Genomic DNA, 284176 nt, shown 5'->3' with positions numbered 1-284176 from the left:
ACTAGAAGGTAGGTTATATCCATCTATAATCCAAAGGATTCCCAAAGAAATAATAAATATGATATGTAGTTATCTGCCCTTAGCTTGAAGATCTCCAACAAGGAAGATCTCATTACTTTTCAAAGCAGGCTATTTGGTTCTTGTACAACTCTAATTCTTAGGGCTTTTTTTTTTTAATTTTTTTTTAAATTTTATTTAATAATTACTTTATATTGACAGAATCCATGCCAGGGTAATTTTTTTACAACATTATCCCTTGCACTCATTTCTGTTCCGATTTTTCCCCTCCCTCCCTCCACCCTCTCCCCTAGATGGCAAGCAGTTTTATATATGTTAGATATGTTGCAATATATCCTAGATACAATATATGTTTGCAGAACCGAACAGTTCTCTTGTTGCACAGGCAGAATTGGATTCAGAAGGTAAAAATAACCCTGGAAGAAAAACAAAAAATTCAGATAGTTCACATTCGTTTCCCAGTGTTCTTTCTTTGGGTGTAGCTGCTTCTGTCCATCATTTATCAATTGAAACTCAGGTCTCTTTGTCAAAGAAATCCCCTTCCATCAGAATACATCCTCATACAATATTGTTGTCGAAGTGTATAATGATCTCCTGGTTCTGCTCATTTCACTTAGCATCAGTTCATGTAAGTCTCTCCAAGCCTCTCTGTATTCATCCTGCTGGTCATTTCTTACAGAACAATAATATTCCATAACGTTCATATACCACAATTTACCCAGCCATTCTCCAATTGATGGGCATCCATTCAATTTCCAGTTTCTAGCCACTACAAACAGGGCTGCCACAAACATTTTGGCACATACAGATCCCTTTCCCTTCTTTAGTATTTCTTTGGGATATAAGCCCAATAGAAACACTGCTGGATCAAAGGGTATGCACAATTTGATAACTTTTTGGGCATAATTCCAGATTGCTCTCCAGAATGGTTGGATTCGTTCACAACTCCACCAACAATGCATTAGTGTCCCAGTTTTCCCGCATCCCTTCCAACATTCATCATTATTTTTTCCTGTAATCTTAGCCAATCTGACAGGTGTGTAGTGGTATCTCAGAGTTGTCTTAATTTGCATTTCTCTGATCAATAATGATTTGGAACACTCTTTCATATGAGTGGTAATAGTTTCAATTTCATCATCTGAAAATTGTCTGTTCATATCCTTTGACCATTTATCAATTGGAGAATGACTTGATTTCTTATAAATTTGAGTCAGTTCTCTATATATTTTGGAAATGAGGCCTTTATCAGAACCTTTAACTGTGAAGATGTTTTCCCAGTTTGTTGCTTCCCTTCTAATCTTGTTTGCATTTGTTTTATTTGTACAAAGGCTTTTTAATTTGATGTAATCAAAATTTTCTATTTTGTGATCAGTAATGGTCTCTAGTTCATCTTTGGTCACAAATTTCTTTCTCCTCCACAAGTCTGAGAGATAAACTATCCTATGTTCCTCTAATTTATTTATAATCTCGTTCTTTATGCCTTGGTCATGGACCCATTTTGATCTTATCTTGGTATATGGTGTTAAGTGTGGGTCCATGCCTAATTTCTGCCATACTAATTTCCAATTATCCCAGCAGTTTTTATCAAATAATGAATTCTTATCCCAGAAGTTAGGGTCTTTGGGTTTGTCAAACACTAGATTGCTATAGTTGACTATTCTGTCTTGTGAACCTAACCTTTTCCACTGATCCACTAATCTATTTCTTAGCCAATACCAAATGGTTTTGGGGACTGCTGCTTTATAATATAATTTTAGATCAGGTACAGCTAGGCCACCTTCATTTGATTTTTTTTTCATTAATTCCCTTGAGATTCTTGACTTTTTATTGTTCCATATGAATTTTGTTGTTATTTTTTCTAGATCATTAAAATATTTTCTTGGAAGTCTGATTGGTATAGCACTAAATAGATAGATTAGTTTAGGGAGTATTGTCATCTTTATTATATTCGCTCGCCGATCCAAGAGCACTTAATATTTTTCCAATTATTTAAGTCTGACTTTATTTGTGTGGAGACTTTTTGATAATTTTGCTCATATAATTCCTAACTTTCCTTTGGTAGATAGATTCCCAAATATTTTATGGTATCAACAGTTATTCTGTTTATCTTTTTTTTTCATATTTGAAATTTAATCAAATTAAACATAGAAATTTTTGCCAATAATTCCCCTCATAACCTGCCCCTTTCTCTCTGATTTTCTTTTACTTTACCTTACATTCACAAAATCTATAAAGGAGCAACACTGGTTTGACTGCAGTTCTTTGAACATAATATTAAAACTCCCTTCTTGATGAATTCTGTGTACTCCTTTTTCAATTTTCATTACACATGGTTGGAACATTCTCATGTCCACTTCTTAGTTTCCCTGGCTTCCTTCTAGAAAATTCAAATTGCAACTTCTACAGGAAGAAGCCCTTTCCAAACCAAACAAATGCTAATACCTTTCCCTATCTTCCAACTATTGTTCTATTGCGCATCTGTCTATGTTGTCTCCCATATTAGAATGTAAGCTCCTTGAGGGCAGAGACTATTTTTACTTTATATCCCTAGAATAGGACATATATAACACATATATAGTAAACACAACAAATTCTTATTGAATGACTTAATTCTTGGCAGCATATATGTGTACATATACATACACATAGTAATAGATCTACTTTTTTACTATAAGAGCTACACAATTATACAGTGCATTAATTAAAAGAGACCCCTTATATTAACCATTAGCCATAAAGTAAACATAGATGAAAAGAATCAAAAATATTCCAAAATATCTCCTATGTTATACTTCTATAAAAACCTTTTTTTTTTTTTTCATGAATCTACAAGGATTAAAAATTGAGCCTGGAGTTATTGGCAATTTATTTTTATTTTTATTTTTTTAAATAACTTTTTATTGATAGAACGCATGCCAGGGTAATTTTTTACAGCATTATCCTTTGCATTCACTTCTCAACAGTTATTCTGAATGGAATTTCTCTTTGTATCTCTTGCTGTTGGGTTTTGTTGGTGATGTATAAAAATACTGAGGATTTATGGGGATTTATTTTGTAGCCAGCTACTTTGCTAAAATTATGAATTATTTCTAATAGCTTTTTAGTAGAATCTCTGGGGTTCTCTAGGTATACCATCATATCATCTGCAAAGAGTGATAGTTTGGTTTCCTCATTGCCTACTCTAATTCCTTTAATATCTTTCTCGACTCATTGCCGAGGCTAGTGTTTTTAATACGATATTAAATTATAATGGTGATAATGGGCAACCTTGCTTCACTCCAGATCTTACTGGGAAAGGTTCCAGTTTTTCCCCATTGCATATGATGCTTACTGATGGTTTTAAATATATGCTCCTGACTATTTTAAGGAAAAGTCCATTTATTCCTATGCTCGCAAGTGTTTTTATTAAGAATGGATGTTGGATTTTATCAAATGCTTTTTCTGCATCTATTGAGATGATCATATGGTTTTTGTTTGTTTGGTTATTGATATAGTCAATTATGCTAATAGTTTTCCTAATATTGAACCAGCCCTGCATTCCTGGTATAAATCCTACTTGGTCATAGTGTATTATCCTGGGGATGATTTTCTGTAATCTTTTTGCTAATATTTTATTTAAGATTTTAGCATCAATATTCATTAGGGAGATTGGTCTATAATTTTCTTTCTCTGTTTTCAGCCTACCTGGTTTAGGTATCAGTACCATGTCTGTGTCATAAAAGAAGTTTGGTAGGACTCCTTCAATCCCTATTTTTTCAAATAGTTTATTTAGCATTGGAGTTAATTGTTCTTTAAATGTTTGATAGAATTCAAATATAAATCCATCTGGTCCTGGGGATTTTTTCTTAGGAAGTTGATTGATAGTTTGTTCTATTTCTTTTTCTGAGATGGGACTGTTTAGGATATTTACTTCTTCCTCTGTTAGTTTGGGCAAGCTATATTTTTGGAAGTATTCTATTTCATTTAAGTTGTCGAATTTATTGGCATAAAGTTGGGCAAAGTAACTCCTAATTATTGCTCTAATTTCCTCTTTGTTAGTAGCAAGTTCTCATTTTCATTTTTAAGACTAACAATTTGAATTTCCTCTTTCCTTTTTTTAATCAGATTTACTAAGGGTTTGTCTTGTTGTTGGTTTTTTCATAGAACCAACTCTTAGTTTTATTAATTAATTCAATAGTTTTTTTACTTTCAATTTTATTGATCTCTCCTTTTATTTTTAGAATTTCAAGTTTAGTGTTTGACTGGGGGGTTTTAATTTGTTCCTTTTCTAGCATTTTTAGTTGTAAGCCCAATTCATTGACCTTCTCTTTCTCTATTTTATACAAATAGGCCTCTAGAGATATGAAATTTCCCCTTATTACCGCTTTGGCTGCATCCCATACATTTTGATATGATGTCCCATTATTATCGTTTTCTTGGGTGAAGCTATTAATTATGTCTATGATTTGCTGTTTTACCCAATCATTCTTTAGTATGAGATTATTTAGTTTCCAATTATTTTTTGGTCTGCTTCCCCCTGGCTTTTTGTTGAATGTAATTTTCATTGCATCGTGGTCTGAAAAGGATGCATTTACTATTTCTGCCTTACTGCATTTGAGTTTGAGGTTTTTATGTCCTAATATATGGTCAATTTTTGTATAGGTTCCATGAACTGTTGAAAAGAAAGTGTATTCCTTTCTGTCTCCATTACATTTTCTCCAGAGATCTATCATATCTAACTTTTCTAGTATTTTATTTACCTCTTTGACTTCTTTCTTATTTATTTTGTGGTTTGATTTATCTAATTCTGAGAGTACAAGGTTAAGATCTCCCACTATTATAGTTTTACTGTCTATTTCTTCTTGCAGCTCTCTTAATTTCTCTTTTAAGAATTTAGATGCTACACCACTTTGGTGCATATATGTTTAATATAGATAGTGCTTCATTATCCATGCTACCCTTTAGCAAGATATAGTGCCCTTCCTTATCTCTTTTAATTAAATCAATTTTTGCTTTAGCTTGATCTGAGATCAGGATGGCTACCCCTGCTTTTTTGACTTCACCTGAAGCATAGTAGATTTTGCTCCAACCTTTTACCTTTAACCTGCATGTATCTCCCCGCTTCAGGTGTGTTTCCTGTAAACAACATATTGTAGGATTCTGGCTTTTAATCCATTCTGCTAACCGCTTCCTCTTTATGGGGGAGTTTACCCCGTTCACATTTATGGTTAGAATGACCAATTTTGTATTACTTGCCATCTTGTTAACCCCGGTTTATGCTTTTCTCCCTTCTTTCCCCCTTTCCCCCCTTCCCAGTATTAAGCTTGTGAGCACCACTTGCTTCTCACAGCCCTCCCTTTTTAGCATCCCTTCCCCCCCCCCGCCTTAGAGTTCCTCCCCCTATCTTACCCCTTTCCCTCCCAGTTTCCCTATTCCCTTCCACTTAGCTTATTCCTTCCCTTTTCACTTTTCCCTTCTCACTTTTCAATGAGATGGGAGAAGTTTCACCATAGATTGAATATGTCTAAAATTTTTCTCTTAAAGCCAATTCTGAAGGCAGTAAGATACCCACTAAATTCATCACCCTCCATTACTTCTCTCAGATATAATAGGTTTCCTTTGCCTCTTCTTGAGATGTAGTACCCCCACTTTCCCCTTTTTCTGGTACAATGTCCTTTCCACATCAGTTTCTAGAACAAGGTATACATGTATTCTTTATACATCTTTATAGCCGAAATATAGTTCCCAAGATTAATCTTTACCTTTTTAGATTTTCTTGAGTTCTATATTTGTAGATCAAACTTTTTGTTAAGTTCTGGCTTTTTCATCAAAAATAGGTGAAATTCGCTTACTTCGTTGAATGTCCATCTTCTTCCCTGGAAAAAGATGCTCTTTCTAGCTGGGTAAGTTATTTTTGGTTGCATACCAAGTTCCTTAGCCTTTCAGAATATCATATTCCAGGCCCTTCGATCCTTTAATGTGGATGCTGCCAGATCCTGGGTGATCCTTATTGTGGCTCCTCGATACTTGAATTGGGTTTTTCTAGCTGCTTGCAATATTTTTTCCTTCGTCTGAGGGTTCTGGCATTTGGCCACTATATTCCTTGGTGTTTTGATTTTAGGATCCCTTTCAGTGGGTGATCGATGAATTCTTTCAATGTCTATTTTATCCTCTGTTCCTATGACTTCTGGGCAGTTCTCTTTGATAATTTCCTGGAAAATAGTGTCCAGGCTCTTTTTGTCATCATGCTTTTCTGGGAGTCCAATGATTCTCAGATTGTCTCTCCTGGATCTGTTTTCCAGATCTGTTGTCTTCCCCAGAAGGTATTTCACATTCTTTTCCATTGTTTGATTTTTTTGGATTTGCTTGATTGATTCTTCTTGTCTCCTTGAGTCATTCAATTCCAATTGTTCAATTCTGATTTTCAATGAAGTGTTTTCTTCACTCACTCTTTTAAAATCTTTTTCTAATTGTCCCATTGAGTTCTTTTGTTCTATGGAATTTTTTTCCATTTCGCCAATTTTGTTTTTTAGAGAGCTATTTTCTGTTTCCAGTTCACCAATCCTATTTTTCAAGGATTTTATTTCTTTATCCAGTCTCTCTTTAACTGAGTGGGATGACTTCTCCAGACTCTCTTGCCAAGCCTCCCTCTCCTTTTCCCATTTTTCTTCTAGCTCTCTTGTGAGAGCCTTTTTAATTTCCTCCATGAGATTCATCTGTGCTGAGGAACAGATGATCTCCTCCTTTGGGGATTCACCTGGAGACTGTCTGTTTTTAGTCTCCTCAGGATTTAGAGTCTGCTCTCTATCTGTATAGAAGCTGTCAAGGGTTAAAGTCCTCTTCAATTTTTTGCTCATTATGTCAAAGAATCAAAGACAAATTAGCAAAGAAAAAAAGAAAAAACTGGAGTCTTTCTTTGGGGGAGGGGCTGGGTGGTGTTACCAAGCTTCCTCTACAGACTGTGGGGGCAGCAGTGAGGCACTAGCCCAACTGTGTGCGCCTGCGCTCTGAGATTCGAGAGCGTGCTGAGTCACTGTGGGGGAAGGGTGGCCAGGTCCCAAGAGACTCCAGCTGTTTAGGGTTGTATTCTTCACCCCCAGTGTTTTTAGCTTCTCTGCTGGGCTGCTGACTTGCTACCAGGGCAAAGTATCCAGTCCTGTAGCGAAGCTCTCCCCGCAGAGATGGCTGCGATCACTCCCCACCCCCTCTCCAGTCTGCTCCTGTGCTCTCACTGCCACTGCCCACAGCCTGCGCCCGATCTAAAACCGTCCCAGCCCTCCAGTAAAAACAGACCTTTCTTGGCAAATCTCAAGGATGGCTTCTCTTGGTAACTATTTGTGGGTTTTTTTTCAGTCAAGCATCAATTCAGAGGCTTGTAATGAAATGGATAGTGAGAGAAAACACGGAGCTACATAGCTATGTGCCTCCTCTCCGCCATCTTCAATTCTTAGGGCTTTTCCTGATACCAGTATTAAATTTGTTTCTAATAGTTGACACCATTTATTCTGCACTAGGGCCACACAAAAAACAGTCCAATTCTATGATAGTCCTTCAGATATTTAAAGATGGCTCTCATGCTTCCCTTGCATCTTCTCTTCTCCAAAATAAACATTCTTGCTTCCTCCCAGAAAACCTCATGTGAAATGAACTCAAGTCCCCTTCCTATCCTGGTTGTCCCTCTATATAATCTCCAGTTTATCAATTTCCTCTTGAAATCTATGGCTCCAGAAGGAATTTTTGACCAAAGAAGAACTAGAGATCATTATTGATCATAAAATAGATAATTTTGACTATATTAAGTTAAAAAGTTTTTGTACAAACAAAACTAATGCAGAAAAGATTAGAAGGGAAGCAATATACCGGGAAAACATTTTTTACATCCAAAGGACCTGATAAAGGCCTCATTTTTTAAAATAGCTTTTTATATACAAAACATATACATAGGTAATTTTTCAACACTGACCCTTGAAAAAACTTCTGTTCCAACTTTTTCCCTCCTTCTTTCCCTCCCCTCCCCTAGATGGCAGGTAGTCCCATACATGTTAAATATGTTAAAGTATATGTTAAATTCAATATATGTATATATATTTATACAGGTATCTGTATATAGCAAGGACATGCTTGCACAAGAAAGATTGGATTTAGAAAGAAGGTGAAAATAACCTGAGAAGAAAAAACAAAGATGCAGAAAGAGTAGAAATGTTATGTTGTGGTTCATACTCATTTCCCAGTGTTCTTTCTCTGGATGTAGCTGGTTCTGTTCATTACAGATTAATTGGAACTGATTTGGATCCTCTCATTGTTGAAGAGAGCCTCGTCCATCAGAATTGATCATCATATCGTATTGTTGAATATAAAGAGCTGAAACTATAAAAACTTGAATCAGACAATAGAGCATTTAAGGTTAATTACTTGTTCCACAATGACTCTTTTAGGATATATTTGGAAAAATGGCCCTTCTTACCATTGGTGCTGGCTCAGTGTTTGGGGTTAAGATAATCACAGGCAAGGATTAGAGGGTGGGGTGACAGAGGCTAGAGACTCACTTGGCATCAGGACAAGGAGGAGAAAGGTGGAGATTCTGGACTCCAGAATCGAGCTAGCCCGGACTTAACAGTTGAAGTTTACAGTGATCTTCTGGTTCTGCTCATTTCACTTAGCATCAGTTCATGTAAGTCTCTCCAGGTCTCTCTGAGATCATCCTGCTGGTCATTTCTTACAGGACAATAATATTCCATCATATTCATATACCACAATTTACCCAACCATTCTCCAATTGATGGGCATCCACTCAGTTTCCAGTTTCTGGCCACTACAAACAGGGTTGCCACAAACATTTTGGCACATACAGGTCCCTTTCCCTTCTTTAGTATCTCTTTGGGATATAAGCCCAGTAGTAACAATGCTGGATTAAAGGGTATGCACAGTTTGATAACTTTTTGAGCATAGATCCAAATTGCTCTCCAGAATGGTTGGATCCATTCACAATTCCACCAACAATGTATCAGTGTCCCTGTTTTCCTGCATCCCCTCCAACATTCGTCACTATCTTTTCCTGTCATCTTAGTCAATCTGACAGGTGTGTAGTGGTATCTCTGAGTTGTCTTAATTTGCATTTCTCTGATCAATAATGATTTGGAACACTTTCATATGAGTGGAAACAGTTTCAATTTCATCATCTGAAAATTGTTTGTTCATATCCTTTCATCATTTATCAATTGGAGAATGGCTTGATTTCTTATAAATTAAATTCTCTATATATTTTGGAGATGAGGAAAGGCCTCAATTGAGAATTGACTCAAATTTATAATAGTTAATAATGACAAAAGATAATGATGAATATTGGAGGGGATGTGAAAAACCTGGGATACTGATACATTGTTGGTGGAACTGTAAACGGATCCAACTCTTCTGGAGAGCAATTTGGAACTACGCTCAAAAAGTTATCAAACTGTGTATACCCTTTGACTCAGCAGTGTTTCTACTGGGCTTATATCCCAAAGAGATCCTAAAAGAGGGAAAGGGACCTGTATGTGCAACAATGTGGCAGCCCTTTTTGTAGTGGCAAGAAACTAGAAACTGAATGGATGCCCATCAATTGGAGAATGGCTGAATAAATTATGGTATATGAATGTTATGGAATATTATTTTTCTGTAAGAAATGATCATCAAGATGATTTCAGAGAGACTTATATGAACTGATGGTAAGTGAAATGAGCAGAACCAGGAGATCATTATACACAGCAACAACAAGATTATATGATAATCAATTCTGTTGGACATGGCTCTCTTCAACAATGAGATGACTCAAACCAATTTCAATTGTTCAGTAATGAAGAAAGCCATATACATCCAGAGAGAGGCCTGTGGGAACTGAGTGTGGACCACAATATAGCATTTCATATTTTCTGTGGATGTTTGCTTGCATTTTGTTTTCCTTCTCAGTTTTTTTTTTTTAATTTCTAGAACTGATTTTTTTTGTGCAGCAAGAGAACTGTATAAATATGTATACATATATTGGATTTAACATATATTTAACATATTTAACATGTTAAACTACCTGCTGTGTAGAGAAGGGGGTTGGGGGGAAAGGAGGGGATAATTTGGACAGAAAGCTTTGAAAGGGTCAATGTTGGAAAATTACCTATGCATATGTTTTGTAAGTAAAAAGCTTTAATTAAAAAAAAAAAAAAAAAAAAAAAAAGACTGAGAAGCCCAGATTCCATTGACTGAGACTTTTTATGCCCTTAGATGATCAGATGTCACCTAAAGTGCATAGTATATAGAGAACTGGATCTGGAGAATCAAATGAAAAAATATCTGTAAATTGTTTATCATAGCATCTTTTATACATGGGAGGTGCTTAATGAATGCTTGTTCTCTTTCCCTTTTCCTGGAAAGAGAACTTCTAGGTAGATAGTGGAGAGAGAGAGAGACTTTAGAATGGCAAACATTGATAAGAAGCCATGTCTTAGGATTTGCTTGAAATCTTATGTCTGGGAATGGACTTTTTTTGGATAAGATCTTTCCCTTTCTCCCAGGTTAAGCTGACATCTTATTTCATTCCTACCTGAAGAGCTCAATCACCATTCACTCATATGTAACCTTTGTCATTTTCTAATTTGTAAAATTTTCTGATTTATGTTTGTTATCTTACTCAAACAAATGGGTTTATTTGCTATTCAGTATCTGTGATGATCTTTTGCAATGAAGGTTTAGTGGGAAGAAGCTGTTGTGACACAGTTCTCTTTAACTGTCCTGACTCAGTTTCCCTGTACTAGTTTCCCTGCACTAGTCCTGACTGAGTTTCCCTAAATTGTTCTATCTCAGTTTCCTTAACTGTTCTGCCTCATCCCCTTAGTTGTAAAACTCCTCTCTGGTCCATTAAGACTGAGGACCATTTGCTCTAAGGTTATAAATTGCTAATGTAAGATTCAAGATAAGAGGGGGAGATCAGACTTCCTGACTGACTCTTTCTGTCCTCAAGAATTTACACTATCCCTCTAAAATATTCCAAAAGATAAGACTATCCCAGATACCTCATTGACATCTTTACTTCTGTTTATTCAGACATCCTGACTCTGGCTTTTAGTAAGAATTTATGGCCTCCCCCCATCCTGACAGAGCCAAATGGGTCTGTGAAGAAGTTTCCCACTTCTGTGCCCTTCTTTGTCTGTAACTTCCCACTCTCAGTGTTCTGACTCCACCCCTGCATTGGTCTACCCCTGTAGCTAAGCCATGTGGCTATATATGTCAGTAAGAACTCACATTCATCACTGGACACTTTGAGACGAGAGTCCTGTCCAGTCAATTATGCTCTCCAATTAATAAAATATTAGGGTCTCTCTAATCTCTCTCCTGCCTCAGTTTCCCCAGCATTACAAAGCCAAGCCCAGAGATATAAGTTTGGAGCTACCAATTGTCCAAACTTAATTGTCCTATTTAAGAAAAATCAGGAGCAATCTTATCCTATCTTAACTTACCCTTAGATCCAGAGATTTGGAACACAGAAGACAAATATAATTATCACTGATGAGAGAAGATTATCCTGTCTCAGCTTTATGAGAACTTTTCTGCTCCTTCTCCCAGCTAAAAAGGGCTATACAGGCAAAGTCCTTTGCCTTCTCCTCAGAGACAGCCCAGACCTGAGATACTATCTATGTAGCTTCACATGGGCTACATCTTTAGATAGTTGGATAGATAGACCTAAGAGATGTAAGACATATGTAGGTATGCGTGTGTGAATAATCATACATGTGAGCAAACAATCTTTCATTAAGTGTTCCTCAGCTTAAAGTAACAGACTCCTGAGGTACTGAGAAGTCTAATAGATCTGTCCAAGGGCATAGAACCTGTGACTCTGAAACCTGCTCTTGCCCACTGCCCCATTCTGCTTATTAAGGAGGCAGAAATATTTCTCTTATATGAAAAATAACAAATAAATTAGCCACAGTAGTGATGTAGAGGAGGAAGTTTCATAAGTCACTGTCACAATGAAACAGCTTCTGAGTCAGGACTAGAACAAAGGTTCTTGCTTCTAGTCCCAGGACTCTTACTACTCAACTACATAACTGCCTGATGGGAGGAAGGGATGAGAAGGAGCCTCATTTCCTTATCTGACTTTCTGAAAACTTACCCTGACTTGGTTCAAAGGTAGTATGTTATCATGGTAGGATCACTGGATTTGGTGCAAATCCTCAATGACTTAGAGTAGTTATTTCACAGTGAACTCATTTGTAAAATGGGCACGATATTTCTTTTACAATCTACTTTACAAGGCTGCAAAAATGCTTCAGAAACTTTAAATTGCTCCATTTTTATTATTGCAGATTAATTGATCTTATTGTCCACTGTCTCTCAATGCCCCAATCCTTTTGAATTATCAGTTCAATCTTAAAATACTGCTTTCATTTATCCTTGATTAACCAATCCATATGTGCAATTGCAGGAATACTAAGGGTTTTCACAAAAGAATCAATCAAGCCTGTAATGGGTAGGCTTTTATTGTTCATTTAAATTCACATGAAGAAAGGTCCAAGGCGTGTAATGAAATATCTAAAGAGAAAGGTCATCAAAGAAATGACAGGAAAGTTGATGGGACCTTTCCATGCAATGATCTTCAGGCTCACCAAAGAAGTCTTAGGTAACCCAGCTGGAGAGAAATCTGTCACTACCTACTTGATATAAAGGGAAGGAAGATAGAGTAATTACCACGATAAGATTTGATAAAGCAAACCAGATCAGGAATTTTGTGGGAGAAGAATGTAATAGAATTCTGGTAAGATTTGGTTTTTACATCTGATACAACAGTTAGGGAAGCAGTAAATAAAAATTGGAAAGCAAGAAAAGCATAACATTTACATAGGGCTACTTTACACTCATTTACACTCATATATTGGGTTAGCATCCCAGAAGGTGCCTACTACTCTGATTCTAGTAGGAATCTTGTGGGAATTCCATTCCTTACACAATAGTTCAGGAATGCCCCACCCCCACTAATGTACTTTCCATTAACAATCATCCAGTAGACTGTAATTAGCTCATGGCAAATTTATTTACTAAGATGGCATAGAAGAAAGAGCAACTACAAAACATTTTCCCCATCAATCTGCAATAAACAGAATACATAGAAAGAATCAACTCAAGCTTATAGTACACTAATAATGAGGTAAATGTGTGTGCAGAATGCAGGTGTGACAAAGGTAAGTCAGAGCTGCTGGTATTACAGGGATTATAAGACTTTTATTTCTTTGTTGAGGCCTCTTGCAGCTGCCCTTGGGCATGTAATCTCTGGTTGATAGTTGCTAAACTAAACTCTTAAGATCTACTTCTCTCCCTTAATTGATCAAAGATGGACAGAAGCAGCTACACCCAGAGAAAGAACACTGGGACATGAATATAAACTGCTTGCATTTTTGTTTTTCTTCCCGGGTTATTTATACCTTCTGAATCCAATTCTCCCTATGCAACAAGAGAACTGTTCGGTTCTGCACACATATATTGTATCTAGGATATACTGCAAGATATACTGCAACCTATTCAACATGTAAAGGACTGCTTGCCATCTGGGGGAAGGGGTGGAGGGAGGGAGGGGAAAAATCGGAACAGAAGTGAATGCAAGGGATAATGCTGTAAAAAATTACCCTGGCATGCGTTCTATTAATAAAAAGTTATTAAAAAAAAAAAAGATCTACTTCTCTCTATACTGGTTCTTTTCTCCACTGCCAGGATCTGAGTTCTTAAATAACTTCCTCTCCTTTGAGTGACTGTCTGAGTGTCTAGATAGAATGTGTGTCTCTGCTACCTCAACCTTCAACTCCAAATGATGAATTCTCAAACCAATAGATAGGATTTTTTCCATTCTCCTCCTTCCCCTCTAGACTACAAAGACATCTGGAGACAGGAGAAGAGAGAAATCCCCTTCTAGAAGTTTTCCCCACAAACACATTCCAAAACTATACTCCCCCCAAATTGAATTACTATCTCTATGGCTTATTAGATATTTTTACTACCCAATGAGGTGATTCCCTTTAATTCTGCAAGAGAAAGTTCAGCACAAATCATAATATCAGAGTATAAGTGCATCTTTATAGTTAAACATCTGATTAACATCTTATAATTTACATTTTGAATTGTGCCATTGGTAAAAGAGCAATTTCTCTATAATAGGCTAAAAATGTACAGAAAAATATAAGAATAGGGGTGATATCCAGAATGGAAAAAATTTGCTGCAAATATGAGTCTCACAGTGCCACTATGGACTATCATACTTTGTTGTTGTTCAGTCATGTCTGACTCTTTGTGATCCCATTTGAGGTTTTCTTGGCAAAGGTACTAAAGTGGTTTGCCATTTCTTTCTCCAGCTCTCATTTCATAGATGAGGAATTGAGACAAAAAGGGTTAAGTGACTTGCCCAGAATCACACACTTAGTTAAGTGTAAAATCCAATTTGAAATTATGAAGATAAATCTTCCTCATTCCAAGCCCAGTGCTCTATCCACTGCACTATACACTATCTATAATAAGATGTTTAATTGTTTCTTTTGGCTTACAGGAAAAGGTTCAAATTTTTTAACCACATATTCAAAGTCCTCTAAAACATGATTTAATTAATGTCTAACTTTCTGGCTTTATGTCCTCCTCCTCTTTTGATTAATCAGATTAATCTACTCATTTCCCTACACAGCACAAACCTCCAACATGCCTCATATATTCATATACATTAATAGATTTGTTTATACTAACATCTAGCTCAGTATGTCCCACTCCCTCTGAACTAGGTTGAAGACTGAATTAGGTTGAAAACTCAACCTAAAAGCCAACATTTTCATCAATCTCTCACTGACCACCCCAGCCTACAGTGGTCTCCAGACCTCTTCTATTTTTCCATGGAACTTGTTGTTTAAATCACTCATTTATTGCTATGTTATTTCCTTTTTGGGGCATATAAGTCTTGTGTCCTCAACCAGTCTGTAAGTTGGGAACAAGAATCATAGGATCATAAGGTCCTAGAGCTAAAAATGGAAGTAATCTTGGAAGCTATCTCATTTTACAAAGGAGGTTCATTTCTTTTGCTTGTTTTTTTTTTTTTTTTGTTGTTGTTCATTTATTCAAAAACATTTTCAAGTGTTTATTAAGTAGTGTGGGGATAATATATAAAGCAGTTCTGAAATCACAAAAACTAAGATTCATGTTCTGTCCCTCACATATAATACAATATTGTAATACAATACAATAGTACTGTCCCTAAACTTCTATCTGCCCTAGGCAACTTTCTAAGACTAAATATGAAGAGTTGCTGTTATCTGTGGAGGGAGTTTCCAAATGAGGTATTCCCCATCAAGATGATATCACAATTTTGGACAGTTTAAATTTCTGTTGACTACATCTATATTAAGAGATAAAGGCAGAGATTTTTTTAATTCCAAACTCTTCTCCCAAAAACCTAATCTTTCTAATATCATTGTTCTCTAGAAATGATGTTACCAATGATCTCTTAATTGATAAGTCTAATTACCTTTTCTCAATTCTTTTTTCTTGATCTCTCTATCACTGGACACTACTGATCATCTTTAGAATATTCTCTCCTCGTTAGGTTTTTGTAACACTACTCTCTCCTAGTTTTACTTCTATCTTCTGCCTCTTCTCAAGCTCCTCTGCTGATTCTTCATCCATGTTGCACCTACCAGCCATAGATACCCTCTCAAGATCATATGGAACCTCTTTTCTTCTCCCTCTGTACTATATTAGTTGGTGATCTCATCAACTCCCATCCATTCAAATATTATCCATATACAGAAGATTCCTAAATCCATATACCCATCTCTGATATCTCTTCTGAGCTCCAGGCTTGTATTATTATATACAACTGCACTTTTAAATTGGAAGTCTCATCTCAAAGACATCATGTCCAAAATAAAATTATTTTCATTCCTCCAAAATCCTTTCCTCTTGCAAACTTCCCTATTACTATTCAAGGGCAGGACCATCCTTCCAGTTACCTAGACTTACTACCTTAGTGTCATCACTTTTATTACATATATTCATATAGTTTCTACCTTCAAAATATCTCACATAGCCATAATAATAATAATTGTTGTAATAATAATAGCTAACATGTCTAAAACTTACTGTGCCAGGTACTATACTAAGTGCTTTAAAAATTATCTCATTTGATCCTCTCGACAACTATGAGGGTGTATGCTATTATTATCCCCACTTTACAGAGGAAACTGAGACAAACAGAAAGTAAGGTTCACACAACTATTAAGTATATGAGGCTGATCTGAACTTAGGTTTTCCTGACTCCATGCCCTACACTCTATCCATTGTGCCGCCCTATACTCTATCCATTGTGCCACCCTGCATATGATAGGATCAGTGTTTTCCTTCCTCTGATAACTTTTAGAGCCAAGCCTATATGACTCAAGTTTCTCCCCACTCCAATTCATCCTTGACAATGCTGCCAAAGTGATTTTTGTTGTTTTTTTAAATAATAATAGTTTTTTATTTTGCAAAATGCATGTAAAGATAGTTTCCAACATTCGGCCCTGCAAAACCCTATGTTCCACATTTTTCTCCCTACCCCCCTACCTCCCCTAGACAGAAAGCATTCCAGCATAGGCTAAACGTACAATTCTTCTAAATTTATTTCCACATTTGTCATGTTATGTGAGAAAAATCAAATCAAAAGGGGGGGGGGGGAGATACATAAACAATAACAATAACAATAACAAAAAATATGAAAACACCATACTTTTATGTATATTTAATTTTCATAGTTCTCTCTCTGGATGTGGATGGCTATTAGAATTGCCTTGAATAACTGAATCAAGACAATAAAAAGGGAAGTGTGAAACAACATACCCCCCAACATACATCATAATTCCTTCCTGTCATCCCAGCCAATCCCTGAGATAACCCCAGAGTTGTCTCAATGTGGATTTCTCTAATCAATAGTGATCCAAAGCATTCCCTCATATGACTAGAAATGGTTTCAATTTCTTCACCTGAAAATTGTCGTTTGTGTCCTCTGATCATTCATCAACTGGGGAAGGGCTTGTATTCTTGTAAATTTGAGTCAATTCTCTATTTTAGAAACACCGAATGCAAATCCCTCCTCCTCCCCGCCCAGTTTTTTTCCTTCTCCAATCCTGGATACACTGGTCTTGCTTGTACAAAACCTTTTCAATTTAATATAATCAGAATTATTTTTGCATTTCATAATGCCCTCTGGTTCTCTTTTGGTCATAAATTCCTCCCTTCTCCACAGATCTGAGAGGTAGACCCTTGTTCTCCTAATTTGTTTATAATATCATCATTTATGAGTAAGTCATAAATCCATTTCGATCTTACCTTGGTATAGGGTGTTAGATGTTCATCAATGCCTAGCCCCTGGCATACTATTTTCCAGTTTTCCCAACAATTTTTGTCAAATAATGAGTTCCTATCCCAGAAGGTAGAGTGTAGAGAAATCCCAGGAAGCTAGAGACTTCAGTAACTGGGATGATGCCCTCCACCAAAGATAAATCATGAGAAAACATAAGGTCCTGGCACATTTATTGGGACATTATGAACTTTACATAAGATTGAGTCTCTAGAAAATAACAACGTGCTTCAAAGAATTAAATCATAGAAAATAGGAATCAGGGTTGGTCACAGAACAATGCTTTTCATGATAACCTATGGTTTTAGGGTATATAAGTAGCATGAATTCTCTCAATAAATGGCTCTAGTAAACTATCAGCACCTCCATCTCCTTTTTTTCGACCACCATTAGCCCATTTGTGTTGTACTGATCACAACAGTGGAGTCCTTGGGTTTACCAAACACTAGATTATTATAGTCACTAATTATTGTGTCTTGTGAACCTAACTATTCCACTGATCCACTACTCTATTTCTTAGCCAATACCAAATGGTTTTAATGATCACTGTTCTATAATAGTTTTAGGTCTAGTACAGTTAGGCCATCTTCCCTCACATTTTTTTTCATTAATTCACTTGAAATTCTTGACCCTTTGTTCTTCTAGATGAATTTTGTTATTTTTTCTAGCTCTATAACAAATTAATTTTTCTAACACATAGATTTATTAGACACAAAACTTCAGATCCCTATTACCTCCAGGACTTGAGATAAAACACTTCATGACAGGCCCCAGTTTTACTTTTTTAGTCTTCATACACATTAAGACCCTCCATTCTATTTGCTGCTTCTCAGGTAGAAGACTCAATTTTCTGTCTTCTTGTCCTCATACTGGCTGTCCTTCCAGCCCTCCCACCTCTCCCCCTCTCTGACTTTCTTTGGCGTCCTTCAAGACTTAGCTTGGTCAAATTTGATCTTCTATAGGAAAGCTTTACTGGTCCTTCTCCCTGCAAGTGCTTTCCCCTCCAAGATTAATTTTCTATCTTGTAGGTACCTTGTTATTTATATGATATCTCTTCTATTAGATTGTGAGCCCATTAAGGACAGGAAATGGTTTTTGTCATTCCGTGTACCTAGAATGCTTAGTATAGTGTCTCTTATATAGTGAGTGCTTAATACATGTTTGCTGATTGATTCAAAACAAAAAACAAAACTATCACAGAGTATTAAATTGTAAATGATCCAAAGGGCAAAAGATGGAAAAATGATGGATCAGTGGACTATAGAATATTTCCAACAATGATCTAAGTGTAAAAAATAATATGGAAATGTCTAATGGCAAAAGAAAGCTGGGCTGCCCTTGTAGGGAAAACAAGAAATAACAGCCCAGTGTTACATTTAGAAATAAACTTGGTAAAGATAGCAGAAGTAAGAAAAACTGTAAAAATAGTCTTTTTTTTTCTTTTGCTGCCCCCTCATAAAATGTTAGAGAAATGCCTCCAACAACTTGAGTAAGTCAGTTTTAAAGAACTGAACTACAATGTTCAATTCCAGTAATGAAAGAATGTGAACAATAATCAGACCAGATGAGAAGCTATGTATTCATGCATTCATTCACGTATTAAGTAATCTGCTTCACTGCAAAGACTATACATAGGAATGAAGTCAGGGATTCATTGAAATATATTAAGTGTACATGTAGTACACTGTATTAAGAAGGAGAAATATACAGAAAATGGTCCCCAGTGCCATGAAAGACCTTATTTACACATCCTGTTTTTTCAGTTCTAGCCTTGCACTCAGATATTTGCGGAATAAATTACTCCCTTTCTGTTATCCTCTGGAAATAATTCTAAGTCAACTTTATGAAATTTTTTTTTCTGTTTCCTCTTTTGACATATTGAAAGCCCTACTTGGAAATGTCAATCAAATCAGTCAACAAAGATTGATTAAGCTATTGCTTAATATGCTAGGCTATGGGAGTAGAAAGACAAAAATGAATTAATTCTGCCCTCATTCTGTAGGGGAACACATGTGCATATAAGTACATAAATATATACAAATAACCTTCTGAATCCAATTCTCCCTGTGCAACAAGAAAACTGTTCAGTTCTGCACACATATATTGTATCCAGGATATACTGTAACCTATTCAACATGTAAAGGACTGCTTGCCATCTGGGGGAGGGGGTGGAGGGAGGGAGGGGAAAAATCGGAACAGAAGTGAATGCAAGGGATAATGCTGTAAAAAATTACCCTGGCATGAGTTCTATCAATAATATACAAATATATATACATATTATGAATAATAAAAAAAGAATACAAAGTAAGTTCAGAGAAGCAAGGTACTAGTAGCTGAGGGAACTAGGAAAAAACCTCATGTAAAAAGTAACATTTGAAGGAAGCTAGGGGTTCTAAAAGGTGGAGATGAGGAGGGGAAGGGAGCAAATTCCAGGCATGGGGAACGAAGAATGCAACGATCAGGCTTTAAATATGAAATGTTATATTTCTATGTACCTACAAGCCTGGAGACAACTTAATATGAGAAGATTTGTCTTGGTCACTTAATAAGCATTAGAAATAGACATACATCATCAATCAATCTGTAAAAACATTTAGTCCTTTTATATTTTTCTCCATCCACATTTCTAATTCATCAGAATCAGGGGTTCTGCCCCATCTACCATAGTTATCACTTTTGACTAAAATAAAATCTGTCTTTCCTAGAGAAGAATGTCTTGAATTCCTGAAGTCCTAGGTAAAGTGGCATTATTGGTCCTGATTCTTTAGAGGAAGTCCTAAAGGTATCTTAGCAATCTAATTTAGCTCCCCATCCCACTTGAATGGGACTGATTGGATGACGTATTTCTCAGTACATGACTGTGGGAGGCAGCCAGCATTGGTTACGTCCTTTTAGTCTATCCAATGAGAAGGGCTCATGTCTTTTGTTTTTAAACCCTGGACAAGCTGGAAGCTGGTCAAGTTCCAGATGCACATGGTAGAGTTGGGATGGCTCCCAGGTGTGTCTGGGCCCCTCCTTGCAGGGATTAAATAGATACTTTCTCTTTGTACCTAATGATATCTCTGATTAATTAATTGGGAAGGGGGTCTTGCACCCAACCTATCCCACACACACTGCTTCTACAACATAAGAACCCCAAAAGAATTATGACATTATTACTCACATATCCAAGCTACTAAATGTTTTAATTAAACCAGGCTTCTGGCCTAGAGTAATTTCTTTTATTTAAGCACTTCCAACAATGACATCTAAAAACCTAAGTACTGTACGCTGAAATGCATGGGGAGGGTAGGAAGGACTAATGGTCATATTTACAGCCAAATTGGAGCCTCTCATTTGAGCAATGAACAGCTTCCAAACTGGAAAAATGATGACACCTCTCCCTTGGAGAGAAGAAGGGGTCACAATTGCATGCCAAAATTCCAGCAACTGCTGACGTCCTAAGGCCTCAGGGGGCCTATGATTCTACAAAGAAAAACAATTAGAAAGGAGGACTCAGGCCTGTCTTTCTCTGGCCAGACACAGCTTCCTGTTTTATGAGCTCATGGCCCAAAAGCAAGCAGGGCAGAAAGGGAGAAAATGAGCTTGATTTTTTTCCTAACTTGGCTCTGAGTCACCACTTTTTCCCTTCCCAAAAAACCGCCCATACAGCCCTTGCCTCCCTCCCTTTCACACTCCTAGCCTCAACTTCAGACACGCTATCTCCATACCACATTCTCCTACAACTAAACTGGTAGTAGGGGAGGGCAGGCCAAGCCTCTGGATCCTGCTCTTAACCACTTAGAATTAAATGTGAATGTGATAGCTTCTGTCATAACAATCTACCAGTGATTCTAAAATCTTCTGGCTTTGGAATCTGTGATCCCAAGATCCCTTCCCCCTTCCTCCCCCCCCCCCCCCCCCCCAGTCTTGGAGTATTATTGTTCTGGCAACCTGTCAATGATTGTAAAAATCTCCTGACTTAGGAATATAATAATATTTCATCAGTTAGATTTTAGGGAAAATATATTAGTGATCCTGAGGCTCTCTAATCTTAGAATATTATTGTTCTGATAATTTTGTCTGTCAATGAGTCTAAAGTCTCCTGGTCTTAGGACAGACCTAGATCTGCTGATCAGTGATAATCAAATTCCTGAGATCACTCCTCAATTCTACCTCTAGGCTATAAAATTAGCATATCAATGACATGAAGAACTAGATAAATGTGTCCTTACTTCTGATTCTTTGCTAAATTCTTTTCAAATTTAGCTCACTTCAATTGGCATTACAATTACAATAAACTTTGCCCCTTGACTTGGATATGGGTTCAAGCCTGCAAATTCTTTTGAGACACCTTGCAACACCAATCTATGACCCCCAATCTTTTGGGGTCCCTTCCCAACCTCAATATTTGGTGGTACAGTATGGGAAAAGTCCGGTCTCCTCTGGATTGATTCCCTTCTACTCAAGATAAGCCCCCCATTTTTTCTCTGTGAATCCTATAGCTGGGCCACCCCAAGCCACTGGAGAAGGCTTGTCTGGGTCATCTTGATGTAAATTGTGTGAGGGGGGAAGGCCCCGAAACTATTCCCTTTAATCTGTAAAGGAAGGGTGATTTGGGGTCTCAAGCATACCTTTCCTAGACAACACCCAGTTAATTGGTTTTATTCAATTGGACATCTTGATCAATTACCCTCCACTGACATATGCTGAGATCTTTTGGGGGGGGCCAGAAATTGTACCCCCTTTGGGGAGTTCTCAGACCCTGGGAAAAGCCTTCAAACTCCCAGGCAAGTGATTGGAGATCTCTGTCTGATGGTCTTCTGTTGATTAGCCCAGACAGCTCCCTACCCCAGGCCAAGACAAATATATCCCATATAATCAAATTTTGTCAATCCATCTCTGCCAAATTCCCTAATCAGCTTCCTTTTTAATGAACAACAAGATTTCCCTTTTTGCCACACAGATTTTGGCATACAATCTGTGTCTCTGTACTGAGAGGATCTCTCCCCCTATTCCTATACCTCATCGGTCTTGAGTTGCATGCTCAGCAAGTTTTCCTTGAGGGGGGACACTTAGACTTGGAAATACTTGGAATTTTCAGCAAAATTCCTAAGGAACCTTTGCCACCTTTTTTACCTTCTCTAGGACACCAGAGAAGACAAAGTGCTATAGGATGGCTTTTGGCAAAATTTTATGGCTTCTGGCAAAAATGAGACAATCTCCTTTCATGTCATTTTTGTCTATCTCTGTGTCTCTGTGCAGAATGTCTGTGTTAAAATTGTTCTGTGACCTAGATTTTGTTACCTGGAAAGATTTAAAATACAACCAGCAAGAAAAAACTTCTATGCTATAGTTAGAATGCTGGGGGAAAAAAAATTTTAAAGCCTAACTTTTTCCTGTGGAATCAGCTCTGGTCAAACTGGAGGGTACACAAAAAAAAGTTAGCTAATTAAAATTAAAATAACATCTTAGCAGATTCTCAAAGTTTTGAGAGGAATAATTAAGAAATTTGGCAGTCATTTTAAGATGGCAAGAAAAATTCCTGAAATACTGGGGATAATTCCAGGAATTTACCCCATTCTGAAAGAAAAGAAAAAGAAAAAAACAAACTAGGTAAATAGTAACTTTTTGCTAACCCTTCCTTGACTCCTATTTTGTTTTTTTTGTTTGTTTTGTTTTTTCTTTAGTTGTTGATATAATGTGTGTGCTTACAATTTACATTCAATAAATAATAAAAATATGACCAGGTGGTTAATAAAATTTGATATTTACATCATAAGTAATCATTTGGATAAGTGTTCCAGCTTTTTTTTTTTTTAATTTTAAAATAACTTTTTATTGACAGAACTCATGCCAGGGTAATTTTTTACAATATTATCCCTTGTACTCACTTCTGTTACGATTTTCCCCCTCCCTCCCTCCACCCCCTTCCCGAGATGGCAAGCAGTCATATATATGTTAAATAGGTTACAGTATATCCTAGATACAATATATGTGTGCAGAACCGAACAGTTCTCTTGTTGCACAGGGAGAATTGGTTTCAGAAGGTATAAATAACCTGGGAAGAAAAACAAAAACGCAAGCAGTTTATATTCATTTCCCAGTGTTCTTTCTTTGGGTGTAGCTGCTTCTATCCATTCTTGATCAATTGAAACTGAATTAGATCTCTTTATTGAAGAGATCCACTTCCATCAGAATACATCCTCATACACCTTGACTCCTATTTTGTCCAGAGTTCCCTTCTGCTCTTTTGGTAAAGCACCCGAGAAGTTACTAAGGGATCCTTTCCACTCCACTCCCTGGAACAGTCCTAAGTATATCTCAGTTGTGGGGATTTTTAGCAAGATCAATATAGCCCAAGTCTCCCTGTTTTCTAACTCCTCTCAGATCAGATTAAGAAAAGAGAATGCTAAAGTACTGTAGGGAAACTCAAATTCTGCCTCATCTGTATAAATAGGGGAAGCAACAGTGAGGATTCCATAGAACCTTGCCCAAATACCTCCCCAATCCAGTTTAGGGGAATAGGGATGGAGTGGGGTGTAGGCTCCATAGTTAGCAGTCCCTGAGCCCAGGTATCTGAAACTACCATCAAAGAGAGATCCTGACACCAATTATTCCATCCTTCAGCAGGTTCTGTCCAGAAACTGCCTGGGAAGAATCTGGGTACCCCTGGCAGTACCCAGCATAGCAGTGTCAGGTGAAAAAGCCAGACAACCTCTGCATTTGGCAAGCCCACCAATCTCTGTTTCAATTGTGGAAATGTATTAGCTATGTAATTTATGGCAAACTATTTTATCTCTGCCCAGTTTTCTGACTTGTAAAGAGAAATAATGGTTTTTGTTGTGAAAATCACATTGCAAATGTGCTTCGCACAAAATATGCTATATGAATGTTAGTTGCTTTATTGGGTATAATTGCTTCATATTTTGAGAATTTTATGGGTTTTTAGATGTGATCAACATACAGTGTCACTGGTGAGATAAATGATTTCTATGTGTGTATAACGTAATTTGGAAATTTGTTATTTGAGATTTGAGTATATTGAGATATGAGTAAAGTAATTTTGAAAGAGCTCTAATTAAAGCCCACTAAAGGGATATGTAAATTGTAATCTATTTGCACTGATAGTGTTAACAGAAGATGTAAAGCAGTTTGCTACTGCTTTAAAAACTCTGGCTACAAACAGCCTGCTTTTAAGTTATCTAGAGTCAGACTTCTGAGAACCTGTCAGGAAAAACTGGCACTTTAATATTTTCCTGGATCACAAAAGAGAAATTATTTGCGTGAATTGGAAAATAACCAAATGGCAATTCAGTTTGTCTAGAACATTTAATCAGAATTTAGGAAATCTCATTAATTAAAGTTAATTTTAAAATCTATTCTATCTCAATTTTAAGAATTGTCTTGTTTTCTTCCTAAAACAAAAGGGAAACTTATTTAAGGGAATAGAAATTACAGCTAAGACTATTTGAATATTACTTAGGAAAATTCTAAAATTCCTAAGTAAGTTATTTGGAGCTATTGTCATCATGTTAAACTTAAAATTGTTAACTGCTGTGTGTGGAACAAGAAGGATAAGGTGAAAGCCTTATCAATTCACTTCCAAGTATGAGATGTGCAACACCTTTTATCCCTTCACAGAGTCCAGGGAGATATCAAACAGCACAGCCCATGAAAGCATTAAGAATAGTTGGGATGGGCAACAGCAAGCTCAGTCCCTTCTCTGGGGTCTCTGTCAACCCTCCCTTAATTTTTAAACTTGCCAGTTTTCTTGAAACCATCAAGGTAAGCAAGGTCATCAGCTCTGAAAAATTAACCTGTTTAGGATTTGTAGTTTAAACATATCAAACATGTTAAACAAAATTCCCTGTGTTAGTCCTTGTAAACTTTTTTTAAATGTTATCTAAACCTAAGCAGTAATTAGTAGAATTTGTTATTAGAGATAAAATCTCTTGGGACTATAACTGATATTCTTTTGAATTTTGAATTTGATTGCCTGATCATTAAATAAATTACTCAGAAGGATGTCTTCCTGAACTGTTTCAGGTGGATATCTTATCTGGGAAAGAGTTGGGAGAATAATCTTAGCCTCTCCTTAAGGTGGGATCCTTTGAACTCAGTTTCCCAATTCTGTTTCTTTGTTTCCCACCTGATTTTTCCTGAATCTGGTTATGAGGTGGACTTATTACTGCATGATTGGTTGTCAAACAGATCTAGGATGCTTTACCTTGTCATGTATGTACTTGTCAGGCTGAAGCTTGAAGGACCTGTTTTGAAGCTATTATAATCATGTCCTTGCTTTTTCCTTTTATAGCAAATTTCTATAATCAGAGCAAATGGTCAGTAGAAGTCATGAGCCCAATACAAGTATCCCAGGGAACACAATGGTTTTCTATCTTAGATCTTAAAAATGCTTTCTTTTGCATACCATTATATAAAGATTCACAATTTCTTTTTGCCCTTGAAGGAGCAAATCCAGGGGAACATAACCCCTCACCAATTAACATGAACAATCATATCCATAACATGGAGGTGTCTCAGGGCTTTCATGAGAGCCTCCACATATTTGGACAGGCACTGGCTATCCAGTATAAAAATGTTATCTTGATCTGCAGTTCCCCCTGAGAGGTTTCTCAGGCTATAGCTATAAAAAGCCCCTAACTTCCAGACCTCCTTCCCCCAACCCAGGGCTATGAAGTTTCTTTGTGTAAAGATCCACATTGCTTTTTATCAGTTTGTTAATCACTCCCTGAATCATTGTGTACTTTCCTGGGTATTGCTTGGATTTAATACCTAATTTTAGTTATTGCCAACTCCCTCTGTGATTCTATTCAAGGCCCTGACATAATTCCCTTGAGTGGGGGACTTATTTGATCAGGCCAAAGTTTTAAGACCCTGAGAGCTAAACTAATCTCTTGCCCCAACCTCAGCTTTACCTAAAGCCTTTTACACTGTACATTGATGGAAGGCAGGGCCAGGTCCTAAGGGGCTTGATTCAGTCTCTGGAACCCTATCCCAGACTCCTTGCTTCTCAAAGAAATTTAGTGTCTTAAAGCTGCCTTAAAGCTGCCATAGCCCTTCCAATTGAGGAAGCTTCTAAACTCACCCTAAGCCAACCATTGGAGGTTCTAAGCCCCCACCAGGTTCAGAGCATTTTTGTTCTTACAGAGTTGTAGAATTGGGAAAAGAACACCAGAAGGGGGATTCATTTCAGGCAAGGAAAACAGGCTTGCAGATTCAATTGCCCTTGCTGCTGCCTGCTTGCCTCTGACCACCTTTAATTCCCCAATTCCCCAAATCCTATACTCTTATATAGTTCCCAGGAACAAGCCCTTGCTAAAGAAAAGGGGTACATTCTTTTCCCCTTTAGGTAGTTTCAAAAACCCTCAGGTCAGTTTCTAATCCCAGAGGCAAACCAGTGGGAACTTTTTGGCTTGCCCAGCTCTTTGCAGAGCAAAATGATCCAACCTTCACTTCTCAAATAACTGAAAAGGTGACTGAGGCCTTACTTAAGATTACTTACCACCTCTATATGAATGTTATAGAATATGTTCCGTAAGAAATGACCAGCAGGATGATTTCAGAGAGGCCTGAAGAGACTTACATGAACTGATGCTAAGTGAAATGAGCAGAACCAGGAGATAATTCTACACGGCAAAAATAAAATTATATGATGATCAACTCTGATGGACGTGGCTCTCTTCAACAATGAAATGATCCAAACCAGTTCCAATTGTTCAATAATGAAGAGAATCAGCTACATTCAGAGAGAGAATTGTGGGAAATGAGTGTGGACCTCTCCTCTGTTATTGTTGGCTTGCATTTTTGTTTTCCTTCTCAGGTTTTTTACCTTCTTTTTAGAGCTGATCTTTCTTGAGCAGCAAGATAACTGTATAAATATGTATACATATATTGTATTTAACATATACTTTAACATTTAACATGTATTGGACTACCTGCCATCTAGGGGAAGGGGTGAGGGGAAGGAGGGGAAAAGTTGGAACAGAAGGTTTTGCAAGGGTCAATGCTGAAAAACTACCCATGCATATGTTTTGTAAATAAAAAGCTATAATAATTTTTAAAAAAAGATTACTTAACACCTCTACCTACCTGGCATCCTCAGTCTTCTGGGAAGGTGGAGAAAATGAATCACTCTCAAGCGAGTCCTTACGAAACTATGTCTGGAGACTCAGAGATTTGAATGAAGAATCTCCCATTAGGAAGGACCATATAAGGTCATTTTGACTATTCCAACTTCAGTCAAACTCAAAGGTTTCCCCAGTTGGATTCATGTTTCTAGAATTAAAAGTGCTACTCCTCTTACTTCTTTTCCCTCAGACATTCCTGAATATTCCTGTCAACTCATAGAGGACCTAAAATTACTCCTCCACAAGACTCCTGGAAACACGGAAAACATATTAGATAGAGAAGGGTGAAATTGTCTGTGTTCTCTCCTTCATTCGAGCTTTCTTTCTTGTTATTTTCTACTTTTTCCAGGTGTACCTTTAACAACACTGAGGATGACAGCTTTGCTCTTAGTATTTTTCTTCCAGCTCTCTTGGTGTCACTCTGTGGGCTCCTGCCAGTGGAAAGATAACTCCTTAGTCTTTAGTCAGGCTAAGGAACTTTGTGGGCAGAGGGGAGCATTCAAGATTGTTGGTTGTGCCATCAGCATTCTTAAGGCAGCCCACATATGGACATGATGCATTATTTGCAAAGGCTCTATTCCCAAATGTCACTATCTCAACCCTGGATGCCACCCCATTTGTACTAGCTATCCCCCCCAGGGGAATAATTTTAACCTATCCCCTGTTTTTTTGCCAGAAAATATTTCTTACCCACATATATAAGCACCTATATCACAGGTACAGTAACTGTCACTGTGACCCATAATGGCCACACCTCATCAATCTGTACTAATTGTGCAGGTGGGTCAAGGGCTCACTATACCTATGATTATGGGCCCTCCCTAGAAAGAATTATAGGATATCCATTCCAAAATGATTCTGGCAAACTCACTCATAATGCTTCTATACCACCTTCCTTTGAAACTTCTTCATAACATCCTGGGAGTTAACATCCCTATTGGTAGATTTGTTCCTCTCCAGATTAAGCTGCATCCTGACAAAGTCTCTTATATAAGGAAATGAATGACCATAGATTGACTTTTATCAAAAACAAAAACAAAAACAAAAAAAACCCTGCCATTAAGACCACTCATTAACTTCATGACCCCAGAAGTCAATCTTCTTTCTTTGCCACATATTCTCTAGGAGGTGTACCTGGGAAAGGAAAAGAAAATTGGGGCAAAGAGGAAAATCCTTCTCTTTTTGCTTAAATAGGAACTAAGAATACATTGACTTTAAATAAGAATCTTAGAAGTAGAAAAAATCATGAAGACCAATGTGGAATTTGTTTTCCGGAACTATATTTATCATGGGAGTTTTACATTTCAAGAATTTTTTGTTTAGGTTCAGTGGTGGTGGGGAGGGATGATGGGAGGGACAAATATAAATACAAGTGAAAGTAAATATATTTTTTAAAACAAAAAACCTGATACCTGATAGAGGGAGACCAAACCACCCAGTATACGCACACATATACACATCCCTTGTTAACCATAAGCAAAAGATGTTAATTGCTCTTCAATTTTTTGTCTTCCCACCCTCCTCACATCCACCACCATCTTTTTAAACTTCTATCTGGTCTTTCAATCTTTGTCCCAAAATTTCCTCCCTTTTTATTGCTGTCTTCTATTCCCCCATACTTCCTACAACATAGTCATCCATTTCCCAAGTAATTGGTTTCTCTTATCTTAGATTCCCTTATTCCTAACTACTCCTTTCCAAATTCCTTCTAAACATTAGTCCTCTATTCTAGTCCTGTATCAATGTTATATAAATGAGCTTAGTAGGAAATGGATTTCCTTAACTCACCACTCTCTAATTCAACATTCAACAACTGATTCTAGACTTGCCAGTGCTATTGAGAAAAAGTATGGGAACTTGATGGATAGAATCTTAAGATTATACTGAAGTTCTAGAGTGGCCATAAAGCTATAGGAAAGGGCAAAGGAACATAGAGATGATAATGGGAGAATAGGACACAAAGACTTTTTGGAGGTGGGAATATAAGGATGTCTGGAGAGAGGAGGGGTACAAAGACCCAGTAGAGAAAAGGCAAAATATAGAAGAAAGTGGGCATGCAATGGGATTCGTGAAAATGAAGAAGAAACATGGGAACTGGGAGCCATGACAGAATATGGAAAGCTATGGGCCTGTATTTCTAGTATCATAGCAAAGGGAATCAGTCCAGTCTTAATCTTAGGCCTCCCCATGCTTTCTGATGAAAATAGTAGCTCATCCCTACCTACCCACACCCTTACATGTATACTTAATGATTCACTTTCAACCTTTCCTTTCCTTTTCTTCCTGTATGGGAAAGTGGTACTAAGACTTTGGGTGGGGGCAAGAAGTAGGTGGGAGAAAGGGGGAATTGGATATGAGGGAAACAGGAAATGGGGGTGGAGAGGAGCTGAAACCTTAAGGTTTAGATTCCTGAGTGGTTCAGTTCCAGCTAAAGGTACTCTTTAGGTTAAGAAGATGATAAGGAGAATTAACAAGGCTTGTCTAGCTTGGAAAGTGAACTGAGCTAAGACAGTCAGATGCAGATGCAGGGAATGGGGAGAGAGGCTGGAAGTAGTATTAGGAAATTCCTCTTTAATTTTCTCTCCCCCTCTTAATGCCTTGGAGAAATTTTCCATTATAAAAAAAGAGTCAATGTATTCTTGTCTCTGCCTGTTCCTACCAAGATACAAACTGGTTTACAGAATGTGGGATTTTAGAGCTGGAAGGGATCTTAGAGGTCATCTAGTTTACCCTGCTTCCTCCTCAGTTTATAGAAGAAGAAACTAAACCACAGAAATAGAAAATGACTTGCTTATGGTAACAATGAGAGAGGTGGCATTCAAAACTATGACTTCCAAGTACTAATTCAGTGTCCAATACAACATACTATAAACTTCTATTATCAGTCCTCCCAGACCTATTTGTCTGTGTCATATTGATATACTTTTAGCCCAGCCCAAAGTCATTCAAAAATACATATTCATACCCACATAGATACCCAGGCGCACACACACATGATGTAAACTGTGTCTCCTTTGATCTTTGGGGGAAGGGTGGTCCTGAGTTAGAGAAACCCTAAAATCTCAAACCACTCTGGGAGGGGCCCTACCCTCCAGTTCATAGGGAAAACTCCCATAGCCATCTCCATCTACAATTCAATTGTAGATTGGTCTGGAGCATAATCATCACCCTCTATTGGATCGAAAATTAGTCCCTCAAATTGCTCCCTAGCTAGGACCATAAAAATCAAAAGCCTGTAAACCCATCTCTGCTAAAAATCCTAACAGGATTTTGCCCGAAGAGTTATTTTTCTCAATGTAATAAACCCATTTTTGCCACAAATCTTACCATTCAAGATTGTAAATTCTTTCACAAAAAACCTGCAGCACCAATGCATTGCTGTCAGGGCTCTCAATCCTGAACGAGATGAGGTGAGATCTTTCCAGACAGTTGTGAAAATTGAGTAAAGCTTCATCTACTTCAGAGTTGGAGTAGGCCTGAAGGTCTTTGAGCACTGATTCAAGGGCATACTTAAGTCCCCTTCCTGCTATCCTCCCATGACATCATTTTCTCCCTGTTTCAATCAAATATGGGCAACAAGGTACTTATTGGTCAAGTTCAATTTCTTGGGTAGTTCCCCAGTTTAGAATGTGAGACCCTCAGCCAATGAGGATGAGGGTCAGTGGTGGGAGGGGTATTTGCGTTTGGGATTAAAGTGTTAACCCTCCTCCCCTCCCCCCATCTCAAGAGAATGTACAATAAAATTTTGCTTTGGTCCTAGAAACTCTCCAGCCTTTTTTTTTTTTTTTTTAATGGTGATCCCTCACCATTTCTGAGCCACACAACCCTCATTTCTCACACCTCAACACACACACACACACACACACACGCATACACACAGTGGCTTTGAAACAATGTATATATGTATAAGAGCTCTATATATCAGGTTTTTATGTGTGCTTGTGAAGCTATGTCTTGTTTATGTATAGTAACTGTGTTTTTGTACATGACTGTATAAGGAACAGAAATGTATGAGAAAGGAAGAGGCATGTGTAAGCTGAAAAAGTGTGTGTGTGTGTGTGTGTGTGTGTGTGTGTGTGTGTCTGCATATGGAAGAAATGTATTATGTGTATGAAAAAGGTATTTTTGCAGAAGAAATATAGAAAGACTAGATTAGGGAAGAAGATGAAAGGAATGTGTATAAACAAAAGATAAATGAATCTGTGGTGTGGTGGAAAGATTCCTGGCCTGGAAGTCAGTTCTAGTGCTATTCTTTGCCACTAATAAACTATGTAAGTTTAGGGAAGTCTAGTAAACTCTTTAGCTTTCAAGTTTCCTCATAAATAAAATGAGGGGTTGAACCAGATGATTTCTAAGGATCTTTCCAACTTCTGGAATTCATGCATTTATATGTGCATGAAGGGAGAAATAGTATCTGCTTGAATTTGGAACGATTGTGAAGTTGTCCCTGGAGTGTATCATGTGCATGGCAGAGGGTTGTAAAAATATGTATGTGTACCCCTTTGTAATACAATGTGTATCTTTTTGCAATTATATATTTTCTCTACATTTGAGAGAGGTAGGTCACATTAGAGAATCAGAGAATCTTAAAGCCAAAAAAGAAGTCATTTGTTCTAATTCCCTGTTTAATATATAAATTGATCTATGACATCCATAGTAGTGATCACCTGACCTCAATAAGAGCTCCTCCAATCAGATTTAAGGTAAGAACTAGGGGTAAGGCAAAGTAGGCAGAACCACCCAGGGTACAATATTCAGGAAAGGTCCTTTTTAATATCATTTAAAAATATATATATACATGCTAATACCAAAAAAACAAACAAACAAACAAAAAATCCTCTGTATGATACTTGAGGGTGTAGATTCTTAGAATAAATCTATTTTCAGATGTTTTAATAAAGACTGAAAGCTTCCTGTGATAGTACAATTTTCATGAGTGCAGTTTTCAAATGTAGGGAGAAACTGGTATTTTCAAATATTGACCACATGCCTTGTTCCAGAAATGCTTCTAATTAAGGAAAAGCTTAATAAAACTTCCTAAGACTTCATTATTGTACAGATAATAATTGATAAAATTATCTTCAGCCTCCTGTAATTTATAGAAGAATCACAGGATTCTAGAACAGGAAGAAACCTCCTACGTCATCTAGTCTAACCCCTTTATTTCACAGATAGGAAAGTTCAAATCCAGAGAAGTAGTGACTTTAAAAGTTATAGCAGGCAATGCAATGTTCTCTTTTGTGTTTTCTTGGGGTCTCTGGGAGCAGGCTTTGTTTCAGTTCAGTAATCACCACACAAGTAGCCAGGGGTTAAAGTCCAAATCCTTTATTATCTCTTTCAAAGTCTTGTCTCCTTTCCTGGAGCCCAGTTAGCTTTCTTAGAGGCCTATCTCTCTCTTTGGTTCCGAGAACTTGAGCTCCTGCCTGTCTTCTCTGCCCTCTGAATCTCTTTGAATCAATCTAGCTGAGGGTCCTAGCTTATATGCTCTACACTGAATATATACATATACATATACATATATGTGTGTGTGTGTGTGTGTGTGTGTGTATGTATATGGAAGAAATGTCTTATGTGTGTGAAAAAGGTATAAGTCTGCAGAAGAGATAGAGAGAATAGATTAGGGAAGATGATAAAAGTAATATGTATAAACAAAAGATAAATGAATCTGTGATGAGGTGGAAAGATTCCTGACCTGGAAGGCAGAAGATTTAGCTCTAGTGCTATTCTTTGCCACTAATAAACTGTGTAGGTTTCTCTAGGCCTCAGTTTCCACATAAATATAAAATGAGAGGATTGAACCAGATTTTCTCTAAGGATGTTTCAAGTTCCTGATATTTTATGCCTTTATATGTACATGTACATAATAAATCTAATCCTTCTTCCAGATGACATCCCCCACTGAAGACAGAAGTTATGTCCCCTCTAAGCCAATTCTCTTCTATAGGATAGACTTCCCCAATTCTTTCAACCATGTCTCATAGGACATGGTTTTGATATTACACCTTTTTTGTCATCATCCTCTACACTGAAGTTTGTTAATATAACTCCTAAAATATGATGCCCATCTCTGAATGCTCCAAGTATGGTCTAACTGTTTACTACTAATGTTAATTGTTTGTTTATAGAACCATAAATTAGTTTGAAGAGACTTCATCTGCCATTTAGCTTAATATATACCTGAAAAATAATCCCCTATTAAAATACACACCAAGAAAGGTCACACCCTTTGCATGAAAATTCTTCAAAGAGGGGGAACCTATCACTTTTATATTCAATTCATTGAACTTTTTAGACAGCTCTAACTATTAGAAAGTTTTTCCTGACATCAAGCCTAAATTTGCCTCTCTACCTTACAGTTCCTAGTCCTGCCCTCTCTAGTCAATCAGAACAAATCCAATCCCTTCTCCACATGACAGCCCTTTAAATACTTGAAGATATCTAGCTATCATGTTCCATTGTATATTTTCTTCTCCAGGCTAAACATTCTCATTTACTTCAACTAATGCTCATATGACACGGACTCAAGTCCCTTCATTATCTTAGTTGTTTTCCTCTGAATACTCTCCCAATTTTTCAATATTCTTCTTAAACTGTGACATGAGAACTTAACACAATATTTCAGATATAGTCTAACAGGGACAGAACAGAATGAATATTATATCTACCAACATTCACATAAACAGAGCCAATAAGATGTACAGGTACTGGCAGAATTGTAAACCAGGATAAGTACTGGGAAAAAAATACAGGTATATTATTTGTATGAAATCCAGAAAACCAACAACAATATAACAGGCACCCTGAGAAATACAAAGAAATATAGACCACACTCCCAAATATTCAGGGAAATTCAGAGACAAAGTGCAGAGACGAAAATGGAGAAACATCCGAGGAAAAAATATGTATGGAGACACAATCAGCCATACAATAACTTTAAAGCAACAAGGCTGTTTGCACACGATTGTGCTCATTACATATCAGACAACTTTATACCCTTTACTCTGATCTTCAATAAAGTTCATGAAGAGACAAAGAACAGAATTTTCCAGATTCAGAGTCTGACTCCATCAGTGAGAAATAAATACTTGCTTACACTGACAGAGACCAAACATGTATACATATTATAAACTCAGATATATTATATATACCTATTTTATATTGTTTTGTTTTTATAGCTACACATGTAGCTATAAATAGCTATATATCTTATCTCCCTCAATAGGATATGATATGTATCCTATGTATTATATAGGGTCATAGAATTTAGATTTGTGTTGTATCATTGATATAGAGCAAGAAGAAACTTTACAAATCATCGAATTAAACTATCTCATTTTAAAGATGAGAAAATTGAGGCCCAGAAAGGTAGGAGTATCAGGCACTTGTCCAGTGTCAGCCAGGAGAAAAGATATAGCAGTCAGGATTCAAATTTTAATCTTCAGATTCCAAATCTTTTCAAAAAGTCATGCTCCCTCTCCTCACTTTAGCAGTCTTTTAGTCCAGCTCCTTCATTTTTCAAAGGCCCAGAGAGAAATGATTTACTCGGGGTCATATGGAAAAATAAATAGAAAAAGGATTAAAGTCTAGATCTTCTGACTTCAAATATGGTAAATACTCTCTATTACATTGTATCATATTGTTTGTCCATATCAAACATAATACTCAATAAGTTCATTTAATGAAGAATGTAAACACAATCATAAAGGGGGGGGAAAAATTATAACTGGAGACCCCATACCCTTTCCTTTGACATTACAATGCATTCACAGAAGTGTAGGCTAAGGAAGCAATAAATAGTCCTACTATTCTCCAGGATACAGAGTTTTAAAATGATATTGATAAGCTAGAAAGTATGCAATGGAAGACAACCAGGATAGAGAAGAAGCTGGAATCCAAGTGGTAAGAGGAGTGGTGGAAAAAACGGGCAATATTTAGCCTAAAGAAAATAAGTTTCAGGGGGAATATGATAAGGTCTTCAAGTAATCAAAAGATTTTCACTTAGAAGAAAAGATTAGATTTATTCTGTTGGATTCCAGTGGGTAGAACCAGAAGTACTGGGTGAAAATTGTAAAGGCAACTTTAAGCTCTGTCACTGAAAAGAAAAAAAAAACAACTTCCTAATAATTAGAGCTGTCGTCAATTTGTGAGTGGTCAGGTACATGATAGTGAAAATTCTTTTGATTGTGTTGGATTAGATGGCCTTTAAAGTTCTTTCCAACTTGAAAATTCCCTGATTTTGTAATTCTCCGCAGTGACTGAGCTGACTATCTGTGTATAAATAACAATGTATTTTTGTCTTTAAATTCTTGTGGAAGCCACAAGTCGGGACATGTGCCCATACCCACCTTCGGTGCAGCTAAATCCTCAGCTTCCCCCACATCACCCTCCCACCGAGGGAACACGCAATACAGGCGCCGTCTCACTCCTCTATCTCCACCTCCCACCGCTCCGCCTTGCCTAACATGCAGGAATTTCCCTTTCTCCTCCTGCTTTTTGCCCTGTCACCCAATAGCGCTAAGACATGGCGGGGGCGGTCCTGCCCAGCTTACTCCATATTAGCTCTACTTAAGGAACAAGTTGCATTCCTCGCTTCTCCTCAAAAGCACTATGTGTCGTAATCGAGGTTCCCTCCCTGCTGCGCCGGTCACCGTGGCCCCAACCCCAGGTCCTATCCCCAGTCCTAGACCCCGGAGAAGGTCTGGGCCGGAGATCTTTACTTTCGACCCCCTCCCGGAGCCTGCCACTTACCGACCCGCCCGCTCCAGAATCGGAGTAATTCGCAAGCGCAGCCGCAGAGTCCTCTACCCTCGAATGGTGAGTGTTCCATCTCTTAAGACCCAGAAAGTAGGAAAAACTGGAAGGACAGAGTAGGGCCACAGGACCTGGCTCTTTGGTCCCAGAAACTGGCTGGGAGAGCTGGATGCCTGAGTTTTTCTTTTCTTACTACTTTAAAACATTCTTTCTCAGGTTCGACGTCAGTTACCTGCAGAAGACCCCAATCCAGCCAGACGACTCCTTTTCCTCCTCCTCACTGTTGTCTTTTGTCAGATTTTAATGGCGGAAGAGGAAGGTCCAGCGCCTCCAGTGCTGGAAGAACCTGCCTACGACCCCATTCCAGCGTCTCCACTTGTGGAGTCCCAGAACTTGACTTTTGAGCCTCCGGACTACACCATGGACATCAGCGCCTTTTTCCAACAGCATCCGGCAGCCTTCTAAACCATTACACTACCCTCACACAAAAAAGTAAACAAAAACACAGAATCGAGGGGTACGAAAGGGCAAAGCTGAGTCTGGATCAGAGACACTCTCGTACTTTGAACACTAAAATCAAGGAATGACATAAATGCCACAGAGCCTATATCCCAGAGCTGTAGTAAAAGGAGGGGAGAGAGAGACTTGTTCTGCATTTTTGGTGCAGGGGAGAAAAGACATTAATTTATTGCTGGTCATTCCTAGATAATATTTATATAAAGTTTTTATTTATGTACCATCCCAGGGGGTGGGGAGTGGTGGTGGGAGAAAAGTATATATAATATTTATTTTAATTTACATGTTGGATAGGAGATTTGCCTCCAACTTTCTGCAATGAAGTTTTTTGTTTTATTTATTGAGATATTTCTAGTGAGTTGCTGAAGTGAGGACTCTAGACCAAACTAAACCTGAATGTGGGGAGAAGGCCTGGAAAATAAATTAACTGGAATTGGGAACTGATAGGCCACTGGAACTTGGGAACTGAATCAAGGGAAGATTTGGAAAAGAAACCTAGTGATAGTGATAGGAATAGTATCTTTAGAGATGACAATATTTGCCTTCCCCTCTCTTCCCCCCCATATCTCAATTCAGTGGGACCTACGAAGAGGCTCTATAAGGGCTAAAGGAATCATTGACTACTATTACTCAGAAACTGCTCCTGAGGGGCTGGGGTTGGGGGGTGGTGGGATATGTTGCCTTGTATGTTCTATGAACAGCAAATAAAATTGTTCTTACTGCTGGAAACCAATCTTGTGGCTGTTTCTTGAGAATGGTTCTTCTTTCCTCTTGAGAATAGCATCTTGATATAATGCAAAGAGGACTAGAGTAGGAAAAGTCAGTTCAATTTCTCAAAGCCTTATCTTCCTAAAAATGAGGATCACATATAGTTTGGGGAAATGGATTAAGGAAAAATCTTGGTATCAAGAAGATCTAGGTTTGTGAAAATCCTGCATTTGACATATCAGCTGTTTGACTTCAAAAGTCATTTAAGTTCTTACTTAAAGTTTTTACCCCAGAAACTCCTAAGACTGCAAGTTACAGTTGTCAACTCTTGTTAGTGAAAGGAATTCCCTATTCTGATGTAATTAATGCTACTTTCATTACTTAGCTCACAGAATTGTGAAGATCAAGTGTATTTCAGTGTGATTAAAAAAGATTATTCATTGGACTTGTCCAATAGTGTCACTTAACCTTTGGTCAGCTTAAACAAGAATTTATAAATCACCTAATAGTCAGACAATGGGAATACAAAGAAAGGCCAAAACAAAACCCCACCAATCCCTGCTCTCATGGAGTTTATAATGTAATGGGGGAGACAACATGCAAATAAGTATATACCAACAAGATAAATTAGTGAACTATATACCAAGAGGATAAATTAGAGATGACCCTTGGCCGTCATTTCTTAATCTATAAAACGAAAGAGTTAGATTCAATATCCTCTAAAATCCCTTTCAGTTCTAAATCTATGATTTGGTAATTCCTTTAGTTCCTGAATATCCTAAGGTCCCCACTGACCAACTAATTTCTTCTCATGGACTCAAGCTATTTACAATATCTAGATCAATACATCCCAACTTCTGAGTCATTAAATCAGAAAACAGACTTAAGAAAGGGATAACTTGCATTAAAATCAATGGGGAAAATTTATTAAATAAGGCTAGCCTTGGGAATTAAAAGATTCCAGAAAACAAGAGTACTTATTTGGCAATGCAAGGAAGTTTTAATGGGAGAGGGAGGCCTCCAAAAAGCAGCACAGCACAAGGTAGAGTATTTGATTCCTCTTCTACCCTCATTGCCTTCTCTCTGAGAGTGCCTTTCATTTAGAAGGATCTTGTTTATACAATTTTTGTTCACTTTTTTTTTTTCCTGAGGCAATTGGGGTTAAGTGACTTGCCCAGGGTCACACAGCTAGGAAGTGTTAGGTGTCTGAGATCACATTTGAATTCAGGTCCTCCTGACTTCAAGTCTGGTGTTCTATCCACTGCGCCACCTAGCTGCCCCCCCACAATTTTTATTCTTTGAGGGCTTTTCTTTGTATCTAACAGCAGTTGGCAAAGTGCCTGGCACCTATTAAATACATCTTGACTAAGTGATCTAAGAACTCAAGAAGGTGCTGGAAAATCTGAGGTTGAGGTTTATCACTTGTTCTACAGACTGAGCTCGGATTCTCTCCCCTTCCGAGAAAGAAAAAAAAAATCTGCCAAATCCCAGCGTTCAGTGCCCCATTTCGGACAACCGGATATGATGGCACATGGTTACTGACAATGGGAAAGCCCAGGATGGAGCAACATCCCCAGAGCAGCGCGCGGCAGGCTTGGGTGCACAGGGGTGAAAGAGACCAGAAGGCAAGGGTGCAAGAAGAGCCGGGGAAAAAGAAGACAGATACGTTAGCTAGATCAGCCGGCTCAGCGGCCCTAACTTTTTGGAGGAAATCCCTCCATAGGTCGCGGCAGACGCCGCAGCTGAGAAGGAGCGCGGGAGCTGCCGGGAAGGGGGTGGAACCTCACGGTAGGGTGGGGACGAAGAGAAGGTTGGTCAAATCCTGGGGGCGGGGTCCGGGCTCTGCGGCAGTAGCAGGGTGCGGTTGGCCTTGGGGAAACAGCGGGGGAGGGAGCACTGGTACGGAGGGAGCCACAGCTTGCTTAGTTGCCCGTGTGCGAGAGCAGACCTGAAGTTCTGTCCTTTGAGCCGCCTCCTCTTCGCCCCCGGGGCCGCGAACCCCACACCCCTTAAAGGAAGTGAGGGCCGGGAAACAGGTGACCCAGGCGACGCCTAGCGCCCATCCGCGTGTGTGTTTGTGTGCGCGTATTTGTTTTTACGTGTGTGCATCCGTGTATACTCGTGTTGGGGGAAGAGGGGCTGTTAAATAATGGGGTTGGGGTCAAAATGTTGGAGGGAAGGGAGTCTGGTTAAAAGCTAGGCATCCATATACTGCAATATATCTAACATATATAGGACTGCTTGCCATCTAGGGGAGGGGGTGGAGGAAGGGAGGGGAAAAATCAGAACAGAAGCGAGTGCAAGGGATAATGTTGTAAAAAAATTACCTTGGCATGGGTTCTGCCAATATAAAGTTATTATAAAATAAAATAAAAAATATTTTAAAATTTTAAAAATGTATTTGGGGGAAAAAAAAGCTAGGCATCCAGAAAGGTGCTACATCAGTGAAGTGAGCTGTGTAGACTGGGAATAAGGTGACAATGAAGAAGGATTGGAGATGGAGTGGACAGCGCTGGGATATGTAAACTCCTTCGTTTCCCTTGCTGACCTCTAAAAATCATGTCTTCCCTCCCATTCTAGCTCCTTTTTGAAGCATGTTTTTCACTTGTGGCCCAAACGAGGCTATGGTGGTCTCAGGTAAGTGTTAATATTTTCCTTTTCTTCTGGAAACTTCAAAGCAATCATAAATTCGATCACACTCTCCCCAGTTTACCACCACCCCACTTCCATACATACACAAATATAATGTCTAGATTAATTCACTCTGCTAATAATAATTTTTATAGCTCTTTAAGTTTCATAAATATCTGTGATTCCTTGTCTCTTTTTCTACCTTTGCAAATTTTTTTTCCCCAACTAGCCCCCTTCCCATGACTTGACTGCCCCACCCTTCCCACAGGTCTGTTTTTCCTTTAGTACATCATCCCTTCTTTCCACCTGCTACTCAATATATAATAATATATTAACTTTGTTTTTCACCTGTAGCTTTTTTTTCCCTCTAATTCCCTTTGTTCTTCTGAATCCTGAAAATGCTATACTCCCTTTCCAGCCAGATTCATTGTATTCAACACTTGCAGGTTTCTGCAGAAGCCCGCCTGTCATGGTGGCAGGAGGCCGGGTCTTTGTTGTGCCCTGTATCCAGCAGATTAGGAGGTAGGTGAGAAAGGGATTCCAGAAAGATGGGCATTAAATGCTTTCTTTTCTTCAATTGCTCTCAGTCCTACTTTCTTTCTCCAGAATATCCCTCAACACGCTGACTCTTAATGTCAAGAGTGAGAAAGTCTATACTCGTCATGGTGTTCCCATATCAGTTACTGGCATTGCCCAGGTGAGGGTATAAGCCTATTTCTTTGAAGCTCATTATCCTATGCATCTCTGTCTGTCTCCCTCTTCTTCCCCTCCCAAACTGGGTATTGTTATATTCCCCACCCTTCTTCCTGCTCCTTCTTAGAAAATAATATTTTTATTCCAATAGCAACTGTTCCTTCACCCTATTTTTTTTACTAGGATATTATAGAACTCCTTTCTCCCTGGATATAAAAGACTTATAAGGAATTGTGCCTTCCTTTTCTTAATATCTCTTCCTGGAAAGGAAAATTCTACTTCCTGCAAACTCCCCAACAAACCCTTTTTTCCCCAGGTAAAGATCCAAGGCCAGAACAAGGAGATGTTGGCTGCTGCCTGTCAGATGTTCCTAGGGAAGACTGAGGGTGAAATTGCCCACATTGCATTGGAGACATTGGAGGGCCACCAGAGGGCAATCATGGCCCACATGACAGTAGAGGTGGATTAGAAAGAAGGGATTTAAAAATTGAAGAGATGGGTCTAGGAAAGCTACATGGGTGGATTCTGAAGAAATGAGGTGGGACCTGTTAAAAAAGAAATAGGGCCTGGGGACAAAAGGGTAGTGGGACAGAGATTTTAAATCACCTTCTTTATTCTGTCTAGGAGATCTATAAGGATCGACAGAAATTTTCAGAGCAAGTGTTCAAAGTAGCTTCATCTGATCTTGTCAACATGGGCATCAGTGTTGTTAGCTATACTCTCAAGGATATTCATGATGACCAGGTGAACCAAAAGTCCATCACCTCCTTTCCTCTTTCCTAGGTCATATTTCTCCCCTTCTCTCCAAGCAGATTTAAACATCCAGAATCTATAACCCCATATTTCTTTCCCCCAGGATTATCTTCATTCCCTAGGGAAGGCTCGAACAGCTCAGGTCCAGAAAGATGCACGTATTGGGGAAGCTGAGGCCAAAAGAGATGCTGGCATCCAGGTGAGAGGAGCAGGGAAGGACATTGGGTTCAATCAGTTAGCAAATATTTGCCATATGTGAACCAGCAAATGTCATAGAAAAGGAACTGGGCTTGAAATCAGAAAATATAAATTAATTCCTAGCTATGACATTTACTAGTGTTCCCATCTGTAAAGTGGGAGAAAGAAGGTTTATGCTACTTGAGTTCTAATGTACTTACCAGTTCTAAGTTACTATGGCATATTTTGTGGCTCAGTTCAGGGGAATGGAGATAAGTCATTAGAATATGTGAAGGGGAAGAGGCTGGTAGAAAGCCAGAGCTATTTAGCACTTGGGGGAGGTGGGATGATATGAATATGTTTCTGGGGTCTCATTTTTCAGTCAAAGGATCTAGAGCTGAAAATGACCTTAGACATAGTCTAGGTAATTGAGTTTCAATAATTTTAAAACTTGTAACTTACTCTAGACCACACAGGAAATTAATTCCACTACCACCCTTATCTTCTGTCCCAACAGGAGGCAAAAGCAAAACAACAGAAGGTATCAGCTCAGTATGTGAGCGAGATAGAGATGGCCAAGGCACAAAGGGACTATGAGCTGAAGAAAGCTGTTTATGACATTGAGGTCAACACTCGACGTGCACAGGCTGACCTAGCCTATCAGCTGCAGGTCAGAGACACCCATGCCATACTGTCTTGCCTCTACTCCTTGATTCTCTAGTTCTGACTCTTACTCTTCGATTTTCTTTTACTAGCCTTCCTCGTTTGGACATCTTTATTTTTAACAGTCTCTGATCTGCTTTCCCTGTCTTTTCCATAATACTAAAAGTATCAGAAAGACAAAGATTAAAGGCAGGGGAAACATAAACAAAGGCCAGTTAAGGCAGCTAAATGGCATAGTGGATAGAGCATCAGTCCTGGAGTCAGTAGGACCCCAATTCAAATGCATCCTCAGACACTTAACACTTTTTAGCTTGGGCTAAAGTCTGGGCAAGTCACTTAATCCTAATTGCCTTGCAAAGGAACAATCACAACAACTATACATATATATAAACAAAGGCCATAATCTTGTATGGTAGAACAGAAAAGAGACAGGTATTTGATTTTTAGTTCTGTTGGATTTTTTTTTTAATTGCTACTTTGGCTATAATAGATCCAATCCCTTCCCCTTCAAAAAGTCCATTTTCCCCAAACATTATAGTGACTATGGCTGAGATTACAAGATTTCAATGTATACCTAATTTTAGCATTCTCTTGAAGCTCAAAAAGGTAAGAACTTGACTAGTGGGTAGTGAGTAGTAACTTTATGGATGGAATGCTCTAAGCCAACAGTATAGGCTGAAAACAAACCATTCCTAAAAAATGTAGGTATGTTCTTTCATTTAATAATCCACATGTATTAAGTGTTTCTTGCAAAGAAACTGTTACGAGGGAAGTGTTACAAAGTTTAGAAAGATACAGTTCCTGGCTTAGTGAAACTTATTTGCAAATTACAAAAGAGATATCTTTTATGTATATTATTTTAATGTATATCATTAGAGAGTTGCAGACCAAAAGACTTTATGAGGTATGATGTCATCAATGTAAGTTATCAGGGAAGACTTTGGAGGAAAAAGCATTCATTTGATTTTGAAGAGGGGTTAAGCAAAAATTGTGAAAGAAGGTATTCCAGCTATATGGGTAGCAAAATACGTTTATCAAAATGATGGGGGGAGAAGTGTGCAAAAAGCAGTCAACATTAGATGAAGCATGTGTAAAATTAGGTCGGCACTAGATGTAGGGAGGCTTGAATACCAGAAAAAGAAGTTTCAACTTTATTAGAGAGCTACTTAAGATCTTTGAGTTTACTATCTATAAAAGAAAAATGAATTTGAATGATAGTGTAGAGTGTAGATAATGAAAGCAGAAAGACCTATTAGAAAAGTGCTATACTGCAGCAATGGTATAGTCCAAATTGGAGTATTAAGGAAGTTGGGAATATTTTTAGGAAAAGTCCTAAAGATATGAGATTGGTCTAGGGTATATTAAGTTGACTTTCCCTATACACCAAGATTTTAATATCCTTATTAAAAGCCAAAGATTATGCAGTTTCAGGTGGGATTAAATCTAAGCCTATGTTACATTTAACTCTCACCATCACATCCTTATTCTTAGTATCTGAACACTAACTTTCTGGTTCACTATATCTGATTTCTGGTCCCTAATTCATCCAGGTGGCAAAGACAAAGCAGCATATAGAGGAGCAGCGAGTGCAGGTACAAGTAGTGGAGCGGGCCCAGCAGGTGGCATTGCAAGAACAGGAGATAACTCGTCGAGAGAAGGAGCTAGAAGCTCGGGTGAAGAAGCCCTCAGAGGCTGACCGATACCGCTTAGAAAGACTAGCTGAGGCGGAGAGGTAAGGGACACCCATCCTATTCTCACTTTGAGATGGACAAATTAGATTTAGCAATTAGTGGTCTTGTCTCCCTCCATGAAAAACTTCTGTTATTTTATTCTCTAGCTTGCCTTATTAAGAATCTGCTCATTTACATCTCTATCCCATTACATCCATTTACATCTTCCTCCCTTCCTAGGGTAGAAGCAAATATTCCCCCCCTCTACACCTTTTTCCCCTTTTCTTTCTCAGGTCCCAGCTGATTATGCAAGCAGAAGCTGAAGCTGAGTCAATCCGGGTCAGTCAAGGGATAGGGCTAGAGAAAGAATGGATCAACAACTGGGAATCTTGTCCCTAGCTGTAGTCTTCCCTCTTTCCCCCAACAAAATCTTATCTCATAGATACGTGGGGAAGCAGAAGCATATGCTATAGGGGTCCGGGCCCGGGCAGAGGCTCAACAGATGGCCAAGAAGGCAGAGGCCTTTCAATTATACCAGGAAGCTGCCCAACTGGATATGTTGCTGGAGAAACTACCCCAGGTTTGAGTTTGGGCGAGGTTATATTCCTAAGGGAAGTTTAATGGAAAATAGAAAAGATAGTAAATTAGATTTTGGAAGCTCAAAGCAATGAATTGGGATAGTTGAAATGGGAAAAATTGGCTAAAACTAGATTTTAAACCAGAAAATGGAGAAATTGGATCAATAAACAGGTCAACAGAACCACCATTTATTAAGTGTTTATTGTGTACAGAAGAATTTAAGAGCCTGGTGAGATGTAGCAAGAGCCTGGTGAGATGTAGCAAGAATAATTTGGGGTGGGGAAGTGCCTGGATTATAGCCTGAATTAGGGACAGAGGATTGAGAACTCAGGTTAGAGAATGAATTCTTTAGACAGTAAAGGCAACCAGGGACAAGGACTACTTAACAGGTCTTTCTTCTTTCATTTAGGTGGCAGAGGAAATCAGTGGTCCTCTAAGTTCTGCCAAAAAAATCACACTGGTATCTAGTGGGGGAGGTACATTGGGGGCTGCCAAGGTGACTGGAGAAGTATTGGACATTCTAAGCCACTTGCCAAATTGTGTGGAGAAGCTCACAGGTGTTAGCATTTCCCAGGTGAGAAGCCTATAAATGGGGCCATATTGGTTGCTTTAATCTGGTTGTCAGATCTTAATTGTTAAATTGTGATATTGCTTCTTACCACAAAATGGGGCTGTCTCTAGGGTATATTTAAGCAATGACATGAATATTTGGGTTTCTTACCTAGCAAGCCTGCTATGGTAAGAAAGTATGCCAATACTTCCTTTTTCTCTTCCTTCAGGCAAATTAGAACAAGCCAATTTTTGAAGCAGCAACAAAAGGATCAAATTTCTATTCCTTCATGCACCAGTCAAATTTCCTGAACCCAAGGTCTTTGTTCTACTGCAGTTGAGGTAGCCCCACTTCCTTCCATATTTGGATTCTTCAGAACTTCCTGCTCATTTGCCTGTGTCTTGTGGGGGGCTGCTCCTCATCCTATCAGTAGCTATCCTATTCTAAAAAGGTGACCGCTTACCCCCAATATACTTATTTAGTCATCTAATTAAATGATTGTCTGCCTGAATTCTGGCTTTTTCCCTCTACTTTTTCTTCAATGAAAATAAGTTATCCCAGGCTGCTAGTTCTCTTAAGAGTTTTAGAATGAATAAGAAATTCTATTCCAGAACCACAAATGGAAATATAGAAAGCACTCTTAAAGAGAAGGACTAGTTGGACCTTTTAAATGGCATAATGGAGAAAACTATATTATAGTCAAGAAACAAACCTTTGGGAGAGGGAGGAGTATGGCATTTTTAACTTCCTCTAAGTAACCACCATCCTAAGTTCCTACCATTATCAAACTTTCTCAATGTTCCATCAAATTTATCCTATTCCTATTTCAATTTTAAGTGCAAAAAACACCCACCACCAAAAATAGTACAACTACTGAGCTGAAGGGCATTGAAGAGAAGACAGAATTCCAAGTCCCACCCCAACCCTAATATTGCAACTTCCCATTCCCTTTCCAAGAATCAATCAGACACTTATATTTGTAGGGTTTTTTCCCCTCATTTCCTGTTTATTGGGGGGGGGGGGGGGAAGGAAGAGGAGGCATCTTTTCAATATGAAAAAAAGCAAGTTCAACACAAAACAGAAACCTAGAACTGGGGGGATGAACCCAGTGTAGAAAATGCTAAATGGAAAGGATGACAGAAAATGAAAGAGATAGTGATGGGAAGTGTTTCTTGTCCCAGCTTCTCTTCTTTTGGAGGGAATCAATTTGGGGAAGGGAGGAGAAACTGAAAGAAAACTGAAATCTTCCTCAAATGAGGGACTTCTCTGGAATTTTGGAAGTTGAAGCAAATCTCACTGATGGGTCCCAAAATGAGAGAAGGAAAAAGAGCTTGAGGGGGAAAGCCCACTTGGCTGAGTGAGGCACAGACCCCTCCAAAGAAACATGAACACAAGTAGAAAACCAAAACTTGGAGGGGAGGAGGGAGATAATACTGTCAACACTTCCCCCAGAGCTAGGGAGAAAAGGAAGGGGCATTTAGAGACAGGAATGACAGTTTGGGGAATGAGAGCCTGCCCCTCCCCCCCAAGACTTTTATGGAATGGAATACTATTTCCTCTTCCCCCCCCCAAACACCCACCAAGAGAACGCTTTTCACTAGGAATATTACATCTTGGTCCCCGCATCTTCAAGGGAAGTCAAAGGACCTTTTCTCATGGTTACCATTTTAGTCCAGGGCACTTACTGGGCACCAAAACCCCTAAATTGAGGCTCTGGGTTGGAGACATTCTACTTCTTGAAGAGAAATCTGGTAGTGAGGAAGAAGAGAGTATATTACTGAGATGACAGGTCATAAAGGAAGAACAGAGGGCAAAAAGCTCAGCACCCACAAAAGAGAGAAAGATGAAGACAGAAAATGCAAACTTTAGAGGAAAAGGGTGATGGGGAAAGAATGTTATGAGAGTTGAGAAGACTGAGATGGTGGCAGGGGTATCTTCCTTACGCCTCCTCCTCTGCCTCCTCACCAAAATCCTCCTCCTCTTCAGCAGTGGCATCCTGGTATTGTTGGTATTCAGACACGAGATCATTCATGTTGCTTTCAGCCTCTGTGAATTCCATCTCGTCCATCCCCTCCCCCGTATACCAGTGAAGAAAGGCCTTCCGGCGGAACATAGCAGTAAACTGCTCTGAGATGCGCTTGAAAAGCTCTTGGATGGCAGTGCTGTTGCCAATGAAGGTGACAGCCATCTTGAGCCCACGAGGTGGGATGTCACAGACAGCGGTCTTGACATTGTTGGGGATCCACTCAACAAAGTAGCTACTATTTTTGTTTTGCACGTTGAGCATTTGTTCATCCACCTCCTTCATGGACATCCGACCACGGAAAACAGCAGCCACGGTGAGATAGCGCCCATGGCGAGGGTCACAGGCTGCCATCATGTTCTTGGCATCAAAGACTTGCTGAGTGAGCTCAGGGACAGTTAGGGCACGATATTGCTGGCTCCCACGACTGGTGAGGGGGGCAAAGCCAGGCATGAAGAAATGGAGTCGAGGGAAAGGGACCATATTTACGGCCAATTTGCGGAGATCAGCATTAAGCTGTCCAGGAAAGCGAAGGCAGGTGGTGACACCACTCATGGTAGCAGAGACTAGATGGTTGAGGTCACCATATGTTGGTGTAGTAAGCTTGAGGGTTCGGAAGCAGATATCATAGAGTGCTTCATTATCAATGCAGTAGGTTTCATCTGTATTTTCTACTAACTGATGGACAGAGAGAGTGGCATTGTAGGGCTCAACTACGGTGTCTGAGACCTTGGGTGATGGAACCACACTAAAGGTATTCATGATTCGGTCAGGGTACTCTTCTCGAATCTTGCTAATGAGCAGGGTGCCCATCCCTGATCCTGTGCCTCCACCAAGTGAGTGAGTCAGCTGGAAGCCTTGCAGGCAATCACAACTCTCTGCCTCTTTGCGTACCACATCCAAGACTGAATCCACCAGCTCTGCCCCCTCGGTATAGTGGCCTTTGGCCCAGTTGTTGCCTGCCCCAGACTGGCCTGGAATTGGGGATGGGAGGCAAAGCAGATCAAGATGTTTGCTATGACCCCACTACCACCAACCTGTACCCCAATCACATAAAAACCTTTTATCTATCTTTATCTAAGAACAGAGGTGCCAAACATGCCCAGATTAGAATCTGAGAAATATTTTAAATAAGATTTACTATAACACAAATAACATTAATGTGTTTTTCTAAGTTAACATGCAGCCAATAAGGATTTTTAGTTTAATGTTTTCTCTTTCTGAATTTAACACTACTGCTTTAGATTCTCTTCTTTACTGTTCAATCCCTTAAGTCCCCTTATTCTACCTCCCATCGAGGTTACTCCCCTGCTTTTCTAGAACTCTTCAAGCTACAACCTAAATTGAGTCCATTTCCCAATTTTGAATCCCTAATTCCCTTGCCCCATTAATTACATTGATAATAAGTGCTCCTTAAACTTTCCTGAATTATTTGAAAATACCTATATAATTTAGTTCGATTTCAAATTTACTTCAACAAGACTCTGACCTATCCAAGGGATTCAATTCACACCCAATGTTAATGAATCTTCAAATCCAAGAGTGATGACTATTTGGAAATTTTTCTGGATTATTAAGAACCAATGAAAGTGTCTTCCCCACCCACTCTCCCAGTGGTAAGCCTACCTTCTCTCTATGTTTTTAAATTTACTTCAACTTTTTATTACCTTAAAAAAAAAATTCACTTCAACTTACCAAAGACAAAGTTGTCTGGCCTGAATATCTGGCCAAAAGGTCCAGAACGAACAGAGTCCATGGTTCCAGGCTCAAGATCGACCAAGATGGCCCGAGGAACATATTTGCCACCTGTAGGACAAAGTGCAATATAGGTATCGGCTTTCTTCCTTCAGAAACTGAAGAAAGAAAAGCGGGGTCGCGGAGGTCTTTAAATACATGGCCTTCCCACCGCCATTCTAGTTTTTACCACCAGGTGGCAGCAGAGAACCAGTCTTGGATTACCCAGTGGAGGAAAGGGGCGTGGGAGTGGGAGCTGGCGTCTAAAGACATGGGGAAGATGGGCATAGTCTCTGGGAAGTGAAGGAAAAAAGATCTCCCATGGATAAATTGTTTCCCTCTTTATCAGAACGTACAACAGAGATGAAGGTTCCCTTCCCTGCCCCTCACCAGTGGCCTCATTGTAGTAGACAGAGATCCGGTCCAACTGCAGGTCGCTGTCCCCATGGTAGGTGCCAGTAGGGTCGATGCCATGTTCATCACTGATCACCTCCCAGAACTAGGAAGATAGATGAGTAAAGAGTTGAGAAGTGAAAGGATTAAAAATTCTCCCCCATTCTCATGATGAGTTATCAATCCCAAATTCCCCTCTCAATCCAGGAGTCACTTTTTTTCCGATAAAAAACCAAGTGGATATCCCCCACCCCTTCTTATCCTGGAACAGATGGGACAGCAGAAGCAGCTTGTTACAGGATTATCTACCCTATAGCTGCTTGAGATAATAGGACTGAAGGGGACCAACTCACTCCAAGTAATCCTAGGGGAGGGTAGAGGCCAGATGCCTGGCTAGGAAAGATAAATGTCACGGTTGCCCTTCCTTTCCCTATCAGGCAACGCCCTCCGCAGCGCACAAAGAAAAAGACAGCAGCTGCTACCCACCCATTCCAAAAAATTCACTATAAAGCTAGCCGATGGGAGGTGCGAGAAGGCAAGTCGGGAAATAATAGACAATGGAAGCCAAGGGTGGGGCTCCTTCCCCCATCCAGTACAGCCCTAGAGCACAAGGGAGTTCTTGCCCCGCCCCAATGGGTCTCCGCCTTTTTGCCACAACGTAGCAAAGTCGCCTTCCCACTTCCTTTCCACCCCCATCCGTTACATTATCTCGCGCTGGGGGTAGGGAGAAACAACTCTTTTGCACATACATATTTCTTTGCCAATAATTCCCATTTTTCTTCTTCAATACTGGAATCCTTCCCATACTTTCCCATTTTTAAAAATTCTGTCCTCGTGGGACTATCCATTCCGAACACCAGGTAACGCGCGGGAATTCGCACCCCACCCCCGCTCCCGCTCTTAAAGGGAAGGCTTTCATAGAAGATGGAGGAAGGGGAACCGTTTCCCCACTATCCAACCTTCCTCCATACAAAAGAGAACGGGCGAATATTCCTAAAGAAATATTTAACATTTCAGATTTTCTTTTGGGGGGGAAAGAGAATTTTTTTGGGAAACTACGAGTTTCCCATCCCCGCCCGCCTATTTCATTCCCTTTTTCAAGAGCTTAGGGCACAATGCGGCTTCTTACATCCCCATCAGGATTCTAGCAAAAGAATCAGTTTTGAGTGGGGAGGAGGCGGAGAGAAGCAGAGATGCACATGGGATGATACTGGCTTCGCTTTGTCTCACGCGTTTCCGTCCCTCCATTTCTGACACAAAGTAGCTTACGAGATTCCTTTTATACATTTCCTCAACCTCCACTCCAAAACCCCAAGGGGAAAGAAACACATCTTTCAGTTCATACATTTAAATCACTTTATTGGTCCCTTCCTCTTAAAACCGATAGAAGGGCCCAGGTTGAAAGACGCCAATTAAAATAGCCCAGGTAACAGAGTAAGGGGGAAAAAAAGACCCTCCAGGTTTCTCTACAGAAAATTCCCGCCGCAAAGAAAGTTTAGATTTCCTTTTTGATTCGTGCTGTTTTGAGCAAGGAAAGGAAACTAGTAATAGTTCCACCATTACTTTTTTTTTCAAGAAATCTTTTAAATTTTCTTTCCTTTAAAAAAAACCAATGGAGGTAAGTAAAATACGTAAAATCAAACTCCTTACCTTTGCACCGATCTGATTGCCACACTGGCCAGCTTGGATATGTACGATTTCCCTCATGGTTAGAAATTACTTTTGCTTGTCTCGTTACGTGCAGGGAGAATTTTTATATAATTTCCCCCCCTCCTTTCCGCTGAACTGAGCTTTTTATTAATAGAAGGTTCCCCAGAAGGTTAGAGCTGCCAGTTCAGAACACAGCTGCACAAACGTTCTGTGAAGGAGAAAGAAGGAAGGGGGGAAGGGAGAAGCCTGGGAGGAGAAGCAGGGCGGGGCGCGTTGCGCTGCGTGGCCTGAGAGGAGGGAAGGTTTCTCTTGTTAGGCGCCAGCTATATAGTAGACAAAGCCTGTCTATAGAAGCACTGATTGGTCCATACCAGGCAAGTGTCTGGTACCCATTGGCCTTTCCTCCCGGTACCAAGCGCTATATTTATTGGGAAATGTAGTTCTCTATTGTTGTCCATGCAGCGAGATGAAAAAGGGAGTGGTAGGATGGTTGGGAGATTATTTTTTATAACGAATAAAAAAATTAGACACTTTCTAGAGCATTTTTTTTTTAAATTGAACATTAAAAGAGTGTAGGATTCAGATCTGTGGTAAATGGAAAGTCCAGGGATGCAAGGTGGTGATACTGGTTTCAGAGTTGGTACTTTGTGGGCCTTCCTGCTTCAGTATTCCTAGGACTGCCCTGCTAAACTCAAAAGAAATGTAGGGAAAGCATAATGTAAGTTTGGGATAAATAGTTACAGGATCCATTCCTCTTCCCAAGATTTAGGTGTCTAGCTTCCCCTATCCCAAAGTTGTTTTTTTTTTTTTTAACCTATAATATTATTTTATTAGCCCTTCGAACCTTGTTTTATAATGTTGGGAAAAGTGGGTGTTCCCAAATTTGTAATTTAGAGGAAATTACATCTAAGTCAATTTGATTGTCATTTATAATGAAAACTGTAAGATTATTGAGTTATTTGAAGCTATCATAACGTTAAAATCTAAAATTGGTGATTGGAAAGGAGATAAGGTGAAAATCTTATCTGGATTGGTTTTGTTTATTCATAGCAGTCCAAACAGGATAAAAAGTAAAAAAGCAGAATTAGTTTATTCCTCCCACCCCTTTATAGGGTAAAAGAGATATCAAAGAACACAGCCCACAGCACCCTAAGGATAGATGGAATGGGCAGGCAGGAACAGCAAAACTCAGCCCTTTTGGACCTGTATGTGCCAAAATGTTTGTGGCAGCCCTCTTTGTAGTGGTTAGAAACTGGAAATTGAATGGATGTCCATCAATTGGAGAATGGCTGGGTAAATTGTAGTATATGAATGCTATGGAATATTATTGTTCTGTAAGAAAGGACCAGCAGGATAAATACAGAGAGGTTTGGAGAGACTTACATGAACTGATGCTAAGTGAAATGAGCAGAACCAGGAGATCATTATATACTTCAACAATGATACTGAATGAGGATGTATTTTGATGGAAGTGGATTTCTTTGACAAAGAGACCTAACTTCATTTCAGTTGATAAATGATGGACAGAAGCAGCTACACCCAAAGAAAGAACACTGGAAAATGAATGTAAACTGTTTGCATTTTTGTTTTTCTTCCTGGGTTATTTTTACCTTTTGAATCCAACTCTCCCTGTGCAACAGGAGAACTGTTTTTGGTTCTGCAAACATATATTGTATCTAGGATATACTGCAACATATTTAACATATATAGGACTACTTGCCATCTAGGGGAGGGGGTGGAGGGAGGGAGGGGAAAAATCTGAACAGAAGCGAATGCAAGGGATAATGTTGTAAAAAAAATTACCCTGGCATGGGTTCTGTCAATAAAAAGTTATTATATGTTGGAATCCTTACAAACTGCTAACTAATTAGAGTTGATCTAATCTTACAAGAAGATTTTGGCCAGAACCTGAAACAAGGTACTAAGTAGAACTAATTAGTACAGTGCTTGTGTTTACACCTTTGTGTTCACACCTCCCTTAAAGCTCTTTGGGCCAGAGAGCACTATGGGAGAAAACCCATAATCCCATTCTCTCAGAAGATTCACATATAAGGCCAATGAGGAGAGAGAGCAATTCCAGAATACATTTTCCACTTGGCTGGCTGGTCGCAGAGGAGAGTTCGGCTGGACTGGAGAGGAGCGACTCTGGTGCAGACAGAGAGCACTTTGACAGATTTCAGTGGAATTACACCAGAAGCCCTCTCTCCGAGGCAAGGCAGAATATATTCCACTTGGCTGGCTGGTGGCAGACGAAGAGTTTTCAGAGGATAAAGCTACGAGTGGAGAGTTCAGTGGACAACCAGATTCATCTTCATCTCACACCACTGTAGTTGGTGGCTAGGCTCCTGCACTTCCCCCACTGAGACCAAGCTGGTCTGAAAGACTCACCAGAAAGCTAGCCGAGCCCCAAGTGAAGAAGACAAGAGATTCATTCCATCTCTGTGCTGATTGGAGGCTAAAGGGCAAAACCCTTGGATTTGGAGACATTCGGAGGGCTCTAAGCTAAACCGGCTGTGTATTGAGAAAAACAAGAACTCCAACATTTGAACTCCCAACAATTATAAAATAAAATAAAATAAAAACTCAGCCCTTTTTCTGGGGTCTCTGTCAATTCTCTTTAATTTATGAATTTGCCAGGTTTCTTATAATAGTCTTGTGGCAAGATCATCAGTTCTAGAAAAATAAAAATTGGTGGTGAAATTCCCAAACAAGAAATAGATTTAATAAAAAATCTATAATTCTATTATATAGAAAGGATTTCTAACAAGAATTAATTTAAATTTGAAAAGAAGAAAAGCAAAGCAAATGAAAGATTTTAAATAAAATCATGTGTGACTCCTGGTAAACTTTATACTGGTTGTATGTACTGAGTTATCTAAAAGATGTTCCCATTGTTTAAAGAGATTCTGTGAATAGCAGTCTATTTTTAGCAGAATCATTTGTATAATGTTGAACTTAAAATCATCTATTTAGACATCAAGATAAATTATGAATTTTCTTACTGTGATGAATAGAGATCTCTTAATGTTACCAGATTATAGTCAATACCTATTACTTAGGATATGTGATCCTTGAGAACTGAAATCACCTGAAGCTCTCCACTTATTGAAACTTGCTAAATGAGATAAAATTCCTTGGGATTATTAATGATATTGTTTTAAGTTTTTTTAGTTCAGGTATGTCTGACAGATCATTAAATCAGTAATCCATCATTCTAGAAAAATGCCACCAGCCACTCAAAGGGATGCGATCAATAACAATTGATAGATTTGACTTAGAGATAAACAGAGACAGACAGACAGAGATAGATAGGTAATATTTATGTATATATAGATATATAGATAGATGATGGATGAATAGATGAATAGATGGATAGAAAGCCATCTCTATCTATCTAGAAATAGGTATGAAATAAGGTTCTTAAATGTTTCAAAATGATGCAAGTATAACTGACTTCTTGTACAACATGAAAAATAGGGAAATATATTTTAAAGTATTGTAAATGTACAACCTACTTCAGATTGTTTGCTGTCTTGGAGAAAGGAGAGGTAAGTGACAGAGGGAGAAAAAGTTTGGAACATAAAATCTTATAAAAATGAATGTTGAAAAATAAAATAATATTGCCAAAAAAAAGAATAATTGAGTATTGATATAACTTATTCTTCTGATCATTCAAACTAAATAAAAAAAAATGTGGTTTGGAGAAAAGACATAAGTACTTTTAATATAATTGAAGTAATGTAATGGGCTGAGGCTTGAGTTGATGCACTGAGGTCCCAAGCACATGAGGCTAAATAGTAATTGGACCATACTCTATTAATATATAAGCTTGGAGAAAGAATGGCCCCCACCCACTCTTTGTGCAAGTCCTGATGTGTTGTATAGGAAATGACGATTTTGGTGGGTGGAGGCAGGGGAGTGGAAAAGGAAGGGGAAGGAGAGACTTTTGGGATTGCCATTGTCATGACCTTTCTGTTTGTTTTCTCTTCTTCTTTTTGCTGAGGCAATTGGGGTTAAGTGACTTGCCCATGGTCACACAACCAGGAATTGTTAAGTGTCTGAGGCTAGATTTGAACTCAGGTCCTCCTGACTTCAGGGCTGGTGCTCTAGCCACTGAGCCATCTCCTTCCCCTTCCTTTTCCACTCCCCTGCCTCCACCCACCAAAATCGTCATTTCCTATACAACACATCAGGACTTGCACAAAGAGTGGGTGGGGGCCATTCTTTCTCCAAGCTTATATATTAATAGAGTATGGTCCAATTACTATTTAGCCTCATGTGCTTGGGACCTCAGTGCATCAACTCAAGCCTCAGCCCATTACAAAGTAAAGTCAGCTTTTTATAAGTAAATTCATCTGTGCAATGATTGAATCTAGGGGTAGAAAGCCTCTTCCTGCAAGAGTATTGTTACACGTGTTTCGATGACAACTGAAAATCCCCTCAGCCTGTCATCCTCTTCACTCAATGTGCCTCTTTAAACACTTTCTTTGGCAGATGTATGCTTAGACATCAGAGCACTCTATTGTTTACAAAACTAACATTCCTAACCCTTTCTGGATAACTTGTTTGATTTATGTTCAAATGATGCATGACACTGGATTACCAGTCCAATTTCTGATCCTGAGACTCAGGATTCACTGGATGCTGCTTCAACCAACTTCTGGACCCTTGAGTTCATCACTCCTTCTATTGGGATCCAAAAGATAGCTCTAAACCCACTCCCAGCAGGAAGCAACTTCAGAAAACAGGACCATCACTCCAAAACCGAAAAGATTATGGGGTCCCATTTTGGGGGGAATGAATAAATAAATAATCCTAGCAAAAAGTCGTGTCCCTAGTAGCAAACCAGTTTATAGGAGGGCCCCAGGGAGAGATACTGACAGGATTATCTTGTCCTTAAGTGGGCCTTTGTTGAATTTCTTGTTTTGATAGAATTATCTTGTACAAATAAACTATCTTGAATTGATATCCACAAGTAACTATATACTATCAGGAAGCCAAGCTACAGATATAAACCCCCAAGATTATTTTGTATAAAGATTCCTTAATCTTCAGTTGACTTTCTAAACCAAGCAACTAACATAGTTAGCATCCCTTGCTTTTCTTTATAGGAAAGAGTCCTTTCCTATAAAAGGTGCCATATTTCCCCTTGTAAATTGCAAGTTCTGCTAGCGAACTTAGCCTGCCTTATGGCATCATAATAAAGCTTTTGCCCCTTTATTCAAAAATGAACCAAGTTTTTGAATTCTTTCTAAATAACTCCCCACCTTCATGACTTCTTGTACTCCATCAGTATCAACAGATTATGGGAGGTAGTTGGTTTCCACACTCCATTCAAATTAATGTTTCTCAGGCATGGTCCAGGATATCATAGTAACTTGGTCAAGCAGATCACCATGGTAACCCCTCCTAGGCAGCTGAACCAGAGATGAGAACCATTAAAAGAAAGGAAAGTTGGATTTGGGGTTGCAGAGAGAGAAGAAATGATATTACCTCAAATTGGTATATTTTCCTTAGGGACTATAAAGTCATTATCATTTTTATGTGGAGCATAGAAATATGGAGAGGTATTATTCTATTTTAGAGTAATGTCATAAAAAATTATTATTTATACAACGCTTTTAAGTTTTTATAGCAATAAAGTATATGTGTATAATACATACACATATATGTCAACTCATTTAATTCTTACAGCAACCTTGTGTGGTAGATACTATATTTATCCTCATTTTACAGATGATAGAAATTAAAAGGACTTAGGGTTCTGAGATCTTCTTGTCTCTGAGTCCAGCATTCTATACATTATCCTACTGTCCAAATAGAAGAAAGTTATATCATGTTATCTATGGTAAAATTTGTCATTTCCTTATTGAAAATTTGTGAACTGGGACTACCAGTTACATATGCCACTGCTATATTTAACAAAATGATACTTTGAATAATAATAATACAAAGAATAGCAAGTCATATATACATACATATGTATGTACTTATATATTTATATATTAGTTTGAAACTAGATAATTCAATTTTTAAAAATTTTAATAGTATTTTATTTTTTCCAAATACATGCAAAGATAGTTTTCAACATTCACCTTTGCAAAATCTTCTTTTCCAAATTTTTCTCCTTCCCACTTCCCCTTCCTCAAGACAACAAGCAATCGAATATAGATTTAAAATGTGCAGCTTTTCTAAACATATTTCAATATTTGTCATGCTGCACAAATAAAAGCCGATCATAAGGGAAAAAACATGAGAGAAAAAAAACAAGCAAACAAATGAAAACAAGGTGAAAATACTATGCTTTGATCCACATTCATTTCATAGTTATTTCTCTGGCTGGGGATGACACTTTCCATCACAAGTCTATTGGAATTGCCTTAAATCATCTCATTGTTGAAATGAGCCAAGTCCATCACAGTTGATCATTACATAATCTTGTTATTACTGTGTACAATATTCTATTGGTTCTACTCACTTTACTCAGCATCTGTTCATGTAAGCCTTTTCAGGCTTTTCTGAAATCACCCAGCTCATCATTTCTTATAGAACAATGATAATCCATTAAATGCATATACCATAACTTATTCAACCATTCCCCAACCAATAGGCATCCATTCAATTTCCACTTCAAAAAGGGCTGCTACAAACATTTTTGAACATGTGGGTGCTTTTCCCTTTCTTACAATCTCTTTGGGATACAGACTCAATAGAGACACTGCTGGATCCAAGAGTAACTTGGTGTAGAAAGTGTTTTGTAATTATGTTCATATAGTTCTTGGCAGGTAGATGCTTGCTGCTGGACTTGGTTGGTAACATAGAAATGCTGATGATATATGTGGGTTTATTTTATATTCAGCAACTTTGCTAAAGTTGTTAATTGTTTTTAGTAGTTTTTTAGCTGATTCTCTAAGTATACCATCATATTATCTGCAGAGTGATAGTTTTGTTTCTGTTGGAATACACGGGAGAGCTGTTGGAATACACAAGAGCCACCAGACAGTGGCTGCTGGAGATCCAACCCAGAATGGATCTCCTCTTGTGAGAGGATGATACAAGGAGACTGAGAAGCAGTTGTTGTTCTCTGACCTGTCTGACTGAGAGGCCATTGCATTGTCTGACCTGTGTCAGCAAAGGCTGCCCTGCAACTCCTTCAGATGTTATGATCCACAGCTGTGGAGGCTCCTACAGACTTGACTATCCCTTAACATGTTTCCTCATTACCTACTTTAATACCTTCATTTTTTTTTTTCTTCCCTTATTGCTTAAGTTAACATTTCTAGTATTATATTGAATAATAGTGGTAATAATGAGCAACTTTGTTTTATTCCTGATCTTTATGGGTAGGTTTCTAGCTTATTCCTATTACATATAATGCTTACTCATGGTATTAGATAGATGCTACTTATCATTTTAAGAAAAATTCAATTTATTCCTATATATGCTCTCTAGTGTTTTTGTTTTTTGGTTTTTTTTTTTTTTCCTGAGGCAATTGGAGTTAAGTGACTTGCCCAGGGTCATATAAGTAGAAAGTGTTATGTGTCTGAGGTCAGATATGAACTCAGGTCCTCTGACTTCTGGGTTGATGCTCTATCCACTGTGCTCCCTAGCTGCTTTTCTCCAGTGTTTTTAAGGGTGTTGTATTTTGTCAAATGCTTTTTTGAGATACTCATATTATTTCTGTTAGTTTGGTTATTGATATAGTCAATTATGCTAATAGTTTTCCTGATATTATGTTCCTGGTATAAATCCCACTTGGTCATAGTGTATTATCCTGGTGATAAAGTTGCTATAATCTCTTTGCTAATATTTTATTTAAGATTTTTGCATCTTTTTTTTTCTTTCTCTTTTTTTTCTCCTTTTGATCTGATTTTTCTTATATAGCATGATAAATGTGGAAATATGTTTAGATGGATTGCTTATGTTTAACCTACATTGGATTACTTGCTGTCTAGGAGAAGAACGGTAAAAAATTTGGAACACAACGTTTTGCAAAGATGAATGTTGACAAGTATCTTTGCATGTATTTTGAAAAATAAAAAGTTATTTTAAAATGATTTTTGCATCAATATTCATTAGGGAAATTGGTCTATAATTTTCTTTCTCTGTTTTGGCCCTTCCTGGTTTAGATATCAATGCCATATTTGTGTCTTAAAAGGAAATTGGTAGGACTTTTCCTCTTATTTTTCTGAGTAGTTTATATTGTATTGAAATTAATTTTTCTTTAAACATTTGGTAGAGTTCACTTGTAAATTCATCTGGCTCTGGAGAGTTTTTCTTAAGGAGTTCATTAATGGCTTGTTCAATTTCTTTCTCTAAAATGGGACTATTTAAGTAATTTGTTTCCTCTGTTAATCTGGCAACCTATATTTTTTAAAAGTATTCATCCATTTCATTTAGATTACCAGATTTATTGGCATACAGTTGGACAAAATAGCTTCTAATTATTACTTTAATTTCCTCTTCATTGATGGCAAAATCACCCTTTTCATTTTTGATATTGGTAATTTGGTTTTCTTTTCTTTTTCTCGTCAAATTAACCAGATTCATCTATTTTGTTGGTTTTTTCATAAAACTAACTCTTAGTTTTATTAGTTCAACGGTTTTCTTTCAATTTTACTAATCTCCTCTTTTATTTTTAGAATTTCTAATTTGGTATGTACTTGGAGGTTTTTAATTTGTTCTTTTTTCTAGAGTTTTTAGTTGTATGCCCAGTTAGTTCATTGATCTTTTTTCCCTATTTTATTCTTGTAAACATCTAATGATATAAAACTCCTTATAAGAACTGCTTTGACTGCATCCCATAAGTTTTAGTATGTTGTCTCATTCTTTTGGATGAAGTGATCAATTTGTTTCTATGATTTGTTGTTTGATCCACTTCTCCTTTAGGATTAGATTATTTCATTTCCAATTAATTTTTTGTTTATTTTCCATGGCCCATGTAATTTTTATTGCATCTGAAAAGGATGCATTTATTATTTCTACCTTTTTGCATTTCATAGTGAGATTTTTATGCCTCAATAACATGATCAATTTTTTGTATGTGCTATGTACTTTTGAGGAAAAGGTATATTTTTTCTATTCCTATTAAAATTTCTCCAAAGATCTATCATACTTAAGTTTTAAAAAATTCTATTCACTTCATTAACTTCTTTCTTGTTTATTTTGTGGTTAGATTTATCAAGTTCTGAAAAAGGGAGGTTGAGATCCCCTACTAGTGTGGATTGGACTTGATTTCATTTGTGTAATGAACTTCCCCCAACAATAAAGATCTGTAATTTCTCTGCAACTTACAGTTTTAAGACAGTTTCCTGGAACACTAAGAAGTTAAGTGACTTCATAATAGTCTATAAAATCTATCCTATTTTAAAATATGTTTTATTATATTTGCTTTTTACACTTTATCACTTCTCAATAATCCTCCTTAATGTAATATTATTCCATTACATTTTTAAACCATAGTTTGTTCAGCAGTTCCTCAATTAATTGGGCATTCAATTTTAAATACTTTAAAAATTGCAAGCATTTATTTTCTATCAATCCCTTTCTCTATTACTATAACTGAAAAACAAGAAAGATAAGTGCCTGGCATATAGTAGACACATTTAATAATTAATATTTCACAATAAATATATGATGGGAAAAAATTTACAGCAAGTTTCTCTGATAAAGAACTCTTTTCTCAAATATGTAAAGAACTGAACCAAATTTACAAAAAGAGTCATTCCCTAGTTGAAAAATAATCAAAGAATATGAAGAACCAGTTTTCAGAAGAGATCAAAGCTATCACTAGTCACATAAAAAGTGTTCTCAATTTGGAACTACACCCAAAGAGCTATCAAGTTGTGCATACCCTTTGATCCATCAGTATTTCTACTGGGTCTGTATACCAGAGATCACAAAAAAGGGAAAAGGATACACCTGTTCAAAAATGTTTGTAACAGCTCTTTTTGTGGTGACAAGAAACTGGAAACTGATTAGGTGACCATCAGTTGAGGAATGACTGAATAAGTTATAGGATATGTATGTTATGGAATAGTATTATTCTATAAGAAATGATCAGAAGGATGATTTCAGAAAGGCCTGGAAAGACTTACATGAACTGATGCTAAATAAAGCCAGTAGAACCAAAAGAACATTATACACAGTGGCAACAAAATTATGTGATGATCAACGCTGATGGACTTGCTCTTTTCAACAATTAGGTGATTCAGGCCAATTCCAATGTATTTGTGATGGAGAGAGCCATCTCCATCCAGAAAGAACACTGTGGGAACTGAATGTGGATCATAACATAACCATCTTTTTTGTTGTTGTTTGCTTTTTTTTTCTTTCTTATTTTTTTTTCCTTTTTTGATCTGATTTTTCTTGTGAAGCATGATAAATGTGGAAATATGTAAAGAAGAATTGCACATATAAAAATATACTGCAGTCTGGAGGCGGGGGATGGGTGGGAAGAAGGGATGGAGAAAAACTTGGAATATAGTTTTGCAATGGTGAATGTTGAAAACTATGCACGTATTTTGAAAATTGAACGTTATTATTAAAATATATTTCTTAAAAATGCATAGAATAAAATATATTGATTAACAAAGGAAACTAATATATAATTTCAATATATGAAATAAAAAGTAACTTTGAAAAAAGAATTCACACAACATGAATGTGATGATTTTATTTTCAAACTGCCCTCCTTTCTACAGATTTTACACACTGCATTCTAGTATAAAATATTGTTTTAAAATATATTTTTGTTATCATTCCTTATAACATCACTAATATTTCCCAATGTGTACGTTCCTCCTGCTTCCAAGGAATCTTGAAAACAAGAATGAGAAAATTTTTTTAAAAAGATAAAAAGTGTTCTAAAGTATTATTGATTAGATACTTATCTTATCAATAATTCTTTAGAACACTTTTTATCTTTTTAAAACAACTCGAAGATAGCCTCATCATACCTATCAGATTGGCTAACATGACAAAAATTGAAAATGACAAGTGCTGGAGGGAATATAGAAAAATTGGGATACTAATGCAATGTTGGTGGCATTGTGAACTAGTCTAACTCTTCTGGAGAACAATTTGGAACTATACCTAAAGTTCTATAAAATAAGATTCTTTGACCCAGCAATATCATTACTAGATCTTCATCCCAAAGAGTTGAATGGAAAGGGAAAAGGATCCATTTATACACAAATATTTATAGCGGCTCTTCTTATGGTGGCAAAGTATTCACAGTCAAGGGGATACCCATAAAGTGAGTAACAACTGAACAAGTTGTGGTGTACGTTAGACAGTAATGAAATACTATTGTGTTGTAAGAAATGATGAAGGGGATGGTTTCACAAAAACCTGGAAGACTCATATGAATTGATATAAAATTAAGTGAGCAGAACCAGGAGAATATTGTACACAGTAACAATATTTCAAGGATGATCAACTGTGAAAAATGGCTATTCTGACAAGACCCAGATTAAAAATGCTATATATCTCCAGAGAAAGAACTAATCAATTCAAATGAAGCATACTTTTTTAAAGCTTTCTTTTTCTTTTCTTTTAAGCTTTATTAATATTGTTATCTTTATTCTTTTTATTTTTTCTTTATTATTCTTTTATTTATTTCTGTTTCTTTTGTACTACAGATGTTATGGAAATGTTTTGCATGATTTCATATGTATAGTTGATATCAAATTGCTTGACTTCTTGAAGATGGGGAAGAGGTGAGAGAGAGGGAGGAAAATTGGAACCCAAAATTTTAAAAAATGTTAAAACTTTTACATGTAATTGGGAAATATTTAACAAAATATAAATAATTTTAAATAAATAAATGTTAGTTGAGTGACTTTGGGTTTATGAGATACTAAAGCTACTGTATTGTTTGCTTTTATATGTTGTGTACCTAATCTGTTCTATTTTTTAAACAGTATTAAGTCAACTTGATTGAGATAAGTAGAAGTTTTCCGCTGGCAGCAATATACATACAGTGCCAGAATCTTTGGGCCCCAGTGAGCCAAGCATTCACAAATTCACAAATAGATACCTACCTATAGCAAGATGTCTGGCAATAGATATCCAATCACAGACGCAAAGTCCCATACAGCACCTACATGTATAAAATTTTATCTGAGATTGCCCACTTTTCCTGATTTACTCTCAATCTCCTTTCTCTATATAAACTCTAGCCTCATTCTGTTAATGGTGCTTCTCTACTTATGGAGCATTAACCTCATTAAATGCCTTTACTATCTGAACTTGAATTCTTTCTGAGAAAAAACTGTGACACTTCTGAACCCCAAAATTGATGATTATTATTTTGTAGTATAGTTTGAGATTTGGCACCACTAAGATCCTTTCCTTTCTACTTTTTTATTATTTTCCTCAAGATTCTGGAAACTTTCTCATTCTTTTTTTCATTTTTTTTCTATCTCTAATTATTTGACAGTTTAACATAGCATTGAATAAATAAATGTAGATCATTTTGTCATTTTTATTATATTGGCTTTGCCTATCCATAAATAATGCTTTCCAATTATTTAGATGTCTTTATTGTTTAGAGTTTTGTATTCATTTGGTACTTGTAATTTGTATTTCATGTCCTGCAACTTTACTCGTTATATTGTTAGTATCCATTTTGCTTTTGAGTTTTTACTTCCTTCCCCAAAAGTGTTCAGAATATTTTGATAAATACAAGTCCTTTCTGCCTCTAACATCCTTGGAATATTTTCCTGTGCCTAACAGCTCACTGTCCTTGTAGTATTTATCCCATTTTTTGGGTCTGACACTGAAACCTTTTTTTAAAATTTAATTATTATTAATGACAATATTGTTTTACGTATTTGTGATAATTCCCCACTGCTGCTATGTACGTAAAACTTATCGATTGTTGTAAAGATTTCTCCTCCCCCCAAAAAAACCGTATAGTTTCTCACTTCAGCTGTATTCATTTTGTTCCTACAAAAATGGGTATTGTGTCAAAATTATTTATTTTACCTTTCGTAAGTTCATTCTCTAATCCATATCTGGTTTTGCATTCTCCGCCTAACAATAATCGTCTCATCTATTCTATTTCTCATGAGTCAGCAGGGGCCAAGTCTGGGAAGACCAAGAATGGGTATTCTGGTCCCTTCTGACGTGGTGATTGGGCGTTTTCCATCTAGACTGTCGCAGTCAGTCCGCGCCACACGACGTAGTTACAGTTTAGATACTGCGCGAGAGCAGCAGGCCGGATCGGAGGTTAACCTTCGAATTTTAAGAGTTTATGGCCAATCTCGGAGTGCCGTTGGAGGCGCGCGAGGCGGCCCCACCTCTACGGTCATCCGGAGCCAATGTAAAAGCGAGACACCGTAGCGGCCTCTTCCAGAAGTGAAGACTAGAGCGCTTTTCCTGGACTTGTTTCAGATCCACGCGGGAGCTTCGGCCAATCCTTGAGCGAATCACCCTTGAGAGATGGCAGAAGGAGCCAATCAGAGCGTCAGAGCTCGTGGTAGAGGAACAAATTGATTGCTTGTTAGTGTGGCGCGCGCGCGGACCCGAATCCTGTGAGTTCGGAGGCTCTCCAACTACCCTTTTGACTGGACGCCATCTTGAACCCCTTCTCTTGAGGGAGGCAAAGAGGCCTTTCGGGTGGGAAAGTCTGGGCGGGAGCTATTTGGAGGTTTGCTTCCTGCGATTCCTGCCGCCCTAATCTAACGGGCTAACAGGTTCGAGGGCCCTGAGTCTCGTAAGATCTCCGGGAATCTTGATGGTTTGGGACATTCACTGGTCACCCAGTGGATTGTGGGGTCTGGGTGATAGGCAGCCCGCTCAAATTGAGGAGGGGAGACCTTAATTTTACTTTGATTTGCTCAGAAAGTGGGTGTGGCCCGGGTGGATGGGTGATACGGTCCTAGGTTCCTCCCCTTCTCATTCTTTCACCCTTGTTCCCCCTGAGGGTAGGGGTCAACTCCAGCATCTTAAGAGTTTGGGTTGCTGGCTTGTTTTTTTCATTTTAAAGAGGCGGACGTGATGTTATATACTGGTCTTAGCTCAAGCCCCTTGTTTTTTGCAGATGAGGAAATTTAAGACCCAGAGAACTTTAGTGACTTGATCAAGGTCACACAGGTTGTAAGTAGCAGAGCCAGAATTGGATTTCTTCATCCCGCCCCCCCATACACACACGCACACACCTCTTCTGTTATCTTGGCCTAGATCTCCGAATGAGGGAATCCTTGGTCCATACTCTTCCTATGTCTCAAATATATTTTCCCAAATGCTTTATTATCCCTCTGCACTCCTCCTCCTTGTTCTCTTGTCGGATGCTTGTTCGATGTCTAAGGTAGTAGTATGTTTTTCCCTTTCATTTCTCCATAACAGATAATGGAGGACACTCAATTGGTGGACTGGGAGGCTCAGGAGGAGGAGACTGAGGATTCTAATGGCTCTCCGCCACATTTAGGTTTGGAGCCTGTAGGGCGGCTGCACCTATTCAGCAGTGTTCGAGGACCTGAGAAAGGTCAGAGGATGTTGGGTTTTAAAGGAAAAGGGGAGAGGTGGGCAATGACACAGATGGGGATGACAGTGGATCTCTTTAAATGAAAAGCCAAATTCCAGCTAAAGAGAACAGTGGAGTAGAGGGTATTCCAGTAATTGATTTGTTCATGTGGCAGGAGAGACAGTAAGAAAATACTTACTGGTTTGATCTGATAACTCAAGATAATTCATAGCTAACTAACCCAGATAGATTTGGGAAATATTCTTTTTGTGATGACTTAGGAAAATCATACTAAAACCAATAGGAAGAAAGTAAATCAGAGTAATGGCTCTGCAATGGCCTGTGCTTTCCTAATGCTTCTGTCCCAATTACAACTTCCCATATACTAGGAATCCTGTGTTTTTTAAAATATACTTTTATAGCTTTTTATTATAAGATAATATGCATGGGTAATTTTTCAGCATTGACAACTGCAAAATATTTTGTTCCAATTTTTCCCCTCCTTTCCCCTCCCCCTTCCCCAGATGGCAGGTAGACCAATACATGTTAAATATGTTAAAATACATGTTAAATACAATATATGTATACATGTCCATTCCTGTATTTTTCCTAAAGAAAATGCTATAGCTTTTCACCTCCCCTTTTTTTTTTCCTAGAGAAAATATAAATTCAATGATGAGGGAAACCAAAAAAGAAAATTCATTGAAAACTAGGAGTGGGGAAGATTGCTGGCTTTTGAATTAATACTTCATTGAATTTTCACTCCCAGATTTCCTGCTGTACCCTGGGGAGAATGTGGTTGGCCGAATACCAGGATGTGCTGTGGCTCTGCCTTTTCCATCTATCTCCAAACATCATGCAATAATTGAAATTCCAGCTCAAGGCAGGGCACCTATCCTTCGAGATTGTGGGAGCCTTAATCATACACGCCTTCTGAGACCTCCCAAGCTCCTAAGCCCTGGAGTGGGCCATCAATTGAGGGACCAAGACTTGGTACTCTTTGCTGACTTGCCATGCCAATATCATCGTTTGGGTGTCCCCCTACTTCCTGGCCCCCGAGGGGCTCTAAATGTGGAGGAGACACCCAGGGTTCCAGGGACAGGGGGACCTCAGTTCCAGGGGACCTTATTGGCTGAAGACTCAGAGGAGGAAGGAGGTAAATTTGAGGTATCAGGAAAGTGAAAGGTAGGGAGAAGAGCCTGGAGAATATAAAATTACAAAGTTTATTCTTCTTCCTAGATTCTCCTTTGGATAGGAGTATAGGGGTACCGGTCACATATTCCCCTTCTGAAACTGTAGTACCAGAGAGGTGAGTATTGAGGAGCCAGATTGCCAAGTCTACCTGGGGAAGCTTAATGGGAAGAAAACCAAGGGTATAATAGCTAGGCCCTTGATAGTTATTAGAGTGGAAGGAGAAGAGAACTGGGAACTAGAGTTCTGTTTACCTAAGTCCTTTCTTGGGATCTGAATTCCAAGTTCTCCTTTTTCACTCTTTCCCTATCAGTGATGTGGAAGGAGCTTCACCAGGCTGCAAGGGCCCTGCACTGCCTCTTACTTTCATTCTGGATAGTGACACAGATGAAGAGGAAGATCCTCTCCCAATGGAGCCTTCTTCAGCTACCAGGATAGCTTCTGTTGTAGATAAGGAGTGGAATAGGACTGGTGGAGAGAACCATCTCTCAGCTGTGGGGAGGGACAGTGATACAGATGTGGAAAGAGATGAGAGCATCATGGCAATTCCATCTGGGGCACATGTGAAGGAAAGTTTGCCTCCTGACAGGGACAGTGATACGGATATTGATGATGAGGGCAGTCTGCAAAGGATCTCAATTGTGACACCTTTAATTGGGACTCAACCTTCTTCCTTGGAAGAAAGTGGTACAGATTTGGAAGAGGAGGGTCTTTTAGTGAGACCAGCTAAAGCACACTTGGAAATGGACCAACATGATAAGGGAGACAGTGATACAGATGTAGAAGAGGACTTGATCTCAGCAGCGAAACTTGCAATCCATCAGGGCAAAGATCAGTTACTCAAAGGTGGAACAAACAATACAGATGCAAACGAGGAGGGGTCCCCAACAGAACTCTCTACCATACATCTTAACAAGGACCAACATTCCATTGGTAGGACTGGGGGCAATGACACAGATGGGGATGACAATGGATCTCTTCATATGAATAGCCAACTTCCAGATGAAGAGAACAGTAGAGTTGAAGGGGCCCCAGTGATTGATCAACTGAAAAGGACCACTAAAAAAGTTGGGACCCAGGGGAGGATATCTATAACAAAAGTGGAGCATGGTCTGTCTCCCTTCCCAAGGGATAGCTCAGTAGGCATAGTAGTGGAACCAAGCACTCAAGAGAAGTCAGCCCAGGTACTTTTGGAAGGAACCCAGAATAACATAGAACGGGAGACTGATCCAGATGTGGATGATATTGAAGATTTCCAGAGCAAGAGTGATGGTGAGTTTAAGTGTCACCTTCCATGCCCAACCTTCTATAGTAAACTTCAAGGATGAGTTGAGTGACCAGTTCTGAGGCTAGTATCTTTTTTTTTTAACTCCTCAGATAATTCAGACCTGGATTTACAAGATACTCAGTGCTTTGTAGAAGGAGGGAATCAGAACTGTGGAGGTGAGACCCACCCTGGAATCAGATACCTAGGTCCTTAATGGGAATAAAACCTCTGTTACTATGTCCCTCAGTGGGAATAGGGATGAAAAGTGTCCCAGGATTAGAATTGGGGCTGTAAGGCAGAAACTTATATCCTGGGTGGATGTTATTTATTACTCTTTCCTTGTGTTAGGAATAGTAAGCATTTGAAAGTGAAGACCATGCAAACAGACTGCTGTTCAACCTAGGGTTTAGTCTACACTCAAAACTTCCATCTTCATGTATCTGGGTCTCCCCAGATCTGCAAACATTTCCCTACCCTAATTTATCTCTGTTTTACTCAACAATCTACAAAACTTGTCTACATTGTAATTTTATGATACCTCTCAATCTGTTTCTTTCCCTTGATTTCTCCTAGATGGTCCAGATGAGCCATGGGAAGTCTTGGCTACACAGCCATTCTGCTCAGAGCAGTCAGAGGCATCAGGAACTCTACCTACCAACTCTTATATTGTAGACCATAGAACTTGTCCCACACCATCTAAGACAGCCTCAAATCTACAGCCAGACAGTCCAGAAAAAACAGAGCTCTCAATAAGTCAAGACACAAATTTAAACACAGAAATCCCAGGACAAACTATGGAGGGTGACATGGAGAACCAGGTAATAGAAATAGAGACACCTAGAATAACACCAGAGAGAAAAGTGGAAAAGGAGACCTTTAAGAGAAAGACATTGGCAAATAAGGCAAAGAGATCGAAGAGAAAGAAAGTGAGTCCAGTTGTACAAACAGAGATATCAGAAAGAGGACAGAGATGTAAAGCAGGTAGAGGAATGCAAAATGTTGTGACAGAGAAAGGCATCAAAAGCTGTGGAGAAATAAAAGTACTAGATAAGGAAATGGAGAGGCAAACCCCTGAGAAAGACATATCTGAGAAACAAACACCAGAAAGAAGAACCAAGAGTCCAGTGGTAGAAGTGAAAGTACCCAAAGAAATGCTGGAAAGAGAAGTAGAGGGACAGATGTCAGAAGATTATGACCAGGAGGTCCAGAATGCAACTCCAGTAATGAAATCTAAAGTTGGGGAAGGGAACCTGCAGAAATTATCCTTAAACCCCCAAATCTCCAATGATAGCAGACATCACAGAGGTGAGTGACAGAGGACATCTTTATTTCAATCCCTAGAAAGATTCCCAAATACCCAGCCAAACTTATTTTCTCCTCTTCTCCAGGTCTCAATGATGATAAAATTTTGCCTCTTGAGGAAGTGCCAGTGGTAAGAGCTATTCCTCTTTTCTCCCACCTCTCTTAATTGCTACTCAGTTCTATAAAATCCTTTATTCTGCCTTACTCTTGAGTTCTTGATGTTGATGCTCTGCATAATCTTTTTCCCTGCTCCAAACTACTTGTCATTTTTTTCACATTGTTCTGTCCTCTTTTGTTCTACTCCATCTAATTTCAGTTAGCTATCTAATTTTCACAGTGTCATTATTTACACTGTTTCTAAATTTGCCTCAGTAAATCAGGATCTGTCTTCCTTTTGTTTCTCTCTTTGCCTCATAACTAGTACTGTTGTTTTTTGTAGAGCCTTTTGATAGATGTAGTGGAAGTGGAACACAGAAAGGTCCAGAAAAAGAAATGAATGAATAAAGTATGTGTTTACTACATGCAAAGAGCTATGCTAAGCTAGGACTACAAATAAAAAAGTAAAACAGGTCCTGCTCTCAAGGAACTCCCATTCTGATGAGGAATATAGCATATATGGAAGGTTTTAGCTATAACTGAGATGGAAAGGTCTCATCAATAACAGGATGTTGAGGCAAAAAAGGCAGATAGTAATGCCTTGTTTCTAGTTTCATTTTTATTGATAGAATGTTCTGATTGATGTTAAATCATTCGATACCAGATGAAGCATTGCTATTCCTAAGGCTTTGGGTTCAAGGATTCTATGGCTATCTCCATAAGCATTGAGGAGAGATGACAAAGTAGTGGTAGTTTGATTTATCTGGCATATATTGCCTTCTAACTCGTCCCCAATGAGTGCCTTGTTGCTTTACCTAGGCTGGCTTGTCTTTCCTGTGGATAATGGTACTTTGTAATTGGTGAGGATGTCTAGCTCTATCCATTGAAGTTGACTTCCCCATCTGGCTTATGAGGACTAGACTTAGAAGCTGGACCAATGATATGGGGGTGCTGCTACACAAATGGTCAGTGTTTTTGCTGGTGGTAAGAAGGAAGATGGGACCTTCTGTATAATAATTTTTGGTAGTTGGTTCTTTTGAAGAATTGACAGTTTGATGGGGAAAAGCATACAAAGGAACAAATGCAAATTAACGTAATGTAAACTTGAATATATTAATCCTGTCTTTCCTTTGATCACTATCCAATTTATCTGCAGGATAAACAGGATTTCTCAAATGTACCTCTTGTAGCACCTAAAGTTGCAGTCCCTGAAGTCTCAGCCCCTTCTTCAACTCCCAGAATCACCAGGAGCCAGAATAGAAGAACATTCAAACCACCCCATTCTTCGTCTCCAGCTTCCCAGGAATCGCCTATTTTAGCAACACCACGAAGCAGGAGGCAGGGGATTCTCTTGGCCTCAAATATTGAACCTCCTCTTCTTGAAGATTCTAGAGACAAATCAGAATCTTCTGTCCAGAGTCAGACACAGAAGCCTTTTAGTACCTCCTCTGCACTCTTGACCCCTGAACTCCACCCTCCCATCCCTGAAGAATTGCCTATAATCCCTGATTCCCACCTTCAGACTCGTCAAAACAGGAAACGGGGGGCTACTGGAACTTGTAGTTCTACTTCAGTCACATCCTTCCCCGAGCACTCCCCTTCCGTTCCAACAGAGAGATCTGAAACCCTTGTGCCTCCACCCAGGGCTCTCCGAAGTCAGAGAGCAGGGGCGGGAGAAAGTTCTGAATCCCTCACAGCCACCCCAGAGTCGTCCTATTCTCTGACACCTGAGGCATCTGTCCCTCGAGCTACCAGGAGCCGGAGGGTAGGAGCGCGAGATACGCTTGGCTCTACTCCAGAGGCCCAGCCTAAGCTCTCAGGCCGAAAGCGGCCTCCAACTACCAAGGAAGCATCACCATTTTCCAAGCAACCTCGGAGAGGTCGGTCCCAGAGACAAGAATCTATCAAGGAAGAGGAAGATGATAAGCCAGTGGAAGTTGAGGTAAGGAAAAGGGATGAGGATTAACTCAGGTGAGGCCATACTAAGAACTCATTGGGATCTATCTAAACCTCAGACTGCAGTGAAGACTCCTGTGAAGGTTGCAGAACTAGCAGTTCACACAAAGGAAATCATCAAGGGAATACCTGGACGGAGTTTGCGGCGAGCTAGACTTAATCGAGAACTAAGAGCTCCTAAGGTATGTATGGAGAGGAATTGAGAGAAAAGACATAGGGTTTTGGAAGTGGTAATAAAAAATTTTCATTAGGTAAGTGGAAGATAGAAGATGTTAAAAGGAATCAGTGGGGAGGCATAGGTTTTCTGGGGTTCAGTGAATGATGACTTTTTTTCCTGCAGGTGTTATTTACGGGTGTGGTGGATGCACGAGGAGAACAAGCTGTGCTGGCACTGGGTGGAACTCTGGCCAGTTCAGTGGCAGAAGCTTCACATTTGGTAACAGATCGAGTTAGACGTACAGTCAAATTCCTATGTGCCCTGGGCCGGGGAATACCTATTCTGTCTCTGGAATGGTTGCATCAGGTGAGACAGTATTATAAGGCATTTAGAAACAAAAACAAATACATATGGCCAAAGATTAAAATACCGAATGAAATTTATGTACACAGAGATATAAATTGAAAAAATGGGGAAAACTGTTTCTAGAGAAGGATTTGGGGCAAGGGTTAATGAATAGAGGGGTAGAAAAATCCTAGAGAGGATTGGAGCTGATTCTCCCTAACCTCTAGTCCCGAAAGGCTGGTCGATTCCTGGCACCTGATGAATTTGTGGTGAATGATCCTGAGCAGGAGAACAGCTTTGGTTTCAGCCTTCGAGAGGCACTGAGTCGTGCTCAGGAGAGGGGCCTCCTGGAGGTGAGTGGGGCTCTGGTCTTAAATTTTCCCCCTAAGTGGGTTAAGGGTGGGTTGGGCGACATACCTTAACCCACTATCTTGTCTTAAAGGTCTTTCCTTAGTCTCTGTAGAAGTCTTGTTTTCCTGTCCAAACCTCAGTTGGCCTTTTTTCTCCTCAGGGCTATGAGTTCTATGTGACCCCCGGAGTGCAACCCCCACCCCCTCAAATGGGAGAGATAATCACATGCTGTGGGGGTACTGTGCTTTCTAGCATGCCTCGGGTCTATAAGGTATGATTTGAAACTAGGAATGTAGTGACTTGAAAATAGAGCTAGAGGGTGGAAGAATTGGGGAAGGGAAGATGTGATGGGAGCATGTAGGGAGAAGTTTTTATGCTGGTCATACCATATGCTTCTATTCTGAATCCATCTCTTTCCATCTTTGTTCTTTTCTCTTTGTGTCTCTGTCCTTAGCCCCAGAGAGTAGTGATTTCATGTCCCCAGGATCTCTCCAGATGCTCTGCTGCTGTTCGGGCTAAGCTGCCCCTACTTTCGCCAGAGTTCCTGCTCACTGGGGTGCTGAGGCAGGAAGCCCAGCTAGAAGCATTCCTCCTCTCCACCTCAGACCCTTTACCTTCTTAATGTCCTTAAGAATCCTATCCACAATGTCCTGCTCACATTGTTTAAATGCACAGACGGTAAAATAAACTATTTAGAAGAAAAATGTGTTTCATAAAAGATTGGCATAATGTAAAGAACTTTCAAGGTTGGGGAGGTGACATTAAGATTTTTGAGGGATCATGTGGGATGTGGAAGGAACTAGAGAACCTTAATAGAATTCCTGGAGATTTTTGGAGAAGCAAGCAATATGTGAGGGAATATAGGTACAACTGGTACCTAACTAAAGAACTAAAGAATTATGTTTTTAGTTAAAAATGCTTAAGTCTTCTAACCCTTATTAAATTTCTTACCTAATTACTTTAGCTGACTGTGTTTATTCAGAGCACGTAAAAACTCGAATTAAAATCTTTGTCATTGGTCTGGAGGCGTAGCCAGGGGCGGGGCTAATGAAGCGGGAATAAACGGGCTCCTCCCCTTTCCCCAGTCCCACTCCCCACACCCCCGCCATGGCTCCTGCTCTGGTCTTGGTCCCTGCCGCTTTTGCGTCTTTCATTCTGGCCTTTGGCACTGGAGTGGAATTTGTTTGCTTCACATCTTTGCAACCACTGCTCGGGGGCAGTCAGAAGTTGGATAGAGGTAAGCGGTTGTGGAGCAGGAGCCTTGCCTGAGGGTTCGGCGGATAGAGAAGGGGGTGGAGCTTGACAGGACGTATAAGGGGGAAAAGGAAGTATAAGGGGAAGCGAGGGAGTCAGACTTAAAAAAAATAGCAGAAGGATCTGAGTTTAATTCTGGGGAGAAAAACAATGGGTGGAAATATGGGGAAGAATGGAGATATGGGGAAGAATGGAGTGAAGTATTAAAAGACTTCATTATAGGTGAATACAGAAGAGGTGTAATAGATGTTTTTACCTTGAAATTAGAAACTTAAGGATCTTGAGACAGAAGGCTCATTCTTGTTGCCCCTGCTTGGACACAAAACTTAAGTAGCACCAGAGATAGGATTTGAACTACTTCTACGTAACTTTTTTTCCCCTAAGGTGGAGCAAAATAGATTTGGGTGGGAATTTTCAAGCTTCTGGGCACTAACTTTTTAATTTAAAAGACTAATCAGAACCCCCTTCCTCTTCCCTCAAAGTTTCTTTGAAAGGATCAGCCAGCATTGCTTAGTTTCTTTTCTATGATCCTAAGGGGATTGTTGAAGATAAGTAAAATTCATGGAGAACAGGGAGAGGGGCATGGCTTAGGCAGAATTTAGAATCAGGAATTATGGGTACCTGGTCGGCCTCCAGAGGAACATGGCCTGAGATTCACAGGAGATACTTAGGATAAAAGTGAACTTTCCCTGTTCTTTTTGACATCCTGTTTTCCCCCATTCTAAGATACTCGACAGGAATGGCTGATTGCCCTGCAGGATCCTCGCATCCTGGCAGCTCTAGCTTGGGACCTGGGGCTGGTGCTGCTATTCGTGGGGCAGCATAGTCTTATGGCAGCAGACCCTGTGAAGACATGGATGGCCCAGCACTTCGGGGTCCTGCAGAGGTCACTCTATGTGGCCTGCACTGCCCTGGCTCTGCAGGTATGGGGGCTAGACAGCTAGGTCCCCAAGAAAAGTAGGAATTGGGGAAAGGGCCTGGGGTTGAGGGTGCCAAATGTCTGGGTTGCTGTGTAAACAGCATTAGTAGAGAATAAGCTGGAGCATTCAAAATCCTGAAAATTCTAACTCAAATCTTATCTCCTACTACTTCCCTACTGTGGACAGACTATAGACTGTGTTTCCCAAACTACTTCCTCCTTTTTTCCCTCAGTTCCCCCTGATTGGAATGCTTATCACCACCTCTCTTCAACACCTATGTATAGGTCTGATCTTCATCCCTCTTCCTCCAAGAAGTCCTTACCAATGACCATGATCCACTCTTCTCTATTGAACTCCTGTTATATTTTTTGTTTGACAATTATAAGTTGCTTTATTATTTATCTCTCTAGATATTTGTTCAGCTAACTTGATTGTAAACTCATCTAGGACAGTGACCACACATCTCATAAATTAATCAAACATCTCCTGTGTGCTTTCACATTGTGCCAGTGATATTCCTAGATTGGCCTGTTCCATAAATTTCAGTGGTTTCCTATTATCTCTAGGATCAAATATAAATTTCCCCATTTGGCATTTAGAGCTCCTCTCAATATGATTCTTAGTTATTTTACATTACTATCCTTTACACACTATCCAGCTTGTCTGTCTCTTTTCCCGCTCTCTGCCTCTTTCCTTCTCACACACACAAATCTACCTCTCATCTCTGACCTTTGGCAAACATCTCTCCTCTCTCTACTTACCCCCTTGCTATTCATGCTTTTTCCTGTGTCTCCTAGAATCTTTTGTTTCCTTCAAAGCTCAACTCATACACTCACTCCTAAATGAGAGCTTTCCTGATCCCCTGTATCTATATGTATTTGTCATCTCTATAGAATAAAGGTCTCATGAGGGCAGGAACTTGTATTTTTGCTTGTATCTAGCATAGTGCTTGGCACATAGTAGGAATAAATTCTGTTGACTGCAAGGTCTGGGATCCAGAGAGAATTTTAGAATAGTAGTGATATCTCTCTATTCTCTGTCCCCTACTATTTTTTTTATAATAGCTTTTTATTTTTCAAAATATATGCAAAGATAGTTTTCAACATTCATCCTTGCAAAACTTTGTGTTCCATATTTTTCTCCCACCCCCCAGCAAGTAATCCAATATAGGTTAAAATGTGTACAATTCTTCTAAACATATTTCTACATTTATCATGTCACATAGAAAAAATTGGATCAAAAAGAAAGAGAAAAATCTGCCCCTCTACTCCTGATGCTTAAGAAAAATATAACTTATTATCTAGCATAGTATCCTACATATAGTGGACATTTGTGTTAATAATGGGTTTGGAAACCAGAATCTTGGAGCTCCTTACATGAATTATGAGTAAAAGTCATCATGGGGTAGAGGGTAGGAGTGTGTGTGTGTGTGTGTGTGTGTGTGTCTATGTCTATGTGTGTATGTTGTGGCATTGTCAGGGAATGCCTCCCCTCAGCATATTGGATGATTAGGTCTCTAAGGGGTATTAAGCCTAGCCTTCTCCCCCATCTGTTCCTTCCAGGTGGTGATGCGTTATTGGGAGCCAGTGCCAGAGGGTCCAGTCCTCTGGGAAGCACAATCAGAGCCCTGGGTGACCTGGGTACCTCTTCTCTGTTTCGTGCTGCACATCATAGCTTGGCTCCTTATTTTTAGTATCCTCTTGGTTTTTGACTATCCTGAGCTCATGGGCCTCAAACAGGTAATATTTTCATTTCCTGAGCCTCCATCCTTTGAATTTCATTTCTTTTTCCAAGACATGATCCACCTTCAGTCTCCCCATGCCCTAATCAATCTCCATGGGACTTTTGCTCCATCCTAACCTCAATCTACCTGTTATCTTTTCCCTCCCCTAATGGGTCCAATATCCCTCCCCCAAAGTCCAGAAATGTTAGTGTTCCCATGGATTTGTAGGAAAGTCGAGGCAAGAGTTAGGCTCAGAGGGGAGATCTCAGTCCCCAAGGGTTGGGGGGAAATTAGACATCTTTGGAGATGTGGAAAAACTAATTCTGGAACACAAGCAGAGCCAGGGTTTTAGGAGGAATCAAGGGGCCAGGGTGGAATTAGAAACAAAGGGATATGACTATTCAATTTCTGATCTAATATCCTTCCATCCCTCTCCAATAGGTATATTATCATGTGCTGGGGTTGGGGGAGCCATTGGCACTGAAATCCCCTCGGGCACTGAGACTCTTTGAACACTTGAGACATCCTGTGTGTGTGGAGCTCCTGACAGTGCTCTGGGCTGTGCCACGACTAGGCCTTGACAGGATTCTCTTGGCTGCACTGTTCACCCTCTATCTAGGCCTGGCACATGGGCTAGATCAGCAAGACTTGCACTACCTCCGGGCCCAGCTTCAAAGAAAGCTTCAGTTACTTGCTGGGCCCAATATTGGAGATGCTGAGTAAAACCTAACTCCTACGGTGAAACTATTGTCCCTAGGCTCTAAGGCCCTGACTATTCCTCCACCACTCCTCAAACTTGTGTTCCCTGAAATCCAAGAGCTATTCTAGAGAATGTTTTCTGGATTCCAAGTTCCATTCCTGAACTTGAGGCTCCTATACCTCTCTTAACTTGAAAGTCGTTTGAAGCCCTTTGAAGCTTGAGACTGCATGTTTCAGGGCCCCAGAGGCTTTCCCTGTTCCTCAACCTCTATTTCCCGAATTCTAAGCTCTACCTCCTAGATTCCAAGTTTCCCTCTTTGTAGACTTTAGGCATGTTTTTAGGATATGGCATGCAGCTTGGGGCCCACATTCAATTCCAGATTTACTATCTCTTAATCCAGGATCCCACTCTTTACCTCATGATCCCTCAATTCAATCTAGAAAGAGGGATGAGATCCTGGGGAGAGAAATGAGTACTTTGAGCCTATCCCCAACAATAGGCCTCTTGTTGGGTATTTTCTGCTTCAGGTCCTAAAGGAAGATATTGGCTCTGATCAAACTACTACTACCAGTGATCCCCAATCATGTATTTGGGGACCCCTCCTTTTCTTTTTTATCTTTATCCACCTCAAGAGTTAGATTGGAACTAAATTGTTTTCTAGCCTCCAGATTGAAGTACCTTTACTATTATCCCTGTCCTATTCTATTCCAGCCAGGTTTTTTGTAAAATTTCCTCCTCACCATTAGGCTCTGTCCTCAGAGCAGATGGAGCAGAGTCCCTTTCGACTCCCTATTTTAGATTTCTTGTTTCCCAGAGAAATTATAAATGGCAAATAAATCCAAGCACCATGGTTTTTCTTCCTATGCTCCTTATGGCCACAAGTGTTTTATCTCTGGTTTATTTAGCTGGATGTCTTGTCTCGATTCTAAGAAAATAGAACTGAAATTTGGAAGAGCGCAGTGGTAGGTGGAAGGCCAACTGTCTCAGTAGCTACAAAATGGTGGTGGGGAAAGAGTGCAAAGAAAGCAAATGCATTCACTTCCCTCCTGTGGCCACTGTGCTTCGACCATCTGACAAGGTCCTGCCCTCTTACTTTTTTGAGGATGTCCTAGACTCGCCTTTAGGATAAAGGGATGTTAAGTTACTTCCTTCACTAGCATACTGGCCGCCAACACCTGATTGACTTCTGGGTCGGGTGGGCTGTTGAAAGGTGGAACCTGATACCCTTAAAGCCAAGCACTCGTTCACCAGTCTCCACCTCCACCGTCTGACCCGGATCCCCCGTTGCCCCCACCCCCATTTCTTTCAAGCGACACCCTTCCTGCCCGGCAGTAATGACCAGGCGATCCTATCTATAATAAAAGCTCTGGGAGCTGTGAAGGGGGGATGGGATTGGGCAGGACAACTCCCAGCTGCTGCGGCTTCCTCCCTGGGTCCCCAGAGGGGCCTGAGTCACGGGCCACCGCCCAGGACCGGGGAAGAGGAGGGCGGAAAGATTGGGGGGTGGAGAATCATGAAGTTGGGTAGAAAGAACACCTGGGTCCGAAGAACGGAACAGCCGAAGGAGAGGAAAGCTGTGTGAGGCTGAGGACTAGAATCTTAGGTCCCATTGAAGAATTAAGTGGCGAGCTAGGGGGCTGCGTATTAGAAAGTCCTTTCCAGGAAAAAAACGGATAGGGGTCCTGGAGGTGGAAGGCCCCGCCCCTTGCTACGGGTTCCGCCTCTTGCCCCCTTCTTTCTCCCCATTGTTCTCAAAGCGGTTGCCGCCCCCATCCCGCCTCTCTCCCTCCCCCCCCCCCCCCGTTTGGGTCTGTCTCTCCTTCTCCCTCCCATCTCCAACTCTTCCCTCGCTCGCTCTTTTCCTTTTCCTTTCTCTCTCCAGACGCCTTCTTGATCACCTACCCCCTCCCTCCTGCGAGGGATCCTACTGGACGTGAGTTGGGGGTGGGGGCAATTCATACTTAGGGGAAAGGTGGTCCCCCTCCATCACCTTCGACCGCTACCCTTTTTCCTTCCACTCCTTCTTCGGACTGGAAGATGTTCTTTGTCTAGGGAGTGACTGTGGGAATAGAGTGCGAGAGTGGTCAGGGACCACATCTCGATACTCGAGTTAGAATGATGAGGGAGTCTGGGGATGAGGGGTGGGGAGGACGCCCAGATTCCTAACTGATGAGGGCTGGTACCGGCGCTGGACATTGGAGATGAGGGTTATAGGCGAAGGAGAGAAGTGAACTTCTGGGTTCTGAGAAGGGATTGGGTGTCTGGACTTCGGGTTTCCTTAAGTCCCCGGGTATCGTCTTTTCCCAGACCCGCCCCGAGAGGCGGGGCACATGGGCCGAGTGGAGGGGGTGGCCCGGGATAGGAGGGGCATGGCTGGTTGAGGTTGGAGGGGAAGCTAGAGTCTGCTAGGGGCCAGGCTGACTGGCAGTTCTGCTGCACAGTTCTTTCCTCCCTTATCCTCGTACCCTTTCCCCCATACCTTTATATACCTTTACCGCTCTTTTTCCGTGTCCACTCCTTCACCCTTTTTACCCCCAACACCATGGCTTTGCTTTTTCATCCCACACGCTAGGAATTACCCTAACCTCCATATTTCCCCTCCATATTTCTCCCTCTAGCCACTCCACTTGGTTCCTTCCTCTGGTTCTCCAAATTGCCTTTTTTCCTCTTCTCTCTAACCTTCTGTCATCCTAACCCATACCCCAATATTCTATCTTGACTTTTTTCCTCCTTTTCTCCAAGCATTCTTCCCTTCCGTTATATCTTTCAGTTTTTTCTCTCCCCTGCATTTATGTTCAGTTCCTTGGTATTTCCTCTAATTTCTCCATTTTCATTTTTTTCTAGCAGTTCTCTTCCCTTAGCCTCTCCATCTTACCCTCTTCGCAGAGGATTATTTCTTCCTTTATTCCTCCTTGTATTCCCAGGCAAATTCTGTACCACTTTTCCCCTCTCCATTTCTGCCCCACTGGTACTCCTTATAACTCTAAACCACTTCTTTCTTCTTGACACTCTCTCACTGCTCCATCTCCTACCCTCCAGTTTTCTTGTCCCACTGGGACCATGGCTACTGTCCCAGATTGGAAGCAACAACTACTAGCCAAGCGAAGACAAGAGGAGGCTGCTGTTCGAGGCCGGGAGCAAGCTGAGAAGGATCGACTGTTGCAGATGCCAGCCTGGAAACGAGGGCTGTTGGAGAGACGCCGTGCCAAGCTAGGAATGCCAGTTGGGGAACCAGGTCCTGGGAATGAGGCTATAGAGACAGTACTTTCTGAACCTGATGAACCTGTTGTCCTTCTGGAGGCCATTGGACCTGTCCACCAGAATCGCTTTATCCGACAAGAGCGCCAAGAGCGGAAGCAACAGCAACAGCAGCAGCATCAGAGTGCCGAAGAGCAGCTCACTGATCGGAGGCCACCTGAGTGTCGAGGACATATATCAGGGGGAGTGGAAGTCCGAGAACAGAGACTCAGCACAGCAGAGGCTCAGGAACAGAGTCTGGTAGGAAGACAGTCTCAAGAGCAGAGGCTGAACCTGAGGAAGCCTGTAGATAGGAGGCTGGGGGTAGCAGAAGTTCAAGAGCAGAGTTTTAGGCCTGCAGAGGCTTTGGAATGGAGTTTAAGTCCTAGGGAAAGTGAGGAGAGGAGCTCGGTACTATCTGAATCACAAAAATGGAAGAAGAGCCCTGGGGAGGGTCGAGAACGAAATGTGAATCCAGTAGAACCTCAAGAACAGACTTCTGGGGGGTCTGAAGTGGGAGAATGTAGGTTAAGCTATGGAGACCATGGAGAACAGAGGCTGGGGATGACAGAGATACATAAATGGAGGTTGAATTGCGAAGAAGTTCATGGACAGAGTCTAGAGCTATTGGAGACTCGAGAATGGAGGTTAAACTCCAGAGAAGAAAGCAAAGGGAGATTGGGGGAATCCAGGACAGAACAGAGACTAATGCAGAAGAAATCCAAGGAAAATTCAGGACTTTTAGAGACACAAAGGTGTAGGTTAAGTCCTGGTGAGTTTCAGGATCGAACCCCAGGAATGATGGAGGCAGCAGAAATGAGGTTGAATCCAATAGAGAATGTAGAGAAGAGCTCTCAACAGATGGAAATACGGAAATGGAGACTGAATTCTGGGAAGACTCGAGAGTGGAGCCTTGAGAGATCAGAAGCTCCAGGGCAGAAGATGGTGCATTCAGACTCTGGAGATCAGAAGTTGCCCTTGCCTGGGAGAGAAGCTAAAGAAGGGAGGATAGGGGCTGCTGTGGAGGAAGCTGGGGTTGGAAACAGGATGGTGAGCTCCCATAGAAGTCACTATTCTGTAACCTCTCCCCTCCCACCCAAGGAAGTTGGGACCAAAGGTTTAGGGCCTCAGGAAGAGGAAGCAGCAGAACCTCAGCCCCCACCGGCAGTATCTCCCCAACCTTCTACCCCACCAACTCCTCAGCCCCCAGGGGATCTGCTCATGAGTCGCCTGTTCTATGGGGTGAAACCTGGGCCTGGGGTAGGGACTCCCCGCCGCAGTGGACACACCTTCACAGTTAACCCACGAAGGTCTGGGCCCTCTGGAGCCCCTGCCCCACCTGAACCCCAGATCTCTGGCCCTGGGAAGAAGCGGTACCCCACTGCTGAGGAAATACTGGTGCTTGGGGGCTACCTCCGACTCAGCCGAAGCTGCCTTGCCAAGGGGTCCCCTGAGAGACACCACAAACAGGTAGGAAAGTCTAGCCTGGCCCCTTTGAACTCCCATTCCCCAACTCTCTCTGGGCTTCTGGCTTTGTCTCTCTTCCTCTAATGTCCTTTCTCTTTACATTTATTTCACTGTGTCTTCCCATTTCCTCCTTTATCCCCCTTTCCAGTCATCTTTTCCTAAGAAAACAGCTCATCTCTCATGGTCTCTATATTAGTCCGTCTCTGTCTCTGGATGTGGGTCTTTTTTCTCTCTCTCCTCTTAGGCAGTGAATTCTTCCTGGCCAAAATGAATTCTTTGGTAGGGTATGTATGGGCATCTGCTCATTTCTCCCCACTCTAGGGGAAGAGAGGATCTGTTGACTCCACCAGACAGAAAAAGGTGGGTTGAATTCAACCTTTAATCCAGATGTGAAACAGTAAAAGAAAATTGCATTTTAATTTTAGGGAAAGAATAAAAAAGTTTTTTGGGAGGTAGTTTCCCCAGGAATCGGAAATCAATACCCTAAAAAGAGATGGGAATTTTGATTGAGGTTTTCTTAATCCTGGAGGTAAGAGTAAAAGAAATGATTTGGGTTGAGGATATAGGCTAGTGTTATAGAGCAGAGCATAAAGAGTACAGTGAAAGCAGAGAAAATAGAATGTTTCAGAGAAGGCCCTTGAACCCTAAATCTGCCCCTGGGGTGAGTCAGAGACACAGTGACTGCTTGTAGCTGATGACCCTGGGGTTGGACATGCCAGCTGTGCCCCAGCCATGGACAGTAATTCCTTTTTTCTCTTGAAGACAAGAGCTTCTCCAAAATACTCCCCATACTCACCCTTCCCTCCTTCTCTGGGATTTCCCTTTCTCCCCAGATCTGGCTCTGTAGCTGGTTTTCCTCTCTGTGGCTTTCCACTCTGGCCTCGCCCTCCCTTTAGGGTGGAAAATAACTGAAGTAAGTCAAAGAGTGAAGTTGAGAAGGCAGGGGTTGAGGAGTGGAGTCTAGTTGGAGGATATCACTAGCGAGTTTTGGGAGCCCTACCCTTTCCCACCCTATTTCACTGACAAGCATTTCCTGGGGTGAAGGGTAAAAATAGTTTACTTCCAACAGAAGAGACTTCTGGAAGAACTTTCAGATAGTGGGAAAAAACTAGGTCAGGATTGGGGGTGGGGTGGGGTTAGCTAAGGCATCTCTCCTTTTTCCTAAGGGTTATCCATCCATTCTATCCCTTTTCTTCCTCTTCCCCATCCCTAACATGGAAAGTCATTTCCTTAATCCAGACCAACTAATTTCTGTCCTAAGAGATAGTCACAGAATCATAGAATATGAAAGCTGACAGGCAATTGGATATCTCAAGGATAAGAACTTTCCACCAGTTTTTTCTTTTTTTTGTCAGTGTTTTGGAAGTCCTTTTCAGTAAGTATCATGATTTCTCCTGCTATAACTTTTATTTTTTCTTGTTATAATAATCTCGCATTTATATATTGCTTTTAGATTCATGAACTTCTTTCTCTACATTATTGTTGTGAGGTAGTAAACATTATTCCCACTTAACAGATTTAAAGTTTTATGTTTGTAATTTTAAAAGGTTAAGTGACTTGCCCAAGGTTACATAGTTACTAAGTAAGAAAACAATCTTTCATGGGTAATGGGAAATATCCTTTTAGAAATAGGATTGGTTTCAATCTAAGGACTACTTCACCCCACAGATCATCTTTCTGTATTGCTGGACCCATTTCCAACACCACTGCCTCCTTAGGAAGTCCAATCTCAGCTCCTCTGACTATGAAGGTCTTATTGTTGGATGCTGATAGTTTGGGAGATGAGCTCTTTGGGGGTCCTGGAAGTGGAGAAAATGTTCTGCTAAATGGAAGAAATAACTTCACATAGAGTTTTCAGGAAGAAGTTGTAAAGAAATCTAACCTGCCAAGATTTTGACAGTGGGAACAGGAGTAGGAAATTGGAGTCTAGGCAAGGAATGGTAACAGGAGTGAAGAAAAAGGGTCTGCTACCCTCACAGTTCTGGGAATATTAGGGACTAAGGAAAACCTCAGGAAGAATGATTTGAGGCTCAAATATAAGAGGTGCCTCTTCTGATTGGGATGTCTTTACCAAAACATCCTATTGCAATTAACATTGTATCAGCTTAGAGGTAGGGAAAGCTAACATTTTATACAAAGGTTTACAAAATCTGTTAGAGCTTTTCCCCCATAGCAATCACAGAAGTTGGATGGCCCCAGTATAAGTTTAAAGATAAGTAAACTGAAGTTCAGAGAGCTTCTGCCATTAAGTGATTTGCTTAAGGTTAGAGAGTAAATGGCAGACTCACGACTACAATCCAGATTTTATGAATCCAAAATGTAGTACTGTTTCTACTAGGTTTTTGCAGCTGGTTAGAAGTCTAATTTCTGGAAGGGAACTAGTAAGTAGATGGCAGGGGCAAAAAAGCTGAAGGAGACAGTAAATGGGACATATGCCTAGGTCCTGGTATAGGGGAGCAATGAACATCCAAACAGGAAGGCTAGGGTGGAACCGGAAGTCTAATGGGGCCAAGTGTGGTGGGGGTGTATATGGGGGTAGGGGGCTGGGCTGCATGCCTAGGCCCTGCTCTGTGCTACTCAGGATGTGGTGTGAGAAGAAGGAAGCCTGGTCTAGTAGAAAGGGGGGGAAGGGAGAAAAAAGTTTTCTTTAAAAGGGTGGGACTCAGACATCTGGCTGCTTAACCTTCTCTAGATCCCTTTTTCTTCACTGCCTCCTCCCAATGAAGATTTTGCTTTCTTCAGGGACTGAACAATCCAGTTTCCATTTCTCATCCTAGTAGTGACTAAAGGATTGGCCCCAAATTCCAAATCTTCCCTATCCCATTGCTTTCTCTAAACAATACCCATTGATTTCAGTTAATTCCAACAAATTCATCTTCCCCATTATCCAGTTATAAATCCTATCCTCATATAATACAGTCCACTCCTGGGGATTGGATACCCTATCTCCTCTTCCCAGAGGTTCAAAGAGAAGGTCCTGCCTATACTCTCACCAGGCCCCCTTGTGACCTTAAATAGCTGGTGGGAGAAGAATGAATCACCCCCAGAGCCATGTGCATTCCTGAGCCACCCAGTCAGAGAGGGTGGGGGCTGGAAGACAACCAAAGAAAGGAAAGGACGAATTTTGGATAAATAAAAGGATGTTTTATCTCCCAAAGAGGATAACAGATTAAATATAAAATACCTAAGCCTGCAGATGATATAGGCAGAAAATAAAAATGGATTTAAATAGAGTTTGGACAACCTTTTGACAGATCCATATTTGTCTATCAAAAAAAAAGTGGAATATACTTAATTTGCCCTGGGAGCTAGGGGTGGGGGGATGATTGCATCCCACAGCATGGCCCTCAAGGCCTCTATTGACAACCACTTGGCCATTAGACTGTGGGCTTGATCTGATCCCCTTATTTACCTCTATCTAAGACGATGTTCATAGAATTGTAGTTGAAAGAGAACTTAGCAATCATCTATTCTGATTCCCCTCTTTTTCATACATAGAGACTTGTCCAAGGTTACAAAAGCAGCTAGCATTTGAACCCAGGTCTCCTGACCCCAAATCTAGTGTTCTAAATTCTTATCCTCACCCCCAAATATATAGTTCTCAACCATATTCCTCGATGTGTTCCACTCTTCTCAAGAGCACCTAAGTATCTAAGTTGCCAGACCTTATAGTTTTCTGAATTCATTCCTTGAAGAGCCTAGAAATGGTTCTTAGAGTTTCCCTAGTTTTGCCCCTTAATCTCTGTGAGCTTCAGCATTAATCCCTCCCTCTCCCTTGCTCTGAGCTTCTTATGGGGGAAGGAGGAGTGAAGAGCTCAGCTTTTAATAACTAAGATTTAGTCTGCACATGTGCTGGTTTAATGAGGTTTTCTATCTTTGGGGTCTGCTCTTGTGCTCACTCTGCTTGTCCAAACCTCTTCCACCATTATGTTGTGTCATAGGTTCTCTGACCTATCAGTCAAGGATCCTCTTGAAAGTGATCTAAGGTTACTGATGTGTTCTTTGCTCTTTGCCTCATACTTAGGGAAGGTCTTTTTCTCTTACTTCTTCTTACCCTATTTTTGATCCTGCCCTCATCACCTAGGAAAATAGAGACAAATATAATTCCCATAGGTCCTTTAGTTTGTAGGGAGAAGTTACAAATTGGTAGAACAAGTGACTTTGGTCATGGGTTCTTTATAGTAGTGGAAGGGACTTCAAGAATCATCTAGTCCAATTCCTTCAGAGATCTAGAGCAACTTGCCCAAGCTGACAGAGATATTGTAGATGGAAGAACCAGGATTCCCAGATTCCAAATTCAAAATTTGTAACACAGTTAACCACAGTGGCTCCCAGAATGTCTGAAAGAGCCTGTGTCCCGAAAGGGAAAAATATGGGATTGGAAGGCCAAAGACTAAGGTTCCTCTGGGAAGAGGAAAGAAACATATTGTGTAAGGGAGTAAAAGTGGAGAGAAATTATGCTTTTGGGGAGGAAATATGTGGAGGTCCAAGCCCAGCCCATCAAATCAGTAGTAGATATCACCTGTCCAATGCCCTCCTCTCCCATTTCCCCCTTATTTATGTTGGGTTTCCTGGCTTTACTTTCTTTTCTTCCTTTCCTTCTGTCTTAGCTCAAAATTTCTTTTAATGAGTCAGCCCTGGAAACCACTTATCAGTACCCTTCTGAGAGTTCTGTGCTGGAAGAGTTGGGCCCTGAGCCTGAGGCCCCCAGTACTCCTGATCCCTCCCCATCCCTGCCAGATGAAGAGGATGATGAAGAGGAATTGCTGCTACTGCAAAGGGAATTACAGGGAGGACTGCAGACCAAGGCTTTGCTAGTAGGTAAGTTCCCCCCACCTGGTGATGACTATCAAGCTTGCCTAGGTTGCCATCTGGTGTCTGTTATGAGAAAGGCTGCTCAGGGATCTAAGGGGATATTAGGTGGGGGAAGTTGAGAGGACTGTGATCTTTGGAGCCCTGGGGCATTTTTAGAGCTGGGCTGGGACCTAGAAGTAGAAAGTAATCTAGTGATGAGAGTTCCCTGAAGGCAATAACTGTTTTAGCAACTGTCAAAGAGCTCTTAACCCTGGGATCTATAAACAGATTTCAGTTCTTGAATCTGAATGGGAAAAAAATTTGCATTTTTTCTAACCTCTTTAGTATTTTTTCAGTTATAAATGTTATGTTGAGAAAGGATCCTATTGGCAAAAAGGTTTATCAGTCTATAATAAATTAAGAAACATTAAGCGCCTACTATGATGGTTCAAAAATGTTAAAAACTTTTGTCTAGTGTAACGTTTGGTACATAATAAGTACTTTGATAAATGCTTGATTGATAGATATATAGAATGTCAAAGCTGAAAGAGAATTCAGGGGTCATTTAATGCAAATTTGTTTTTGTGGCTTATCCATACTCACACATCTAGTTAATGGCAAAGCCAAGATTAGAACTTTTGGCTCTATTGTTCAATGTCCTTTCCCCTGAGAAAGTGGCTAAGAAGCTGGTGGGAGAGGGGATGGGGTAGGACACAAAAATCATTGTGTTACTTATTCTTGTACCACACAGATGAGTCCTGCCGCCGGTGACCTTTCCAACAGGGAGGGCAGAGCTTCTCACTCCTGAGCGTTGAAGATCAATCTTTCATCCTTCTTTGAAGTTGCTGTGCTGACAAATGCCATAAAATGAACTGTCAGGAAGGAGAAATCCCACGCACTTCCTTCTCTACTTCACTTTCCTGATGCTGTGTCAGGGGACGAGCCCACCTCTGCCCTCCCACTCATTATCACAGATTCAGACATTTGTTCAATGTGTCCTAGACATTTTCAGTGAAAGGAGAGGGCCTTGGCTTAGTGTCTCCTGTGAACCAAAGAACCCAAACTCCCTATAGAAGGGGGCAAAGCCTACTAAGTAATGAATGGTAGAACTTTCTATCACTGTCCCTTGCTAATAACTCTACCCTGCCAACAAGCCAACCCACCCCCAGGTTAGTTAAGTGCAGGCTACCCTGCCTTGTGAAGTCTGGTCCTCAATTCCCTCTTTTTGTTTACAGGTGCATCTATCTCCTCTATAGATGTACTACTTTTCTCTTTTGGGTTTCCACCCACTTATGTTTACAGATTCCATTTTCCCAAGCTCACTCAGCCAAAGTACCAGGTTTGCAAACCATGCCTATCTATATATGCCAACCTAACTATAACCATAGTTCAGCCAGTGAGCAGTCCTCTCATTTGCCTTGTACTGTTTGGAGCTTGGCTTTCTTCTTGAATGTCTAGCCTCCCTATCCTTGCCTTGTTCAGTATTATTTTGATCAGGGTGACCTCAATCCTTTCCTCCTTTGTAGTTAATTTTTGTATTTCTTCCAGTGACTCAGAATTAAATTGAAGACACAGGAGGGTCCTAATGAGGTCCTACTTCAAATTTCTTTGTTGTCTTTTTTTTTATTTTTCCATAATAAAAAGGAAGCCTCTTTGGCTACCTTTCATTCTTCTGATGAGTAATTTATAGGGTGGGCAGCCATTTTTTCATATTCAGGGGGAAGGGAAAGGCATTTCATTTTCTAGGGAACAAATTAAACTTTCTTTTTCAGCTTTATTGATTGTAAGCAGAGCAAGAGACTTCTGTGCAGGGGAAATAGCTTTGGGGAAAAAAAAGATCAAGAAAGAGGAACTGAAAAGAAGGAAAAGTGTTCCTGATCCCCTCCACTAATAGCTATTAAAAAAACCCCAAACTTTCCTCTTCAGAATAGCCCAAAGAAGAGTGGCGGAGAGTTTTGTTGTAGTTGTCTCCAAAAGGAATAGACTATAAACTTGGAAGGGCCCTCATTAGTTCATCTTATTCAATCTTCCTCGTTTTATGAACAAAAAAACCAACATTTATTAAGCACCTACACATTCTGTGCCAGGTACTGTGCTAAGCAATGGAGATTCAAAAGAAGTTTAAAAAATATAGTTCCTACTCTCAAGGAGCTCAACTGTGTACAAATGAGACAGAAGATAAATTGGAGATAAGGAAAGGCACTAGCATTGAGGACTGGGAAAGGCTTCTCATAAAAGGTGGAATTTTTATCTGGAGTTTGAAGGAAGCCAGGGTGACCTGGAGGCAGAGATAAGGGAAGAGAATTCCAGGACTGGGGCAGCTCTTGAAAATGCCCAGAATCTGGTGATGAAGTGCCTTTTTGAGGAATAGCAGGGTGGTCAACTATTGTTGGATTTTAACATAAGATGACCAAAAAGGGTAGGAGAAGATATTAAGGGCTTTGCAGTCCAAGGAATTTTATATTTGACATGAAAAGTAGGGAGCCAAAGCAGATTATAATGTCATATCACTGGTAAAATCATAGTTTAACGATTTTGAACCATTTTGAACCATCCAGGATTTTGGAGACAAGAATCCTGAGTCTTCCAGCACTGGAGAGGGTCCAGTAGCCTACAGGAGTAGTGGTCAGGCTGCATCTATGCAGGGTTGTTTCCCAAGATGATGACGATACTAGGTTAAAAACATTGATATTACCAAGACTCTCGGGTCCAGGATCTTGGACTGTGCCCATCAGGTTCTGAAAGAAGTTGGTCAAGGTTGTGATGATAGTCTGATTTGCCAGATACATACCGCTTCCTAGTTTTCTCTCAAGGTGCCCTGCTGTTTTACCTGGATTACCAGCTGCCCTGTGTGGCAGTTGGTTGGTAGTTTATGAGGATGGTTAACTTTTATCATAGAAATTGCTTCCCAAGATGATAGTTGTAAAGACCAGGCTTGAAACAGGACCTGTGATTTAAAAGATGTTGCCATTCCTAAGACCCATCTGACTCTTGGTGGTGGTTGGTCAAACAATTAGTATTGAGGAATGTGGACCTCTTCTTCACAATGATTACTCCCCTCAATGGATTCAGAAAAGGAGACTGAGAAGGAGCAGTCATACTGGTAGAAGAATCAGGAAAAAATAGTCACAAAAACTTGAGAGATTAACAGTGTCAAAAGCTCCAGAGATGTCAAGAAATATGACTGAGAAAAGACCACTATATATGGCCACTAGATCACTGGTAATTTTGGAGAGAATAGTTTTGGTTGAATGATGAAGATGGTAGTTAGGCTGTAAATAGTTAAGAATGAGAGGAAAGGAGGTGAAAGCACCCATTGTAGACAAGTTTCTGAAGGAGTATAGCCTCAAAAAAGGAGAATTGATGGATCAAAGGAGGACAGAGCCAACATGGGTATGAGTATAGGAAGTAGGGAAGCAGCTAGTAGAGTGGTTTAAGAATTAAGAGTACAGCTATCTATGTAAGAAAGAAGTGAAGGAGATAGTGACAGCAGGTCACGCTCTATGAACAGCCTTTTCTCTCCTCCCCCTCCCCCTCCAATGAAATATAAATCAAGAGAGTGGATGAGAGAAAGAGGGAGTCTTGGAGTTTTTAGCAAGAATAAAAAGATTTGGAATTTTTTTTGTTGAAATTAAGGTCTAGAGAGCTTGTGACTTCTCCAAGATTATGTTCAGATAACAACAAGTCCTAGCTTCTTGATCTAGAATACATGCAACTACTGATTCAATTATACAAAATTCAGTATACCCAAGCCCTCGATCTTGCAAGATGTTTATAACTCTAATCTCTTAAAACTTTATAGTCTGGTCTCTAATTGAGATTTCCTTTCTGTCAGTGGGGCAGTGTGAGATTTAGGGATTTTTCTCTTGGGCATCACTAAATTTCAAAGTTATGTTTTGAGAAAATCCCATCCTTCCTTCAAATTCCATCCAGGAGGCACTTCTCCCAGCACGGACCAAAGAGGCAGTCGCTTAATACTTCCAGCTCTTCTCAGATTCTGGTTCTCAACTGTCTCTTCTTGTTGGGAAGTCCTAGACATCTATCCTTCCTGCTCTTCCTCTCAGTAGATGATTCCCAGCCTAGTCTGTAACTCCTCTACGTCTGCTATAGCACCTCCAAGCCCGTAGGGAGCAGCCAGAAAGGAAGCAGAGCGGGACTTAAAAACCGGAAGTTTTGCTTGTTCTTAGCCCTACGAAAGTTCCCTTTTCGTTAACTGCCGTTTCCTGCTCGTTTCCGTAGGTTCGGCAGGGAAATGTTGGGTTCCAGGGGCTACCGGCTTTGTGCTTTGGGGCCTTAAGGAGCCCCTCCCCCTCCTTGCTCGATTTTTTTTTCCGGAGAGAGGAGGAACCTCCCTCCCGAGCGCACGCGCCTACGCCGTGGATTTTGCAATCGCTGCGGAGACCACTCGTGTCCGAGCTCTGGAAGGCGGAGCGGGTTGACGTTCCGGAGTCACCATGGCGACCTCGGCCGGATTGGAGCGCTGGGTGCAGGACGAGCTGCACACACTGCTGGGCTTGAGCGAGCGGCATGTCGCGCAGTTCCTCATCGGCACCGCGAAGCGCTGTGTTACGGCCGATGAATTCGTGGAGCGATTGCGAGACACAGGGACCTTGGACTTCAGCGGGCCGGCTCGAGACTTTGCTCTGAGGCTCTGGGCCAAGGTGCTTCTAGGAACCCGCAGGGAGAACCAAGGGCCAGGGACCGGGGAGAGAAGCCCGAGGAGGTGGGGGGATGAGGGTGGGGGTGGAGAAACTCTGGTCCTTGTTTGTGAAACGACAGAAGTAAATGGTACTTACATCTCTCGATTGTGGTGAGGTTGAGGAGTTAAAAGTAGTCGTGAACCGTTCCATAAATGCTGGTGAGGCTGCATCCACGGGAACGGCCGTGTCGGGGTTTACATGAGAAGATGAAACAGGTTAAAAGTCTACTAACATGAAGGGAAAGCTTGAGGTCACAAAAAATACAGTAAATGTTTCGGTTTAGCATCACTGGGATTAATTTCAGAAATATTGTCTCTCTACAGTGGTAGAGGAAATTGCAAAGTTTATGTGAGTTCCTGTTCTCTAGACTTAGTTGGTTTAGTTGTGAGATAGAACACCAGTAATTTGCATATAGTAAGTGATATTAAGTTATAAAAGAGGAACAAAACAAAATGTCATGTGAAATTTAAAGGGAAGGACCATTAAGGATCCAGGGATCAAGAAAAAGAGCCCCAACAGCTCATTCTCATTCCTCCCCACACTGCACTCTCACCCTATCACCCCAACACACAACTGGGGAAGTTGTGGCCATAGGCTAGTGATAGCCCCTAAGAGTAGGGGATTCAGAAAGGCAAAAGACAACCCCTCCTATTAGGGGAGCTCACAGTTTAATGGGAGAGATATCTGGCTTATGAAGATTAGAAAAGGAAATAAAATGCTTTTGTGAAAACTGAGGAATTATAGGGGAAGGGTATATAAAGAATAATGTGAGTTAAGTGCTTTAAGTAAGGTACTGAGATAGGCACTCTTTCTGTTGTTTGCTTGAATTATGTTTTCTTTCCTAGCTTTTTTTTCTTCCTTCTTAATCAGATTTTTCTTGTGCAGCAAGATAACTGTATATGTGTATGTATATGTATATACACATACATACATATATTGGATTTAACATATATTTTAGCATATTTACATTTAACATGTATTGGATTACCTGCCATCTAGGGGAGGAGGTGGGGGGAAGGAGGGGATAATGTGAAACAGAAGGCTTTGCAAGGGTCAGTGTTGAAAAATTACCGATGCATATATTTTGTCAATAAAAAGCTTTAATTAAAAAAAAAAAAAAGGTATTGAGATAGGCAAATGGAGCTAGCAGCTGATAGCCCTTTGTTATCCCTTCCTTTCCTAGGTTCCACGGAAAGCAGTTGTAGAAAGACCAGCCCGAGTAGCAGAGCGTGAGGCTTTGGCTTTGCTAGAGAAGAACCGTTCATACCAGCTTCTGCAGGAAAGTGAAGAGAGTGATGAGGAGATCCAGGGTCCAGTGAGAAGTGCATCCTTAAAAAAGAACAAGAAACGGAAACATCTTAGAAAGAAAACTCAGGAAGAGGAGGAGGAAGAGCAAGACTCTGAGGAGGACAAGAAAAAGACAAGGTGAGGAGAGTGGAGTTTGGGTAAGAAAACTAAGAGTTGTGATTCAGAATATGGTCAAGATTCTTTCTCTCTCTTGTTTCACCTACCATCTGCTGGTCTACAGAGTAAATGAGACCAACAAGAAGCAGAAGCCGGAGTCAGAAGATGAGTGGGAACGAACTGAGAGAGAACGACTTCAGGATCTGGAGGAACGTGATGCTTTTGCTGAACGTGTACGAAAGAGGGACAAGGAGCGAACACGAAATATTTTGGAACGGTCAGACAAGAAGGTGCATAGTTGTTGCTATATCTTAAAACAGTTTAAAAAGAGAAGTGGTAGCCAAAGAGAGCTTCTCTGTAGTTTCATATTATTGATGCTCTTGTCAGATTTATGATCCCATAGATGGGAGTCCTCAGGAAGATAACTGGTTCTTTATAGCTCTGGGTTTGTTGTTATTCTGGCAAGTACAGGATTTCTTAAGCGTCATTTTAGACATCTGTATTCAGACAGTTTTCCCCATAAGATACTATGACCCCCTAATCTCTCTCCATGATCCATATATAGATGATCACCTATAAAGGTGAGGGTGGGAGCTTGTTGCCTTACCTGCCTCCTTATTTCTCCTTCTAGGCATATGAGGAGGCTCAAAAGCGCCTTAAGATGGCTGAAGAAGACCAGAAAGCAATGGTGAGTCACATCCCCAAGGTATGTTGGGTCAAGATTAGACACCAAAAAAGATCTCCTGTGTGATAGATGGAAAGAAGACTGAACTTGGGAGTCAGAGGACCTAACAAACTCGTTTCTATTTGACCTTGGCAAGTCACTTAGCCATTTTGAGCCTTGTGTAATTCATTTGTAAAATGAGTTGAACTAGGTGATTTATTATAGATTCTCTTACCTTTGCATGTCATATTCTAGCAGCTTTCAAATCTTGAGATAGTTGTAGCTGGGAGTTAGGATTACATGTAGTCACTGTAGCAAGAGTTACAAAGGATAATCATGGAAAAGACTTTCTACAGAGAAGGAGATAAACTTCTCTTGGAGATTGTTATGTCATTGATGAATCTGCTATTGAACGTTAGCTCAACATTCAAAAAAGGAGTAGTTGGATAGATGTCAAGGTATACTGGCTGTGGAGTCCTCGGCCTAGTCATTCAGCCTGGGCAAGCTGATCTGTAATTCTTATGAGATACAGTATAAAAAGTACTAGATTCTGAAGATCTGGATTGGAATCATGGCTTCAATAAATACATATAAAAGTCTTATTCTTTCTAACTTTATATTCTTTATCTCTGAAATGAGGATGACACTATTGTGTAACTCATATCATGGACTTTTTTCTAGGTTAAAATAAAATAATTGAGGAAAAGGGATTTATAACTATAAGGTACCATTAAAATGTTTTCTTCTAAAATGGTTGCTACTTCTGTTTTCATTAAGTACTATTCTGATCTGGTTTCCATCCTAAATAAGTCCTTCTGTTCTGTTAAGTGTTGTTATATGAATTTGTATAGTAAAATAAGCTTTTCCAAGCCTTGCTCACCCCTCAACAAATAAACTCCAGCAAAAATAGGAAACCAGTCTTCTTTTTTCTTGAAAAAAAGACTTTCTCCCATCTTTGATACAAAAATTTAAGTGCCTTAAGCAGTGATTTATGTAGATTAGGCCTTTGAAACATGTCTTATTGAATTTAATTGAACTTGGAATTTTGACATTTTTTGAGGAAAAGAGCAAGAGAATGAGCAAGAGACAAAAGGACAGAAACATCTTATTGGTCTTGAGGTTTTTATCAATCTGATACCACCATCTATACAAAAAAGGAATTCCATGAACTTTTATCATCCCTGTGTGAAATAAAAAAAGGATTAATCAATTTAAACATTTTTATTTTCCTCCATTTTTAAAAAAAGCTAGCTAATAAACTCATAGGCTTATGCATTTGTGTCACTAGTGTAGTTCCCTTTTTCAATCCCAGTTGGCAACTCTTCTGTAATTTATGATCTTAAAGAATTGCCTGGGGCTCCAAGAATTAAGTAACTTGCCCAGGGTTATACAACCAATATATGTCTGAGTCTTGGTTGAACAACCTGTGATATGAGAGTATGAAACTAAGAGAAACTAACACTACTCGGTCACATTTCATTACAGTCACTCTAAAATTTAGACTTTATTCTGTTCCCACCTGTTTTTGTAGTTTGGGAAAAGGGAAATCCCATCTGATATCCAGCAATAAAAAAGTATAGCTTGAAAGTAGTATTGAAAATGTGATCATCTGATTTTTCTTGTGCAGCATGATAAATGTGGAGATATGTGTAGAAGAATTACACATATTTAACCTATATTGGATTACTTGCTGTCTAGAATAGGGGGAAAGGAGGGAGAAAAATTTGGAACACAAGATTTTTCAAGGGTGAATGTTAAACTATCTTTGCATGTATTTTGAAAATTAAAAAGATTCTTTTAAAAAAAAATATGATCATTTGCCATCTGGGGGAGGGGGATAGAGGGAGGGAGGGATTAAGTTGGAACAGAAGTAAGTACAAGGGATAATCTTGTAAAGAAATTTTTTTCAAAATAAAAAAAAATGATCATTCAGCAGCTTGAGAGTGATTGTAGGACAAAAACAAGCACTGACTGAAATACTGACCATTTGAATAATTAGTTATAGGAAGAATATACTTTATCACAGAAGGAAGTATAGAACTGTATAGAACAACTGTAGTATAGAAGAATTTCTTACAGTGCAGAGTGAAAGAATTTTATATATGTATTATAATGGAAGGGATTATGGTCAAATTGCAAGACAGACTTTTTTTCTTTTTCCCAGGAAACCCCAATTAGACCTATAAAGGCTATAGATAATAGGAGACATTAAGCTCCCTTTCAAATTTTATACTTACCTATTTCATGTTTGAAATCAGGAAAAGTTAAGTATTTGTGTATATGGTGAGATCAGCCCCTGAACAGGTAACTTTCTTCCTAATACAGATACCTGAACTCCGAAAGAAATCTAGGAGAGAGTATCTTGCAAAGCGGGAACGTGAGAAACTGGAGGATCTGGAGGCAGAACTGGCAGATGAGGAATTTCTTTTTGGAGATGTGGAGCTGAGCCATACTGAAAGACAGGAACTCAAATATAAGAAGAAAGTACGGGATCTGGCCCGAGAGTACAGGGCAGCTGGAGAACAAGAGAAGCTAGAGGCAACAACTCGATACCACATGCCAGAAGAGACTCGTGGACAGGTAAGGAAAAAGGAAAGGGGATTGATAGCTCTGGATCTCAGGAAAAGAAAAGCTTACACAGGATTATTTAAGGGTGGAGATTGTGATCAGGGACCAAATATCTGTATCACTTGTCTTCTCTTTCATGCTGATCTTGTTGAAGTTTAGGTTTTTTATAGACACCTTTATTTTATTTTTTTCGTCTCTTTCAGCCCATAGAAACCTCTGTGTAACTAAAGAAATGAGTAAACCAAACTGATACAATGATTAGTCTAATTGTTCCGTCTGCAATTATCTGCTTGTACTATGTCATCCCATCCTGATTTGCCCTCAAAACCTCCAAAAGTAGTTTCCTCGTTTGCTCCCTGGGATTGTAGTTATATTGAATCTGAATCCAGGTGCCTTTTAATGTTATTGCATTTGGTTTTGATGGATTTTTAAAAATTACGCCTAGATTTTGACATGTAAGGATGCTTTCCACCTCAGTCTCTGTTTTTTTTTCTTAATATTTTTCCCAGTTATATTTAAAACAATTTTTTTTACATTTAAAAAAAACATTTTAAGTTCTAGATTCTGTCCCTTATCCTGACTCCAAATTTCCATTAAGAAAAGATATGTGATATCTAACATATATAGGACTGCTTGCCATCTAGGGGAGGGAGTGGAGGGAGGGAGGGAGGGGAAAAATCGGAACAGAAACGAGTGCAAGGGATAATTTTGTAAAAAAAATTACCCTGGCATGGATTCTGTCAATATAAAGTTATTATAAAATAAAATAAAATTTTTAAAAAACAAAAGAAAAGATATGTGAAATGATTTAAAAACATTTCTATAGAAGTCATAGTGTGAAAGAAAACAGTTTTCCCACCCTAATTTAAAAAAACTCTCAAGAAAAATAAAGTTAAAAAAAAAAGTATGATTCATTCTGTATTCAGACACAATCAGTTTTCTCTGAGTATGGATAGGATTTTTCATCATTTAGTTGTGGATCATTTTATTCTGAGAATAGCAAAGTCATTTATCAAAATAGCAAAGGTCATCTCAGAACATTGCTATTACTTTGTATACAGTATATTTCACTTTGCTTGAGTTCATGAGATCTTTCCAGGTTTTTCCTTTTTTCTGAGAACATCCGGCTCAACATTTCTTATAGAATAATATTCCATGACAATCATGTTTCAGTTGATTCAGCTATTCCCCAATTGATGGGCATTTTCCTTTTTTTTTTTTTTTTTTTTTGCCTTTAGAGCTGCTACAAATATTTTTGTACATATAGAATCCTTTTTTTTTTTTTTTAATCTCTTTGTATTCACACCTAATAGTGGTATTGTTGGATCAAAAAATATGCATGAATTTGTAGTCCTTTGGGTACATATAATTCATCTTTTGATCATTTATCATTTGGGGCATAGCTGTTTTTTAAAAATTTAATTCAGTTCCCTCTGTTTGCATCTTGGTCTCTCTCATCCCTTAGCCAACTCGTAGAGCAGAACTGGTGGAAGAAGAGTCGGGAGCTCCAGGCGAGGAGCAGAGGCGTTGGGAGGAGGCTCGTTTAGGGGCAGCTTCTCTCCGATTTGGAGCAAAAGATGCTGCCCCCTCTGAGTCCAAGTATCAGCTGGTGCTAGAAGAGGAGGAGACCATTGAATTTGTCAGAGCCACTCGGCTTCAGGGTGATGAGGTCAGAAGAGGTTATGAGGGTGCAATCTGGAAGGAAAGGTGAATTGGAGTCTAGAGCTCTCATCTTCCACTCTCCTTAGGAACCATCAGCTCCACCTTCTTCTGGGGACCAACAAAAGGAATCAATCCAAGCTGTTCGACGTAGTCTTCCTGTTTTCCCATTCCGAAATGACCTTCTTATTGCCATTGCCAACCATCAGGTCCTTATCATTGAGGGTGAAACAGGGTCAGGGAAGACGACACAGATTCCCCAATACCTCTTTGAGGAGGTAGGACATTACCTGCTCCCACCACTTGCTTATTAATCTGAGCCTTCTATGGAAGAAACTTCCCTGATGTCCCTCCCCAGGTAGTCTCTTGCCTTCCTAAATGTTGAAGAACTAGGGGTCCATGTTTTAATTCCTGCTTTTTTTCTTCCTCTTCTTTTTTTATTATCCTTTGTCCACTTTTTCTTTCTCCTTTTTTTTTTTTTTCCCTCTCCTCTCTGCTTCTTGCTCTTTCAATCCTTAGAACCATTTGAATGTTAGGGACTAGGGCTGCCCATAGTCAAGTAAGGATTTCTTCAGAGGATCCTAGGCCCAACTTGCCTATGTTATCTATATCTTGAATCTTGCAAAGCCTTCTTTAATTCTTTGGGGGGAATACAGCAATGGGAAGAAGCCTGGACATTTTCCACTTCCTCAAACTCTTATTCCTCCCAACATTTATCCCAGGGTTACACACAAAAAGGAATGAAGATTGCCTGCACCCAGCCTAGGAGAGTGGCAGCCATGAGTGTGGCAGCTAGAGTGGCCCGGGAGATGGGGGTGAAGCTGGGAAATGAGGTGAGCTCCATTGTGACAGAAATTGTATGAAGAGTGTGTTTCTCTGGCCTCCTCTTCCCTCAGGAACTCATGTATCATAGCTTCTCTTTCTTCAGCTTCCTGTTCTTAATTATCCAAAAGTTTTTTCAATTTTACATTCTCACCTGTCCCTAGGTTGGCTATAGTATTCGTTTTGAGGACTGCACCTCAGAACGGACTGTTCTTAGATACATGACAGATGGGATGCTTCTGCGAGAGTTCCTTTCTGAGCCTGACCTTGGAAGTTACAGGTAGTGAATTTCTGTCTCTTGCTTAACAAAAGCTCTCTTTTTAGAGCTACTCCCAGTGTTTTTTCCTTTTTGTCTTTGGTGCTTTAATATCTTCTCAATCTGTTTCACATTGTCTTAGAACTAGCTTCCTCATGTCTAAAGATATGTAGATAAGACTTGGAGGATGTAAGTGATATTACTAAAGGCCTCTCCCTCCCTTCACCAAAATCTCATCCTTTGTATAAATTGGAGGATTATAGAGTTAAACATTTTGAAAATGTCCCATATCTTTAGGAGATTTTCTGAGAAATTTACACAGAATCAACAAGACTAGAAAGGACCCTTGGGCTCCTGCTAGTTGCTTTTAGAAGTGCCAGTTCATTTCCATGAAGAATTACAAATGAAGAGATGAAGCTGGGATGAGTTGAGAGGTTTAACCAGGAAAATAGAATTGTAAGCAAAGAGACAATCTGTGTCAGTGATTGAGAGTAGATAAACTGTCTTAAAATTTAGTATCAAAGCCTTCTCATTGCAGAATGCTCTTGGATTTCTGAAGTGAAGGCAGGAAGATGTTAGCCATTGTTAATTTACCGATAGCCTTTATTGTCATTTAACCTAGGATACTTCCATTAGAACATTTAAAAATGTTTTCTTGGTGCTATTTTAAAAAACATTTGTCACTTGCCAGTAGTAATTTGCTACTCTATCTTGTAACATCCTTTGTAAGCAAAGCAACATAACTAAATACAAACCAAAACATGGATTGTATCAACATATAGCAACATTCTTTATTCATCCCATCACTTTCTACTAAGAAGTATGAGGAATATGTTCCATCATTGATCTCTTAGAATCATGATTGGTTCTTATATTAATCTGAGTTTTTGTGTATTTTAGTATTATTTTTCTTTATATTATTGGAGTCACTATATATTTTTTGGGTTCTGCTTTCTCTATTTTATCATTCATACAAATCTCAAATTTCCCTGTGTTCCTATGACTCTTCTATAAAATATTATGCCATTACATTAATATGTCATGGTTTGTGGAGTAATTCCCCCAAAAGTGGGCAAACCGTTTGTGTTTTTGATATTTCATAAAGTATGATGTATAAATAATGGGATTTCTAACTTCACTTTTTACTTTCTTGGGATACCATACCCCAGCCTCATTGTCCTTACCTTTTGCCATTATTTCCCGAGTTCTTTCTGAAAACAGCCGTGGACTTAAATAAGGTCTCCACAGACATTCCATCTTTAGGCAGGGAGACGGATTCATCCAGTTTTCTGGATGTTGGTAAATGTTGCTACTATGAATCCACCTGCCTTCCAGCCAGTGTGGTCCTTTATTCTTACATATAGTTTTTAGCTATAGAATGAGCTGCTCTGCACAGCTCTTGCTTCTAAAAACCCTCTGCAACATTTAAGCTTGTTCAGCCCTGCTCTTTAACCAACCATAAAAAACTGGGAAAATTAGAATGTAGTAGAAAGCATTCAGCATTTAGAAATCAGAAAGCCAAATCTAGCTTTGCTATTTTCAGCTTTGGGTCCTTGGCCAACTTCTTTGCACTTTAGTGTAGTCATATATAAAATGATGAATTGTACTAATGATGAATTGTACTAGGTGACCTTTGAGGTCCCTTCTAGCTCTCAATGCTAAATAGGTTTTTTTATTACATTTTTAAAAATAGCTTTTTATTGACAAAACATATGCATGAGTAATTTTTCAACATTGACCCTTGCAAAGACTTTAAAAAAAATTTTTTTTATTATACCTTTTTATTTACAAGTTATATGCAAGAGTAATTTTACAGCATTGACAACTGCCAGACCTTTTGTTCCAATTTTTCCTCTCCTTCCCCCCATCTCCTATCCCAGATGGCAGGTTGACCAATACATGTTAAAGTACAAATTAAATACAATATAAGTATACATGTCCAAACAGTTATTTTGCTGTACAAAAAGAATCAGACTCTGAAATAATGTACACTTAGCCTGTGAAGGAAATAAAAAATGCAGGTAGGCAAAAATATAGGGATTAGGGAATTCTCTGTAATGGTTCTTAGTCATCTCCCAGAGTTCTTTCGCTGGGTGTAGCTGATTCAATTCATTACTCCTCTATTGGAACTGATTTGGTTCATCTCATTGCTGGAGATGGCCAGGTCCATCAAAATTGATCATCAGATAGTATTGTTGTTGAAGTATATAATGATCTCCTGATCCTGCTCATTTCACTCAGCATCAGTTCATGTAAGTCTCTCCAGGCCTTTTTGAAATCATCCTGCTGGTCATTTCTTACTGAACAATAATATTCCATAATATTCATATACCACAATTTATTCAGCTATTCTCCAATTGATGGGTGTCCACTCAGTTTCCAGTTTCTGGCCACTACAAAGAGAGCTGCCACAAACATTTTGGCACACACAGGTCCCTTTCCCTTCTTTAATACCTCTTTGGAATATGATCCCAGTAGAAACATTGCTGGATCTAAGGGTTTGCACAGTTTGACAGCTTTTTGAGTATAGTTCCAAACTGCTCTCGAGAATGGTTGGATCCATTCACAATTCCCATCCCAGTTTTCCACATCCCCTCCAACATTGTCATTATCTTTTCCTGTCATCTTAGCCAATCTGATAGGTGTGTGGTGGTATCTCAGAATTCTCTTAATTTGCATTTTTCTGATCAATAATGACTTGGAACATCTTTTTATAGGATTAGAAATAGTTTCAATTTCTTTGAAAATTGTCTGTTCATATCCTTTGACCATTTATCAATTGGAGAATGGCTTGATTTCTTAAAAATTAGAGTCAATTATATATTTTGGAAATGAGGCCTTTATTAGAACCTTTAACTGTAAAAATGTTTTCCCAATTTATTGCTTTCCTTCTAATCTTGTCTGCATTAGTTTTGTTTGTATAAACGCTTTTTAACTTGATGTAATCAAAATTTTCTATTTTGTGATCAATAACGATCTCTAGTTCTTCTTTGGTTATAGATTCCTTCCTTCTCCACATGTTCTTCTAATTTATTTATATCTCATTCTTTATGCCTAAATCATGAACCCATTTTTAAAAAATTATAACTTTTTATTGACAGAATGCATATTGACATATGCATAGATAATTTTTTACATTATCCCTTGCACTTACTTCTGTTGCAACTTTTCCCTTGCCTCTTTCCACCCCTTCTCTTAGATAACAGGCAGTCTTATATATGTTAAATATGTTATAGTATATCTTAGATAGATGTGTGCAGAACTGTACAGTTCTCTTGTTGCACAAGAAGAATTGGATTCAGAAGGTAAAAATAACCTGAGAAGAAAAATAAAAATGCAAGTAGTCCACATTCATTTCCCAGTTTCCTTCTCTGGATGTATCTGACTCTGTCCATCATTGCTCAATTAGAACTGAATTAGATCTTTTCTTTGTCGAAGATATCCACTTCCATCATCCTCATACAGTATTGTTGTTGAAGTGTATAATGATCTCCTGGTTCTGCTCATTTCATTCAGCATCAGTTCATGTAAGTCTCTCCAAACCTGATGATGGTCATTTCTTTTCTTTTTTTTTTTTTTTTTATTTTGAAAAAAATTTCTTTACATTATCCCTTGCACTCACTTCTGTTCCGACTTTTTCCCTCCCTCCCTCCACCTCCTCCCCCAGATGGCAAGCAGTCCTATACATGTTAAATATGTCACAATATATCCTAGATACAATATATGTGTGCAGAAACGAACAGTTCTCTTGCTGCACAGGAAGAATTGGATTCAGAAGGTAAAAACGCGGGAAGAAAAACAAAAATGTAAATAGTTTACTTTCATTTCCCAGTGTGTTCTTTCTTTGGGTGTAGCTGCTGCTGTCTGATGGTCATTTCTTACAGAACAATAATATTCTATAATATTTATGTACTACAGTTTATCCAACCATTCTCCAATTGATGGGCATCCATTCATTTTCCAGTTTTTACCCACTACAAAAAGGGCTGCCACCAACATTTTGGCACATACAGGTCCCTTTCCCTTCTTTAGTATTTCTTTGGGATAAAAGCCCAGTAGTAACACTGCCGGATCAAAGGATATACACCGTTTGATAACTTTTTGAGTATAGTTCAAATTGCTCTCCGGAATGGTTGGATTTGTTCACAATTCCACCAACAATGCATCAGTGTCCCAGTTTTCCTGCATCCCCTCCAGTATTCATCATTTTTTTCTATCATCTTAGCCAATCTGACAGGTGTGTAGTGGTATCTCAGAGTTGTCTTAATTTGCATTTCTCTGATCAATAGTGATTTGGAACACTCTTTCATATGAGTGGAAATAGTTTCAATTCCGTCATCTGAAAATTGTCCGTTCATATCCTTTGACCATTAATCAATTAGAGAATGGCTTGATTTCTTTCTTTTTTAATTTTAATAGTTTTTTATTTACAAGTTATATGCATGGGTAATTTTACAGCATTGACAGTTGCCAAACCTTTTGTTCCAATTTTTCCCCTCCTTCCCCCAACCTCCCCTCCCCTAGATGGCAGGATGACCAATACATGTTAAATATGTTAAAGTATACATTAAATACAAAATAAGTATACATGTCCAAACCGTTATTTTGCTATACAAAAAGAATCGGACTCTGAAATATTGTACAATTAGCCTGTGAAGGAAATCAAAAATGCAAGTGGGCAAAAATACAGGGATTGAGAATTCTATGTAATGGTTCTTAATCATCTCCCATAGTTCTTTCGCTGGGTGTAGCTAGTTCAGTTCATTACTGCTCCATTGGAACTGATTTGGTTCATCTCATTGCTGAAGATGGCCAGATCCATCATAATTGATCATCCTATAGTATTATTGTTGAAGTACATAATGATCTCCTAGTCCTGCTCATTTCACGCAGCATCAGTTCATGCCTTTCTGAAATCATCCTGTTGGTCATTTCTTACCGAACAATAATATTCCATAATATTCATATACCATAATATATTCAGCCATTCTCTAATTGATGGGCATCTAGTTCCAGTTTTTGGCCACTACAAACAGGGCTGCCACAAACATTTTGGCACATACAGTCATCTTTCCCTTCTTTAAGGTCTCTTTGGGATATGATCTCAGTAACACTGCTGAATCAAAGGGTATGCACAGTTTGATAACTTTTTGAGCATAGTTCAAATAGTTGGCTGTATTCACAATTCCACCAACAATGTGTTAGTGTCCCTGTTTTCCCACATCCCCTCCAACATTCCTCATTATCTTTCCCTGTCATTTTAGCCAGTCTGACAGGTGTTGTAGTGGTATCTCAGAGTTGTTTTAATTTGCATTTCTCTGATAATAATGACTTGGAGCATCTTTTCACATGGCTAGAAATAGTTTCATTTTCTTCGTCTGAGAATTGTCTGTTCATATCCTTTGACCATTAATCAATTGGAGAATGGCTTGATTTCTTAATTCTCTATATATTTTGGAAATGAGGCCTTTATCAGAATCTTCAACTGTAAAAATGTTTTCCCAGTTTATTGCTCCCCTTCTAATCTTGTTTGCATTAGTTTTGTTTGTACAAAGGCTTTTTAATTTAATGTAATCAAAATTTTCTATTTTGTGATCAGTAATCATCTCTAGTTCTTTGGTCACAAATTCCTTCCTCTTCCACAAGTCTAAGAGGTAAACTATCATATGTTCCTCTAATTTATTTATAATCTCATTCTTTATGCCTATCATGGACCCATTTTGATTTTATCTTGGTGTACGATGTTAAGTGTGGGTCCATGCCTAGTTTCTGCCATACTAATGTCCAGTTTTCCCAGTAGTTTTTGTCAAATAGTGAATTTTTATCCCCAAAGTTGGAGTCTTTGGGTTTGTCAAACTCTACTAGATTGCTATAGTCATTGACTATTTTGTGCTGTGAACTTAACCTATTCCACTAATCAACTAGTCTGTTTCTTAGCCAATACCAAATAGTTTTGGTGATTGCTGCTTTATAATACAGTTTTGGATCAGGGATAGTTAGGCCACCTTCATTTGATTTTTTTTCATTTTAGTTCCCTTGAAATTCTTGACCTTTTGTTTTTCCATATGAATTTTGTTATTTTTTCTAAGTCATTAAAATAGTTTCTTGAGAGTCTGCTTGTTTTAGCACTAAATATTTGCTTGACCTATCCAAGAGCAGTTAATATTTTTCCAGTTGTTTAGATCTGACTTTGTGTGGAAAGTATTTTGTAGTTTTGCTCATATTGTTCCTGACTTTCCCTTGGCAGATAGATTCCAAATATTTTATACTATCAACAGTTATTTTAAATGGAATTTCTCTTTGTATCTCTTGCTGTTGGATTTTGTTGGCGATGTATAAAAATGCTGAGGATTCATATGGATTTATTTTGTATCCTGCAACTTTGCTAAAATTGTGGATTATTTCTAATAGCTTTTTAGTAGAATCTCTGGGGTTCTCTAAGTATACCATCATTATCATCTGCAAAAAGTGATAATTTGGTTTTCTCATTACCTACTCTAATTCCTTTAATTTCTTTCTCAATTCTTACTGCTGAAGCTAGCATTTCTAATACAAAATTGAATAGTATTGGTGATAGTGGGCAACCTTGTTCCACTCTGATTTTATTGGGAATGGTTCCAGTTTATCACCATCACATATGATGTTTATTGATGGTTTTAAATAGATAATGCTAAATAGTTTTTGACTAGTGTCCCATCATTATCAATTACATAATGTTTGGAGATTTATAGAGCACTTTCTAAGGATGTATTTCCAAGGGCCTTCTGCTTCCACTGCTTTGGTCTTTCCCAAATTTTATTTTATTTTATTTATTTATTTATTTTTAAATTTTTATTTAATAATTACTTTATATTGACAGAATCCATGCCAGGGTGATTCCCAAATTTTATTAAAAAATTTTTTTTGACTAGGTGAAAGGATATTCTTTGCTTCAATTGCTACCTAGTCTTAAGACTGAATAGGTGTGGCATCAGTCAAACTGAGATCTGTTGAAGACTTTACTTTAAAAAGCTAAAGCCATCTCTAGTCCTTATCAATATCTGTCCCCTGGACCCAAATGACTCTGGAAAGAAAAGTGAGGCAGGTGACCTTCCATAGCCCTCCATCACTTAAATCCTGCTCACTTGCATGTCATGGCATCATCTCCCTGATGTCATGGTCTTCTTTAAGAACTAAAGACAAACATTTCCTTGCCAAGACCTGGCTTCAGATCTTCCTGATACTTCCTAACCTCATGAGAGTTAGCTTAATTTTTTGATAGTTCCCTTCAGCAAACATTTGTCAAGCAGGTAAGTTTTTCCCCTGGTTCCAACCATTTTCCCAACAGATTTTCTTAGGGACTCAGACTCCCAATCCTTGGCTCTTTGTTTCAGGCTTTTCGCTCCCTTATGTGTCCCTACTGCTCGATCTCTAGCTTTTTATCCTTTCTCTTTACTGCAGTGTGGTAATGGTGGATGAAGCTCATGAACGGACTCTGCATACAGACATACTGTTTGGGTTGATCAAGGATGTTGCTCGATTCCGCCCCGAACTCAAGGTTCTGGTGGCTTCTGCCACACTGGATACTGCTCGATTCTCAGCTTTCTTCGATGATGCTCCTGTTTTCCGGATCCCTGGCCGCAGATTTCCTGTTGATATCTTCTATACCAAGGTACCTCCTAGGGAAGGGAAATCTGGAGAGGCGGGTAGAAAGGTTGAAGGGGCAAGATTGGGGGACAGAATCTGTAAAGACTCTGATTTTTAATTTTTATCCCTTGACTTTGTGATCCACAGGCTCCAGAGGCAGATTACTTAGAAGCCTGTGTAGTATCTGTGCTGCAGATCCATGTCACTCAGCCCCCTGGGGACATTCTGGTATTTCTGACTGGACAGGTGAGTCATGGCAAAAGAGGGGATAAGGCCCTTGTGCCCTGGGGAAAAGAAGGGCACAAGGATGAGGTAGCTCCTGTGACACTACTCTTCCTTTCACATATTCCTTCCCCCTTCCCACATTCCTCTTACCCTGCTTTACCCTCATCCTTACTATAGGAAGAGATTGAAGCAGCTTGTGAGATGCTACAGGATCGCTGCCGGCGCTTAGGCTCCAAGATCCGGGAGCTGTTGGTGCTGCCCATTTATGCAAACCTGCCTTCTGACATGCAAGCTCGAATCTTCCAGCCAACACCCCCTGGGGCACGAAAGGTTAGCCTAGTAGATTTCTTTCTTTCCTCCCTTTCTCTTTCCTTGGAAATGTCCAAATTATAAGTCATAGGAATCAGGATTTAAAACTGGAAGGTTCCTCTCATGTTACTGTAGATGAGACCTAGAACTGTGATATGAACCCAAAGTCTTTAGTTGGAAATTCAGTGTTGTTTTCAGATATTATCACACTATTTTTCACTCAGCAATCTTAGGTACTGCCTTCCTTGGGATTTTGTCCTGAAAGTGGGTCAAATTAATTTTCTCAAAACTCATGCTATAAATCTCTGGTGTCAAATTCAAATAGAAATGGGAACTGGCTGGCTCTCTGTGGGCTCCCCATTGACTTTTAATATTTAATGCTATGTTTTATTATATTTTTATTTTGTTAAACATTTCCTTTTTATGTTTTAATCTGGTGGCCATGTAGACACCTTTGCTGTAAATCACTGTGAAATTGCCCATAACCACTGTGTTATACTCATCATATAGCTGGAGAATAGTCCTACAAGCTAACAGAATTTAACTTTCTATTGGAGGATAACACTGCATTTCAACTTGTAAATTCTGAAAGACATCTCTTCCTGTTGAAGTGGAATGAAGATCATTTCTTCCCCCAATCCCCATTCTCCAACTCTCCAACCCCAATTAGTGAGTGAGCACAGAGACCTGCAGTTTCAAAGTCACTGGTAGTGGCCTAGGGAAGAGACAAAATGAATTATGAAAAGAACAAGAATGGAAAGAAGCTAAGCAGTAAGCAACCGAATGAGGAAAATTTCTATTTCAAAAGGAAAGCAGACCAGCAGTCATGGTTACCTCATCATTGAAGGAAGGGAGGGCCTTTAAGGTGAAGATGACTTGGTGTCTGGAAAGCGTAGTGTTGGTTGGGGACCAAGATAGGGGAACAAAGGAGAGACAGATCTTTCTCTGTGGTTTGGTACACAGATTAGGTCTCAGAACTCAGTGAAGGAGTAATTTGTATATAAATGGTCTACTTAATCTTCGAGTGTGTATGTATATACAAACTAGACATTGAGGGATCTGAGGAAATAAATGACACAGCAACTGCCTCCAAAAAGATAAATGCCCAGAGACAGCACACACACACGGAAAGATTATCAACAGAATATCAGAGAATATAGATCACTGGGCTGAGTGTATAAGAAGTAGGGTTGGAAGTAGTAGAATTTGGATAGGGAAGGTGTTCCAGATAGGATGCAAAAGCTCTTGAGGAAAGCCAAAGTGAACAACAGAATATTCTAGTTTGTTTAGAATGTGAACAGTATTAGAGAAGTGAGAAATAAGATTGAAAAATTAAGATTGGGGTCAGATTGTACAAAGCATTGATCTAGGCTCTTTAGATTTTATTGTCCTGGACAATGAAGAATTATGAAAATTTTTGACCAGAGAAACTTAATGAAAATGGTGTTTTACAAAGATTAATCTGCTAGTAATACAGAGTAGATTGGAATGGGTAATGTCTATGAATTCCCCTTTTCTTCCCAAGTCAAAATGTCCCTCCTCTATGTCCTCAAGTCAAATTCACCCTTCTTCCCACATCTGATCTTGCACTATTCTAACATTTAAGTGTGACCCCCAACCTGATATACTACACTAATATCTACCTCTCTTCTGTCTCTTCTCTCCCCTCAAACCCAAACATAGCTTTCAGGGTCTGCCTGAACATTCCTTAAACCATCAGTACTTTGCAGCTCATTTCCCTAAATACCATGGACTACCTTTTATCCCATATTTATCCTTCCAACCTATTTTGCTCTGGATATTTAGGTAGGAAACTAAGAATTAAAATTTCACAAAACTTTATTTAAAGGTGAACAGCATATTGGTCAGTGGAAAAAAATACAATGGTAGCTTAAACAATCACTGCCCCTAAGGAGCTTACAATCTAAGTAGAATGAATAAAGTGGCTGAGATAGTGTCTCTTTGGGTGGGGTGTAGTTAATTGAGTGAATATCAGGTGACTCTTGTCTTTTTTCACAGGTGGTGGTGGCAACAAACATAGCTGAGACATCTCTGACCATTGAGGGAATTATTTATGTCCTGGACCCTGGTTTTTGCAAACAGAAGAGCTACAACCCCAGAACTGGCATGGAATCCCTCACTGTCACACCCTGTAGCAAGGTCAGGACCTTGAGGCAAGAGCACATGAGGAAAGGGACACTTGGCCCCAGGAAAATTCAAGGGAGAGGGACCTCTGGAAGAAAAGAGTAGCAAATCACTTCCACCTCTTAAAATTCTTTAAATTATCCTTTCTTTAGGCCTCCGCTAATCAGCGAGCTGGACGTGCAGGTCGAGTGGCTGCAGGGAAGTGCTTCCGCCTCTACACAGCCTGGGCCTATCAGCATGAGCTAGAGGAGTCCACAGTGCCAGAGATCCAGAGGACCAGTTTAGGCAATGTTGTCCTATTGCTTAAGAGTCTGGGTGAGCCAGATGGTGGAGTCTCCGAAAGGGTGGGTGAAAAGGGGAGAGCTGAAGTTAAGGCCAGAATTCTGGGATACAATCTTAATTCTCCCCTTTGCTCTTCAGGAATCCATGATTTAATGCACTTTGACTTTCTGGATCCCCCACCCTATGAAACCCTACTGCTGGCTCTCGAACAGTTGTATGCTCTTGGAGCGCTCAACCACCTAGGAGAGCTCACCACGGTCAGCAAGCATGGGAATGGAAATGGGGAAGAGCTCAGAGGAGGGATGGGAAGAGTATAGGATCAGAATAGAAAGATGGAAGCTGTGGATCAATCTGAGGATTGTGAAAGATGGACCTAAATTAGGTATTTCTTCTTTTCTCTTAGCCTGGCCGAAAGATGGCAGAACTGCCTGTGGACCCTATGTTATCTAAGATGATTCTGGCATCTGAGAAGTGAGTGACCCCAATCTCCTCTGAAGCATGTTTATATCTACTTCCCTCTGTGTATTTATTCTCATTAAAACTGAGGGGTATACTTTTCCCAGTACTATGTATTACACACCCTAAATAGGAACACACTTTTCAAGTTTCACATCTAGTTGGAATTTTTATTCTTTATTTGTCCTCTACATTTGGGTTTACTAGCATTATCCTATTCTGGAGGCAGAGGCCTTGAAGTAGAGTTCCCAACACATAATCATCTTTTTGAGGGATTGGAAAAGGGATCTCAACTCTTTCTTTATTCACCTCAGGTATGGCTGTTCAGAGGAGATTCTGACAGTGGCTGCCATGCTATCTGTCAATAATTCCATCTTTTACCGTCCCAAGGACAAAGTTGTTCATGCTGATAATGCCCGTGTTAACTTTTTCCTGCCTGGTGGGGACCACTTGGTGCTACTAAATGTTTATACACAGGTTGGTAGAATTGGGGATAAAGAAGGAAAATGACAGCTATGAAGACATCTGGTCTCAGTATGTTCCCAAACTCTCCCTACTTTTGTCTCCTGTAGTGGGTTGAGAGTGGTTATTCTTCTCAGTGGTGCTACGAGAACTTTGTACAGTTGCGTTCATTGCGTCGAGCCCGAGATGTACGAGAGCAGCTAGAGGGGCTTCTGGAACGTGTAGAAGTTGGGCTCACCTCCTGCCAGGGGGACTATATTCGTGTCCGTAAGGTCAACTTTCCATTGATCACTAATTATGCTGTCTTCCATATTTATCTTCCAGTAGTCTTAAGCAGAGTAATTCTAAGAGGCTGTTGCGTATAGGATTTCCTCTACCCTATAAAGCTTTTATGACCAAGCTTTGTATTTTTTGACTTATTTTCCTCTTTATTGGGGTGGCTGGGAGCGATGAAGGAACCAAATGGTTAGGTTTCTCTTGTGCCTCCTCTTTCAGGCCATCACTGCTGGCTACTTCTACCACACAGCACGCCTGACTCGAAGTGGATATCGCACAGTGAAGCAGCAACAAACTGTCTTCATTCACCCCAACTCCTCTCTTTTTGAGGAGCAGCCACGTTGGCTACTCTACCATGAACTTGTTTTGACAACCAAGGAATTTATGAGACAGGTAAAACCATCAGATCCCTTTCCCATTGATTGGTGTCCCTCAAGTAGGCATATGGGAGGAGCCCATCATCCCAGTTGGTTTTCTTGTATTTTAAGAAAAGGCAAATACCTATGGGACCTGTTCAGAAATTTAGAAAGGAGACCCTTCTGGGTTAACTCCCATCTATTGCCTTCTCAAGAGTAATTCCCTTAAGATATTGAATCACAAGAAAAACTAGATTCTCTAGGCTCTGGCTCTTGAGGACTAACAGCAATGGCCCCATCTTTCTAAAAATGTTTCTAGAATGTTTTAAGTTTCCTTGATAGACACAGTAAGGAAATTAGAAACTAGTGTTGTGGGGTTTCATATTCATCTTTCTTCTCTTTCCAGGTTTTAGAAATTGAGAGTGGTTGGCTCCTAGAGGTGGCTCCCCACTACTACAAGGCTCGGGAGCTAGAAGATCCTAATGCCAAAAAAATGCCCAAGAAAGTTGGCAAGACCCGGGAAGAATTGGGTTAAGGGAACTATCTTTCCTTTAGCCCTCTAATTTCCTTTGTACAGATTTTTCTTGCTTTTGTTTTTTAATGTTTCCTGTTTATTAAAGATATTGAGAATTTTTATATTGGGACTACTAGATAACATGGTTCACACATGCAGAGGAGTTACATTAAAGGTTTTTACATCCTCATTTAGTTTTAATATGTACAAGTTAAACTACACAGCATGAGATGGAAAATGGGTAAGAAAGAAAAGATGGGGAGTTACGGATGAGGAGATTAGGCCTGCTGTAGCCTCCCTACAATCCCATCCCCCTGTGCATAATAATGTGCTCAGTGTAGCCTCTAGCTCCCCCAGAGCAAACACAGACCTATGCCCAAGCCCCCCTCATCCTTATTCAGGGCTTAGGACACAGATGTAAGCTAGCTTCCGCCTCTGGCTCTACCAAGCCCAGGGCTCCCAGGGCTCCCACCAGCAGCTTCTTGACGGGCATTGGAGGTGAATGTGAGGGCATCAGCTGGAAAGAGGGGAAGAGGAGGAAAGATTAATGTTGTGGGGGGTAGATGATGTTAAGAGTGTGTGTAAGATACCCCACCATGAGTTCAAACTTACTTTATCCAGGCGATGACGATAAATGAGGCCTTCGGAATTAAGGTAGAAAGTAGAATAGGCATCGTATGTCCTATAGATAAGAAGAAGATCAATGAAGGTTGGGATGGAAAGATAAATTTATAGGTTTCTGAAGGAATAAGAATCTGGGAGAAGTGAGATAATTAGAACTAGAAGCTTAGCTATTTAGGTTTTCCATTTCCCTTACCGGTAAAGCTCATCCTTATCCCGGCGGTAGAAACGCAGGAAGAGGAGATGGGTAGGCAAACCCACAAGGCGCCAACGGGCCTGTAGTGTCCAGTCTTCAGGGTGTTGGCTCAACCTAAGAACCTCCAGTTGTAGCTGAGCAAAATAATTCCAGGCCAGGAATCGGCAGAGGGTCAGTGATAGAATGTACCACGTGCGGCCTCTAGACAAAGGTAGAAGTTAGGGACTGAGCCAATCACTGAGAAAGTATAAATGACAGTATCTCCCCTAGAAATGAGTTAGGATAAAAAGTATGTGGATTAGCTTTTAGAAGAGAATGGGTAAGTTAATACATACTTTGGGGTGAAGGAGGAGGCACAAGGGAAAGAATCAAAGATGAACAACATCTTGCAGAGACAGGATGAAACTCTCCCTTTGCATGTGTTACCAATTACAAAGTACATTGATTTTCAGTACAAAAACCAGAAGTAGATAGGCTAGAAATCAACATATTACACATGAGGAAATGGGATTGGAGAAATTAAGGGATTTGCCCCAAAGTTACCACACTACTTAGGAAATAAGCAGAATCTAGGTCTTTTGACATTTGTGCATTCTACTATATTTGGTTAAATTCTGTAGGACATTTGATATTTTGAAGAGAACAAAAAAAGAGGCAAGACCTGGTACCATCAATCACAGCCTGGAGTTAAGAAGGAAATAACTTCCTTGGGGGAAAATGCCAGAAAAAGGAGAAACAACTGAGTCCAAAGACTGGAAGAAACAAAGGATTAGATAGTAAAGGACATTCTTGAGGGACTCCATATACAAGGACCCTCCATCCCTCCCCACCAGCATCCAGGTCTCACTTGGTTCGAATGTTCAGGATCTCATTGATGAATTCCACATCAGATGAGTAGAGGTTGTAATCATGGGAGCGAAGAAACAGGTTGGGGAGCTACAAGAAGGAACCAGGTCAATTTAGTTCTGAAGGTCAGGTTTCCTGTCCTAGCCACCCAATAGCTCTCCCAAAACCTACTGGTTTTTCTATTTATTCACCTTCCTGAATGCTTTCTGAGATCATCCTTTCTACCATTCAACCTCCTACTTCCCCAATGTGATCTAGTAAGAGTTTATCTATTTGAAAATGTACATTATTAGAGAAATAAGACTCCCTTGCTTCATGACTCAAAAAAGACCTGGACATCTTAAGGTTTGCCTAAACCTCACCACCCCCTATACATATAGTAACCCCTTTCCCCTGACTCACCTCCTGCCTCAGTTTTTCATGCATGACAGCTAGGTGTTCCTCCATGCTGGGATTACCTGATGAAGTGGCAGGAGCAGGATGAGGACTTCCAGGGGCCCGGAACGGGATCAGAGCCCCTGGGTGGGGGCAAGGCAATTCCTCAAAAAGGCTTCTAAGCCCATCTAGGCAACCTCCATGCAATCCTGGCCCTGGCCCATCCTCTCCCTTCCCAGAGGGAAGACCCATCCAGGGTGATATAAAAGCTTGGGCCTGGGGAAGGGGCTGTTGGGGAACTTGGGGGAAGAGTTGGCTGGGAGGGAATGAGAGAAGAGGGAGCCGGAGATGTGGAGACGCTGAGGGAGGAGTGATTGCTGGTGAAGTAAGCCACAAGGGTAGGAATGGTGGGGCCTGAGGGTATTGGTCCTATGAGGAAAAGAAAAGAAAAACGAGTTAGAAACAGAAGAAGTTAATTGGAAGGACAAATAAACTTGTTTTTTTCATGTTTACCCATTATATGAGACTACTCAGCTTCCTCAACTAAAGTGGGCCCAAAGGCCAGCTATATTTGGGAGAGAATTATTGAGAACGAGATGGAAGTCATTACAGACTAAAATCAATAGAGTCTACCTCATCCCTCTTTATGAGAGATCCCTCTTTAATTCTCACTGCTACTCTAGTAGATATTTTTACTCCCTTGTTCAGTCTATTCTAATAGCCTCTTTGAGCTGTATTCCTTCCCACTTTCTCCCCTCCAAACTGTCACACTATTTGTCAAATTATTTTCCTTATGTACAAGTTTGGTCAAGTTAATCCTCTGTTTGAAAACCTTCAGTGCCTCTCAGTTTCCTGAATGAAGTTCAAACTCTGCTCTTAACTCCACTGCTATGACTTAGCTTTCTGACTTCCTTCCACATAAAGCCTATCAATTCTTAACATTAAGCTTTGTGTGGTAGGAGGTAGGGAGATAGAACATTTTAAAAAGACCAAAGTCTCAACCCTTATAGACTGTATAAGATACAAACATAACTTTAATACAAATTACACATTTACTGCATCAGATGAAGCACAATCTGAACTGTGAGGTTCAGGATGGGGGTGGGGTGGCTGGTCATCAGGGAAAATTTTCATGAAAGTGGCATTTAAAGGACAATATGATTTCAAGATGTAATGATGGGAAGGGAGGGTAGCATAAGGAAAAGTGTAACTAAAGCAGAGGCATCAAACTATTCATGCAGTATCAGATTAAAATGTAACAAATAAAAACATAATACATGATGTTAATTTGTGGTTTTGTAAAATCAATATGCAGCTCTCTAGCCAAAGGGATCCCTTTCTATTTGATTTGAACTCTTGGTTTAAACCAAAGGACCTTGGCTTAAACAATGTAGTATTGTGAAAAGAATGCTAAATCCACAAAGAACCTGGGTTTGAATCTGGACTCTGCCACGTCTGAAACATTAGGAAGTTATATAACTTCTCTGGGCCCTAGGTTCCTCACCTCAAAATGATGGGATCAAATTAGATGACACTAAGTTGAGTTTTCTTCCAGCTAAAACTTTACGATCTTATGAGCATACAATGATATGAGACAGCTGGAAAGGATGGTGCCAGATTATGGACATTATTAAAAGTTTAACTTTTCTAACTTTAGTCAGGAGCAAAGGAGAATGGCTAAAGATTTCTGAACCAAATTAAAGTCCTAAGAAAGAATATTCTGATAGCAATATGACCACAACAGGAGAAAAAAGTTAATAGATAAAGTTCAGATGGGTGGATGGTAATGAAGACCTTATACAAGAAAGTGTAGAAGAAAGACAAAAGAGGGTATATAAAGATGAAGTAGTCTACAGGATTTGATAAGTAAGAGAGTATGGGATGTGAGAGTGTCAGACGATAATTCCAAAGTTACAAACATGAGAAACTGTGTAAATTAGTCATGCTTCTAACAGATTCCATAAATCATATAGGAAGAGCAGATTTAAGGAGAAAAATGTTTAGCTTGATTTTGAATTTGAAGTCCAATGGAACATTCCACTGAAAAGGTCTTAACGCTGGAGATGCAGGTTTAGCACTCAGAAGAAAGATATTGGGGAAGAGGGGTGGATAGAGAACAATAGCAGGGAAAGGGATAGGATGATATTGCAAAATACTTATGTAATGCTTTCTTTAAGACTTGAAAATTGTTTTACATATATTATTTCATTTGACCATGTTATCTGCATAGAGAGGATTAAAAAGAAGCTGTGGGAATAACAGCGCTACATAAGAAAAAGCATGTATGGAGAAAAGCAAAGAACCCAAAGAAAGGCGCAGGAAAAACAGTGACATTAAGCAGGAAGAAAGGACAAAAAATCAGGAAGGAAATAGATAAGAGGAGAAAGAATAGATTGTAAAGTCTTTGAAGTCAAAGTCAGAAGACTAGGCAGTAGTCAACTGTCTCTAGAGAAAGATGAGTGAATTTTTTTTTAAAAGGTGAAGGGGCTGAGGGGAATGAATTTGATGATTAGACCCTGGAGAGAATAGTTCAAAAAGACAGACATAGTGTCATATTTCTGTAAATTGTTTCTATCATTTTATAAAATAATTTGGAATTGGGCTTTTTAAAAAAAAGTTTTGGAAAAATGTCTTCCTCCCATTGGTAGGTTATATCTCAAGGAAATAAAAGACAGAAATAAAAATTCCAAATATGCTAAAATAATCACAGAAACTTTTTTTGGTATCAAAGAACTGGAAATATTATAGATATACATTGGCTGGGAGAGTAGCTAAATAAATTTTATGAACTTTTCTGTGAAGTAGGTTATTACCTACAATATCATAAAAAAAATTTAGAATTCACAGAAACATGAGAAACCATATGAATTTTTATGGAATGAAATATCAAGAAAACAATATACATGGAAAGAACTAAAAAAGTAACCGAATGCTGTGAAATTATAATAGCAAAATGACCTAAAGAAAAGATAAACAAATGAACCTTTTTTACACTTCTTTGCAAAGATCAAAAATGGCATGGCTATGGAATAATACAGATATCAGACTTGGGTGTATGTTAGTTTTGTTGAACAGATTTTTTTTCCTTTTTCTTTTTTATTCTTTGTTGCTGTGGATAGTTTGATGGATAGGGTTTTAGGGAGCCATATATTTGGAAATGAAGGTGTGATATCTAAACAAAAAATTAACAATTTATTTTAAAAAATAAAAAGTTCCTTGTTAGAGAACAAACAAAGCTTTACTTTCAGTAAAGTGATTGGGGTTGAAACCAGAGTATAAAGAACAATGAGCAAAGTCCTGGAAATAAGTATAATTTAGAGATTTCTTAATGAACATTTATTAAAGTGTCTACCTGCCACAATTATTACATGTTAGGCACTGGGTAAAGAGACAAAATGAAACAATCCTTACTTTCAAGGGCTTTATATTCTATTGGTGAGAATCAACATTTACACATAGAAGTATATACAAAATAAAAATACAAAGTAATTTTTTGGGGAAAGACATGAGCCGTCAGGAGAGGGAATGAGAAAAGGTTTCATGTACAAACTAGCTATTGAGCTGAACTTTGAAGAAAATTAGGAATTTAAGAGGAAGGGATGAAGTGTTGGTATATTCCATACTTGGGAGATACTCTATGTAAAGGCAGAGAGAAAAGAGACAGTATTGTATGTGAGGAATAATGCTGGACCAAAGGGGATTAATGTATAACAAGATGAGAAAGGTAGGATGGGGCCAGGTTATGATGGAAATTAATTGCCAAATGGAAATGTATTTTATCCTAAAGGCAATAGAAAACCATTAAAGTTTACTGAAATGGTCAAGCTTATGCTTTAGGAAAATCATTGGTAAGTTCCTTTTAAGAGAAGATACTTGAAGAAGAAAGAATTAGAAATTTAACAGTAATTGTCCACTGTATGTACAAGAATGTTTGTGGAAGCCCTCTTTGTAGTAGCCAGAAACTAGAAACTAGGTGGATGCCCATCAATTGGAGAATGGCTGAATAAATTGTGGTATATGAATATTATGGAATATTATTGTTCTACAAGAAATGACCAGCAGGATGATTTCAGAAAGGCCTGGAAAGACTTACATGAACTGATGATGAGTAAGTATAATTTAGTAGGACCAGGAGATCATTACATACTTCAACAACAATACTATATGATGATCAATTCTGATGGACGTGGCCCTCTTCAACAATGAGATGAACCAAAGCAGTAGAGCAGTAATGAATTGAACCAGCTACACCCAGCAAAAGAACTCTGGATGATGACTATGAACCACTACATAGAATTCCCAATCCCTCTAGTTTTGTCTGCCTGCATTTTTGATTTCTTTTACGGGTTAATTGTATACTATTTCAAAGTCCGATTCTTTTTGTACAGCAAATAATTGTATGAACATATATACATATATTGTATTTAACTTATTATACTTTAACATCTTTAACATGTATTGGTCAACCTGCCATCTAGGGGAGGGAGTGGGGGGGAAGGAGGGGAAAAATTGGAACAAAAGGTTTTGCAATTGTCAATGCTGGAAAAATTACTCATGCATATATCTTGTAAACAAAAAGCTATAATAATAATAATAAAAAATATTCATTAAGGAAAAAAAAATTAGTAATTGTCCAGATGAGAGATGATGAAGTCCTGAACACATAGAGAGAAAGGGAAGGATATAAGAAAAGTTCTGAAAGTAGACTCAAAAAGACTTAGCAACTGATTAGACATAAGGATGATAGGAATCAAGGAAGAGAGTGAGGCTGCAAATTTGAATGACTGGAAGTCTGGTACCATTGACAGATACAGGAAAGATCAAAGGATGGATAGTTGGGGGGGAAGAAGCAGAGGGAAGAGAGAAGTTCAATAGTCCTGTTTTGGCCATGTTTGAAAGTTAGAGTTTGAAATACATTCCATATATCTAGCTGGAAATGCCCATAAGGCAAATGAAGCTAAAAAAGAGAGAAAAAGGTTGGATATACAGCTATAAATATAATTAGAGACATGAAAATTGATGAAATCACCATGGGAGAGAGAATGTAGAAAGATGAAAGTGGATATAGCTATGGAATACACCAATAGTTAAAGAATGTGATAAGGATGATGATCAAGCAAAGAAAACTGAGATGGAAACAGAGAGACGGGAAGTAGGCATGCCAAGTAAACTCAAGAGATAAAGAGGACCCAGGATGAAAGTAATCAACAGTGTCAAATGTTGCAGAGAAGTTGAAAAGGATGAAGAGTGAATAAAGGTCACCAGATTTGACAATTAAGAAATCACTGGTAATTCTGGGAGTAGTTTGAAAGGAGTGATGAGGTAGGAAGTCAGAATGCAAAGAGCTGAGAGGTAAGTGACGGAAATGGAGGTAATGAAAGCAGAAATAGTATTTTTCCTAGAAGATGTGAAAGGGAGGAGAGATTGGGTGGATAAGGTCCAGAACAGAAACCTTTTTTTAAGATTCAGTAAAAAAAACAGATGAGACCAGCCAAGAGCTATTTTAGTCAAGTAGTCAAGACACAATCTAAAAAAGAGAATCATTCCCCAAACACCTACCAGCAAAGCCTCAAAGAAAAACACAATTTGGACACAAGTTCAACTAGAATTTTAAATAAAGGAAGAGTTTCAAAAATATATATTTTATAAATAAGAGCACTAAACAAAACAATTTAAAAAATTGAGAATGTTAAGACAAAAAATTAAGAGACCTGAGAACTATGAAAGATAAGAATAGGGAAGAGAATAGAGAAGAAATATAAACCTTAACCAAATAAAGGAGTCTTTGAAAATTAGAATGCCTCAATTAGAAGTTAATGAATCTATGAGTCAAAAAGAAGTTCCGAACAAAGTCTTTAAAAATGGGCAAAAAAAGAAGAAACATGAAAGGTATTACATAAAAAACAATCTAGAAAAAATGTTAAATCAATTAATTACTAAAAGTCACAACCAATAAAAAAAACCTAACTAGTCTATTTTAAGAAATCACACAAGAAAACTGACCAGAGGGGCAGTTAGTTGATACAGTGGATTGAGCCTTGAAATTAGGAGGACCTGAATTCAAATCTGGTCTCAGACATTTAACATTTCCTAGCTGTATGACCCTAGGCAAGTCACTTGCGGTTAAGTGGTTAACCGCAATTGCCTCAGCAAAAAAAAAAAAAAAAAAAAAAAAAAAGAAAGAAAGAAAGAAAAAAGAAAATTGACTAGATCTCTTGGAACCAGAGGACAACATAAAAACAGAAGGAATCTACCTTTTCTGAAAGAAACCTCCAAATAAAAATTCTCAGGAACATGATAGCCAAATGCAGATTTTCCAAATCACAGGAAAAATATGCAAGCAACCAGAAAGAAAGAATTCAAGTACCAAAGGAGCCACAGTTAGGATCATACATTAACATAATGAAGAAGAGACCTAGGTATGTAATATGCCAGAAAAATATAGGCTTACAACCAAGATTAACTTACCTAGCAAAGCCAAGTATAATCCTACAGGGGAAAAATGGATCTTTAATGAAATAGAGGACCTTCCAACCATTCCTGATGAAAAGACCAGAACTGCGCAGATACTCTGAAGTGCAAAACATAGGAGTCAAGAGAAAAATAAAAAGGTAAACATGAGCAAACAATTATAAAGGATTAAACAAGATAAATGGTTTCTGTTTTATTATAGATCATGGTATGTATCCTCTCAGAACCCTGTTATCATCAAGGGTCATAGAGGGTGTCTATTTAGACAGAGGGCCTGGAAATGATTTCATTATGTATTGATGGTCTTATAATAAGAATGGGAAGGGAAGGAACAGTGGGAGAGAAATGAGAGGAAAACTATCTTACAAAATTGGGGTGTGTAAGTAAAAGTCTATACAAAGGAGGAGGAAGTTGTTGGGGTAGTGGGAAGATGGGTGACATTTAAACCTTCCACTCTCACAAAACAGCCAATAACTTTAATAATAAAGTGTTTGACAAACCCAAAGACACCAGTTTCTGGGATAAGAATGCATTATTTGACAAAAATTGCTGGGAAAATTGGAAATCAGTATGGCAGAAACTAGGCATTGACCCACACTTAACACCGTACACCAAGATAAGGTCAAAATGGGTTCATGACCTAGGCATAAAGAATGAGATTATAAATAAATTGGAAGAGCATAGGATAGTTTACCTGTCAGACCTGTGGAAGAGGGAGGAATTTATGACCAAAGAAGAACTAGAGATCACTATTGACCACAACATAGAAAATTTTGATTATATCAAATTGAAAAGTTTTTGTACAAACAAAACAAATGCAAACAAGATTAGAAGGGAAACAATAAACTGGGAAAACATTTTTACAATCAAAGGATCTGATAAAGGCCTCATTTCCAAAATATATAGAGAACTGACCCTAATCTATAAGAAATCAAACCATTCTCCAATTGATAAATGGTCAAAGGATATGAACAGACAATTCTCAGACGAAGAAATTGAAACTATTTATAGACATATGAAAATATGCTCCAAATCATTATTAATCAGAGAAATGCAAATTAAGACAACTCTGAGATACCACTACACACCTGTCAGATTGGCTAGAATGACAGGGAAAGATAATGGGGAATGTTGGAGGGGATGTGGGAAAACAGGGACACTGATGCATTGTTGGTGGAATTGTGAATGCATCCAACCATTCTGGAGAGCAATCTGGAATTATGCCCAAAAAGTTATCAAACTGTGCATACCCTTTGATCCAGCAGTGTTTCTACTGGGCTTATACCCCAAAGAGATAAAGAAAGGAAAGGGACCTGTATGTGCCAAAATGTTTGTGGCAGCCCTGTTTGTAGTGGCTAGAAGCTGGAAAATGAAAGGATGTCCATCAATTGGAGAATGGTTGAGTAAATTGTGGTATATGAACGTTATGGAATATTATTGTTCTGTAAGGAACGACCAGCAGGATGAATACAGAGAGGACTGGCGAGACTTACATGAACTGATGCTAAGTGAAATGAGCAGAACCAGGAGATCATTATATACCTCAACAACGATACTGTTTGAGGATGTATTCTGATGGAAGTGGACCTCTTTGATAAAGAGAGCCTTAATTGAGCAAAGATGGACAGAAGCAGCTACACCCAGAGAAAGAACACTGGAAATGAATATAAACTGCTTGCATTTATGTTTTTCCTCCCGGGTTATTTATACCTTCTGAATTCAATTCTCCCTGTGCAACAAGAAAACTGTTTGGTTCTGCACACATATATTGTATCTAGGATATACTGCAACCCATTCAACATGTAAAGGACTCTTGCCATCTGGGGGAAGGGGTGGAGGGAGGGAGGGGAAAAATCGGAACAGAAATGAATGCAAGGGATAATGCTGTAAAAAATTACCCTGGCATGAAATTAGGCAAGGACCCACACTTAACACCACATACCAAGATAAGATCAAAATGGGTCCATGACCTAGGCATAAAGAACGAGATTATAAATAAATTAGAGGAACATAGGATAGTTTATCTCTCAGACTTGTGGAAGAGAAAGAAATTTGTGACCAAAGATGAACTAGAGACCATTACCAATCACAAAATAGAAAATTTTGATTATATCAAATTAAAAAGCCTTTGTACAAACAGAACGAATGCAAACAAGATTAGTAGGGAAGTAACAAACTGGGAAAACATCTTTACAATTAAAGGTTCTGATAAAGGCCTCATTTCCAAAATATATAGAGAACTGACTCAAATTTATAAAAAATCAAGCCATTCTCCAATTGATAAATGGTCAAAGGATATGAACAGACAATTTTCAGATGAAGAAATTGAAACTATTACCACTCACATGAAAGAGTGTTCCAAATCACTATTGATCAGAGAAATGCAAATTAAGACAACTCTGAGATATCACTACACACCTGTCAGATTGGCTAAGATGACAGGAAAAAATAATGATGAATGTTGGAGGGGATGCGGGAAAACGGGGACACTGATGCATTGTTGGTGGAGTTGTGAACGAATCCAGCCATTCTGGAGAGCGATCTGGAATTATGCCCAAAAAGTTATCAAACTGTGCATACCCTTTGATCCAGCAGTGTTTCTATTGGGCTTATACCCCAAAGAGATACTAAAAAAGGGAAGGGGACCTGTATGTGCCAAAATGTTTGTAGCAGCCCTGTTTGTAGTGGCTAGAAACTGGAAAATGAATGGATGCCCATCAATTGGAGAATGGCTGGGTAAATTGTGGTATATGAATGTTATGGAATATTATTGCTCTGTAAGGAACGACCAGCAGGATGAATACAGAGAGGCTTGGAGAGACCTACATGGACTGATGCTAAGTGAGATGAGCAGAACCAGGAGATCATTATACACTTCGACAACGATATTGTATGAGGATGTATTCTGATGGAAGTGGATTTCTCTGACAAAGAGACTTAACTGAGTTTCATTGGAGAAATGATGGACAGAAACAGCTACACCCAAAGAAGGAATACTGGGAAATGAATGTGAACTATTTGCATTTTTGATTTTCTTCCTGAGTTATTTTTACCTTCTGAATCCAATTCTCCCTGTGCAACAAGAGAACTGTTCGGTTCTGCAAATATGTATTGTATCTAGGATATACTGCAACATGTTTAGCATATATAGGACTGCTTGCCATCCTGGGGGGCGGGGGGGAGGAGGGAGGGAGGGGAAAAAAACGAAACATAAGTGATTGCAAGGGATAATGTCGTGTAGAAATTATCCTGGCATGGATTCTGTCAATGTGAAGTTATTATTAAATAAAATAAAATTTATTAAAAAAAAAAAAGCCATTAAAAAAAAAATTACCCTGGCATGCGTTCTATCAATAAAAAATTATTTAAAAAAATAATAATAAAAATAAATAAATAAATAAACCTTCCATTCTCATCTGATCTGCTCAAAGCAAAGAACACCTAGACATAGCCACATAACTAAACAAGGAAATACATTTTTCTGATTGGGCAGGGAAGGAAAGATTTATATAACTTTGTTGCATGTTTGGAGCAAAGAGCAAGATTTACAGTTTCATGTACAGTCTCCTTTTTTAATTGTATTATGGGGTAGAAATGTTTATTTTGTTCCACGAATTGAAAATAATTATGTATTATTATATATAGGCAAATATATCTTACCAAACAGGAAAAAGTAAAGAAAAGAGAGAAAGAAATAAAGGGAGGGTAGATTATGGAAAGGATATGTCCTTAACAAAATAAATTCATTTCAGTTGATTCTGTGTGACCTCATTGGGATTTTCTTGGCAAAGATTTTCTATTCCCTTCTTCAGCTCATTTTATAGGTGAGACATTGAGGCAAATAGGGTTAAAATGACTTTCCCAGGGTCACATCCCTATTAAGTATCTGAGGCTGGATTTGAACTCATGTAGAAAAGTCTTCCTGACACAGGCCTAGTATTCTATCCACTGTGCTACCTAGTTAGAATATACAAAAATATTCAAGGTAGATCATTTAATGGTGACAATCAACTGGAAAACTGAAGGGGTATCCATCAAATGAAGAAAGCTGAACAAGTTTGTAAATGTGGTGGAATTTCTTTTAGACAGAAAGATTATGGTGGAGATATGATGGCAGAGGAAAGGCAGCCATTCACCTGAGCTCTCCCCCAAAACCTTCAACTAATGCCACAAAACAATTCCTACAGCACTAAATCACACAAATAGGTGAGGGTAAAATAATTTTCCAGTCAAAGTCAACTCAGAAGGTGAGCAGAAAAGATCTGCCCTACCTAAGTGAGTGAAGAGTAGAACATTGTTCAGTGCAGGCCTTGCTAGTGTAGCCCAACCCCAGTAAACTAGAACAGGCCTTAGAAGACACTGAATTAAGTGGCAGCAGCAATTTTTTTCTTTTTCTTTTTGCTGAGGCAACTGGGTTAAGTGACTTATCCAGGGTCACAAAGGTAGGAAGTGTTAAGTGTCTGAAACAACATTTGAACTCAGGTCCTCCTGACTTCAGGGCTGATGCTCTCTCCACTGCGCCACCTAGCTGCTCCAGCAATTTTTTCTAGGCTCTCAGTCCACAGAAAGTAAGGGGTGAAATAACTAGTCAAAAGGAAATTACAGAGTCTCTTCGCTAGCACTGAGGCAGGACTCTGTTGCTTTATCCATACTTTACTGGATCTCAGTCCTACAAGTCTCCAGATTGAAGAGGAGCACTAGGACACTAGAAATTGTAGTTACAGTAGAGTGGAGACCCTGAACACAGTTCCAGGACATAAGAGTGCTTGTGATGTCTCACAGAGGATGGGCCAGGAGAGTAGTAAACATTATCTTTTCTTAGATCATTATCATCTTGAAAAAACTGCTAACTTACAGGTCCCTAGAAGTATCTCTGAAAACAGCTGTACAAAATCTCTCAAATTTGGGACAATGCTCCCTTCCTTCTGACAACAGAGCCCTACTTTAACAAAAGTTAAGAGTCAAGAAATAGTTTGGAAAAATGAATAAACAACAGAAAAATTTTTGACTATACAAAGTTAATATTGTGACAAGGAAGATCAAAATGCAGTCAGGAAAAAACAAGTCAAAGTTTCCAAGAAAACTATGAAGTGATTTCAGACCATGAAGAGCTCAAAAAGGATTCTGAAAAGCAAGTAAGAGAGGTAGAAGAAAAATTAGCAAGAGAAATAAGAGTGAAATGAAAAACATTGTAATGAAGAATGATATTAAAAACAAGTAAACAATGTGAGAAACAATATATAGTTATGTTTCCATAGCAGAAAAAAGGAAAATAAGAAACTGGAAGTAGTCCAGAGAAGGAGAACTCCTGAAACCAGTTTCAGTTTACCTGAAACCTGGTAAAACTAGACAGAATTAGTTGTGTAGTCTAAAAAAATTTTTCTCCCTTTCCCCATTACCTCCTTTAGATGGCAAGTAGTTCAATATATGTTAAACATGGCAGAAATATGTTTAATCCAATATATACATAAATATTTATACAATTATCATGCCACACAAGAAAAAAAGAGAAGCAAATAAAATGCAAGCAAACAATAAGAGTGAAAACACTGTGTTGTGAACCACACTCAAGTTTCCACAGCCCTCTCTGGGTGTAGATGGATTTCTTCATCAATGAACAATTGAAACTAGTTTGAATCATCTCATTGTTGAAGAGGGCCATGTCCATCAGAATTGATCATCATATAATCTTCTTGTTGCTGTGTATAATGATTTCTTGATTCTGCTCATTTTACTTAGCATCAATTCATGTAAGTCTCTCCAGGCCTCCCTGAAATCATCCTGTTAGTCGTTTCTTACAGAACATATTCCATATAACATTCATATACCAAGGTTCATTTTAATGGTCATGCAATGTAAAGAGCAGAAAGGGATACATATTAAGGGATATATGTTGTAGAAGGACTGGGAAGAATGTTAACCTAGGAAGTTATTAAGGAGATGGGGAAGGGATTTCACAGCTGGGATCAGGGATAAAAGACAAATTTTTGCTTCTGAAACTGTGTTTAAGTTCATTTTGAGTTTTCACATCTTTCCTGCAGGAATGTATTAAAAGTTTAAGCTGCTTCACTTATTCTGAGGTTGTTTATTTATTGCACCCTTACTTAGGGTTCAGAATTTTGTTTCCAACAACAGCTTAGTAAAGGAGACACAAAAAAATACTGAATAACAACTTAAAAAACGGATGAGGTCAAATTTTTTTTTTTTAAAAGCCAATGAGAAGAATGCCTTAAAAAGTAGAATTGGACAAATGGAAAAAGTTCAAAAACTCCCTGAAGAAAATTATTATTTTTTTAAATTAGAATCAAGCAAATAGAAGAAGCTAATAACTTTAGGAGAAATAAAGAAACAATAAAACAAAATCAAAGGAATGAAAAAGTAGAAGACAATATGAAATATCTCACTAAAAAAACATGACCTGGAAAATAGATCCAGGAGAAGAATTATATATAGACAGAGGACTCAGGTATAATTGAATATGATAGGATGAAATCTAAAAAAATAAAATTAAGGGACAAGAGGGGCATGTAGTGGAAGAAAAGGAAAGAGAGAAATAAAATAGAACAAATTATCTCACATAAAAGGGGAAGAAAAAAAATTAGATTGAAGGGGAAGGGAAGGAGATGAGAGTGAGTAAGTTACTCTCTTCAGATCTGGCTCAAAGAGGAGTAACATATATACTCAATGGAGACTAGAAATCTATCTTATTCTACAGTAAAGTAGGAAGGAAAGAGGGTAGGGGATGGGACAGGGAAGGCAGATTGGGGGAATGAGTAGTCAGAAGTAAAACACTTTTGAAGAGGGATAAAGAAAAAGGAGGAAAAAAACAGAGCAGGAAATGGGATGTAAGGAAATACAATTAGCAATAGTAACTATGAAAAAAATTTAAGCACGTTTCTCTGATAAAAACCTCATTTCTAAACAGAGAACCGAGTCAAAATTCATTTTTAAAAAGAGCTATTTACCTAACTGATAAACAATAAAAAATATAAATTCTTCAGATGAAGTAATCAAAATTATAGCCAAATTAAAAAGTGCTCTAACTCATCATTGTTTGGAGAAATGCAAATTAAAACAATTCTGAAGGATTACCTCATACTTATTAAATCAGCTAATAAGACAGAAAAGGCAAATAAATACTAGAGAGGATTGTGGGGAAAACGAGACATTTATGAATGCAATGTAAGTAAAGTTATAAACTGATTCAATCATTCTGTAGAGCAATTTGGAACTATGTGTACCCTTAAGACTTAATAATACCACTAACTAGGTTTGTAATTCAAAAGAGATTTTTAAAAATCAGTAAAAGAAGCTATATGTATAAAAATTACTTATAGCTTTTTTCTGAAAGCAAACAATTGGAAATTGAGGGAGGTATAAAGTGATATGATTATGATGGAGTACTATTTTGTTATAAAAAATGATGAGCAGGATGCTTTTAGAAAAACCTGGAAAGATTTACATGAGTTAATGCAATATACTGTGTACAAAGTAATAGCAATATCACGAAATGATCATCAGCTGGGAATGACTTAGTTATTCTCAGCAATACAATGATTCAAGACAACTCTGAAGGACTTATGATGAAAAATGCTATTCATCCCCAGAGAAAGAACTAATGGTATATGGACACAAACTGAAGCATATATATATTTTTTATTATAGCTTTTTATTTACAAGATATATACATGGGTAATTTTTCAGCATTGACCCTTGTAAAACCTTCTGTTCCAACTTTTCCCCTCCTTCCCACCCCCTCCCCCAGATGGCAGGTAGATCAATACATGTTAAATATGTTAAAGTCTATGTTAAAAACAATGAATGTATACATATCCATAGTTATTTTGCTGCACAGGAAGAATCGAACTTTGCAACAGACTTTTTTTTTTTGGCTGAGGCAATTATGGTTAAGTGACGTTTGCCCAGGATCACACAGTCAAGTGTTAAGTGTCTGAGGCCAGATTTGAACTCAGGTCCTCCTGACTTCAGGGCTGGTGCTCCATCCACTACACCAACTAGCTGCCCCTAGTTCATTTTTCTTGAAGGTTTTTTTTCTATTTTCTTTTACAACATGATTTATTAATCATGGAAATATTTTACAGGACTACACATATGTAACCAATACTGAATTGTTGCCTTCTCAATGAGAGAAGGTGGTAGAGAAAGAGGAAAGAGGATTTGGAATTCAAAGTTTTAAAAACAAAATCTGTTTTAACTTATTAAAAGCGGGGGAAATAAAACACTAATAAAAAGCTTTAAAAAAAAATAATTACAATTCCAGATGATTTATGATGAAACATGCCACCCACTTCTTGATGGAAAGGTAAAGAAAACAAGAATACAAAATGACTACTTTTTTGGACAATGCCAATTTGGAAAATTGGTCTCTGTAATAGGGGTTTTGTTTATGCTGCAAGATTGCATCTTCCTGGTATTTACATCTCTTTAACATTCTCTATTTACCCAAATTGGACTTTTTGACCGAAGGGCAGGACTATGAACTACAGGCCTCTATTTAGAGTTTTTCTTCCCAATTTCCTTCCTGCCACACTGGTTTTAGACTTTTTAGAACCCTCTACCATGCCCTAACAGCTGGCAACTTCTCTCCACATCATCTTCCCTTTCAGTTTCCTTTTGTTTTTTGTCTTTCCCAATTAGACTGTAAGTAAGCATCTTTATGGCTGTTTTTTTTTTTTTTAATTTAATTTTTATCCTAGTGCTTAGCACAATACTAGCACATAGTAGGTCTATTTATTAAATGTTTAGGACTGATTTTCTTTCTTTCTCAAACAATTACAAAAGACTCAACAATTCCAGAAGACTAATACTGAAGAAAGCTACCCACTTTTTGACAGAGTGGTGATAAACTCAAGATGAAGAATTAGACATACATTTTTACATGGCCTATGTGGCAATTTGACTAATGAGTCAAAGAGAAGTATGTTTGTAGACATTCAGGAATAAACCATTTGAGAGGGAGAGACCAAATGCATGAGAAAAAATAGTTGACTGGGCAAAGGCAGAAGAAATGGGATCAAAGCCACATATGTGACATTCCAAGGCTTAAAATGTGTTTGAGCCTCACAAATTATTACCCCCTAATTCCAAAGGGAAAAGTTGAGACTAAGGGAACTGAAATGATTTGTCTATAGTCACACAGTTCATACACATCAGAGGCAGGATTAAGAACTCATCCATGAGACTCAAGTCCCAGCATTCTATCCAAAGGGCCAAGTTGTCTCAAGTAGCATTAACCTTAGTGAGTAGGAATAATTCTTTTCCTGTGAAGACAAGGAAGAAGAGGGCATGATACCGAATTTTAGGTACTGAAAGAAAAGCACTAAGTGAGCTTACTCATATGGTCTCAATCTTCTCAAATAGGAGATTCAAGTCATCAGTTCCCTAAGAATAAACAGGTAGATTGGGAGAAAAAGAGGCTTGTATTATTTAATGCATAGTATAAAAAAGGAAGTCACTAAGTTATCTGTTTATGCCTAGAAAGTCCATTTATTGAACTGCTCTACCATACTTTACTCTGCCCTCAGTTCATACAGGCTTTAAAGCCCAAATGCTTTAAATAATTATGAAGGTTCTCTTGATATTTCCAAAAGGTAAAACCCCCACTGTTTCTTTTATGCATGTTATTTTGTATTACACTTACTTGTATATGTATCCAATTCCACTAACATATCATTGGCTCTGTGGTGAGAGAATTCATGTTATTATATTTAAACTTTGTATAACCTCCTAACCAATCTGACAGTACTGATTTTGCTGTTAAAATAGGATTAGACTTCAAGAAGTTTCAATGCTTCAAATATTTGCGCTTTTTATGTCAGGCTATTCCTTCCTTCGTGGATTAGTGACTTAGTGGGATCTGTGAGAACTGCTGTCTGAAAAATTTATAAGATGGCTAATAATTTAATAAGTTAATAAGTAAAAATAAGTAAAATTCAATCATATCTCTCCTCCCTTTCTCTCTCTCACACACATTCACCCTAGAAGAAATTAAGCGATGTTTCTTCTCTTTCCTCTTTTACCACCTTATATACAAAGGACTATTTCCCTCAAATATAAAAGTTTCAAGGCACTTTTTTCCCCCTAAGTTTATGAAGTTTCTGGGAAATAGATTAAGCCACAGCTCTTTTCAACAACAAAATGATTCAGACCAGTTCCAATGGTCTTGTGATGAAGAAAGCCATCTGCACCCAAAGAGAGGACTGTGCACACTAAATGGGGTTCACAACATAGTATTTTCACTCTTTTTGTTGTTGTTTGCTTGCATTATTTTTTCTTTTTCATTTTTTCCCTTTTTGATCTGATTTTTCTTGTGCAGCATGATAATTGTGGAAATATGTATAGAAGAATTGTACATGTTTAACATATATTAGTGAGGGAAAGGGAGGGAGAAAAAAATTGGAACACAGGTTCTGCAAGGGTCAATGTTGAAAACTATCTATGCATATGTTTTGAAAATAAAAAGCTTTCATAATTAAAAAAAAGTGCTAGAGAAGGAAAAAAAAGCAACTAGCACAATAGTCCATATGTCCTCAAGGAAAAAAAAAGAGGCAGCTACAGAATAAAGCTAGCAACCAAGTTTGACTTAAACTCAGATCTCGTAGATCATGTTTTCTGTCACTCCACTTATTAAATTCAACATTCACCAAACACCTACTATGCTACAAACACTAATCTAGATGATTCATTTAAATAAATGAATGAATGAAAACCAAAAAAGTTCCCTGAGATTAAGATTTTTACATTTTACTGAAACAAAATAAAGGTAAATATGTCTTTTACCGATAGAGAACTGCCTCTCACTACACCAAGAAGACAAGGACCTATGTCCTATCTCTTTTCTAGGCAACTTATAGACCTAAAATCAGAGAAATTGCTGACCTATATTGTTAAGGAATTTCTTTTCCTCTTTATGCCTATGAAATCACAGGTTTCTCCCCATCCCTGTAATAAAAAGTAGCTGTAATGATGGGAGAGGAGTGTAAAAAGAAGCCTGTATAGGAAGTAGTCATTCTTGCACCAAACCAAAAAAGCAAAGTTCAGATTCCAGAAAGTGCAAGTGAGGAATCATTGTGGGCCAGCCTGGGAAAAGTCATGGAGATGGGAACTAGGCTATGATTATGTATGGGAAACTGAGTTGCATCAATTTAGCTGAAACATATATGTAAGGAAGAGAAATTAAATCTGGAAAGAGCCATTAGCCACATTGTGAAGGGATTTAAATATCAAACAGGGTTTTTTTTTTTTTTTCCTATTTTATCTTACAGGCCATTGAGGCTTCTTGAACAAAAAAGTGATGTGCTGCTTCAGGGAAAAGTTGACAATAATGCAGGTAAGATCTGATGAAGTAGAATCAACAAGACTTGGTAAATGCTTGTATATTGGGGTGGGAGGCAGAAAGGAAAGGCTGGTAGTGTTAAGGAAAGAGGAGTCTCAAAGATGACTCAGAGGTTATGAATAAAGGTGAATGGAAAAATGGTAGGTCCTTAATAGATATGAGAAGATAAATATATTTCAAGGGAAAGATGAAAAATTGTTTTGACTATGAGTTTGGGATATCTTTGGGAAACCCAAGTAGAAATGTTCAGAAAGCAGTTGGTAACTGGGCCTGCAGCTACAGAGAAATGGACAACTAGTACAAATATTTTCCCTGAAAATATCTCCATAAGTTGAATTGCCTTATTTTAAGGGCATCATGTTAAGTGACAAATTGATGGAGAAGGGATTCCTAAGGGCTAAAAGTCTTAATCACCAATTTTGGAACGTAAATCACAAAACCATCAAATCAACTTTAAAAATGTAATTCAGTTCGTGATTGTGGAAACGAAAAAGGTCCGTCCGAATTCGTGCATAGGATGGGGGAGTAAAGGGGAAGAGGTGACTTAGGTCAAACTAGGACTGTTGAGTTACTCATCTGGGGAAAGCAATTTGACAGTTTTCTATTTTAAATGATTTTTATTAACTAAGCTGTGAAATTAACGTTTCCGTAGACGGAAAAATGAACTATAAACTCTCTCTAAATTTCAATGCCCTCTGGCAAATGCTGGAATGTTCAATTTCAGAACAGCCTCGGCTTGAATAAAGCCTTTTAGGGAGAGGTGAAGAGTCATCTTTTCGGATCAGAATACAGAAATTCCGGGATGTACTACCTGTAGAGAATGTCTCACTTTTGCCTGGAGTTGGTTTGCTAGACCCTCCAACCATTCTCAAACTCCATGGTCCTTCCGCCCTTCAATTCACCTCCAAGTTTCAGGTAAACTCCCCGATGCGAAGGGAGAAAGTGGGCCTGAGAAACTACCACAAGTATTCCTAAACTACTTGAGAAGTCACTCCCTCGCGAATTCCACGAGACCCGCATTCCTCCATCAGTTGGGTGATCTATGGAACCCCAGTGTCATAGAGGTCCTCTGCTCCGGGACGCCGGCGTGGACGGGAGGGAGGAAGGGTTGAGGGGAGTTGGTCGTCACTGCGCTTGCTCCCTTTGCTCAGGGGCGCGCACCGCCCAAAGCGAACAGCCCGAACAGCCACAGCAGCAGGGGTGCTCGCGCAACCCCTTCTCCTTCCCCTCCCCTTCCTGTCCCTCACCTGAGGCCGGGCCTGGTAGGCGCGGAGGCAGCGGCGGAGCCTTCGGGCCGCTCCTCGGCTTGGCTGGTACATTATTTTCGGGAGTGGGAAAGGTGTCTCCCTAATCCAGTGTCCAGTATCCTCCGCAGACTGAGCTCGCCCCGAAACCGGCTTCGTGAAAGGGAAGGGGGGAAGGGGGAAAGGTGAGGAGAGGGAAGGAAACAGACCTCGCGCCTGCGCACTATAGACTTCAGAGGTAGCCGGCAGTGAGACAGGAAGAGCGCCTGCGCTTGAGGGAGAAAAAAAAGTGAGGGTTCTTCGCACTGAGTTTGCGCGAAAGGCAAACAGGGAAGAAGCCAGGTGACCGGAAAGTGTATATGCGTATTGGCAGAGGCATATACTCCAGCAGACAGCACTGGACCACAGGCGAAAAAGCAAGCAAAAATGTCAAACTAAAGAGGAAAGAACGGCCCTGAATCGATAGAGAAGACATGAATGTAGGTGGGATCTAGGACTAATTTTACTTCCCTCTGATTTTACATGTGAGAATGTCAGTCACCCGCCAAAAGTCAATCCTGACCTTAAAATGAATCTTCCCAATACATCACACTGAAATCCAGACTCCTGACCACAGCCTTTAATATTAAAAATAAAGTTTTCTGTTTAAAATACAATTTGAGCAGATAAGACCAGTGGTTGGGGAAAGGAAAGATGCCCAACTCCGATTGACCGACTGATGTTCCCCAAGGGCTGGGCTCAGTATTTCTCCAAGGAGCTGGGCCAAAGCCTCCAGGCCTTGGGGGATTACCCAGTGAGGGACGAAAAGAAGGACCAGGTTACCATGGCCTGGTACTTCGGTGCTCTTGGAGGTATCGAATGAACCTTGCGTTGACCATGGATTCCCCCAGTCTCCACAATGGGACTGGGAGCTGTAGAGCCTGTGGAGGGGTGGAGGACCTGGTTCCCCCCCCATCTTGCTCCCCTGACACAACCTGCTGCCCTTTGTTGGTACACCTGTTAAGGTGGGATGGAGAGGAGATTAAAGCATTACAGAGATGCTCATGTGAGGAATATGGGGCCGAATCCTTGAAAGTATTAAGAGGAATTATAGTTATTTAGAAATAAAGGAAATTTATAAGAGGTTTAAGTGGGGCAATGGGAAAAGGGCAACTAATATGTGAGATCAGGATAAATAACTTAGAAAGTCAGAAGATGGAAAAGGGAGAGTTGGAAGCATATAATCAGGATAATGTGAGCTTGCAAGTCAGACCTCACCTATTCTCTGTTTCCTGTTCCCTCTTCCTCTGTTCTTGATTGCCTGTGGAAACAGGGTGTGTGTGTGTGTATGTGTTTGTGTGCTAAAAGAGAAAGAGTGGATATAATGTATAATATAGTTTGAAAAGCATGGTGAGAATAGAAAAGAATGTTAGAGATGAAAAAGGCCTTATAAATCATATAATTTAACTGCTAGGAAATTCTAAAGATTCAATCAGTGGAAAATCTAGATCCCAAAGTCAGGTAGACTCTAGACTGCTACCAGTTTTAGGAGCAGTGATTCAGAATTGGAAAGACCTTAAAGGCCTTTCCATATAATCTAACCCCTTCATTTTACAGAAGTGGAATTTTGGACTGAGGAAGTCACTCACCTAAAATAAATTTATTAGGGAAATAATTCACCTAAGTCATACATAGTGACAGTCAAACAGTGACAGAGGATTAAAATCGAGATTTTCTGATTTCAAATCTAGTGCTCTTTCCACTGTGTCATAAGGGAGAGCTAGAACAGAATATAATTTGTAGAAAATCATGACTATGTTTAGAGCACAGTCTTGATTTCTAGACCAAGATTTCCCATAATGCCCTGCCACTTACCTGTTTTGGGACTTGAGGAATCTGGCTCCCCATATCGACTGTAACTGCAATTCTGGGCCACCAGTCCTGGGGTTGATCCCCTGTAGAAGAAATGGGCTATGGGGGAGGTAACAGGAAAGGGACTGAAGGATGGAAAGATGGAGTGAGTAGCAATAGAAACTAAGGGGAGCTATAGAAAGAAAAGGAAAACCAAGAGAAGGCAATCTAGCAATGATAATTCTGAGCTTGTGGTGGACTTAGGTTGTTAGCGCTTAGAGTAACCTCTGAGAATGTTGAAATGAAAAGAGGCTTAAGTATAGGATCTTTAGGAACAGAGAAATGCAAGTGGACAGAGGTAAATCAAGAGGGATGAAGGTTTATGGGATATAGAAAATATCAGACTTGTGGACAAAAAACTAGGAGGTCCTTATCAGGGATATATGAAAGACATTCAAGAAGTCATAGTGTGGTAATCAGCCTGGATATGAGGGGTTACTAAGCATGGGAAAGGAGGAAGGTTGCAGTTATTAAAATCAGAGGTAAGAGTCCACATGTGGAAATGAGTGTGTAGACATCTATAGATCCTATGAGGTAAGAGATGCAGATCCAAGAATATCAGAGATGGAATGAAGGGAAAGGAATCCTAGATTCTGAAACTAGTGATTCAATCAATGGAAGATTTATAGATCTCAAAGGTGAAAGAAGCAGAAGCAGTGACCACAGAATGCCGGGTGGAAAGATCCTGCAATCCCCAGGGCAAGAGACAGCAGCAGAATAAATGAGGCTTTTTGTTGCTTTTGTTTTTCCCAATGAAAAATACCCATTAGAAAACACACAAAAGGATACACACTTTATTTGAAATAACATTGAGGTAAGGGAGGATCCTGCTCCCCAGGGATTAGGGACACAATGTAATCTACCACACACAGAATATGAAAAAGGGAATGGCTATATACCATCCCAGGGTATATGATTACACTCTAAGAGCCTAGAAACAAAGGGAGGAAATTCCTATCTCAGTAAAAGGGAGGAAAGGAAAACTAGAGGATAAGTGGATTGGATGAGGAGGGGGCACAGGTTAGGAAAAGAGTGGTACACACTCATCTCAACACAATCTGAGAGAATAAGCATACACCATCATCTAAGTAGTTGTATGGGAGAAATGGAAGAGGAGATACTAGGATTCAGTCGATCCTTCAGACCAAGGTTTATTTCTTTGTATGTAATAAGCAGAGGTGACCTTAAGACTTAAAGATCCTCTAAGAGGATGCTATTAAAGTGGTAGTAGCGGCGATTTCTCTGTGGAAATCACAACATAGCAATAATCCAGGTTTTAGAACAGGTCCAATAAAGAGATAATGGAGGAGCCCTAATTCCAACTGGCTCTTTCCACACTGTCTTTTGGGATTTAGGAACTTTGCAAGGCTGAATGCTCCCTTTGGGAATCAGGTTAATTTCAGAAGGATTTGTCACCTAAAAAATGGGCCCCAAGAGAGTATGACTCTTCTTGGGATAGAATTATGGAAGAGAAGAGTCTGGAGGCCAAAGGAGTGGAATACTACTAATCCAAAAGGAAATCTAACTCCAAGGAATGTTGCACAGGAAACAGGAAAACTAGGCCAAATATACCTGTTTCTGGGACAATGATCCTTCAAATATGTGGTAGAAGAGGGCTAGGTCTATTGGTTATTCTAAAGTACAGATTTGGGATCTGTGGAGTGAGTTTTAAAAACTATCTTGATAATTGTATTTTATTATCTTTTCAGTTTTTTTGTATATTAAAAAATTATTCTGAGAACGGGTCCATTAGGTGTCACAAGATTGCCAGAAGGTTTCATGACACAGAAAAGGTTAAGAACCCCTGTACTCTACTACAGTCTGGAGGGATCCTGGGTTTCAAAGGATTAGCTAGTTAATCTAGCAGAGTTTCCATGTATTGGTTAGAAGTATTCAGAACCCAATTAGAGAATAAGAGTTACCTCTCCTGGAATAATAAAATGGGGATGGGAATAGGATATTTGTTATTCTGCTGCTGGATTAACCTGGCAAGGGGTTAGGACACTTGATCCTAAGTATTAGAGCTCCACTGCATCCTGGAAGATGAAATGGGAATATGGATCCTTTTAAAATCAGGTGGTCTTAAGTGAGGAGGTATAACCATCAATATCTGTTATTTTCAGGGCGAGTGAGGGAACTGTGGAACATATGGAAGGACAAAATGAGGAGAGAGGAAATGAGAAAAGAAAGAAATGAAGAATCAGAGATAAGATAGCCAAGGATAGAAATTAAAGAAATATTCCCTCCCCTACTTGTAGGCAAGTATTAACAGTATGCAAGGATAGAGAGTAGAATAGGTACCATTTTTCATCAATGTCCTAAGTCAAGATTCCAAAGAGCATACTGCTTAGTGCCTTTCTACCAAAACAAATCCCAGGTATATTATTTACCTCCTCATTCTTATGATTTTAAAACTGCTTGTTTTTGAGAATGCATACTTCCTCTTTCCTTTTCCCATTAAAGCAAGCTGTCCTCGGGATATATGAAGACTTTGCCACTTCTTCCTCTCCTATCTATATCCAAACATTCTTCACACCATTCTGTCAGTTTCCAGGTTGCCCCTTTTGATTCTAATATTCTAAGATCTCTTTTGACAGTTTCAAATTTCTTCCCAACTCTACCCCGATGTCAAAGTCTCATTACCTGGTACGCCTACGTTGGGCTGGGCTGCCGCCAGAGTCAGTTGCAAGCAGCAGGCGGGCAGTAGGGTGGGGGGGGCAGAGACGAAGAGATCGTAGCAACTCTTGTTCTGGCAGAAAGGGACGGAGGGGACCCCGATCCGGAGAATTGCCCAGGCTGCTGGACCGGGTGGGTGGTCGAGTTGGAGGTGTAGCACGTCGGGGGGCTCTGTTCAAGGGCCATGGAGGTTCTACAGCCACCTTCAGAACTAAGAGAGACAAAAAAAAAAAAAAAACCAAAGAAAAAGAAAACAAGGTGGGAAGAGAGCAAAAAGACAACCAAATGGAGAAAAGAGAAAGTACATAATGCTGTAGAGAAGAGACAAGGAGATATAAGCCCGTACATAGGGACTGACATTTCTTTGTTGGACCCTGCCCTCACCCTGATCCCTCCTCTTACATTCTCGATCACTAGAAGAATATGGTTTAATCTCTCCTTCTGCCTTCTTGGGGGGCAGCTTTCTGGCTGGAGCTGGAGAGAGAGGGCATATGGACAGAATGAGCACTAATCGACAGACATTTTTTCATCAGCTTTCCATTTCCCTTCACTGGACTACTCCCTGATGTCACAATTCATATTTGCTATTTGGATGTCAAATCAATCTCCACCCCTAGAAATCAGTTTTATGAAGTATCTACAAATTGACAGGGACACCCAAGGATACTGGAACAAATGGGAGGCGAACAGAAGGGAGTATTCCAAGCAAGGAGTCAGGGGAGAGAAATCAGAGAGGAGAATTTGGGGAGATGCAGGAAGAGCATAGCTACAGAAGCAGAGGGGTGGAGCTTCTTACTGGTCAGAGGGTGGTGTCAGGCACCCTTGAGAATCTGGGACAGTAGTATGGTTCCGGCCTGGGCAGTAAGGACCTTGGGTCCCTCTAGATGAGATGGACAAAGTCCGTGGTTAATCAAGAATTAGTCTGAAGGGAACTGGGGAGGTCAGAGAACAACCTCTCTGTTTTGGCCACAGGTAAGGAAGAGATTTAACTTTCATTTAAGAAGAAAGACTACAAAGTAAAGGACAGGAGCATACACAAGAAGTATGAGAGAAAAGTCACAATTAGATGACTATAGGCTGACCTCACCTCTTTGCTCACTCACTCTGTCCCTTCCATCTGAAGGAACAGTCAACTCACATTTTATTCAATCTTTTATTGACTATAATACCTCTTCAGCTGAAAATTTAAGCCTCTGAATATTATTGACTTCTGATGTTGACATGATCACCAGCTTTGTTGACTTTCACTCTCTTATACTTTGTAGCCTATAATCTGAAAAGAGCTAGAAGGGAAAGCCTCAGAAACCAAAATAATCATTTCCTTATATCCACTAAGGAAAAGTGTGAGCCAGTTAAAAAAGCAAATTGAAAAACTGATCAATCAAGGCTGGGACTCTGTAACTATCTGAGAGTTTCCAGCTGTCTATGTGTGACATGTAGGGGAATTAGGATTTCAAACAGGATGGAGTGTCTAGCTAGTCTCTGCTGAGTGACTTCATTGTAATGGTGATTTTTAATTTTCACAAATTATGAGGGCATCATAAATCAATTTATAATATAAAAATGTATTCTATGAATTGAAAAATGCCATAATTCATAACTTTAAAGGAACCTAAATAAGAGTAAAAATAAGAAATCTGCTCAAAGGGTACTGCATGCAAGTACTTCATACCATCAATAGTCAAGCCAGAATATTTAATTAAAAATCATGCCTGAAACAGAACTTTTCATATTGCCATATATCAAAAATAATTATCTAAATGATGCTTGGGACCTTGGATAGCTTTGTCAAAAATAATTTTCTAAATGACTTTTGGAATCTTGAATAGCTTTCTTTCCCATTCCTGATAGCCGTCCCTTTTCCCATTTTAGTCTCTAAAATGATATTCAACTTCTAAATCCCAAATGAAGTTTACCATTAGGTGTGTTATCAACCGAGGCAGCACGAGAGCAGCGAATCGCCCTCAGAGAGGAAGCAGGGGACCCTGTGGGAAAGGAAGTGGGGGTTCCCTTACTCAAGGGAAGGGGACAATGGGATTAATGGACCTACTCCCTACTCCCTACCCCTGACTCTAGGACTGAGAAGGGAGAGGGAAACTCACGGTGCTGGTGGGCAAAAAAGCCTTCGAAGATCACAAAATTGTTCACCTGAATGTTGGAATGAGAGAAATTAAGTCATTTATTCAGTCACATGAAAAAACATAAATGGAGTACTCCCTATTGTACTAGAAACTAAGAGAAAAAAAAATGATAGCTAGCATTTACATACTGTCTATTACAAGTCAGATATGGTTCTAAACTTTTTACAAATATTGTGTCTTATCTTCATGACAATCTTGGGAGGTAGATAGGAGTTATTATTAACCCTATTTACAAGTGAGGAAATTAAGCCAAAAACAGGGTTAAATAACGGTCCAAAATCACCTAGCTAGAAAATGTCCCAGGTCATATTTGATTTAGGTCTAGGAGACAAGTCCTTGCATCAGTCAATAGAAATATCAAAGACATAATTCTTATTTTGGGTAATCAGTATAATGATGAAAAAGGTCACATACATTTATACATGACAGATTGAAGACAAGTTACAAAACACAAGATCAAGTTCAGGTTGTATTAATTTAGAGACATACCAAACAGAGACATTATTTGAATGGAGTGAATAAGTATATTCTTAATATGGACTGTGTACTGTGGGAAGACATTCAAATTGTGGGGAATGGCTTTTGTAAAGGCAAGACTGAAATGATGAAGTTATGTTTAGATAATAGGAAAGATGAATTTGGCTGCAGCATAAGAATCAAAATAGGGAGCCAACATGCATGAGAATAAGATGAATAGAGAGTACTATAGTAGATGGATGCTAGCACAGTGCCTAGCACACAGTAGGTGCTTAATGAATGTTTACTAATATGAAAGAACTTGAAGGAGTACAAATTGCACGTAATATAAATGGGAAATTCTTGATAGTCCCCAACAAAGAATAAACATAACTAGTAGGTTCTTCACTCTCATCTGTTCTAGGGTCACATTTCTCAAGAGTTCTAACCTGTGGCACTGTGGATTCCAGGTTGTAGTGTTTATTCAAGAACCGCAGCAATTTCTCTGAGGGTCGGTCAATAGCTAGTTGGTGTGGTTCAACTCGTTCCTTCTGCAGGACAAAAAGGAGTTCAGAGGACAGTATGGAAGTGGAGATAATAAATTTCAAGGGATGTAGGGTTAACAGGAACATTTGGAAGTTCAGGAGACAAGTGGTCTCAAGATAAGGACAATGGCAAGTTGGGAGGACTTTAATTTGCAATTTGAAAGCACTTTAAAATTTAAGCTGGTAATCATACCTCTAACATATATTGGAAAAGATTCAGTCCATGTCCATGGCGTTGCAGTGATTCATGGATGTAAAAGTCTAGTATGCAAAGTGGTTCTACTTCATTATGGGCCCCTCGATCATCCTGATGGAGGGATGGATATGAGGGTAAGAGAAGGGAGAAGGAATAGATTACTTTCAGAACATAAGCATCTCTTCTTCACCTCTCATCCCTTCACCACAATCTGCCAACCATTGCCAGACTCAGAAATCCAAGCACACTATCCTGTAACTCACCAGAACAAAGAGTTTCTTATATCCAACTTTGAGAAAGCCAATTATAGCTCCTTTTCCAGCCCTGTAGGAAGGGGAGAGAGCGGGAGAACTCACAGCTTATCATGGAGAGAGAAAAAGAGAAAGAAGAGGGAAGAGAAGGAGAAAGAAGGAAAAGGAAGATTATGTAGCTACTAGAAGACATTAATAAAGAGAAGGAACAAAGAAACACTAGAGTCCAGCACTCACGGACGGGCAGAGGTATCCTTCAGCACATACATAACATGTCGGTTACTCTGCATTCTTGAAGCACTGGTGATGGGACCAGGAAGATGTTGTGCCTAATAAGATGGAAGAATTTAATTATAACCTCCTTAAGACTTCCCCTTCCTCCCTTAGGCCCCTTCAAAGTCACTTTGGAATGGGGTCTAGTGGCTCCCTGTTTTGTCAACCCTTCATGGTTCTCATAATGAAATGTCTTCCTAGTACCTTGGCTGAGGCCTTTCCCAGTTCATCGACAACAGTCATGATTTGCTGTTGGAGATCAAAACTGCAGAGAGAGGAGAAACATAAATCACTGAACTTGCCTTGTATATCCAAGGAATGGTCCTGGGAAGGGGAAAGGTAACCTTAATTCCAAACCTAGGTTTTCACCTTCAAGTACTGACTTAAGTCTCCTTCATTCCTGATTTTGCAGCCTTATGGCCCTAAGTAACTGACAGCCCTTCCCCCTCCTTCCAGTCCTCACCCACCTGGTGGAACTTTTTAGGAGTAAAAGACTAATGTCAAAAGGTTCGGAAACCCCTTTTCCAGCCCACGATAATGGACATGATGGGGTCAGAATGCATTCCCATTATGTAGATGAAAAAGTACATTCTACTTTGCAGTTGAGACCCAACAATGGCCTAGAGGATGAAAGGTCAAAGAATCATTCCTTGCCTTAAGTCTACCCTGATTTGGGATGAAGGGGTCATGGGGAAGAGATTGGGACAAATATAGGTGATGCAAGGAGGGGCGTGGTAGATGGATGAGGGTTGAGAGGTCACCGAGCCGAGGTAGTGGTTCCGGTTCGGCGGGCCGGAGCACGGAGGTGTTGATCCAGTATGATAATCGGCTCCGGGAACAAGGCGTCCACATCGAACGGGAACTCCATGGCCCATTGTGCGCTCTTGGCCACACCCTCTAAACGGCACTTCCGACGTAGAGCCCCGCCCCTTCCGCCTAACTGAAGCCAGGGTGGGTTGCCGTTCACTCCACTTTATACTTGCTACCAACAGCATCATAGCAACCAACTGAACGATCTTAGTCTCAATCCTACCCAGTCCAGACTAACATCGTTTTCTTTCCAGGAAACCAATCGTGTGATGATTAAGTGATCTCTAATCTCCTCCAGAATCTTCATTTTAAAACACCCTAGTGCCTCTTCCCATGGTAGTTTTTCTGTTCCAGATCTGAATTATCCGATAGCCCTGGGGACTAAATGCCCAATTTCCAAGTTTAAAAAACCAATCAATCTATTTTATAATATCCATTTTCAACCAAAAAAAAAAATCAATCTCAGGATGAGATTTAATCTGGATCTACGATTTCATCAACATTGAAAACCATCCATGAAGATCCATTCATACAACTCTAAAATCATGATGCTTAGTGAAAATCTACCTTGTCTTTAACATTTACTAACCACCCTCCCACCCTCCCCATTTTTTGAAGGAATGGCTAAAGTTCAAGTATCTACCACCTCCAATCTAAAAACAGACACATGAATAATAAAATAATTTTTTATTATAAAGTGTTGACAGGTTTGGTAACCCCTATACCTGCAACTTAAAAATATAGGGGGAAGCTGCAGCAGAAAGGGGAATCAAAAACACTTATTTAGATATGCTGCTTCATTTTGCGGTCTATTTTCTCCTTTCTTCTAGGCCAGAACTTGCCACTATCCTACTCATTTCTAAGAAGAGTAGGGGTAAGGATCAGTTCAGTTTAGGCTAGAGCATTTTCTCACATCCATCCCTTAAGCTCTGGAGCAACACAGTACATTCATCCCTTCTCATGACTTCCATTTTAGTGGATACTCTTGGATTCCTCTCCCTCTGGGAGAATATTAGTTTGAGATGGACTCATGGGCATCATTTCCAGAAGGGGTTCACTTTCTTCCTTAAGGTGGCCTTGATATAGACGTCGAATTCGGGACAGCTCTCTCTCAGGTGGCTGCTGCCAATTGTACCATGGATACCAGGAGGTACCTGCAGCTAAGGCAGGAGCCATTGGAGTACAGCCCACAGCTCCATGAGAATTGCTGAAATCAGTATCCCGTGGCTGTGCCAGGGGGATGTGATAACTGAGGAAACCTAAGGAGATGAAAAAATATGGGGAAAAGGAATAAAATAGAAGGCAATATAATTAAATGGGGTGTCATTAGGAAAGGAAAAGTTGAGAAATGAAAAGTGAGGAGGAAGAATTAAGTTTGATGAAGTTTAGGAATAATAATAAGGCATTAATGAGACACTGAAATGCTAAATGAAATGTAAAGAGAAAGAACAGAAAGGGAAAGGTCTATATCCTTTCTCAGATTTTCAGAATTGGAACTTTCTTATCTTTCATCATTCCCACACACTCTTCCCTCCAAGCCCACATTCTCTTCCCACTTCTAAAATACTCTTTCCCCTTTCTGTCTCTTACCATGGTCTCTAGCCTTCAGGATGGCCTCTGTCATCTTCTTATGCTGGTTCATACAGATACCTTGTAACAGGAAAAAATGAGAGAAAAAGGGAGAGAAGAGTATCATTTTATATTGTAGTAATATCAACTGCCATAATGGAATTTGGTGGACTAGACTTCAAGAAAGATTCTTCCTACTGTACAGATTAGGAATTTAAGGACCAGAAACTCTCTATTTTGCAAAGTTGATTGTGGTATTCTTTTTCTTTAAAATATAAAGGTTCTCTCTGGGAGCAGGTTTCTTGGGGAGGTTTTCTGGAAGTAGCCTTAGTTAGCCAGTTAGTTTTTCTTAGAGGCCTCTTTCTCTCTCCTTGGTTCTAAGAGCTCTTGCAGCTTTGTCCTTTGCTTCTGCCTCTGCTTTCTTCAGCCTCCAGCCAGCACCAAGGTGAAAGTTGGAAATGAATCTGTCTTGCCTCCAAGAGAGAGCTTCTGGCTCTCAATCTCCCAGAGTGCTCCTCTCCGACCCCTGACAATGTTCCGAAGTAACTCACTTGACTGGCTCCCTGAAGCTTTATTTTTGCTCCTTCTCCAAAAAGGGTTACAAGAGTGGGATTATGGGTTTCATCCCAGAGTGCTCTCTGGCCCTAAGAGCTTCAAGGGAGGTGTGAATTCACAAAGTTACAAAGTTAACTTTGTGAATCTCCCATACTTGTGAACGCCAAAGAGTACTTAAATACTTCTTGCTTATATGAGCTCTCTAAAGGTGTGAACACAAGCATTGTGTCTATCAGTTGTACTTAGTACCTTGTTTCTTCTGGCCCATAACATCTCCTTGTAAGATCAGATCAATCATACCGAACCATGCTAAATTAGATAATTATTGTCTCTATCAACTCTAATGACTTAACACTTTGTAAGGATTCCAACAGTTGATTATGAAAACACATAATATTTTGCCCTTGTTTACATACAAGTCCTGATACATCCAAAAATTTTCCAAAAGCTGGAAGCTACACGTCTAGATGAGGATGGAAATTTTTCTGTGTGGAAACAGGAGATAAGGGTAAACTCTTAAGGGTCTGGGACTCTAACCTGTATATGGGGCATGGAAGATGACACCTGTTTGAGCACAGATAAACTGTTCCAAGAGCTTCACATTCTGAAAAGAAATAAAAGAAAATGGAGGTTGTGATAATATTAGAAAGTGGCAGTAGGAATAACATACCCTTCTACATCTTATTCCAAACTTTCCAATCTCTCCACTCCTTTTCAAACCAACTTATCAATGAAATCTCCCCTGATTCTAAGACAATAGTGCTCTACCCTTCTCTTGAATATATCTAGTATCCAAAGCTTATTCCCAACAATATTTATGCCAAATTTAGATCTTTTCTATAAACTACTATTGCAAAATTCTTTTATCCCTTCCTGTGGGTTTGGTTAATCAATCAAGAAATAGTAGATGCCTACAAGGAACTGGGAATATAAGTACAAAAGTCCTTGACTGTAAAAAACTATAATTTCAAGACTTGCTAGTTCAGATTCTGCCACATACTAGCCATATGATCTTGAGTAAGTCACTTAAACCCATTTCACAGAAAATGGAATTCAGTTCATCTTGCTTTATACAGGGCTGTGGTGTGACTTATTTCTCAACAATGGTTGTGATGCTTACTCAGTGGAAGTCTGAAAGCCCAGGCCTCCTTAGATCTCAAAACCTGGATATTCAAGCTCCCACATTTTTCTCATGTAGGCCTCTCCTTTTTAATATAGGTCCCTCTTTTTCCCCAGGAAATAATGAAGTTTAATTAATGCCCCTGGACATAGAGTAACATCCAGTGTTAGTGAGAAGAGCCACAATCACTTTGCACGTTGTGAAATTCTAATAATAAAGTAGATAATGTCCCAAATACTCACTTTTCTACCTTAATTTCATTGGACAGTCGGAGAGAAAAGAAAAATACTTTTCACCAAAGTTTGTTTCCATTTCTTGCTGACAAACCACCAGATAACAGAAATCCTGCAACCCTGAAACTCATTTAGTGGGACCAGAAGAGATCTTATACTGAATTCTTAACTTATCCACTTCAGAGTCTCTGTCACTGGAGGAGTGAATTGAGATGAGATGAACCCTCATAAGAAATTGTTGGACAACGATACTATTTGAGGATGTATTCTGATGGAAGTGGATCTCTTCGATAAAGAGAGCTAATTCAGTTTCAATTGATCAAGAACGGACAGAAGTAGCTACACCCAAAGAAAGAACACTGGGAAATGAATATAAACTGCTTGCATTTTTCTTTTTCTTCCCAGATTATTTCTACCTTCTGAATCCAATTCTCCCTGTGCAACAAAAAAACTGTTCGGTTCTGCACATATATATTGTATCTAGAATATACTGTAACCTATTCAACATATAAAGGACTGCTTGCCATCTGGGGGAGGGGGTGGAAGGAGGGAGGGGAAAAATCAGAACAGAAGTGAGTGCAAGGGATAATGCTGTAAAAAATTACCCTGGCATGGGTTCTATCAATAAAAAGTTATTTAAAAAAAAAGAAATTGTTGGAAGAGTGAATTCATAAGGAACTAATTAAATGACCCGTGGAGTCACTAAAATTCTGTGATGGTGATAATGGCATGACTCCCTAGTTTCTAAAAGACATAACTCCGAAGGCAATTTCTTTTTAATCCTTCCTTTATACTACCTCTGCTCTTGTAATTGCCCCAGTCTTGGATTACTTACATTACTCAAGCCTTCTGTTATTCCTGTGCATCTAAATGAAGTTAAAGGAAAACCACCAAACTGTGATGATTTGGGTCTTCTATTTGGAATATTATGTTAAATAATATCAACTTAGCCCTCACTGAAACATTAGCGATCCTTTCACATGCTCCTAAAGAATTCACTATCCCACAGTCATCACACTGATTTTTTCTAAAAGTTTTCAACCCTCCTGATATCTACTATGACTTCTTCTATATGCCCTTCTTCATCCTCTCAGTTGAAAATGTTCACTCATATCTCACTGAAAAATTTGAAGCCATTAGCCAAAAGTTTTTTTTTTCCTCTTCCACCTATCATTTGGAATGCCTTTTCCAACTATCTCCTTCTTTATCTCTTCACCAGAAGAGGCCACCTACCTCTCTTTTTGCAACCTGCACAAATGATCTGTCTATCCCATCTTCTCTGGCAGAGTGCTTCTCTATGCTTTCTCACTAACTTTCAATATCTCTTTGTCTATTGGCTGTTTTCCTGCTGCCTACAAAACATGCCTATGTCTCTTCCATCTTCAAAAAACACTTCCTTCGCCCATCCATCTCTGATAGCTATTGTCTTATTCCTTTTGTAGCTAAACTGTAGCTTTTGTCTCCATCCTTTAGTAGCTAAACTCTTGGAAAGGCGGATTTACAATTGATACTTCTACTTCCTTTCCTCTCATTCTCTTGTCTGCATTTTGGCCTTTAATATCTTCATTCAACTGAAATTGCTTCTCTGAAGTTATTAATAATTTCTTAATTGCAAAAATCAAACAGCCTTTTCTCAATTTTCATCCTTCTTGACCCGCCTGTAGCCTTTGATACTGTCAACTAATCTCATAAGTATGGGCAGGAATGATGGAGAAGTCAAGGAAGTCCCCAAGTAGGTGCAGCCAAGGGAGAAATAAAATCTATGAGCTAAGATCTCTTCTTAAATGGAGAGTTGTAGTTCACAGCCCACCTTCCAATCACAGAAGCTGAGAATAGTGATGACATAAAGGACCAAGGCTGATGAGATCTTCCAGAATGATGAGGTTATCCCAGTAATGACCTTCCTGGGATAGATGGTTAGTGTTGGTTCCTTTATATCTGACTCTTCATGAGGTTTTCTTGGCAAAGATACTGGAGTAGTTTGCCCTTTCTTTCTCCAGCTCATTTTACAGACAAGGAAACTAAAGCAAACAGAGTTAAGTGACTTGTCTAGGATCTTTTGGGGGAAGATAATTGGCACAGTAGATATAGCAGTAGTCCTGAAGTTCGATTTTGGCTTCAGAACCTTAGCTGTGTCACTTATCCTTGTTTGCTTCAATTTTTTATCAGGGCCATCTCCAGTTGTTCTGATCTGTATCTAGCCACTGGATCCAGATGGCTCTGGAGGGGAAAGTGAGGCAAGTAATCTTGCACATCTCTCCCTCACTTGAATTGAACTCATTTGCATGCTATGGCATCACCTCCCTGATGTCATGGTCCTTTTCAAAAAGGCAGGACAAACAATAACAACAATCTTAATCTGTGAAGTAGACTAGAAAAGGAAAGGAAACCACTCTAATATATTGCCAAGAAAAATTCCAACAGCATCAAGGAGAGTTGGACACGACTGAAATGATGTTCAACAATAACCAGGGCTGCAGAGCTGCTAAATGCCAGAAGTCAGATATAAACAGATGAAGATGAAAGTTCTTGACTCTCAGTCTGGTACTCTATATGCTGCCCTACCTAGCTGCCTTTAGAGAAATCACTGAGAGAAATGGGAGCTAGATGAAAAATGATATTGATATTCTCTTCTCTTTTTTTTTTTTTTTTTTTTTTTTTTTTGCTGAGGAAATTGAGATTAAGTGACTTGCCCAGAGTCACACAACTAGCATGTTAAGTGTCTAGCATGTTAAGTGTCTGAGACCAAATTTGAACTCAGGTCTTCTTGACTTCAGAGCTAGTGCTCAATCCACTGCACCACCTAGCTGCCCAGTTCTTAAGTCTTCTTTGTTGTATATCCAATCCAGATTATGCTTCCATGGCTCTGTCCTTTATCTAGAACTAACTTCTACCCTGGATCTCTAGCCTAACATCTCCAATTGCCTATTTAAGTTGAACTGCATATCTAATAAATCTTTTATTTATTATATCTTAATTTTAATTTTAATATATTTAGTATTTATTCACTCTGTGCAAAATTGAACAATTCATTATCTCCCCCCCAAAAAAAACTCTCTCCCTTTTCCTAACTTCCCTCTTACTATAAAGAGCACCATACTTCCAGTCCTCCCCAGGCTCATAATCTAAGTGTGAACCCTATCTCCTAATTCCTTCCCACTTCCACATTTAATTTACCACCAAAGTCTATCAATTCTGTCTTCCTAATATTTTTCATATAAGCCCCTTTCTCTCCTTTGATACTGTCACTGTCCTGACTACCAACATCACTTCAGGCCTTCACTACTACAATAGTCTTCTTGCTCAAATCTCTGTTTACTCCAGTCCATTCTCTAGCTAATTGCCAAAGTAACCTTTCTCAAGTACAGACCTGACTATGTCAGCATTGGCCCTCCCCAATAAACACTAGTGAATCTTTAATACTTCCAGAATCAAATATAAAAATCCTCTCTCTGGTGTTCAAAGTCTTTCATTTCCTGGTTCCTTTATCTTTCTGGTCCTCTGGAAGAAATACTTGGTTACCTCCACAAACTCTGTGATCCAGCGACAACAGCTTCCCCAACTTCATATTTAATATCCTAACTAGTTCATAAAGCTAGTAGATTCATCTTCTTTATGCAATTCAATACATAATACAATTTGAAAGAGAGATGTGCATGAATAGGGCAATATTAACATTCTAACATTTGAATATCTGTAACAAAGATTCATCTGTTTTGAATGCTACTTTTTTTTATTATTTATTATAAATTCTTGGGGGCAGAGATTGAAGCTTTTTAGCAATAATCTAAAATTTACAAATATCAGCATACTCGTTTGACTCCCTTCTGCCAACATCAATCTGTGAAAAATCCTCCTTTTTTGAGTTTCAAAAGAAACAGATATATCACTTTTCACTTTTACCTTTTAGAATTTATTTTCCCTCAAAGTTCAGCTCAAGTACTATATTATATATACAAGGATTTTCCTGATGTTGCTGGTATTACTATTTCCCTCAAAAGACTATCTTCTGTTTTGTACATCCTTTTTTTTTTTTTTTTTTTGCACCTATATTGGATTACTTGCTTTCTAGAGGCAGAAGGAGAAAAATTTAGAACCTAAGGTTTTGCAAGGGTGAATGTTGAAAGCCATTTCTACGTGTATTTTGGAAGAAAAAGACTATAATTAGGTTAAAAAAAAAAAAAACATTTCTCCTAATAGAATGTAAACTAATTGAGGGCAGGGAGTTTCTTTTCATCTTTGTATTCTCACCTAGCTACAGAAGTGAATTCTCAACTTAAATATATACCTTCATGTTATTTCAGATACACATAGCAACTGTCATATAGTTGATCTTACTATCACTCAAGGTATTCAAGTTTCCATTATCAAAAATTCTCCAAAGCCTCACTTGACTAATCATCCCTTTCATAGCCAAACTTTTAGTAATAGCTGTTGATACTTCTTACCTTCATCTCATTCCCTTCTTAATCTTTCGTAGTAATCCTTTAAATGCTTGACTTAGAAACATCTAACACTCAATCACCCTTTCCAATTGGACATCCTTTTCTCTCTGGATTTTCATGAGACTATTCTTTCTTCCTTTTTCTCCTATCTGATCCCCTCCTCTTTCTTAGCCTCCATTGCTGGATCATCATTCATATCACATTCCTTAACTTTTGAGAGTATCCCAAATTTGGCCTGGGTTCTCATCATCTTTAAGTATTGGATAATACCCATGGTTACAGAGAGAGGTATAACCAACCAACTAGCAAATAAGAATCAAGATTGGTCAGAAAGATATGAAAAGATTTAAGACAGAATAGACTCAAAGCCAAGAAACAAAAGAATTTCTAGGAGAAGAGGGGATGTTTGAAAGTTTCAAAAGTTCAAGGTTAAAGATTGTGTAAAGCTTTGAGATTTAGCAATTAAGATATCAATGATGACATTGGAGAAGAGAGTTTGAGCCTAGTCATGGGGTCAGAAGCTAGGTTACTAACGGCTGAGAAGTTATTAGGAGGTGAGGAAGTGGAGACAATGGCTACAAATGGTTTTTCTTAATTTTTAGATGTTTGTGAGAAATAGCTTGAAGAAATAGTGGGGCCAAGTAAAAGTTTTTAAGGAATAGAGAGACTAATTATGTTTGTAAGCAGCTGATAGCAAACAAGATTATAAAGGGCACAATTCAAGGTGGCAGCCTGTAGAAAATAAGATATGATAATAGCTAACATTCACATAGTGTTTTATATATTTTGATTCATTTAGTCCTCACAACCAACCCTATTAAGTTGGTAATATTATTTTCCCTATTTTGTAGATGAAAAAACTGACAAATAATAAATGACTATCTAAGGTGATATAGCCTAAGTATATGAGGCAAAATTTGACCTGAGGTCTTCCTGACTCTGAAGTTCTATGAACTATCCATCTATAGCTTTCTGCAATGATGAAATTAAAGGATAGAAGTAGAGAGGTTAGCCTTGAAAGCACATCCTTTTCAGAAACTGGAGCAATGGAGTAAAAAGGAGGGACTAACAGTCATTTTGAGGTTTAAAGGAAGGGAGTAGGAAAACTATTACTTTTAAGCACAGTTAAGCACACTTAAGCATTAGTTTCTGAGGTAGGTAAAGAAGACTATGAAATTTGGAAGTTTCTTACTCTAAAGTCCACATGGAGCTTCTGATCCCGGCAGATAGGGCAAGGATTTCCAGCGACTTTGTTCCCTCGCTGAAGGGAAAAGAGATAGGGAGAAACTTCAGTAATAGCACAAATGCCTTTGTTGTCAAGGTCCGTGCAATCCCACCCTGTCATTCCTTAATCTCTATACCAGAGACCCAATTCCTTACTCACAATGCATGTCTTACGGGTTCGTTGTGGTGGGATGCCACCTTTATGGTTTCTTTGATAGTCAGCCCAGACTGGACGGGAGCCATATCGAGTCAGGTATTCTAGAAAGGAAAAGAAAGGAAGGGAAGAAAAAACAAATAAGACTTTATTAAGCATTTACTATATGCCAAACACTTCAAAAATTTGATCTACCATATATCTGATCTACAATAACTACTAGAATAATTACTTTTATGACTCCATTCTATTTTTGTAATCTTGTTCATATTATTTCCTTTTAGTTCAAACTAAGTCATTCCACAAAATTGCCCTAGATATATCTATGCCTTTCCTAATACTATTCTCAATACCTGGAATGTTTTCTCTCCCCCTCTAATCTCCACCTGTTGAAATCCAATCCTTTAAGATATCCAATTAAATTGCCATACTTTTCTTTGAAAAGTAATTCTTACATCCACATTGGCACTAATCTTTTCCTCCTTTCTCACAAGAGAAGTCTAGTCTTTTTTTTTTTTTGTACCTGTCTTCTATAGTAATAACTTTAAATTTTTTGTTCTGTTTTAGTAATTTTCAAAAACTTATTACCACCCCCCATGTTTCCCTTAGACATCATTCCCTATTCATCTTTTCATTCCTTCATTATTTAATAAATATCTACTTGGTAAAGAGTTAAGTGCTGAGAAGCCAAAGTTTAACGAAAAAACTGACTTTGTCTTAATGAAATTTATTTCCTATAAGACATAAAGATTGATAGCTACAATACACAAGAATATAAAACATATTAATGTCCGCAAACAAAATGTTATGTAAGAAAGAGGCAAAGAAGGGCACTTCTAAGGGGGAAAATTGGGATGGGAAGGATGTACAAGAAATTCAACATATTCTGTTTATTGGATTACTTGCCATCTAAGGGAGGGGGGAAGAAAAAGGAAGGAAAGAAATTTGGACACAAGGTTTTGCAAGGGTGAATGTTGAAAATATATGTGTTGAACATAAAAAGCTTAAATTAAAAAAAAAAAAAGAAAGAAAGAAATTCAACACGTTATAGACATTCTAATCCCAGGAAATAGTGTGTGAAAAGACTGATGTGAGAAGTACAAAATATGACATATGTAAAAGGTGAAAAGAAAAAGGATAAGGCTGGAGAAAAGGGTTATTGTTAGATTGTATAAACTTCAGTACAGCCTTTGCTTCAGTGTTCACTTAAGAACTATTAAGAAGAAAGCATTCCTATCTGGTCCATTCTTCTTCTTAGGTTCAACACACCCATAATCTTTTGAAAACTGATGGCTCTGTCTTCTCCTTAGTCTCCACATTTTCCTTTCCCTCTTCCCATATTTTCCTTATGGTGGTACCTTCTGTCTCCAGATATTCCCACGGAGCATTCTGATCGGGGGAGACAGGAATGGAACCTTCTTCCTCAGGGGAAACTTTGGTGCATAATGCCTGGGAAGTAGTCTATGAAAAAGAAAAGGATAAGGTTTATGAGGAAAATGAGATATCTTGGTTTTGTCCCCAATGATCCTTGAGGTTTTGTAAAAATGTTAAAACTGGTACAGTGATGTATAGTAAGAATATGTACTAATCTTGATCTTAGTCCTTAAAGACTCAAAAGCACTAAAGTAATGTAAGCTGATAAATATTTAATTTAGTTTCTGGGAAAGCAGCTGTACACATGGCGTCTCCAAAGTCTTATTTCAGTTTTAAGCTGTAAAGGACAAGGAGAACATTCTTATTCTGAACATTCTTCCCTTTTAGGTTCCACCTACAGGATTTAATTACCATTAAATTAATAGATAAGTTAATATTAAGAGAACTGACATTGAAAAAGATACAAAAAAAAGGATATTTCTTAAAAAAAAATTAGTATCAGAAGACGAATAAAGTGAACTTGGTAGATGTTTCTGGTGATAAAGAGAAAGGAAAGGAAGAGATACCCAAGTTCCTAAGAGTTTGCTATAGTATCCAGAAAAAGGTTATGTTAGGATCACAAAATATGTGTGATGTACATGTGATTCTCATCCCAATTCTGTCTCTGAATTACTGATGTTACCCTGCTTTTAAAAAAAATCAGTTTCCCATTCCAGAAGAATGAGCAACCAGAGTCCCACAGCTGGGATCAAAAACCTCAGGCCTATAATTAATCCCATAGTGACCTTAATCTCCTCACTCTTGAGGCTAACTTGCTCCATTTCAGGGAATAGCAACTGTGGGAAGCAGCTTTCCCCTCTTTGCCCTTCATCTAAGGATCTTCAAGGTGGTGAGTTTTGAAGCCAGGGCTTCAAGAGACTTGGGCAGCGGGGAACCTGGTGGAAAGTTTCTGGATAGTGTTCTGACAGACAAGAGACCTTCAGGGCCAAAGAGAGCAGTATCTTGAGCTCCTCAGATCCTATCTACATTCAGTAGTGTAGAGATAAATACATCAGTGTACCGGGAGGATCGTAAGCCCCACATGTGCTAGTTAAGCCTGCATCTACATGGATAGAAGGAACGAGAGGAGTTTTCAAGAGCTATCTTGAAAACTATCTAAGTGAGGCAGGAAAACCATTCTCAGGTCAGACCTCTTTATCAGTCAAGTGAACAAAGTACTCTGGAAGAGAAAGAAATGGGGGGAGGGACTGCTACAGCAACTTGGAGAGCAAAGAGCTCCTCCAGACGTTCCATGGCAACGCAACATTGCTACTATAAACAACCTTAAAGACAATATAACACTCCTCAGTATGAGCTCTAAAACTAAGAACACGATATAAGAGATTGGCTAGTGGGAGTGAAGTAACCAAATCAAGACAAGAAAGATGTGAGCTTTCTCCTCCCTCTCCCCAACCGTAGGAAGGAAAACTCTTTCCGGGCAGTGTGGAGAAGGAAAGGCAGCCAGCCGGAACCCATTCAAACGAGGGCAAGCAGCTGCGAAGAGGGAAGACAACGCGAGAGAGGAAACGGCAGATACCTGCACCCAGTAGACACCTCTGACAGGTGTGAGACCCAAGCGCCGCTTAAGCAGCAGAGTTAGGAAAGAGGACGCCATCTTGGTGTACGTAGGAGTGGGGAGAATCACAAGACTGAGCATGTCTGTTAGCAGGCTGGGTGGGGCTGATGTGAGAAACGCACATTGCCCGGACGTGGCTGTGTGCGCATGCGTCAATGCGTAGGGGCGAAGACGACCAATTTTAACTGCGTCACAATAGAATTGGCCTTCAAAATTACCATTGCTGTAGCCACTTCGCTATGGTTCCTAGACCCATTACACAATCTTTTGCATATGAACAAGTTTGTGGTTGATTTTTGGCTCCGGTTCTACTAGTGCGCATGCGTAGGGGCGGTTAGGCCTACGAAGGGTGAGGCTTGTCGGCGAAGGGGTGGGAAAGAAGATGATCGGGGAAGGAAGGGAGGGCGGGCCCCAACCAATCGTCGTAACTCTAGTCTCGAGCAGAAGGTTGGGTAGAGAGCGGAAGAGAGAGTTGAGGGATAGGTGTAGCATAGGTTGTGATAAGACAGCCAATCAGCTTACGGTTCCTTGAAGTGGTTGACCAATTAGCTTGTGCCTCGCGCATAATGGCGCAGGGTGTCAGTATATCGTGAGTGCGCTAGTGTGCGCGGGGCGGTGCCCCTGTATAAAAGGCGTCGTCGGAGCGAGCAGTCGCCATTCTGGGGTTCGTTTAGAGGTAAGTGCTGGTTCTTTGTCGGTTAATATGGTGCGTGGCGGCATAGTTGTAGAAGAAGCTAAAAAAGGTGGTGGGGGTGAGAGTGAAGTTTGTTTTAGTGCTTCTTCTTGGAATCCAAAGGGTGCATTTTGGAAAGCCTAGGTGGCTATAAATGAGACAAAAAAAATTAAAGCCAATTAATGACATTTTTGTTTCCTCCTTTATCTTCCTTTTCCCAGGTTCGAATTTAATCGGAGGAAACAGACCAGCCACGAGGAAAAAAGCTGCCGTAACAGCATCTAAAGGATCCTTCGAGGGGGGGGAAGCAGCAGCTACCAACCCAACCACTTGTGTCTTCTCTGCCCCACCGCCCTATCTTGTTTCCCGCCCCTTCTCCCAGCCCAACCTGCTTGGGACTAAAATCTGGCTGAAGGACCATCACCACAAAATCTATCAAAAATAATCAACCACCCTTCCTCCAACTCCTAAGTCCCGTCAAAGCTGCCCATCCAGCGTCTCCTTTTTGAATCCACTCAGTTTTTTTTGTTGTTGTTTCTAAAACCCTCTCCTTAAGTGGAGGGGGGGTAATGAATCCTGAGTTGGCTTTATTTTTTTAAAGAGACTTTTTGATCCAATGAGGCCCCCAAGTAATTAAGCTTTGGGTCCTGGTTGGTTTTATTTTTTCTCCAAATTTTAACCCCCCCTGAGCCTGAGGTGCTGACGTCGCAAAAAAATTGGATAGTAAGTGTCGAATTTTCAAAACCAGCATTACAACAAGAAATCAACGTTTCCCGTTGTGAAACCAAAAAAAAAAAAAAAAGAGAGGAAGAAATGAGATCGTAGACAAATAATTGAGCTGGAGAACGACCAATCCGGTCGCTTGAGTCTCCATTAAAAAAACAAAACAAAACATTAGGTCTTAAAAGTCTTGTTCTCTCTCCCTTACCACCTCCCTCTTCCCTGCCCTGGAGCAGGCACGGAGAGGGTGGGGGGGGCCGACAAGTGAGGATTTTCTTGATGGTTAACCCTTGGTAATCCAGCCAATTTTCTAGACTGCCAAAGCCATAAAAGTTCGATACTTTTTATAAGGAGGAATGGGATCCCATCCTCTGGATGCCAGCAGTCTTTCGGAAGGGTTAATGAGCTCACATACAAAAGACGTGGATCTTGTGGCCTAAAAGTCCCACTTCTTTGTGTGTGAGACAAGCAGGGGCGCCTTTCAATTGGCCAGATTAATAAGCAATCTGTACATAAAGATTGCAGGGTAAGGAGATGCGAAGATAAATATTAGCTGGCTACGGCTTAATGGTTAAATCCTCTCGTTAAATTTTAATGTAAGTTGCTTGAGGTATATAATTTGTGTGCTTTACATAGGTGGCAATCTACGAATAAAGATTGCAAGACACTTAAGCCATAGTAAAATAGTGCCAATACATCCAAAGTGTTAGTTGGGAAGGTAAAGAATGTCTTGTAATTGTTGCAGCTTGCAGAGCTTTTTTTTTTTTTTTTTGAAGTTATAACTTTTAACTTGATTTTTAAGATGGGTGCAGTTAACGGGGGAGGGATATAAAGTGGGAGGGGGGGCAATGTGGGGAATAAGGCGTGTAATTTTAAAAGGCCATTTAGTGCAATTTTGAATGCTAGATTTCTAAAAAATTTGTGTCGTTAAAAGGAATTTTTTTTCTTCCCTGCTTCAATATGGCGACTTTTCCTTGTCCTTTTGTCTCTTCCGAGCGGCGTTGCAGGTTGTGTCTTAAACCATATTTTTTCTCCTGTCTTTTACCCACCTTGACCTCCTTTGTTGGGAGGGGCCCAATTCCTCTCATTTGTAGTATAGAAACGGGGGTGGGCTGTATTAGCAGTTTGATCTCCAACTGCAAATGATCTACCCCAGGGCAGGAGAAACAAATTTTAAATAACATTTTAAATTGCTTTTTTTTTAACCAAATCATGAGGCTTAATAAGTTAAACACAATTTGTTTTTGTTTTTGTTTTTATTGGGGACGGGTTTTAATGGGCTGTTTGTACTGTAACCTTTACGGCAAATCGTAGATATTTTTTTCCTCCTTGAATCTCTTCTCCATTGCAAGATGGCGTCCCTGCTTTGTTGTTTTTCTCCTTCCTCTTCCCTCTGGCCAGCCAGAGCATAGGGTTAGTTTAGAAGGTTAGTTAAGGGGGAGGAGCAGTCTGGAAAGGTGATGTAATCGGATTTCCTTCACTCCCCTCCTCCCTCCTGAAGCTCCACCCCCCTCAGTTTTGCTTTTTGAGCTATGATCAAACTTGGAAGTAGTGGAGTCCTGGCAGTTGAATACCTTCTCTACATATTTGATCTTAAGTTTTTTTCCCCCATTCTTTTAATTTCACAAAGCACCCCATTTTCTCCAACAAGCTAGTAGGAATTTAACATGTCTAGAGATTGTATCTATAGGTAGTTTTGAGGCTTAGCAGAAGTATCATTTTTTCCCCAGTTTTAGAATATCCTAGGAATTCCTCCACATATACACAAGCTGGGGAACAATAAGTAGAAGTTAATCTATTTCCCTTTAAGGATAACCCAAATAGCATTGAAACCAAGGATAGGAATATTCTGGGTGAGTTATAGTCTTGAAGAGGAGAAATTAAATCTCTAGTCTAAATATGAATTTCTATTGTTAGGTTTTTACTGGAGCTAGTCCTTAGGCAAGGGACATTTTTACCTTTTGTAAGGTAAGGGTGGATACTGGAAGGCTTTCCTCTAAAATTCCCATCTTTTCTGGTTTTGGGGTAAAACTCTTTTGTGTTCCGTGCTGTACCACCTCCAGTTGCTTAGCCTCCTGTACATTGGTACTAGGATGAGGAGTGAATCTTTAGGAAAAAGGCGGCAGTTGTAAACTCAAGGCAGGGGGAGTCAAGCTTCGTTTTCTGGTAAGCAAAACCTTTCTGGTATTACATTTCACAACCTTCATTTCTGTTTTCCAAATAATCATTTTAAAAATATTTTTTACCTTTTTTTCTCCCGCCCAAACTTACTGCTAATAATGGAAACATAGTGTTCTGTTCTCCATTTTCAACTCATGCAGTGCTATAGCAACCAGTGCATGTCCAAGCCATGGCAGTAAGCTGGTGTTTGTGTCCTGTCTTTTCCTCTTTTTTTTTCTAATTTTAAAAAACTTAAGATTCATGGCAAAGTTGAAAGGCCTGAACATGAACATTCCCTTGTATAGTACCACTAAAGAATTCCTTATTGTCCAGTTTTTAAGTCCATGTACTCTTAAGATGGACCTATTTACAGGAGGTTTTAAGAAAAACTAAACACAAAGAAATTGTGTGCTTGCTATATACCTGGGATGTGAATATAATGCCCCCTTGAATTCCTGAACTAGAATAGGCAAGTAATTTTGAGAGACTGCGGTGTGAAAATTGAGGAATAAGAGTCTTAAGGAATCAACTTGGAAATGCCAATCTTCTAATCAGTTTGAGATGTGTCTTGGCACCATAACTGCCTTTTTACATAGCTCATGATTCTGCCATTTCTTAAAAGGCAAGCAGACCTGAATCCCTCTGTGACCCAAGTGTACTTGGTAGATAAAAGTTTAGTAGAGATAATAGGTGACAGAATGGGTCCAGAACTTTATGACTTAATGGTAGGCTACAATTCATATCTTTTCTCCTAGAGGGTATAGAGTTCGAAGTTTCTCTTATGCCAGGAAAATATATAACTCAAAATTATTTAACTCTTTAATAGGTGCCTTTAAGATCTCTAGGGGGAAAAAAGTGTAAATTTTAGGCCATTAACAAAATTTAAATTTCCAGAAGTGCTGCAGCAAAATAGGCTTATTAATAAACTTAATTTCTCCCCTTTTTGTTAAAAGGAATTTTTATCTTTGGGATAGGCAATTTTAAGAGGTCTTTGAGTTTTCACATGTTAACCCTGAACCCACTCAATTCATGAGATTTTAATTTCACTCCAACCAGTTAATTGATAAAGATTTTCACACTTTGTTTAGTGAAGTCAACAACTCTTGCAGAGAAAGGCTTTTTAACCTGGATCTCTTGTGTACCCCTAAATCATTTCTATATACTGCTCCACATTTTCCCAGCATCTTTAAAAGAAAGGCTTTAAGGATAGAGTATCCAGATCAGTATAATGATCTGGCAGCTAACAGCTCTTAAGAATGAAGCCCAATAGCTTAAGGAAAAAACCTGAAGGTTCTGAGAGAAGAATTTGTTGATTTTTCCTTTACTTCCTTGGTTAGGGACTCTTTGTTTTCCCTCAAAAACTTGAGACCTGATACCTGGGATTTATTAATCTCTTCTTTCTCAAAGGAGAGGAGAATTTATCATTTTCCTCTCATCTCTACCATATTTTTCTAAGTTTTCTCATTAAGGAAATGAGCTTACATGGTTTCATACTGTTCACATGGTTCAAACTTAATTATTCCTGATTTTTACATGCCAAGCTCTAAGGCAGGAACATTTATTTTTAAAATCCAGATAGTATGTATTTGGGAATCTTAAATAACTTATCTTCATTCCAATTGAGATAACACTAAATTATGCTTAGCTTTTTTGCTGTAATCCTGTAAAAGGAACACATAACTCTTAGTTTGCTCTCTCTGATTTAGTGGCTCAGTGGTTCTACTTTTATTATTACCCTTCCTTTGAGATTATATGTCCTATACAGTATCTGAAAATGGAAGTTTGTAGCTTAATTGAATCCTGAACTTCTAACTGGATGAAAGCTAGTTTTCCTGGGAAGTTATCTCCTTTGTCCAGAGTCAAAAGTGGTGAAAGTCCTTTCTGTGGTAGTAATTAAAACTACTCATTGGTTTGAGAGGAAGCTTGGGATGAGGTTTATCATGTTTAACCTCTTCTGCTGTGGTGACTACATGTATTTGTTACTATCCTTGTTGCTTAGCTTTTTGTATGAGTGAGAGATCACAGTTATTTTCTGTTCCTGTTTAAAGAATTGACCTTGATGATTTTAAATCTCTTGGCTTGAGATATTTTGTTTTCTATTAATAACATAATAATTGGGATTTCCCTCAAGTCCTTGAAAATAAGAGCTGCTAGGGGTCTAATGGAATAACAGGCCTAGTTTTTACCATTAGTTGGGTAGGAAAGATTGAGTTGGGGACAGAAAGAATAAATGTTAAGTGTTGTGGGATATTCCTGTCCTTGGTTCTTGGGTCAAGTATTTGTTGGAGTAGTATGGAAAACTTCCATTTTAAGTCTTCTGAGAATTGTTACCCCTCAGGTTCTGTATCCTCAAGAGAAAATCTGGCATGAAGCATATGCATTTTGCTTAACTATCTCTTGGTTGTTAATGCTTGTTATTCAAACTTAAGTTGCAACTTCACACTTATTAAAAAGCCTCTGTATATCTGCCCCATACTAATTGAAAAAAAACCCTTTATCTTTGTACACTGAAGTTTATATAAGGATTAATAGATCTGTCAAACCAACAAATTGATCATTTTAATCAGAATTTCATTCTACTAGAGAAATATTATTTGAAGCTTCCTTTTCTCCAACCTTTGGTCCACCTTATTCCCTTCCTACTAGAAGAAACAGAGGCAACATTGGTAATTCAACAGAAATCCCACACAATTTCTATAGCTGTTTTCCCCTTTCATTTCCATAATATTCAAAGCTAATTGCTAAGCTCAAGAAAGAATTCGCTGCAATTGTCTTCTCCTTATCTTGTTGTTTGATTCCTATGTTCCTCCTGTCTGTCCTTTGTTGACTCTTTCACGTTTGGGAGAACTGGAAAATAAGAGATCTTTTAATATAATTTTAAGGGTGCTATACTTAAAGCACATTTCTTTTCAAGGGAAAGGCCTCCTTGTCTCTCTTTGCCTCAGTTTATTAGAACTGGATAACTATAGATTTCCTCAATGGTCATCAAAGGAAAACCAAGGTTTTTCTCCTGCAACATGTCTACACTGTATTAGAGATGTTAGGGGAAGTCCCTGGGCAGTCATAGGAAAATAATTCCCCCTTTTTTAATAAACAAGTTTATATCAGCCTTAAGCCCCAGACACAGATGTTCCTCTGGCTCTAAAGGGCCCATGTTTTGTGGAGAAATATTGTATGAAAACTAAGTATATATCTTATCAAATCCTATATAATTTGTAGAATCTTCCATCATATCTAATCATACCTTAATCTTTGTCTCTTATAGCAATGGTTCCTTTTGGTTCATTCCCTATCTTTTGACACAGAAATCTAATGTAGTCACTTTTTTTAAACTTAGCATTTTTCACTTCTGGCTCCCACATATTATATATTCAGTCTGTGAATTCCCATACATAGACTTTCTTGGGAATTGAGGAAATTGATGTTCTTTTTCAGATTACCATCATTACTTAGGAAATTCCAAGCTGCCCAAAAATTTAACAAATAAAAATTCTAGTTATTAAAGAGCAACTTCACACAGCTCAAACCTTTGTTCCATGTAGACAGAAGAACAAATATATTCAGCCTATAACCTCTTTAATATTGCCAGTCGACTTCTTTTTCCAATTTTATGTTTCCCTTTCCAAGTATCAGTAGTCTTTCATTGTAATCTATCATAATCTATTTGTGCATTGTGATAATGCCTGAATCTTGGAGGACAACTATTAAGAGCATCACTGTATTTTTCTATTCTCTAAAGTTAAACTTACAAGATTTAGAACAGAAATGTACAAATGTGGTACTATATTTCCTAGTTTTTAAGTTTTGTTTATATAGGTAGCTATCTAGGAACAATTACATATTTCAAATCTAGGAATATTGAACCAAATATCTCACACACTGATGATTCATCTGACATGCTAAAATTAAGTGGCTTTTTACTGACATCTTTTTTTTTTTTTAAATAGTCTTGGTCCCTTATCTGTAGCCTGAGGGAGTTCAGCCTTTCTAATAGAATGAATTGGAAAAGAAAGGCAAAGACTTTTCCAATATTATCTTCACATCATATAAATGTTTTATGCTTTGTCCTCATTTCTCTTTATTAGTAGCCAAAATATTTTGATTCTCTTCTGAATCTTGAATTGGTGATTAAATAACTTTGATCTCTTAATGGGTAGAATTGCATGTGCTATTTGATTTGTTAATATCAGATGGGTGATTTAAAAAAATGGTATGTTATTGAAAATAATCTTTGCATAATCTTTGACACACTTATTCAATCTTCTCCCCCACCCAGGTATTATCATCATGGGCTCTGGCCCCATTGACCCTAAAGAACTCCTTAAGGGTCTAGACAGCTTCCTTGGTAGGGATGGAGAGGTCAAAAGTTCAGAGGGAATCACCAAGATCTTTAGGTATGTATAAATTGTCATTGGAATGTATTTTAGGATTAGATGAACAAAAAAGTAGCATGGTACAGGACTTATGGTTGTAGTAGGTGGGCTTAAGAACAATGATGTTAGGAAACAAGTTTTTTATTAACAATTAAAAACTTTTCTGATCACCATGGAGTTTTAGTAGCAGTGGCAGTTAATCTAACATTAAATAACTATCATTACCTTCCCTGATTTCCCATCTAAGGCTAATAAATGGAATCCATATATACAGGCTTTCATACCCTTTGGATTGCAGCTGATTATCCAGGTCCCAAATCCTAAAAGCTAGTTAGTTCAGTGATGGGATAGTTCAGTGATGAGGTGTCGGATGCTAATTTTTATTATTGTCTTAGATTATATGAATGTCATTTTATCTTTTAGCAGCCTCAGTTTTACCAGTATGGTTGACCTTTGTTTAAAAAATGGAAAAGATTCAACAGCACTTAGGCCCTTGCTAAAAATAGGTTGTCTGAGTAATATCAAGAACAAACACAGTGACTAGTGTTGGTGGGTGTTAGGTTGTGGATACTGGTTACTTGGAAAGTGAAAAAATAGTTTTTGCAAAGGAAATAATAATGCCTAATGCTCCAAGATCAGTTATATATTTCTCTCCTATAAGAATACCCTATATTGTCTTTTCTATATCTACTTTTCTAGAAAGATCTGTTTTCCTTCTTGTTTCCCTAGTTTTAGATCCCAAGTCCCAAGACAGCAATGTTCCTCTAGATGGAATATGTGTTTCTAGCTCTAACCTCAATTCAATTTCCCTTGTAGCCTGATGAAGGAAGCTCGAAAGATGGTGAGCCGCTGTACGTACCTAAATATTCTCCTGCAGACACGTTCACCAGATGTACTGGCCAAGTGAGTAGGAAACTAGATATCTAGGGAGTAGAGAATAGAGCAGAATAGGGGATTAAGGCATCGAGGGAATAGAGAATTCCTAAATTCTGATACTACTTATCTATTTGCAGGTTTATCAGAGTTGGTGGTTACAAGCTCCTTAATAACTGGCTAACTTATTCAAAGACGACCAACAACATACCTCTCTTACAACAGATTCTGCTTACCCTACAGCACCTACCCCTTACTGTAGACCATCTTAAACAGGTACCTCTTTAGGTGGTTTTTAACCTTACCTGAATTATTTCCCATAACTGATAAGAAAATTGAATTTTGTCTGCAAACCAACCCCATTTCTGGGGCTTATAAATAAGGCAGATTGGTAAATTATAAGAATGGATTAAAACATTTTCTCCTTATATTTCTCTCCTTTTTCCTTTTTCTTAGAACAACACAGCAAAACTTGTGAAGCAGCTGAGCAAGTCAAGTGAGGATGAAGGTAGGTTTTTTTCTTTGTTCCCTTCATGTCTAATTTTTCTCTCCCTTACCAGTTGATAACCCCAGTTTTTTTATCCTCTCCGCTTTCTACTTAACTCCTTTCCTTTTTGGTCTTATTTACCTTTCACGACCAAATCCCTTTGTTTTTCTATAATCTCTATAATCCTTAGGATTCATTATTTGATGGCAAGGATTCTTTAATAGCATTTTTAGTAGTAAATTTCATAGTAATAAAACTAAGCACTTTTTTTTTTTTTTGGCTTCAATATCATTTTCTCCTTCCCTCTACCTAACCCTTTCTTCCCCTTCAAGAAAATAAGAAAAACAATACTAATTACTTCATTAGGCATGTCAGTCAGCACTCTGAATCCATCCCTTCTGTATCAGGAGTAGGATAAAATATTTTATTATGAGTTCTCTGCAATTGTGGTTGCTCATTGTATTGATCAGAGTCTCAAGACTATGTTTACATGTTGTTATTGTATAAATTGTTCTCCTGATTCTGCTTAATTCACTTTGCATCCATACAACTTGTTTAAATATTTTGAAAATTTTCTTATAATACCTAGTACATCTCTTCCACTTTTCTTTAAATTTTCATATGATATGACTTCAAGATTTAGTATTATCCTGATCACCACTTTCTGACTCACTCTATACTTCTAAAATGTGACGTAGAATTTTATAATAGTTCTTCCAGATGTGTGTTCTCCATAAGACCAAGTGCACAGGGATAATTCTGTCCTTAATTCTAGACATTTATGGTTTTTTTTTTTTTTTTTAATGATTATAACTTTTTATTGACAAGAACCCATGCCTGGGTAATTTTTTACAACATTATCCCTTGCACTCACTTCTGTTCCAACTTTTCCCCTCCCTCCCTCCATCCCCTCCCCTAGATGGCAAGCAGTCCTATATATGTTAAATATTCTAGACATTTATGTTAATGTAATAGTTACCCTATTATTCTGTTGACTCATTGAGCTTAAGTTCACTAAAACCACTTGATCTTTGTTATATAGACTTTTGTGGTCATGGCTTTTCCATGCCATTCTCTTTATTCAGTAGATTCTAAATCCCAACCCAAGTCGATATTCCCTTTTCTCATCTTCTGCCCTTTCTACTTCATTGCCCAGTTTCCTTAAGAACTAGAATATTTTTATAAAGAAAGCGAAAAATGTATTACAGTGAGGTAAAGTACCCAGCAATATATGGGGGAGGGGAAAGACAAAAGAAAAGGAAGAGGACCATAACTTATGATGAGTTAATTGACTTAAAGTTAGTGATCCATAGAAGTTACCCTTCAGTTTAGGATAACACATTGTACTGAATTATAACTCAAGAACTTCTTCAGTGGTAGAATGATCTTTTATCTTTATAAAGGATAGATATATATATAAGGAGCCAATTCCATCTTTTTCTCCACTCAAATAATCTTTCAAGGGATGTTTGTTTCAAGTTGCTTATTGGGGTTATTTACAAAGGCATTATAAAGACAAGAGAGTTAGGGCATAGAAATGGGCAGAAGTAGAGTAATAGGAAGGAGTCCCCATGACTTAGTATCCATCTTTGTCTTCACGTACTCTCTTATTCTTCTATTTCTAAAATTACTTCTGTTTCCCTTGAAGAACTCCGGAAACTAGCTTCAGTCCTTGTCAGCGACTGGATGGCTGTCATCCGTTCTCAGAGTAGTACCCAGCCCACTGGTAAGTTTCTTTGTTCTTCATCGGGGCACAATTAGCCTCTTAAGGGTTCTGGGAGAAGTTCCATCTCTTGTTTCCTGGGTGAGATTATCCTTCTCACCATAACATAGCAGCTGGAATTTATTCAGTGGTTAAAAGTTGCAAAACTATTTACATATATTATCATTTATCCTCATAAACAATCCTAGTACAGGAATCATTATACCCATTTTGCAGATGAGGAAACTGAGGCAAACAGATTTGCCCAGTCACACAGCTTGTATTAGAGACAAATATTGAACCTAAATCTTAATAGTCAGTTCAGCACTTTTGTCTACTATACCATGCTTCTCTGTCTCAAATCTTTTCCCCTTTGGCTATCTTTCTATAGAGAAAGATAAGAAGAAAAGGAAGGAAGAGGGGAAAGGACGAGCTGCTCCTCTTGAACGACCTCTCCCTGAAGTGAAGACAGAAACAAGAACTGAGGAGGCACCAGAGAAAAAGAAGGAAAAACCTAAATCGTTGCGAACCACAGCTCCTAGCCATGCCAAGTTCCGTTCCACTGGTAAGGTTTAATCCTTGCCTTAGGAGGATACATAAACACTTGTGCATAGTTATATATGCATGCACAAACAAATGCCCTGAGATTTGAACAGACTTTACCTTTCAAGGGTGGAAAATGATTTGTGAGATTTAGTTAAGAGGGAAAAGCATTTTAGGAATAGTAGTGCAAGATGCATTGGTAGTTTGGCAGAGAGATAAAAGTAAAATATAAACGAAAAATATTAAGAATTCCAACCATGCCTACTCTTTTTCAGGTTTGGAGCTAGAGACACCATCTCTAGTGCCTGTAAAAAAGAATGCCAGTGCTGTAGTTGTTTCTGACAAGTACAACCTTAAACCCATCCCTCTCAAACGTCAGAGGTATGTATTAGGATTGGTGGTAGGTATTACTTTAGGTAATTGTAATAAAAGAATTGTTGGGGAGGAATGCTGTACACTTTTAACTTTTTTTTTTTCTCTTAAACAGTTCTGCAGCTGCACCTGGTGATGTGGCTCCCCCAGCTGAAAAGAAATACAAACCACTCAATACAACACCTAATACCACCAAAGAGATTAAAGTGAAGATTATACCCCCACAGCGTGAGTAGGGACAGGGACAAGAGACAAGGACAGTAGTAGACTCTAGTTAGGGGAATGGACCTTGATTTTTTTTCCCCCCATCTTTCCATTTTAGTCTATTTTCATTTTCCTAAGGCTTCCTAATGAAATTTCTAATTTTCTTGTCTTTATTTTTCTTGGACCTACCATTTTCCTAGCTTTTCTTTCCCTCTTTATGTGTGCTCTTCTATCTCTAGTTTTTCATTCATCATTCCCTAGAATGTTGTTGGTTCATTCATTGTTATATCCTTTGTTATATCCTTCTTCTCTTTTTTACTTCTCCTATATTTCACTTTTTCTTCACTTCCTTTCTCCCACTATCATCTAACCAATACCAAGTTATATATAAAGTCCAAAATTTCAGATTGCTGAAAGATAAGCCTAGTGACATTAAGAATTTCTTTTGTGGAACAGCTAGGTCTCAAAGTGGATAGAGAACCTAAGTTCAAATCTGGCCTCAAATACTCAACACTTCCTAGCTGTGTGTCCCTGGACAAACCACTTAACCCCAATTGCCTCAGGGGGAAAAATTTTTTGCTATATATGCTTTCTGACATTGTTATCATCTTATCTTAGTTGGAGATCTCACTGTCCTATTATTTGTCCAAGACTGTAATTGTGATGTAGGGAAATAATGACATCTGTCAATCTTGCCTGTTTGCTCTACTAATACTTTTTCTTTCCTTCTGTTTAGCTATGGAGGGCCTGGGTTTCCTAGATGCCCTCAATTCTGCCCCTGTACCAGGCATCAAAATCAAGAAAAAGAAAAAGGTTCTGTCACCCACGGCTACTAAGGTATGTATCCTGGGAGGTGTGGGGTAAGGTGATGGAGGAAATAATTCTTGGCTAGGGAGGAAAAAATTCTTGGCTAGAGAGGAAAAAAGGATAGCATTCAATCTCTCGTAGGAGCCTTTGAGGAGTCATGGGATTCCTGCCATGATTTTTCTTACACAAAGCCTCCTTTTGCTGTTTATGGCTTTCCTATCTTAATAATCTTTTTTTTCTCCTATAGCCAAGCCCCTTTGAGGGAAAACAAAGCACTGAGCCAAACACAGTCAAACCTTCTTCACCAGAGCCAACGGCCCCTACTGAGGCCATAGACATAGAGCGACCTGGAACCCCTGTCCCTCCTGTTGAAATTCCAGAGCTTATGGACACAGGTAGGATTAGATCCTGAGAGAAAAGAACTGGGGCTGGAAAACTGGACATAGAAAACCTTGGATTTGAAGACAGGACTTCCTTACCAGTTTAGCTGGTAGTTCTGATGACTCAGTTCTGCTTGTGACTACCATTTTTCTATTCATGGTGACCTTAAGTTTAACCTTGTGGGGCCTCAGTTTCATCATCTGTAAAATTAAGGGTTGGGCTAAATTACCTCTCTAACTTTTTGCACTTACTTAATCCTATAATCCTACACTATTTTCTTTTATAGCCTCCTTGGACACAGGAGTGCTGGATGCAAAACCAGTGGAGAGCCCTGGGGATCCAAACCAGTTGACAAGGAAGGGCCGGAAGAGAAAGACTGTGACATGGCCTGAAGAAGGTAAACTGAGAGAATACTTTTACTTTGAACTGGATGAGACTGAGCGAGGTAAGAGGGTAGATTGATACATAGGGGCATCTTGGAGCTATGGAAGATGGAGGGTAATGGGATCTTGGAAAAGATCCATATATCTAATTCTATGTTCTTTTTCCTTTTATGTACTTTTTCTACTCTTCCTTCCTCCCATCCCCCACCTCCCAACAAAACAAAAAACAGTTAATGTGAACAAGATTAAGGACTTTGGTGAGGCAGCTAAGAGAGAAATATTGTCAGACCGTCATGCCTTTGAGACAGCTCGGCGTCTGAGCAATGACAATATGGAAGAGAAGGTGGCCTGGGTATGTCCCCGGCCTCTGGCCTTACCTTCACCCCTTGTGTCTCCGGGTGGTAATAGTCAAGAGCGATATGTCCAGGCTGAACGTGTGAAAGGAATCCTGCAGGAGCTCTTCTTATCCAAAGAGAGGTGAGTAGGGATTAAAACTGATTTAGAGTAGGATGAAGTGAGAAATTGATTGTTGGAAATCTGTCTGGACTTGATGGAAAAGTAATTTTAACATTTCTTTTCCTGCAGTGTCCCTGACAGTCCCCATGAGCCTGACCCTGAATCATATGAACCTGTCCCTCCAAAACTCATTCCTTTGGATGAGGTAAGGCTTTCATCTGTCTTTCAGTTTTTGTCCTTAAGTGTCCTTGGTGGTGGGGATAAGGAGGAAGCAGTTATCTTAATGTTTCTCTCATATATGAATGTTTGACTCATTTTTACTTTCTATAATTTTTTAGGAATGTTCCCTGGATGAGAATCCATATTCTGAGGCATTAGAGACTGGTGGACCAGGGGGTTCCCCTGATGGGACAGGTGGCTCCAAGTTGCCTCCTGTCTTGGCCAATCTAATGGGAAGTATGGGTGCTGGAAAGAGCCCCCAGGGTCCAGGAGGTGGTGGCATCAATGTCCAGGAGATCCTTACCTCAATAATGGTGAGATGCAAACCTTTTCAGGAAGGTTTTTTTTGTCTTCTTTTTTGTAACTTACAGTTTATCCTTCCTACGTTTCCCTCAAACTCCTGAATTTATTCTTCTCTTTTTTGTTATATTTATGTTTGTGCTATCCATCTATCTCCTCACTGACTTCTTTTCCAACCACTTTACCCCTTTCTACAGGGAAGTCCCAATAGTCATCCCTCAGAGGAGCTGTTGAAACAACCAGACTACTCGGATAAGATCAAGCAGTTGCTGGGTAACATACAGGGCCAGTCCTAAGGGTCGGGGGGACGAGGAGGTGAGGAAGTCCACTTTAGGTTTAGAGGTGAAATTAGTCAGGTAAATTAAAGTGGAGCAGGAAGGGCATCATGGGGGAATGATCTTAGAAGGTTTTATAAAGAACCAGGAAAAAAGCCAGTTGGAAGAGTAAAGAGAGAATGGAATAGTCCCCAAGATAATAGACTTTATTTGATCAGATTGAATTCTGTTTAATTAGGGAATGTTAATAGATCTTCAAGATGGTAATATTGATCCAATTACTGACATTTTTTATTTTATCTCATAATTCAGTGCCCCATGGGATTTTGGGACCTGCCCCAATGGCTAATGGTTTCCCACCTGGAGGCCCAGGGGGCCCCAGTGGCCCTAAACATTTCCCCCCTGGCCCTGGAGGGCCTATGCCAGGTGAGTGGGATAGAAACTTGTTTAGTGGGTCTTGAAGGGAATGGGATTGATTTAAACAAGAGAAGGATAAACATGATCATAAATGCCTGACTTATACCTGAATGTTTCTTTGTAGGTCCCCATGGAGGTCCTGGTGGTCCAGTAGGTCCACGACTTTTGGGCCCACCTCCCCCTCCCCGTGGTGGTGACCCCTTCTGGGATGGTCCAGGAGATCCAATGCGAGGAGGTCCAATGAGAGGAGGACCTGGGCCTGGGCCTTATCATCGAGGCCGAGGGGGTCGAGGTGGGAATGAACCTCCTCCATTTCGAGGAGGTCGAGGAGGCCGCTCTGGGGGAGGACCTCCCAATGGACGAGGAGGCCCTGGTGGAGGAATGGGTGGTGGTGGTGGCCACCGTCCCCATGATGGCCCTGGTCATGGTGGACCCCATGGTCATAGGCCTCATGATGGCCCTGGCCATCGAGGCCATGATCACCGAGGTCCACCCCCACATGAGCATCGTGGCCATGATGGGCCTGGTCATGGAGGTCACAGAGGACATGATCCCCATGGCCATGGAGGAGGTGAGTGTTCGCTATGAAGTAGCTAAACAATTTTCCTCAATTATCCTCCTTATTATCCTTAATTTCCTGTAATTTCTCATATTCTCCCTTGAATTGTCTTGTTCTGTGGTTAACTAGAAGGAAATAGGGTCATTTCTGAGTAAAGGAGTCTTTGATGTCTATCTAACACCCTACCATTATTCTAACAGATATGTCAAGCCGCCCTGTGTGCCGACACTTCATGATGAAGGGCAGCTGCCGCTACGAGAACAACTGTGCCTTCTACCATCCAGGTGTCAATGGGCCACCTTTGCCCTAAGGGTACCTATCTGTGGTACTCTATGAACTACAGCCTCCTTCCCTCCTTGGCCCTTTCGTCCTGTTATGGCTTCTGTGAGGCCCATCTTTCCCTTTCCCCAGCTGATGAGCTGGACTCCTTCCCTCACCCAGTTGGGGTTTTGGGGATTTTCTAATCACTGGTGCGCATTGTTGTACATATTTTCCTCCAGTCAGGGGAAGAGAAAGACTGATACAACTTGTACCCCTGAACTGATGAAGAGGAGATCTAGTGGGCTTTGCCCTGTGAGGGGCACCTAGCCCTAACCTCCTTCCAGTATTATCCTGGACCCTGCATATATACCTATGACTGGTTGTCCTGAGAGGGAAGACCCCTCTACAACCAAAATAGAAAAGGTGAACCTTTTCTATTTTGGTCACTCACATGAACAGTCCCCTGATATGGTGTCTATTGCACTTAATTGTGAAATCACCCTATAACCAAACAGGTTCATTCATGTGGGATGGGGATGTAATGAGAAATGCCCTCTTATCAAACTTGAGAGAGCTCCTCCTAGGGAACTGAGAGGCTAGGTGTGAATTATCCAACACATTCTATGCCCTCCTTCCTTTTTTTCCTAGATAATATATACATTAGGACCTGTTCTTTGCACTCTTTGAATCCTTTTTAACAATATGACACTGCAGCCTTGTATGAGCACCCAGACCAGCTTTATCAGTCCTTTATCTCTTTTGACAAAAGTCATCTATATTCTTTATTTTTTTCAGCTGGTATAGGTGAGACCCTTGGTGTCAGAACTCCCTTCTAACTGGGAGATCTGTAAAACACTCTTAAGAGACTACTTTGTCAATATGTCAGTGATCCTAAGTCTGACATGTCACACTACATGCACTGCCTTTTGAGAGTTTTTCAGCTCCAGTCCCTCTTAACCCCAAACCATGTCAGTGTGAGGCCTCTCCAGTCTACCCCATCAGTCACTTCTATAATTCCCCACCCGGCTCTTTCCAGGGTAGATCCTGGACAGTATTGCTGCCCTTTCCCAATTTTCTTTGCCCCATCCCAGCGTCAGTTGTTTTCTGTGAAAACGGCAGTGGATGGATCGGGTTTTGTGCAGGGCCCCAGGTATAGAGCCACAATGGATTGAGGATGATTATTTTCTTTTGGTTTTGTATATTTTGTACATTAATAATAAACAGTGGAAAGAGAAGCTTATTTAAACTCTTGTGTGCCTTGATTCCTTTGTAAGGACGAAGGACAAACAAGTGTGGTATATAGTAGGTCATAGTCCTAGGTTTCAATGTTTTCCCATTGTAAAATAGGAAAAATTATAAACTTGGTAAGTTAGTGTGAACTAACAACTGAATCTGATATGTAATTAATTATTGTATGAGACAGTAAAGGAAAAAGAGTATGTAGAGCTGGAATCCTAATAGTGGATCGAGAAAAGGGCTTGATAGATAGCTCCTTATACATTCTGAAGGCATGAGGCCAGTTAAATTATTCCAGAGTTGAGAAAGGAGAGGGTCTTATGAAAATTATTTAAAAAAAAAAAAAAAAGTAAAACCTCAGCAAACTTTTTGTCCATGCTGCATTGTAATTGCACTTCATATTTTGTAGGTTCAGTTCAAAATGTTTGTCAGAAAGGGGTAGATAGAGATTCATGGTCATTCCTTGGCTAGTCATTGCATCAATCAAGAGTTCTTCAGTCTTTCCAAGTTGCTCTTTTTTACAGTGATTTTATGTAAATGATTTGGGTTCTGTTCATTCCTATTCAACTAATACGGGTTTTCCTCCTTGTATTCGTTTCTTTAAAGTACAATAGTTTTCTGCTATATTCTTATAGTACAATTTGTTTAGCCATTGCCCAGATAGATGGGCACAACTTTAGTTTCCAGTTGTCACCACAGAAAGTATATTTTTGTAGATATCTTTTTCCTTTGATGAGAATATTGTACTTTTAAAGAATTGGGTGTCGCCACCAATTTCCTGATGTGCTTTTCCTCCTTTTATCCATCTGCCTTTCTTCCTTCCCTGCAAAATGCCCTTATAAGTTTTAAATAAATTCTAAAATGTTTATTAAATGGTTATATTCCTTGTTTTAATTTTTAATGTTTAAAAACTTTTGGTTTTTATGAAAGCTTTCTATACCAAAGTCAAAGATCCTCTTCTCCATTGCCCACATAGTTTATTTCTTATTCTCAGCAGCATTTGTTTCCTAATTTTTTGGCTTTTTCCACTTTGTCCTATTTGGTCCCTTATGTCTACATGACTACCTGCATAGGTTGATCTGATCATTGTGTCTAGAGTGATCCTAAACTGTACCATGCCCATCATTAATACCATTCTATGTAGTCTCATTACTGCTCTCTAGGCTTCAATGTTGGCAAGCTGCTGACCTGCCCCACCTCAAATTTATGTTAACACCCATTTTAAAAATTCTTTAGCCTATTCCCTCACAGAAGTAATGCTCCCAACCTTAATCTCATCAGTCACAAAAGATGATCTCATTTCATAAAAAGTGCTTTATTGATCATCTTATCAATATCTTACGACCAATTTGATATCTTTTGTATCAATATCTTGATCTCAAAATTCTCAACCATTTGGGGGGAAAATTCCTTCTTAAAAAAGGCAAATCTTTCCACTATTTTCTTTACTCCCACTTGCTACCTCCATTCAGCTAGACCCACATTTACTCTGCTTTGGCCTACTGCAATAATTTCCACTATATTCACAATAAAAGCAAATTGCTTTCCTTAAGTTCAGATCTGATTACTCCACACTTCTAACAAAAGACCCGGCCCTTCAACGGTTTCCCTTTGTCTAGCTTCTTCAGTTTTTTTGATATTGGGAGTATCTCAGGCTGGAATGCAGTGGCTAGTTATATACCCTGATCCCAGTAACTGAGTTTGCTCCATTCTTGGGCAGCCAGATGTGTTTCCTGCTCAAAGGAGGCTCACTGAAATTGGTGGCAGATAATTACATCTGATTGGCTGTAAGCTCATGTAAATTCGCTATCTCAATGAATCTACCAGCTTCAACCTCAGTGAGCTGGGATTATAGAAGCCTTCCAAAGCCTGACCCCAATATGCTATTCTTGTTTTGATGCATGATATTCCTGTGTTCTCCAGCTAAATCGTACTACTTACTGAGGAGCACAAGTGGTGAGGCTTCCTTCAGTTTTCTCTGTACTATTCCATGCTGCAATGTAATTGACTATAGTCCCTTCATATTCTTTAGGTGGAGTCCAAAACCTGTTTTAGGAAGGGGGTTGGAAGGTTAATAGTCTTCGTCATTTTCCCAAAGTCTTGTGTATATTATCACCCCAGTAACAATTCGTGTTAATGTTAGAAATTTCCATGCTTCAGAAAAAACAGGAACCAGATTATGATCTGTTATTTTGCTTCCAATTATGGTAGCTGAGGCAGGTGCAGGCTTGGTTCTCCATCTCTAAGACTTACGCTGGTAATGTATTTTTGGTGTTGCCACTCCATCTCTAGGGTACTACTAAGTCCCACCTGCCATCTTGGTAGTGTTTCAACCCCTATGAGCCATCTAGAAGTTATCATCCTATCCTTTCCATGAGCTCCCAAATATTTGAACAAATTTTAAGTTTTCAAGGATTCACAGAACCCATATATCTAGCCCTTCAAAAGATCTTTTGAGGGCAATGAATAAAAACACTCGATTTCTTTCCTCTCTGTTGTGTTGGTTAACTCACCACAAAATTACTTTTAGAAAGTACTTCTGTGGGAAATAAATGGACAAAAAAATTTGAGGTAACTATCCTTTTCTATTTTTTCAGAACTAAGATAGGTTTAGCTGGGAGGAAAAAAAAATTCACATCAAATTTTTATCCAATTCATGTCAATAGAAGACATATTAGACTTGCTCTGTTTTGCCCCAAAGGGCAGGAGGAATAATAGATGATAAATAATGTAGGAAAATTCAGTTTGTAATATAAAGGAAAACTGCCTAACAAATAGATTGGAGAATGGTGGCTTTTCCCTAAATGTATTATATTCACTTTCTGAGAAGCCAAATAATGGCTTCTGAAGAATGCTATAGTAAAGAATTCATTATTCTGTGAGACTGGGAAATGACTTCCTTATTGTGGAAGTAAAGGTGATGTGGATATTTTATACACTGACAGGGTGATGAGTTTAGCAGAAGTGAAAATAATCTCTTCACTGGACTATCACTGACACTCCCCTTACCCCCTCCCCCCCACCATCCTTCCAACAACAAACTGAAGACCAGCTCATGTGTGATTACAAACTGATAGCCTCCATTTTACTATATTTCTCCAGTACATTAGTAATTTATCTTGAGAAAAACTAATCCAAGTAAATTAGAACATTTCAACTGTTTTCTTTATATCATTCCCTACATAGGATAGCTTATTCCATATCTCTACCAAGAAATGATCTTTCCCTTAATATAGTATTTTGCACATGCATCTGTGTAACATACCAGAGATGTGCTAGCACATGCTTCCTTATGATTTTCTATCATACTTCAAACATAAATACATCTACCCTATAATGGGTAGAGGGGAAACTTGCTTTGCTGTGCCATTCTCTTATCAGCTTCTATTGATACATTCTTATCTTCCCATTTCCAAAGACTCTAACATCTGGCTTGTGCCCTTCCTGTCTTTATCTAGTACCCTCCACTGTCAATGACATTTTCATGATCCTAATTCTCTATTTCTCAATATTTGATAAGACTTTAAAACTTTTTCCCTTTACTTCTGTTTCTAGTAGTCAATATCTTCTAATTTATCTTTTCCCGATTCCTCTACTTCTTCCTGATTCTGAAATAAACTGCTCATTTCTAGATCCAATCCATAGATTTAGCATTTCTAAATTTCTCCCCAAACTGGCACCCCCTATTAACAGTACTTATTGATGACTCCCTTACACTTTGCCCCTACAGCCAGTCTTCTAAAAGTCTTCTTTATCCCTCTGCTCAATGAAATTTCAATGTTCCTTAAACTTAGATGCTACATAAACATTAGTTGTTACTGTAAAAGGTTTCCCGTTTCATGTCCTTAAAATGCTACATTCATTCATGATTAGCCAATTCCTAACGCAAATTTCTTATCCCTCTAATATGATTTACAAGTCAAAATAAATCCAAACTCCTTAGCCAGCAATGAATACCCTTTTCAGCACCTTCTTGCAACACTTCTTTATCCCAGCCAAATTAGTTTTCTCAATAATTTCCCTTAAACACTTTGCAATTTTCTATCTTAAAATTTTTGTTCAGCCATTCCTAAATTGAACAGATGTCTTTGTTCTTCTTACCCTTCAAAAGCTACTTCCTCACATTATGTAGCACACATGTAACACTACATGTAAGCACATGTAGCTTACTGGATCAATATGATTCTCCCCGTTACCTAACTTTTCTGGGCCTGCTTTCTCAAAAGGAAAATGAGGGGCTTTGGACTAGAGGTCTCCAAGATCCCTTCAAGTCTCAAGTGATGAACCTATAAGATTAAAACTCTCTCTCTTCTGTATTCCTATGGTTTATACATGCCCATACCATTCATCTGACACTCAATTCTTAGGGACATTTCATTTCTCATGCTGTCAAGATGAATGTTTTGTACACAAGTTCTTGTCTGTTGAACTAACAGATAAATCATATTAAAGTGACAAGAGGAAAGATATTGCATATTTCTTCCAGTACTATGAAGATGTTATATGATCAATACTGTTGGCTCAGAAGAGCAGATTTTCTTGGTTGTAAAGAGATCTTGTTCCAGGTGTTATTCTAAGTTCTGGCCACAGGAGGGCAGCATGTGTCTTGATAAAGCCTAGTAATGTTCTCAATACCCGTAGCCCCATAAATAAAGATAGGTAATGGCAATTCACTCTCCTTTATTCCCTCCCCTGGCAAACTGACAAAAGTTCGGCAGCATTCCTTCCCTGCCCCACAAATCCATAAATAACAAGACAATGTAGACACTAGCACCAAATAGGCTCCACCCTATCTAAAGACCATGATCCCTGCGATCCCTATTTGCATCATCTGTGGAATGTAGCTGGAGATTCTTGTCAAATTTCTGTATGTGAATCAAATATATCACCCCTCAGAGTAGTGTTGGCAGTTGAACCAAAACTATTGTGCCTATAACTTGAGTTTCTATAAATTTTAAGTACCAATTAGACCAAATCTTGTTGTTGACTGGGGGAAGTGGCAGAACATCAGAGACTTAGGGAAGAGAGTAGCTCAAGCTCCTAGTGCACAGACCCTATTCTATATCAGATGGATTAAATAGGCCATCAGGTAAGGTGGTGGTGCAAAACTTATTGGAATCAAAATATCAGACTTGGAGGCTGAAAAGTTTCCTTATCTATGTTATCAGTTCAATGATACATCATGGCATCAATAGTTTTTCCAACTCTACTGTAAAATAAAGCCAGTACTTCCATCTGAAGAAGGTTCCTAGTCTGTCTGGGCACACCAGGCAAAGCCTCAGCTCCAGATGTCTTGCTGGTTGTGGCACTGGTTGAGGATAAGCCCTTATCTTGCAAATGGCGAGAGGGAAGGGAAAAGGTACTCAAAGGTGCAGTCAGGACACATGCCTAAATTATCTTGAAGAGTGTACAGGAGGAAACCTCACTCCCTAGGTCGATTCACCATGACTTCACCCAGGGCCTCCAGCACCTCCCTCTTGTAGTCCTCGAAGTCACCATCAATTTGGCTAACACTCTGTTCCTCTACCACCCAAAGTTGGCAGTTGGTCTCTGTGATTAGCCGGGCATCATGACTGACGACAATTACAGCTTTTGAAGAAGGTGAAAGAGGGGAAAAAAAAAAATTAGGACAATGCAAGAGAAAAGTTAGATCCCAATGGCAAACAGGAGGTAGAAGGCAGGACATTTGAAAGGAATTTGCTAAAGAAGGGGAAGTAGAGTTGTACTAAGTAGACTTACCACCCTTATATTCATTGATGGCCTCTCCCAAAGCATCAATAGACTCTATATCCAAGTTGTTGGTTGGTTCATCCTGTGAGAGAAGCGAGAGGATTTCATGGTTTGGTACTCCTAACTTCTATGCATTCCTTTTTCTCCTGTTTTTTGGCCCCCTTCCTATCTATATAGTTTACTTACCAGTATGAGGACATCTGGTTCCCGACAGGCCAGCTCAGCAAACACTACTCGGGCTTTCTGTCCACCTGGGGCAGGAAAAAATGGGAGATAGAGAGGGTAACCCCGTCATTATCCTCAGAATTGTCTGTCATCTTAAACATCTGGTTTCTCTACAGTATTCGGATTACGTAAATCAGGTTTGTCATGGCCCTTCCCTTAGGAGGTACCTGAGAGTTTGCAGATCTGGATGGTATGGGCATGGCTCTCCAAACCAAATCGACCTAAACACTTTCTGGCATCTTGATAAGGTAAGTTGAAGCCCCGTTGTAAATATTCAGTGGCTGTCTCTTCCATGCGTAGTTGTTCTGCATACTGCTGATTGAAGAAGCCAATTTTCTACCACAGGAAAAAAATAGTCAGAAAGGAACAATATTTCTCCCACCAACCTCTGTAGTTCTGGGCCTCCAGAACCAACTTACCAGTCGGTGGTTCTTTCTCATCTCCCCTTGAGTCTGCACAGAAAAGGAGAACAAAGTGATTAAGATGGAGAAGACAACAATGAAGATATTAAGGAGATATGAAGCTCAAAAAAGTGAGATGACATTTCCAGGATCCTAACCTGGAAGAGAGTCCAGACCTTCTAAATCCTAGATTGGGCTCTAATCCACTACACTAATCATTTTTTAAAATTGCTTTTTACCTTTTTTTAAGTTATGAATTTAAATACCACAAAACAGCAAATCCTGAATACAGAGAACTATGAAACCATGAATCTAGTTCATTTACTTTTTAGAAAATGATATTATAGGAAATAAGAGGATTTAGGAAAATATGGTTTAGACTTATGAAGATGCTGTCAAACTTCAGAGAAACAGATTATAGGAGAAAATAAACATAATACAGTTTTACATATGTATATGTATGAGTGTATGTTTATGCATGTGTGTATATGTATATATGTTTATAGAAATCTATATGTATATACATGGTACACATACTACCTCCATGCTTACTTGTAGTCTTCTTTAGTGTAGGTGGATGAAAGAGGGGAAAAAGTAAAAATTCCACAGTGGAGTAGGAAAAAAAGCAAAGAAAAGTTGGGCTCCTTTAAAACAATGTGTAGTATTTATTATATAGGTTTTCATGAAATAGAAATTTATTATTTTACATTGAATCCTCTTTATGTGGTCTGCTGTGTACATGGAAATGTTTTTTCTTTTCATTTTGTATTTAAATTTTAAAATTAAAAAAAAGGATATTAATAAACTGCACACCTAAGTTTTAAAAACCATTCTGCTTTTCATCATTTTTTGTGAACATTCTTCTATGCATTTTTAAATGTTTCCACAGCACTTATTTTGGTTATCACTCTTCTTAGCGCCCTCCTCCACCAAAAAAAACCCTTTTTACCATTAAATACAGAAGGGGAGAACTTTATAACAAATATACAGTCTACCCAGGGGTCATGTCTAAACATGAATCTTGCTGAACCTTGAGTCCCTCACCCCTCTGAGTCAGAAGGTACTTTCATCATGGGTCCCTTTGAAGATTAGGATGGTCATTCCTTTGTAAAGTTTTTCTTACACATCCTTAAGTTCTCACTAAATTTTTGGTTGAACTCACCTGTAAATGTTTCCAAATCTTCCCTGCACTTTCTTAGCTGTATAATTCAAGGTAATGGGATTATATATAAATGTAATTTGTTTTCTATGTATTTTACTATTAGGATTTGTTATGGGATCTAATTAGTGATAAAAAAGGAAAGAAAACGAGGATTAAAAAAAAAAACCCACCAAACTGTCTTTATCTAAGAATGCTGTTGAGAGAAAGGAAAGGAGATAAATGACTCATTGGTTCAGAAGAAAGCGCTTAAGGTCAGAGATGATCTGGTCATTAATGACAAAAAAGAATATATAATGTTCAGTAGCATTATACACATAGTTGTACAAGAAAACTAGCAAGTAACTAAAGCTTATGCTCCTCAATAAGAAATTAACAATTTCCCCTATGCAAAGAATATGAAAAGTTCTCAAAAAGAAAACTTCCCAATTAACAACCAAATAATAATAATAAATGTAAATAAAATGTAATAAATAATAAATGTAAATAGCTCTCAGGTTTTACCTCATACCCTGCAAATTGACAAAAAAGATAAATATAGGAACTTCCTTATACTAGCCAAAATATTTACAGCAACATATGTTGTGAAAACAAAGAATTGTTAAGCTCTCTATGAATTAATGCAGAGTGAAAAAGAGTTTTAAAAAACCAACAAACATGACTACAATAAGGTAAATAGAAAACTATTAACAAAAAAGTCAAAGTTTCAAAATGAAAAACAAGCATGGCTCAAAAAGAGGAAATGAGAAGAGACCATACAAATGTTTTATATCATTTTATATGTATTTTCAAATTTTTTCAATGTATTGCTTCAGTTATGCTAATTTTTCTTCTTTTTCTTTCCTCTTTTTTTTTAAACTCTATTACAGGATAGCTCTCAGAAAGGGAGGAGAAAGGATACGTAGGGGGACACTATGGAGATGTAAAAAACTGAATAAAAAACATGTCTACTCATTTTGTTTGTATCGATCTCTAGGGAAAATGGGATGAATTAATATACATTTAGAGTAGGGAGTTATTATAAGACTTGCTCAGGGCAAGCAAACAAATGAATGGGAGAATAAATCATGGTTTCACACACTGTACATTTCTAAGATTAGTTTATGTATGCTACAGCAGCTATTTCTGAGAAGAGGAAGCATATTTCTAGAATAACAGAACAGGGGATAGGCATCAGAACCAAGTTTATTACAGCCTTTAAATTAAAGGGCCAGGCATTTCCCATTTCTCAGATAGGGCCATCTCTCTCCAGTTAAAGTAAGCTCTTCTAAGGAATATTAGGAGGAGAGGGTTTACCCTATCAGTTAAAACTCAAGATACAGGGATGTGAGTGATAGTGCACAGTACTCATACGTTAGTTAGGGAGGGGGAGGGAAAAACTATTATTAAATCACACTTAAGTGAAACAAAATGAAGATTATGGTGGCAGTGGAAGGATACTTAGCCCTAAGCAAACAGTATCTATTAGTAAAAAAATTTTTCCTAGAAAGATCTTATGTTTAGAAAAAATAACCACCAAAACTGGTACATTTTCTGTGTGTGAGGACAGGAATATGGGGTTGGATTTGGCCTTTCAAAAGCTATGCATCATCCAGTAGCAGAGAACTCTGGGAAGACAGATTCCTGTTCACATGGGAAAAGATGGTCAAGATGCCAAGTCCTCTCCAGTCTACATCCTCATTTATTTCAAGGTAAATCCTAAAATTTCACATACTAATTATATAATCAAGTCATACTTAACTCCCTCAGTTTTCTCCCTTAAATACTAAAAATTGTAAATAAAGGATTAGGCCAATATGAGGATGGTATCCCCAAACTTACTGGAGTCAGCTTTCCTGTGAGCAGAAGCAGCAATGTACTCTTTCCCACACCATTGGGCCCTACAATACAGACTGAAAAAAACAAACACAAAAAAACAAATCCCTAGGGTAGTCTTCCTTTATTTCCCACTTCCATTTACCCACAACCTTAGCAATTCATGTCTTTCTACTCACTCCTTGAATCCATGTCAATTCCAAAGTCCAGGTTCTTGAAGAGTGGCTTCTGTCCTTCATAGCTAAATGTTACACCTAGGAAAAAAAAGGGGGAGAGCCCAATGATCCTCACCAAGCTCCTTGGCCTACAAAAACAACGAATCAGCCTTATCTTGAGGCAAATTCTTGAGCAAGTAAAATGATCTAATCAAGAATTGTTTTGCTACTCTGGAACTTTGCCCAAAGGGTTATAAAACTCTGCATACTCTTTGACCCAGCAGTGCCATTAGAGGGTCTATATCCAAAGGAAATCTTAAAGGAGGCAAAGGACGTACACGTGCAAAAATGTTTGTAGCAGCTCTTTTTGGGGTAGCAAAGAATTGGAAAAGGAGTAGATGCCCATTGACTGGGGAATGGCTGAACAAGCTGTGGTACGTGAAAGTAATGGAATATTACTGTGCTATTAAAAATGATGCACAAGCTGATAATTGAAAAGTCTGGAAAGATTTACATGAAAAGCCATGGAAAGATGCTGAGGGAAACAAGCAGAAACAAGGAATACATTGTACACAATAACAGCAAGAATGTGTGATGACCAACTATGAAAAGCTTGGTTCTTAGTGGTTCAGTGATCTGAAGCAATAGACTTTGGACAGAAAATGCCATCTGCAATCAGAAAAATATCTAAGGAGACTGAATGTAAATCAACACATTTTATGTTCTTTTTTTTTTAATCACTCATTGTTTGTTCCTTTTGCTCTGATGTTTCTCTCTCAACATGGTTCATAAAGCAATGTGTATTAAGCATAAACTTAACAATAATTTTTTTTTTTTTTTTGCTAACTGGATTTCTTTGTTACAAGGAAAGAACCTTTTTGGGGAGAACTGAATAAAAGGAACAATGGTGTAAAAAACCAAAAGCACAAAGAAGGCAAAACAAAAAGGTAAAATGGCACTGGGAAAGGAAAAGGACTGGTGGGGATAGAAGCAGTCAGGAAGGTTTAGGGGTATGTGTAACCTATAGTCCTGCCCTATAAACTCTCCACTAACCATGCAGTCCCAGCACAGGGGGGCTGAGTGGTGGGGGGTCAGGGAAAGTGAATCGCACAGTGTATTCCTTTGGTCGCTTCAAAAGCTCAGGTGCCTCTTGGGCCTCCTCATCTTGGTTTTTCCGACGGCATTTCTGCTGCTTCCGGGTAAGGGCCTCCTTTGTTTGCTTCTCCTGAGAAGATTGGGAATGGAGGTTCAAGTATCATGCACGGATCAATCTACAGAGATCTGGGCCATATCTTCTCACCCCACCATAGGATAGAATCGTATGTTCATCAAGGATCCCCGCTCCTTAAAGGAAAACTCCCTAGTCAAGATTTTTCAACAAAACATGCTAGTTCCAAAAGCCTAGTGTGTCATCTTGCTCTGCCCCTGCATCTCACCGCCTGCTTGGTGGACTTGCCCCCAGCCTTGAGCTCTTTCAGCTTCTTCTCCTGCTTCTCATATTGCTTCAAAAGCTCTTTCTGCTTCTGCTGGTACATCTTTTTAAAGGTCACTATGACAGGAATGGAAAGCAATAATCAGCAATTGCTCTATAGGGGTCAGCAGAAAGATCCTTTAAGTGTTGGCAGTTATGTCACTATTATGCCTTCTTCTCCATCCCCTTTAATGTTAGAAGCTCTCAGGCATATGCTCCCCTCATTCCCTACTTACTATAGTTGCCTCTATAGTAATGGAGTCTTTGGGCATCCAGATGGATAATGTCAGTACAAACGTCATCTAGAAAGCCCTGGTCATGGGATACAATAAGTAGTGTCTTCCGCCAGCCCTGAAGATAGCTTTGTTGGAGACAAAACAAAAATAAAAACAAAACAAAGATGTAGGGTAACTCATCAAACTTCAAATTAAAGAGGAAAGAGCTAAAGGGAAGACAATAGGAAAAGGGAAAATTTGGGAGTATCATAAAAAGCCTTTGTTGTGGGAAAATATTAGAAGTAAAGAGATGCCTGAGATCTGGGAAAAGAATTTATCAATGTATCATAGTAAAGGACTCAAAGAATAGTACTAGGATACTCACTTGTTGAGCCAGATAACAGCATTGAGGTCTAAGTGGTTGGTGGGCTCATCCAACATTAGCAGTGTAGGCTCCATAAAAAGTGCCCTATAAAATGGAGTGGATCAGAGATTTGAGAGGAAAAAAAGGGCTCTTTTACACCCTGAGTGATTAGAAAGTCCTATCTTCAGTTGTCTTATCAAAAATAGAATAAAATTTAGGAACTCAACTATTCAAAAAAACTGAGTAGGAAATAAGATATTTTTTGTAACACATCTAGATGGTTCTTGGAGATGACAGAAAATAAATGAGAAAAGGACACTGTGGAGTCGTTGTAGACTAACTCTACCTTGCTAAAGAGACTCGCATACGCCAGCCCCCAGAAAACTTCTGTGTGGGTCGATTTTGCATCTCAGGATCAAAACCCAGACCAGCAAGAATCCGTCGCGCTTTAGCCTCTGCTGCAGCAGCTCCCATGGCACGAAGTTCTTCATATACCTGGAATATGGATAGGATGACAATGATGATCCTAAAAACTGAGCAGCTTAATGGATTTGCTATCCACATGACTTACTCTATATCTAGGCAGTCCTAAATCATACCAACTCCTCTCATCTTCCCTGTAGTTCCTCAAACTCAAATATTCTTCCTTAGACACCATTCTTTATGTTTGGTCTCCCCCTATCAGAATGTATTCTCCTTGAAGGCAGGAATTCTTTAATTCCAATGTTTCTTTATCAGTATTAAGACACATAATAAGCACTTCCATTCATTCATTTCTTCATTAACATAACCCCATCAAGAGCCTCCGAGACCCTGAATGCTGCCTTCCTATGTCCTGTACAACTCTCTGCTGGACCTTATCCCCTATATATATATGTCCTTTACCTTTTCAAGTCTCTCTGCTGCAGCATCATCTCCCTGCTCCAGCCTACCCTGGAGTTTCTTCTCCTCCTCTAGCAACTTTAGCCGCTTAGTGTCAGCACGAAGTACAGCCTGCACAGCTGGAGTTTCATCTGCTACCACCTCTGGTGGGGAGAAGGGTTGTGGTTTTTGGATTGAAAACCAGAAGAAAAAACTTCTTTCATCAGCAACACCTCTCCCCCCACCTCCAACAAACACACACATGCCCTTTTCTTCCCTCCTATGCCTACTCTTGATTTGCTCCCTCTAAAGGGCTCTCTAGGCTTTTTCTTAGTTTGGCTTAGGTCTTCCCACATGTTTCTCTTAGTACATATGGATTTCCTTTCTTCCAAATTCCTATCAATTCTTCCTCCTTTCCCTCCCTCACTTATATCAGGGCATTATCTTCTTACTACCCACACAGTCACTGTCTTTATTCCTCCATATAGTCCACCCTTCTCACTTTCAAATTATCTCATCCTGGCTGCCCTTCCCAAAACTACTTTCCTTCCTACCTTGCTCACAAAGCAACACATCTATGTTGGGAGGGATGCTAAGAGCTCGATTGGCAATGTGTTTGAGCAGCGTTGTCTTGCCCTTACTGAGAAAAAAAGAGCAGTCAGAACAAGACTTATGACCCAAACCCTTCTATCTGTGACCCTTCCCTCTCCTCACCCGTTGGGTCCCACGAGCCCATAACGGCGGCCAGCCACAATGTACAGGTCTGCATTGACAAAGAGTTCCTTGCCATGGGCTGAGATGCTAAACTTCTCCAGCTTGGAACAGATGAAAATAGAAGAGAAAATACTGTCATTACCTTCCTTCCAATGAAAACTCTACCACACCTTTTACAGAGTATTAACTTTTTCTTTGACCTCTGAAGTCCCCAATGTTTTCAATAGCAAAGTCAATCTATATGTTCCATACCTTCTAGAATTATCTGATTTAAACCTTAAATGTTCTCTCTCCCATCATACAACCTACTCAAAATTAAGTCTTTTCCCATCATTTTCTGCTTCAGATCCCACACCTTGATATCAGAGGCATTCTCCAGCATGGCCTGGCGGGAAGACACTTCAGCCTGGGATACTGAAAAATCATTTTCGGCAGCATTGGCTGCCTTCAGTGTGGCTACTTGCCTTTCATATTCCATCTACAGACAGAGAAAAGAATGGATTTAGATATACTCTAATCCCATCCCATTCCACATGCCCAGCTATGCAACCCTAGTGATGCAGCACGATTAACTTCTTCAACTAGATCTTATATAACCCCTTCCCCCGCCCCACCCCAAGCTTTTAGGGTTTTTTTCTTCCTAACCTCGCCAATCACAGTTTCTTACCATAATTATTTCAGGGATTGATGTGTTAAGGTGTTCCATGTCTCCCTGACCCTCCACCCCCTTTCTTCCTAACCTGTTTTTTCAGCTTCTTTTTCTCCTTTTTGCTGAGGTGAGCATAGGGATCATCTGCCTTGGCTTCACCCTCTTCTTCTTCATCCCCTTCTCCTTCCTCCTCTGAGCCCTGTGGAAATAGATGAAAAATAAGAAACCAAAGTTTTCCTTCCAGGACTCAATTTTCATGGTCTTCTGCCCAGTCATGATCCTACTTGTCTCAAGGACCTAGAAATCTGATACTCAGCTCTCTCCCTAACACCATCTCACAATTGGTGTATGTTGCAATTTAATTCAACAACTAGCGTGTACATAATGTAAAGAAAAACAACACTCAAGAAGCTTATATTTTTCTGGTTAATAAAACAAAAACATAAAAGAAGTAAATTTGGAGAGGGAGAAGATAACTAGGCACAAAGGGGATCAAAAAAGACTTCAAAGAAACAGACTGTCTAGTATCACCTGGAATAGAACCCCAAAAATAAGTGGTTTCTTCACATATCTTTACTTTTATCAACTTCTAACCAAAGGGAGGGAAAGATGAAATTGATATCACATAACTGCAATGTAACATCTGATACCCAACATGTAGGTACAGAGTAAATTAAGAGAAAAAGGATAAATTAATGGATTGTAAATCCTATAAATCATAGGACCTTTATATCCTGAGCTGAAGGAATGTTAGAGATCAAGTCAAACCCTCTCATTTTACAGATGAGGTAACTGAGGTGTGGAAAGGTGAAGTGATTGCTCAAGTAAACATAGGTGGCAAGTAAAAGAAAAAAGATTTTGAATTTAGGTTCTCTGGTTTCAAACTGAGTCTTTTATATTATGCCACAATATCCCCTGATATCTCTTAAAATGAAAATCTGTGTCATCCTAAGGATCCAGTTCCCTAATCCTCTTTCACCAATGCCCTCTTTCCTTCTTGAAACACTTGGATATCTGGTTTTTCAACTCCATACCTGTTCCTCTTTCTTAAGTTTATCCTTCTCCCATCTGGAAAGCTCCTTCTCTTTGGATATTTCTCCTTTCTCTTCATCATCCAAAGCATCAAATTTATTCTGGGGCTGATAGACAAAGTACAGTAATCTCAGCAGGTGAAATTCCTATTGCTATTCTTACCATCACTTCCAAAGGATTTTCCTTACCTTCACTTTCCCTTTTGACTTTTCTTCCTTTCCCCTTTTGACCTTCTGCTCAGGCAGCTGCTCTTGGGAAACAGCCTGAGAATGGTAAAGATTTGGTTGCAGAATGCCAACGACTGTATAAATTCTATAGTAATATTAACATCAATAGTAGCAACTACTGACATTTCCAAAGTCTCTAATAAGAGGGAGAGATAAAAGAACTAGGAGACAGCTTTCTGACCCAGAAGTTTCAAGACTAGTTGCACTAGGCAGAAACTTAGGCCACGAGTAAAAAAAAAAAATCAGGCAGGAACACAAGTACAAAGTCTACATGAATGCAGAGAGAGCTGACCCCAATCTAACGTAACAAAGGAAAAGGTTTTTTGAGAAACAAGTCCTAAAAGATAGTAGATATGGATTCTAGGGCAGAAACACAAAAACACAGATTTATACCTAGAAGTTACCTCAGAAGTGACCTAGTTTCTTATTTTGCATAGAAGAAAACGAAGGCCCAAAGAAAAATGATTTGCTCAAAACCCAAACACATTGTAAATGACAGACACAGGATTTGAATTTAGGTCCTCTGACTCTAAAGTTAGTGCTCTTTCCATTGTACTTCTCTATTAAAGTTAGAACTCCAGCCATAGAGAAAGGGATAATTAAGATGGAAGCTAAGGGAGATATTTCAGAAATAGTGAAAAATGAAGTACAAAAAAATCAGGATGTTGGTAAATAGCAGGCTTTGCGTGTTGTTATGAATTTAGATTTTACTGAAAAACAGTTACTGAACTAGAAAGTAACATGGTTAAAAATAGTATTTGAGAAAGACAGTTTTGGCCAAACAGACTAAAACAAGAACTTTTAAAAAAAAGCAGGCATTATAGCAATACTAATGGGAGAGGTTAGACTATTACACTTGACAAAAAAGAGACAAAGGTTAAGAATTTTATGAACCTAAACTAGGCACAATTCAACACTGTATATATTCCTACCCACCTTATTAATTCGATTTTTCTCTGGTTTGGCGGGTTTTGACAATTGTTCTTCCTCCTCTTCTTCCTCACTCTGGTCCTGTATCAGGGCAGCAAATACATTACCACCCTAAGGAAGGAAAGAGTACAAGTGAGAAAATGAAACCCATAACTTAGCTCTTATGTGAGAATTCTATCTACCTACCACATAGGGCTACTCACCTTAGCTTTCTTCCCACCTCTAGGTACTGGGACAGGAACTGAAATGACAGAAGGAAGGAAAGTGGGAAAGAGAAACAAATGCTTGACTTGGCAATTTCCGAAAAGAAATCTGACTGATTTATCTTACTCTTTTTGGGATATCTTGGGATATAATCTATTTAAGATTCCCACTTTCCTTACCTTCATCTTCTTCATCACTGGCTGGAACAGAGAGTTTCTTGAGCCTTTCCATAAGTTCCTTCTCTTCCCCATCATCATCATCAATATCTTTCTTTCGTCGCGCTTTTCGGCTATCTCTTTTTTTCTTCTGCTGTTGCTGCTGCTAAAGGTATGAGGGAATAGTCAAATAAATTCCAGACCCTCTATCAAATAATTCCATAACTATCAATATGAACATTCATTGGTATGGACAAAGGACCTTTGACATCTTTAGTTCTAAAGATCTTATTGTAACATACCTGCTGCTGTTCTTTTTCTTTCATTACCTTCACTTCCTCTTCTTCCCCTGCATGCTTTTCCTCTACAGCCAATTCCTCAAAAAACTAAGAAATAAAAACATATGAGGGGAATTTGAATTAAAATTATAGCCAAAAGTGGTTCAATCAAATTGTACATACCCCATTCCTCTTTCCCTTCTTTCCTTCTTGTGTTGTCCCTTGCCCTTCCACATTGTTATTTACTTCATAAGGCTTTGTCAACAATGCCAGTTACCATCTCTATTTTTCCTCCTAGTCCCCAACTTTCTCACCGTCTTTTTGGTCTTCTTGTCCTTCTTTCCTTTCTTGACAACCTTATCTGGAGGAAAAAGTAAACAATGCCCTTATCTTTCCATCTTTAAATCTTGGAGATGCCCATAGTTCCTTGTTAAAAGTTTCCTGAGCTCAGCAAATATTTATTTTCCTCTTAGAACTGAACCTTAGAGACTCCGGAAAAGAAAACTTCCAATTTAGCCTAATCTCATGATCCTTCACCCTTATCATTTCTCAGGGTTACAACTAGAGCTTCCCCTATTTTTCGGTGATACTTATGATGCCATCTAGGCCATATACTTTCTTTTTCCTTTCCCTTAATGGCCTTATTTTACAGATCCTGAAGCTCAGGAAAATTAAGTGATCTGTCCATGATCACACAACTAGTAAATATTCCAAGCAACTAAACTACGGTTTTGGGGATACAAAACCTGGTGTTTTTGGCCTAAAGATCTATATTTCATGTAGAGTGCAGGGAGTGAAACTGAAATCCTGTCCTTTCTTGGCTTGCAATTGTTTGGAGAGAAATTGTCTCCACAATAGGGAGCATTGAAAAGGGATCACAAAGGAAAGGGAATACCAATTTTCCCATCCATATCTTTCTATACTTACACTCTTTTGATATATTCCCACCTCTCAAATACTGCTCAAGTCACTACCCGCTGATGGCACCCTAAATTTTCGGAATCCGAGAACCCTCTTTCCATGCTTCCAAGCAGGGAAGCTTCCAAGATTGCGCATGCGCCGTTTCCCCTCATCTCCGGTTCCGACAGGTGCTAAGCTAGGATTCTGCCTCGCGACTATTTCTCGCCCCACCCCCCTCTCCGTCGGATGCGTGCCATTCCAGGGTTCCCGTGGTCTCGCCCTCTAACAATCCGTCTTGCTTTCTCACCTGCAGGGCTCGCGTTCTCTCGATCCCCAATCCACTCTGGCTCCGGTGGCTGCTGCTTCACTGCCTTCGGCATCTCGGCGACAGTTAAGACTATTCCGAGTGTTGCTAGCTTCACTTCCGTTTCCGGTGGCTGGCCGGGGGAGGAAGGTGGGCTAAATAATCTGCGGGATTCTATAGGATAAAAGCGAAGCAACCCGGATGCATATCTGCTCTCTGTCAAGCACGTGACAGACCATCTCTGCTCTGAAAAAAATGAGGAAAAGCGGAAGCCGCAAAGAGGAGTCCTAGCTTTTACGAGTTCCGGTCAGTGTCGTCAAATATGAGTCATGAGCTATAGCTGGTCCTTTCAACTAATAAAGATGAATAAAACGCCACGCCTTTCTAAGGGGAAGCACAAATCAAATTTCAGGAGCACCTCATTACAACTTGGAATTGGAAGCCAAGATATGTTGGGCACTCTTGAGGCCAGAGGGAGCGTCCTGGGTGAAGGGAGAGATCTTTCTTCCAAGTAATTGCGATAGCATAATGGGGGGATAGCATGGGGCAGTGGCAAGGGCACTCAGTTCATCTTGTGTCATAGGTCTAGGAATCAGGTTTTGATTCCTGGCTCTGCCAGGAATTAAGTGACATTAAATTCAGGGCCTTTTTTTCCTTTTCTCTAAAAAGCTGGGTGATGTGTGTGTGTGAGAGAACAAACTAGGAAAATCTTCCTATTTAAACTATTTCCACTCATATGAGTGTTCCAAATCACTATTGATCAGAGAAATGCAAATTAAGACAACTCTGAGAAACCACTACACACCTGTAGTGTTTGGCTAAGATGACAGGAAAAGATAATAATTAATGTTGGAGGGGATACGGGAAAACTGGAACACTAATGCATTGTTGGTGGAGTTGTGAACGAATCCAACCATTCTGGAGAGCAATCTGGTATTATGTCCCAAAAGTTATCAAACTGTGCATACCCTTTGATCCAGCAGTGCTATTGGCCTTATATCCCAAAGATAAGGGAAAGGGACCTGTATGTGCCAAATGTTTGTGGCAGCCCTGTTTGTAGTGGCTAGAAACTGGAAAATGAATGGATGCCCATCAATTGGAGAATGGCTTGGTAAATTGTGGTATATGAATGTTATTGTTCTGTAAGGAATGACCAACAGGATGAATACAGAGAGATTTGGAGAGACTTACATGAACTGATGCAAAGTGAAATGAGCAGAACCAGATTATATACTTCAACAAAGATACTGTATGATGATATATTCTGATGGAAGTGAATTTCTTTGAAAAAGAAAAGATCTCAGTTTCAATTGATCAATGATGAACAGAAGCAGCTATACCCAAAGAAAAAACACTGGGAAATGAATGTAAACTGTTTACATTTTTGTTTTTCTTCCCGGGTTATTTTTACCTTCTGAATCCAATTCTTCCTGTGCAACAAGAGAAATGTTTGATTCTGCACACATATATTGTATCTAGGATATACTGTGACATATTTAACATATATAGGACTACTTGACATCTGGGGGAGGGGGTGGGGGAAGGAGGGGAAAAATCGAACAAAAGTGAGTGCAAGGGATAATGATGGTAAAAAATTACCCTGGCATGGGTTCTGTCAATGAGAAGTTATAATTATTAAAAGGAAAAAGAAAAATGTTCCTGTTCCTTTCTAACTCTAAATGTGTAAAATTATGAACACTAGATCTTTACGGGACCCAACAATTCAGTGGGACAGGCAAGTTATGTAAAATTTTGGCTTCAACCAAGAGGGGTATGATGCTTCCCTGAATATAGCTTATTCAGGACCACACAGCCCTTTACAGGACAAAGACCACCAACAAAGTGATCAAACCAGACTTGCCTTCAACAATTCAATATAACTCAGATCAAGAATTTATTAAGTGCCTGCTCCATGCAAGTCAATATACTCAGCAATAAGGACACACTGGGACAAAAACAAGTCTGCCCTTGAGCTTACATTTTACTATGGGGGAAAAGTTAAGATACAAACAAAATGAATGTAGGTAAGTATATACGAAGGAATTGGGATGGTGTCCAACAATTGGGGTGTTCAGGAAAAAATTTGTGTAGTTTGTCTCATTTGAGCTGAGCATTTAAGAGGTAGGGATTCCAAGAGGGGACAAAAAGTAAAGGTGGGATAAGGTATAGAAATGGGAAACAATGTCCAACAAAATAACATTCACCATATGAGTCAGGTGAGATGAAACCAAGAGTGCATAAAAAGTAATGGGAAATATGCCTAAAAATTAAATTTAGAACCATAGTACAGATGTTTAAACCTGTGGATTTAAACTAACAGAGGAATTTGTATTTTAGCCTAATCTAGAATACTCTTTATGTTCCTCATACACAAAAACTACAGGAACAACAAGATTAAATAAAATGTTTCATTTGAGTTTATTACTTAAAAAAAAAAAAAGGCTAAAAAACAAAGACTCTTCAATTAGTCATGGCCTCAGTCCCTCCCCCCCGCCTTTCCCCACATTTCCTCCTCTTTCTGAACACCTACACTGGGATAAAGGTAAGGAAAAGGCAGTAGTATCATCTAAGCCCCACTCAGTGAGATAAGGGAATTTCTTTGCCCAAGATCTGTGGAGATTCACAGAATCCAACTGACTGGAGAGAGGGGAAAGGGAAGAGAGGGAAGCAAAAGTTGTGAGTAAACTAATAGACCATTCACTATTTCACACTCAGAATGACTTGGGGCAAGGGGGAAGCCAGGTGAACAAGAGAGTTCTTACTATAGGGCGTTTCTCACACCTACAATTGCAGAAAGTGAGGAAGGAGTTGAAAGGGCACCATTAACAGATAAAAATTCCTGTCAAGATGGTGTCCTTTTTCAAAACTATATAAGCTCACAAGAACCACAAGTAATACTTGAAAGGGGTAAATTCTGGGTGAACAGCACCAATTAGATTTCTATTACAACTTACCAGGGGAAAGTCACTCATGGGTTAAGAGTAAAGAGATACAGCATTGCAATTACAACACTCTACCCACCCTCCCTCCATTCCCAAAGAGAAAAAGGCAGATGATGCAGATCAATGATTAGAAAACCTCTCAGACCACTACTAATGTGGAATGTTGCATACATTGTGAGATGTGGTCCATTTGATAATTTGTGTTAAGTGATTTTCTTTGTTATAAGACAGGGTTGGGGGAGGGTGTTATTAGGAAGTGACTGGTGTAGAAACCAAAAATATTAATAAAACATTATTTTTTTAAAAAAACTTCCTTGGCCATTCCTTTCTCTCACCCATCCTCCTAGACCCCAGATAGGGAAAGGAGAGGGTCAGGCTCAGACTGCTTTCTTGGCCAGAAACACCTCAGAGAAGCCAACAAAGAACAACAGGGCATTTATCTTCCAGGAGAGAAAAAGTCCACTGAAGCCTAATTGGTGGAAGGCACTGTTTTACAATGGAGGTCCATTCACCCCTGGGTGGTAGAAGGCACAAAGATCCTCATAACGGCAGTGGCCCTTTGAGAAGTGTCTGCAGACTGGACGGTTAGATTTATCTATAGAAAAAGGAGAAAAGCAACATGAGACTTTGGAAGAACAAAAATCAGAAACATACCCTTGGGACCCTAAAGGGAAACATTTAGTCTTCAGCCTCCCAGGGATAATGCTTTGAAAGGAGAGAACTGAGAGATACCTTCACAAAGAAGGCAGAAGGGTTTTGAAGTCACTGTCTTTTGGATAATTATATGCTACTGGCAGAAATAAAATATAAAAGGTGATGATACTAACCTGTTCTATCACCTTCTTGGACTCCATCTTTGAATTGAGGGGTGTTCTTAGGCCAGGGGATGTTCTTAGATGGATGGTGACTATTGCCCCCTCCAAGGTTTCTCCATCCATTGGGAGGACCATTTCTGGCATGGTCCCCATAACCTGTTCCCCACCTAGGTTCTGGGTCTTCATAGCCCCAACGGCTATGTAGGTATGGTCGAGGCCTGGGCCCTGGACCCCCTCTCATTGGGCATCCTCCCCAGAAAGGAAGTGGGAGGCTCAGGAGTGGTGGAATTTCTGGTTCCCTTAAACCCTGAGAGCCTCTGTGAAAACCTAGAGACAGACAAAAAAAAAAAAAAAAAAAAAAAAAAGATATTACCTCTAGTTAACTAAATTTAGGAGTATCCAGAAATTATTTTTCTTGTTGGGTTGCATTCCCCACTTCCCTCAATCCCTAAAATCTCTCTCCTATAGGAACTTCCAGAGTACTTTTCATGTAATATGCATTTAAAATGTATTCATTTGAATCAATCTAGGCACTTGTCCTTTCAGAGCTTTTCTACTCACCTGGATCAGGGCCACCAATCTTCCCGTTGGCTATGGGGGGAGGGCCCAAGAGGCTGGGTGGACCTAAGTGAGCAGGAAGAAATAGCATAAGCAAAAATGAAGCGCCGTCCAACTCAGTAAAATGCAGTTTATACCACAAATTAGTACTTTATTTCTATTGAGTTCTCCTTTCTTTTTGCTACTAGGACTCAATAGCACATGGTGATGCAAACAGTGATGATTTGGACCTTGGGGAGTATCAACCTTGATTCTTATTTTCCCTTTACTATTATTCAATCCAGCAAACACTTAAGGGCCCACTACTATCTATGGGCAAAGAATTGTCTTAAAGGACAAAGACTAAATGATAAAGTCCTTACTCTTCAGATATTTACTCTCTATGGATACATAATCAAATTGATAGGCTGAAGCAAAATCTATTGTGATTCAATAAAACCCAAAAAAGCAGAATCTGTTTTCAAGATGTCAGAAAAAAAGCCCAAGAAAAACAAACCAAAGGTACCAAATGGCACAGCTTTCAACCAAAGGAAAATTTAACAGTAAGACTGACAATAAAGTAACAGGAGAACTTCAATGTATTTTCATCAGTATGAGTTTCTTGTTATCAATCAACAAAAACTTATCAATGCTTCTCCTGTGTCTACTTTGCAAGATAGGAGGAGTAGCTACTGAAAGAAATTTTTTGGTTTAGGCAGTCGCTAAAATTGTGTGTAGTCTTAAGAGCAACAGATTGTCAAGCCCTTTTCAGTAGCCATGTTTACATCGAGTTATTAGACAATTATCCCCAAACAAGATTAGAGGGGGATAGTTAAAATGACACAGGTGGCAAACCTATGACAAGACTCCTTCCAGGCCTTTGTAGATGGATTAATGGAGGGGGAGTGGACCAGAGGAATTGGAATACTTGACATCCTTCACACTAAGCAAATGTACCCCAAATCCCAAACTTAATGGACTACTCTTCCTGCATAATCTCTGGACTTTCGGAGGATTTAAGCAATCTTTTCTTAATTCATCTAATATAGTGAACTTTGCTCTTTATCATCCCCTCTTCCTCATTTCATGAAGAAGTCTAGAAACATCTGCATAGAAGAGTAGGAAATCATTTAGTCCATTTCCTACACAGTATAGTACCTTGAAGGTAAAATCAACAGCATGAACTAGAATCTAACTGTTCGTGCTCATTACGCCCTGTTCTCATTCCTCTCATCTCGAACGATTAAACTTAAAAAAATTCTTGATCTGCCTCTTTCCTGGGAACGACAACGATAATCTGGCTTTCACAAAACTCTCCCGAGGTGGGGCGGAAGAAATGGTAGGGTAGAGAGACTGCAGCTGTCCAGACAAATTATTTTTATTTGTCTACGTCACAGGTTCTCCGAGGAAATTTTCGGCCAGCACTTTCATTCCGGGTTTGATACTACTCTCCCATTCCAAAGCACGTGCATCGGCCTTCTCTGCCCTGCCTCCAGTTCACGGCCCGCCACAGTACCCGGGGTTGGCGCAAGCATGTGCGCTTACACTTCTAGCTCTCCCTATACCACCGACCTTTAAAAAGGAAGAATTTTTCCTTCGACAAGTCTCTTCTCGCGCTATTCTACATGAAAACGCAACAGGCTCCTTCCCTTGCAGGCCGCACTAATCTCTCCCAGTTCTTTTCTCCCTCCACGCCCTGGGGAGTTTTATTCGTTTTGTGCCCCGTTTTAGGCCTGCCTCAGGCGCATGCACCTCTCCCTTACCGGCAGAACTCCCACTCTCCTCATCCCCACTCTCCTCGGGGTCCCGGGGCCGCTGTTTCCCCCTCTTGGGCATCACGGGCAGCGTAATAACAGCGATCAGAATGGGGGATAGTGGGAGCAAGGAGCGGTAAATGGAAGGAGAGAGAATCCGGTTGTTTCCGCTTCCGGCCGACCCATACAGAAGCAGCGAATGCGCAGGCGCAAACCTTTCCTTCTGGGTAGCGTTCCAACTTGAGTATTTCCCCCCTTCCCCCGCAACATACACTTCCCACCTAAAGACAAAAAAAAAAAAAAAAAAAAAAAAAAAAAAAAAGAGGTAGGGTGGGGAAAGAGAAAAAATAACACCACCACTTCGAGACACATCCTAGAATCGAGGACCGCGGCTCAGAGCGTAGGGAGAGTGAGAAGAAGGGAGAAGCAGTCCAGCAGCTGGATAATCTCGGTAACCGCCGATTGCCCACGCCAATGCTTACAACTTCATGACTTCTGACCTTCCCTCAAGGAATTTCTGGACCATTAAAGCCCCAATACCACTTAATTAAACCCCGCGATTATTGGCCTACTCTTGCCTAAATTGTTTTTGTTTTTTAACTTTCATTAGGTGCAGCGTCCCTCGGCTCCTCTGAACATGGCCTCTGACTTTCTCTGAAAGGATCTCCAGTGAAGCCTAGTACTTCATCCTTTCCTCTCTTAACAACCTTATTCTTTGTCTAGCTCATTTTAGTTTAGCCGTATATTTTTCCCCACCTCACAAGTGGTAGCGTCCACTCACTACACCAGGTGAGTTCATAAATTCTCTCCAGGAACGAAAGGTAAGGATGGCTTCTTCGCCCCTTTTCTCCGCTTGGGAATTGGTATCGCCTATGACGAAGTCAGTATGGTCATTTGACGTCCCCAGGCGGCTCCCTCTTCCACACCCTGAGAACCGCCCCTGTCGCTCCCCGAGACTACTGAGGGACTGGCGTGTGACCGGCATGTCTCGCGTCTCTCTATCCTTGCATTTTTCTTAGCCTCACTTTACATTCTTGTACTTTTTACTCGGAGGGAAGTGGCTGAACTCCCCTGCCCAAAGGACACCAGGGATCCGTCCTGTGTTCTCTTACCCACAACTCACTCTCTCCTCCTCCCCGAGGAGGCGAGATTTGGTCTGATCCGCCAAGTGACGTCACGTCAGAGCCCCTCCCCCAAGGGTCCTGGGCCCTTACGCGGCGGGGGCAGGCCTGTGGGGGGGGGGGGGTGAGGCTGTCGGTAGTAGCGAAGCGACGGTGACGGCGACGGCTGGAGCCCGGAGAGGGCTGGAGACCTACGGGAGCCAGATAGGCCATGCCGAGGAAGAAGCCTTTCAGTGTGAAGCAGAAGAAGAAACAGCTGCAGGACAAGCGCGAGAGGAAACGAGGTAAGGAAGGGAAGGAGATGAGGGGGGCGGGGCCTGATTCTCCCGCACATCTGGAGAGAGAGAAGAATTCTACATCTGGAGCCAGGGTGGAGGGTGTCAGACTGAGCCAGCCGTTTCCCATCGAAAGGAAGAGAAAGAACCTCCGACCTTCCCAAGGAAATGAGCGTAGAACTGGAGAAGAGGTGTATCCCTTTAGTTGGAAGAAAAAGGGCCCCCTACCTCTGACGAAATGGATGCAGGAAATAGGAAAGAAGTGTCCTCTGCCTCCTGGTTATCGGAGGCTACTGGGGTATGGAGGAGGAAAGAGAGAAATCAGACTGAGAGGCAGAATACCTAGTTTGCTCTGGAGAGCAGAAGTTGAGTTAAAAGGGGAGAGCTGGACAAATTAGATGCCTGCGCCTGTGCCTTATAGCAGAGCATCAAATGATGTCCCTCCCTGCCTTCAGGGCTGCAGGATGGAGTACGCTCCAGCTCCAACAGCCGCAGCGGGAGCCGGGAGCGGAAGGAGGATCAGACTGACACCTCTGATGGGGAATCTATAACCCAGCAGATTCGTCGCCTCAACCAGCAGCCAACTCAGGGCCTTGGCCATAGCTATGACCCTAATAGGTAAGGGTGGGGGAACTTGTCATTTGGGATTTCCCTTTATTGTCTTGAAAGTAATGGAGGGGTAGTGTGTAGAAGGAAGGAGCTGTGAAATAAGAAGGCTCTGATATACTGAGGAAAAATTCTGAAGGAAGACATTTGTATTTCTTCCTTACCCAGAGGGGAACAGTTCTTTTGGGAGAGGGTTGACAAAGTTTTTATTTGTAGAAAAGTGAGCTTTGGAGCCAAACAGAAGATTAAGATGTGGATCCCCAGAGAGAAAACAATTAAAATTTTCAAGGGGTATCTGGAAAATTATGGCATCTGGACACTACATACTAACTTGAATATTTGTGTCTCTCCAGATACCGATTACACTTTGAAAGAGAAAGCAGGGAAGAGGTGGAGCGGAGAAAGAGGGCTGCTCGAGAACAATTTTTGAAACCAGTCAATGAAAAATCTCTGGAGCTTGACATTGGAGACATCTACCATCCAGGCTCTAGTAAGATTGAGATACAGAAAACTTGGTTCTCAGGGAAATAGAAGGTGGGAAAAGGGAAAGAGCTAGCAAAACTGTTCCAGATATCTGGGTCTTGAGAACACTCACATTTCTTTTATTCCATTTGCTTTCTCAGACTTAGACTTTCCCCGTCGCCCGAGTTGGAACTATGAGATGTCCAGGGAACAATTGATGAGCCAGGAAGAACGGAGCTTCCAGGAGTATCTGGGGAAGATCCATGGGTCCTACACATCTGAGCAGCTCAGCTACTTTGAACACAACCTAGAGGTAAGATAAAAGCAGGATATTATATGATCTTATCTGGAGAATTGACTTGTCCATGAAGAAGAGGGAGTGAATAGGTGACATATGGGTGTTTGTGGGGTTGCTAGTCCATGACTAGCAGCACAAGGTTCAGATTTTCCTCACCTATTTTCTTTTAGACTTGGCGGCAGTTGTGGCGTGTGCTAGAGATGTCTGATATTGTCCTCCTTGTCACAGATATACGTCATCCAGTGAGTAAGAGGAGTCAAGCAAATGGGGCAGTGGGTTAGTGAAAATTAAAGGCAAGAGTTTGGGGGAGGGGCATTTACAAAGGGAAGAGATTTTCTCTTCCTTTCCTCAATTTGAATTCCATAAGATGGGAATCTACTTTTTTTCTATTTAATGGCTTTGTCTTCAACCAGGTCAACTACTTTTTGTAGCTTTGGAGGGTGGATCAAATTCAGATATTTTTCTAGAAACCAGTTAAATAACTTTTTGGAACCCTCTGTTCACATGCCTTCTTTTCTTCCCAATACTTTCTCCCTTATTTTGACTTTTTAGACTGCTGCAAATTAAACCACTGCTCTTCTCCAGTTGTAATATATATGTATGTGTGTGTGTGTGTGTGTGTGTGTATGTATATATGTGTGTGTGTGTGTGTGTGTGTGTGTGTGGTGTGTGTGTGTATATATATATATATATATACATGTTTTCTTTGCCTTTGATGTTTATCCTGCTTACCTGGTGTTCTTGTTTCACTTTTCCTGTTCTCATATGTCTCTCTTTTACTCTCTGCTGCTGACAAAAGTAGCCTTACCTCCCCAAGAATACCATATATTTGTCTTTGCCTTCTTTCAAGTGTCTTTTGCCTTGAGTTCATTGGATTTCTTTTGCTCGTTTGGCTCTTTATTAAACTATAACTTAGGAAGTTGATGTCTAGAGAACCATTTCTAGTAGATCAGGGAGAGAGAATTGAAGGTTCCTAGGTAATTTACTCTCATTTCTACTTCTTCATACCCTCCTCCTCACCCCCCACAGGTCATCAACTTTCCCCCAGCCTTATATGAGTATGTGACAGGGGAGCTAGGGCTGTCACTGATACTAGTGCTGAACAAAGTAGACCTGGCTCCCCCAGCTCTCGTCATAGCCTGGAAGTATCACTTTCGCCTACACTACCCCCGGCTCCACCTTGTTCTTTTCACATCTTTCCCTCGGGACCCCCAAACCCCACAGGACTCAAAGACTGGTGAGTGGAATTTGAATAACATAGAGACATGTGGGAGACATAAGGAGCTCTCTGGGGGACACAGGGTTACAAGGGCTTTATTGAATAGAGTAAGCAATTAGAAATCAAAGATGACAGGGGTGGTGGAGCTCTAGGAGTAAGAGCCAGCATCTGGTCTTCATTGTTTCTTCACCTCTCTCCTATTTCAGTCTTGAAGAAGCGCCGGAAGCAAGGAAGGGTTTGGACTCGTGCCCTGGGACCAGAACAATTGCTAAGGATTTGTGAGACCATTACTGCAGGAAAAGGTCAGAATGTATATTTAAGAGAAGGCCCGAAGAGGGTTAGGAAGGATCTGAAGTTCTTCCCTTGCCTTTTGCCAAATGTCAGCTTGTCAATTATGGCAATTTTAGGAGAATCACTCTAGGGGAATTATCACAACTGGCCAAAGATCTTCCACTGTTCAGGGCTTATGTGGACAAGTGAGGCTCTTGGGAGTTTTCTTTCTCAAGCAAAATTCTCTTGGTTTCTTTTTCTTTTGGGGGGCCTAGACCTATGATTTCATTACTGTAAGAAATTCCATGTGAAGGGCCTCCCAACAGTGCAGATCTTCAGCTGCTTTATAAGTTTTTTGGTCTTGCGTGGGACAATGTGAGGTTCAGTGATTTGCTATGAGTCACGGAGATAGAACTTGAACCAACTAGGACTTCCTGGCTCTGAAATCATCTCTTTGTCCACCATACCATGTTGCCTTTTTTTTATACTTCCAAAAAGCCTAAATAAGGAAACACAGTTTTGTTTTGCTTTGTTTCTGACAATTTGAAAACTTCCAATCTGTCTCTTTCAATGCCAGTGGACTTAAGTAGCTGGAAAGAAAAGATGGACCGGGATGCAGCTGGAGCAAGTCGGGACACTGGCTTAGGGGAGGAAGAAGACGATGAAGAAGCACCAGCAGTATTGGTGGAACAGCAAACAGATGTTGCTCTGGAACCAACTGGCCCGATCCGGGAGCGATATAAGGATGGAGTTGTGACTATTGGCTGTGTGGGTGAGGAAGTAGGAACAGTGTTTCTCATTAGCTTCAGAAGTATAGGAGGACTGGGTAGCAGCATGTGAAGGCTTACTAGTCCCAAATAGCTATTCTCAGTTTCAATTTGCTGGGCCAGTGTTGGATATGACCCAAGCTACTGGACTCTTTACATAATAGAAGCGCCTCTTCTCAAACAAGGGGTTCCTTTGGGAGAAGGGGGGAAGGCTTAAAGCTTGGGAGGGTGGATAGTGATCAGATGATGAAAACTTAATCTACCTTAAAAACAAAAGCTGTTTAAAAGTTGTCTATTTTATTGAAACAATGTTTGAATATGGCAGGAAGTAGTGGAGTAATGGAAAGATCTTTGAAATAACAATTTTTAATTCATGGCCCTGCCATTGACTAGTTGTAGGATCTTAGGAAAGTCAATTTCCAAGGTACCATCTAGGATTTTCTGAAATAGTGAAATGGCAAATTATTGTGATTAATGGTATTGTGAAGACCAAAGGCTTTTTCAGGTCAGAAAGGACAGAATACATCATAATTATTTGGAAAAGGGGGAACAGAAAGTTGTATTACTCTGAATATTGGGTGGGATTGGAATTGGTAGGAATGAAATATTTCCTATGTACTCTGCCTGTCCTTGGCACAATTTTTTCCTGACTTCTATCTCCTTTGGAGCTGTGACTTTATCTTTCCCTCTCTCTCACTATATTTGGGTTGTTTCATTTTTCTCATTGTCTGCTACCCACTTTCATTGTTCCTGTTCTTCCCACAGGTTTTCCTAATGTGGGAAAGTCATCCCTCATCAATGGGCTGGTCGGGCGGAAGGTGGTGAGCGTTTCCAGAACCCCTGGCCACACCCGTTACTTTCAGACATATTTCCTCACACCCACTGTTCGACTTTGTGACTGTCCTGGCCTTATCTTTCCTTCCCTGCTGCCCCGACAACTACAGGTGTGGGGACTGGAAAGTAGGGATGGAGGGAGGGAAGTTTGCTAAGCTTCGGGGGCACTAAGGAAGTTAAAGGTTAAAAGAGAAAAGGTATGAACTGTGAACTAAAGGGCCTGAGTCCCTAGTTCCCAGAGGAAAATGAGAGATGAGGCTTAGGGTCAACAAGATGTTGGATCTCATTCATCAACTGGGTCTTTTCTTAGGTTCTGGCTGGAATCTACCCTATTGCTCAGATACAGGAGCCCTACACATCTGTGGGATACCTAGCTTCCCGAATACCTATCCAGGCACTTCTTCGATTGAGACACCCTGAAGCTCAGGACTCAGGGCATGAGCCCCCTTGGTGTGCTTGGGATATCTGTGAAGGTGGGTGCTACAAGCTACCTACATTTACCAATTCCATCTCTAGTCCCCTGCCTTATTTTCCCCATTCTAATAGTCACCATTTCCTTTCTTTTGTCTTACAGGCAAAAATAGATAGAGTATTGCAAATGGAATTAGGAAAACCTGAGTTCATATCCCAACTCATTTAGTAACTATATGACCCTAGGCAGACCATTTAATCTTATCAGGCTCTGTTTCCTAGAATGAAAGGATTGGATTTGCCCTGTATAAGCTCCTTTCCAGCTGCAAATCCGTAACCATATGATCTTCCTGCCATGTCATTCCTTGTCTCCTCTTTCCTGTCCTCCCCTTGCCAGTTTCTATCTCCCCTATTCTGTCTCTTCCTCTTACCTTAAGATTCTCTTTTTTATCTCTCCCAACATGATATCTTTAACCACCTCTTTGGCATTAAATATCTTAGAAAATTTAAATAAAAGAGTCCTTAGGATTTAGACAAATTTTCAGAAGTAACTAGTTCGCCTTTATCTCTATAGAATCATAGTTTCCCAGCAATTGCTTGACAGTTGACAAATTATGGCTTTATAAGCCATTTAGTTCCATCACTGATTCATTCTAATTGCTAGAATATTTTTAAATTGAGTAAAAGTAGCCCTGTATATAAATCCCACTTTTAGAATTATACAGATAATGCCTAATTCATCTTCTACATATTTCTTCAGTTTTTCAAAGATATCTCTCATGGCTCCCCCTAAGTCATTCCTTACTTAGGCAATTCCCAATTCCTTCTACTGCTCCCAAAATGACATGGTTTTGAGTACCCTTCAGCATTCTAGCTACCACTTCCTGGTTGTCTTCTTACTACTTGTCTCTTATTTTGGCCTTATCCTTTTGGGAAGGCCTATGAGGCTTCAGGATAACTAATTGATTCATGCCATCTTGTCTCTCCATCCTTATGCATTTCCTGTAGCCTGGGCTGAGAAACGAGGTTACAAGACAGCCAAAGCAGCTAGGAACGATGTGTACAGAGCAGCCAACAGCCTCCTTCGGCTGGCTGCTGATGGACGGCTCAGCCTTTGTCTTCGTCCACCTGGCTACAGTGACCAGCGAGGTAAAAGGAACAGACTTGCAGTTCCTAGGGTCTGACCCTGCCCATTTATGCTTCCCACCCAGTCTTCCTTTACTAGTGGCATCTTAACTGACAGTCTTTGCCTATCTCCCTTATTGAACCCTAGGCATCTGGCTTTTTCTATCTTCCTCCCCTCAAGGATTCGTCTCCTACATTTCTTGCACTTGCACCTCAATCTCTTCTTCTTTCCCTTTCTTCCTGCTTTGAGTCCCCTTTCAGGCATATCTCTGTTCAATTTATTTATTCTTTTAAAGGATCTAGATATCTTACCCTCTATTCTAACTCCTCATCATCCTCTTTTTGTCTCCTTCCCATTCCCTCTAGCCTCCTGGGAGTCCCATCCAGAAACCTTGGAGCTGATGATGATGCAGGGGAGGGTGGGACTGTCGGGTGAGGATGAGGATGAGGAAGAAGAGCTGAGCAGTTCTGGGGAAGAGGAGGTAGAGGAGGACCGAGATGCTGATGAGGAGGGTGAGGGGGATGAAGACACCCCCACTCCTGCCCGACCTTCAAATCTGGCAGGCTCAAACCCCTATGCCCTGCTGGGTGAAGATGAATGCTGAATCTCCATTCCTTATTCCTCTCTCCCATTCATCATCCTTGCTCTTAGACTGATCGGGGGTACCCTTTTTCCATCTCCTTAATTGAATAAAGATAACCTGGTTTATTAGCCCCCTTCATATGGACTAAAGCTGAGATCGAATTGTTATCCTACCAATTGGAGGTCTTATCTTAACATTCATCCAAAAAACCCCTTCCATCTGGGGCTCTGGTTGATAATAATAATTGGAAATAAGGTCTAATACACCGAGCTCCCTCTTCCTATCTCTCTTGCTCCTCTTTTCTTCTAATATCTTATTAAACAGCAGATGGGGGACAATTTCTACCAGCAAGGTCTGGTCTAATCCCAGGCTCCTTGTTGTAATACATAGAAATCCTTCTCTTACTCTGGAGTTGGTACTTGATCCAGATCTCTCTCTTGTTAGTGGAAGGGACAACATGTTGAAGAGAAGCCTTAATAGACCTATTATAGAATATGCCTTTGTGAAGGAAACCATTTCTAGTCCAGTGTTGAGGTCAGAATTAGAGAAGTTTGTTACCTAGATAGTAGACTTCTGAGGGTCCCATCTAGGCAAGTGCTAATAGGGACATCTTACCCTCAGATACACAAGTTTTAACATTGAAAAAGTTTGTCCTCCCACAGTTCCCGATTGCAATTTCTTAGAACTTTCTCTGAGTACAGAAATAAAAGTTTCACATCTTAAAAGTATATGGTCCCCTTTGTGAGATCAGACAGTGTAATTTTAAATGCTTTAAGTTGACAGTAATTAGGAAATTATTTTGTTGCTAGAATGTTTCTGAAAGCCCAGTAGGTAAATTCTCATTTTTGAGGCCACAAAGGGAAAGAAAGTCTGTGTCTGCTTTAATTTTGACTTGAGGTTGAATGATAGAGCCTGAGTAGGATGTGATGTTGGGAGTTTAGAAGAAATCCAGTCCTGAACCTCAGACCTGACTAGCTATTATAGTAAGTTTCTCAAAGTATCAGCTCTTTTCTAGAAAATTTTGACATCGACAACCAGAGTTTTTGCCTTTTCACTATTTTTTTTTTAATTTCTTGGGTAAATAGAAGAGATAGCTTGGCTCTGTGTTCAGAAATTAACCCAAGCTCAAATTTCCTGTTATCCTTCTTTTGCTGCTGCTAATATAAGTATGTGTCCAGTTCTAGCAGCAGCTTCCTACTTGTCCTCCATCTCTACACAGTACATCTTCACACAGTGTTTTCTAAGGTTTATGAGAGAAAATACATTATTTAAAATAATACAATAGATTTTTTAAAAATTTAAAAACAATCTACCCAGTCCTAAACTGAAGGAAACAATAGCTAATTTTAACAACTTAACAGTTCTTCACTTATATTTCTATTCAAGTTAGAATCCCCTATCTCATTCCCTTAGTGACCCTAGACAAGAATGTTAGTTTCAATTCTAGAATACACCCAGATCTATATTAGGGATTCATTTACCATGGCCCCATTTGTAACCTTAAATTCAATTATAGCCAATCAGGAAGTCTTTGGTTTTGTGGTATATCCATCCCTATTACTCTATAACCACATAGCCTTTAGTCTTGGATGTTCCAATCATTGCTTTTACATTCCTGAAAACAATTAAATGCTTTAAAATGGTATCACTACAGGGCATTAAGAAATTTTGTTAAAGTCTTATTAATGCATTAAAAAAAAAAACCCTAAACATTACTGTCACTTTCCAATCAGCACACTTCCCCTCCACTCCCCCCCCCCCCTTAGATTATTCCCTTGTAACAAAATACAATTAAGGGAAAAAAATTGTAATAAAAGAAGGAAAAAAACAGTACATTGGCTATATCTGAAAATCTCCATCTCACCTCACATCCATAGCTCATTACCTCAGTTTCCCGATAGGTGGCTTGCTTCCCCATCAATCAAAGGGCATTTTCCCATAAGTTGCACAGACATAGATAAAGTGAAGGAAGAAAGGGAAATTACAGGAAAAAATGAAATAAATGTTCCATAGAAAAGCAGCAAAAACTTGTAAGCTGAAGACACTCCAGGTGAGTTTGTAGTTTTTTTAATTCAACAAATACTCTTATAAGAGTATTGTGCCAAGCACTAAGAAAGATGTAGCTAAATCAAAGGTGGCTTCTGTTCTTTTATTAAATTCCTGGTCTAAGACAGGAATAGCTTGAGTGTTAAAGATACCATCTTTTTCTTATCTTGAAATGACCTTTTTTTACATTTCTATATAGAAAAGGTTACTAGAAGTGTTTGGGAGAAGGTTGTGTTAGATCAAATAACAGGATAGGCGCTTCTCAGAGAAGGTGACTTTCAAAGTTGGCTTTAAAGAATTGAAATTCTGCTGGGAAAAAGGAAAAGAACACATTTTCAGAAATAGAAAACCCTTAATAAGTAGAGTAATTGATAGGCTTGACTAAAGCAGAAACTGTCAACTAAGAGATATGCCTTCAAATGGAGGATAGCATCAGACCATGGAAAGCCTCAAATACTAGGGAAGAGAGCTTGCACTTTTTAAAATAGGCAATATTCGTGAAGTTTGCCAGGAATTAAGAGTTGGTATCGTTCAACTTTGGCAGAAGTTCCTGTCAAATCAGTCATGTCCCTGATAATTATTTTCATGTAGGCAGTTAATCATTGTGAAGAAGTAGGATGGAACTTGAGAGCACAGGGAATAAAGATTTACTCTCCTTTCCTTCTCTGTGATACTATCTCAAATCCTCACTAGCTGAACCTAAGGCAGAAGAATGAAAACCAGGAATTAAGTCTTTTCATTATTTCCCTCATACCCAACCCTTTCAGAAGCCTTCTGAATTCTCTTGATCCTGCTTCAGTCAGCTGAATCTGCCAGGTATACTGCCTAGCCCATCACTTTATGCCAGCTTCTTACTTAAAAACTCGAGTGCTCAGTTCTCACCATTCACAACCTAGATCTCTGAAGAAGCTGATTAGAAATGATGTTAAATAAGGAAGGCAGATATAAAAGAACATATACACAATGGTTACTAGAATTTGCTAAAACACTTAAAAGCAACAAAAAAATATTGAACACAATAGACAAAGTTGATGTCAAATCTATTAAAGTGTACTTTCTGTAAATAATATAAAAACTGGAAAAAATATCAGTCATGATCATTGTGCAATTGCTGAGAGAGTGGTTTTTCTGTAAATAATATAAAAACTGGAAAAAATATCCGTCATAATCATTGTGCAATTGCTGAGAGAGTGGTTTCTTTGTTTTTCTGGAAGTATTTGTGGTATCAGCAACTATCAATGCTAATTAGGAATGCAGATTTCATTTAAAAGAAAAAAAAGACCATCCCTGCTACTGATTCTACATTGCTCCCCAGTTTTAGTATCTGCCAAGACTTCTGCTCTTCCAGCATCTCATTCTTGGAATTAGTAATGCCCAGTTTATAGACTGGTGACTAGTATTTTGCTTTGTGATATAGGTACATCATGTAGAATAAGGTACAAGGAACACATCCAAGAATTTGGTAGGATGCTATATTCCAGGACTTGAAATGTATAGTGCCTGGCTCATAATAGACACTTAGTAAATACTTGATTGAGATGTTATACTTCTAATGCTAACTACCCTAGCTGGAAACCTATATTTGTCTATTAGGTTAGTATCTGGACAGTTGCTCCTCTCCTATTGTGCTTCCCATACATTGCTGGAAATTTCAGGACCATGGAGGGACAACAGAAATCAGACTTCTTAGTGATTAAAGAAATTTTTATTGAACAGCCACAGGATGGGTAGCAAATTTAGGACAATTCTAGACTCAGATGATGATATCACTAATGGTGCACCTTGATTGCACAGATCTTTACATGGAAGATGCCTATAGGATCAAGCATATATCTTGTCAGCTACAGCACTTCCAGGGGCCTTTGCAAAGGCAGGCAGTGGAAGAAATCAGAAAAGGATCATTGCCTCATTTTCCATTGTGTTCAGTTCTGTGTGAGGCTGACTGAAATTCAGTACAATCTCTACAAGTCTAGGGTTGCTTCATTTATTTTACTAGAGGCAGCTAGTTGGCATAGCAGTTAGGAAAACCTGAGTTCAAATCCAGCCCAACACACTAGCTTTGTAACTTTAACTAACTTGTAACTTTGTAACTGATGATCTGCATCAGATTTCCCCTTCTGTAAAATGGAGTTAATAGTAGCACCGACCTCTCAGGAGTGTTGTGGTGATCCATTGAAACGATAATTGTAAAGTAATTAGCACAATGCCTGGCACATAGTGCTATGTAAATGTTAGCTATCTTTATTATGATTAAAGAGCTACATAAATACAAGCTATTATTTTGATTTGCATTTCATTTATGAATAATTTGAAAAAAAAAACTTTCGTGATTGTTAGTAGTTTGTAATTCTTTTGTAAATTGCTTGTTTATAGCCCTTAGACCACCTATTAATTAGATGACTGGTTTTATAGTACTAATTTTCTACATATTTTGTATATCACATTCTTTTCAGAAATATTTTATGTAAAGGGTTTTTTCCCCAGTCAATAATTTCTCCTCTTATCCTAGCTGTATTTATTTATGCAAAATTTCTTATGCAGTAGCATTACATTCATATGCGACAATTTGTTCAGCCATTCCCTAGGTGACCACTTTATTTCCAGCATTCTGCAACACAAGTACTGGTATTTTGGTATATATAGAGCCTTTTTGTCTTTTTCCTCTTTGGGAAATGGGTTCAATAGTAAGATTGCTACATCAGGGGTCATGAAGGTATTGAATTTTCTTATTATCCCAAATTGTTTTCTAGAACTGTTAGGCCATTTTATAACTCCATTAACAGTGCCTTTTGAACAAAATTTCCTTTTTTCAACTTCACTTATTGAGTCTGCTTTTCCCAACTGACTGCCCTTCAGATACCTACAGACAATTTTTTGTTTTTCTATGTCTCCAAGCTAAACAACCTGATTTCTATCATTAATCTCAAGCATGATCTCAAGCCCCTTCAACATTCTGGTTACCTTCTTCTGGACACTTTTCAGGTTAGAAATGTCCTTTTCAGATTTTTAGATAGCTAAGTTTGAAGGTATAGGATAGAAAGCTTTTTCAATCTCCTATGTTAGCAACATGAAATGAACTATTAACAGAAAAAGGACTATTTCCCCTCAAATCCCTAAAATGCTGGGAAGCTCATTTCCAAAATCACAATAAGGTTCATCTCAAATCAAGTAAATTTTTGTAGCATCTTAGAAAATATATATAATGGATTTCTACATTCTGAACAGAGATAAAAAATTATAGTTTACATTTATATCACACTTAGTGCCAAGCACTCTGCTAAATCTTTTACAAATATTTCATTTAATCCTTGCAACAACTCTCTGAGAAAAGTACTATTATCCTTATTTTATAGATGAAGAAATTGAGGCTAACAGATTATGACTTGTCCAGAGGTCATACTTGGCTCTATCCTGACTCAAAATTCCAACACTCCATTCACTGTGCCATCTATGACCATTCCAATCCACTAATAGTTCAGATCCATTACTTTCCCCAGGCCTATTATCCTCAGAACTAGTAGGTTAGATCTCATATTCTATAAGCACTTGCTAATTAGTTGAGCCATTGAATTTTCATTGTTTGTCAGTATCATCCTTTTGGTCTTAGTGGTCTTCCATGAGAGAGTTATAGTTTTCTGTCTCCTTACAGCAGTTTCTAGAGTATGTTAAGCCTCAAAGGGGTCTTATAGATATTCTCATTTTGGATTGAAGAGATGAACAAAAATTGTTTCCTATTCTCTTTTTCTAGTTCATTAACATTTATTAAATGCCTACTGTGTACAAGGCTCTGTGCTAAATGCTGAGGAAACAAAAGAGAGGCAAAAGAAAGTCACCATCTTCAAAGAGTTTATGATCTAATGGGGGAGATGACATGAAAACAAATATATACAAAGACAACTGTCTACAGGATAAATGGGAAATAATTAACGGAGGGAAGGCACTAGAATTAAGAGGGGTTAGGATCATCAAAGTCTTTAGAAGATGAGATTTTATTTGGAACTTAAAGGAAGCCAAGGAAATCAGCTGACAGAAATGGAGGAAAAACTTTTCAGGTATGAGATACAACAGTTGGGAGGTCAGTATCAGTAAGTGAAAGAGCATATGCAAAGGAGTAAAGTGTAAGGATGCTTGGAGGATAAGAGGGCAATAGGTTATGCAGACCAAGCAGGATTTTATATTTGATCCTTGAGGAAATAAAGAGCCACTTGAGTAAGGGGATAGTGTGGTCAGATTTAAGAAAATCATTTTAGTGACGGAATGGAGAATAGGTTAGAGTGGGGAGAAACTTGAGATAAGCAGACCTATTAGTAGGCTATTTCAGTAATTCAGATGCAAGTTGATAAAAGTCTGTACCAGAGTGGTGACAATGCAAGGTAAGATGGGGAAATATTTAAGAAATGTTGCAAAGATAAAATCAAGTCCCGGCAACAGGTTGGATGTGAGGAATGATAATGAGGAGTCAAGGATGATTCTTAGCTTATGAGCCTAAATGATGGGGAAGGTGGTGCTGCATTGAATATTAATTAATGTAGGTGGCAGAGAGGATTTAAGTGAAAAGATAACATTCCATTCCAATTTCCATTTTAAATTCAAGTTGTATGAAGGGCAATTTGCAGATGCAAGATTGGAGATGAGCAGAATTTAGGATAAGGTACTTTTGAGAATCCTCAGCATAGAGATAATAATTAAATCTATGGAATGGATGTGATAACCAAGTGAAATAACATAGCAGGAAGAACACACAGAACAGTACCCTACAGGATATGACTTAGAGAGTGATCTGGATTCAGCAAAGGAGACTGAGAAGAATTAAGATTGGTAGGAGGAGAACCACAAGAAAGTGGTGCCCCAAAAACCTAAGGAGAAGAAGATGATCGTGTCAGAGACTGCAAAGAAATTGAGGAGAATGAGGATTTTAAAATGGCCATTGAAATGGCCATTAAAAGATCATTGGTAACTTTAGGGAGACCAATTTTAGTGGAATAAGATCAGAAGCCAGATTGTAAAGGGCTAAAAAGATTGAGAGAAAAAGTGGAGGCATTTTTTGTAGATGGCCTTTTCAAAAGTAATTAGGACTATTTTAGAAATGGAAGGATTGAGTGAAGATTTTTTCAGCATGGGCGAGATTTGGATGTGTTTGAAGTCAGTACCTTTGTAGCACCTTATTTCCTATAAATAACAGATTTCAACATTCTGAACAGAGATATAAAATAACAGTTAATATCTCATTAATGCCAAGCATTGTGTTAAATCCTTTACAGATAATTCATTTGATCCTTGCAACAATCCTTGGAGAAAAGTACTATTATTTCTATTTTAATAGATGAAAAAACAGGCAAATAAATTGTGACTTGCCCAAAGGTCAGACAATTAGGTTGAATTTGAACTCAGGATTATCCTGACTCCAGGCCCAACATTCCATCCATTGTGTAATCTATGATCATCAAAGCTATGAAGCCATATAAGACAGGATAGTGATGGAAATTTTCTGTGGGCACACAGATCTTAATTCTTTTTCCTTTATCCTTGAAGCAGAGATTTCCTGTTTATTATGCTGGGAACAGGAAGCAGAAAGCCATTGTCATTAGACTGAGACTCCCTCTTACCTTGTTAGTGACCAGCAACTGATGGGGATTGGAGATTGCTGACTCAAGGAGTCTAAGACAGGAGGAAGAAGAGACAAAGGGCCAGCACTGGGTAGGTTATACTCCTGAGCAGACTCAGGATCTAGAATCTGAGGAAGAGAAGAATCTCCAATGCCTTGAGTATCAACTATCACAAATGTTGATGGATTGGTGAGCCCAAAGGGAAATCCATTCTCCCTTGCAGAATTTTTCTTTAAGATATATACCTCACCCCTTTTAAGCACCAGAGCCATATATATAACTTTGATAATTTTATAAAATATTATGTATTCTTCCCCTGGTTAAATCTGAACCCAATCAGCATAGATTTTGTTATATTTTAAAGTAATTAATTTTAACACTTAATTTTTGAGTTCCAAATTTTCTCCCTTTCTCCAACCTTTTCCTCACCCATTGAAAAGGGAAGCAATATGATATCCATTGTGAAGTCATTCAAAATATATTTTCATAATGAGGCATATTTTTATTAAAGCTTTTTATTACAAAACATATGAATGGATAATTTTTCAACATTTACTCCTTGCAAAACCTTCTGTTCCAAATTTTCCCCTCCTTCCTTCCACCCCCTCCCCTAGATGGCAGATAATCCAATACATGTTAAATATGTTAAAATATATAGACATTTTTTTTTGTCTTCCTGTAATTTTTATTTTATTTTATTTTTAATATTTTATTTTATTTTATAATAACTTTATATTGACAGAATCCATGCCAGGGTAATTTTTTTACAACATTATCCCTTGCACTCGCTTCTGTTCTGAATTTTCCCCCTCCCTCCCTTCACCCCCTCCCCTAGATGGCAAGCAGTCCTATATACGTTAAATATGTTGCAGTATATCCTAGATACAATAAATGTGTGCAGAACCGAGCAGTTCTCTTGTTGCACAGGGAGAATTGGATTCAGAAGGTAAAAACAACTCGGAAAGAAAAACAAAAATGCAAATAGTTCACATTCGTTTCCCAGTATTCTTTCTTTGGGTGTAGCTGCTTCTGTCCATTATTTATCAATTGAAACTGAGTCTTTGTCAAAGAAATCCACTTCTATCAGAATACATCCTCATACAATATCGTTGTCAAAGTGTAAAGTGATCTCCTGGTTCTGCTCATTTCACTTAGCATCAGTTCATGTAAGTCTCTCCAAGCCTCTCTGTATTCATCCTGCTGGTCATTTCTTACAGAACAATAATATTCCATAATATTCATATACCACAATTTACCCAGCCATTCTCCAATTGATGGCCATCCATTCAATTTCCAGTTTCTAGCCACTACAAACAGGGCTGCTACAAACATTTTGGCACATACAGGTCCCTTTCCCTTCTTTAGTATTTCTTTGGGATATAAGCCCAATAGAAACACTGCTGGATCAAAGGGTATGCACAGTTTGATAACTTTTTGGGCATAATTCCAGATTGCTCTCCAGAATGGTTGGATTCGTTCACAACTCCACCAACAATGCATCAGTGTCCCAGTTTTCCCACATCCCCTCCAACATTCATCATTATTTTTTTCCTGTCATCTTAGCCTAGACATTTTTTAAAAGGCAAGAAAAATAAAGTGAAAAACAAAATGATTCAATCTGCAGAGTTCATTGGTTCTCTTAAGGTGGATAGCATTTTTTCATCACAGCATGGGTTTTAAACTAATGAATTCCACCACAAGAAACCTCAAGCTATGAACGTAAGGGAGCAACCCAAATGTTTATAGATTTAGTGTCCTCTTTTTATAAGTTCAGGGTCCTAAAGGAGAGACTGTAGCACTGACTGAATCATATGAATACCAGAAAACTGAAGCATCCTCGTTGGAGGAGAATGCCACCTGGTGGATAACTCCTATACTGCATTCCCTTGGAGAATGGTTTTACCCTGCCTTTCAGGAAGTTTAAGGAAAAAAGCATCCCAGCTGGTTTGGATGTTGCCACAAGAGTCCAAATGTCACACACACAAGATAGGACAATGAATCCACAGGTCTCACATATTATCAACTAGACTGAAATGTTGATAATATTTTTTTCATTTTTCTTGTTTTTAATAATACATTTTATTTTGACATCCATGGACAAGTAAAACAATATATAACAATATAAACAAATAAGCAATATTTATATATTGTATATATATATATATACATATATATATATATAAATGTATATATATATATATAAATGTATATGATATATATTTATATATCTATACAAAATAGAGAAAATGCCCCTTCAAAAGTACAAGTGAACAAACATACAAAAAAGAATTTTAAGGTATTGCCATGTAACCAGACCTTTCTTTTATTTGTCGATTACTCATTTTTTTCCTCTCTATTTTTTTCAATTATAGCTTTTTATTGACAAGACATATGCATGGGTAATTTTTCAACATTGACCCTTGCAAAAACTTCTGTTCCAACTTTTCCCCTCCTTCCCTCCACCTTAGATGACAGGTAGTCTCATACATGTTAAATATGTTAAAGTAAATGTTAAATACAATATATGTATACATATTCATACAGTTCGCTGCTGCACAAGAAAAATTGGATTTAGAAAGAAGGTAAAAATAACTTGGGAAGAAAAACAAAAATGCAAGCAAATAACAGAAAGAGTGGAAATGCTATGTTGTGGTCCACACTCATTTTCCAGTGTTCTTTCTCTGGATGTAGCTGGTTCTGTTCAGTTGGAATTGTTTTGGATTCTCTCATTGTTGAAGATAGCCACTTCCATTAGAATTGATCCTCATATAGTATTGTTGTATATTATGTGTATAATGATCTCCTGGTTCTGCTCATTTCACTTAGCATCAGTTCATGTAAGTCTCTCCAAGCCTCTCTGTATTCATCCTGCTGGTCATTCCTTACAGAACAATAATATTCCATAACATTCATATACCACAATTTACTCAGCCATTCTACAATTGATGAGCATTTTGATAAGATTTTTGCAAGACACTGATAGCTCTAACAGATATTCTACCCTTGGCCTATATTCAAGCAATTTAAAAAATTAATGTATACTACTGGCTTATATACTTTCTTTGAACGGTTTCAAATTATTTGATTCTTGTCACTTGTACCCACTAAGATTTGAGATGTTATTATTCCTAAAAACTCCATAGGGTTGTCTCCTAGTGCTACCATTAGTACAAATTTTATTCTAATAATTTATAAATCCTTACTTTTGCTCCCTCTCTGCATTCCCAAACTTTTAAATCCAAAAATGTAACTCATTGTTTTTTGCCATTTCTCCCTTCTCCAGTTCTTTCCTCTCTGCATATAGTCCCACTGCATATACAGTGATGAGTCCTTAAAATTCTGCCCTATCTCCTCGTAAATATCATGAATAAAAGTCAAGAAAGATAAACTGAAGAATATTTTCTTTAAGCAAGTTTTTTGTTTGATTGTTTGTTTTTGTTTTTTTAAAGCAGGGCTCTATCCTGTTAATAAAGTAGTTTAAAAGACTACCTTAGGCAAAAAAAGATCACAAAGAGGAGGCACATAAGCATAGAACAAAGAAGGTAAGTAAGGAAATGCAGGAACCCTTAGAGGAGGAGTTGTGTATGTTTAAATCTGAAGTGTCAGCTCAAGTTGCAGGCATCTAATTTTGCACTGCACCTGCATTGATTTTAGGCATCTCATTTGCTCCAAGAATCCCTTTATTGCTTTTATCTGACAGCCAGGAATCTTTTGGACTCGGTATCCTGGTGTTACAAGGTAAATTAAGGCAAGATAGCCTAAGGGAAGAAATACATCATTCAAGACAGTCTATAGTCTGTACTACATCATTTCTAAGGACTGTATCACATGATTGCAAGATCAAATCAGCCTCGGTACTCAAACCTCATCCCTACCCTTTGCTCCTCAGATTGGAGGGTGGAGCCAAGAATTCCAAAACCATCCTTTAAAGAGGACACTCAATACAAATATCTTATTTCCCCACCCTAATGAATACCTTCAGTTCTTAGCTTTCTTTTATATGTTATCTTCCTACATTAGACTGTAAGCTTCTTGAAGACAGTGCTTATGCCTAGCACATAATGAGTGTTCAATAAATGTCTCTTGACTATTGACTGAATAACACAATATTTAATATTCCAAAAATAGCAACAAGACTAGCCCAGACCTTCCCTCCTTAAGTGTCACAGAGCTTAGCTCTGACAACATATCTGAAGGTAGGAAATAGGTTGATAAAATAAGTGAATAAAATAAAAAGAATCCCATCATAAAAGATTATTTGCCATTCTCCCATAGTAACTAAAACAAGGTTCAGCTCTCAGTTTCTTGTGGAAAGAGAAAACATATCAATTTGCCTATATATATATATAAGTATGTCATTCCATTTTGATCTGGTCCTGAGACATCCTATAGTGGTCAAATATAAAAAGCTAAATCAATTAAAAACTTTTGATTTAAAAAAATCCCTAAATCATCAAATTCAGAAGGAACAACTTCATAATTCAAATTCTTGTTCATATTTTCCCCATCTTTGTCAATCCAGCCACTAAACATAATATTTTCCCTAAACTATTTTTTTAAAATAACTTTTTATTGACAGAGCCCATGCCTGGGTAATTTTTTTTACATTATTCCTTGCACTCACTTCTGTTCCGATTCTTCCCCTCCCTCCCTTCACCCTCTCCCCCAGATAGCAAGCAGTCCTATACATGTTAAATATGTCACAGTATATCCTAGATACAATATATGTGTGCAGAACCAAACAGTTCTCTTGTTGCACAGGGAGAATTGGATTCAGAAGGTAAAAATAACCCGGGGAGAAAATGCAAACAGTTTACATTCATTTCCCAGTGTTCTTTCTTTGAGTGTAACTGCTTCTGTCCCTCACTGATCAATTGAAACTGAGTTAGATCTTCTCTTTGACAAAGAAATCCACTTCCATCAGAATACATCCTCATACAGTATCATTGTTGAAGTATATAATAATCTCCTGGTTCTGCTCATTTCACTTAGCATCAGTTCACGTAAGTCTCTCCAAGCCTCTCTGTATTCATCCTGCTGGTCATTTCTTACAGAACAATATTATTCCATAACATTTATATGCCACAATTTACCCAGCCATTCTCCAATTGATGGGCATCCATTCATTTTCCAGTTTCTAGCCACTACAAACAGGGCTGCCACAAACATTTTGGCACATACAGGTCTCTTTCCCTTCTTTAGTATTTCTTTGGGATATAAGCCCAATAGTAGCACTGCTGGATCACAGTTTGATAACTTTTTGAGCATAGTTCCAAATTACTCTCCAGAATGGTTGGATTCGTTCACAGCTCCACCAACAATGCATCAGTGTCCCAGTTTTCCCGCAACATTCATCATTATTTTTTCCTGTCATCTTAGCCAAGAAACATGCAGTATATTCATACTTATTTAAGACAGAAATATAAAGCCAGAAAGTTTTAAAATTTTCTTATCTGCTAATCTTAGAGGACCCATAAAATAAATCTACACGTTATTAAAAAGAACTGTTTTCATCTTTAAGTTTCTTGAATTATGCCTTTTTTTTTTTTTTTTTTTTTTGCTAAGGCAATTGGGGTTAAGTGACTTGCCTGGGGTCACACAAAGAGGAAGTGTTAAGTGTCTGAGGCCAAATTTGAACTCAGGTCCTCCTGACTTCAGGGCCAGTGTTCTATCCACTGAGCCACCTAGCTGCGTCCACATGGATTATAAGTCAATAGTGGGTGTCAGAAAGTCTTGAAAGACTCTCCATTACATGTCAGATACATGCCTCTAAAAGACAACTTTTTAATCTTATTAACCTCTGTACATTTCAGCAAGGAGTCATAGTCACCAACTTTTAAATCTCTTTTTTCTCTGCTACCAAATAAATTTTCATCTGATGAGATTTGGGGATCCATATTATGCTTTCTTGAAGCACAGGAAGCTTCTGCCTTTAGAGGATTCAGCTTCCCAACTACATATCTTTTTCTCTTCCCAGGACTCTGATGGAGGTCTTCAATCCTTTTTCTATTTGTTCAACACTTCTTTTAAAAGACTTTATTGCTGAATGTTTGTGGCAGCTCTCTTTGTAGTGGTCAGAAACTGGAAACTGAGTGGATGCCCATCAATTGGAGAATGGTTGGGTAAATTGTGGTACATGAATATTATGGAATATTATTGTTCGGTAAGAAATGACCAGCAGGAGGATTTCAGAGAGGCCTGGAGAGACTTACATGAACTGATGCTGAGTGAAATGAGCAGGACCAGGAGATCATTGTACACAATAACAACAAAAGTACATGATGATTAATTCTGATGGGCAGGGCTCTCTTCAACTATGAGATGAATCAAATCAGTTCCAACAGAGCAGTAATGAATTGAACCAGCTACACCCAGGGAGGGAACGAAATGAGTATGAACCACTACATAGAATTCCTAATCCCTCTATTTTTGTCCGCCTGCATTTCTGATTTCCTTCACAGGCTAATTGTATACTATTTCAAAGTCCGATTCTTTTTGTACAGCAAAATAACTGTTTGGACATGTATACTTATTGTGTATTTAACTTATACTTTAACATATTTAACATGTATTAGTCAACCTGCCATCTGGGGGAAGGGGTGGGGGGAAAGAGGGGAAAAGTTGGAACAAAAGATATTGCAATTGTCAGTGCTGAAAAATTACCCATGCATATATCTTGTAAATAAAAAGCTATTAAAAAAAAAGAACTATAAAAAACTTTATTGCCCTTGGTAACCTGAGGATTAGAAATATGTTTCTTTATCCCTTTTACTTCTTCAAGGAGAGAGACAAACTTGCACATTCGGTAAGAACAAGAGAGAAAAAATATCTGGTTTCTTCTGACTTTAAACTTTGAGAGAGAAGATACACCATTTTAACCTTTCTTCTGTTGGCTGAAGAGAAGAAAGACTCTGGAAAGAAAATCAATATATAGAACTTCGATCATAATCCCATTCCCAATTTAGTATAGAGATTGTTTGCTTTCTTTCTGTTCTTTGTTTCTTTATTTCTTCCTTTCTACACTAGAGAGAATTTGGAGAATTTCCCCTCAGATGAGATCAGGGATTCTTTCTCTGTGTTATCTCACTTTCAACGGGAAAACGCTTTCATTACTAGTATATGTTCTCCTATATATTTTTTCTCAGACTTGTATCTTGCTGTCAACTTGGATAAATGAAATTATTTGCTATGTTTATTTATTGTGGAATTGGTATGAGGTGGGAAAGGAGAGCAAACTTTGGATATTGAACTCAGGGCCCTTCTTACCTATTAAAAATTATCTTTCAAGCTGCAGCCTGAATCTAAAAAATCATATTCACTATAGGAATAATATTTAAGAGAACAGATAGACATAATTCTAATACAGTACTATTCCTCTCTGACATGTAGTCTAATCTGTTTCTCCTCTTGACATAATTGAAGTGTCCCTTGGAGAGGAGTTGGAGAAAGATGTATGTTCTTGCCTCCCAGTGAGTTATGTCTAGACAGATTTATGTGGACATACATAATGTACATGATTAAAAATACCCGAATGTAATATGACCTTATATATTATGTATATTACATATATATAACAGTAATATGACATTATATATAATGTTATATGACTTTACCTCCCTCTGCCTCATTGTCCTTCTCCACATGCAGAACTGGGGATTTCACTTCATACATATGCCTCATTTCCTCTCCACCCCCACCCAAAACACACACACACACACACACACACACACACACACACACACACACAAACCTAAGCCAGTATTAAGGCATTCCATGGGGTTAACATTCACTCAAAATTATTGCTTACAAGTCCCCAGTGATGTGATTATTACCAGTAAAGGCAGAAGATAGATCTTGTTCAAAGCAAAATACAATTACTCAATACAGATAGCATGAGCAGACCTCACAGATTATCATCCAATCATTTAGTCAATTAGCATTTCTTTATTTATTTATTTTGCTGAGGCAAGGATGACTTTTTTTTTTTTTTAAATTTTATTTTATTTAATAATAACTTTGTATTGACAGAATCCATGCCAGGATAATTTCTACATGACATTATCCCTTGCAATCACTTATGTTTCGTTTTTTCCCCTCCCTCCCTCCTCCCCCCCCCCCCCCCCCAGGATGGCAAGCAGTCCTATATATGCTAAACATGTTGCAGTATATCCTAGATACAATACATATTTGCAGAACCGAACAGTTCTCTTGTTGCACAGGGAGAATTGGATTCAGAAGGTAAAAATAACTCGGGAAGAAAATAAAAAATGCAAATAGTTCACATTCATTTCCCAGTATTCCTTCTTTGGGTGTAGCTGTTTCTGCCCATCATTTCTCCAATGAAACTCAGTTAAGTCTCTTTGTCAGAGAAATCCACTTCCATCAGAATACAAAGGATGACTTGTTGAAGAAGATGAAACTGAAGCTGAGACTTAAAGGAATCCATGGAAGCTAGAAAGCAGAGATAAGGAAAGAGATAGCTCCAGGCATGACAACTGCTAGTACTAGGAAGATAGGAAGAAGCCAAGTATGCTGAATTCTTCTGTCAGTGTCTGTTAATGTCCTTGAGGAAGGACAGTGATTGTATTCTGGACTCCTTCTAGGTAAAAATTAACTGCTCTTGACTAGTATCTGTCATGACAAAAGGTATGAGCAAAAGCAATAACCTCATTGTTTAGGACATAGGCTATCTATAAAATATAAGACTGGAAAAGTACAGAGAAGTCAGGTTATAAAGGATTTTCAAATCCAGATTATTTTATGATTAATATTGAAAGTAATAAGGCGCAACTGGAATTTTTGAATAAGGGGATGAGAGGATCAGATCCACATTTTAAGAATATCAGTATGACAGCTGAGTGGAGGAATCAGGAGAGAGTTGATACAGGGAGACTAATTAGTAGACTATTGGAAAAATCTTCAATATTCTCTGTTATATTTTCTAGTCTCCAGATTAGCAAGGCCATCTGTTAGGGTCTTGGCTCCATATAGAAACACAGTAACTAGAAAATTCTTCTCTGACAATAGTCTAATAGTTCATAACCCAAAAATTGGCTATAGCTACCATTAATAGCTAAAGGTAGACTTCAAAAAGTCAGAAAGAATGCTGATGACTATAATAGAATACTAATTGGCTACATGAAATGAAGAAAAGTTGTAGATTCAGAGAAACTTGGTAGAACTTGTACAACCTTTTGCAATGTGAAATGAAACTGAACCAATAGAACAATCTATACAATGACTACAATACTATAAAGAAAAGAAATTTTAAAAGAGTTGAGAACTCTGACCAATGCAATAATCAATCAGAACTCCAGAAGATAGATAGATGATGAAGAGAGAGGTGATGGATTAGAGGTGCAAAATTTTGGATCTCACCAATGTGTGGATTTCTTTTGCTTGATGATGCATATTTATTATGAGTCCATTTAATTCTTCCCCTTTCTTATTATTGTTTTGGTGTGGGTGTGTGAGAGAGAGACAGAGACGGAGATGGAGACAGACAAAGAGAGAATTAGGAGAATGAAATTGCTACTGATAGTGATGGCTCCTCTCTACCAGAAAAAAGGAGAAAAAAGAAAGAGATGAACATCAATGAAGCATTTAAAAGAAGGCACAGACATAAACAAAAGGAGGTTCAAAGAGAGACAGTCAAGCAGGATAATTTTAAAATTATCTTGTTCAATTAATTATATATCCTAAAAAAAGGAAACAAATGATATCGTGGAGATTTGAGGTTTCTTTATGCAATTCCCACCTACTGAAGATTCTGGTAAGGAAATTTTTGCTACTGCAAAATATATCAGTATTGTAAAGAGTTAAAATTTTATCAATGGAAATAATATTAAATCAGATGCACCTAAAGAGTACTGGGCCTTTTCATCTGACTGACAGCTAATTATATGCTGTCTCTCCCATTAGAATATAAGATTCATGGGACCAAAAACTTTAGCATTTCTATTTGTATACACAGAACATAGCACAGTTTGAACATACTAAAGGCTTAATTATACCTATTCATTTTGTTCTTTTGTATATAGAAATGTTCATATTATTTAAAATTCAATTTTATTTTATTTTCAGTTCTAAATCCTCTCCTTCCCTTCAATTTCTATTAAGAAGGCACAAAATACAACATCTATTATGCATATGAAGAAAACAAATTTCTACGAGAAGGAAAAAAAAAAAGAAAAAACCTTCATTTTACACTCAGAATCCATCACTTTTCTATCTGGAAGTGGTGTATATAATCCTTTTTTGTCATGGGATTCTTTGGAACTGTGATGGGTCATTGTGTTACTAAGTAATTACTAAGACTTTCACACTTGATGATCTTAATAATATGACTATTCCAATAGAAATTATTCTGTTGGTCACTTCACTTGGTATATGTTCATTTAAATCATCACAGCTTTTTCTGAAACCATTCTCACTTATAATTTTTTTAATCAAACAAATGTTTATTATTTATTACAAAGAAAAAACAAAAACAATCCCTGCCCTCAAAGAACTTAAACCATCCTAATCAGAGAAATAACATGTATCCTTTATCAAGAATGTAGACCATTTATCATTTCTTATAGTACAATAGTGTTCCATATCCCATAACTTGTTCATCCATACATTTAATGAGCATGTCCTCAGTTTCCAGTTCTGTGCTGTCACAAAAAAAGTTTCTATAAGTATTAGGGCAGCTAGGTGGCATAGGAGATAAAGTAGGCTTGGAATCAGGAAGGCTCATCTTCATGAGTTCAAATAAAGTCTCAAGATACTTATTAGCTATTTACCCTAGACACATGGTTTAACTCAGTTGACAAACTGTGAAATAAGCTAGAGAAGGAAATGACAAACTATTCTAGTCTCTTTGCCATGAAAACTCCAAAAAGGATTCACAAATAGTCAGACACAACTGAAAGAATCAACAATATAAATGTTTTTGTATTTATGGGTCCTTTCCTTCTTTCTGTGATTTCTTTGAGGTATAAAACTAGTAGCAGTATTGCTGCATCAGAGGGTATGCCCAATTTAATAGCCTTTTGGCTATAGTTTTGTGAGGGATGTAGAAGACCCTTACCCAAAATGACTACTCAGAGATCACTCAGTAGAAGGCAGAAAAGTTGTTTATTGAAAACCTCCGGAGGATGAGCTGTCCCATCGCGAGATAAGAAAGAGAAAACTTGCGATAGGAGGGCTAAAGAAGTAGTAAAGATACATAGCTTTTATACAAGAAATTACATCACAAGTAAGAGAGCATTGAGAAGGGGAGGGGGAGGCATCTAATTGGTTGTTGCTATTTGGGGAGATTGGAATGCAAGGTTTCTGTTTCCCTGAAATCTCCTGATTTCTAGGAAACAGAAAGTCAGGCCTTCAGGCTTAATCAAGCAGACAGTGGTACAGCTAATAGACTAAATATCGATAAATGTCAAATACCAATAAATGTTATCAGCTCAGGTTAAGTAAATATGTTTCTAGCTGGCCAAGGCTCAAGTAGATATGAGCCTGCACATATTATACAGGTCATAGGGGAGACACAGAAATAATAAAATACAGAAAAAGAATTTATACATTCCTGTAAGTTCTTCACCTTATCTATTCCCCACAGTTTCAAATTCCTTTCCATGATGTTTGGACTAGCTCATTGTTCTACCAACACCATGGTAGAGTATCTATTTTCCCATATTCCCTGAGCATTTTCCATTTTCCTTTTCTGTTATCTTAGCCTTTCTGACGAGTGTGAGTTGCTGCATCAGAGCTATTTTAATGCATAAATCTTTAATTAATAGTGATTTAGAACTTTTTTTCATATGACGTGATAGTTTTGATTTCTTCCTCTGAAAACTGCTTGTTCATATCTTTTGACCATTTATAATCTGAAGAATAATTCTTATTTTTATAAATTTGACTCAGTTCTTTAAATATTTTAGAAGTAACACTTATCTGAAAAACTTGCTGCAAAGGTTTTTTCCCCATTGCCTTGCTTTTCTTCTAAGTTTAGTTACATTAGTTTTCTTTGTGCAAAAATTTTTAAAATTTTATCTAATTAAAATAATTCCTTTTATTTCATATCAACCTCTCTATCAATCTTATTTGGTTAGGAACTTAACCCAAGAAGGAAGGTTGACATATTGGATCAAAGGTAGGTCTTATGTACTATAATTGGGCTGGATATGGCATAATCATTTTTAGATTTTGAGTTACTATTCCCATGAACTCTGTGGGGAAAGTATTGTCTCAAGTTTTGGGGGTTGTGCCCAATCTACGGGGTGCAGAAGCAGAGTTGTATGACAGGAACAGAAGGGCAATACTGGTCGGTGACAAGGAATAGAGATTCTGAACATGTGATGAATGGCTGTAGGAAATTAGATCCCTCCCATTGAACATCTGTTGCTGGTGCCAGAGGTGGTATCATCCCAGAAAGCTAAAGTTTAGTATTATGTTAAGCTCAGTAGTATTTGAAAGTGGTTCCTTAATACTCCAATTCTAGGATTCTTTCCATTATTACAGGTTTTGTGAGAAAAGTTAGATATAATTATAACTTGAAAAAACCATACTGGACACAAAAATAAAAAGGGGCAAGACAAAATTTTATTTCAATATTTTAATGAATCCTTTTTCTCTGAATAATGGCTCAGGTTTCCTAGACGTTTGCATAAAATAGCCTCCCAGTCATTGCATTCTGAGTGCCAGATGGTGCAATCTCTTCCCCAATATCTGGACTGAGATTTGGATGACTTGAGTGTGCAGCAGACCTATTCAAATTTGGGTTCTGGAGACAGAAGCAAAAAAAGATTGAGACAAAATAGTATCCCTTCCCATCAAACTCAAGACTCTTTATTCCTCAAATTCCATTTTATACAAGGTCTTCCTCGATTAATACACCCCATTATTCTGATTTTGCAATTAGGAATATTTTTTTCCTTACCCGTCTGGTTCCCCAGCTGGGCCTCAGGCCGGTCAACCCAGAGCTGGTGTTTGGGATCATTGAGAAATCTGCGGCTTCGACGGCATATTAGACAAGTCTGTACTGTCCAGCGCTGACCCTGGCGACCTTGGAGGGGGTGGGGGTGAGGACAGGTGTAGAGAACTGTATGCCCGCCTCTCCTTCCACCGGCTCCAGCCCTAAAGCTTCCACCCGCCCCCGGACCTTTCCAGTTCATCTAATGGTAGAGGGGAAGACCAACCCTATTTTTCCTAGGTGAAGCCATAGTAGCAGAGTTTCGAGATAACGTTACTTTCTGGAAAACCCAGATAAAGCACTCGAGAAACAAAAATAAAACATGGGTCTGCCCTTCATCATTTCCACCTCAAACCACAAGGATGGAGGTGACACTCACGCCTCTGCCGCTGGGTGCAAGTCAGACCCGGGATGAGAAGGGAGGAGCAGCCGCGACAGAGGGTCCTCTTCACCGAGGGGTCTCTTGGGGGGCGAGATCAAACAGTAAGATCACCCTCAGGCTCCCTCTCCCGCTTGTTCGCCCTTCCTTTCATCCCCCACCCGCCTAGCTCTCACTGTCGCAGGACAAGCCGCTTCCCGATAGTTTTCTCCGTGTGGCAATAAAACCTCGCCAGCGCCTGATTCTCAGGGTTGTGGGCTAGGACGCAGTGGGCAGCCTAACAAAGAAGAAAGGGGCGCAGATAGATCTCCGGATCCACGCGAACCTCCCCGCCCTAGTTCTTCCTTCCTCTCCCTCCATCGTGTCCTCACCTGGTAGAGGAAGCTGAGTCTCTGAAATGCCTCCTTGTCCTTCACCAGTCCCGCCATCGGCTCGGCAGCTCTTACAACACCCGGCCTATTAGAACACCTCCCCGCCCCTTTGCGACTACAAGCGCGGCTCCTACTGGGAGTTGTAGTCTCCCCGGACATTATAGAAGCATATGCTTTCAAAAGGCAAAACTCCCTTTCCTCCGCCCCTAAATTAGGCCTTCCTAGGGCAGATATTTCCACTCAGTCCCGCCTCCAAAGGCTTGCCTAGCACACGTGACCCCTATTCCCCATTCCCGTGCTAGTCCTCCCTGTTTCATTTCTATGGTCCTTAAGAATTCGGAAGTCTGGCATCCCTTTTGCTTTCTTCCTGGGATTCACCAATTCCACCCAACTCCTGCCAAATCTCCATGTACATAGACTAACTAGAGATGAAAATCTCAAGTCATAATGTAACGATTTTACAACTAAAACTGAGGCTCAAAAATGACTTACTTAAAATCACAGCTCACACATCTCACTCAAATTTCGGTTCTTGACTCCAGCTCTTATTTTCACTACAGTAGCTGTCTCTTGGGGTAATATAAACTTTTTATAGATGGTTATAGGGCAGAAGCATCTCACAGCTTTCCCCACGTTCAAAGATCATGAAATCTTAAGTTACCAAACAAGATTATAGGAGGATAAAATAACGTAAAGCACTTTGCAAGTCTTAAGTGTGAGCTGTTATGAAAACAAACTTGCTTTCTGGCCTGAGAGTTTTGAGGGTATACAAATCAAAAAGGTAGTTAGACTATCTGAAGGAATTTCATACCCCAAGATGCCTTCACAAAAACTCAAGGATGGGTCGTGCCAGAGATTTAAAAAAGCTCCACTTTTTTCTCATCACACTTTGATGTGCTTTCTAGAACATGATAGAGAATAAAACTGGGGAGATAGACATTCAGATCTGGTGCAGAATATATTCTAGGTGTACTATCACTCAGTTCTCACAGAACTGAGCTCCCATTCTATCACTATGACCTGGAGCATGTCTCTAAACTTTATTATCTGTAAAGTGCTTTCACAGGTTACACTAGATAGCCTCTGAATCCTCCCAGCTCTATGTGATTAATTACAATTAAAAGTTCTTGAACTTTTGAGTCTTGAACTCTGAATGAATTAGATGGAGAAAATGATCTTTTGCTTCTTTTCCCATAAGATTCTATTAACTTCATTAATCACTAGTTCAATATTTATATATTAACATACCCCATGACTATCAGCCCATAAATAGTGCCCAGGTAAAAGACTATAATAGACTGGGATACTGTGGGACTTAACAGCCCACTGTTGGCAAGAGACTATACGGAGACTGAGATACTGTGAGAAAACTTTTTTTGGCTTGGAGGTGCAGGGGAGGTTGAAGGGAGCCAGGACAAATCGATTCACTCACTCAATAAGCTTGTGACAGTGATGCTTGCTTGTATACAAAATCTTATCAATAGCCACAGACTGTGTATGCTTTTGGCAACATATCTGCCTTCATTCTACTTTGGCGAGCCTTAGTTTGAACATGGCAGTAAATTAGATATGACGACAGGTAAGAGATTTAGATACAAGTGTGGGTTCAGGATTTAAAAACATTGTTGGAAACCTTAGTAATGAGGTTAAAAGTGCTGCCTGGTCCCACCTTACCCATCCTGCCAGCCCCAAACGTAGGAAGTGAATGAGAGACGAATATTTCTGGTTCCATTAATATTACAATTAGTATTATATAGAAGGGATCTCAGATTTCTAGTTCAATCCCATTATTTGACAGATGAGGTAACTAATCAATTAAGAGTGAGCAAGGGACTGGTCCAAGCTCATGTGGCTACTAAAATGGCAGAATCAGGATTTGAATCTGTTTCTCAAGTTCAAATCCAGTGCTTTCCCTACCCTCCATCCATTACCATACTACTTTCCCACTTTTGTGCTATAGTTCCATATATTCAAATCCTTTTTATAGCCAGGAAAAACAAATAATTCTTTCATCATAATTCCTGAGTCATCTTGGGGAGTGTGTTTGCATTTCTGGGCTCCAAACATTTCTCTGCCTGTAATTTTCATTACCTTCACCAGTGATGTGCTTGAGACAGTATAACTTCAAGAAAGCTGGAGAAGGTATCAACTTTTTCTTTCTCTCTACTACACCTAGCTAGGGTATAACCAGGAGACTCATTTTGTATCCTTCCCTGTAGCTGGAATCTCTAGCTTGTCTTCAACCCTCTTTTCCCAACTTTCCTTTCCCAATCTTCTTTTAGCTTTGACCCAGACCAACTTTAACACTCTTCTTCCCATGTGACTGACAATTCACCTTTATTTCATTCTAGGGATACAGAGATTATCCTGCTTCCCTCAAATGAACAAAACTGTCCTGGACATATAGAATCACCCCAAATGGGTGAACAGAGACTTCAGGGTTCCCTGCACCTATTTCTGTTTTGGAGGGAATTGGGCCCCCTAAAGTCCTCTGGCAATGAGGAAACTGGTGAAGCAAAGAGCAGGCAACCAAGACATTCTCTCCTTCAGTAAACCTCTCCCCCATCTTCACAAAATGGGAAGAAATCAGTCTTTAGGTGTGTGATCTCTAAGACTCTCTTGCAGGCCCAGTATCTTTCCTACGATAATCTTCCCTACTACTTCACCTTCTCCAGGATACAGGACATAAGCCTGATAGTAAGGAAACTTCTAGCAGCAGGACACAGGAAATTAAGAGACACAGTTCCAAATACCTGTCTCCCCTATCACCATCATTACTTTAACATCCCACCCTGTCCCTTCCCATCATCATTCCCAATCTGTTGGAGGCCGGATGGTAAGAGGTGCTGCATTCTTCCGTCCTGCTCGGATACCCGGGTAGAAAAGGGGCCAAAGTTTTTCAGTAAAGGTGTCAGTAAAAGTATAGATGTGCGAGCGGTCAGTAACATTGTAGAAAGACAGTGTGCCAGCCTCATAGTCCAGGAATACACCCACCCGCTTGGGTTTCACTTTTATGCAGAGAGGGGTGAAAGGTGAAGTTGTGGCTGCATATTTATCCCCATTCCACAGTCGAACCCTCCAGTATCCAGTCTCAGGCAGTGGAGTTAGCTCGCCTTTTCGGCTCACAGAGTCCTGGCACACACCTACTGCCCAGTGGGTTTTATCACCCACTTCCACCTCCCAGTAGTGACGACCTGAAGTGAAGCCCTCTGTGGCCAGGACACAGGGGTAAAAAGTAAAGCGCCGAGGAGTATCAGGCAAATCCCGGAGCCGAGTTTCCACAAACTTGACGCTTTTTCGGTCCTCTGACAGGACTAAGTTAGGGTGAGCTGTCTCTGGATCCAGGATGACATCCGCTGCAGGAAGAAGCCAGAGTAAGGAAGAAGGTGGGAAAGATGCAATGGACCTAACTTTGTAAGGCCTATCTTCTCTAAGATCCCCCAAACACTATTATTTGGTTGACTTTAGTTGATGGAGGGAATATGCTATTTTCATCCTAAATCCCAACGTATTCCCTTACAGCAAACTCTTTGACTATCCAAAAGCTAATTGGCTAAGGGATGATTAATTCAGGTTTTGGCCTTCTCCATTTTTTTGATTCACTAAAATCTGCCCCAATATTTTGAGAAGGGAAAGGGCAAAGACTGAGGGCCAGAAAGAGGGAAGAAGTTAATTGGGAAGGAGAGAAAACAAGGCTGAAAGTATGAGAAAGAAAGAATAAGGGGAGACTGGAGACCAGCCAAGGGAGGTCAGTGGGTGAGGAAGGTTTGAGGAGGCAGAGGGGAAAGACCTAATGAACCTCTCCTCCCTATATATTCTTGCAGCTAATTCTCTTTTTGGCCCAACTCACCCATCAGCTGTTTAAGGATCTTCCTTAGGGCAAAGTACTGTCGGGGAAAGCTGCTGAAGTTCTTTTCCAGCTCAATGGAGACCGAGGTCACCTCCATGGTCTTCACCTTCTCACATCTGGGAGGGGGGTGGGGTGGGAGTGGGGATAAGGGGCTGGATCAAGGAAATGCCCTAGGCAACTGGGCCACAGCTGTCCAAGTCTTCAAAGAGAAGCTGTGATCTCCAGTCCTTCCCATTCCTTGCTCCCTAACTGTAGCCAAAAATTCCTTTCCTGTTTGATTCTTAATCCAAACTGCTAGGTGGGGGTGGATGGGAAGGGCAGCACAGGATCCCCAAATAACTTCTCCTTTTAGAGTTCTCTTTGTACCCCTTTATTCCCTCTTTCCTAGTCCCATTCCAACTGGTAGATTTGAGATACGATTGAATTCTGTTATTGCTCTCTATGTGCAGGGAAGTATAAGCAATAAACTGGGAGAAGAGGGTGCTGTCTAGGTAGTCCCAATGACCTTGTGTCTCTTGATGGTAGGTACCTTTCTTTCCCACTCTAAGGCCCTGTTGACTTTGATCCCCCCACAGGCAGCTGGTTCAAGGAGTCACTTACTTTTCCAGGGTGCTTTTGACATCCTGCAGGAGAGAAGGAAACAGAATTAATTTTTATTTTTATTGCTCTTCTACTCCCAGACTTTAGCGCTTCCCAGATCTGAGGGGTCCTCCCAAGGTTCCCAGGGGTTAGAATTCAGTATCTCCAGAGAGAGCAAAACATCCTAGAATTGGGAGGAGCAAAGGAATGGAGCCAAGTGAGGAGGAGAAAATTCTTGATGGAGTTCCTATCCTCAACTTGACATTTTGTTGGGTTTGCAATCTGAGGTTCAACTTTATTACTTTATCATGATGCTCAGATATTATTTCCAAATTATTTCATGTATATTTGACTGTGTTCTTCCACAAGGAGGAAATAGCATGGCATAGTGAACAGGATCTTGGTACTAGAGTCAAGAAAATCTGAGTTCAAGTCCTGTATCAGAAGCCCATGAGCTGTGTGACCCCCTTGAACTTTAGTGTCCAGGCCATTAAGACACAAACTGAGTGTGATAAGCACCAGAAAAATGAGTTTCTACACCAAATGTACAACACACTCAAGATTCAAAAAAATCCTGGCAGGCAAGAATAGCATTAAAATAAATGTATTAAAATGAAATTCAACAGAGATAAATGTACCACTTTCCCCTTGTGATCAACCCTTCCCCCCTAATTTCACAAGTATATGTTGGGGGAAGGAGTATGATTAAACAGCAATTTACCTGAAGAAAATCTAGGGATTTTAGGATTGAAATCTGTGAATCAGCATAATGTATAATATGGCAGTCCATACAGCAAAAATGACAATGGCTGTATTGGGGCACAGCTTCCTGGAATATGAAGGCAGCAGGCCCCTCTACTTTGGTCATATCTTACGGGGCTATTCTGGCTCAGTTCTGGGCACTACAGTTTAAGGTCATGGATAAGTTGGAGAGAATCTGAAGTGGGCAGGAGGGCCCAACTAAGCTGATGAAGGGTCCTGAGTCCACATAATCTGAGGATTATGACTTGGGAGAACACAATAGCTGTGTTCAAACATTTAAAAAGTTGCCATTATCAGATGGAAAAGGCAGAACCAGAACAATATTGTAGAAGTCATAGAGAAGCAAATTTAGTTCTAATGTCAGAAAAAACAGTATTTTGGATGCCAATTTCTCATTATAGTGGGAGTCCTTTGAGATTTGGTTGGATTATGTAACTACTTGGATCCCTTCCAAACCCTAAAAATTCTGAGTCTTGAGTTTTCCATACTGATGGAATTATAGGTCTTAAATCTACTCCCTCCCACCTCACATCTACCTCCCAACCAGAAGGACCTTGTTACAGAGTAAAAGACTGTGAATGAATGAATCATGTATCAGTAGCAATTTTAGATCCCCATTATCATCATTTAGGATCATGATATTTTAAAGTCAAAAGGAAACTAGGGGTTACCTTCATTTCTACATATGACAGAACTGAGTCCCTGAAAGTGGGAAGTGATTTGTCCAACACTGTAAAGACAGAAGATGTCAGGCCTAGGAATTTGAATCTAGGTTTTCTGCCTCTGGTTCCAGGGTCCTTTATATTATAATAGATCTTGCTATTTTATGAGCATGTAATCATGTGTAGAAAGTCCTGAGTTTTGGTGAGTACAAAACAGCAAGATTAGCAAGATAGTTTCTGCCTTCATGGAAATCCTCAAGCAAATGAGGATGATAGAACATCAAAACTTGAAAGAATATAGAACAATTAAAGTAATATCTGTGAATGAATAATACATACTTGTTAATTCTCATTAATCTGTCATTGAAAATGGCACAAATACATTTTCTATAAGTTTGTTAATTGCTTAATAGAACTGTTTCAAAAGCATCACTTTACATATACTTGATAAAAAATTTTCTAAGATTCATTAAAGCAAACTTATAAAGACCTGTGAAGGCTTCCTGAGTATAGTTCCTGATAAAAGCAACTTGTATGGACATAGCACTTTAAAGTTTTACAAAGTATGATTTCTCTACAACAGTCCTTTGAGTTAAGTAGGTAGTGAAAACATATTCCCATTTTACAAATGAACACTCAGAAAGCTTAAGTGTCTAGCCTAAGGTCACACAGCCTAGTGCCAAGTGCTAAAGTCAGGATCTGAAATCAGGTTTCCTCACTCCACCCAAGCAAAAAAAACTTTGAAAGCCTGGAGAGGGTGAGTGGGTAGCTCTATATAGACTAAAAAAGCCAAGACCAGAATCAGTCTTAAAAACCCAATCCCGTGTTCCACTACACCAAGCCATCCTAGGCAGACAGAATGAATAGTACAGTTATTTATAAGGGTTTGATTTTAGATGTGGAGAAAGCTGGAGGTGAGGAGAGTGAAGAGGAAGTCACACCTTGAGCATCTCAAAACCTGATTGTAGGCACTTGCCCTCTATTTCAGCAGCAAGGCGGGCAAGGTCTCGACGTTGTTCCCCAAGCTGTGCAGCATTTTCCCTAAGCCTCTGCAGGATGTCTTGCTCCTCTTCCTCCAATCGAGAAAGCAGAAGCTGCTGTTCTTCTTCTAGCCGTCTATGTAATTCCTCAAACTCTCCAGCAATTTGCTGCCGCCTACTCTCCACTCGACGCTAAGAAAAGAGAAGGTATATATGTCAATAGGGTCAAATGGGAATTCTGTAGCTCAACCCCCAAGCCACCACTTAAATGAATTAACACAGGTTAAATCCCATTATAAGGAACTGAAGGATACCCATTTTCATGATAACAATTTCTTTTGTAATGAGTACATTTGCAGGAAATAATATTCCAAGCTTATAGAGGTTGAGTTCTACAGGTCTTTGACAGGGTTAAGAGTTAGCAATTGGGAAAAAAAAAAAAAAGTGCTCAAAACACCATAAGAGAAAAGGGGAAAACCCCCAAAGCAAATTTTCATTCACTTTCAAGGAGGTGGCATGCACACACCTTCACCCCATCCCTTCACTCCTCCAAGTTCCTATATCTTTCTGAGTCTGCTGTTTGGTTTTGCAGGGTTGTTTGAGAATTTAGGATGTTTGAAGAAGGGAGTTGCTTGAATTCCTCTGCTTAATTTTCCACTCTTCTTCCCCTTTACACTTTTACAGTATATTAGCAAGTGAGATGTTCTCTGTAAGTATAGTTGAGAAATATTTTGCAAACAACATACAATTAAAACTTCTCAGAATAGAGTGACTAGAGTGACAGACTATTAGCTTTAGTGGATTAGTGGTAAGGGAGCGGTGAACATCCGAACAGATAAAATACAATTTGTGATTTTTAACAATTTATTTTCTTGATTTAAAAGTTTTGAAAATTTAATTGGATTCAGTAAAAAAAATTCGTTATGATATTTTAGGATGAAAACCTACATAAAGTAGTTTTAATGTAATATATTAAAGTTAAAAGGTATCATGATATTGGCTATAATAAATTTCAAAGCTATAGGCTCTGCTGTTATTCACCTTAAATATTTTTAAAATTTATTTATTTATTGCTGAGGCAATTAGGGGCTAAGTGACTTGCCCAGTGTCACACAGCTAGAAGTGTTAAGTGTCTGAGGCCAGATTTGAATTTAGGTCCTCCTGACTTCAGGGCTAGTGCTCTATCCACTGTGCCACCTAGCTGCCCCAATATTTTTTTAAAGAAAATTGGGTTATGTCTTGTGCATTGTACCTAGTGGTTGCTTAGTCAATATTCATCCATTGCATTAATAAACTGAGTTTAGCAACTGCAAAAGCTAAATATACAGATCTTCATAAAAATATTTTTATCATGATAAAGTTTCTATTTTAATGGTACTCTTGTAATGGGATTTGACCTGTAGTAGCCTTTAGTTATGTCTTTAAGGATCATACCCACAGCATAGCTCTAATTAAACTCTCTCCCTCCCAAGTATTTTCACCTTGAGTTCCCCAGGTTTCTTCTCTTCAGATGACTTGCATTGGGTGATCTCCTGCAGTTTCTGCTCCAGAGGCTCCAGACATTTTTGCAGCTTCTCCTGAGATGAAGGGATTGTGAAAGGTGATGGGGGCTGGCTGTCACCATCACCTGCCCAATCCTTCAAACTCACTTTTCTTTGCTGATTTTCTCATTTCAACCACTATACCTCATCACACTTAAAATCATTCATTCAGCATCCCACCACCAACCAATGGTTGTACACAATTCATATCCAATCTTCTGCTTAATAAATCTCACTTATCTAATTGCTGCCCTAAACTCAAAGTCCACCAACAACTCTTTTCATCTCCTATTCAACTAGATATAGTACCTAGGATTCACTGGTCATTACTAATTTTCAGTATTTTTCCTGCTCCTTCCCTCGCTCCCTCCTATATCCCCAGCAATTCCCCTGCTTGCTTCCTCCCTACTATTCCGCCCTCCCCCCGTCCCCAATTTTAACTCAAGGAATATACTCCTTTTCCATCTGTCCACTCATCTTATTGTCCCCTCTGTTTTTCTATCATTAAATATAGTTATTACTCACATGAATTAACTCAAATCTTGTATCTAAGTTAGGAACATAAATAATTCAGCAAAGTAGGTGATAAAAACTTAATGTTTATATATTATTCTCTATTTGCTATTAAATATTTCCTTCTGCAGTCCGGAAGGAAATCTTGTAATTTAAATAAACTCTCAATCATAGAAACATGTGCAAACACCAAAAGAAATTCTACTTGAAACTGGTGCTCCATCAGTCTAAAAGATAGGAAACTACTTGTTCCCAGGCAAGGGAGAACTCTGTGTGTGTGTGTGTGTGTGTGTGTGTGTGTGTGTGTGTGTGTGTGTACACACACTGGGGTAAAGGGATAGGTAGAAAGGAGTCAGGGAAGGCCAGATCGTTGTCCAGTTTCTCCCAATCAGGACTTCTCAAAATGATGTCATTTATTTGTGCAAAATACTGTAAATTCCCAGATCAGACACACCAAAATTCACACATAAGGCCCCAAAATGTGCTGCAAAGTCAAAAATAAATGATTTTTGGATAATCCTCACCACTGTTTGCTTCCATTCGCGTGGATAATTGAGATGACTGGACGTACTGAGCCGTCCCCTGTGTGTGTAGCTCTGGGAGGTTTACAGAATGTGGACCAGATGCAGTCTTGCCCTCAAGGAGCTTACAATCCTCTACCCAATGGAGTCTCCCATCCTCTGTTGCTCCTCCCTCTTTTTCTCCCCACGTCGGCATCACGCATCAGGTTCCCCACCTTGTACTCCTGTGCAGCATCATCCAGTGGCACGATGGTGTGAGCCCGGTGGGCATGGGAGATCTCACACACCAAGCATACAGGTTCCTGGTCCTCGCAGCAAAAGAGGTTAAGGGCTTCATGGTGCTGGGGGCAGAGGCTCTCATCCCGGGTCTTCCGCTTGACAGCTTGTAGCTGTTTGGCAATTTCCACCATGTTGCCCAGTTGCCTGTTGGGCCGGAGGCTGCGATAACGTGATGTTTTGCGACAAACAGGACAGGGGAAATCTCTTTCCAGTTCTTCCCACCAACGGGTAATGCAGGCCCGACAGAAATTGTGCCCACATTCAATGATGACAGGCTCCTTCAGGTACTCCAGGCACACTGAACAACTTGCCTCTACCTGTAAGTTCTCCAGAGCTGTAGCCGCTGAGGCCGCTGAGGCCCCTGCCTCAATCAGGCCTGTATCTGCCATCATTCACCTTATAGTAGGAAAGAAAAGAAGATAAATTTAGTTTTAATTTTTTGATACCCTAGTCCAACAAATATTCTCATCTTCATTTCTGATTCCAATTTTCATGTTTGATCCTATAGGTCTGGAAACTACCAAGTATTTTTATTCATATGTGTTCCATGTTACCTTGCCATACTCTAAACTTTTAATCCCATACCTTTTTAAAAGCATATTTGCCAGTCTTTATTCCATTGACCCTGCTCTCAATTCTGTACTTTTTATTATGTTTTCCTGCTATGTTTCTTTGGCACATCCCCTCTTCTGTTCTTGGATTCTTCTATAGATCCCCATTCTCCTCCCACCTCCACATCTCACTATGCTGGGCAGTTGAGGGGATACTAAATTTAGATAAGATAGTCCCCTGCTTTCATGGAACTTTCTTCTTTGATTCTCAGTGAGGTATGTAAGATATACAGACATCCCCAGCACAATGGTCTGCATATTGGAAGACTATAAACATTATACAAATGCAAAGTATTACCATAGAGTGTATGCAAATAAGTAAAAAAAAATTTGTGAAAACAATTTTTTTTGAAGAAAATCAAGCTTCTCTTTACATATATTCCTAGTCTGACACAATTTTTCTGCAGACATAGCAGATACTTTGGAAAATTATAAAGTACCCCAAAAGGTAGGTTACAATAATTATCTTATATTCTGAACCTTTTCACTTAAATCATTCCACAATAAAACATAGCAAATAGAATCATATATTTTTATAATTGGAAAAGACCTTTAGAAGCCATCTGGTCTTACTCCCTCATTTACAGATCAAGAAAGTGAAGTCCAGGTGCTAAATGATTAGCTCAAATTCATACAGGTAATTTTGCAATGACATAAGACTGAGTAAAAGAACTATCTTTGCTTTGAATAGCATTGCTCTACTTATATAATAACCATACCTCTCTTTCTGTTCAACAGGACATTTGCACAATACTTCTAAAAATGAAATTTGACTAGGCCTAGTTAATTTTTATGGGCTTCTATGAGCATTGTTCTAATAGCAAATTATTAAGGTTTATTAATTTTGCTCCCAGTCTTCCCATCATTTTCACAAGTTAGTCCTATTAGCAATGGTTTATAGTAATATTGCATTACAAAATTATTTTCCCTCCTCAAGTGAGCTGATAAATTATCAGAGTGCATCAATTTGAATCCACTTATCAACATAACTAAGCAAAATAGTCAACTCTAAGGCATGGGATACCTCTGCTTATTACAAAGACATTTATTTCAAGCAGTGGGTTCCAACCTATTTCATTACATGACTTAGTATATATAATAAGTAAGTAAACATACCTTCTGGAGGCTCAATATAGTATGTCACATATATGCATTTATTTTCAAATCTATGTGAATGGATAAAATACAAATTCATTTTAATGAGTTAATACATTTGTAAGTCTTTTGTCATAATATAGTTCTTAATAGATAATAATAATACAATTATCATTATATTAAGGTTCTAGAATATTCCCCTCCCCCCCTCAAAATCAAAGCTTCATGTGAATACTAGAAAAGGTTGGAAGCCACTGAGGCCTAAGTATCAAATGTTATCCTTCCAAAGACCTCAATTTTACAGGAAAACAAAATTCTTCTTATTAATTAAATCCTTAATTGACGTTTGCTATTAAATTATTACCTAGTTCTCCAAACTGAAACCGCTTTGTTATTTTTGAACTTTCTTCCTTTACTCATTTATAAAAGTTACCAAACTTGTCATTTTACTTCTGAATATTTTTCCACTTTGTCCTTTCTTTAGTCCTACTAACCGGACCTGATAAGCCTTTATTATTATCCTCCTCTGACCATGCCACTATTCTGGTACAGGCCCGTATTCTCTAATACTTAGACTATTACATAGCCTGCTGGTTGGTTTTCCTGCCTCAAGTCTCTTTCTACTCCAGTTCACCTCTCCTCAGCAACTTCCTCAAGTGCAAGTCTGTACCATGTTAACCCTCTCTGCCCTTTTCAATAAATTCTAGTGGATTCAAGATCTAAATATAAAATCCTGTTTGGCTTTCAAAGTCCTTCAATAACTTGGACCCTTATACCTTTCTATAATTGTCTAGATATCATTGAACCCCTTTTGCAGTTCCTCTATGACACTCCATCTTCTGACTGAATTTTCATTGGCTTTTCATCTGGTATTGCTCTCTTCTCTCCAGGTTTCTGACACCGGGCTTCCTTCAAATCTCAGTTACAATACCATGTTCTGTAAGAAGCCTTTTTTGGTCCTGCTTAATCCTAGTGTCTTTCCTGTGTCACTAATAACCTCTGCACTTTTCTGGCTTCAAATAGCATTGCTGGACTCAGAGGAGCCAGACGAGGGTCAAGACCTTAGGCAATTAACTTAATCTAACTCTGTTTCCTCATCTGAATAATAGTGATTTCATTAATTATTTCACGGGATTGTTGTGAAGAAAGTAGTTTATAAATTTGAAGCCCTATGTAAGAATTTATTGTATAATCACACACTCCTTACTAGGATAAATATTCTCAGGACAGTGGTCAAATATCTTTTACACTTGAATCTCTTCTAGCATCTACCTAATAAAATTTCCATCACATAGTAAAGGCTTAGTTTTAGGTCAAATTTATGACACTTTAAAATTGTATTCATGTCCTAGGAGGCAAAGCTGATAACAAGCTAGCTTGAGGAGACAGGAAAACCAGGTATTAAGTCCTATCTTGGATACATAATGATTGTGGGACCCTTGGAAAACCAGTGCAATTGTGCAATTTAGTCTCAATTAATGCTTTGAATGAATAGAATGACTTGCTTCATCTGAAATTTCAAAGTTCTTATCCCTCTCCAAAATCATAGGTCCCAACTAGGGCAAAAAAAAAAAAAAAAAAAATATATATATATATATATATATATATATATATATATATATATATATATATAGGCATTGGGGCCTTTTATATAACTGGTGTCCAGCAGCAGAGTTATACAGGATTTGGAGTATAATTTCATTGCTTTTATTTATTACTATCAATTAATCAGAGCCACCAAATGAATCTGAGACCTTTACTTCATTATGGCATGATGACCTGGGAGGGAGGAGGGTTTAGTTGTTAATAGAAGAGAGCACATTCTCTGAACATCAACCAAACTTCAAAGGCTTCTGGAAATGATGAGAGGCTGTTTCTGTTAATTATCACTCTTAACTCAGTGGTAAGTCAGTGAGGCCCACACCTCCAGATTGGTTACAATCAAGGAATTTCTGATCCAGAATAAACCATTAAGATTATCTACTAAAGACACTGAAAGTGTTCTGATCTTTATGTTTTTCAGAATAGCCTCAATGATGAAATTAGTTTGTGGAAGATTAGGTATATTTGCTTTAATTATTGGTCATGCCCATAAATTATCTGATGATAGTGTCTTGGTAAAGAACAGAATACTTCCCAATTCCTGATGCTTATGAACAATGCTCAATTCTACCCATCCTAAAACCTTCACTAGACTCTAGATTCTATACCACCTACACTCAAGCTATCATTTATCTTCCTTTTCTTGGGCATACTATTAGAAAAAGCTATCTATTACTTTCTCTAGTTCCTTTTCTCTCACCTTTCTACCTTATGCACATTAATTGTAATTGCTTGCTCTTAAATTAGCAATGTCCCTCTTAATGTCTAAATCTGATGTTTATTTCTTAGTCCTTGATTTGATCTTTTCGTAACTTTTGACACTGTTGATCACCACCTCCTAAATAGTAGTTCCACTGCTATTTGACTATTTTTTCTCATTCTCCTTTGCTGTTTATTCATATCTTGGCCCTGTGAGTCAAGATTCAAGGATCTTATATGAAACTTTTTTTCCACTTTAGAGTCTCTCCTTTGGTGACATTATTAACTCCAGATTTCATGGGTTTAATTATCCATGCAGATGACTTGCAGATTTCTATTTTGAGTGACAAACCTCCTGAGATTGTAAAAATACCAGCAACTGACAATTTATGGATAACAAAACTAAAACTCAGAAATTTAATAATTTACTCATGAACACAATCAGCAACATGATTTAAAAAAAAAAAAAAATTCCCTCTGAGGCAATTGGGATTAAGTGACTTGCCCAGGGTCACACAGCTAGGATGTGTTAAGTGTCTGAGGTCACATTTGAACTCAAGCCCTCCTGACTTCAGGGCTGGTGCTCTTTTCTTTGTGCCACCTAAGTTCCTCCCTCCCCCCCCATTAAAAAAAAAAAAAAAAAAGATTTAGATTCAGGTTTTCTAAGTTCCACCACAAGTATCAGATGAGGATCTCAGAAATTACATCTCCTCTTCCTCCTAGAACTACGACTCCAAATCGGTCTACCCTTGTAGACTTATATTCTTCATGCTGTCCTTCTAAGCATTATTATTATCATCATTCATACTCAAAATTTGTAAACATTTTATTGAAAGAACTAAAAAAAGAACTAATCTCCACATCAAATTTTGTGATACATACAAGATAAATATTTTCCTCTCTACCCTAGAGCACATTCAAGTTAACTTCTAACCACTCACCTGTAGCTACTATTTTTTCCCATCCTCCAATTTGTCCCAATCATTCTTCTCTCCTAGAGTTGCTCTTCATCTTTCTTCTAAGCCTATTCCTCACCAATTTTTTTCATATATTTCCTCATGGTCATTCATGCCTCACTCTTTCCAGGACTTGAATTGGGATGAGGATGCCACCCTGCTTCTTTTCAGGAAGGCCTGATAGATAAAGCCAGCAGAAAGTAACAATGTTAAAAGGTGTGCACCTTGCCTCTTTCTAACTGAAATGATTCACAAAGTGCTTCATTGCTCTTTGGGTACATCTTGTCTTAATATGCCTCCTGATGCTGGGGATCTATTCATCTCAGTGCACACATTTAAAGAGTTACAAACATGCCTATTAGGTTATCCAAGCAAATCACCTTTGAAAACAGGAAAGGTTGTCAAGCATACTTCCAATCAGCAGTGATTAGAAATTCTTTAACATAAACCCATTCTACTCCTTCACTCCATGAAATCCATCAAAAAGTATTGACTCTACTCTGTGCTACAAAATTTGCTAAGCAGTAGAGATTTTTTTAAAAAGGAAAAACGGAAATCTTGAATTTTTCAATAACTTATTCTGCCTATATTTTTCCTTTTTCCAGGATGCAAATACTTTTAACTACCTCAAGTCTATACTTGCCTTTTGCCCAATTCATAGCTTACTACCAAAAACTACTTTAAAAGATCTCTATTAAATATAATTCACTGGTCAAAATAACTTTCTTCCATTAAGTCAACAATAATGTTAATAAAATCTGCTAAGTCATCTCAAAGCTGAGTGATTTTAATGATCAATCTTAGCCCTGGAAAGGAAGTAAGGAAAACATCTCCCTTACCATGATGAATAAAGGAATAGAAGATTGCTTATAACTGTTCAAAATTGTCCATCATTATGTTGGTTTGCTTAATTGGGTTTGTTTTGTAGCGTTTAGAGGCAAAATAACTGATACAAAATTTTGGATACACCAATAAAATTTGTTTTTAAAAAAAGTATCTTTATTTAGTCCAGTCTTTAAAAAAATGTTCAGTACATAAGAAATTCTGCACTTTTTACTTTCTTCTTGACCTATACAGGGAACACATAACCCTTTCTAACTCCTATTCCACACCTCTCTTTTATGCCTACCACCAAGAAAAACCTATATGATTCAAAGAAAGAAAAGACTTGTGTGACCAAACTAATGTCTCACATTACATCTTCTCCTTACTCATTTTCTTTAGTTGTTATTAGATTCTGGGGAAGTTTTTTGGTAGGAGAAGGGAAGGAAAAGGGAGTAAGTGGTAGTATAGTATGTCTCATCAGGCATTAAAGCACAATGAAGCCTAAAAATAAAGGATGTAAAGAAAGGAATCCTGGGATTCTTCAAACATTCTGTATCAATTAAAACTAATCTCCTACCTACCTGAATTCATTAAAGTCTCCATTGGGGGAAACTAGCATTCATTTTTTTTCCATCCCCAGGACCTAACATAATATTCTTGAGCTTCATAAACATTTATTGATTTGCATTGTAGTTCTCTGTGAATTTGTCCAGGCTATTCCTGTGTAATCCTTTCCTCACCAACCAGGAGCTAGATTAAGTTTTACATTTTCCTACCTATAAGGGACCCAAGCTCTACGACCTTCTTTTGCCACATTCATAAAACATCTAAAAGCTGGGAAGTTTACTCACCTGGGGAAGAGTTGTAGTCTCTGTAGCTTAGGAGCCAATATTGAACAGGGCATTAGGATGGGAAAAGGGAAGGACCACCCAGCCCTGAAGGAAAAAAGGAAAAGAAGGAAAATGGTCAAGTATTTAGAAGATCTATGGAGGAAACCAAAGACAAAACTCGAACCCAACAGATACTGACTCTGTGAGTGATGAAACAGATTCTCTTCCTTCTCTGAAAGTGCCAGTGGATGAGAGGCAAACTGTGGGAATTACCATTCTTCTCCCTATCTTTGGGAGTCCCTAACTTTACTATTCTTTTCTTCCAAGCATTGGCCCCCAGCAGTTTCCCCAGCACACCCTTATTTCCTCTCTCCAGCTCTGCCAAACGTGACTTTTCGGGGAGGGGTAAGGAAAACAAGCCCTCTGGCTGGCAGTAAGAGTGAGTGTGACTCCAAAAGGAGACAAGAGCAGAGTATCTCGGACTGTTATGATGGAGTGCAAGACGTCTATGACATCATGAAGTTGAACGATGAGGCTCATGAAAAAAATATGGTAGAGGGGAGATGGTAAGGCAATGTAGCTAGACAACGTTAGACGTCCTGACATCATCAGGGCAAAGGTGACGTTAGCACCGGCCCCCCAAGCAGGAGGAGGAAGGCGATTGTTACGTGCTGGGGGTGGCAGTGACGTAGTAACAGGGCGCGGGGACGCTGGAGCACAGAGCTGAAGCCAGTCAGGGAGAAAAGGGCAGCAGAAGTCGGAGGGGAGGGGAAGGTATTCCCACTTACCTCCCCCAGGTCCAGGTCCAGGGGTCCGGGGGACCGGGGGACCGGAGCTGCCGAGGCCACTGCCGCCTCCTCCAGCCCCCGAAAGATACACACAATACACACCGGAAGCGGAATCTACGCTCCACGAGTCCCACCCCGAGCTGAAGCCTCGTTGCCCTCAGCCGGCTGGGGGGAGGAGCCCGTGATGCCATCGCCAACACGCCGTGGGTATAAATTAGGCTCAACTCCCGATCAGCTGGGGCAAGAAAAGGGATTAAGGGAAGGTAGGTTTGGGCTTTTGCGTTGTAAGTGCCCAATGGATCAACAAGGCCATCCCGAAAAGAGCAGAAGGAGGAGGCGTTGGTGACGCACGCTTTCGAATAGGCCACAGGAGGAGGTGAAGCCTCGGAGAAGGGTGGGTGGTGGCTAGAGTGGGAGGGGCATGGGAGCGCAGGCGCCCGGGAGCCACCTGAGGCCACAGAGAAGCGGGTATGGGCTAGAGTGGCCGAAGTGATGAGGTGTTAAGCCCAGGTGGCCGCGGGTTCCCTCTTCGGCAGTCTGGGGACTGGAGCGAGATGAATGGGTCTTCCAATAGGAAAGTAGGACGACCACATTCCTCCCTCTCTTCGCATTCAGAGGTTGGGAAGCGATTTTAGCGGGAGTCTATGGCAGGATCCCCGGAGGTACGATGGCCAGCCGTGCCGATTTCGCCTTTCGCCCGTGGTGGGAAGATTAATCAAAATTAAAATTAAAATGGGAATTAAGTATTAATTCACTTCACTGGTCTGTCTGTCGCAAGAAAAGCGTTTTGCTTAAAAGCATTTAAAGTGCTTTGTGAATGTGAGCTACGTAACGTCCGTCCATAACGGATCAGTAAGAATTACAGCAGGTAGGTAAAGGTATTTTGAAAGTGGGAGGGAAAGAGGCGGCGTGGCCTCAGTGTTAAAAAAAAAAAAAAAAATGCACTTAAACTCTGAAGACCTCGGTTCTAATCCCGATCCAGATCGCCTCTTCACTGACGCCTAGAGAGTTTGAGCTCTGAGATATTATCGAGCTTGTTAAGGTTTCGGAAGTCTCAGCTGACTGCTGGAATTGGGGAAGTCTGCAGTCTTGAATTTAAATCCACAAGAATTGATTCTTGAGCAATTCCATAACACTAGGAGGGCGAGTTGATATGCCCAGGAAGGTGTTACTACTAAACTTGTAAAGAATGACAACTATGGCCTGAGATACTGAACTAGTTCAGCCTACGTTGAGAAAATTCTAAAAGTTTTGCTAAGGTTATCTGAAGAATTTTTAAAACTGAAGACTAGTTTTTTTAGTTTTGTACTGCATCTGCAAATCATTTTGGAAGCCCTACACAGTAGAGCTTTCACCTGAACTACTTTGCAATAGGTTTCAAATTGGTCTCCTTACCTTTAGTCTTTTCCTTCTTCAAATCATCTTCCAAATACACAACCATAATAACACGGCACTGCCTTTTTTGTTAGCTTTATTTTGTACTTCAAACATTGTGGCCAAATTGGACTTTTAGCTATTACTCAGACATCTTTAATGAGATTATTTTTCACCAGTTGTCTCCTCTTTGAAATCTTCAAAAGATCCAAATTACTTGCACCCTCCTAGAAGTCTTTTCAGATCTTTTTCCCCAATCATCAACAGCAGAATGTATTAAAAACAACAACTACTACTACTACGACTAAATAGTTGGGGGTAGATAAATAGTGTATAGTGTTCAGCCTAGTTCAAATTTGTCCTCAGCTACTTATTAGCTATGTGACCCTACTAGGCAAGTCATTAAACCTTATTTATTTCAGTTAAGGAATTGTAAAATGAGCTGAGAAGAAGGTAATGGCAAAACACTCCTGAAGTAGCTTTGCCACGGGCCCTTAATGGGGTGTATGAGAGTTGGGCAGGCTGAAGAACAAAAATTAAAAATTGGCATTTTATATAGCATTTTTAATGCTAGATGAATTCATAGATTGTCTCATTTAAGCCTCACAATAAACATCCAGTGGATGAGATAAGCACTGATTATGGCTAATCTAAATTTCCCCAGCTGGAACTTTTTTCTTCTAATCTTGAGTGCTTTTCCTGAGTGTGTGCTTTATTTTCCCAGTGTCTTAACTGTTTGTGAATCCATCTTTTTTCCTTGTTAATATTAAGTTCCTTTTTTTTTCCCTGTAGACATATGTAATATATATTTATATCTATTTATATAGATCTCTGTATATATAATGCATTTTTCTTCATCTTGGAATCCTTGTCCTTTAAAATTTAGCTTAGATATCACAAACTTTTTAAGATACCAAAAAAAGTGAAACCTCTTAGGATCTTCCCAGTTATACTTCCTCTTCTCAATTTATCTTGTATATACCTATTTGTATAAGTAATATTATATCTCCCAAAGAAAATATAAGTATCGAGTGCAGGGAATATTGGTTTTTGTACAGTACTGTACACAGTACAGTATAACACAAATATAGTTACTAAATGCTGTATTGAATGAAACTTCAGCAGTTTACAACACCTTAAGAAACTGAAAAATGTAGGAAAATTCTATTCTGGCTCCTCTTTTCATTCTCTCTCACTCCTTTAGCAATCACACCTGCACCTTATCTCTAGGCACATTATTCTCAAATCTATAAATATTGAGCTCACTCACTTGAGCTCACTTTCCTGCTTTGAGAATAAAATTAACACTACCTTTGCCTTTGGAAAGAGCATGTAAATGGCCCTATTGCCCATACCGAAACTACTCTCCCTGTGTAATGTTCCCTTATGTCTTCGTGAAGTTAAGGACTGTGTTTTTGTTTTTGTATTCCCAGTTTAGTACAGATCTTTGGTACAAAGTATTTGGTAATTGTTTTATTCTTTCAAATATGCAGATTATACTGTCTGAGAAAATGAGTATAAGAGGTAACTAAAAAAGGTAGAACAAATATATATATATGTATATAAAATTTAATGTTTGCTAAATAAAACATTGCTACTAATGTTCATTAGGTTCATTGTGCATGTGTGTGTGGGGGTGTAAAATCATAATAAAATTATTCAAAGTAATGCCCTTGTGTTCTGCTGATGAGGTGCAAATGATGAGGCTAGTGGTGAAGAATTGGCGTGGAGAATCCCCTCTGGTAGTCCAATGCAAAGGAAACCCGAAAAGTCTGTGTGGCAAAAGGGAATTTTATTATTGGCACTGAGAAGCCCCCTTTGCTAGAAAGACAGACTTGTTAGTGGGTAAGGCTCTGTCAGGGAAATAACAAAAGATAACGTTGAGAAGAGAACATCTTTACAGTGGGCAAGAGTCCTGGCAGGCAGCCTTGCCAAGAAGAGAGCTTCCTTGGCAAAACAAATTCCAGTTTCAGACTTCTGCAAAGATTTGGAAATCTGAATTGTCTTTTATTATCAGTCTGAGGCTCAGGCTTCCATTCAAAATTGAATGAGATTCCTTGGATACTGTCAATGTCCGGGGCTTAGATCTCCAAATGAATAAAATCACTTAACTGGGAGTTTGAAGGCTTCTTCCCAGAATTTGGGAATTCCCTGAAGGGGATCCGGGCCACCCCCAAAAGATCTCAGTTTCAATGGAGGATGATTTGACCAAGATCTCTGATTGAATGAAACTACTTAACTTGGGAAGGGCTTGTCTGGAAAGGTATGCTTTTTCCAGGGGAGAACCTATGACCCTGAGTCACCCTTCTTTTACAGATTAAAGGAGAGACAGTTTCAGGGTTCACCCCCATCACTGCCAGAGACAGATGATTGAATAGGAATAGATTGTTTTATGCAGTTCGATCATTTTATAAACAAGGTAGGCCCAAAGAAACTTAGTTTAGTTAATATTACACAATTGGTTGGTAATAGAATTGTGATTGCTATCTTGCTTTGCTGAAAGGTCAGCAAAATTTCAAAATCTGCCCCAGGGGAGGAAGGTGAGAAGATTAATCCATACCCAAAAAAGAGTTTGTCAGAGGGTAAAACCAATAGACCTCTTATTCCTTTTTGACTGGAATTAGGAAGAAAACAATTCTAAACTCCAAAAGACCTACATTTCCTAGTAAAGGAATATTCCAGCCAAACCTAACTAGCATCTGTCAAGATGAGCTACACAGCAAGGACTTTGCTGTCATTGCCATCGTCAGCTTTTTTAATGTCTGCTTTGTGCCATGAAGTTCCAAGAAATAATACAGACATTATACATATCCAAACTTCCCACACATAAATAAGTACATTGTTTGTGCTATAAATTACAAGGTAAGAAATGAAAGAAAATTATGCTTGCTTGTGTGAGAAATAGATTTATTTTGGTTTCCACTATTATAAAAATGGGAGAAATGAAGCAAATTAGAAAATTGAAACACACAAGAAAAGGAAGGGCCCTGGGGAGTGGGAAGGATAGCAGTTATCTCACCCAAAAGAAAGTAAGCTCTTTAGGGGTAGGGATTGGGTTAGGGGTGGTGACCAGAGATTTGAACCTATCTTTTATTCTTTCCCCCTAGCTTTCCACTGTTTTCTTTCCCTTCTAGAATTAAAGCTCTTTGGGGGCAGGGATTGGATTGAGTGGGGAACACCCTACTCTGTTAAGCATTTTGATAGCCTCAGGTTTTCTTTCCTAATTTTTGGATGCTTTAGAAACCCCACCCAATGAGGAAAGAAGCCTACAAGGTTTGGGGGGGGGGGTGTAAAAAAATGGAATTCCCTTTGCCTGGGTGTGTCTCTAAAACATGCTTTGTGTGTCAGAGGCTAGGAACCCTTTCTCTTGGGAAAGAAGTAAACTTTTCCTACCCTCATACTGATGAGGTTTAGGTTTTGAGGTTCCCTTTACTAGATAACCAAATGATAAGGTCTAGATTTAGGAAACCAAAATGAGATTAGGGTTTCTGGTGGTCAGAGTTAAATGATAAGGTCTAGTGGCAAGTTTGGGGTTTAGGGAACAAAATGGAGAAGTTTGGCTCCCCTGCACTCCCTTGGGATTCAGCTCAAGGGTAGGGAGTTTTTAGGGAGTCCCTTCGGGCAGTGCTGGGATTCTCTGTAAAGGAATTTATAAACCTGAAAATCTAGATTGATAAGAGGTTTAATTATAGGGATTGGGAAGTAAGGTTAGAAATCCTGACAGGCATAAAGTCTTCCTTAGAGAAATAGGTGAGGGTAAAGAGAGAGTGGCACTGGAAAAGAATATTCCAGTGGGCAGAGGCCTCCTTGGCATGGCATAGCCTGTAGCATGTTTGGAACCTCTGCAAAGAGAGGATTTTAGTTTAACTCTTTTATAGTAGGAGCTTTGGCTACAAGCTGAAGGGAACTTGCCGGTGGAGCCCCAAGTTGGCAGTGTTTCTCTCAACTGAATTTCAAAAGGAGGAAAAGATCTGGCCATTTTAAGATTTAAAAGTACTTTGTGTGGCTCAGAATGGTGAGTAGTCACCATTTAATAAAAAACTGGAGAGATCTTTAGATGCAAAACAAAATTGTACAGAGAACGGGCGTTCTTCCCGTGGAACAAGCAATGGAAAGGAGGAGGCACCCTTTGGGACAGGTTTTACACTCTAAATAGTCCCCAACACAAACACCCCTCCCCCCACTGATCATCGTTCTCATTGGCTGAGGATCTTAACATTCTAAAGGCAGTAACTACCCAAAAAATTGAACTTGGCCAACAAGTACATAGTTGCCCATATTTGATCAAATTAGGGAGAAAATGATGTCATGGGAGAATAGCAGGAAGGGGACTTAGGTATGTCCTTTAATCAGTGCTTAAGGACCTTCAGGCCTACTCCAACTCTGACATAGATGAAGCCTTACTGGATTTTCACAACTGTCTTGAGAGATCTCACCTCATCTTGTTCAGCTTGTTTTGTGTCTTTGTTTTTGATTCTCACTAATCTGATTTTTTCTCTAGCTCTGATTTCTCTCTTTATGGGTCCCTATGTCTCCCCCTAACCTCAGAGTGCCACAACTCTTCTCTAAGGACTCTGGACTCAGTAAAAGGATATGATCTATCTCCATGTGTTGAGGTTGGGAAGGAGGAATCTCAAAAGTTTGGGGTCTCAGAGACAAAAAGTTTCTCAAAAGAATTTGCAGGCTTGAATCCATCTTCTAGTCAAGGGGCAAAGTTTTATTGCAATAGTAACTATAATACCATTACAAAAAGCCAGTTGGAATTTTAAGGGAATTTTGGCAGTGAAAGGGAAAGGAGATACATTTATACAGCTTTCAATCATAGATATGCTAATTCTTTGGCTCATATGTAGGAAAGAGTGGTTCTGGAATTTGGTTCTCTTGACCAGATTATTACTGACAAGATTACTTGTCAGCAATGAGTTGAGGAGTGGTCTTTTTACTATTGTCTCAGGAGTTTGATCTGTGGGAATTTCCTGAGGCTAGAAGCTATCCAATAAGGAGTGGTCAGAGATCAGATTGGGTATGGGAGTTTCCTGAGGCAGATTCCAAAGCTAGAAGATTTAGGAGTACTGACTTATTGTTAGGATAGGAGACCCCCAAACCACTGCTATATTTCCCTAGAAGCTATACCATGTCATTTTCCCGTTCTCAAGCAGTTTGTACCCCAAATTCATTAGGGACAGAGGAACAGAGGTTGCATCTTCTGGAACTGCTTCATGCTGATAAGGGGTGGAGACTCTGCTTATTGGGGATCTATACTGAGGAGAGGAGGTAAGATGGCAGCGGCAGCATTCAGAGGGGTACTGGGTGTCAGAATCAATTAACCAATGATATTCAGGGTGAACAAATAGTTGGAAGTTCATAGATTGGAGTCTGGAGGAAACAAATCTCACAAGTAGGTTAAAAATGCAGGAGCCAAATATGAACAAAAAAATTAAAATGAAGCTAATGGGGAAAATAGCTGGGAACCCAGAGGAAGGCTATCATAAATGCCTCATCCAAACAGCTCTTCCTGGGAAAAATACCAAGGAATGTTTCCCCCCAAATTCCCACTTTTGTCTCCTTTAAAGGGTGGGAGCAGTGACAATTATACACAGTGAAAAGAGCACTCATGATCTGGGGTGCAAGCAATGTGTTTAAAAGGTGTTGAGGATGACTTGCATGGTGGAGATAATTAATCTTAAATGGGTTTGATCTTCTTTAGCAAAAACCTGAGCCTTCAGTTTTACAAGGAAAGCTTTTACCCAATTAGTAAAGGAGACAACAAAAACCTAAAAGTAGTTTGAAGCCCCTGAGAAGGGGACATGTGTAAAATCCATCTTCCAGTCCTCCAAATAGGCTTCCGGATAGGGGGTTTAGCAGTCCTTTCACAGACTGGGCATTTTTGACAGATCTGTTTGTTTCTCCTAGCTTGTGGCCAGTGAAAATAGGTTTCACAAGGATTGGAGAACACCAAGTGAGTAGCTTGGTTTAGACTTTAGAGAAGTTTCTACTGGTTGGCTTCAGGATTTGGAATATTAGTTCTCAGGAGGTTATGAAGAAGCTGACGGTGTAGAAGCATTATGAGCTAGTTTACCAGAATTTTGGAATGGATATCCTATAGTTATTATGTGGGTAAGAGATTCTTTCTGGAAAGAAAACAGTAGATAGGTTATTGGGGGGGGGGGTTAGGTAGTACAAATAGCATGGCATCCCAGGTAGGGATGATGACATTTGGGGAAGGGGCTTTTGCAAATAATGCATCAGGTCACATATGTGGGCTGTCTTGAGGATGATGCAGGTGATGGAATAGGAACTCTCTCCCCCTGACCTTTTGGGGTGGTGGACCTGGGTTGGAAAAACCCTGAATCTCAACACCTCCCAGCCTTTGAGAGCATCTCCACCCTCTTACTTGATTCCCTAGGGAAATTCCCACAGTAATCCCCATCTGCAGTTCATTTGGAGTTCTTGGCCTGGGGCATAATTACCACCCATTATTGACCTGTAATTTAGTTCCTCAATTCATCTAGAGATTGCTCTCTAGCCCTGGGTTATGGAAGGCTAAATAAAAATCAAGGCTCTGTATCCCAACCTTTGCTAATTCCTAATTAGGAACTATCTCACTTGAGAGACTTCTCAGTGGTAATAAACCCATTTCTGCCAAAGACCTTGCTTTGAGATTGGGACTGAATTCTTTTACAAAACTTGCCACACAAGCTTGGGTACCCCCATTGCAATTAGGGTATCCTCACCCCTCAACATTTGGTGGCCCGCACAGGAATCACCCGAAATTTTACCTCCTCTTCCCTGAGGTAACCGTCCTCTTGCTTCTATTGTGTCTATTCTATAGCTGGGACAACCCAAACACCCAGAAATATTTGGGGCTGTCAGGAGCTCTACTCTCAACAGACTTCCTTGACTAGGGACACCTAGACTCTTGAGTTCCTGCATCATTTAGGAGAACTACCCTTAACCAGGGGGCTTCTGTCACCTGTCGCCCTCTCAGGGATGCCTGAGAGGTGGGGGCACTATTTGGAAAGTCTTAAGACTTGTGGCAAAATGGGACAGTTCACCTCTGTGTCTATGCTTAAGGATTCCTAGTCTGTCTCTTAAAAAATAGAGACAAATTTGACCTGAAAGATCTCAAACTAAGAAACTTAGTTTCTTTTGCAATACTGCCTGGTCTCAATATATTTTTGGGAACCAGGAAAAATGGCCCATTAATGGCTCAGTTAACTATAACACTATCCAGCAGCTTGATTTGTTTTGCTGAAGACAAGTGGACTGAAATTCTCTATATTTAAGTCTTTATGGCCTTGTCTCAAGATCCTAAATTAAAACAGCATCCTGCAATGTTTCTAAAATTTACTGGAGGGGAATCAAAGTTAGATAATAACCTTTTAAATAACCTCCTTTCCACTCCTTTAGGGACACAGGATCCCTCCTCTGCACCCCCATGCAGTCTTATCAGGAGGCCTGTGAATCCCTTTCAGAACCACCTCCTTATCAAAGACAGGACCTTATGTCCAACAATATATCTTCAACTCTGTCTCCCTCAACTCCTGTACCAGATCCTGAGACTTCCCTATCCCCATTCCTCAAAACCAAAGAGTGGGATCCCTTTTCCTCCTCCTCAGGATCCTAATTCAGCCACCTCTTCTAACCTCTGCCCACTGAGAGAAGCAACTGACTCTCAGGAGAGACACTTGGGAGTATAGGTGGGTGCCCTTTTCAATGTCAGTTCTCTCTCAGATTAAGAAAAAACTTGGCCATCGCTCTGAGAACTCTACTAAATTTATTGAAGGGTTTAAGGCCAATGCCCTCCAATTTGATCTTTCCTGGAGAGATGTTAACAATCTGCCCCAGATATATGTAGGAAGCTGCAGAATTTAAATTTGGGTCCCCAAACTCAGCTGTTAGAAACAGCTTTTGGGGTCTTTAATAATAGGACCAAATAGCAGCAGAGGAGGAAGATGGAAGAGTTAAAGTGAGAAATGGAGAAGAGGCACAAATTTTAGCTGCTGCCATATCTGGGAACCATAGACATTTGGGCTTCAGGTGTAATGGACAGGGCCATTGTGCTTGCAGCTGTCCTCTGAGGAAACTCTTGATCTTTGCCCCAAGTGCAACCAGGAGGGGCACTGGAAGAGAGAAACTGCCCACAGATGACAAGCTGCTGTCCCCCTCAATGCCTTACCCTTTGGCAGGAGTGTGGGACTTGGTCCCCCCTTGCTCCCCCTTGTTCTACCACCACAACCCAACCCTGGGTTTCATCTGATGTGGCTGGCTGGTAAGACCATTGAATATCTTTTTGCTATGGGGGGCTTTCTTTCTGTCTCACTTCCACACTCTGGTCTCAGCCCCCCTTCCTTCCATAGAATAATGGGATTAGAAGAGTAATATTACAGCTATTCCCCTGCTGTAAATGTATTTGGGATGGGGACATTGGGATTTGGGTTAATATTACCGAGAAAGATACCCCACAAACAATTCAGAATTATAGAGGTTTCACTAGCTGTAGACAAGTAGTTACAATAAGTATAATAAAAAAGGGAATGCACTTTGCCCTGGGTGTGTGTGTGTTTCAAAAATCATGCTTTGTGGGTCAGAGATTGTGTACCCTTTCTCATGAGAAATAAACTTTTTTCTACACTTATACTTGGACTTCTGATTGTTTTAGTGGTCACTACTGTCCCACTGATGGTGATGATAGGGCTGTGGAATGCAGGCAGGTGCTGGGATTTTATTATGATACAAAAGGAACTCTTAACTGAGACTTGTCTTTGCGCTATATATATATATATAAAACTCAATTTAATAGGTACGTAGTAAGTGCTCAGCACTTTATAACTCCTGCCTTCAAGGAGCTTACATTTTATTGGGAGGAAAAAACATGTTCATAGATCAGTAAATGCAAAACATATTCAAAGTAGGGAAATGGGAAGGTGGGAAAAAATTTTTACAGCCAGTGTTTCTAATAAAGGCCTCATTTCTAAAATATATAAAGAACTGGGCCAAATTTATGACAATGTAAATTATTTCCCAATTTATAAATGACCAAAGGATATGAACAGATAATTTTCAGATGAAGAAATTAAAGCCATCTATAGTCATGTGAAAAAATTAAATCACTACTGAGTAGAGAAATGCAAATTAAAACCATTCTGAGGTATCATCTCATACTTGGCAGATTGGCTTAGGCAAAGGAAGATAATGATGAATATTGGAGATGGTGTGGGAAAACTAGAACCCCAAGGCACTTTTGATGAAGTTGTGAATTCTAGCCAATTTAAAATGCTAGCCAAAGAGATATAGAACTTTGATTCAGTAGTGTCACTACTGGGTCTGTGTCTCAGAGAGATCCTAAAAGAGGAGAAAGAGCCTAGATATGCTAAAATGTTTGGAGCAGCTTGCCTTTTTTTAATTGGTGGTGATGGTGGCAATGGTGACAGAGAATTGGAAAATGAATGGATGGTCATCAACTGGGAAATGGCTGAATAAATGTATATGAATGTAATGGAATATTATTCTGTAAGAAATGATGAGCAGGCTGATTTCAGAAATGCTTGGAAAGGCATAATTAACTTGAACTGAAGTGGAGTGAAATGAGCAGAAGGAGGAGAATGTTGTACACAATAATAGCAAGACTGTGTATTGTAGAGGGCTGAAACTATTGGGTTAATGCACTGAGATCTGGACTGCTGAGCGCTTGAGGCTAACTACTGCTTGGACAATACTCTATGGGCATATGCTTGGAAAATGGTCCTTCCCACTCTCCATACTGGCTCAATGATTGGTGTATAGAGGATTGTAGGAGGGATTAGGGGGTGGAGTAAGGCTAGCCAGAGTCACACTCTTGGCAGTAGACGAGGGAGGAAGCAGTTGCGGAGAATCTGCTTCCATCCCGTTCAATCCTGCATCTGGGGACCAAGAATAAAGATTAAGGGCTTTTGCTTATCCTGACTCTGGCTGATTCTGGGGTGTCCTAGGTGCTAGTGCTGCCGTTACATTTGGCACTCAAGCGTGGGAACCGAGAACCCTAACTTCACTGAAGAAGTCTCTGATGACCAGGAAATAAGAGTGAGTATTTAAATAGACAAACAGGGTTTGTTAAGGGCTAAAATAGTGACCTTTTCTAGCTACAATGGGGAAAAGATTCTCCCCCACTCCCAATCCCAACCTCACTACAAAGGAAATCAGCAGGAAGCATATTCAGATTAATAAAGAGACAGGGCTTATTTATGACTTGGGAGCAGATTGATGGATTCCTGGATACATTAGAACATACGACCCCTTGGTTCTTTGAGGAAGAAGAGATAAGCCTAAATAATTGGGAACTTGGAGGAGATCAACTATGCGAATATTATAATGATAATGGTTCTGAGTCACTTTCCAAAGAAACACCATATACATATACAACATAATACAATTGGCCTTAAAAAATCCTGCAAATTATAGAAAAAATGGCCAGATGAGGAAGTATGAGGAAAATCAGGAGGACAAAGGAGGGGTTAAAGGCGATATCACCAGAGGGCATGGGGAGTTAAGTGAGGGTGAAGGGGGTGGTGATTCTGGCTCTCACAAAGCAGCTTCAACCCAGCCTAAACTGGAACTGGTTCTTGATACGCCCCCATCAACTTCACCTTCCAGAATGGAGGGGGAAGGAGTAGTGAGAGAGGTAGTGACGCCACCAGCACCTCCCCCGCCAAAATTACCCCCTCCTATGACTAGATTGCAAAAGGCAGTAGTTAAAGCCAGGGAAGAAGGCCAGAATTTAAATGATTTGCAACTGGAAATGTATCCAGTGATTCAAGAGTTTGACTCTTCAGGTCAAGAAAATAGAAGATATATTTCTTTTGATATGGAAATCCTCAAAGAGCTGAAAAAGACTTGCACTCTTTATGGGGCTACATCAGTTTATGTTAAGATGTTACTACAAAATTTGGCTTATCAAGTCTTAATCCCTACGGACTGGAAATCTATAGCAAGGACATGCTTAGAACCTGGACAAAACTTGTGACTTTCTGAATATAGTGAGCTCTGTAGGATACAAGCCCAACAAAATAATCAAAGTGGACTTAATCCTCCAATCACTTGTGACCAACTAACAGGTGTAGGTTCTTATGCAGAAATTTCAGTACAGATTAATTATCCTTTAGCAGCATATGGGCAAATTGCTGCTGCTGCTATCAAAGCATGGACTTTGCTTCCCAATAAAAACGACAAGGGTGAAGCCTTCACAAAAATAACACAAGGGACAAATTAACCCTTTGCTGATTTTGTGGGATGCTTGCAGACTGCTGTCGTAAGTACTAATGGTGAAAATGCAGTAACAGACATTAGGATAAGACAACTTGCTAATGAGGTTTGCAGAAGAACTATATTAGGACTGTGCAAGGATGCTCCTTTAGAGGAGATAAGACACTGTGCCACAGTGGGCACAAATGCCTTTTATAGCCAGGCTATGATGCAGACTTCCCAAAATCCAAACATGGGAAGACAGGGTCCCTTTTGGCAAGGGACGTCCAGAGAGACTCGTCAATGCTTTCAATGTGCTAAAGTAGGACATCTGAAAGCTCAATGTTGCATAGAGACAGAGTGAGAAAACAGTTGGAGAACAAGACCCAAGACCCCATGTTCAAAATGCAACAGAGGCTTCCATTGGGCATCAGAATGTAGACTGATTCAGGGAAACGGGATGAGGGGCCCAGCCCCAGGGCCCAAGACAAAAAACACTTGGGGCATGATGGCAGCCAATGTGCCTAGAATCCTAGAGTGTGCCTAAAAGTCCAGTACCCAGACATGACCAATCAGCCAGGAAGCCATATGATAGGAGAAGGGGATTGCACAATCAATCAGCCAGAAAGCAATCTGATGGGAGAAAAGGATTACAATTGGGGAGAATAGAGTTGTTTGCAGCTGGGACAATTGAGATATCCCCCTGGAGAGATGAAATATGTTCCTCTCCAGCCTATGGATCCCTTGCCTCCAGGCTTGACTATTTCACCTCCTGAGAGCACTTACAAAATAGTGTTCATCCATGTGGGAAACTGGGGAATGTGTAGACAATATCCCTGTATTAGTATACAGGAAGACAATGTGTAACTTATCAACCAGGAGAAGTAGTAGCATCAGGTTTTACAGACTCCTAATAAGCAATCTGGTGATAGTTGCCCAGATTCTGACTCCAAGCAAAAAAAATCCAGGAATATACTAGACAGCAGCTGTGACAGCTGACTGACCTATGCTCACTATCTATATAAATGGCCTACAATTAGAAGGATTGGTAGACACAGGTGCAGATTGTACAGTCATTAGAGGTGCCAACTGGCCCAGTCACTGGCCAGAAATTAAGGTTAAATTAAACCTACATGTCTGGTATAGGGGGATCAATAGCAGCTGAAGTTAGTGCTACCCCTTTGAGATGGATTTTTGAAGGTGAAACAGGAGTTTTTACTCCTTTTATAGTTGGAAAAATCCCCATCTGTGTGGAAGAGACATTTTACAACAATTATGATTAAAAATGAGTACCTTGGTTTTTTAGGCAGGGCTGCTGTTGAAGGCCTGTCAACACTTTCACCTGTTCCTATCCAATGGAAAACTGATATACCAGTATGGTATATCATAGATATATGGATATATGGATAGAACAGTGGCCCTTAGGTAGCAATAAAATTCAGGCCTTATTAGATATAGTACAGGAGCAACTTGACCAAGGACACTTACAACCTTCTCTAAGCCCTTGGAATTCCCCAGTATTTGTTGTAAGAAAGAAATCTGGAAAATGGAGGATATTGACTGATTTAAGAAAGGTAAATGAACATATGGAAACTATGGGAACTTTTTAGCCTGGGCTTCCATCTCCTACTCAATTGCCTAGAGAATGGCCTCTTTGAGTTATAGACATTAAGGATTGTTTCTATTCTATCCCTCTAGATAAGGAGAATATGAAAAGATTTGCCTTTTCAGTGCCCAGCGTTAATTTAGCTGAGCCTTATAAAAGATATGAATGGACAGTTTTGCCATAGGGAATGAAAAACAGCCCTACGATGTGTCAAATGTATGTTGCTGCTGCTCTTACTCCAGTAAGAAAAGCATTTCCAAAAGTTATGTTATTACATTACATGGATGATATATAAGGATGTGTACCTGAGGAACAAATGTTAGAAGCATGTCTACAAAAGACCATGGAAACACTAAGATAATACTACAAATTGCACATAGCTCCAGAAAAAATTCAAAGACATGCTCTTTTTCAATATTTAGGATATGAAGTATATCCTAAGGTGCTCATAGTAAAAAACTTTCCTTAAGAACAGAGAAGTTAAATATCTTAAATGACTTTCAGAAATTGATAGGAGATATCCAATGGATGCGACCAGTGTTAGGCTTGACCACCTATCAATTGCAACCATTATATAACATTTTAAGGGGAGACAATGCTTTAAACTCACCACGTCAGCTTACAAAAGCTCAAGAGGCTTTGAGAGAAGTTGAACTGGCTTTATCCAATGTGGTTGAAAGAGTCACTCAAAAACCCTTGGAAATATCAGTTTTTGCTACACAAAAGACACCCACAGCAGTCCTTCATCAAGGAGATAGTGTGATAGAGTGGATGAACCTCCCAGCACAACCAGAACAAAGCCTTACTCCTTAGCCAGTGCTTGTGGCTAGAATTTTATTAAAGGCCATTAAGCGAGCAGTACAATTATCTGGGATAAGACCTGACAAGATATACATCTTTTATACTAATGAACAAATTAATGTATGCTGTGAAACCATCCCAGAGTGCAAATTTTATTGGTCATGGCTCCAAATTTTGCACATGGGTCTCCATTAAAGATAACCAGACTATTACAAAATTGGCAATGGATTCTTGAAGAGAAGGTTTCTAAAGTTCCTCTTAAAGGACTAACTATCTTTACAGATGCATCCAAACATAATATTTGTGCTGTATACTCTCGTGTCTTAACTATAAAGAGAGTAGTCAAAACTCCTTTTCAGTCCACTCAGCAGAATGAATTGTATGCAATCATTCTAGCTCTTACTTATTATCCAGGAGATGTAAATATGATATCTGATTCAGCCTATTCAGTAGGTGTGGTACAAAGAACTGCCACAGCCCAATTAAAATTTGTAGCCTCTAATATGTATCAGCTCTTCAAGGAACTTCAAGAGTAAGTGAGAAAACATCCAGGTAAGATTTCTGTCTTGCATATCCACTCTCATAGTGGACTTCCAGGTCCAATTTTTGATGCTAATTCAAAAGCAGATAGCCTTCTAACTATGCTGGCCAATACTCCTTTATTTCAAGAAGCCCAAGAATCTCATTTTAAATGTCATCAGGCTGCTTGAGCTTTACGTTTTCAATTTGGAATAACAAGAGAGGCAGCAAGGAACATAGTAAAAGCCTGTACAGCTTGCCTTCCTTTCCATGCTTCTACACTGCCTCCAGGAAAAAACCCTTGTGATTTGAGACCCAATGAAATTTGGCAAATGGATGTGACCCATTATAAATCTTTTGGTCATCTGTCTTTTATCCATGTTGTAGACACTTTTTCAGGATTCACTTTTGCAATACCAGTAACAAAAGAGACAGCCCGAGTGGTCATTGAATTCCTTATATAAACATTTGCAATTATGGGTATGCCACAAGCAATAAAAACAGACAATGGTCCTGCATATACTTCTAAACATTTTGCACACTTTTGTGCACAGTGTAAGATTTTACACACCACTGTGTAACCCTAACCCCTAATCCTTTAATCCTCAAAGACAGGCAATAGTAGAAAGGAGAAACAGAGACATTAAGACGCTCCTCCAAAAACAAAAGAAAAGGGGGAACCACAAGTAACCCTAGAGAACTTCTAACTCTAGTTCTTTATAGTGTGAATTTCTTGATTATTGACAAAGATGCACTGGCTCCAGCAGACAGGTTTTATAACCCACTGAAAGGGCAGTGTCCAGTGCGAGCAGCTCCACTATCTTTAGATAATCGCCAGGTGATGTGGAGAGACCCAGAAAGTGGTGAATGGAAGGGACCAGATAGGTTAACTGCTTGGGGGAGAAGGTACGCTTACATCTCCACAGGTGGAGAAGGAATCAGATGGGTGCCCAACGAGCTGTATTCACCTTGTCCATCAGAGGGAGACAGAGTAGACCCTTGAAACAAAGGAGAAGACCCAAGAAACATCGGATGGTTCCGTTGCTGACTGTGCCTACCACTAAAAGAGCATGGCAGTTATGGCTTTTGACTCATTGACATCAAAAATTGTTGGACTTCAAAACCCTCAGGAATCATTGGATTCTCTGAAACATGATAAGATTGTTGTAGGACTTCAAAACCCTCAGGAATCATTGGATTCTCTGAGACATGGTAAGATTGTTGTAGGACTTGAAAACCCTCAGGAATCATTGGATTCTCTGAGACATGATAAGATTGTTGTAGGACTTCAAAACCCTCAGGAATCATTGGATTCTCTGAGACATGGTAAGATTGTTGTAGGACTTCAAAACCCTCAGGAATCATTGGATTCTCTGAGACATGGTAAGATTGTTGTAGGACTTGAAAACCCTCAGGAATCATTGGATTTTCTGAGACATGATAAGATTGTTGTAGGACTTCAAAACCCTCAGGAATCATTGGATTCTCTGAGACATGATAAGATTGTTGTAGGATTTCAAAACCCTCAGGAATCATTGGATTCTCTGAGAAATGATAAGACTGTGGCAGGACTTCAAAAACTTGCGGGGATCATTGGATTCCCTAACACATAAAAAGTCTTTCAGGACTTAAAAAACTTTGGGGATCATTGGATTTCCCGATATATGAAGCAATGTTCAATAGATTGGTTTTAGACTATCTCTTGGCTGCTGAAGAAGGCGTATGTGTGATTGTTGTTTACATACCCTCCTTCTAGGACTTCTGGAAATCTCTTATAATACCATATTGATTTATATTGTTTGTTATATCACTACTTGCATATACAATTCATGTTTGTTGCACCACATTGAGCCTGCACTGGTTGTGGGGAGAATCATCACTAATAGCCTCTGCATTATTGCTGTGTGCTCGTGTAATACCTCCCATGCTGATGGGTTTGTGCATACCTGTTTCTAATAAGAGCCTTCAGCCCAGAAACCTGCTATCAATCCCCACTTCCCTTTGGTGCTTTTCATCTCCCTTCCTGAGATGTCAAGGAGGGCTTGATCATCTCCTTTTTAGTGCTTTCATCTCCCTTCCTGAGAAGTCAGGATCACCTCCTTTTTGGTGTTTTCATCTCTTTTCCTGAGAAGTCAGGGAGGGCATGATCACCTCCTTTTGGGGGCTCTCACCATCCTGAAAAGTCAGAGATGGCATGACCACCTGTGTTCTAAAACAAAAGAAAGCAGGAGATGTAGAGGGCTGAAATTATTGGATTGATGCACTGAGATTTGGACTACTGAGTGCTTGAGGCCAACTACTGATTGGACAATACTCTTATGGGCATATGGTCCTTCCCACTATCCGTACTGGCTCAATGATTTGTGTATAGAGGATTGTAGGAGGGACTAGGGAGTGGAGTAAGACTAGCCAGAGTCATACTCTTGGCAATAGACGAGGGAGAAGGTGGTTGCGGAGAATCTGCTTCCATCCTGTTCGATCCTGCATCTGGGGACCAAGAATAAAGATTAAGGACTTTTGCTTATCCTGACTCTGGCTGATTCTGGGGTGTCCTGGGTGCTAGCGCAGTCGTTACAGTGTATGATAGACTTAGTTCTCAATTATAAAGTGACCCAAGACAATTCCAATAGATTTGTGATGGAGAGAGCCATCTGCATCCAGAGAGGGAACTATGGAGGACTGAATGCAGTGCTTTTGGTCTCATTTTTTTTTTCCACAACATATGATTACTATGGAAATATTACTATGGAATAATCAAGATCAGTAACCAAGAAAGTTTGGTGAAGTCTCTGGGTAGAGTATATCTAGAGTTAATCTGGGAAAAGCAAGAATATTAACTAATGTTAATGAGAGCCCAATTAAGATTAGATTATGCTATGTAGTAATGGATTTAGTCAGCACAGTTGTGTGACTTCCTCTAGATGAGTACAGATCTATGTGAATAGGAGTAGAGAAGGTTGGAGTAACCTAGGGATAGGGTTTGAAAAGGTAGAAGCAGTTACTGTGACAAGTCAACAAATGACATGTGTAATAAAATTGAACCTGGTGAGAACTGTGAAAAGAGGAGAAAAAGGGCAGAGCAGGAATGATCTTTGTAACTATGAAAGGGGTGAGAGGCAAAGTGAAATAGAGAGCAAAATGAAGATGAGAAAGTTTAGGAGTGAGCTAGAGGAAAGGAAGCAATTACAGTCTGAGAAAGAAAACTCTTAAGTAGAACGTAAGGTCATGAAGGTCAAAGGTGATAGTAGGATCAAAGGCATATAATGATCTCTGTGTGTGAAGCTTAGGAGGCCAGCCTTATTTGTGTTGGGGGGAAATCAATGTGTATATTGAAGTCCCTAAGTTAAATAAGAATATTGAGTAAGAAAGCAGCCTCTTGCTTAGTATTGAACTACTAAAGAAAAGAAAGAAAATGACACAAATGTTACAGTTAACAATAATCAGGATGTTGATAAGGAAAGATGATTCTTTTACCTTTTATGGTAGCACGTTCTTTGTCTGCAGCAGTCAATAATCTTTGTACTTTTTTTTTAGATCTTTGGAAACTTCACATTGGAAACTCTTGAAGTAGAAAATGGTGGCTGCCCACTCTGGGACTCTAGAGTTGTAAAGCAATTCAATTGGCTAAAATCCCACTGGGTTTGATGTCTCTCTTTTGAAAAAGCTTCTGGAAGCTGGAAAATGAAAGGATGCCCATCAATTGGAGAATGGTTGAGTAAATTGTGGTATATGAATGTTATGGAATATTATTGTTATGTAAGGAATGACCAGCAGGATGAATACAGAGAGGACTGGCGAGACTTACATGAACTGATGCTAAGTGAAATGAGCAGAACCAGGAGATCATTATATACCTCAACAACGATACTGTTTGAGGATATATTCTGATGGAAGTGGATCTCTTCGATAAAGAGAGTTAATTCAGATCAAAGATGGACAGAAGCAGCTACACCCAAAGAAAGAACACTGGGAAATGAATATAAACTTGCATTTTTGTTTTTCTTCCCGGGTTATTTCTACCTTCTGAATTCAATTCTCCCTGTGCAACAAGAAAACTGTTCAGTTCTGCACACATATATTGTATCTAGGATATACTGTAACCTATTCAACATGTAAAGGACTGCTTGCCATCTAGGGGAGGGGGTGGAGCGAGGGAAGGGAAAAATCGGAACAGAAGTGAATGCAAGGGATAATGCTGTAAAAAAAATTACCCTGGTATGGGTTCTATCAATAAAAAGTTATTAAAAAAAAAAAAGGAAGAAAGAAAAAGCTTCTGACATAAAATTCAGGTTGGAGTTTCTTTCTTTCTTTCTTTCTTTTAATGTTTTATCATATATTCATTTATTTAGTTAAATATTTCCCACTTACATTTCAATGTTGCACTGACATATCACTAATTCTCTGACATAACCCCAAATGGAGGTACGTCTTGTTGAATTTTATTTTATTTTATTTTTTGATGACTCAAAGTGTTTTTATTAAAAAATAGCATCAAGTTGTTTACAAATTTTGATGGAATATTTAAACTTATTTTTTTGACATATAAGAAATTCCTAAAATTACAACAGCTCTTTTGTGAGTTGTGAATTAAATACTAATTTGTTTATAATCAGTAGAAGTTAGTTTGCACCTATGCATTTTGATTTTAAAGCCATCAGTAAAAGTAATTGGGCTTTAATGTGTAAATAAGTCTAGATTACTTTTTTTTTTAATTTTTATTTAATAATTACTTTATATTGACAGAATCCATGCCAGGGTAATTTTTTTTACAACATTATCCCTTGCACTCGTTTCTATTCCGATTTTTCCCCTCCCTCCCTCTACCCCTTCCCCTAGATGGCAAGCAGTTATATGTTAGATATGTTGCAGTATATTGGAGTTTCTTCTATGGACTTGCAGATACCACAGCTCTCAGTTTAGCTCTAAGGATCCAAAATGTATTCTAGACAGGTGCTACAGGCTGCTGCTGCTTCTTCTTCTTCTTCTTCTTCTTCTGCTTCTGCTTCTGCTTCTTCTTCTTCTTCTTCTTCTTCTGCTTCTGCTTCTGCTTCTGCTTCTTCTTCTGCTTCTTCTTCTGCTTCTTCTTCTGCTGCTTCTTCTGCTGCTTCTTCTGCTTCTTCTTCTTTTTATTTTCAAAACATGCAAGGATAGTTTTTCACCACTGACACTTGCAAAACCTTGTGTTCCAATTTTCCCCCACCCTCTCCCTTAGATGATAAGTAATCCAAAATATGTTTTTTTTAAAATTGCATATGATTTTTATTGCCTCATGATCTTGGGGGGGGGGGGGGGAAATGCATTTACTATTTCTGCCTTTCTGCATTTGATTTTGAAGTTTTATGTCCTAATACATGGTCAGTTTTTGTATAAGTTCCATGAACTGGCAAGAAAAAAGTATACTCCTTTCTGTCTCCATTCAATTTTTTCCAAAGATCTATCATATCTGACTTTTCTAAAACTCCGTTTATCTCCTTAAGTTCTTTCTTATTTGTTTTGTGATTTGATTTATCTAGTTTTGAAGTGGGAGGTTGGGATTCCCCCACTAGTATAATTTTGCTGTCTATTTCTTCCAGCAACTTTCTTAACGTTATAATGCTCGAAAAACTGAGCAAGATAGAGATTAGAGAGTATTTAGTAATTTATTAAATGGGATTTACTGGGACCAAATGGATCCATGATTTAGTCCCAGGGCTGAATAAGACTATTGTCTTCAAGAAAGAACGATGACATAATGGGGGAGGTACCTGGATGGGGAGGACATAATGCGGGGAGGAACCTAGAATGAGGATGACATAATGGAGGCAGGCACCTAGGATGACATAATGGAGAGAGGTACTAGAGAGGCTCCTGATAGTCCAATGATGTCTAAAATGGATAAAGACTTTTATCTCATCAAACATTAAGAGGGAATGATTATAGCCTAAGGTCTAAGATATAAGATCTTTATTCTAATATTAAGAGGGAATGGTTATAACCTGAGGCAGAGTAACTGAATAGGACAATTGAAACTGTGCCATTTAATCCAATATATATTAAACATATTAAAAATATATGTAAATCCAATATAGGCATATGTATTTATACAATTATCTTGCTGCACAAGGAAAAAAAAGGGAAAAATAAAAATCAAGCAAACAACAAAAGAAGTAAAAACACTATGTTGCAATCCATACTCAGTTCCCACAGTTCTCTCTTTGGGTATAGATAGCTCTCATCATCACAAAATTTTTGGAATTGGCCTGAATCAGCTCATTGTTGAGAAGAGCCACATCTATCAGAATTGATCATTATATAATCTTGCTGTTGCCATGTATAATGATCTTCTGGTTCTGCTCATTTCACTTAGCATCAGTTCATGTAAGTCTCTCCAGGTCTCTCTGAAATCCTTTCTGATCGTTTCTTATAGAACAATAATATTCTATAATATTCATATACCACAATTTACCCAACCATTCTCCAATTGAGGGGCGTCCACTCAGTTTCCAGTTTCTAGCCACTACAAAGAGGGCTGCCACAAATATCTTTGCACATATGGGTTCCTTTCCCTCCTTTAAGATCTCTTTGGTATATAAGCTCAGTAGAAGCACTGCTGAATCAAAGAGTATGCACTGTTTGATAGCCCTTTGGGCATAGTTCTAAATTGCTCTCCAAAATGGTTGGATTGCTTCACAATTCCACCAACAATGTATTAGTGTCCCACTTTTCCCACATCCCGTCCAACATTTGTCATTATCTTTTGCGGTCATTTTAGCCTATCTGAGAGGTATGTAGTGGTATCTCAGAGTTGTCTTAATTTGCATTTCTCTGATCAATAGTTGTAATGGGCTGAGGCTTGAGTTGATGCACTGAGGTCCCAAGCACATGAGGCTAAATAGTAATTGGACCATACTCTATTAATATATAAGCTTGGAGAAAGAATGGCCCCCACCCACTCTTTGTGCAAGTCCTAATGTGTTGTATAGGAAATGACGATTTTGGTGGGTGGAGGCAGGGGAGTGGAAACATGTAAGTCTCTCCAGGTCTTTCTGAAATCATTCAGCTTATCATTTCTTATAGAACAATAATATTCCATAACATTTATATAGTGTAACTTATTCAGCCATTCTCCTAATGGGCATCCAATCAATTTCTTATTCCTTGCCACTATAGAAAAGGTTGCCACAAATATTTTTGCACATATGAGTCCTTTTCCATTTTTTGTGATCTCTTTGGGATACAGATTCAATAGAGACACTGCTGGATGCTGGATCAAAGGATATGCAATTTAATAACCTTTTGGGCATAATTCCATATTGTTCTCCAGGATGGTTGGATCAGTTCACAATTCCACCAACAATGTGTTAGTGTCCAGTTTACACACATCCCTTCCAACATTTATAATTATCTTTTCCTGTTATCTTAGCCTGTCACCTTAGAGATATGTAATGGTATCTCAAAGTGGTCTTAATTTTTATTTCTCTGATCAATAGTGATTTAGAGAATTTTTTTATATGACTGGAAATGATTTTAATTTCTTCATGTGAAAATTATCTGTTTATATCCTTTGGCCATTTAGCAATCGTAGAAGGGCTTATATTCTTATAAATTTGAGTCAATTCTCTATACATTTTAGAAATGAGGCCTTTATCAGAAACTTTGTATGTAAAAAGTTTTCCCTAGATTTCTGCTTCTCTTCTAATCTAGTCTTCATTGATTTTGTTTGTATAAAATCTTTCTAACTTAAGATAATCAAAATTATCCATTTTTCACTTTATAATATACTCTACTTCTTTGGCTACAAATTCCTGAGAAGTAGACTATCTTTTGTTCTTCTAATTTGCTTATAATATCACTCTTTATGTCTAAATCATGAACCCATTTTGATTTAATAATTCTTTAAAAACTTGAAGAGAACATCATGTTCCTATCTGTCCTCCTCAGGTTTTTCAGTCCTGATGGGTAATGGATAGTGATTACAGATCAATAGAGATGAATTCCTTCACCTGAAAATTGGCTGTTCATATCCTTTGTACAGGTCACTTCTTAAGCAAGCTTTTTCCAAAGCAGATTCAGAAAGCAAGACTGCTGTCTAAAATGTGTTTGAAAATTTTTCCTATGGAGGATTCTACTTCCTTATTTGATTGGTGAGAGGAATGGGGTTAAGATAGTGGAAGATGGGGAGGAATTCAAGTTGGGATTGGAATAGATAATTGACAACTCTAGTGCTATAAAATTTACCTAAGGTCGTTTTTAAAAGGTCTCTAATACTTTATCAGCTAGTACTCAGGGTTATTAGAATATTATGCCCAAACAGATACAAGATAAGACCCAACTGGAATTTGATGTGGAGATTTATTGAAATGCTGGCACAGCTGAAAAGGGAGAAAGAAGGGTCTCAAATACAAGCAGGTCTTAATGAAGGGAGAGTTTATAAGAAGCAAGAACCTGCTAGGTGGAGGATTCCTTAATGCCGTAAGCAATAATTGTACAGAAGCAAAAAACCAGCTAGCAGTTCCTTATTTGAGGATTACCAGAATGTCCTTAGGTCTCATGGAAGATGTTCCAGAGAGTTAACAAAGGAGGGAGCTGATTGAAAAACAATCCCTTGAAACCGAAAAGAAGGGAGCTTGCTGTAATGGGGACCACAGGGTGTGCTTGCAGGGGGATTAAGCATGGGATGTAGATTTTGTGCTTATTCATTGTTCTGGAGGTGGGATAGAGACTTATCTGGCGGTTTTGCATAAGGCCAAAAGGAAGTCTCTCATTGTCCTTGAAGATAGGTGAGTTAAGTCATGTGTGCTATGGTGAAATGGCAGTTTTCCTATAGACCTCAGGGGTTTCCCTGTACTTCAAGTTATCTAAGCTTTCAGGATAAGCAAGGATTAGTTTAAATGTTGGGATGGCACTTCAGAAGTTACTGCTTTTAATTTTGTATCCCAGGAGTAATGATGGGGGGAACCCTGAAACTATCCTCTGACTTTGGTGGGGAGAAACTCCCACCTCAGGTAATCAAGATAAAGTGATTTCATTTTGTTGTCTTGGTGGGACTAGATGCACCCTCTATTGAGCTGAAAATTGGCTCAATCTCAGATTCCTTATAAAAACATGCAATTTTAAACTCATAATTTGCAGAGGCCTGAAGTGGGAATCATGTCATGCCAAGGGACCTCTATCCCCTTGGCACAGCTACCTACCAGGATCTCTCCCTGTTGTAAAGAGACATTCTCTGCTCAGTGATAAACCTTTTGTTATCTCTTTGCCAGGATTTCTCTACACCTCTTGTTTATCTCTCTGCCAGAACTTTGTCACTCAGAAGTCAGTCTTCCTAGCAAAAGCTGGCTTTTGTAGTGCCAACAATAAACTTCCTTTTTGCCTGTCTAATATTTCAAGTTCGTGAATTCTTTCACATTGGACCTGTGCCAACCAAAGAGGAGTTTCTACAACTCTGCACTGCCACTAACCTTATCATTTAGTTCCCTAATTGCATCAGTAGGAATGTTAAAATTAATCAGTTTAGTGATTAATGCCTCATCACTGAGGGAAGTTGTCATGGAAGGTAATCATCACTTTCCAATGAACCATTCTTACTGTCTCAAAGAAAAAATATTGGAATAGCATGGTGCTTGCACCATTTGATTTGATTGATTTAGACTAGAATGACTAGGGGCCTGACCCAGTGTGTCAATTGTATTTGTTATGGTAGGTTTTCTTATTTCTCTCACCCTTCCTAAATTTCTTCCTCAGTCTACATGGATCTTTCCCTTATATGAAGATGAATAATTCTCTCACACATGCAACACACACATTGCTTTTCCTTGTTATTTCCTTTAAATCCTTCTCAATACCTATTGTGTGTGGAATTCATAGTAGCAATTCAATAAATTTTGAATACTGCTTCGAATGGATTTCAATGGCAAATAGGATAATAGCTAATATTGAGTGTTTAAGAAGTTAAAGCAAAGAAAAGGAACTTATTTACATAGTGAACAGTTAAATAAATTAAAACATTGGGGAGACAACTGAGGAAATTGAAAGAACAACAGATTAGGAATGAGGAAACCTGTTTCTAGTCTTAATTCAAAGTTCTATGACTTTGAGCAAGTTCCTTAATTTCTTTAGGCTTTAAGTTCCTCATCTATAGAACAAACAGGGTAGAATAAGTGGACCTTGAAAGTCTTTTCCAATTTTATAATGTAATTCTGGAGAAACTGAGGCAAGATAGAGATTAGAGTTTTTAATATTTTATTTGAAAGGGAGAAATTTTGCCCCCAGGGTTGATATCTCAAAGTATCCAGCAGGAAATGTGAGTTTCCCATGAAATATATACCATGTTTCCCCGATAATAAGACACTGTCTTATTAATTTTTTTGGACAGAAAACCACCAGAGGACTTATTTTCAGGGGAGGGCTTATTTTAATGAACATTGACAGCAATTTTAATAAACAGGTAAATGTGAACAAAAAAAAGTACCTTTATTCAATAATGATCATGTCATCTTCTTCAACAACATCGTCATAAGTGTCCATACCCTGAATTCCGCCCTGGATGTCTTGAGCCTCTATTTCCTTCAGAAGAAGTGGACCCAATCTGTCATGTCCAGCAATATAGCTCTCTTTAAATGAACATGTCTTGTCCAGGTAACCTGCTCGTAGTGCCTTGGTGACACAGCTGTCAGTAATTTTTTCCCATGACTTCTTCACCCAAGTCTTGACTTCTTGCAGACAGGGCTTCACAAAGTTTCCACACATTCCACAATGGATTTCTTTCCATTCTATTTTCAATGTAGTCATTGACTTCCATGCGCAAATGGTCCTTGAATGGCTTGTTTATTGCAATATCAAGGGTCTGGAGATAGGCATTCATTCCTGCGGGAATCATTACTTGCTCTATCCTTCTCTCTGCAAGGAAGTTCTTCATTTCTTTAGTGCGGTGAGTGCTGGCTGAATCCCAGATTATCAGACCTCTTTGGTTACCTCGCATAACAAGTGGCAGCATTAAATCAACGCACTTTCTTATAACGGCTTGTATACACCAGACTTTTTCGGTTTCAAGAACGTAAATGCCTGATACACGTTCAATCTTATCTTTCTTGCCCTTACTGATGATTAGAGGTGTGGCTTTCTTTCCATCCAAATGAATTGCCAAAACACAGGTGACCTGTGCAGACAGAATAATAAAATTATGACCATCAGTCCTTCTTTTCACTCCATCATGCCCCTCAATAATGTTTTAACCCCATCATGCTCCCTGAGTGCTCCTTCTATCCTCCATGATGCCCCCTGAGTTCTTCTTTTATCCTCCATCATGCCCCCTCACTCCCGCTTACATACCGGGTTTTTATGTTGTCCTGCCTCAGCTCTCCTCTGCGGCCCTGCTCTCAATGGCCCCAGCAAGCAAATCACTGGGAAAGAACAGGATGACGTGCTCATTGCTGCAGCTCTGATTGGATGCAGCTCGGAGCCTGGCGTGCGTTTCACCCAGCAGGGGGGATAGGGGGAATGGTACATACAGAAGGTACCATAATGTAGCGTGTAGCGCAGGGGATCCCTTCACTACAGTAGCAATCTCAATAGGACTTATTTTCGGGGGAGGGCTTATTTTAGAGGACTCTTACACAGTAAGGGGAGGGCTTATTTTCAGGATAGGTCTTATTATCGGGGAAACACGGTATACACATGGCTCTAATCTACCAGAGTAGACAGAGGCAGGGGTAGAGTCAGAGCACTGAGAGTGGGAATAGACATCGGTCTGATTCTGATAGGGTGGGAGACGAGGACCATAAATTCAGATAAACCAGGAGGACTTAGGAGGCAGAAAGTCTGAACTCCCCCTTATCTTGAGTTTACACATTTGTAATTTATAATCTTAGAATAACTAGCCCTAAATTATATCAGTCCTAATGATCAGGAGGGGGTGGGTTTGCAACTAGAGGGATTGAGGCAGGAATTGTTATTCAAGGAACTGAGACAGGCATTTGAAAAACTGAGGCAGAACAATTTAGGGAAACTGAGGCAGGACAATAAAAGGGAACTGTGGCACAACAACAAGACCAAGTTTTCTCTGTGAAATTCTGTTCTTTTTTGATAATCCATATTGGTTATATGTAACCATTGCCAACTCACTTTCTTATCTATACTGTCACACCCACCAAGATATGTTTCTAGAAAGGAAATGGTAACAAACTAGATACTGCATTAACCACCACATATTATAAATACTGAACATCCAGACTAGGGAAGGAGAGCAGAAAAATCCTTATCCTCCAATCTTCCTCTCTCCTTTCCCCTCCCCTACCCCGGGCTCTTCTGGTACTATACCCCAGAAATCAGTAAAAAGAGGAGATAATCCAAAGTGACCCTGAGGTAGGAAGTCCAAGAGAAAGAGAGTCTGATTTACTTATGTGGAAATCATTAACTTTGCTAACATGAATTGAAAAGAGCTTTAAACATTTTGTTCCAATCTTCTTGTACCTTCTGTGAGAATTACAATGAGAAGTACCAGCATATTCAGGTAAAAGTACTGACTCTGAAGTTAGAAGACTTCAAATAAAATCCTGGTTTAGGCTTTTCCCCCTCTGTTGATGTTGGGCAAATAACTTTGTCTCTGGGCCTTAATTTCTTCATGTTTGAAAAGAACATGTTGGTCTACATGAGAGCCAAAATCCCTTCTAGCTTTAAATCTGTAAACTATGAGTAACACATATGGAGCTAAGATATGTATGTCAATAATTCAGTAAGAAACAGCTTCTAAAACTGTGGTTTAAAGTTTCATAATTGAATGTGGGGGGGATGTCTGCAAAATTATGATTATCAGTTAATGTTTGATTTATATACCTATTGTTTTAATATTTATAAAATATATTTTTATATATAATATAAAGTTATATATGTAATTTATGGAATCATGTAAAAATTTCTTAGGTCAAAAGGAGTCATAAGTCGAAAAATTTAAGAAACCCTAGCACAAGAGGATTGTGCTAGGCACTGGAGCAATAAAAAAGATTAAATGAGATAAGATTCTTGAGACATAGTCTTCAAAGAGCTTGCAAATAGTAATGTCCACAGTGAGGAGAAGAAGATGGGGTAATAGCCCTATGACTTTTAATTAGGGAAAAGCTGGTATCAAAACATATAACTCACAATTAAGTTCTCTAATGCTTCCAGCTCTAATTTCATGCTCTTGGACTTTTGAAACTTCAGAATAAGAGGAGGAGCACTTAATCATGAAGCAGAATAATTAAGTGGATGGTAGTGTAGTCTGGGACTTGAAGTTAAATGTGTTAAGTGACTACTGAAAAAAAATGCTATACAGGATCACATGGGAGAGAGTTCACTGTGGTTTGGTATAGCCTTTACATTGGAGAGTGGATTAAGTGAAAAATATTGGGGGAAAAACATAGCCAAGAGTTAATGAAGGAGGCCACCATTTTGACATGAGGCACTGGTCACTTTTTCAAAAAGGAAAGCATAATGATAATTGTGAAAATATGTATAGAAGAACTGCACATGTTTAACATTTATTGAATTATTTGTTGCCTAGGGGAGGAGATGGAAGGAGTAAAAAAAAAATTGGAACACAAGATTTTGCAAGGGTGAATGTTGAAAATTATCAGTACATGTGTTTTGAAAATAAAAGGATTTATAAATAAATAAATTATATATATGTAGAAAGTATAACAGCATAATAAATGAAATTTAGTATATCTTGATAGGAAATACTTTTTACTTATTACTAATTTACTGATTACTAATATCATTCATTTATAGGTTGGCATTCTATGCATAGAAAGACCATGAATTTGTTACAGCAAAGAACAAAATCAGCACCAAATGAGAATAAAAATGAGAAGATGATATGGAGTATAATTTAAAACAATACCATTCTGACCTATATAAACAAAATATTGACAATAGAAAAAAAATGGATACTAAATGGATAGCTTTTTTTAAGTGATGTAAATCAATTACCAGAAAAGCAGATAGCCAAGGTCAATACCAGTGTAACTAAATCATTTGTGAAATTTTATTAGAGCTGGGAAGAGTATGAATTATATCTCAAGACAATAAGAAGTGGCTGAAGTGAAAAATTAATTTACAAAAAGTTTGGTGAGAGATCCAGTTTAAATCAAGATCATCCTGAAATTAATAAGCGTGACAACAAAGACAAAAAAAGGGAAAAGATCTGTCAAGATTTTTATGAACTATTTCTTCTGGATTCAATTGGCTCTTAGTGCACTGGAAGGCATCCTTGAATTAGCTGGCAGCAGTCTCTCCATTACTGGGAACAAAAAGGCTTACGTGATTCTTAAGATCATCTATTTCCAGAATCTGTAATCTTTCTAATTCTATATTGCCCAGTCTGTCATAATGTTCTCTCCCAGTTAAAATTTTTCTGGAAAATTTTGACTTGATCACTTCATTGCCTTCATTTCAGTGTTTCTGTTATTATATCTTCATCCCTCTCAAGTTGACAGTTCCTTTAAGTTGGAGATTGTGTCACTTACTTTGTTTTCCTAGTGGAAAGCATAATGCCCAAGAACTTAATGAATATCTGTTTAATTGAGTCTAGTCCAAAAACCTCATTTTACAAATGAAGTCCAGTGAACTGATTTGTCCATGATCACAGATGTGGCAAAGCCTGGAATGGAAAACCAGGTCTCTTGACAATCTAGAGTTATTTTTGCCTTCTCTCTTTTTAAATTTCCCCTTATATTTTTCTCTCCTCTTTCTGTTTGCTTAAAGCACATGGTCTTAGAAATGAGACCTATGTGATTAACCTCTGGACTTGAGTAGCAAAGAGGGCCATGTGATGTGACATCTATTTTGACCAACTTTGCTAACAAACTCTTAATAAACTGATAAAGCTTAGAAATTTTGAATCTTGGTCTATATGTCACAGTTGTTTCAATTCAGCACGCATATACCAGTTTATATTTTTTTTTTTTCCTCTATTAGTTATGTTGATAGTGGACTTTAAGGAGAACATAATTTATTTCATTTTGTCTTATATTTGCTGCCATAATTTTTTCTTTTTCTGAAGAAGCTCCAGACTGGAAGGATGCATGCACAGGAACAGCAGCAGCAGGGGAGGAGCAAAAGAGCAGCATAATCTGCAATCCCTCAAGTCTCCACCCTTCTCCTCCCCACCCTCCTTCTCAGGCTACAGGTACCAATCCCAGGCCAGTGTCCATGGGACTCTAGAGCTTCTCCACTTATCACTCTCCTATGGGCCATAAGACTGTATTGTGAAGATGAGAAAAACGGGTGGGAAGAGTGCACTGTGGTGTGTGAAAAAATTTTCAAACTTTGCCCTCAAGAAGCTTATAGACTTCAATCTTTTATCTCTCCTGACCTTTCTTTTGACAGGAGGTTCTTCATTAGGATTATGTGTGGGACTCTTACCCAAATTAAAATCAGAGGCCCTCAGAGAAAAAAATAATAATAAAAAAAAGCAAAAATTACAATCTTGAAAGGGCAACTTCCAGCAGACAAGATGTCAATAGAGGAGTGCAAAGCACAAACTGCAAAACAAGATTATATAGACCAGAAGCCACTTGCCCTTGACCTTAGCTGGCAAGTTCTAATTTGCCCTTATTGACTCCAGAACACACTTTACATATTAGGTACTTAAATGCTAATTAAAAGGAGATAGTGAGGGAAGACTGGAGGGAAATTTGTTTATCTAATAATCAAACACCTGCAGCTTTTAGCTATAGCTTAACTTGTTATTGCAGTCTCAAGTCACAATTAGGACATAAGGCTACATTCTTATGAGAGATCTTCACTCAGTTTATCTCATTCAGTTCCTTCTTTTTATTTATTAATCTTTGAAGACCTCTCACACCATTTCCTCAACCATCTTGTTCTCAATCTTCAATCCCTCTGGGCCTAGTTTGTCCTTTTTTCTACTTGGGTCCATCCTCATCCTTTAATACTCAAAGTCTAACTGGATCTCTCCCTTCTAGTTCAATTTTTATCTTCCTGACCAGTAATGTCTGCATTACCCTTGTAATAAGCTATATCCCATGGGAGGCAGACAGGGAATAGTATCCCTTATGGACATGTGGCTAAGAAGTTACTCACATTTCCAGGTTGCTTCTATTCTTGGGGTACTCAAGAAGTTCTCCTTGAGTTCTCTTTGCTGGGTCCAATATACTTTTTGTTCCCAGTGATGGAGAGACTGCTGCCAGCTAATTCAAGGATGCCTTCCAGTGCATTAAGAGGAAGGTGAAAAGGTCCAGCATCCTCCAGACACTTTAAAGCTGGCAAACTCTTTCTTGAGTCAAAAGGGAAGGGGAAGGAAACCTGGCCTAAGCCTTTTCTTTCTCTCCTCAGTGATTCTTATGCTGGAAAACCACAGTTCAACTGAATTCAGTTCAATAAACATTAAGGGTCAAGTATGTATCAGGTACTATGTTATACAAATAAGAAAAAGAAAGAGTCTCTGATTTCGAGAAGTTAATGAGGCAAGACAGTAACCAAAAGAAAGATGCAAAGCAAGATTAGAGGAATGAGAGTGAGGTGGACACCAGAGAATACCAAGCAGAAGGTGGGGCATGATGAGATTTCAGATGACTGGCTTATTTCTGGGAAAAACATAGAATTCCATGGAGTTCAGATCCAGCAGAGTTGCTGATTTCTTGAAAACTCAATACTTTTATATAGGGTTCAATTATACTTCAACATTCAAATTGATTCGATCACCTTATTACTCAGTTCTTAACCTATTTACTTCCCATGAGCTACTCCTTTAGTTCATCTCAGCCATACACAAAAATGGTCATATCCTCTTTTTGCCATCACTTACAAATGTACTACCTCCACCTTCAAGAATTCTAAAATTCCTGTAATGATCGCGTATTTAAAATCAGCCGGAGTCAGGAACTCAGGTTAAGGGAAAAATCTTCAGTCTTTATTCAAGTGAAGAGGTGAATAAAGATTGTGATAGCAAATATAGGCAAGAAAGATTGCGATAGCAATATGGGCAGCTGCGACAGGAAATCAGCTAACAGAGAGAGATGTGAGCTGAGCCAACCGTGGCAATGGCAATCCTAAAAGTCTCTCCTTCCCCTTCCTTTTCCACTCCCCTGCCTCCACCCACCAAAATCGTCATTTCCTATACAACACATCAGGACTTGCACAAAGAGTGGGCAGGGCCATTCTTTCTCCAAGATTATATATTAATGGAGTATGGTCCAATTACTATTTAGCCTCCTGTGCTTGGGACCTCAGTGCATCAACTCAAGGCTCAGCTCATTACAAATTCCCTTATCCAATCACAGTCTAATGGCTTTTTACTTCTTCCTCTGTCTTCCCTTACATAACCCTAATTCCACCCTCACTGTGACTTCCTTTTCCTTGACCCCTCAGTTCTCTCTAAGGCCATCTCCCCTGCCCTATTTACTGTCTCCTCTTCTTCCCATCCTTGGTGAATCAATTTAATTCTACATTATCCTCCTCTCTTGAATCTCTAGCCCTCTTATCATACCGCTGATTATGTCCAGTCAACACTCAGCCTTGGATCATTCCCACCATTTGTTGCCTTCATTCTTACACATGTGCTACTGAATGATGGTGGAGAAAAAGTCATGTGTCTATTCTTACTGGGCCACTGCAAATGTATGTTAAGGAATTTCAACTGATCCTTGCTGCTGCTAAGCAATGTTATTAGGCTTCTCTCATTAATCTACTAATTTTTTCTTCTCAGTGGCTCTTCCAAATCTTCTTATCCCTTCTTAAAGTTTACAGGCCTTCCCTTCTCCAAACTCTCTCAGCTTAGAATCTTGCCTCACCTTTTTGTGAGGGCTATAAACTCCCTCTTCTTGCCTCTTTCTCATCTCCCTAGAAGAGACAGATCTTCTCCTAGAAGATATCTCAGATATCTTCTATCACTCTCTCTCCTTTTATCCCATCTCATAAGATGAAATGACCATACTCCTTAATAAGGCCTTATTAGGAACTTCTTCTTGTTCAAGTGATCTCATTTTATCCCAAATTCTCCTGTTGCCCTTCTGTCACCTTTTTTTTTTTTTTTTTAAACTGTTTTTGAATCTCTCCCTACTGGTTCATTGCCTACTGCCTACAAAACATGCTCATATCCTTCCTATCTGAGAAAAAACTCTCACCTGATCCTTCCATCCCTACAGAATATACTGTTATAAAAATCTTTTCTGTTCTTTGTAGCTAAACTCCTTGAAAAGGTCTCTATAATAGATGCCTTTACTTCCTTCTCACTTATTCTTTAATCCCTTAGAACTTGTCTTCTAATATTATCATGCCCCCTAAATTATTCTCTCCAAAGTTACTAATGAGCAAGATTTTAGCTGCCAAATTCAATGACCATTTCTGAATTCTTATTCTATTTGACTCCTCTGAAGCCTTTCTTTGACTCTATGGATCACTTTCTTCTTCACAAAATTTCTAGGTTTTGGGGATAACCACTCTCTCCTGGCATCTTAGTTATCATCTATCTATGCTGATGATTTTCAGATCTATCTTTCCTACCCTAGTCTCTCTGTTGACCTCCAATTTTGAATATCAAACTGCCTTTTAAACATCTTGAACTGTATGTCTATTAGATATTAAACTATCTTTCCTCTTAAACTTGTCCCCACTCTTACCTTTCCAAAGAGCAGCCCATTCTCCTAAGTCCTTTAACTCATTATGTAGAAATCATTCAGGACTCTGCACTATCTCTTAGTCCTTATATATCCGAACTGTTGCCAAGGTCTACCAATTTCCCCTTTGCAATAGCTCTCTAATACACCTTTTTTTCCTTGACATTGTATCACGCTAGTGGTACACCTCATGCCTTCATTATTGCAATAGCCTGCTGGTGAGTCTGCCTGCTTCAAGATTCTCCAATTCATTCTCCATTCAGTCATTAAAGTGATTTTCCTAACATGCAGGTCTAATCATGTTGTCATTTTTCAGTTGTGTCCAACTCTTCATGATCCTATTTGGAGTTTTCTTGGCAAAGAAATTGAAGTGGTTTGTATTTCTACTTTAGTTCATATTACAGAAGAGGAAACTTGAGGGAAAAAATATTATATCAACTTGCCCATGTCACATAGTCAGGTGTCAAGAGCCAGATTTGAACAGGAGTTTTCCTGATTCTAGATTCAGTACTCTATCCATTGTGCTGCCCTCACTATCTCATTGCCTATGATCTAACCCTATTATCTGAGAACTATTCCAATTTTCTGAAAGGGGATGTGTTGGAATCCTTACAAAGTGCTAATTTAGCATGGTACTTAGCAAATCTTGTAGCTCACTAATGTATTTAAGTACTCCGAATTCACACCTCTCTTAATCCCTGCCTCCAGAAGGAGGAATCAACCTTTGGGAGATCATATATAAAGAGGCTCTTAGCTTCAGGAGTTACTTTGGAACATTGCCAGGAGTCAGAGAGGAGTACTCTAGGAGGAAGCCCACAAGCCCTCTCTCCGAGGCAAGAGAGATTCATTGCATCTTCCACCTTGGTGCTGGCTAGAGGAGGAAGGACAAACCTTTGGATTTGGAGACATTCAGAGGGAGCTCTTGGAACCAAGCAGAAAGATTGGCCACTAAGAAAAAGTAAACAGGCTATTTTGGAAGGAGAAAATAAACATTTGCATTTTATCACCTGTTTTGAGGTGATTATTACTTTCAACTGCAACTAAGGCTGCCTCCAGAAAACCTCCCCAAGAAACCTGCTTTCTCCCAGAGAGAACCATTATTTTAAAGAAAAAGAACACCACAGGGATGAACTCCTCATTAAGATATCTATCCATGGGGAGTTCCAAATGACATACTGTTAAGCCAAGCAGAAGGAAAGCACAGCTAGGTTTAAAAGACCCAACAGACCTCACTTGGGACATCTGGCCAAAATAAGACATCTATTTTGACCAACTTTGCTAACAAACTCTTAATAAACTGATAAAGCTTAGAAATTTTGAATCTTGGTTTATACTACTTATTTTTGTCACAGTTGTTTCAATTCGGCACATATATACCAGTTTATATCTTTTTTTCCCTCTATTAGTTATGTTGATAGTGGACTTTAAGGAGAACATAATTTATTTCATTTTGTCTTATATTTGCTGCCAGAATTTTTTCTTTTTCTGAAGCCTCTTCGACATTATTCTCTTTGATACTTCCCTTCTCCTTAATTACCTTAGACTATCCAATTTTAGGAGGGGCATCTTATAACACAGAGCTTAGCAAATGCTAATTGACTTAATAAATGAAGAGGTCTTCAGTGTTAGGTGTGGTAAGCAGAGGAATGGGGCAGGTAGGGAGAAGACATTAATAGAAGTCAGATTAGCTTTATGGTGCCATCTTCTGGAGAAGTCTTCCAGTCTGAAATCTAAATTATGTCAAATCCCTGAGATCCACCCTCTATCACCTTGTCATGTCCTGTCAGAAATCTCAGTCATGTCCTTGAAGTTAAATTTTCCCTGTAAAATTTACGTATGGGAGTTTCCCTTGAAAACCACATGAAATCAAGCCTCTGAACCTGTGATGGAATGAAACCACGCTCCAGCTTAAGATAGCTGAAAAAATTTCAAGAAAGGGTCATTCTTACTGGGATGAAAAGGATGTTGAGCTCAGCTCAGTCAGTTTGTGAGAAAGCTAGTGATAAGATCTTAATTGCAGCAAATTAGTATCTAAGATTCAGTCCTGCCTCAGTAGAGAAGCAAATCAGTGGGGCAGCTTCCAGTTCTAGTTCAGTGAGAAAACTCTGGGAAAACAGGAGTTTCCTGAAAAGAATAGGCAAAGTTATCTCCTGCAAACATAAGGGGTTCCTGTGCTCATAAACCAAGGGTCAGAGCTGCACAGGAAGCTTGAGACAGCACTCCTTTTCCCCTAGAATCAGAGCTCTACTTTAAAAGTAAAAAAAAGAAGAAAAATACCAAAAGAAAAGGAAAGAAAATGAGCAATAAACAGAAAAGAACCTTGACCATAGAATATTACTATAGTGACAGATCAGACCAAAACATAAACTCAGATGAGGACAGAATGTCCACAGAAGAAATCTCAAATAGTGATATGAATTGGTCTCAAACCCAAAGAGGCTTCTTGGAAGTGTACATAAAAAACTTCAAAAGGCAAATAAGAGAAGTAGAAGGAAAAATGAGAAAGGAAATGCATGAGAGAGTCAACAGCTTAAAAAAGGAAAGAAAAAAATTGCAAACTGGAGACAATGGGGGTCATTACATAAATTTCAGCTTAAGTATCTTAATGAATAATTTTTCTTTCCTAATGTCTTACCAAAACTTACCCAATTGTGGGTAGCTATCACCTGTAATGATGTGTGTCAAATTCTTGAATGGAGAAATAAACTTCAATTTAATTGCCTATATTCTGTGCTGACTTATTTATTCCCTAGAAGGCAACTAGGTCTTCTGAGAATTTTTTTGAGCTTGCATTAGTGAAGTCCATGCCATGACAAGTACAGTGTGAGAAATGAATTTTTCTGTCTTCTATTTAATAATTAATTATTATATTAAGACCAAGGTTTTTCCCCTTTTCTACTTCTACTTTCAGAAACCAACCAATATGGGAAATTTCTCTTAATGATTTACTCAGGTGAAGATCTAATCAGATAGTCAAGGTTTCATGGCTAATTGGTATATTCCTGTACATTATGTTTGTTCTGACAAGTCTGAGAAATTGTTGATTTTCCTTTTTGTGGAGGCTGGTGATACAGAAATTGACATTTCTTTGACTAGAATTTGAGTGACTTAAGTCACATACTCTAAGACCCTCATTTTAATATAGCCCACCTCCTGCTAAATTAATCAGTCAGAGTTGATTGGCACTTTCAGGAACACCTATTCTTTGAAAGACATAAACTTTGAGCCTACTGCCAGTAGGGAATCTTTAGCCTAAAAAAGAGGGCCAAATGACCATTATTATTAATAATGTGCTAGCCTTATTAATAAAATGCTTAAATTATTCAGAAACTAGGTCTCAAAATTTAAAAAATCACAAGAGGGCTATCAGTATCTTTAGCTGGTCATGATGCTGTTAATGTCTTTTTGTTTTCTTTTTCAAAATTTTAATTTTTATTGATCACTTGTTTATTTATCACCCTTATGTTTGCTTGTATCTTTTTTCATTTCCTTGCCTAGCAAATATTTTCTTGTAACAAAGAAAAAAAAATAAAGAGGGGGAAAAGCTGTTCAGCAAAACTAATCAACATATCACAGATGATACCATGGAAAGAGCACTGATTCTGGATTCAGAGGCCTTGTCTTCATATTCTGTTTCTATTATTTACTGACTCTTTTACTTTGAGCAATAATAATATTTAACTTTTATATAGTACTCTACAATTTGTGAAGTACTTTACAAATATCTCGTTTGATCTTTCCAACAAATTTAGGAAATAGGTAAGGAAACTGAGACAAAAATTAAATGACATACCCAAGGCCACATAACTATTAAATGTCTAAGGCTGATTTTAATTCAGATCTTTCTGATTTTAGGTCCAGTGTTTTATCTATTGTGCCATCTAGCTAATTAGGTAAGTCACTTAACCTTCTGGGTCTCAGTTTCTTTATATGTAAAATGACTGGGTTGTATTAGACTAAGGTTTCTTAAATTTTTTCCACCTGAAATCCCTATTTGCCTGAGAAATTGAAAAATCCCTCCCCCCCATATAAGTATATAAAACAGATATACAAATCAAACATTTGCCGATAACAAATCAAATTTAAATTTAAAACAATTCTTTGCTATACATATAATTTTACCATTTATTAAAAATGAAAATAATTTGTATATTAATGAAATGGATGTGCTTATTTATTTTTACATAAATAATCTTGGTAGAATATTTGATACTGCAAGATATAGAACATCTTTAGTGTTTTTTAGAGTTAATCAATTTTATTTTATAATTGTCAATGCTGAGAATGCCACTTCACATAAATATGTAGTACAAAATGGCAAAAATATGTTTAGGAACATTTCAGAAATTGTTGGATATTCTGTCCTAATCCCAAGTCAAAATTCAATTATTGATTTTTTAGGAAACTCAAATTTTAAAGTTGTGTTGCTTTATAACTTGGCAAATTCTCCTTGAACTTTTAGTGGCATTTTAAATTTCAGTTTGATATGATTTATGAACTCAATGTAGTATTTTAGAATAAAAATTTAAAGTGAAGTATTTCTGAAACTGTGTCTTCAGGCACTTCAGATGATCAAAATCTTTAGAAAGGTTATTTTCAATTATAAAATTATCTGTGACTGTAAACATTTCTAAGGAACTATTTTTCATTCTATTCTTCCACATGTTAATTTTTGTAGTAAAACTTTTAATTTTATCTTTTAACATAAACGTTCATTTTTTCCTTGAAGTGACGTTTTAATCCTTGAGTTTTTAAAAAAAAAATCCAACAAATAACACAGTTTTGAAAACCATGAGTCATTATGAAAAAAAATTAGCAAAGTTCATTTCTGCTCAGTTAAAAATAAAACCACCTCATCTTTTAATTTCAATAATCTATTTAAACTTTGACCTCTTAAGAGCCACCTTACCTTTACATAAAATAATAAGCTTTTGTAATCAGAGTCTATGTCTTTGTAAAGGTTTGAAAACAAACAACTGTTAAAGGCACGGCTTTTGATAAAGCTAATGATTTTGATAATTTTGAGAAGTACATCTATCTCCATCAATATTTTTTCGTTAGACTGCCTCCCGATGAATCATGCAGTAAGTAAAAGTGATTTGTTCTTTTCTATCAGTTTTAATTTTTGCAACAAAATCAACATTCCTGCTCATTGTTCTTCTAGTACCATCTGTACAGATTCCAATGCAATTTTTCCACTGTAAATCTTCATTTGTAAAAAATTCATTGACTTTAAGATGTATATCTTCCCCTCTTGTGTGCCCTTCCAAAGGATGACAAAATAATTCATCATATATGCCTCGTTCATAAACATATCCTACATAAAGTAACAACTATGCCATGTTAGAAACATCAGTTCTAAATTGTAAATTCTTGGCTGCTCTTAAGCCTGTTAATAAACTGCTGGAATTGGTCATTACTAATTTTAGAAATCCTTTGGGAAATAGTATTATTTGTTAAAGGAATTTTATAAATTTTATCCCCATACTTTTTCTCATGAACTATTTCAGATATTTTAATAGCAGCCACAAGATTTTCTCTTGTGTAGGGCTTTTTAGTTTTTGCAATTAAATAAGTTTTATAAGATATAGGTAAATAATTTTTGTTGACAGTAACTCATTTCTCAAAATATTGTTTTTCTTCATTTGAAGATTTAAAAAGTTATTCCTTTGGTTTATTGCCACATACTGCATATTTGATATTCAGATGTCATTTTAATTTGCCTAGTTTCATGCGCTTCACAATCAAAACTTCATTACAAATTAAGCAAAGAGATTTTTCCACACCATCATCATTATTAGACCTAAACCTCTACTGCAAAAATGATTCAATATATTTTCTTTTTCTTGTCAGTTTAGGTGTACTACAATCTGGTAGTGAAAACTGCACATTGTCATCATTATTTTTACTTCTAAATTTAGCCACTAAATTTAGCAAAGGGAATGACTGAACAAGCTGTGAATGTATCACACCTTCATGTGAAGGTAATGGAATATTATTGTTCTATAAAAAATGATGAACAAGCTGATTATAGAAAGGATTGGAAAGATTTACATGAACTGATGCTGAGCAAAACAAGCAGAAGGAATATATTATACACAATAACAGCAAGAATGTGCGATGACCAACTATGGAAGGTCTTGGTTATTCTCAGCACTTCAGTGATCTGAAGAAATCCCCAAAGACTTTGGATTGGAAATGCCATCTGCATCCAGAAAAAGATCTAAGGAGACTGAATGTAAATCAACACATGCTATGTTCACTTCTTTTTTCAGTTTTTTTTTCTCTCTCCCATGGATTTTCCCTTTTGATCTGATTTTTCTCTCCCAACATGATTCATAAAACAATGTGTATTAAAAATAGTTACTACAATTAGTCACTTATCCATAACTAAAAAATAAAATATAAATATTGCTAATCATTTCTCAAATAAATAATTAGATTTAGTTTATGAAATTACATTTGTATGTACTTAATTTATTTTTTTATTTTTCTTTTCTTTTAAAATTTTTTTTGTTAAAGCTTTTTATTTTTAAAACATATGTATGGATAATTCTTTAACATTAATCCTTACAAAACCTTGTGTTCCAATTTTCCCACTTCCCCACTCCCTCCCCAAATGGCAAGTAGTCCAATATGTTAAACATGGTAGAACTATTTTAAATCCAATATGTGTGTGTGTGTGTGTGTGTGTGTGTGTGTGTGTGTATTTATACAATTATGCAGCACAAGAAAAATTAAATCAAAAAAATGAGAAAGAAAATAAAATGTAAGCAAATAACAAAAAGACTGAAAATGCTATGTTGTGAACCACACTCAGTTCCTACAGTCCTCTTTCTGAGTGTAGATCGCTCTCTTCATCATAAGATCATTGGAACTGGTCTGAATTGTTGAAGATAGCCATATTCATCAGAATTGATCATCATTAATCTTGTTGCCATATATAGTGATTTCCTGGTTCTGATCATTTCATTTAATATCAGTTCATGTAAGTCTCTTCAGGCCTCTCTGAAATCATCCTGCTTATCTTTTTTATATAACAATAATATTCTATAACTGATGGGCATCCAAGAAACATCCAGTTTCTTGCTGTATGTGCTTAATTTTAAAAATTGATATTCACACATATAGCAGTGATGGTCTTTACTTGCTACAATCAAACACGTTTCTGTAAAAGGAGGAGATAACAGCAATTTTTAAATTGCTAGAATTTTAAATTGTTAGAAAATATTCTAACACAATACAATCCAAGTATGTATTGATCTGATACATGCTGAGGAATGATGATAGGAAAATAATTAAAAGTCTTTTTTTCTGTAATTAAGCTATTATTCTATAAAATACTTTCTATATAAAGTAAAAACACTGCAATTCCCAATATATAATAGTCTCAAATCTGTGCCAAGGTCTTTCTGAGAGAGTTTGTTAGTATTATCTGGCATGATGGCATGTGCAGTGCAAAGTATACATGCTGTGTTCAGAACCAAGGTTGTATTGAAGATCCATGATGCAACATGGGCAAGAGCTCCCAGAAATACCTCAGATTCATTACACATTTAATTTTTAATTAATTTTTGGTTGTTGTGTGTTAAGTCTTTCATTATTATCAAATTTTTCATGACTCACATATGGGGTCATGACCCATAATGTAGGAAGCTTGTATTAGATGACCTCTAAGGATTTCTGGCTGTTTTGAGAAAGTTGAATACAGACTCCCAGCAAGATCAGATTATTGATACAGAAACATATAGTGTCAGATTGGCAATGTCAGCAAAGCCAGCAACCTCAAGAGAAGGAAAGAACCCTCTTTATTGACACACAATAAAACCGGGGTCTTGATAGCTATGGAGAAAAGGTGATAGATTGTAGGGTCAGGGCAGAAACATTATGATTGATATTAAGAAAGGTAAGGCTGGCATTCAAATGAGACTAATCAAGTCCCTTTCTAATAAGGAATGTTAATTCTTTTATGGAAACCAATTGTATCTTGTATTCTTTGCTCTAGGAGATCACAGTTTCTCAGCTTACTGTCATCTTAGAAGAGATTAAAAACTCCCCCCAAATACACAGATAGGCAAAGAGAGAAGACATGCTAACAAGTTGATTTGTAGGGCTTAACAAACAAACAAATTTAGGAAATATCTCAGGGAGTACTGCTGTGAGAAAGTTATTGAAACTTCTTTTAAACTAACTTTAAGCTAATTCAGAGAGAAAGTTAAATTCCTGAGCTCATCTCAAGGATATGGAAAAGTGGCTTTAGGCAGATGCAAATTCAATTATAAAAATCAATATAGTGTAAACTCAATTATATTGTAGAACCAATATATACAGTAGAAATCTGTACAATAAAACCCAAAGCCAATATTAGTTTTAATCTTGTCACAATTCTAGGACTGTGGTCCTATGATTAAATCTTATTGTATATGTAATTTTTCACAGCTATCATTCTCCTTCTGTAAGAAAGGGAGGGAAATACATTTTCTCATCTCTTCTCTGGACCAAGTTTGTTCACTATAATTGATTAGTATTCAGGTTTTTCTTGTTTTTCTTTTTATTTACATTGGTGTGGTCATGTAGAGTTTTCCTGGTTTGTTTACTCTGCATTTGTTTGTATCTCTTCCAAAGCTTTTATGAATTTTTTATAGATATTGTGCCTTATGACACTATATTTATCTACTATTGTTTGTTTAGTTATTTCCCAATTGATGGACTTTGAATCCTTTAGAGTCTGTAATGACAATCTGTTTTTAGATACTCCCTCTTTGATTAAAAGGGTTTTGACTTAATGCATTATTTCTTTATCTTC

The 284176-nt window shown here is 39.0% G+C and overlaps 15 protein-coding genes and 1 long non-coding RNA gene across 48 annotated transcripts; 8 read left to right on the top strand and 8 right to left on the bottom strand.

Moving 5' to 3' along the window:
* Positions 1-35999: 35999 nt before the first annotated feature.
* On the top strand, positions 36000-37513 carry IER3 (immediate early response 3). The gene is made up of 2 exons (XM_051996179.1): positions 36000-36327; positions 36481-37513. The coding sequence occupies exons 1-2, from the start codon at positions 36121-36123 to the stop codon at positions 36727-36729; spliced, it is 456 nt and encodes a 151-aa protein (XP_051852139.1). The 5' UTR covers positions 36000-36120; the 3' UTR covers positions 36730-37513.
* Positions 37514-39072: 1559 nt separating this feature from the next.
* FLOT1 (flotillin 1) lies at positions 39073-45715 on the top strand. 4 transcript variants are annotated; one of them, XM_051996172.1, is made up of 13 exons: positions 39073-39276; positions 40069-40125; positions 40566-40641; positions 40726-40816; positions 41129-41272; positions 41437-41556; positions 41669-41764; positions 42260-42412; positions 43956-44137; positions 44369-44414; positions 44518-44655; positions 45064-45228; positions 45434-45715. In XM_051996172.1, the coding sequence occupies exons 2-13, from the start codon at positions 40083-40085 to the stop codon at positions 45440-45442; spliced, it is 1263 nt and encodes a 420-aa protein (XP_051852132.1). In that variant the 5' UTR covers positions 39073-39276; positions 40069-40082; the 3' UTR covers positions 45443-45715. The 4 variants fall into 4 exon arrangements, with proteins under 4 accessions (XP_051852132.1, XP_051852131.1, XP_051852133.1 ...); XM_051996171.1 differs by lacking the exon at positions 39073-39276 and adding an exon at positions 39325-39524; XM_051996173.1 differs by lacking the exon at positions 39073-39276 and adding an exon at positions 39325-39555.
* Positions 45716-46175: 460 nt separating this feature from the next.
* TUBB (tubulin beta class I) lies at positions 46176-51297 on the bottom strand. Of its 2 annotated transcripts, none has more exons than XM_051996169.1 (4): positions 51005-51297; positions 49352-49460; positions 48923-49033; positions 46176-48201 (listed from the first exon to the last, which is right to left on the bottom strand). In XM_051996169.1, the coding sequence occupies exons 1-4, from the start codon at positions 51059-51061 to the stop codon at positions 47144-47146; spliced, it is 1335 nt and encodes a 444-aa protein (XP_051852129.1). In that variant the 5' UTR covers positions 51062-51297; the 3' UTR covers positions 46176-47143. The 2 variants fall into 2 exon arrangements, with proteins under 2 accessions (XP_051852129.1, XP_051852130.1); XM_051996170.1 differs by lacking the exon at positions 51005-51297 and adding an exon at positions 49841-49858.
* Positions 51298-64564: 13267 nt separating this feature from the next.
* Positions 64565-73097, top strand: MDC1 (mediator of DNA damage checkpoint 1). 4 transcript variants are annotated; one of them, XM_051996118.1, is made up of 15 exons: positions 64565-64704; positions 65052-65107; positions 65357-65495; positions 66244-66630; positions 66714-66783; positions 66979-67937; positions 68043-68108; positions 68506-69237; positions 69321-69364; positions 70487-71272; positions 71346-71468; positions 71627-71809; positions 72016-72141; positions 72300-72410; positions 72594-73097. In XM_051996118.1, the coding sequence occupies exons 3-15, from the start codon at positions 65360-65362 to the stop codon at positions 72759-72761; spliced, it is 3891 nt and encodes a 1296-aa protein (XP_051852078.1). In that variant the 5' UTR covers positions 64565-64704; positions 65052-65107; positions 65357-65359; the 3' UTR covers positions 72762-73097. The 4 variants fall into 4 exon arrangements, with proteins under 4 accessions (XP_051852078.1, XP_051852079.1, XP_051852077.1 ...); XM_051996119.1 differs by lacking the exon at positions 65052-65107; XM_051996117.1 differs by lacking the exon at positions 64565-64704 and having other exon boundaries at positions 64754-65107.
* A 102-nt stretch (positions 73098-73199) lies between these two features.
* Positions 73200-87901, top strand: NRM (nurim). 4 transcript variants are annotated; one of them, XM_051996148.1, is made up of 6 exons: positions 73200-73376; positions 74120-74316; positions 75876-76052; positions 79776-81443; positions 86051-86261; positions 86986-87901. In XM_051996148.1, exons 1-6 carry the CDS (start codon positions 73247-73249, stop codon positions 87003-87005), a joined length of 2403 nt encoding a protein of 800 aa, XP_051852108.1. In that variant the 5' UTR covers positions 73200-73246; the 3' UTR covers positions 87006-87901. The 4 variants fall into 4 exon arrangements, with proteins under 4 accessions (XP_051852108.1, XP_051852110.1, XP_051852111.1 ...); XM_051996150.1 differs by lacking the exon at positions 79776-81443; XM_051996151.1 differs by lacking the exons at positions 75876-76052; positions 79776-81443 and having other exon boundaries at positions 86986-87837.
* An 87-nt stretch (positions 87902-87988) lies between these two features.
* Positions 87989-111080, top strand: DHX16 (DEAH-box helicase 16). Of its 4 annotated transcripts, XM_051996123.1 has the most exons (20): positions 89154-90895; positions 92118-92359; positions 92463-92628; positions 92970-93026; positions 95328-95582; positions 97036-97239; positions 97319-97507; positions 97952-98062; positions 98216-98331; positions 105748-105958; positions 106081-106179; positions 106336-106488; positions 108487-108627; positions 108765-108927; positions 109033-109151; positions 109298-109365; positions 109665-109827; positions 109923-110084; positions 110308-110481; positions 110851-111080. In XM_051996123.1, the coding sequence occupies exons 1-20, from the start codon at positions 90689-90691 to the stop codon at positions 110977-110979; spliced, it is 3129 nt and encodes a 1042-aa protein (XP_051852083.1). In that variant the 5' UTR covers positions 89154-90688; the 3' UTR covers positions 110980-111080. The 4 variants fall into 4 exon arrangements, 3 of the variants coding, with proteins under 3 accessions (XP_051852081.1, XP_051852082.1, XP_051852083.1); XR_007953451.1 differs by having other exon boundaries at positions 87989-90895; positions 108765-109151; positions 109923-110079; positions 110851-110950; XM_051996122.1 differs by having other exon boundaries at positions 89150-90895; positions 108765-109151.
* Positions 111023-132566, bottom strand: C4H6orf136 (chromosome 4 C6orf136 homolog). The gene is made up of 6 exons (XM_051996175.1): positions 132071-132566; positions 113024-113425; positions 112623-112711; positions 111776-111976; positions 111571-111640; positions 111023-111475 (listed from the first exon to the last, which is right to left on the bottom strand). The coding sequence occupies exons 1-6, from the start codon at positions 132140-132142 to the stop codon at positions 111356-111358; spliced, it is 954 nt and encodes a 317-aa protein (XP_051852135.1). The 5' UTR covers positions 132143-132566; the 3' UTR covers positions 111023-111355.
* On the bottom strand, positions 113325-141397 carry ATAT1 (alpha tubulin acetyltransferase 1). 13 transcript variants are annotated; one of them, XM_051996161.1, is made up of 13 exons: positions 141257-141396; positions 140700-140760; positions 140460-140551; positions 140235-140295; positions 139969-140082; positions 139680-139781; positions 138736-138781; positions 138550-138618; positions 137036-137107; positions 136601-136844; positions 133922-134017; positions 119465-119567; positions 113325-113425 (listed from the first exon to the last, which is right to left on the bottom strand). In XM_051996161.1, exons 1-12 carry the CDS (start codon positions 141361-141363, stop codon positions 119507-119509), a joined length of 1125 nt encoding a protein of 374 aa, XP_051852121.1. In that variant the 5' UTR covers positions 141364-141396; the 3' UTR covers positions 113325-113425; positions 119465-119506. The 13 variants fall into 13 exon arrangements, with proteins under 13 accessions (XP_051852121.1, XP_051852124.1, XP_051852113.1 ...); XM_051996158.1 differs by lacking the exons at positions 113325-113425; positions 119465-119567 and adding exons at positions 132788-133063; positions 133325-133367 and having other exon boundaries at positions 133922-134043; positions 141257-141397; XM_051996159.1 differs by lacking the exons at positions 113325-113425; positions 119465-119567 and adding exons at positions 132788-133063; positions 133325-133367 and having other exon boundaries at positions 133922-134001.
* Positions 141398-141977: 580 nt separating this feature from the next.
* On the bottom strand, positions 141978-153690 carry MRPS18B (mitochondrial ribosomal protein S18B). The gene is made up of 7 exons (XM_051996176.1): positions 153556-153690; positions 151964-152066; positions 150612-150709; positions 150420-150488; positions 143967-144033; positions 142896-142955; positions 141978-142564 (listed from the first exon to the last, which is right to left on the bottom strand). The coding sequence occupies exons 1-7, from the start codon at positions 153673-153675 to the stop codon at positions 142278-142280; spliced, it is 804 nt and encodes a 267-aa protein (XP_051852136.1). The 5' UTR covers positions 153676-153690; the 3' UTR covers positions 141978-142277.
* A 586-nt stretch (positions 153691-154276) lies between these two features.
* Positions 154277-171868, top strand: PPP1R10 (protein phosphatase 1 regulatory subunit 10). Of its 2 annotated transcripts, XM_051996141.1 has the most exons (19): positions 154277-154990; positions 161424-161541; positions 162337-162423; positions 162534-162669; positions 162850-162901; positions 164529-164606; positions 164974-165147; positions 165401-165506; positions 165613-165725; positions 166438-166538; positions 166756-166903; positions 167176-167334; positions 167503-167749; positions 167858-167933; positions 168067-168261; positions 168445-168520; positions 168835-168948; positions 169064-169510; positions 169699-171868. In XM_051996141.1, the coding sequence occupies exons 2-19, from the start codon at positions 161435-161437 to the stop codon at positions 169806-169808; spliced, it is 2526 nt and encodes an 841-aa protein (XP_051852101.1). In that variant the 5' UTR covers positions 154277-154990; positions 161424-161434; the 3' UTR covers positions 169809-171868. The 2 variants fall into 2 exon arrangements, with proteins under 2 accessions (XP_051852101.1, XP_051852102.1); XM_051996142.1 differs by lacking the exon at positions 154277-154990 and having other exon boundaries at positions 167176-167286.
* Positions 171869-175658: 3790 nt separating this feature from the next.
* ABCF1 (ATP binding cassette subfamily F member 1) lies at positions 175659-188929 on the bottom strand. Of its 4 annotated transcripts, none has more exons than XM_051996144.1 (25): positions 188788-188929; positions 187895-187941; positions 187605-187688; positions 187327-187465; positions 187147-187184; positions 186950-187054; positions 185975-186049; positions 185789-185893; positions 184846-184953; positions 184461-184583; positions 184106-184206; positions 183946-184031; positions 183416-183555; positions 182877-183025; positions 182552-182635; positions 182188-182312; positions 181917-182029; positions 181534-181705; positions 180505-180579; positions 180332-180402; positions 177370-177402; positions 177118-177286; positions 176912-176976; positions 176735-176807; positions 175659-176584 (listed from the first exon to the last, which is right to left on the bottom strand). In XM_051996144.1, the coding sequence occupies exons 1-25, from the start codon at positions 188858-188860 to the stop codon at positions 176418-176420; spliced, it is 2520 nt and encodes an 839-aa protein (XP_051852104.1). In that variant the 5' UTR covers positions 188861-188929; the 3' UTR covers positions 175659-176417. The 4 variants fall into 4 exon arrangements, with proteins under 4 accessions (XP_051852104.1, XP_051852103.1, XP_051852106.1 ...); XM_051996143.1 differs by having other exon boundaries at positions 187327-187468; positions 188788-188927; XM_051996146.1 differs by lacking the exon at positions 187895-187941 and having other exon boundaries at positions 188788-188904.
* Positions 188930-190654: 1725 nt separating this feature from the next.
* Positions 190655-194934, bottom strand: PRR3 (proline rich 3). Its single transcript, XM_051996178.1, has 4 exons — positions 194842-194934; positions 193103-193165; positions 192554-192868; positions 190655-192321 (listed from the first exon to the last, which is right to left on the bottom strand). The coding sequence occupies exons 1-4, from the start codon at positions 194912-194914 to the stop codon at positions 192218-192220; spliced, it is 555 nt and encodes a 184-aa protein (XP_051852138.1). The 5' UTR covers positions 194915-194934; the 3' UTR covers positions 190655-192217.
* A 107-nt stretch (positions 194935-195041) lies between these two features.
* Positions 195042-202942, top strand: GNL1 (G protein nucleolar 1 (putative)). The gene is made up of 13 exons (XM_051996152.1): positions 195042-195283; positions 195443-196237; positions 196684-196846; positions 197188-197324; positions 197458-197609; positions 197765-197836; positions 198624-198831; positions 199020-199115; positions 199661-199855; positions 200616-200794; positions 200995-201157; positions 202104-202244; positions 202587-202942. The coding sequence occupies exons 2-13, from the start codon at positions 196165-196167 to the stop codon at positions 202823-202825; spliced, it is 1818 nt and encodes a 605-aa protein (XP_051852112.1). The 5' UTR covers positions 195042-195283; positions 195443-196164; the 3' UTR covers positions 202826-202942.
* Positions 202943-223019: 20077 nt separating this feature from the next.
* RPP21 (ribonuclease P/MRP subunit p21) lies at positions 223020-224279 on the bottom strand. The gene is made up of 5 exons (XM_051996116.1): positions 224162-224279; positions 223967-224067; positions 223791-223873; positions 223379-223504; positions 223020-223222 (listed from the first exon to the last, which is right to left on the bottom strand). Exons 1-5 carry the CDS (start codon positions 224216-224218, stop codon positions 223206-223208), a joined length of 384 nt encoding a protein of 127 aa, XP_051852076.1. The 5' UTR covers positions 224219-224279; the 3' UTR covers positions 223020-223205.
* Positions 224280-225518: 1239 nt separating this feature from the next.
* Positions 225519-241360, bottom strand: TRIM39 (tripartite motif containing 39). Of its 4 annotated transcripts, none has more exons than XM_051996112.1 (10): positions 241255-241360; positions 240488-240571; positions 238797-238988; positions 235576-235625; positions 233785-234244; positions 232476-232571; positions 230956-231186; positions 228612-228634; positions 228012-228127; positions 225519-227517 (listed from the first exon to the last, which is right to left on the bottom strand). In XM_051996112.1, exons 5-10 carry the CDS (start codon positions 234238-234240, stop codon positions 226970-226972), a joined length of 1470 nt encoding a protein of 489 aa, XP_051852072.1. In that variant the 5' UTR covers positions 234241-234244; positions 235576-235625; positions 238797-238988; positions 240488-240571; positions 241255-241360; the 3' UTR covers positions 225519-226969. The 4 variants fall into 4 exon arrangements, with proteins under 4 accessions (XP_051852072.1, XP_051852074.1, XP_051852073.1 ...); XM_051996114.1 differs by lacking the exon at positions 241255-241360 and adding an exon at positions 240666-241219; XM_051996113.1 differs by lacking the exon at positions 235576-235625.
* Positions 241361-241494: 134 nt separating this feature from the next.
* Positions 241495-242863, top strand: LOC127561031 (uncharacterized). The gene is made up of 2 exons (XR_007953450.1): positions 241495-241630; positions 241870-242863. It is a non-coding gene; the product is annotated as an uncharacterized LOC127561031 (long non-coding RNA).
* The last annotated feature ends 41313 nt before the right edge of the window (positions 242864-284176 follow it).

This window comes from Antechinus flavipes, chromosome 4, assembly GCF_016432865.1.
Source record: "Antechinus flavipes isolate AdamAnt ecotype Samford, QLD, Australia chromosome 4, AdamAnt_v2, whole genome shotgun sequence".
Lineage (NCBI taxonomy): Eukaryota > Metazoa > Chordata > Mammalia > Dasyuromorphia > Dasyuridae > Antechinus > Antechinus flavipes.
This window is presented reverse-complemented; position numbering and strand designations above follow the sequence as displayed.

Excerpts from the sequence above, each read along its gene's own strand:
- IER3 (XM_051996179.1), top strand. The coding sequence starts at position 36,121 with ATGTGTCGTAATCGAGGTTCCCTCCCTGCTGCGCCGGTCACCGTGGCC. Across the intron at positions 36,328-36,480 it reads GAGTCCTCTACCCTCGAATG|GTTCGACGTCAGTTACCTGC; the intron begins GTGAGTGTTCCA and ends ATTCTTTCTCAG.
- FLOT1 (XM_051996172.1), top strand. The coding sequence starts at position 40,083 with ATGTTTTTCACTTGTGGCCCAAACGAGGCTATGGTGGTCTCAG. Across the intron at positions 40,642-40,725 it reads TGTATCCAGCAGATTAGGAG|AATATCCCTCAACACGCTGA; the intron begins GTAGGTGAGAAA and ends TTCTTTCTCCAG. Across the intron at positions 40,817-41,128 it reads CAGTTACTGGCATTGCCCAG|GTAAAGATCCAAGGCCAGAA; the intron begins GTGAGGGTATAA and ends TTTTTTCCCCAG.
- TUBB (XM_051996169.1), bottom strand. The coding sequence starts at position 51,061 with ATGAGGGAAATCGTACATATCCAAGCTGGCCAGTGTGGCAATCAGATC. Across the intron at positions 49,034-49,351 it reads CTACTACAATGAGGCCACTG|GTGGCAAATATGTTCCTCGG; the intron begins GTGAGGGGCAGG and ends TTTGTCCTACAG. Across the intron at positions 48,202-48,922 it reads GCCAGACAACTTTGTCTTTG|GCCAGTCTGGGGCAGGCAAC; the intron begins GTAAGTTGAAGT and ends CCCCAATTCCAG.
- MDC1 (XM_051996119.1), top strand. The coding sequence starts at position 65,360 with ATGGAGGACACTCAATTGGTGGACTGGGAGGCTCAGGAGGAGGAGACT. Across the intron at positions 65,496-66,243 it reads TGTTCGAGGACCTGAGAAAG|ATTTCCTGCTGTACCCTGGG; the intron begins GTCAGAGGATGT and ends TTTCACTCCCAG. Across the intron at positions 72,142-72,299 it reads AGGAGAGGGGCCTCCTGGAG|GGCTATGAGTTCTATGTGAC; the intron begins GTGAGTGGGGCT and ends TTTTCTCCTCAG.
- NRM (XM_051996148.1), top strand. The coding sequence starts at position 73,247 with ATGGCTCCTGCTCTGGTCTTGGTCCCTGCCGCTTTTGCGTCTTTCATT. Across the intron at positions 73,377-74,119 it reads CAGTCAGAAGTTGGATAGAG|ATACTCGACAGGAATGGCTG; the intron begins GTAAGCGGTTGT and ends CCCCATTCTAAG. Across the intron at positions 81,444-86,050 it reads CTGAGAGACACCACAAACAG|CTCAAAATTTCTTTTAATGA; the intron begins GTAGGAAAGTCT and ends CTTCTGTCTTAG.
- DHX16 (XM_051996121.1), top strand. The coding sequence starts at position 90,689 with ATGGCGACCTCGGCCGGATTGGAGCGCTGGGTGCAGGACGAGCTGCAC. Across the intron at positions 98,332-105,747 it reads CCTGACCTTGGAAGTTACAG|TGTGGTAATGGTGGATGAAG; the intron begins GTAGTGAATTTC and ends TCTTTACTGCAG. Across the intron at positions 110,085-110,307 it reads ACTATATTCGTGTCCGTAAG|GCCATCACTGCTGGCTACTT; the intron begins GTCAACTTTCCA and ends CTCCTCTTTCAG.
- C4H6orf136 (XM_051996175.1), bottom strand. The coding sequence starts at position 132,142 with ATGTACCAGCCAAGCCGAGGAGCGGCCCGAAGGCTCCGCCGCTGCCTC. Across the intron at positions 112,712-113,023 it reads ATGAAAAACTGAGGCAGGAG|CTCCCCAACCTGTTTCTTCG; the intron begins GTGAGTCAGGGG and ends TCCTTCTTGTAG. Across the intron at positions 111,977-112,622 it reads ATCCTGAACATTCGAACCAA|AGGCCGCACGTGGTACATTC; the intron begins GTGAGACCTGGA and ends ACCTTTGTCTAG.
- ATAT1 (XM_051996153.1), bottom strand. The coding sequence starts at position 141,363 with ATGGAGTTCCCGTTCGATGTGGACGCCTTGTTCCCGGAGCCGATTATC. Across the intron at positions 140,296-140,459 it reads AAGGATACCTCTGCCCGTCC|GGCTGGAAAAGGAGCTATAA; the intron begins GTGAGTGCTGGA and ends CCCTTCCTACAG. Across the intron at positions 138,782-139,679 it reads TGGAATCCACAGTGCCACAG|GTGAACAATTTTGTGATCTT; the intron begins GTTAGAACTCTT and ends TCCAACATTCAG.
- MRPS18B (XM_051996176.1), bottom strand. The coding sequence starts at position 153,675 with ATGCTCAGTCTTGTGATTCTCCCCACTCCTACGTACACCAAGATGGCG. Across the intron at positions 152,067-153,555 it reads GAGGTGTCTACTGGGTGCAG|ACTACTTCCCAGGCATTATG; the intron begins GTATCTGCCGTT and ends TCTTTTTCATAG. Across the intron at positions 142,956-143,966 it reads CTTCCATGCCCCATATACAG|GTATCTGTATGAACCAGCAT; the intron begins GTTAGAGTCCCA and ends TCCTGTTACAAG.
- PPP1R10 (XM_051996141.1), top strand. The coding sequence starts at position 161,435 with ATGGGCTCTGGCCCCATTGACCCTAAAGAACTCCTTAAGGGTCTAGAC. Across the intron at positions 165,726-166,437 it reads GAAGATTATACCCCCACAGC|CTATGGAGGGCCTGGGTTTC; the intron begins GTGAGTAGGGAC and ends CCTTCTGTTTAG. Across the intron at positions 168,262-168,444 it reads AGATCCTTACCTCAATAATG|GGAAGTCCCAATAGTCATCC; the intron begins GTGAGATGCAAA and ends CCCTTTCTACAG.
- ABCF1 (XM_051996143.1), bottom strand. The coding sequence starts at position 188,860 with ATGCCGAAGGCAGTGAAGCAGCAGCCACCGGAGCCAGAGTGGATTGGG. Across the intron at positions 187,942-188,787 it reads AGAGAACGCGAGCCCTGCAG|ATAAGGTTGTCAAGAAAGGA; the intron begins GTGAGAAAGCAA and ends TTTTTCCTCCAG. Across the intron at positions 176,977-177,117 it reads CCAGATCTGCAAACTCTCAG|GTGGACAGAAAGCCCGAGTA; the intron begins GTACCTCCTAAG and ends TTCCTGCCCCAG.
- PRR3 (XM_051996178.1), bottom strand. The coding sequence starts at position 194,914 with ATGCCCAAGAGGGGGAAACAGCGGCCCCGGGACCCCGAGGAGAGTGGG. Across the intron at positions 193,166-194,841 it reads GGAGAGTGGGAGTTCTGCCG|GTCCACCCAGCCTCTTGGGC; the intron begins GTAAGGGAGAGG and ends CTGCTCACTTAG. Across the intron at positions 192,322-192,553 it reads CCAAGAAGGTGATAGAACAG|ATAAATCTAACCGTCCAGTC; the intron begins GTTAGTATCATC and ends CTTTTTCTATAG.
- GNL1 (XM_051996152.1), top strand. The coding sequence starts at position 196,165 with ATGCCGAGGAAGAAGCCTTTCAGTGTGAAGCAGAAGAAGAAACAGCTG. Across the intron at positions 199,856-200,615 it reads TGTGACTATTGGCTGTGTGG|GTTTTCCTAATGTGGGAAAG; the intron begins GTGAGGAAGTAG and ends TTCTTCCCACAG. Across the intron at positions 202,245-202,586 it reads TGGCTACAGTGACCAGCGAG|CCTCCTGGGAGTCCCATCCA; the intron begins GTAAAAGGAACA and ends CATTCCCTCTAG.
- RPP21 (XM_051996116.1), bottom strand. The coding sequence starts at position 224,218 with ATGGCGGGACTGGTGAAGGACAAGGAGGCATTTCAGAGACTCAGCTTC. Across the intron at positions 223,874-223,966 it reads AAGCGGCTTGTCCTGCGACA|AGACCCCTCGGTGAAGAGGA; the intron begins GTGAGAGCTAGG and ends TCGCCCCCCAAG. Across the intron at positions 223,505-223,790 it reads TTGCACCCAGCGGCAGAGGC|GTCGCCAGGGTCAGCGCTGG; the intron begins GTGAGTGTCACC and ends ACCCCCTCCAAG.
- TRIM39 (XM_051996112.1), bottom strand. The coding sequence starts at position 234,240 with ATGATGGCAGATACAGGCCTGATTGAGGCAGGGGCCTCAGCGGCCTCA. Across the intron at positions 228,635-230,955 it reads CAGGTTTTGAGATGCTCAAG|GATGTCAAAAGCACCCTGGA; the intron begins GTGTGACTTCCT and ends TCTCTCCTGCAG. Across the intron at positions 227,518-228,011 it reads GATCCTTAAACAGCTGATGG|CGGATGTCATCCTGGATCCA; the intron begins GTGAGTTGGGCC and ends TTCTTCCTGCAG.